This window comes from Schistocerca cancellata, chromosome 5 (assembly GCF_023864275.1).
Source record: "Schistocerca cancellata isolate TAMUIC-IGC-003103 chromosome 5, iqSchCanc2.1, whole genome shotgun sequence".
Lineage (NCBI taxonomy): Eukaryota > Metazoa > Arthropoda > Insecta > Orthoptera > Acrididae > Schistocerca > Schistocerca cancellata.
The window spans coordinates 480,537,512-480,825,869 of NC_064630.1; the positions used below are offsets into that span (position 1 = coordinate 480,537,512).

At 43.3% G+C, this 288,358-nt stretch overlaps 1 protein-coding gene across 1 annotated transcript; it reads right to left on the reverse strand.

Annotated features, from left to right (window-relative positions):
- Positions 1-18,591: 18,591 nt before the first annotated feature.
- Positions 18,592-168,974, reverse strand: LOC126187846 (prion-like-(Q/N-rich) domain-bearing protein 25). The gene is made up of 14 exons (XM_049929157.1): positions 168,854-168,974; positions 157,675-157,797; positions 134,941-135,081; positions 120,403-120,540; positions 101,884-102,048; positions 94,154-94,312; positions 70,785-70,928; positions 61,925-62,062; positions 54,066-54,194; positions 48,504-48,629; positions 41,411-41,536; positions 28,393-28,539; positions 20,644-20,778; positions 18,592-18,868 (listed from the first exon to the last, which is right to left on the reverse strand). The coding sequence occupies exons 1-14, from the start codon at positions 168,924-168,926 to the stop codon at positions 18,783-18,785; spliced, it is 1,830 nt and encodes a 609-aa protein (XP_049785114.1). The 5' UTR covers positions 168,927-168,974; the 3' UTR covers positions 18,592-18,782.
- Positions 168,975-288,358: the final 119,384 nt, after the last annotated feature.

Consider the following 288,358-nt stretch of genomic DNA (forward strand, 5'->3'; position numbering starts at 1 on the left):
CAGAACTGAAAAGAGCGACGTAACGCCATCTGTGAAAAACTTCATCGGATCATTACTATGGTTTCCATTTCGCGAGCGGTCGGACCTTATTAAACGGACAGTCCTCGTATATCCAAAATACTGTGGACCATAACAGATTCTATCGCCTTTTCCTCGAAGTCCTCCACAAATAAAATGGCCACCAAGGGCGGCAAGGCACAATCCATGGCGACGTTGTCAGTCTGTTAAAATATTGTGTATTACAAAAAAAATGTATGTCGAGAACGAAGCTATAATCTCTTTCCCAAATTTCCGGCAATATGTGATAAGGATTCGGAAACTGGAGTCTTTGTGAATAAAGACACCACATAGAAGTTGACTAATTGACCAGAACTGTTCAGTTTGAGTTATTTTAGTTTGCTGATGAAGTCCGCAGAGTTGCGTATGTGATGAGCACATTTTCCCGCAAGACGCCGTAATAACGACGCCAAGTATCTGGCACAATCATAGTTTGGAGCACCAATGTTACTCACTATTGGGCTCGTAAGAACATCTTTCTCATGGGTACATCTTTCTTATGGATCCACAAAACCTCCGAGGAACGGCACCACGTGGTTTCAGTCTTTGCACAACGTCTGGCAGAAAAGTATGCCGTTCAGAAGCGAAGCAATCTTTCTTACCACCTGGTCAGTGCGGTCTTCACTGATTTTCCGGTATGCGCTATCACTTAGTAAACTGTACGTTTTACCATGATAGTCGTCGCGAGTTATTAAAACAGTGGCATAACCTTTATGAGCTGAATATGCTAGGGAAGCTTACGCAGTACGGCCCTCTCTGCCACAGATATTTGCTCCTTCATAACATCTCGGAAAGTCTTGCGTCTCTTTCACCTGCTGAATTCATGGAGAGTGATCGAACAGCATGTTGAGCTACACTGATAAACGTGGGTGCTGGCAAAACCTTTGACATGGGTGCAAAGTTCAATCCTTTACCTAAAACCATCATCGAAGCTTCGTCCAGATTTCTACCCATCATATTAATGACGGAGCGCTGAATCACAGTTTCCTGCTGCGAAGACGTCTCTAGGAGACTAAACTTCGCAGCCTGTCTCCATGTGCCCACCTCACGCATCAAAACCGATTTAGTTCATGTCGTACCATCTATTCAGTTCCATGAGCTCCAGAGTAACTCGACAGACATCTTCAGGTGCGGGCGATGAATTTGTTCGGAAACCAGGCCCAATTTTCGACTGGTAAATATGATCCTTTGAACCAGTTTTTCTTGTAATCTTGCACGGACGTCGATTCTATAAAAAGTACTAAACTGAAAACTAGGTAGAAAACTGGGTAGAAATCTTGACGACTCTACGATGAAGGTTTTAGGTAAAGGACTGAACTATTCATCCGCGCCAAACGTTTCGCAAATACCTGTGTTCGTAAGCGCCATTGAAGAAGGTGTTCGACTACTCTCCATGAATCCAGCGGATGAAATAAGACGCGAAACTTTACTAGCTGTTATGAAGGTTTGCCCACAGAGGAGTACTGTAGCTGTGACTCAGAGTGCCAAACAAAGTACAAGGGGAGCCTGAAAGTAGGAGTGCTGCCCTGGTCTTGGAGCTTCTGGATGGGGCAATGCCCGTGCAGTGAGTACCATTGACAGGTCGCCATCCACCGTCGCCTTGGAGTGGTACTATGTCACTTTGTCCAGCTGCAGTCTGAGACTATGGATCGCTGCGCAGACGTGATCAATTTCTATGACACCTCTGTGGCGTCACCGCCAGACACCGCACTTGCTAGGTGGTAGCCTCTAAATCGGCCGCGGTCCGTTAGTATACGTCGGACCCGCGTGTCGCCACTATCAGTGATTGCAGACCGAGCGCCGCCACACGGCAGGTCTAGAGAGACTTCCTAGCACTCGCCCCAGTTGTACAACCGACTTTGCTAGCGATGGTTCACTGACAAATTACGCTCTCATTTGCCGAGACGATAGTTAGCATAGCCTTCAGCTACGTCATTTGCTACGACCTAGCAAGGCGCCATGTTCAGTTACTATTGATATTATGAATAATGTACCGTCAAGAGCGACGTTCACCATTTATGGATTAAAGTTAAGTATTCCACCAGCTACGTCCATTTTTTCTAAAGTATAATTTCTTTGTCCTGTTCCAGACCTCACGCCAGCCTGCATGAGCTAAAACGCGTGCCTTTCGGCTTCCTCTAGTAACCCAGTGTTGGCTCTCCTGCCAACCCACAACATTGGCGACGAGACAATACCGCGTTCGTAACTATACTGCCCTGATTTACTTGTGTAATGGCTTCGTCACCATCTCCAGATGTACTGTCCGATTTTTACCGATTACAGAATCAGCAGACGCAGGCCTTACTGGATGCCCTTGGACAGCTCGTCCAGGGTCAACGTGCGATGCGAAACGACGCGGCAGCCGCCGCCACAAAACGCAGTTGCACCAAGTTTTCGTCCTTTTGATGCTGCACTGGAAAGCTGGACAGAGTGGTCACGCCAATTTGGATTCCATCTCGCCGCCTACAGAATTCAAGGTAACGAGCGGCAGCCTTTTTTGTTATCATCCGTCGGGGTGACCACGTACCGTGTGATAGTCAAATTATTTCCCCGACGCGGCGTAGCGACTCTGCCCTACGAAGAAATTTTGTCTGCATTACATGCATATTTCAAAGAATCAGTCAATGTAGTAGCCAAACGGTACACCTTCTTTCGTACAAAACGTACGGCAGGTCAGACTAATAGGGAGAGGGTTGCAACCTTGCAAGGCCTTACTAGGGATTGTGCTATTGAGTGTCAATGTGGACTCCCTTATTCAGATACTATGGTACGTGATGCAATTGCACAGAACGTTTCTGATGTTCGTATACGGGAACAGATTTTGAAACTAGTCAATCCCTCCCTTCAACAAGTGATGGACATATTGGATCGGCAGGACACACTTGACTTTGCTCAGGAATGTTTTGAAACTTCGCCACCCGTGTGTCAGGTTAACCGGCCCGCCGGGCGAGCTGCAGGAACAGTAAACGGTCCTCGCGCCCGGCCACGCCTCTGCCGCCAGGCTATCAGCCACTTGTACCGCGCCGGCAAGCAAATGCAGTGCTAAAATCATGCCCGCGGTGTGCTACTAGACATTCGCGTGAGAATTGCCCGTCACGCCAAGCTATTTGCTTTTTCTGTAATAAAAAAGGACATGTTCAGAGTGTTTGCCAGAAAAGGCACCGATCGGCAACTCAAAATCATTCCAGGCCCTTTGCTTCACGCCGGAATCGGAATCGAACCAAGGATACTCAGGCTCGCGACACTTCGCCCATGGAAATTCATATAGCTCATGCCACTCCCCCCAGTGCCACTCTCTCTAACAGTGGCTGTGTTCGTCCCGCAAATAGTGTGCGTCGACATCGCAGGAACTCCCGTCAAGTCGCAAGTGATTTTGTACCAGTGTCAGTTCACGTTGCACGAGACAGTCGCTCTTGTTGTCAGCAGGGCAATAAACTTTTTGTGGACGTGGACATTAACGGCAAAGTGATACCATTCCAGCTCGATACCGGGGCTGCAGTTTCACTGATCAATCAAGACACTTACAAACTGCTGGGAACACCTCCGTTGCGTGCCGCAAATGTTAAGTACCTATTCAGGTCAAGAGATCCCTGTGTTAGGACAGTACAGCCTTCTTGCAACATACAAGGGACAAACAAAACTTGAGTCATTTTATGTCCTTCGTTCTTCTTCTGCAGTGAACTTGTTTGGTTTCGATTTATTTCAGTTGTTTAACTTGTCTATAGTAAATCAGGTCCTGTCAGTGAACCAGACTGTGCCTCCAGACAGTGCTTCTCGTCTATGTGAAGAATTTGCAGATATTTTTGCACCGGGCCTTGGTTGCGCTAAGAACTATAAAGCACATTTGGAACTGAAAGTAAACGCGCAACCGAAATTTTTCAGAGCGCGCAATGTCCCCCACGCATTGCGTGATGAGGTCGCAAAAACATTACACGATTTGGAATCACAAGGTGTAATTGAACGTGTGCAGGCTTCTCTCTGGGCATCACCCTTAGTAATTTTGCCAAAACCTTCCGGAAAATTGAGACTTTGTGTGGACTTCAAGGCAACAGTGAATACACAACTAGTGACTGCAACTTTTCCTTTACGTCGCCCGGAAGATCTTTTTGACAAACTGTGCCCGGGTAAATATTTTTCGAAGTTGGACCTAGCAGATGCGTACTTGAAAATACTGGTGGACGAAGAATTCCAGCGCGTTTTGGTGGTTAACACGCATCTTGGTTTGTATCGATTCAAACGACTGCCTTTCGGGTGTCCCTGCATTGTTTCAGCAATATCTACAATTTGTTTGTGCGTCGGTCCCTACTGCAGCAAACTATCTGGACGATATTGTGAGCTCCGGAAAGACGGAAGAAGAACATTTAGCCAATCTCAGACAATATTTCAGGTCTTGCGACAAAATGGTCTTCGCATGTGGAAGGACAAATGTGTGTTTTTTGCTCGTGACTTACCCTACCTGGGACATGTACTCAATGCCCAAGGCATACATCCCAGTCCAGAGCACCTCCGTGCCATACAAGACTTGCCTTCGCCACAGAATTTGAAGCAGCTACAGAGTGTGCTGGGAAAAATTAACTATTATCATCGCTATGTTCCACAGGCCTCTTCCATTTCAGCTCCGCTTCATCGCTTACGCCGTAAAGGTGTTCCGTTCGTCTGGACGACGGAATGCGAACGCGCCTTTCGCCAGTTGAAATCGGCGTTGCTTTCCAACCCTTGCCTTACGCCATTCGATCCCCAGAAGCCCCTTTTGTTGATGGTGGATGCATCGGATTTCGGGATCGGTGCTGTGCTTGCGCGCAAAGATGGTTCGCACGATCGTCCTATTGCTTTTGCGCCCAAATTGCTCTCGTCTGCACAAAGAAATTATTCACAGATCGAGAAAGAAGCATTGGCTCTCGTATTTGGTGTTACAAAGTTTCATGATTTCTTGTATGGTCGTCACTTTACCACCATCACAGACCAAAAACCTTTGACATCGCTTTTTCATCCGACCAAGCCTGTACCTCCACATACAGCGCAGAAATTCATTCGCGGTCTATTTTCCTCTCGCAGTACCGCGACGATATCTTGTATCGGTCCACTGCCAAGCACGGAAACGCCGATGCGTTGTCCCGTTTGCCTGTTGCTGAGGATAGAGCATTGGATTCCTCCGAACTTGCTTGCATGTTCATTGGTTCGGAAACCGATGACGTGGTCGAATCGTTTCCGATTGATTTTCGTCATGTAGCTACAGCTACAGCTGCCGACCCTGTCCTTGCTACCGTTCTGCGTTTTGTTGCTACGCAATGGCCCTTGTCAAAGTCACGGATCGGTGATCCGTTGGTTCGCCGATTTTTTGCTTACCAGGAGAGACTTTTTGTACGACGTAGTGTTTTGCTGTTGCGTTCTGATAATGATCAGTCCAGGGTCGTGGTCCCACGTTCGTTACAGTCCTCTGTCTTACAGCTTCTCCACCAAGGACATTGGGGTATTGTGAGAACGAAACAACTTGCTCGTCAGCACTGTACTTGGTTCGGAATCGATGCCGCGATTACGAATATGTGCTCTTCTTGCATGGTGTGTGCCGAAGAACAATCAGCACCACCGCGGAAATTCTTTGCATGGCCAAAAGCCACTTCCCCTTGGCAACGCTTACACATCGATTTTGCTGGTCCATTCTGGAATGCTCGATGGTTGGTTGTGGTAGATTCGTTCAGTCATTTTCCTTTTGTTGTCCGGATGTCTTCCACGACGTCATCTGCCACCATCCAAGCGTTATCTGCTATCTTTTGCATTGACGGTCTTCCACAGACTATTGTTTCCGACAATGGCCCACAATTCACGTCCGCAGAATTTCAGTCATTCTGCGAGGCCAATGGTATATAACATCTGACGTCCGCGCCGTTTTCGCCACCGTCAAACGGTGCCGCTGAACGATTGGTCAGGACTTTCAAGTTACAGATGTTGAAAGAGTCGCATTCTCGGGAGGACGCGTTATTGCTCTTTTTGTCCTCGTATCGCTCTCAGCCCCATTCAGCCGCATTCTTCGCTGCCTCAGCCGCGCTATGTATCTGGTTTTGGGGGCCTCTGGTGAGGTGCGACGGCATCTCAATCAGCTGCGCCTCTGTCGTCGCACGAGATCTGCCACTCCCCGTCTGCTTTCAGCGACGGTGCCGTCCGGTCAGCGCCCTGGGGACCCATCTACTGGCTCGCCTCAGCCCCAGGTGTTACCGACGCTGCCTTCCATTTTGCCCCATGGCGACGCGCCGCCGCCGCCGCCGCCGCCACCAGTTCTCCCGCCGGCGACGCCCGCTGTGGACGCGTCGCTGCAACCGCCGGGCGCCCCCCTGGGTCACGCGCCGCCGATCGCTTCCCGTGACCAGTTGTCCTCCGACATGGAACTCTTGCCCCCTCCGGACCATATGTCGTCTTCGCCCGTCGGGTGCCCCGACCCGATGGAGGTCGACCCTTCAGCTCCTCCTGTCTCTCTGCGGGCACATACACCGCATGTTGGCGTGCACCCTGGAGCAGGTTTTCAGGCGGTTCCTAGCTCCCCGCGGTCCGAATGGCAGGGTGCGGGTGGCACAGCCTCGCCTGTTGTCAGGCTCCCCACCTCGTCGCATACGTCAACATGGGGTCCCCCCCACGGCGGGCGGAAGCCTAATGCCACAACCGCACGCCGATTTGCGGGGGTAGAATGTGGTGTCACCGCCAGACACCACACTTGCTAGGTGGTAGCCTTTAAATCGGCCGCGGTCCGTTAGTATACGTCGGACCCGTGTGTCGCCACTATCAGTGATTGCACACCGAGCGCTGCCACACGGCAGGTCTAGAGAGACTTCCTAGCACTCGCCCCAGTAGTACAACCGACTTTGCTAGCGATGGTTCACTGACAAATTACGCTCTCATTTGCCGAGACGATAGTTAGCATAGCCTTCAGCTACGTCATTTGCTACGACCTAGCAAGGCGCCATGTTCAGTTACTATTGATATTATAAATAATGTACCGTCAAGAGCGACGTTCACCATTTATGGATTAAAGATAAGTATTCCACCAGCTACATTCGTTTATCTAAAGTCTAATTTCCTTGTCCTGTTCCAGACCTCACGCCAGCCTGCGTGAGCTAAAACGCGTTCCTTTCGGCTTCCTCTAGTAACCCGGTGTTGGCTCTCATGCCAATCCACAACAACCTGCTCCATGCATTTGGGTAAGCGGCAGGTAGATATATTCTCGTCTATAAAGTCGAGAGGAAAAAAGTCTGTGGGTAAGCTGACTATGTCAGATACATCACATGATCACACTGACAGAACCACAGGCACATAGACACAGGCAACAGAGCATGCACAATGTCGGCACTAGTACAGTGTATATCCACCTTTCGCAGCAATGCAGGCTGCTATTCTCCCATGGAGACGATCGTAGAGATGCTGGATGTAGTCCTGTGGAACGGCTTGCCATGCCATTTCCACCTGGCGCCTCAGTTGGACCAGCGTTCGTGCTGGACGTGCAGACTGCGTGAAACGACGCTTCATCCAGTCCCAAACATGCTCAATGGGGGACAGATCCGGAGATCTTGCTGGCCAGGGTAGTTGACTTACACCTTCTAGAGCACGTTGGGTGGCACGGGGTACATGCGGACGTGCATTGTCCTGTTGGAACAGCAAGTTCCCTTGCCGGTCTAGGAATGGTAGAACGATGGGTTCGATGACGGTTTGGATGTACTGTGCACTATTCAGTGTCCCCTCGACGATCACCAGTGGTGTACGGCCAGTGTAGGAGATCGCTCCCCACACCATGATGCCGGGTGTTGGCCCTGTGTGCCTCGGTCGTATGCAGTCCTGATTGTGGCGCTCACCTGCACGGCGCCAAACACGCATACGACCATCATTGGCACCAAGGCAGAAGCGACTCTCATCGCTGAAGACGACACGTCTCCATTCGTCCCTCCATTCACGCCTGTCGCGACACCACTGGAGGCGGGCTGCACGATGTTGGCGCGTGAGCGGAAGACGGCCTAACGGTGTGCGGGACCGTAGCCCAGCTTCATGGAGACGGTTGCGAATGGTCCTCGCCGATACCCCAGGAGCAACAGTGTCCCTAATTTGCTGGGAAGTGGCGGTGCGGTCCCCTACGGCACTGCGTAGGATCCTACGGTCTTGGCGTGCATCCGTGCGTCGCTGCGGTCCGGTCCCAGGTGGACGGGCACGTGCACCTTCCGCCGACCACTGGCGACAACATCGATGTACTGTGGAGACCTCACGCCCCACGTGTTGAGCAATTCGGCAGTACGTCCACCCGGCCTCCCGCATGCCCACTATACGCCCTCGCTCAAAGTCCGTCAACTGCACATACGGTTCACGTCCACGCTGTCGCGGCATGCTACCAGTGTTAAAGACTGCGATGGAGCTCCGTATGCCACGGCAAACTGGCTGACACTGACGGCGGCGGTGCTCAAATGCTGCGCAGCTAGCGCCATTCGACGGCCAACACCGCGGTTCCTGGTGTGTCCGCTGTGCCGTGCGTGTGATCATTGCTTGTACAGCCCTCTCGCAGTGTCCGGAGCAAGTATGGTGGGTCTGACACACCGGTGTCAATGTGTTCTTTTTTCCATTTCCAGGAGTGTACTCTATTATTCATCTCAGAAGAATCAGAACAAAGAAGCACAGAATGAAATCAGTGAATACACAGAAAAAGGATGTGCATGCATAAGCGCATGGAAGGTTGCACCATGTATGACCAAAATGGGGGTCCCAGCGGAGGTTCGAGTCCTCCCTCGGGCATGGGTGTTTGTGTTTGTCCTTAGGATAATTTAGGTTAAGTAGTGTGTAAGCTTAGGGACTGATGACCTTGGCAGTTAAGTCCCATAAGATTTCACACACATTTGATCATTTTTTTGAACCAAAATGGGGAACCTCTGGAGGATTTGGAGTTGCCTCAAGTAGATCTTCCTCGGTGCAGGAAGTGGGACAGAGCCAGCAGCATCAGAAGTGATCTGTGGTTTGCGATTCACCGCTTTTCAATTTGTAATTGGGAAACGAAATAGCGAAGAAATTTAACGCTGCACCTAAGTCCCACCTGGCAGCAATTACAGCGCAAAATCGAGAATATTTACCAAATGGGATATTGTCTGTTGAAGCAGAAATGATGCTTATATGTTTTGTAGCTGCAGGAACGTCGTGCAGGAGTATTCTCAGAAAGGGGTACCAGTCTGGTGTCACTATTGACTCAGGTGGCTCCGCTGCTCTGGTGCCAGGCATACCGGGTAGGAAGGCGTAACCGTACGTCTTCCTCTGTCATCCCGTGTCTCCGCGGGGTCGACAGGTTCTTTCGGATTTGGAACTTTTAGTGGTAGTGAGTGGCCGGTTGCTCTTCCTGGAACCAGTCCTCCTCCCCTCCTCCCCTTTCCACTCCCCCTACACGTTGTATAGCATCTGACTGTGTCTAGTGTTACCTCATTGCAAGTGTGAGAACGTTTTCTAAATGTTTGTGAAATGTAAATGAGATGGGACGTCTGCATCTGGCTGGTACTCATCTGGTCACCACCTAAAAACCACACCTAGACTTACCGTCACACCGGCGGTCGTTGTTAATCAGCAGGATGGATCAGAGCACGGGTCGACGGACCTCCCTGTGTCCCGGAAGTAAGCGCTTTAAAGTGCTCGGCTAACCAGCCGGGTAAGACTCATCTGTACATTAACAGTACGTAAACGTAAAATAAATACGTTCTGCCAAAGGCTGTAAAAGTAATTTCTGATCTATTCAGTTCTTTTGAATGTATCATGCTGAAAGGGTGCACACCTCAGGGTCATCCCTGCAGCGACAATAGAACAGGTAGGTGAATCGGTATGACACTCAGCTGACCTTCGTGGTGACTTTCTAGTTCAGGGTATGTGCTTCGACATGTACGTATTTAGCGTGTTCCTCCATGCTGTTTAGCTACCAGTAGGATTATACAGGGTGAAAAGTATTTAAACCGACAAACTCTGGGAGGTTGTAGGGTATATCAAAACAAACATTTTTCCTTAATGTCATTTTTTTCCTACGAGGATTATTTAAACCGTTGGAGGCCATATTACGCTCTTCAGTTGATGGAGGTCGTATTAGGATCTTCAGTAGTTAGAGGGCGTATTACGCTCTTCAGTTGTAGGCGACTGCTGTCCACCAGTGTAGTATTGCATTGTCTCTATTTACTAATGGAGCGATACACCTGGAGCGAGTACACTGATGTGGTTGGTGCGTACTACGTAGCGCACCACAACGGACGACCTGCACATCGGGTTTATCAACAACAATATCGTTATCTCCGTATCCCGCATCATACGACCTTTGATGCTGTGTACCAACGTCTGCGTGAGACCAGGTCATTTAGCAGATTACCTGGACAGGGATACCGTCGCACGGTAAGAACGCTGCAATTTGAGGAAGCTGTCTTGCAGCATGTGGAGCGGGATCCTCCATTCAGCACTCGTGCAATTGCACGTCACATGGGGACGAATCAGACGAATGTAAGAACAGTCCTTCGAGAGCAATTGTTACGTCCATTTCACTTACAGCGTGTCCACAACCTGGAACCAGTTGATTATCCTCCCAGAGCACAGTTTTCGCAGTGGTATCTGGAACAGTGTAAAATGCAACCTACATTTCCATCCTCTGTGTTGTTTACCGATGAAGCAACGTTCGGGCGTGATGGAGCCTTCAACATGCACAATTCGCATGTTTGGAGTGAGGATAACCCACATGCCAAAGTTACTAGCGCTCATCAAGTGCGGTTCTTCGTTAATGTGTGGGTCGTTGTTGTTTGAGACTGTTTAATTGGGCCGTATCTGCTACCTAGTTGTTGTCTCTTGGTCATAAAAAAACGGAAAAGTGTTTGTTGGTTTCATTAATTTGCCGCCAGAGAAATCTTCCTCTATCGGCTTAAATACTCCTCATAGGAAAAAATTACATTAGGGAAAAACATTTGTTTTGATGTCCCCTACAACCTCCCAGAGTTTGTCAGTTTAAATACTTTTCAACCTGTAGTTGGTCCCCTTTGAGACGTGCAAGTCCAAGACGACTAGCAATATAAGAGGCAGTCAAATGAAAACGAGACAGATGGAAAAAATAAGTAAAATGTTTATTATTTCAAAAGTAACCACCATAACTGTTGATACATTTATGCCACTGTGAGACAAGGTGGCCAATACCGTCACGTAAAAGTGTTGCAGTTGCTCACGGAACTATGATTTTACCCAGGAATGCACTTCGCCCGCATCTCGTGGTCGTGCGGCAGCGTTCTCGCTTCCCACGCCCGGGTTCGGGGTTCGATTCCCGGCGGGGTCAGGCATTTTCTCTGCCTCGGCTGGGTGTTGTGTGATGTCCTTAGGTTAGTTAGGTTTAAGTAGTTCTAAGTTCTAGGGGACTGATGACCATAGATGTTAAGTCCCATAGTGCTCAGAGCCATTTGAACCATTTTTGGAGTGCACTTCTTCCCCCGAAGCTAATGTCTTTCTTCCGGGTCCTAAAATATGAGGAGAGATGGGGACTCTACTGGGGATGTGTAAGGATTTCCCAGCTTAGCTTCTGCAGCGTACTCGAAACAACTACGGCAATACGTGGGCAGACGTTATCCTGTACCTGTCTTCTTTTCAGTTGACTGCCCCTTACAATTCTAGCATATTCTGTCATTTGGTGACGCGCACCACTGCTGTATGGTGTTACAATGACTGTAGCTAACGTGATCTCCATTCACTATTGAACAGCTGTGTTTGTAGACTGAGACACTATCACTGAGATATGATTGTTACCCAGAAGTCTCATATGGGAAATTTTAAACTCAGAGAAAGAGCTGCAAAAGAATACTAGACGCATGTTTGACCTTTACTGGCGGAATAGAAGTGTAATTTTATTCTGGGACAAAGATAGCGGCAAGACTGAGCGCTTCAGCTCGCGCTAGCTATATATCTTCGCGCTTGTTTCCACTTTGCGGACGGGCAGAGTCTGCACGAAATGCAAACGACGCACCCCGGTTGTGGCTCAGCTTGGCAGGTCAGTTTTCCGCGGTGTAAATCCCCAGTGGTTCTTCGTGCCACCCGCACAGTGCCTCCCGTCTCCAGAGAAATGCCGGGTGCTCCATCAACCAGGTCGTTGACCAACGCCGGCCCAACATACGAGCGGCTCTACGGCTACTCATTACGCGGCACGGTTTCAAGAGAGCATGCAATGTACAGAGTCCTGTCTGCAGACTGTCTATAGAACTATTAACGACATTACTTCCTTTAGTTGTCCACTTTCTAAGGAAACAGATGCTCGTAAATAGGCAAGAACTTCTGATATTGTTTGTTTACGACATCGCCGATGAATATCTGCAATAAGTCACAACCGTCAACGGATATTCGTGCGGAGCAATTTAAGACGAAGATACCACCTAAATCTGATTGTTATGGAGACAGATGCAAAGCTGAGACGGCTTGGAAGACTCGTAAGGAAGTGTACATGTAAGAGGGAAGTTGTCTACAAAACGTTTTACAAAAAATACTCAAGAATCATTTGATATGATACCCTTATCATGTTGGATTAACAATACAGATGGAGAAGACTGGCAGAAGTGCCCAACAGTGCGTTTTTTTTATTTTGTTCATCCTATAGACAATAATGTCCACTCACATTGCGGTGAATTTCTTCTGCTGAACTCCAGTCCACTCGTCTGACACGTTAGAAAATGCATAGTATTCGCCAGCTAGAGAAAACTGTAGCAGAAACTAGCCGCACTACACCCCTCTGCAGGTTTAATCGAAATAAGGTTTTCTGGTATCAGGTTAACTGATCTATGAAACGGTTGATAGTCTGTGAGTGAAACCTTCAGTATATTTTTAAGAACACAGCCAACACCACGCTGGTGCCAAGTTATAGTTTCAACACTCACACGCCGTCACAGTTACTCGTAAAAGGCAGCTTATGGTATCCAACCGGACCAATTAGCAAAAATATTACAAAGTGGGAAGTCCATGTCACATTACTCGCTCAAATATTACACAAATTGATCGCTACGAACGTTCAGTTCAAGATCGTGACATGTATAACAAGACACACAGATTTTATTTAATTCAAAAGTTGCAGTTTAAACATAAAACTCGAAATTTCACGTCCTTGTCATTAACACACCTTCACGCTCACTTTGTGGACCTCCACAGACAAGTTTAAGTAGTAATTCCTCAAAATCTGCACAAGTATTCAGAGCCCCTATGTATAAGACCGAACAATGTGATGGCTGAGCTGTAAACTGTCCTTAGACTCCGCAAAGTAATTCTTTAACCCGAAAAATACGTGAAAAGGTACTGTCCTCTGAGTGACTGAGGAACATTATAGCCAATCCGATATCAGAATTAAACCACGCAATCCAGCGTCTTCTACATTTGATCAATCACAATATGACAGCCTTTACGAACAATTTATTAAATGAACACATTTAGAAAATCCACACATATTAGAATGACTCCATCTTTAAAAAACAGAATTTTCGTAGAATGTTTCTTATTTCCCTTGTCTCATAAACTGGCTAATTGCAGTTTACAAATTTCCCCTGTGTGTATGACGCCCTCTCCCTGTACAGACACTATTCTCACGCTAGCATACATTCAGTGAACAGGCACAACAATATTTATTTATTACATTACTTCACATTCAGACCTTCATTTACACTAATTATTAAACATGATCATCAATAATTAATAGAACACATAATATTCACAAATATAAAATATTGTTTCCAAAAAATACTATTTTGTCTACTGAATGTCAAGGTTCTGTAAGATGCTGGCATCTTTCGGCCACAGCCCTAATTAAACTGGTGTCCAAAATTAAAGCAACAAACGGAAATTTTCCAAGGTTGTTTTTGTTTTGCCTCAGAACAGTAGAATCAGATTATAGTAAAGCGGAAACAACATGAAGAATATAAAATGTAAACATCTGCAACATGGATGTACTCACACATTCCGACAACTGGTTAATACATTGAGTATGGGGTAGCAACACAGGCCTGACAAACGACGGGGCATGCTGTGAATGACGTCGCCAATCACATGTTGAGGCAATAACGCCCATTCTTCCTGCTGCGCTGAACGCAAGTCTTGGAGAGTGCTTGGTGGATGCTAGCGTGATGCAGACCGTCTCCCTAGAGCATCTCAGATATGCTTATCGGGTTCAAATCGAGAGAGCAAGCAGGACACTCCATCCGTGCAATGTCTTCCGTTTCAAGGATAACATCAAGCACCCGTGCTCCATGAGGTCGAGCATTATCGTCCACAGCACCTCGCAACAACCGTACATGAGATCTCAAGATCTCATCACGATACCTGAGAGCGGTTAAACCTTGCCGATTTAACCGTACAATTTCGTGAAAAAAAAGCATTATGCCATTTAACGTCTGAGATCATCAGTCCCCTAGACTTAGAACTACTTAAACCTAATTAACCTAAGGGCATCACACACATCCATGCCCGAGGCAGGATTCTAACCTGCGACCGTAGCAGCAGTTTCGTGAGGAGCTCTTTGGGTGGCCAACACAACCCCTGCCCATCTATTAGGGATCCTCCTCGGTATCTGTCTCTTTCCACAACGTTTGGATCCATAAATCGTGTTCCACGTTCTTCCAGATGCGATTTCGTCGAGAATCACTGCCCAGATCAAATCGGGACTCATCTGTGAAAAGAACATTGGCCCACTGTTGGCATGTTGACGGCTCCACTCTAGATATTCCCTTCTGTGAAGACGCGTCAGAGGTACAAGTACAGCAGGTCTCAGACAATAAAGGCTACTTTGCTCAAGTCTTCTGTACACCGATTGCCTCGCAACAACACGCCCAGAGGATGCTGCGAGGCCGTTTAGTACTGAGGCGTCGTGCCTTTACAACCAAGTAACGATTCTCTCTTTTTGATGTTACACTACTTCGGCCCTCCTTCGGGGTACAGTTTCAATAAACATACGCCACATCCGAAAAACAACAGAACGATTCACTTTACGCCTTCGGGCCACATCAGTTTGCCACTATCCTCTTTCCATTCTTCCCATGGCCCTTCACCGCAGAGAGCCTTTTTGGCGGCTTCTCTGTGCCCTACTCCACAGTCTGTGACTGTGTACACAGCGATTATGGATGTGGGACTACCCGGAAAACATTATCCCCTTTAACAGGTGCCCTGATGTGATCTCTGGCGTGGTTGTCCGTTGACCAGAATGCCATCTTCCGTGCAGGACACTATCGTACGGACATATGCTGACAGTTTATGTGATTATATCGTGAATTAAACACAGCGCGGGGAAATAGTGATTTGTTGCTGTGTACTCGCAGTTGCTGCCAAATGAGGGTGCTCATCTGTCATGCTAGAACCATGACTACTGTTCTTATCTATCTGCCCGTTACGTCCGGCTTACACAGGGGCGGCACAACGCAATACGTCTCAAGTACTGCACAGATCTTCGCTGCTTGACTGAGAATGAGTGCGTAACAGGTATGCCGGATCCCAGCGGGAAGCCTACGGGAAAGAGCTTGCACAAAATGGGAAGTTTTACTGTTGAACAAAAGGAGTAAAGATGTGATCACGAAAGATAATTGGGGGTGGGTAGCATAGACAGTTGCTCTTCTCGTGCGCCATTCGGGATTTGAATCGGAAATTTTGGGACGGTGGAGCTACGATTTGTGGAGTACGTTTCTTCAATTTCCGACATCGAATTTCAGACGACTTTGGATTCGCGCAGACACTGGGCACTGGACCATCGTCACACAAGGAATGGAATACTTCTTTGAAATGAAAGAAAGGTAGATGTGATAATTATGTATAGCAACGTGGAGAATAATCACAGAATTACTAAAAGCGAGGGAGGTAGTGTAAAAGAAATGAGACAATTGCAGCATACACGATGCAGTCCGGCTTGTGGTCTAGTAGTTAAGTACGAGTCTGTAAGGTTGCAGGATCAAAACCTGCTCAGACAGCGGAATTTCTCGGTCTGCCTTTGTGCTAGTCCTCACTTCTCAACGATGCGAAAATATACCAAAAACTACAGCTATTTTGGTTTTCTTGTTAAACGGTAGGTCCGCTTTTCCCATTACGATTACAGGAGTAGCTTAAGGGCGTCGCTGTCGCCGAAGTGCGTCCATTTGAAATAAATTTCAAGCAGGCAGCTGAACTCACTTCTTGAGGAACTCCCAATAAATCGTGACCTACAAATGTACTTTATAAGATGTAAAATCACATAGAACGGATAGCGAGAGGAAGAATTAATAAGCAGATCGGCGTAGCGTAAAACGCAATTCTTCAGAGATTAACAGCACCTTATGTCAGCCATTGGCTGAATAGTGAGAACTTCACAGCCTCATTCTCTGACTGTATCCCAGCGTTAAGAGTTTGTAAGTAGTGCAGCCAGAAAAGAATTAACTGTTAAAATTTCACTAAGCAAGAACTACAGAATATTTGAAACAATTAGTGGATAGATGAATTTACCAAAATTATATTATAGGTAATTTTTATAATGTACAACAGTGGTAGTGGTGGTTAGTGTTTAACGTCCCGTCGACAACGAGGTCATTAGAGACGGAGCGCAAGCTCGGGTTAGGCAAGGATTGGGAAGGAAATCGGCCGTGCCCTTTCAAAGGAACCATCCCGGCATTTGCCTGAAACGATTTTAGGGAAATCACGGAAAACCTAAATCAGGATGGCTGGAGACGGGATTGAACCTTCGTCCTCCCGAATGCGAGTCCAGTTTGCTAACCACGGCGCCACCTCGCTCGGTGTGTACAACAGTGAACTGCCACAATTTGGTTTCGGTTTACTTTATTGAAAACATATCGTTATCTGTTTCGAATTTACATCTCTACCTTCAGAAGAATTGCATTCTTTCACCAAAACACATAAAAGTTGGTTTACTTTGAAAATATCATGCAAGGTATCTGACGATGAAAGTCTAAATCCGAAACGGATAATGATATGTTTTGAATACAGTAAAACAAAAATAAATTGTGGCTAGTTGCTGCTGTGCTCCATAACCATTTTGCGTCATATAATATCCGTGTTCTCTAATAATGGCTTCATTATTTGAAAGGATAAAATTATATTGCGTTAACTAGAACATATTTTACATATATAACCTACCTTTTTGCGAGAATTCATCACACACCTCTTTCTCTTAATAACCTACCTTTTTGAGTCATATCTCCTGATTGCTTTGATGCTGCCTGCCACGCATTCTTCTTCTGTAACAATATCATGTCCTAGCAGCACTTGCACCCTACAAGGTCAATTATATCTTGGATGTATTCCAATCTCTGTCTCCCCTGCAGTTTTTATCCTCTATAGCGTCCTCTAGTACCAAGGGAGTTATTCCTTTATATCTTAATCGACGGCCTATGATACATTCCTGTCAGTATTTTCCATATGTTCCCTCACCTAAAATTTAACATTAACAAGGTGAGTGCTCCAATAAGACTTAGTCGCAGTATCCTTGAATGGTGAAAGTAGGTCGTAAGTTAAGGAATATGTCCTTTTTCAAAGGAAGGTGTCATTAAACTGAAAGGCGGTGGCTTAAAGTAATCGCCACTTTAAGGGAAAAGGTACCCAGAATGTCTGTTGCGTTAAAAGGGAAGCCACTTGTGCGAAAGGACGGAGCTAGAAAGAGCTACTTCGGAATATGCCAATTAGAACTACAAAAGTATATTGTTCAGTCAACGAAAGTGTCAATTGTTGCTTTTTTTTACTGATACAATCGTGAGTCGTTTTGCTATGAACCAACATAGATAAAACAAAACTAACATTTCACTCGCATCGTTTATGGTGCATCCGATCACGGATTCTAAAGTTATGTAACTAATCCGTTCTGTCAAAGCCACTGCTCGGGTTTCCTGTAAAATCAAGCGGCCTCGTTGTTTGAGGAGTTTCGGGGCAAGATATGCTGTGATTCGGCCGGCGTGGCCGAGCGGTTCTAGGCGCTACAGTCTGGAACCGCGCGACCGCTACGGTCTCAGGTTCGAATCGTGCCTCAGGCATGGATGTATGTGGTGTCCTTAGGTTAGTGAGGTTTAAGTAGTTCTAAGTTCTAGGGGACTGATGACCTCAGAAGTTAAGTCCCATAGTGCTCAGAGCCATTTGATTTTTGCTGTGATGCAGGAGACTTTTATCTATTCGAATTCAGCTGGAAAAATGGGCACTACGTAGCAGTAATATACTCGCCTTACAGGTTACTGTTTATTTCAGATTTATTACAATTACATTCATACTTACACTTCTGCTTTCATCTTTGGTGTTATCACAGTTGAATAAATCAGCACTGGAAGACATCACTCACTTTCTTACAGTCCCGATTACGAAAATTGAAAGATAAATAAAAATAAATAACCATTATTCGACAACAGTGTATTTAAAAATACTGAGTTTACATAATGCAATGATAAAATAATCATATTGCTTCATTAACTGAACTCCGAAACGAGTCATACGTTAAATAAGGCACACTGGTCACACATACTAGCGCCATGCCTTCTTTCGTGAGCAGAAAGGACGGTTGGCGTCGTTGGCGTCGTTTTAACGCATTCGTGGGAAAGAAGAAAACTGCGGATCCATCTAGGCTGGAAGACTAAGGGTGTTATGACTCGTCGTAGAAATGACTAGTCAATGTTCATTAGTGTAAACATGTTATTTCCTTAGTTGCTCTACAAAAGACGACCCGCAGAAAAGGATCTAGTTCTGCTAGACTATGGCGATGTGCCGGCACTTCGTCAGCATAGCGAGCTGCGGAGAAGACAGAGAGCCAGCAAGAGCAGCGCAGACGTCGACGCACCCAGATGCAGCCCAGAAGTCGCTCCTATAAACATAAAACAAGCGCGTCACCGCCACTGTTGAGAGACGTGCAGACACACACACACACACACACACACACACACACACACACACACACACACACACACGAAATAGTTTAATGCTTTTTGTTTGAGAACGGGGAAAATCGTAGAAAGGAAGTGCCCATTTTTTAACGTAACTCTGAGGATGTCTCGATCCGCTTTACTATACGGAATATGTGATCGAGATGTAGAGATGTAACCGAAACAATTGCTGGGCGATCTTACAATCGAGAGTAGAACTCTGGAACTAATCACTCATCTCTCGTTAAGAAATGAGTACAGCCATCTTTGGTGCTTAAAATCTACACTAAAAAGCCAAAGAAACTGGTGCACCGGTCTAATATCGTGTACGGCCTCCGCGAGCATGCAGAAGTGCCGTAACACTACGTGGCATCGACTCGAATAATGTCTGAACTAGTGATGGAAGGAACTGACACCATGAATCCTGCAGGGCTGTCTATAAATTCGTAAGAATATGAGGGGTGGAGATCTCTTCTCAACAGTACGTTGCAAGGCATTTCAGATATGCTCAATAAGGAGTTTGGTGGCCAGCGGAAGTGTTTAAACTCAGAAGAGGGTTCCTGGAGCCACTCTGTAGCAATTTTGGACGTATGGGGAGTCGCATTCTCCTGTTGCAATTGCCAAAGTCGTCAGGATGCAAAATGGACATGAATGGATGCAGGTGATCAGACAGGATACATAAGTACATTTCATCTGTCAGAGTCGTATCTAAAAGTATCATGGGTCCCATATCAGTGCAACTGCACACGCCCCACACCATTACAGAGCCTACCCCAGCTTGAACAGTCCCCCACTAACACGTAGGGTCCACGGATTCATGAGGTTGTCTTCATATCCGTACACGTCCATCCGCTCGATTCAATTTGAAACGAGGCTCGTCCGACCAGGCAACATGTTTCCTGTCATCAACAGTCCTAGGCGACGTGTAAAGCTTTATTTCGTGTAGTCCCAAGGGTACTCGAGTGGACCTTCGGTTCCGAAAGCCGATATCGATGAATGGTTCGCACTCTGACACTTGTTGATGGCTGTTCTCTTCAGTCGCCGTTGGTCCTGTCCTTGCAGGATCTTTTTCCGGCCGCAGCGATGTCGGAGATTTGATGTTTTACGGGATTCCTGATATTCGCGGTACACTCGTGAAATGGTCGTACGGGAAATTCCCACTTTATCGTTACCTCGGAGATCCTGTGTCCCATCTCTCGTGCGCAGAGTATAACAACACTTTTAAACTCACTTAAATATTGATAACCTACGATTGTAGCAGCAGTAACCAATCTAACAACTGCGCCAGACGCTTTTATCTTATATAGGCGTTGCCGACCGCAGCGCCGTATACCTCTATATTTGAACACCTATGCCTGTACCGGTTTCTTTGGCGTTTCAGTGTATGTCTAACTGCATGGGTCTTCTCTGAGTTTTGTTATTACTTGCTTTAAGCCAACTTGGTAAGGATCCCACTCGATGAACAACGATAAAAAGAAGTTAGAAATCGAATTTTGCAAGAGATTTCTTTTGAGGTCGAATTACATTCCAAGTGAATTCTTCTGAGAAGTCTCCCAAGAGGATGCTAGAAATAGCACTCTTCCATTTTGTTCATGCTTGTAAAATTTGAAGGCTTTATAGTAGCGTTAAAATTTCATTTGTCTGCTGCCTCTCCCAGCAGCTAATCAGCCACCTGTTTCAAGGTGCTGACTCAACTGTGGCGAGAAGACAAACTCACCTGAGACGCACGCAGAGCGGTCTTCGGTGGCCGCATACTCGAACTTGCACTCGCAGAAGCCGTTCCGGCATTCCAAACCGTCTCGGCTGCCGACGACGAAGCACTCGCTAGAGCGCGAGCAGCTACCTCCAAGTACTGCAACACAAATCACATACAGTGCCATTCTGAAAGCCAACTCTATCTGCATTGCATGTATAATACTGCCTGAAGGTGAAAATTCTCTTTACAATCATGGACATAGAGAAACGAAAGGCCTTTGGTAATCTACCAGACTGTCTATTTATTACAGAGATACTGTCAATGTTGTGGTTGAAACTTATTTTTTGTCCGTGTTTGCTTTCGGAAATACGTGGAAATTAGATTCTGCATAGTAATGTTAGAGCGAAGCGCAAAAAGGGATGCGAAGTGAATAAAAACAACAGTCTCATTGGAGCCTTAACGTTTCGGTAAATATATGAAATCCATTATTGAGAAGTCCTGATTAGTTGCAGATGACAATAAAATGGTTCAAATGGCTCTGAGCACTATGGGACTCAACTTCTGAGGTCATCAGTCCCCTATAACTGAGAACAACTTAAACCCAACTAACCTAAGGACATCACACACATCCATGCCCGAGGCAGGATTCGAACCTGCAACCGTAGCGGTCGCGCGGTTCCAGACTGTAGCGCCTAGAACCGCTCGGCCACCTCGGTCGGCTTATAGATGACAAACTGGAGCCATGTGTCACCTGACGGCAAATGATAAACTGCTACACGAACCTCAGTATGTGACTCAAGGTGAAAACATAGTCTTAAAAAAAGTGTTCCACGTATTGAGAGTTGACAGTATAGATCAAAACAACAAAAATATCCGGCAAACATGGGCTCTGTAATGTATACCTTAAGAGCTACGAGCACTTGTTCATTTTCGCTAGTGTGAAACACTTCTGTTCTACTGCAAGCTCTTTGTTATCAGGGAAACTAACTGGCCAACGCGCGGGATCTCCCCGACAAAGCCACTGTACATTAAATATCTTGTGAGTTGTTCAATAACATTTCAGAGAAAATGGAATGGTCCTCCATCGAGCATGAACCACATCTCCAGACCTTGTTGAAAAGGTTTCTCCTCTAGCAGGATAGACAATTCGTCTGATAGGAACTGACGATACCTAACACTAGTTAAGCTGAAACTTCCTTGCAGATTAAAACTGTGTGCCCGACCGAGACTCGAACTCGGGACCTTTGCCTTTCGCGGGCAAGTGCTCTACCATCTGAGCTACCGAAGCACGACTCACGCCCGGTCCTCACAGCTTTACTTCTGCCAGTTTCTCGTCTCCTACCTTCCAAACTTTACAGAAGCTCTCCTGCGAACCTTGCAGAACTAGCACTCCTGGAAGAAAGGATACTGCGGAGACATGGCTTAGCCACAGCCTGGGGGATGTTTCCAGAATGAGATTTTCACTCTGCAGCGGAGTGTGCGCTGATATGAAACTCCCTGGCAGATTAAAACTGTGTGTCCGACCGAGACTCGAACTCGGGACCTTTGCCTTTCGCGCGCAAGTGTGGTAGAGCACACAGTTTTAATCTGCCAGGAAGTTTCATATCAGCGCACACTCCGCTGCAGAGTGAAAATCACATACTAGTTAAGCTGTTTGATACTAGGGAATATCCTATTCGCGTGAAAATTTTCCAGCCTGCAGGTCACCGGCCGACGGTTGGCTCCATTTGCCTGACCACAACACAAAATCCTGTCTGCTATTTCCCATATGGAATAGTAGTTTTCAGTTACGCTGTAAAGGCCGGCCTCTGTGGCCGAGCGGTTCTGGGCGCTCCAGTCCAGAGTCGCGCTGCTGCTAAGGTCGCAGGTTCGAATCCTGCTTCGGGCATGGATGTTTGTGATGTCCTTATGTTAGTTAGGTTTAAGTAGTTCTACGTCTAGGAGACTAATGACCTCAGATTTTAAGTCCCATAGTGCTTGGAGCCATCTGAACCATTTTTTACGCTGGTAAATGGAAAGACAAAACTATAATGTAAAACCATCTTCATTTGTTTACTGAATTCTATAGGTCGTTCGCAATAGCGAAGAGCTTGCATTAGAAGAAATGTTTCATAGCAGCGAAGATGAACAAGTGCTCACAGCTCCTAAGCTATACATTTTAGAGCCCATGTTTACGGGATATTTTTGTCTTCAGATGTCCAAATGTGTGTGTGAAATCTTATGGGACTTAACTGCTTAGGTCATCAGTCCCTAAGCTTGCACACTATTTAACCTAAATTATCCTAAGGACAAACACACACACCCATGCCCGAGGGAGGACTCGAGCCTCCACCGGGACCAGCCGCACAGTCCATGACTTCAGCGCCTGAGATCGCTCGGCTAATCCCGCGCGGCGGTTTTGTTTTTGTCTTCATTTGGCCCATAATACCACCTCTTAAAATAGGGAATCCCTTTTTTAACACCCTGTATTTTGTTAATAATTTGATTACTATAAGCGTAATAATCGCAATAATGTTCATATTATCATGCGAAATTTTTAACTATCACCCGACAGAAAATAAAATGAACTCGTTGATGAATGTGAAATTTCCGGGAAACGTTTATCGGCGTTAAAGCAGGAAACTGTATTTGCTCAAGGCGCAATCCTATTTCCATAATTATTCAGTGTTCCACGAGGAATGGTCAATATTCGGGGATAAGACAGGAACGATCATTCGAACCATAAACGTTCAATAAACGTGGCCTCAAAAAAGAATGCCTTAAGAGCTCGAGATCTTCTTCATCATCAACGCTCGTGGTATAGTGGTTAGCGTTACTGCCTCTGGATCACGGGGTCCTGGGTTCGATGCCCAGGCGGGTTAGGGGGTTTTCTCTGCCCGGGTCCGGGGTGTTTGTATTGTCCTCAGCACTTCATCATCATCATCATTCGTTACAGTGGCTAGATTGGACTGTCTAAAGAAACTGGACTGTGTGAAAACTGCGACTTTGTACGGGCGCTGATGACCGTGCAGTTGAGCGCCCCACAAACCAAATATCATCATCATCATCTTCGATACTGTGAGACATGTCTCTTCTAAAGCAATCTCTTTGCTTTCCATGTTCTGCGAGATAGTAGCGTGGATCCAAACAAGAAAAAACCGTCCAGTAATATAGGCTCTAAAGGGCATAATCTAAGAGCTTTGAGCACTTGTTCACCTTCGGCACTATGAGACACATTTATTCTGCTGAACAAAAGCTTATATCCCTAACGTATGGATTTTAGAGCTTATGTTTAACAAATGTTTTTTTCTTGTATCGGTCGATACTCCCAAAATATGGAAAGCAAAGAGCTTGTAGTAGATACTGCTTTACAGTGTCGAACGTGAACAAGTTCTTACAGCTCTTAAGGTACGTATTTTAGGGACCATGTTTACCAAACAGTTTTGCTTGGAATGGTCGTTCCTGTCGTATTTTCATATTCATGAATACTGACCATTCCTCCCGGGACACCCTGCATAAAGCTACTATTACTTTGTTAAAATTGTTCAAATGGCTCTGAGCACAATGGGACTTAACATCTGAGGTCATCAGTCCCCTAGACTTAGAACTACTTAAACCTAACGACGTCACAGACATCCATGCCCGAGGCAGGATGCGAACCTGCGACCGTAGCAGCAGCGTGGTTCCGGACTGAAGCGCCTAGAACCGCTAGGCCACAGCGGCCGGCTATTACTTTGCTATTTCCACTCTCTTATACTATATTGTGTCACATAACTCTGTTCATTTTCAGAAACAGCGACGCTCACTGAGTGAACGTTATTAGGATAAGCGATTTGCGCATAGAAAACACTTCCTTAACACTTCTTAAAGTAATCTCTCCAGCAGTCAGTATATATCTTCAGTTTCTCTAAATATAAAAAGTTATGAACTGATTTTGTGGCATCATTGTTAAATTATAATATTTTCTAGATTAGAGCAAGAAGAGTTATACATCACATAAGTGAAACGTAAGTAAACTGAGATTGCAACTACAGAAAGAATGTAAATTTTTCAAAAGAAAATTAGTTGTAATTGTTGGAGAAGAAAATGCTATATGCTATATTATCGGATAGTAAAATTAAAACGGTGCAAACCAGTTCCCGGGGTGTGTGTGTGTTGGGGGGGGGGGGGGGGGGAGGAGAGGAGGAATTTATAAACGAAATTTAGGCGGGAAAAATTTTTCTCCCAAAAATTAATGAATGACTTGTTGGCCAGCCAGGAAAACCTAGTCCGTAACAAGCTGATAAGAGGATAGGAAGAGGGCCCGTTCTAAGACAGTGAAAGTAATATGGAGACAATGAAAAGCTAAAGGAAATTTTGAAATGACCCTATTACATCACATGGTCCAGTGGAGTACCAGCAATATTCTCCTTTTCGGTTTCGCAATCTTAGGATCACATAAATTCGAATAAGGTATTTTTGTCGTTGTCTTTATTCTTTATTCTTAAGCTATGGAACCTTCCTCAATGTTCAATCCATGAAGTGTTTATCCTCAGTCTAATTCTGTCCTGGAAAGCTACAGCAGCCTTAGTTTTTGATCTAAATGGTACTCTGTTTCACATTTATGTTTCCTGTCTTCCTGCCGCTGATTCCAGTTACTTTGGTTTTCTTGTTTCACAAGGAATTTGTGTAGTATCTAAAATGTCAACTTCTCCTTGTCCGTTCTAAGTATTTGCCCGAAGAACATAGTCCAACGTCCGAGGTTTCTTTATCTGGGTATACAATAATTGGTTCGCTCATCTTATACATCGGCTCCTCTTTTTTGAGTTCGCAATATCCTCTTAAGAATCCTTCGTTCCACAGGTTCTAGTCTCCTAAGTGATCCTGTTGTTACAAGATTTATCCCTTCCTGCTAGCCATAAAGCTTCGGGGCGAATCACTATTAAAGTCTTAATTTTGCATTGATGGTAAGTTTCTTCTTATTTTACTTGTTCATGATCAGCCTATATGCAAAATTTCACCTTGTTTATTCGTTTTATGATAGCTTCTTTTTATGTCAAACTTTTTTCAGTTCTCGCTACCTTCCCCGCTTTCACTCATACGAACGTCATTTATTTAGGAACTGTCTTGACATTGTTGCATGCTGTGGCTTCGCTATTTCTTTTTTCCTTTTTTGAGTCGTCAGTCTGGTTTGTTGCGGCAATTCCTGCTCTGCGCTAACCTCTTCATATCAGAGTAGCACTCGAACCCCTCTTCCACAAGTACAGGGTTATTACAAATGATTGAAGCGATTTCACAGCTCTACAATAACTTTATTATTTGAGATATTTTCACAATGCTTTGCACACACATACAAAAACTCAAAAAGTTTTTTTAGGCATTCACAAATGTTCTATATGTGCCCCTTCAGTGATTCGGCAGGCATCAAGCCGATAATCAAGTTCCTCCCACACTCGGCGCAGCATGTCCCCATCAATGAGTTAGAAAGCATCGTTGATGTGAGCTCGCAGTTCTGGCACGTTTCTTGGTAGAGGAGGTTTAAACACTGAATCTTTCACATAACCCCACAGAAAGAAATCGCGTGGGGTTAAGTCGGGAGAGCGTGGAGGTCATGACATGAATTGCTGATCATGATCTCCACCACGACCGATCCATCGGTTTTCCAATCTCCTGTTTAAGAAATGCCGAACATCATGATGGAAGTGCGGTGGAGCACCATCCTGTTGAAAGATGAAGTCGGCGCTGTCGGTCTCCAGTTGTGGCATGAGCCAATTTTCCAGCATGTCCAGATACACGTGTCCTGTAACGTATTTTTCGCAGAAGAAAAAGGGGCCGTAAACTTTAAATCGTGAGATTGCACAAAACACGTTAACTTTTGGTGAATTGCGAATTTGCTGCACGAATGCGTGAGGATTCTCTACCGCCCAGATTCGCACATTGTGTCTGTTCACTTCACCATTAAGAAAAAATGTTGCTTCATCACTGAAAATATGTTTCGCACTGAACGCATCCTCTTCCATGAGCTGTTGCAACCGCGCCGAAAATTCAAAGCGTTTGACTTTGTCATCGGGTGTCAGGGCTTGTAGCAGTTGTAAACGGTAAGGCTTCTGCTTTAGCCTTTTCCGTAAGATTTTCCAAACCGTCAGCTGTGGTACGTTTAGCTCCCTGCTTGCTTTATTCGTCGACTTCCGCGGGCTACGCGTGAAACTTGGCCGCACGCGTTCAAACGTTTCTTCGCTCACTGCAGGCCGACCCATTCATTTCCCCTTACAGAGGCATCCAGAAGCTTTAAACTGCGCATACCATCGCCGAATGGAGTTAGCAGTTGGTGGATCTTTGTTGAACTTGGTCCTGAAGTGTCGTTGCACTGTTATGACTGACTGATGTGAGTGCATTTCAAGCACGACATACGCTTTCTCGGCTCCTGTCGCCATTTTGTCTCACTGCGCTCTCGAGCGCTCTGGCGGCAGAAACCTGAAGTGCGGCTTCAGCCGAACAAAACTTTATGAGTTTTTCTACGTATCTGTAGTGTGTCGTGACCATATGTCAATGAATGGAGCTACAGTGAATTTATGAAATCGCTTCAATCATTTGTAATAGCCCTGTATTTCTTGAATGTATTAAAATCTCTCTCTAGTATCACTGAGATATTCCCCTGCGTCTTAATACATGTCCTGTCATCTGTACCTTCATCTTCTCAGTGTTTTCCATATGTTCCTTTCTTTGCCGTTTCTCTGGAGAACCTCCTCATTCCTCATCTTATCACAGGACTTAATTTTCAAATTCTTTTGTAGCACCATGTCTCAAAAGCTTCGATTATCTGCTGTTGCGGTTTCCCAACAGTCCGCTATTCACTACCTTACAATGCGATGCTCCAAACGTGCATTCTCGTTCTCCCTGAAATTAAGGTCTATGTTTGATAGCAGTAGATTTTTATGGCCAGAAATGACCGCTTTGCTTTTTGTGTACACATTGATTCCCATGGGATATTTTGCTTCCAAGGTAGCAGAATTTCTTAAATTCATCTGCCTCCGATCACCACTTTCGATGTTAAGCTTCCTCCTATTCTCATTTCGGCTACTTCTCATTACTTTCGTCTTTCTACGGTTTACTGTGAGTCCACATTCTGTACCTATAAAGATCTATAGACCAACTTTAGCTGCTTATCTCTAGAGCTGGATGGATCGATTAGTTACGTCATGCAATGATACCTAGAATGTCACAATATCGTCTGCGAAAGCTGGACACCTGTTCTTCTTGCACCCCAATCGCAGTTCACCCACTTCTTTCAATTCTCGTCGACGTTACTGATCACCATATCAAGCAAACTGTTAAAACTGAAAGTGTTGCTCTAGACTTACCCTTTTTTGTGGTGTTGGTTAAGGTCTTTTTAATCATTTCAAATCATTTTATGAGTGGATTAATAACAATAATAGAAATAATAAATTGGAAAAAAAATTCAATTTCTTTAATCGCAGAATGACTATCTCTAAAACTCCCTGCAACCGTGTAAGCGTCAAAATCCATCTCTCTCTCTCCCTCTCTCTCTCTCTCTCTCTCTCTCTCTCTCTCACACACACACACACACACACACACACTCTCTCTCTCTCTCTCTCTCTCTCTTCGTTTCTCTCTTTTTCTCTGTCCTCCTCTCTAGATAAAATAAAGGCAGTTCTTATAAACTAATATTGAGTCCCTACAAGCTAACAGTTCGGGTCGGGTCGTCAGGTGGACACAAAGTGAACGTGAAGGAGATCAAGTGTGGTAAAACATCGGCGTCGGTCTCAGACGAGGCACTGGCGCAAAGCCTACCTGTGTTGTTCCAGCAGGCGCCATCTGCGAAGTGCATCCCGGCCAAGCAGACGCACGAGCCGGTGGTCGTGTTGCAGGTCGAGTATTTGCCCATCAGCGGCTCACACTGCACAGACTCGATGCAAGGGCCCCCCTCTTCCGTCGCCACTGCAACATCAGGCAGCTGTCAGTTCAGTGTTTATCCTCTAGTACTCTAAACGAGTAAGGGCTCTTTGTAACATCATCAAAATAGGCTTCTCAGTAAAGAAAATAATTCAGACAAAATATACCGGGTAGTTATAATTAAGCTTTCCCTATTTAACATGTTATAACACGGAAACTAATTACCGTACAAGCACCAAACTTGGTAGCATTAATGTCCAGATTACGGGGTCCATGATTTTCATGCGTCACGGCGCCACCGTCCAGTTCCAGTTATGGCCTCCAGGTGCCGTGATCAGTCATCGTGATCCATAGTCTCACACAGCTGACCAGTCGCAGTGCACTTGTTGACGTGTCAACATCAGCTTGGACAAAAGCAGCAGGGCATTACTGGTGAAGCTCTATTATCAAAACAACAATAATGTTGCAGCTGCACTTCGAGAATATGGCTGACTGAAAGGATTACGGAAGGGACGACCTTCTCCACCTGCTGTGCGGAGCATGATGTAAAAGTTCAAATCAACTGGACAACTGGACGTCGCTCCGGGAAGAGGTCGACGGCGGGTTGCACCACATGTGGTTGATGAAATCGCAGTTGCTATGGGAGACAACGCTGCGCGCGATTCCCGATCGTCAGGCGATGCCCGTGCTGAGTCACGACAGTTGAACATTCCGTGCTCCACTGTACGGAAGGTGCTTCAAACCATTCCCAAATGGTATACCTACAACATCCCTATCGTACAGCATCTTGCACCATAGGACGCACAACGACGAGTTGACTTCGCTCTCCCTGGACCATCCTATGGACCAACGAACGCACCACCGTATGGTGTGACTTCACGGCTACGTTAATCATTGGCCAACTCCTTTTGAACAGGTTCTCGCTCAAGGACCAAAGACATGCAGTGTAACTGGCCAGCGTTACTACGATACGCTTCGCCAGCATGTCGTATCCGCCCTACAGGAGAGAGACATTGAACTCAACAGTTTTCAAGCAAGTTGTGGCCCCACTGCACATCGCTCGTGAAGTTCACCTGCTTTTCAGAAACACATTTGGAAACTATCGAATTATCAGCCGATCGTTTCCAAATGTTTCGCCAGTGCCATCACCTGATCTCTCTCCCTGTGATTTCTGGTTGTGGGGTTACCCGAAGGTCGGGTTTACCAGGTGACCATTCACATACGTGATGATCTGAAGCGCAGTATATCAATAGAGGTAGCTAGCATACCTCCATACATGCTTCGTCCTGCTGAGCAGAATGCAGTCCTGCGCTATCAGACTCTTCTGAACACTGATGGGCGCCATATTGAGCCCTTTTTGTAGCAGTAATGGACCGGCAAGTAATGATATTATGTACCGCAGCAGAACATTAAAAGTGTTTCAATTGAATTGCTTCTGGATTATTTTTCTTCCCCATGTCTCTGATATTAATGGTAACAAGTTTGATACTCCTACGGTAATTAGTTTCCGAGTTAAAGAGGGGTAGGTTAATTATAACCACCCGGTATGTATGGTGCGAAAAGTGGCAATTGACTCTAAACGAGGAAAAGTATGAGGTCATCCACATGACCACTAAAAGGAATCTGTCAAATTTCCACTACACACTAAGTCGCAAAATCTAAAGGATGCCTATTCAATTAAATACCTAGGGATTGCAATAACGAATAACTTAAATTCCGAAGATCACATACGAAATGTGCGTTTTATTGGCCCGACACTTGGAAGATTGAACAGATCCACTAAAGAAACTGCTTAAACGACGTTTGTCCGTCCTATATTGGAGTAGTGCTGCACTGCAAGGAATCTCGTCGGATGAGGTAGGCAGAGCACATCTGAAAATTTCAAAGAAGAACAGCTCATTTTGTATTATCGTGAAATATGGGACCGAGTGTCACGGCAGTAATTAAAACAAAGGCCTTTTCTCATTGCGGTGATATTTTTTCACGAAATTTTAAACTTGATCCTGCGGATGCGAAAGTATGCTGTTGACGCTCAGCTACATAGAGGCAAATGGTCATCGTAATACAATAAGAGAAATCAGATCGCGCACGGAAGGATTTGTCTTCGTTCTTCCCTCGCGCTCTTCAAGAATGGAACGGTGGGTAAAGAGTGTGAAACTGGTTCGATGACTCCTCTGCCAAGCAGCTAATTGGGAATTGCAGCAAGAATAATTACGCAGATGTTGACGTAGATTTTTCTCAGCTCTTCTACCATCCTGTTTTGACTGCAGCCTTACTTAAAATGTCTGTAAAAGAGGTTATAAGATGAACATCAACAAAAGTGACACGGGGGCAACGGAATGTAGTCGAATAAATCAGGCGCTACTGAGGACCTAGATTGGGAAATAAGGAGTTAAAAACAGTGGATGAGTTTCCATATTTGGGCAGCAAAATGGCTGATGATGGCGGAAGTAAAGAGAATATAAAATGCAGACCGGCAGTATAAAAAAAAAGCGTTTCGTGATAGCATAGTTTTTGTAAACATATTGGGATTAGTAGTGATCCCAATGAATTAGTAATAAAATATTATATGGAAGTCTCGAACGCATAAAAAAGTGTTTTCATGCGATCAGGGCTGTCCTACATAACATTCGGAAGTCTCCCCTGAAGGTATTTGTCTGGAGCGTAGCCGTGTACGAAAGTCAAATTACGACGATAATCTGTTCAGGCAAGAAGCCAATAGAACCTTTTGAAATGTAGCGCTACAGAAGAATGCTGAAGATTAGATGAGCAAATCTAGAAATTAATGAGGAGATACGGAATATCGGCAAGAAGAGAAATTTATGGTACACCAAGGAGGGGGCCGAGCAAAAGGAGGTATTTTGCCCCCCCCCCCCCCCCCCCCCCCCTGTAATCTGGAGCGCAAACGTTTTACTCATTACAATATTCTCAAACAACATTGACAACAATCAGTTCTATAGGACATAGTATGTTTGTTGAGTTACTTATAAAATTTAATTCTCGTGTTCTGCCTCGTCTCGTAACTGAAGAAATCATTTATATCAAAAATGGGAATTTTAGTCTCGTGGTCATTTTCAATGCGTTTCTTTTCCGAAGAATTACGTGGCTAAGAGCTGAATGTACTTTGTGTGTTCACACCACTTCAGCTAGAAATTGTGTGTTCGTTATGCAGTCTCTAGAGGTACCATCCACAGTAAATTTAACGGTGACATTTTTCCTATGCAACCTGAAATTCATAGCTTTTGATGTTCAATGTCACTTTATTGCATATGAATCAACTGTGAGCATCCTACATTTGTTTTCCCAGCTAACTTAAACTAACTTACGCTAAGGACAACACACACATCCATGTCCCAGGGAAGACTCGAACCTCCAATTGGGAGGAGCCGAGCGAACCGTGGCGAGGTGCCTACCACCCCGTGGATAACTTACACTATTGAGAAAATCATTGATGTATTTCAGGAACAGTATTGACTTTAATATGCTACCATGTAATGCATTTAGCTCTGAAAAGTGTTTCACTAAAAGCTTAAACTTGAGGTTGGTGTTATACTCTTTGTACTCAATCTACTAAGTATGATTAGAACCAGTAATCAAATATATCTTTTATTCCCAAAGATTCTACCTTATTTAATAGAATCGTATGGTCAACAGTTTCAAAAACCTTTGAAATAACTAAGAATTCGCCTCTGTTATGCTCATTCTTGTCAACAGCATCAGGTACTACTCTTGTGTATTCTACTACATCAGATACTGTACTTCTACCACTTCAGAACACAGCTTGTCATTCACTTACAAGGATGTATTTATTCACGTACTTCATTAATCTACCTCTCATACATTATTCCATTATCTTTGAAAATGATCACAGCAGGGAAACGGGACAGATTTTTTTCTGTCTTCTATACTGTCTTTCTCTAGCAGAGGCCCAGCCCTTGCCTTTTTTAAATTCTCTAGAAATTCCCTGATGCAAATAATTTTTTATGTTTTTTAAGGAAGTTGTATACTCAGTATGCATTGCTTCAGCAGACGTATTGGTACTGTATCTAAGTTTACTGACTTTTTTGTGGGTTTTGTGAAGTTCTACTGAATTCGTGCTCTGTGATTGGTAATAACATTATTGCATATAGTGCACAATTATTTACAGTATTTTATTTGTTATTGCGACTTTTCTGTAATTCCTCTGCAATGCTTGAAAAATTCTCATTCACATAGTCTTTCAAGTTATCTGGATCACTCTATCCCCTCTCCATTATCAGAATATTACTACGCTTCTGTTTGTCTCTTCCTGTTTCTTGTTCGTTTGCTTTTATTCTTTGTATGGTATACAATTTCGTAATTAAATGATATTTTTCCACCAATCGGCTACCTCCTATGAATCTTTTTGAAGTGGCGAAAATTTAAGAATCTGTCTCAATATGACACTTTTTTTATGGATTTGAGGTACTTGAGGGTTTTGGAGGACTTCCTTATAACTGCTTTATCCATTTGTTTTTGTGAGACTTTGCTATTGATGTGAATGCTATTGGGAACGTCTTTTCAAAGTTCAGTTTCAGTAAAGTTGGGAACTCACAGAATTATCATTTACATTGGTTTCTATACACACGTGACCACAACTGTGATTTGTTGGTTCCCTTGGAAAATCGTATATTTTGATATCTGATTAATGTCTTTTGCGGACCTGAGGTCAATGATAGATCCAATTGTCCTCACTTCTGTGAGTGACCGATACACAAACAATTTCTTGTTGATATCAAGCCTTGTTAATCACTAGCTTATATTTCAAAGTGTTTATCTTCACTTGCTGTATTAAGATTATGTCTTGATTTATATTTTGGTTCTTTTCTGATATAAATGCATGATCTTCCACACTTTGAATTAGTCCTACAGTCAGAGTGTGTCCTTTCATTCAACAGTAATGCTACATGTGGGATTTCCGTGTCCCGAACGTGGTCAATGACACAAACTACTGCACAGTTCCGAGATCGGAGTTCAACTTCAGTTTGTAGTATTTTATTTCTTATTGATTGCTTGTTGTCAGGAAGGACTGTTAAGTCTGTGCAACGTTCCAACGTTCCATGTTACTTTTTCCATTGGTTTTCTTTCTTTATGACATGCAGTAAGTGTGCTATCTGGTTTGTCACCATCTATTTCGCGAGTATTACTGCAGATTTATTTACACTGAGTGAGGGGGAGCCTGTTGTCTGGATTTACTTCCCCTTCCGATGAAAACAGCTATTTGACCATGTATCAGCCAAGAGCCAATCCGTATACTTTCATGTCTCAGCTGTGCCAGTCTTCCCTTTCCAGTCACATTTAGGTGCAGGCCACGCCTATGAAACACTACCTATCGACTGTCCCGACGAGTACGAGAGAAACATCGGCTGCCATCAGCGCTATTTTAACCCTACGTTAATCCGTCTCAGAAACCCCTGACGGCGGAACAGCTCGACAAAGTTTACATACATGCTTCGAATGAGGGAAGCTATTTTCTCTAGGCCACCACCAATCTCATGCGCTCTACGTCCAAACTGTATCTTTCCACACCCACTGTCTATATATGGCCTTGTTTCGAAAAATCCTTACATAAAGACCTTAAGTTCTCTATCACGTGATTAATCTTTACATTTTGTTTGAATATGCTGGTGGTCCGGTACCTGCCCTCAAGATTTCCTTTAACTGACGGCCTACGCCTCCCCTTGGCTTCTACCTAGCAGCAGTATTTTCCTCTGCCTACCATTTTGCACGTTTCAATGCTCTCTGCTCGTGGTTAAGATGTGCTGCACATTCCTGCTATTAGTCCTATTCGGGCCTCTTCTGCACTTAACTCTAGCAATGGTTAATATCTTTTTTTAGTGTTTATAATAGAACTACCAGATCGCATTCTCTTTATCTCTGCCTTCCTAACAATTTACATTTCCCAACCATCCTCATCCTCTCTGTCCCTCTTGATCCTGAATAGGTCATTTGTTGCTTCGTCCTGTTGCTCCTGAAGACCACAAATTTTCGCTTCCTGCTCCTCAAAATGTTCCTTCTGCAAATTTTGCAGTTCGAGGGGAGAGTCTCTACAATTTCTCCACTGTTCTTCCCACTAAAACTGCCTCCACCCTGTGGAAATACTCGTATTTTCTATAAGATTTGCAACAAATTCCCATGCTCTCTACCATGTAACAGCTTCCACATCTCTCTCTCAAAGTTAAATTAATTTCGAAAGAAGATTTAAACGTAATTTCAGAAATTTACTAATTTTGTCAAGGACGTGAGTTTGGATGTGTGTAAACAAAACCGACACTATCGTGAAGATTCTGTGTTTCTGTACTGGTTCAGAGTTATAACGACAGAAGAATGAGTTACTTGTTGTTTTGTTTTGAGAAAACGTGTGCTACCATTGTTGTTTGGATAGATTTTTAATAGTTTATAGCTCGGATAATTTACACCTAAGTAGCGTCTATCCAACTAGTAATTAACACGGAATGTGTTCGGAAATACTATTTACAAACGTTTAATTGCACTTTCATGGTGAAACTAGACATTACTGAAAATGATAACTGTCTTTTTTTAAAGAAGATTTTAGACTTAAGATAATTTTAATACAATTTTCGATATAACACTCAGATTTCAGCCACATCACGGCTATCGGGATTACAAATAATATGAGATGTTTTTAAGAAAACCTCCATCTTCTTCAGCACATATACCATGTTATGAACTGAGATAGTGTGACTTATTTTCAGGTTCTTTTCTTTTCCTTTATTAGTGTCATCTGTGTTACAAAGCATGTCAATTTATGTAGGAAATACCGTAAATGTTTATTTTCCAGCTTATACGTGGTATACCCAGAGGAATTGATATTTATGTAAATACAGAGGAACAGGGAGATGAGGACAGTTGAATGATAGTGTGGTCAGGGATAATAGTAATGGAATATGTTGGCCTTGTTGGCTGTAAAGTCGTCTAAAGGTACGAAAAATTAGAGGACGCTGAGAATTGTTTATCGGTGCGGTAGGTAGTGTAAAGAGAGCGCACTCTGACCAACAACGAGTGGTAATGTTTAGAAAGAAAAAGGGATTCAGCTGGTTAGCTGCTACAATGTCTATGGTGTGCTCTTGTTCAAAGGAAGAACTATGTGAAACGTCGTATATACAAGTAGTGCTAAGTAAGGAAAAATTGTGAGGGCGTAGTACGTGTTATTCTTTGTGGTTCATACTCGGTTAACGATAACCCTTCGTTCAAATTGGGCGTACGATCTTACTCCCATGAACTTCTATAAGACAGCAATCCATCAATCCATCGCCTGTTAGCACCAGCAACAATTTCAACTGTGAATTTTGTGAAATTAAAGAAAAAGTGTCGACATACTGGATACAATTACAATGCAGGTAAGGATACTGTGCCAGCCGCCATTATGGATCGACGTCAGGTAGGAGACGCTCTCATTCACACACCCTTGGACACCGAAACATATTTTTCAAGGGAACTAACAAATCGAAGTTGTGATGGTGTGCGCAGAGAAAGCAATGTAAATGCGAATTCTGTAAGTTCTCAACTTCATTGAAACTGAACTGAAATCAATACCTCTCATGTTTACTTTGTTGTTATTGAATAGTTACCATCTTTTTTAATTGTGCCCAAGACGTTTTGGAAGTTTCCCTTGGTTAGCATTGAACGCTGGAATTGGAAATCCTCTCTCATATATTCGCAAATAGGATACCCTCTGCCTCATTTCCAATTAGTGGGATACTTGATTCAAAAGAACAGTGACTCTGTAGTCTGTAGTGCTTCTACAATCAGCCAAATCTCAAAAGTACAGTCTACTTCTTGGAACATACATATTAACGAGAGGGTATGTATCCACTGACATGTGTCAACAATAACTTCATTCACAGAGGCTGTTCATTTCATTAGCTTCGTTACCGTGCAATCAAATAATATTCAGCCTCTTAAAATACGACACAAATATTCTGACAATAGTGTAACACAACTAATTAAATTATGCGATCTTAAATATGGCACCAAGTAGCAAAATACGTGTTTATTAAACCTTGACCATGGTTTCGACAGTTTTAAAACTGTCTTTGGAATGTATTGTACCTATTAAGAAATATTACGACATTGTATGTGAAACAGAGACGGTGTCATTACAATAAGGAAAATTACAGGAAATGTGTGAAAATAATTTTAGTGATGTATAATCATATAGAACTACATATTGTCTACATTCGATGTGGGAGTCGTTGATTCATTCTAGTACATGTGCTTGTATAACGCTTAATAATCATTTAAAAGACATGATGTAAAAGTAGTAGCTCTACTCTGTAAGGCATTGTCTTAAAACTTTTTAAAATACCACACATTTGATAGCTGCTGTGTTTACATTTTCCTTTAAATATTTTCAGTTTCTCCGTCAAGTGTGTCCATTTACAGTGTTCCTTCACGTCAGGGGTATACTTAAAGCATCAGTACTGTTGCCTTATACAATGTCGATATATCCTTGATGCGTTTTTGCTTTGAATCTCAAGGGGGGCAGGTGTCTCGCAGCAATGTAACGGAATCTCTACAGCCTACAGAAAAGTTAAAAAAGATAATGTGAATATAGACAAACAATAAAAACAGGTGATAAAACGGTGACATTGTAAAAAAAATTGACAGTGACATTCTGGTTTCTGTTTGCACGCGAACTTTTTTTTTTAAAAAAAAGAACACAACTGGCGACAGTATGGTGGCTGTTCACAGAACTGACAGGGGACGCACAACACTGAGCATTCACTTAAAACAGCACTATAGAGGCGACATAACGGCAGATGGGGGGCAGAGGAGGACCCGGACCAATGAGGGCGAAAAAAGGGGGGGGGAGCCGATGGAGGGAGAGGACATAGAAAAAGACGGACGCGAGAAGGAGTGGGGAAGGCAGTGGAGAGGAAAGCAAAAGGACTCGGAGGGAGAAAGGAGTCAGAGAGAGGGTAGGCCGGGAAAAAACAGGATGGAAGATGGGGGAGAGGGAGCCTAGGAAAAGGACAAAGTGATGGAGGGGGAGGTGAGGATCAGAGTTGTTAGGAGGGATAAATGGAGGGAGAGAGGGCATCAATGGAAGCCACCTTGGGAAAGGAGATGAAGGGTGTAGAGATGGAGGGTAGGGGGGGGGGGGCACAATGGTGAAGGCGTGGCAGAGAGTGCGGGTTGGAGAGGAGAGGAGAGGAGAGGAGAGGAGAGGAGTAACCAGGGGAAGATGGGGAGCAAGCCAGTAGGAGGTGTAGAGGACGCGGATATGTTCGAGGAAAAGGAGCAGATGGGGGCAAGGAATCAGGACAAAGAGGATCCGCTTGGGGGAAGTGCTTCTTGTGCGTTTTGGAAGATATTTTAAAGAGTTTGCTATGTTTACCTGAGTTTGGGCTCTTTATAAGCCATATGACTTTGATGGTACAATTTTTTTTACCCGCCTCCCATCTCCATCTTTTCAACTACTTAGTTAATATGTTAATTCTGTTAATAATATATATTAGTGAAATCACCCACGCTGCCACCTGCCACCGCCAGAGGCGACCTGACGTTAGTGCCTCTGCTCTTCAGCCAGTCGACACATGTCACCAGCTCTGTACTTGGCATATCTACATTCCATAGGATCTGATGTCACCTTTTATATTTAAGCTTTGATGTGGCACACTTCACGTGGCTGCATCCATTGTCAAATGTTGGTATTTAAAATTTTTTAAAGATAAAGCCCTAATGTAGAGAGCTATCACTTATGTACACTCCTGGAAATTGAAATAAGAACACCGTGAATTCATTGTCCCAGGAAGGGGAAACTTTATTGACACATTCCTGGGGTCAGATACATCACATGATCACACTGACAGAACCACAGGCACATAGACACAGGCAACAGAGCATGCACAATGTCGGCACTAGTACAGTGTATATCCACCTTTCGCAGCAATGCAGGCTGCTATTCTCCCATGGAGACGATCGTAGAGATGCTGGATGTAGTCCTGTGGAACGGCTTGCCATGCCATTTCCACCTGGCGCCTCAGTTGGACCAGCGTTCGTGCTGGACGTGCAGACCGCGTGAGACGACGCTTCATCCAGTCCCAAACATGCTCAATGGGGGACAGATCCGGAGATCTTGCTGGCCAGGGTAGTTGACTTACACCTTCTAGAGCACGTTGGGTGGCACGGGATACATGCGGACGTGCATTGTCCTGTTGGAACAGCAAGTTCCCTTGCCGGTCTAGGAATGGTAGAACGATGGGTTCGATGACGATTTGGATGTACCGTGCACTATTCAGTGTCCCCTCGACGATCACCAGTGGTGTACGGCCAGTGTAGGAGATCGCTCCCCACACCATGATGCCGGGTGTTGGCCCTGTGTGCCTCGGTCGTATGCAGTCCTGATTGTGGCGCTCACCTGCACGGCGCCAAACACGCATACGACCATCATTGGCACCAAGGCAGAAGCGACTCTCATCGCTGAAGACGACACGTCTCCATTCGTCCCTCCATTCACGCCTGTCGCGACACCACTGGAGGCGGGCTGCACGATGTTGGGGCGTGAGCGGAAGACGGCCTAACGGTGTGCGGGACCGTAGCCCAGCTTCATGGAGACGGTTGCGAATGGTCCTCGCCGATACCCCAGTAGCAACAGTGTCCCTAATTTGCTAGGAAGTGGCGGTGCGGTCCCCTACGGCACTGCGTAGGATCCTACGGTCTTGGCGTGCATCCGTGCGTCGCTGCGGTCCAGTCCCAGGTCGACGGGCACGTGCACCTTCCGCCGACCACTGGCGACAACATCGATGTACTGTGGAGACCTCACGCCCCACGTGTTGAGCAATTCGGCGGTACGTCCACCCGGCCTCCCGCATGCCCACTATACGCCCTCGCTCAAAGTCCGTCAACTGCACATACGGTTCACGTCCACGCTGTCGCGGCATGCTACCAGTGTTAAAGACTGCGATGGAGCTCCGTATGTCACGGCAAACTGGCTGACACTGACGGCGGCGGTGCACAAATGTTGCGCAGCTAGCGCCATTCGACGGCCAACACCGCGGTTCCTGGTGTGTCCGCTGTGCCGTGCGTGTGATCATTGCTTGTACAGCCCTCTCGCAGTGTCCGGAGCAAGTATGGTGGGTCTGACACACCGGTGTCAATGTGTTCTTTTTTCCATTTCCAGGAGTGTATTTCAAATGGACATTAAGTGGATGTCCGGCACGTGTACTAGAGAGAGTCAACGATACCAATATCAGATATAGATAATATGCGAATCTACATGAGTATGCTAAACTAAAATTATTTATAAATTTTTTCTGTAATTTTGTTTATTGTAATTATACCATCTCTGTTCCACACATAATCTCGTAGTATTTGTTCTTAGATACAATAACTTCTGTAGAAGACTTTTTTAAAACTGTTGAAACATTGGTCAAAGTTTGATAAAACTTTATTGTGCAACTGGCTAGAGGTTATTTTCAAAACGCTGAAGCTCCTAATTGAGATATTTCTGTTTTGCATTACCTAAATTTGCATTTGTTAATATTAGGTATCTGGATGAATGTCTGAGTGCGGGTGTACTGGTGTACTGTGTGCTTCGTTCTGCCTCCAGATTAAAGAACAACAGTGGGAGGGACATAACAAGAGGGAAATAGTTTTATTATAGGAACCGTGAAACTTAATGCTGTACCGAGCGCTCAAGAATCAAAATTTTTCTCCAAAAAATCTAGCGTCTCGTTGATACCCTGAGACGAAGGGCCGCTGTTGTCATCAAAACCAAAAGTAGATGATACGAACCCGTGGGGACGTTTCCAAAAATCACCTGCCCGTCACTTTTGTGTCAACCAGACTTGAAGAACACCACAAATTTTGAATGTGCTCTCACTGAAATTTATATAAACGATTTAGGAGACAATCTGAGCAGCCGTCTTAGGTTGTTTACAGATGATGCTATGATGCTATCGTTTATCGCCCAATAAAGTCACCACACGCTCAAAACGACTTGAAAAACGATTTAGAAGAGATATTTGTATGGCGAAAATTGACAACTGACCCTAAATAATGACAAGTATAAGGTCATCCACATAAGTGCTAAATCTAATCCGCTAAACTTTGGTTACAACGATATATCAACCAAATCTAAAGTCCGTAAATTTAACTGTATATCTAGGAATAGCAATTAAGAAGAACTTAAGTCGGAAAGAACAAATAGAAAATGTTGTGGGGAAGACGAACCAGAGATTATGTTTTATTGTCTGAACACTTGGAAGATGCGACAGATATACCAAAGAGACTGCCAACGCTACGTTTGTCCATCCTCTTTTGTAGTGCTTCTGCGCTGCGGGGGATCCTCACCAGATAGAATTAACAGAGTACATCGAGAAAGTTCAAGAAGAGCAGCACTTTTTTACTATCGATAAATAGCGAGGAGACTGTCACGGACGTGATACACAATTTGAGGTGGATGCCATTAAAATAAACACGTTGTGATGGAATTTCAGTCGCCGACTTTCTCCTCCGAATGTGAAAATATTTTATTGAGAAATGATCATCATAATAAAACAAGGGAAATCAAAGCTCGCACGCGAAGACCTAGATTTTCTTTCTTCCGCACGTTGTTCAAGGGAGGGATAACAGACAATTAGAGCGAAGGAAGTTGGATGAACCCTCTGTTAGGCATTTAGGCTTGATCTGCGCATTAGCCATATAGATGTAGTTGTAGACTGCTGCCTATTCGCATATTTTTGTTGGTTGCAGAACCCCGGCACATTTAGCGTTGTACTGCATTAACACGAAGGAGTTATACATCACTGCAGAATATTACGCTCACACGACAAGCAGCTGCTTAGCTACTGAGAAATGTTGCTAAACGCGTTCTGACAAACATACAAAGACAATTTCCAGAGAAAAAGGTAACGTAGAATTTAGTCATTACCCTGCAGGCAGGTATCCGAAGCAGCTGACAGGGTGAAGCCGTCCTCGCAAACACACCTTTTTCCGTTGCATATGGCTCCAGAGACAGCGCTACAGGTCTCGTTATCGGAACACTGGCCGCTCACACCTAGAAAACAGACAAAGGGCAAATGAAAGACTCACTCCTAGACTGCATCGACTCGAGTTATTGTGCTCCTATTAACGGCTCATGCACCGTATCTCAATCACCTACATTGAGTAGGATGCGGAAACTAAGCAATCTATGAAAGTGGAGAGGAAGGTCCGCTGATCACGTGTCCGTCCCCGTTTCCAGGTAGAGAGAGAATGCAATTAGAATGCGATCTGCAAACAACTGTAAAGGACTAAAACTTAAGAACTACAGTTAATATGATACCACATAGAATAAAAACGAATTGCTCAACTTTCAGTCCTTAAGATTAAGTAAACCCACTGAATCTCAAGGTAACGACAACAGATCAGAAGGAAAATGTAGATTTATATCATAATAGAGGATGTTACACACGAATACATACAATTAAGAGAAACTATAAAAAATAAAAACAAAGTAAAGAAATGCCTAGGCCACACAGACGGGTGTGCGTAGACTCAATGTTTGCTGAGGCACGCTCATACCAGCGGAGGCAGTGAAAAATGTTGTCGTAAGAATACATCTAGATGGAGGAATAGTCGTAGCTAGTCGGCAAACTTCGACCTATTCCGACACACACAGTGAAAGATCTAGTTACTTAAGCTAGAAGTTATTCACATAGAACTGTAATTCAATTATTTCTATTTCATGTTGTTCTTATTTGACTATATTCTCAAGATTTTATTTCCACATTAGTATTAGCGATAGTTTCCATTGTCATGGCTTATAAAGCATCGTATGTCAATCATGGGTATTGAATATGTATGACCCGTTTCGGAGTTTCTGGATATCGTCGCAATAAATTGAATTGAAACTCCAAGAAAACGTGTGATGAAAGTCCAATTTTATCATCTGAGACAAAAAGCGTTTAAAGGGATCTGTGACCATATTGGTACTAATGATTATACACTTGTCTTGGTCACCAAATATTTTTTCTTTATTTTTAACTTCTCATGGTGTGTTTCGGGTTACCCCATTATAAGTTTTGTGGCATAAGATCAGAATGTGAGGCGGAAGACAAAAATATGCATTACATTGAAGCACTGAAGCTGAGTAACAAATCTTTAATATCGATCGCAGTATCCTGTCATTTATAGTCATTCCAATGCAAGAAAAGTGACGAAACTGGCTCAGGCAGTACAACATGTTATGAGGTAAAGAATCTTTGCCGCTAGGCGGCGTTAGTAACAGTATCAAAATGCATATGACAAAGGCATATCTGCGAATGTGAACACTTATTACAGGTATAAATAATATTTAGCTCCAATTACACCAAAAAATGAGTACAGGCGGAACGAAATTTCAGGGAAGTGGATGAGAACTGCAACATGTCGAATGTTACATAATACGTGCTGTAAAGTTTCAATGTTTTCCCACAAGCTCTACACACCACTTTACATAAAGAACCGGCATCTCATTTGCTTGTCGCAAAAAATCCTCCAGTTCCCTACTTCTCATATTTTACAATTCATGTGTTTTGTCGTTCACTGAATGTGCTGTGCACCTCCATGGCTTGTTAAAGCATTGCTTGTATTATCTTCAAACATCTACTGTTAAGTGGTTCTTAGGTAAGTTGTACAGAACATATTTCCCAGAATAGAGTTTAGTTAAAAATGTACAGCATTTGTTCGGTAAATTGTAATGTTAATGTAATAACAGATTAAACAGACTACAAATATTTTCTGTCACTGGGCTGTATTTGACAGAGGTCCTACATAATTCCAATAATATCCATGTTCCCGTGTTATCAAATTTTAAGTGCGTAATTTTTTGTGATTTGATGTACCACGTGTTAGTTGATTCTATATTCTACGGCTTCTGCACTAATTTATTATATTATACAATTGACGTTAAATAATACAAGTAATTTTAATAAACGCTGACACTCCTAAGATATATCTGTTGTCATAGGCATTCTGACTGTCGCTAACCCCACGTAGTGGCAAAGATTGTTTACTTTATGAAGCATTGTTATTTCTGAGCAAATTTTGGCACTAATGTTATTATGGAATGATTATAAGTGAAAAGATACTGTGTAAGGATCTTAAAGGTATGTTACCTAGCTTCATTGCTTCATTGTAATGTACATTTCTCCATTCGACGTTACATTGTATCGTTATGTCTCAGATCGATGGCGGGGTAACCCGAAACGCGTCATGAGAAATAAAAATTAAGAAAAATTCTTTGGCAACCATGAAAAATGTACAGTAGTGGAAATCTGTGTATAGGCAGCGTTTCTACTAAAGTAACAATACAATAATTGTAGCACACCGTACCGAATTTATTATGAATGTAGTAGATGCATGTAAGACATAAACAATCATGATGTAGCTGCATAATTTTTTCCTGGATGGAAATTGGTATAAAGGCACTAAGAGTCCTGTTGTGTTATTGCATTGTTAGTATTTTGTCCAAACTCCATTCTTTATAATTACCTCAAAAATTGATCTCGGCATTGATTTTGCTAGGGTTTGCAGTTCTTGCAGTGGAATTGTCACCCACTTTTTTCGTATCGCACTTTTCAGCTTACTTACGGCCTCAAATTGCCTTCCATTGTGATAAACACGTCAGGTATTGCATACAGGTTTTCCACGGTATTCATATCCATGGTACGTGCAGACCAGGGCAAGACACCGAGATTTTATCTTCAAAGCACTTTTTGGTGGCAGCAGGAACATAAACAGATGCACTATCTTGTTCAAACATCAGAGTTTCGTTCGCTAGGTACTCATACATTGTAATCAATTTCGTCTCTAGCATGTCTGTGTAAATATTAGAGTTCATTCTAGCGTTCAGCCAAGCAATGCATGATTTGCCCACAGCGCAATCATAACACTTTCGTCTCCAAAATTTCTGCTTATTCTTAGCTGCTGCTCTGTTCTCAGATCATCTTAATAACATTGAAACCCATCCGTCCCATCCAAATTAAACTGCTTCTCATCGCTCAAAATCCCTTTATCCCATTCTGAAGTTTGCAACATACGTTTTTCAGCAAACTCCAGTCAAGCCCGTTTATGTTTTGGGATTACAGCAAGTTTCTGAAGTCGCTCATGTAATGCAAGATGCTGTCATGGGACAAAATGTATCGTATACATGTGCCAATTAATGACAACCATAAATCAGCAACAGATTGAGAATAATAGCGTTGTATGGCCATTGCTTTGTTCAAAAGGAACTGTTTTGATACCTCAAATAATTTTCTACTTAGACCATGTTTACCGTTCCGTCCATATCGTGCGCCCAATCTCACAAAATTATCGGTCACCGTACTTGAACGATTCAACTTCTTGGCGATTGGACGATTAGAGAGTCACATTTGTTTTTCATCTTGAGATAAGTGTCTTCCACGTTTCATTGTGCCAAATATTGGTTTATGTAGACAACACGCACTTTCATTAAAGGCGTCTGTTTCCTATCCACATTAAAGCCACAAACACACACACTGACACCACACACAGCTGATTGCCTTTGTACTGAGTTCCACCGCCTACCACCTGAATCTTTGCCGTCTTGTTGTATACTGTACTACTGGCATCAACTTTGATACCATCTGCCTGCATTTGTCGGGATACTGCCGGCCGGTGTGGTGGAGCGGTTCTAGACGCTTCAGTCTGGAACCGCGCGACCGCTACGCTCGCTCGTTCGAATCCTGCCTCGGGCATAGATGTGTGTGATGTCCTTAGGTTGGTTAGGTTTAAGTACTTCTAAGTTCTAGGGGACTGATGACCTCAGATGTTAAGTCCCATAGTGCTCAGAGCCATTTGAACCATTTGTTAAAAATGGCTCTGAGCACTATGGGACTTAACATCTATGGTCATCAGTCCCCTAGAACTTAGAACTACTTAAACCTAACTAACCTAAGGACATCACACAACACCCAGTCATCACGAGGCAGAGAAAATCCCTGATCCCGCCGGGAATCGAAGCCGGGAACCCGGGCGCGGGAAGCGAGAACGCTACTGCACGACCACGAGCTGCGGACCGAACCATTTGTTATTCTTGAGCACTGCATCCGCATAGCGAAGTCGAGAAAGCGGCAAAAAATGGTTCAAATGGCTCTGAGCATTATGGGACTTAACTGCTGAGGTCATCAGTCCCCTAGAACTTAGAAGTACTTAAACCTAACTAACCTAAGGACATCGCACACATCCATGCCCGAGGCAGGATTCCAACCTGTGACCGTAGCGGTCGCGCGGTTCCAGACTGAAGCGCCTAGAACCGCTCGGCCACTCCGGCCGGCGAGAAAGCGGCACCCCTAGTCCACCGCAAGCTCTCCACGATTCTCTGCCTCACTCGCCTTTACGCTACCAAGCACTCGTCTATATTGACCCAACAAATGCGTCGCCCTTACCGCGTGATGAAATGAAATGAAATGTCGTGTGGCTAGGGCCACCCGGTCTCCTGGTGCAAGTCTTTTTAGGTGACGCAGCTTCGGCGACTTGCGCGTCGATGGGGATAATATGATGATGAAGACAACACAACATCCAGTCCCTGAGCGGAGAAAATCTCCGACCCAGCCTGCAATCGAACTCGGGCCCCTTTGCATGGCATCCTGTCTCGCTGACCACTCAGCTATCGAGGTTGACTCCGCGTGATTATAGCCCCTTTTACTCGATCGACGTTCTTGTCTCATTTATAACTCAACACAGATGAGTCTACTACGGCGCCTCTGCCGTATGATTCCTGCACTGAGTGTCGCCTGCCTCGAATGGTCATTTTCGTTTACACGACGTCGCCAAATTGTGTTTCGACAGCTTCAATGAAATGTACGAACAAGCTATGGTAATAGGGTTTATGATGAGCAAATCAAAATTAATAGTGAATTTTCCTGTCGAAAGCCGTGTGGTAAATTCTCTACACGCCTGAGAACAGAAAAAACATGAAAAGTAGCGTCGAAACATTTCCCAACATACACATTTATTTGCTCGATAAAATATAGAATACACAACAAACAATATCTAGAACACAATAACTGATATTTTGTTTTATCCCCTGTATCTTATTTGCTCGATACGTGACATATAACATCGAAAATTATTTTCCTTATCACGTAATACTGACTTTTTCACTGTTGAAGTAATTTTAATTATAGCAGACTTATCTAATACCATCTTATTTATGCACATTGTAGCCTTTTTCTGTGTAAATTGTAAATACCTTTTTGCTCTCAGGCATTTCGCCTCTCTTGAAAAAGAATACTGGTAGTGCAACCTTTTCACTGTGACACGAAAACAAAGAAAACTACACAATAAAGGTTAAGACGACACGAAAGCACAAAACCCACTTCCATTATAGCAGTGAGTTCACCAGCGGTTGGTTGCTAATTTAAACGCGGGCACGAAAGGTATAAGCACTTCGAGCAGTCGATATTGATCAGGCTGCCGTAAAAGCAGTACAGAGTGAAACAGTCATCTTTGGAAATGTTCGCAACGTTGGGTAAGTCTATAAGCCCTCTCTCTCGTAGAGCGAGAAAACGCCCCTGTGATCGAACGCGCTACTGCAGAGCTGTATAACATACATAAAAATTTAGCTGGGTATACCCTATCAATAACTGACCGACTCCTGAAATTAGAATGTCTTTGTCTCATTACAAAAATTTACACGGTCTTCAAGCTAAATTCAGACTATACAGTACATAAAATCTGACAAAACCTTAATTTTCATTTGCAGTTTCTCGCTTTTTGGTTCTAAAGACACTAAATATATTTACTATTGTGGATCATTTTGGGTACATCGAATACAAACAAAGGGGAAATTAGGAAACGGAACTAAATTTCAGTAAGCATAAACAAAACAAAAAAAAGTGGAAATTTGTGGTAAGTTCCTATGGGACCAAACTGCTGAGGTCATCGGTCCCTAGACTTACACACTACTTAGTCTAACTTTAACTTACGGCAAGGAAAACTCACACACCCATGTCCGAGAGAGGACTCGAACTTCCTATGGGGGGAGCCGCGCGAACCGTTGCAAGGCGCCTGAGGCCGCGTGACTACTCCGTGCGACGCAGAAAAAAAAATCTTTTAAGTTTGCCGATGGCGTATTTCTGTCAGAGATAGCAAGGAAATTGAAAGAGCAGTAGAACTGGATGTATAACTTCTTGAAAAGAATTCTAAGGTAACTATCAACAAAAATAAAAAAATAGCGATAGAGTGTAGTGGAACTGAATCAGACGATGCTGGGGGAAAATAGATGAGACACTAAAAGTAGTAGACGAGTTTCGGTATTTCTGCAGCAAAATAACTGACAATGACCGAAGACAGGGGATACAAAACTGGTTATAGCAACAGAAGCGTTGCTGAAAAAGAGAAACTTTTTAACATCAAATATAAATGTATGCTGTAGGAAGTTTTATCTGAAGGTGTTTATTTGGTGTACAGCCTTTGTTAGGAAGTGAAACGTGGGCGATAGACAATACAGATAAGAAGCCTATGTAAGCTTTTGAAATGTGCTACTACAGAAGATCAATATAACGAATAACTAATAAAGTGACACTAAATAGAATAAAGGAGAAGAGAAATTCATGAGTCGAGTAGAAAAAGGGATCGGTTCACTGGACGCAGCGAGAGGCAAAATAAATAGTTAAATTGATTAAGGCGGGAGGGGGGAGTGAGTGTCTGTGGAGGGGGAGTAAAAGTGTGGTGGGAGATCAAATATTGACACACTAAGGACGTTTAAATGCATGTTGAGTGCTGTATTTAGGAGGTTTACGACTAGCACAAGATAGACTTCCAAGGAGTTTTGAATCACAGTACTCTTTAGACTGAAGGCATCAACAGCTCCGAAACAAATATTGTACATTTATATCTTATTAATTAGGTGAATTATTTGCCATAGTACTTAATCTGCGAACTATGAAGTTCTTGTACCAACTACACTAGTCCTATTAATAATAATAATAATAATAATAACTTGCGGCGCGTGTTTCAGCGCTGTGCCAGGTACTTACCCACGGAACAGACTGTTGGCCCAGTTTGTAGGTAGCCGGTACCGCATACGCACCGGCCACCGCTGCAGATGGAGTGTTCGAACAAAGAGGTGCATTCGCTGTACGACACACATTCATCGCCCAGTTCTGGAAATAGTTAACCGTTGCATTCCTTTCGGCTTCTCGTTCCACATGCATTGTTATCGTACTAGCGGTAAGAATGTGTTCATATATCTTGCATGACGTGTCAGTGAAGAATACACTGTGTGTTTGCTAATACTCTATACCCTCGATCTATTAAGTCAACGTTAGACTCACTCTCCTTGTAACATCTTTTTAAATGTTTTTTTTATTGATCGATAATACAGCAGTTAGACATTTTTTTCAAATCCGAGGAATGTACACTACTGGCCATTAAAATTGCTGCATCAAGAAGAAATGCAAATGATAAGCGGGTATTCATTGGACAAATTATACTAGAACTGACATGTGATTACATTTTCACGCAATTTCGGTACATAGATTCTCAGAAATCAGTACCCAGAACAACCACCTCTGGCCGTAATAACGGCCCTGAGACGCCTCGGCATTGAGTCAAACAGAGCTTTGATGGCGTGTACAGGTACAGCTGCCCATGCAGATTCAACACGATACCATAGTTCATCAAGAGTAGCGGCGTATTGTGACGAGGCAGTTGCTCGGCCACCATTGACCAGACGTTTTCAATTGGTGAGAGATCTGGAGAATGTGCTGGCTAGGGCAGCAGTCGAACATTTTCTGTATTCAGAAAGGACCGTACAGGACATGCAACATACGGTCGTGCATTATCCTGCTGAAATGTAGGGTTTCGCAGGGATCGAATGAAGGGTAGAGCCACGGGTCGTAACACATCTGAAATGTAACGTCCACTGTTCAAAGTGCCGTCAATGAGAACAAGAGGTGACCGAGACGGGTAACCAATGGCACCCCATACCATCATGCCGGGTGATACGCCAGTATGGCGATGACGAATACACGCTTCCAATGTGCATTCACCGCGATGTCGCCAAACACACATGCGACGATCATGATGCTGTAAACAGAACCTGGTTTCACCCGAAAAAATGACGTTTTGCCATTCATGCACCCAGGTTCGTCGTTGAGTACACCACCGCAGACGCTCCTGTATGTGATGCAGCGTCAAGGGTAACCGCAGCCGTGGTCTCCGATCTGATAGTCCATGCTGCTGCAAACGTCGTCGAACTGTTCGTGCAGATAGTTGTTGTCCTGCAAACGTCACCATCTGTTGACTCAGGGATCGAGACGTGGATGCACGATCCTTTACAGCGATGCAGATAAGATGCCTGTCATCTCGATTGCTAGTGATACGAGGCCGTTGGGATCAAGCACGGCGCTCCGTATTACCCTCCTGAACCCACCGATTCCATATTCTGCTAACAGTCATTGGATCTCGACCAACGCGAGCAGCACTGTCGCGATACGATAAACCGCAATTGCGATAGGCTGCAATCCGACCTTTATCAAAGTCAGAAACGTGATGGTACGCATTTCTCCTCCTTATACGAGTCATCACAACAACGTTTCACCAGGCAACGGCGGTCAACTGCTGTTTGTGTATGAGAAATCGGTTGGAAACTTTCCTTATGTCAGCACGTTGTAGGTGTCGCCACCGGCGCCAACCTTGTGTGAATGCTCTGAAAAGCTAATCATTTGCATGTCACAGCATCTTCTTCCTGTCGGTTAAATTTCGCGTCCGTAGCACGTCATCTTCGTGGTATATCAATTTTAATGGCCAGTAGTGTAATTGAGGCGCTAAATTTATGATACAGGGTTATTCAAATAGATGAACCCGGTTTAATTAATTTTTATTTCGTGAAATGTAGTTCAGTATAAAGACCATTGGGAAGATCTTGAGACAGAAAAGCTTCTGGCCACAAATCAGCACGGATTTAGAAAGCAACGCTCGTGCGAAATTCGCCTTGCCCTTTTCTCACACGATATCCTGCAAACCATGGCTGAAAGGCCTTATCACGAGCGGCGTCTTTCCATTAGGCTACCGTAGTATGTTTCACGCTCGGACCTAAGCTACCATGTGTCATCAACTATGTATCTACAACCTGCACTCATACATCCATTATGTATATTTCCGTGCAAAGGAGACATTTTAATGCAGGCAAGCCCGAAGGAACGCTGCGTCGTACTTCTGAACAACACAGTCACTGTGTGCCGGACCGAGACTCGAACTCGGGACCTTTGCCTTTCGCGGGCAAGTGCTCTACCAACTGAGCTATATTGCTCTAGTTGTCTGAGGGTTTACTAATTCTTGCTGCCGACGTGAAACGACTCACGTCCCGTCCTCACAGCTTTACTACTGCCAGTACCTCGTCTCCTACCTTCCAAACTTTACAGATGCCATGTCTTCGCAGTATCCTTTCTTTGAGGAGTGTTAGTTCTGCGAGGTGAGCAGGAGAGCTTCTGTAAAGTTTGGAAGGCAGGAGACTAGGTACTGGCAGAAGTAAAGCTGTGAGGACGGGACGTGAGTCGTGCTTGGGTAACTCAGTTGGTAGAGCACTTGCCTGCGAAAGGCAAAGTTCCCGAGTTCGAGTCTCGGTCCGCCAGGAAGTTTCAAGTTGTTGAGAATTCGCCGTTATCGAATTAACCTGTTATCAATATCTGGATATGATTTAACTAGCAGCCGAAACTGAGCGACATCGGTTTTACGTCAGTCACACTATCATAGGAGTCACGTATTATATCTACTGTTATGATGCTGTTTCCACAACAGTATAGCAGCTAAAAGTAGCATCAGAACATTCAAAGCTGTGTGCCATCTTTGCTCGAAGTTTTTATTTCTTTCTAAGAACCTTGTGTCACACATTATCAATGTATAACCTATAAATGGCAGAAGAAATGTAGAAGCTACTGGCGTGCATGAATGAACGCATTGGCGCGACATCATTGAGATTTTCCCATGATATTTCAAAATCCACTGAATGAAAGAGAGTTTTAAATATTCCGTCTATATTGCTCTAGTTGTCTGAGGGTTTACTAATTCTTGCTGCCGACGTGAAACGATAACAGACGAACGACTTGGGGAATTATTTCGCAGTTCTTGATAAAAAAGCAGTTTGTAAGGGAAAAATTGTACAATTTCGAAGAACTTGAAGAACATCCAAAGATCATAAATATCAGTGCACTCACTTTTAAAACAGGGACAGTAATTCCAAAAAGCAGCGTATTAGGCAGTATGATGAGTAACTGAGTAAAGGTAGAAAATTTAGTGTTGAAACCAGGATTGTAATTTTATTCATTTTCTATCTATCGCAATTGCGTTTCAGTGTGTAACACTTCCCGTCCGACTTAACTGGACGACAAATTCCCTCCGCACACGGCAGCTGAGATGCGCTCCCAGCTGCGGTGTCGGCGATGCCACGTGGTAGCCAATAAGCTTCAGTATAATGAATGCCGCCCGAGAGATAGGTATGCAGGGTCGGGCGTACATAGATTGGGATGCATTGACTACGAAAGGTCATACGAGTCTATAGGCCAGACTGGCAAAAGTTCAAAATCATGTTTAGGGAGTGCTTGTTAACTAATATAGGTCAGATTAACCAAAATTCCTTATTTGCTGAGCATCTCAAGTCCAGCGTGCACCAGTCTCCCACATTACAAAACCTGAGGATACTAGACCTTGCTCAGAAGGAGGAGAAGTTGAATATACTAGAGGAGCTGGAAATGGTTAAACATCTCGATGTTGACAAGGACAGGTTTCTAAATGATCGACTGATTAGTAGTAATCAAATATATTATGGTACTATGTTACCAATGTTCCGAATGTTACCGCAATGATTATTTTATGTCGACAGTATCACTCTCAATTTGTTGGCTTCTTGTGCTGGAAGTTGGGAACCACATTTTAGAGGGGGTTACGTAAATATTATATTTGTTATACACAAGACATGTCATAACATCAATACAACATCCCTAGCTATTTGCAGATCCCATAGATATCAAACAAATCTTCTGAAACTGTACTTTCAGATCTCTGTGAGAAATCCATATTTTGAATGTTGTAACCAGATAATTATCCCATATATAGCTATCGTAAATTGGGGCTCAACTAAAAATCATGATAGGGTGATAGTTTCAAAGGGAATCTAGTCTTTTTGCTAATTACAAAACTGTATCACGCATGGAAAAATGAATCCACCGTCCAGTATCAGAATCCAATCAAACGATGTTTTCAAAAATATAGCTCGTTCAACTAATGTTAGAGGACAAAAGCTAGTGTTCTACATCTACAATTCGACTAAAAACACATCAGGTGAATTAATATTAACAAAATATTTAGACATATTACTCTCAATGTTCTGCTGTCCATAATCTTTGAAATATAGCTGTCACGCGAAATATAAGGCAAGTTTTAAAGGTAGCCCACCAAATGCTTTAAGATGGTATACTTTACACAACATTTTATAACAATTTTAAATTTCGTAAAAATTTCATGTATTTTAGTATGCTTAGGGGGCAGAACGATCTGTAGATGGAATAGATGACTCAAATATTGTTGCTACCATATTTATGTACATTCCAACTGATTTAATTTACAATTGATAAGCCCTTTTGAGTTAAAAGTATTATAAATTAAATAACTGCTTGTGACCAGAAAGCTTACTTCTACTACGAAATACATATTTATACTTTGTTTTCGTGACAGCACATTTCCTAATCTGTTTGAAGGACGCCAGCAGCAATTTAGTGTAAGATGTCGTGAGGGCAGTTCGTGTAACTTACCTTTCATGTAGTTTTTGTTATTTTCTGCAAAAAGTAAGTAAACAACTCTGAAGCAATATCGCCGACGTTTTGTTATTGTGGATCTTGTATGAATTGTAATTTCTGTGAGCGGTGTTTACCAGTAATCCATGTTCTCTGAATTAATGCTTCTACATCGTGGAACCTAGCACAAGTGAACCCAGGGATCAACCTTTTGTTATTGTCTGCAAAAAGTAAGTAAACAACTCTGAAGCAGTATCGCCGACGTTTTGTTATTGTGGATCTTGTATGAATTGTGATTTCTGTGAGCGGTGTTTACCAATAATCCATGTTCTCTGAATTAATGCTTCTACATCTTGGAACCTAGCACAAGTGAACCCAGGGATCAATCTCCTGGAATGATTTGCAGTCAATATAATTCTTCATTGAATCGATTAAATCTATTACTGTTTATGAATTTGTGACATCATTGAACTTATGCGGCTCAGATTTTTAGTTGATTGCGGACATGATAGCAAACGCCACAGATTGCGATGTTGAGCGTGTATTGCTAGTAAGTATTCACGTAAAGCATGTGGCTTCACACTATATAAAACTTCGTGCCAGACTAAAACTGTGTGCCAGACCGAGACTCTAACTACTGCACTGCACATTGATATGGGGATGACAATTCGGAACAGCTAAAAATAATTATCTAAAAATACCAAACTAATTACAGCAGGTGTTTCATTACGTTACCATAAAATTTTGTGCATATGATTAAGGAACCCAAGGTGAATTCAAAATGTCTAAGCAAGATAAGCCACATACCTTTGATGTCCTTGAGACAAGTGCCTTTGTATGTTTCATGGTAGCCCTCAGCACACGCGCAGGTGCCGTTCGAGCATATGGAACCACTGTAGTAGCAGTCCAGTGTTTCTGAACACTCGTCATTCAGAGCTGGAAAGGTAGAAATAGAGGGAATGAATTGATGAAGCGGCCAGTCTTTCTAATTAACTATATGATCTGCTGGATATAAGCGAAAAAAATGACGATAAAGTGACTGTCGGTGGGTTATTACCGTTTGTAAAATTACGCTTGATCTCGATATTTTCTTGTAAAAAGTTACTAAGCTCACTCCATCATTACTAACATTTTTAAGCTGCGATTGTGTAAGGTGAAACAATTTCATTGTAATAAACTATACAGGACGTTCCAGGTTGCACAACTTGGGCCAAAACAGTTTCTGGAAATATGTAACCGGTTTTCGAATAGGTCAGGAGTTTGAAGTTGTTATAGGACCCCTGGTTGAAGGTAACAATTATAGAGCATAGTAGTATCTATGAGCATTATGGCCCACTTTGTTTACAAATAATAAAGTTATTTGTTTATATTACATGATCCAGTCACTGACCCAAAATCCGAATTGTTGGCAGCCATACTCCTCCCTATCTATTAAATGACTAGCAACAACCTGTCTCTTCTATTATGTGACAAGGCACACTCCCCTACCCCTCAGTCTATGTCAAACCAATCACAGTGAAGTTTTAAAAATGAAACAGCCAATCAAAACCAGTCAAGATGACATAAACAGCCCAGTTGTGTTGGTGGGAAATCTCTCCCTACCCCAACCTCTCCTTACTCGGAATCACAGTGAGCTATTAAAATGACGCATCGAATAAATAAATTTAAAAAATCCAAGATGTCGGAACGGAATTAATTGTAGTATATACCCCAAGCTCCATCCATCTCCTCACCAGCCAGTCAGAGTTAGCAATAAAGCTATAATTCAAAATGCCGCCTAGTTGCATTATTTCCACAATATTTACGTCAAATTGCGTAAACACACACACTGCATAATGTACTGCCACCCTCCATTATCCTTAAATCGGAGCCCAATAATATACCTGCCAATACAATGAGAAAGCCAATTACAACGTAGTCCCATCTTGGTTATGCTCAAAAATAGCACATGTACTGTGTAAAGAAAGTATGTTGGCAGTATTTACATCTCTACTTGAACTGCGTAAAAGGAGGCCAAAAATATGATCAACTATGTTTTTATTACTGACTACAAAAAATTGTTTGTAGAGTGGCTTGCAAATCGAATGTATGAATTTCACTGGAAGCTATTCATCATTTGCTATGGAATAATAGAACGAGTAAAAATATTCTCTCTATGAAAAGGTAAAACGAGCGTTTGCTTACGCAATGTAATTAATGAATTAGTAATACAAGTTTCGTTGAGAATTATTTAATTTTCTCAGAATGTGGCAGGAATATCGAACTCTTGGTGAAATTTAGTCATGAGATTAACATACACAATTCTAGGAACTTTAAGCTGTAAATCAGATCTACAGTCGTGTTCATGTGCGTGTCTCTGCAACCAGTTTTTAAGAATTTAGATAAGTTTAATGTGTGATACAAAAAACGAACTACTATCATTACTAAGCTATGATTTATTTAATTAGTTCAAATAAGCAAGCTACGTGTATTTCATTAAGTTATACAGACAATTCAGACACAGAAATATTTAATTGGAAGGTCCATAGGGCTAGCAAGTGTAGTACAGCCGTTAAACGTTCATTGTTAATGAGTGTTACTAGCGAAAATGTCTTTGTCAATAGTGCCAATATGCAAACTGTGCGTATTTTAATAAGTAATGCAAGTGTGCAAAATCTTATACAGAATTTAACAGGCGTAAGTGAAGGTTTCTTATATGTGGTACCTTAATGTTTGCACACACCAGTGTGTTGGTTGTTATTTATCTGAATCAATCAGTCTTCTCACAGACAGGTTACAAATTTTATGATCTGATGCTTTCTGCATAGTCATAACGGCAGCACTAGGTGCTCTACGGCTTTAAGTATAGACTAACTGTTTTTCATACACGTATCCACACTTCAACATCTGACCTGCTGCTCAGGGAAAAATACACGTTAATGACCTGCACCCGCCACAGGTACTTGGAGGTACTAAATTACCTAAACCGTACTACTTCTAATAGCTACAATTATTAGCCTGTGAATGACGTAAGTAGTGAAGTAACGATTTTCAGTTTGCCGTCCTCAGTCACCAATAGAAATATTTGCACTTGTTCCCATTACATTCTGTGCATAATGCAATTTTTTTTCGCTCGAATTTTTCATAGAGATCTATAATTACAATTTGTTAATTATGATAAGCAAGCAACGTGTGTGAATATATATATATATATATATATATATATATATATATATATATATATATATATATATATATATATATGTGTGTGTGTGTTTGGTACTCGAAAATGATAAACAATTGTATCAAAAAATTTATTTTCGAGATATCGAGTCTGTCATCTTTGGAGATATTGCGTCTCTGTCGCGCTCTTTGTGTATGTGTGTGTGTGTGTGTGTGTGTGTGTGTGTGTGTGTGTGTGTACGAACAAGGCAGTAGTTGTTCGGTATAAGTGATATACGTACTGTAGTGAAAATCTTTGTCCTTCCTTCCTAAAGCTTAAGTGATAAGTCGTAGCTTAAGTGATAAAAACACCTTCCTTCCGTCCTAAAATGTATTCTGTGAGATTGTGTGTGGTTGTGTGAATGTGTGTATGTCTCGTGCTTTTTTTTTTACCATATCTTGCTGTTGAGTATAGGAAATACGGTTGCAGCGAGTCTTCATTTCCGACTGACAAACGTTTCAGAGAGCGAATGCAGCTGTTGATTTCGATTAGGTCCAGTCAATTAGCAGTCAATTGATTTTATGTTTATAGTGATACAGCATCTTCATCATTAGTACACCTAACTAATTACATCTAGAATGTCTATTTCTTTGTATGCTTCCCTTGTATTTTACCGTGCTAAGGTTAGATCTGATCTTGGAATGAGAACTGTCTACCATCAACAGGAGCAGCCCCGATATCATCTACATCTACATCTACACACATACCCCACAATCCAACATACGGTGCGTGGCGGAGGGTACCTCGTACCACAACTAGCATCTTCTCCCCCTGTTCCACTCCCAAACAGAACGAGGGAAAAATGACTGCCTATATGCCTCTGTACGAGCCCTAATCTCTCTTATCTTTGTGGTCTGTACGCGAAATATAAGTTTGCGGCAGTAAAATATACTGCAGTCAGCCTCAAACGCTGGTGCTCTAAATTTCCTCAGTAGCGATTCACATACCAGCTATGGCTCATTCAACGACACCAGCAGATAGACATTCCCTACCTCCAGTCATCCCGCAACCTCCCTCCCAAACCCAACCAAAACTACAATCAAAATAGAAGGCCGAGTACCAGTGATCGTCAGTGTGAAACTAAGAGAACCCAGCTAACCCTCCCAGATACCGATGACATGCCGGCTGAAATCATCTCAGAACAGCAGATGTCAGCCCACATTTCTCAATCCAAAGACAAGCCTAGCTCACATTCAGTGCTACATACCAGCAACGCAAATCCAGCAACTCATCCCTATGAGAGATTCCATCATCATTAAAACTGTCGGTTCCCATTCATCCCTCCTCCGAATTATCCCCTCTTTTGAAGGAAATGCTACCATTACGGACCTTACAAACCCCCCACCTAACCAGCTCCAACCTCCTCGCTTACTCGTCACATTCACAGCATGGATCGAAAGATCAACCTAGAGTACACCGACGAAGAGATCTTAAATGATATCGCAAGCAAGAATCAATGTATGCAAGACACTCCGCATTCAAATTGGTAATGGACATTGCTTCCTTGTATGTGTGTTCTCAGAATCACCTAAGACCACTGACACACTAATCAAAATGGGGCTTTGGTTTACCTCAGGAAGGATTCTGTAGAAGCAACTTGATACACTACACAAGAATATAGTTCCGGCGATGCTTACAATACAATGATCACCTGGCAGAACATTACAGAAATACACCTACCTGTCCTCACTGCACCAAAATTACCTTCACAAACAATGCATTAATCTAAACATATCTCGGATGCCATTTACAAACATACCCCACTCTGAACTCTCTCCTACGACCGTCCCACTCCTCCTCCACCTGCTATTGCCCTGTTTCGAAAACCATTCGTGCATACATAGAATTCCTTCCTACTCGCGACTGAGACGCGCTCATACTCCACTGACAGTTCTAGCGATATGTTCACAATTACTTACAAGCCAAATGTCGTCAGGACTTGCATATCACAGCACTAAACTGAACAAAACACCTATAAACTCTACAAAGTATTGGAAATAATTTCACAGACTCTCCAGAAGCAACCCCACTCCCACTTATCCCATTCTACATAGCAACAGACATTTCTAGGCAACCTCAACAAAGTCAACCGCTTCGAATCCCACTTGGAAGAGACATTCACCATCCCACATGATCCTAACTTTGATTACACCATGGACCCTTATGTGTATGTACTGTCCCACCTCTCGTACCATACTTCCAGTACCAGTACTTATACAGCACTCCATGAACAGAACTAAACACACCAGTATAGGCTGACGATATTACACAAACACTCGCTAAAGAGCAAAACACAGCGGCTAGTCATGATACAATTACCTATCGCCACCTCAAGGAAAGTCCCAGAGCCTGTCATGAAACCTTTGCCATCCTTCACACCTTTACAATACCATTCTGTACACAGTTTCTTAGCAAGAGCAGTAGAAAACATCTCAAGTTCTCCTCTTCCTGAAACCTGATGAGCCACCCTCACAAACATCAGCATATCAACCTTGCAGCCTCGGGTCAGTTTTCAGCAAAATTTTTGAAACTATTCTTACTCATCGAATCCATCAGCACCCTACAACCCACCTACCCATTCCCAATACCAAGTGTCGCTTTTGTCCCAACTATTACATCGACGACCAAATTCTTTACCTTAATCACCTGATTTCACATCAATTGAATAAACGGAAGTCCGCCATATTTGTCTCCCTTGATATCCAAAAAGTCTTCGCTTGGGTATGGGATTCTGCCCTGTGCCTCAAGGCTCTGCCCTTTCACCTCTCCTTTACATCCTGTAGTCTGCAGACATTTCCAAAAGCGCCAGCCCTAACATACCTTCTGCAATATGCTGTCGACAACGTCGACCTAGCCACTCATCATACACTTCAACTCTTCGATGCCTCACTCCAACTTCTAATCGAGTGGTGTAACATGTGGAAACTCGAAGTACATCCACACGAAAGCCAAGCCACCATCTTCGGTCGCACCACTTGGCGTTTCCGTCTTCCAGGTTACCGTCTCCCCCTTTGAGTAACACAGAAAAGTATTTAGAGATAACTTTTGACAGAAAACTAACTTTGAATGCACATCTCCTTATCATCCAATACAGAGTCTAAGCTACGAAAACTACTGACAGGTTGCACCTGAGGTGTACATCCTTTTACCATTATCCACACATATAAGTCCCTCATCCACCCCATTTTAATCTACACCCACGTTGCCTGGATGTCTGCCTCGCCTAAATTCTATAGTCCCTTGAAATACTAATAAAAAGTGCCCTTCACCTCGCCTGTCTTCCCCACCTAGCATCCTGCACCAATTCATCCACTTCCCATTCCTTATTCTATTTCTAGAGAATCTTCGGATCTAATACATTAATCGCAGAACACAGTCCCAACACTCAGTTTCCCACCTATCTAGATACCCTGTTGCGCTCTCACATCCATATTTTACCTTCCATGCACGTCCATGCCTTATCCATCCTCCAACTTTCTCTCCCCAACAATGAAATCCATCCAGAGATGTAACCCCCTACCTAACCATAATCACAATGCTCCCCCTCACACCATACTCCCATTTTCTTCTTCCTCCTTCATCCAACTTGGTGACTTTTAATCATACCTGCCCCCTAATCATACTCATCATTGTACCTTCATCATGATGGTTTCTTCCTGTGTATCCTAGCATCACCATTACACCATGGCATCATTCACATTCATCATTTTTATATTTTAACTGCAATAAAAATCGTCGAACGAGTTTTAAAAACAACTTCTACTTCCCATCTATGTGTATTTTACAAAATCTTCGTTTATTGTAATTTGTTTTTATCTCAAAATCATCATTATCATCCACCTACCTATTGATTAGAAAACATATTTTTTGTCAACTTTTATAGATTTTAACCATCTGCAATTACGGTTTGTGTAATACTTGGATAAAGAGCGGTTTTTATCTGCTGCCTGCCCGCCCCCGGTTGAGGGGGGGATTGAAATAACAATAAAGAAAAAAAGTCACAGATGTGAAACTGGTGAACCGGTCCGTAAATGAATTTTTGTAGTCAGTAGTGTAAATATATCTGAAGATATTTTTGGCCACATTTTACGCAACCCAGGTATTTTAGATATGTAAATCTTGCAAACAGAACTTTTTGCTAAATGATTAGGATGTTTATGAGCGTAGCCAAAATGGGGCTTAGCTCTTTCGTTTTATTGGTGGCTAAAACATTAGGTTCTTATTGCACGGTAGGAGAGGGAATTGGTACATTATGCAGTGCGTTTGCTTATGCAACTTTATGTAAATATTATGGAAATAATGCATCTAGATGGCATTTTTACACTTCATTTTAACACTAGATTATAACTTGCTAGAAGTGTAGAGCACAACTGATGTAGTTCTACAATGATGGATTTTTTATATTTCTTTACTTATAGGGTATTTCATCTTAATATTTCGCTGTGATTCGATGGAACGAGAAGGACAGGGCGGTGAAAGTGCTTTTAGTTTCCCACTAACACAACTGAGCTATTTCCGCTATCCTGAATTTTTGATTCGTTGTTTGATTTTTAATAATTCAATGTGGTTCTTTTGAGATAGGAGAGAGGATGGGACAGGGGGAGGGGAGGATGTGTGGCTTGTAATGTGATGGCTGTGTTTATCACGTGATAAAGGAGGGGGTATGGACGCCGCCAACTCGGCTTCTGAGGTCAGTGACCTTGGTAATGTGATGTAAACAAATTACTACTTCATGACCTGGAAAAAATGAGCCAAAATACTCATAGAAATTCTACTGAGCATACTTGAAGGAGGCTATGGGATGAGTATCAAATGAGGTATTTGGCTGGAAATAAGTAAGAAACAAAGAGGATTGCGTACGGGCTGAACATTAATGTCAGCGATGAAATGTTTGAAAACCGTAACTACGATATATTATTCACTTTGGTTTATGAATTAAGAATTCGCTCTTAAATCCGTGCACTATTATGAAATTAGCATGTCTTTTCGTGCAAAATATTGAAACGTGTCGCATACTTACACTAATTTTTTTTAAATATTTTCAACAGTTAGCTACTATACACGGTGAGGTCCTGTATTTACTGCATCTCGAGAAACTCCCTGTGTGACAGAGACGTCATTCTAAACAACGGTGCGAGATCCGGTGACCATCAGCGATGCGTTGTCACCCACATACTGTGTTGTTGAAGACTTATGAGTATTTTCAACGCATACAAGTAAAAACAGATCTGACGTGACCATGAAGCACAGCAGTATATTGCAACAGTGCAGATATAGGCAGAGAATTCTGCAACGTAAGAGTTGTCTGCGTCATAGATCTACGTCCTTCTTCCAACACGGAAGTCACCTAATTTAGAGTGTTTTAAACTCGATGTAATTTAAATTGCAAGAAGACAGGAAAAAATTGGTTTATTGCCCACACTCTTAATAAAACACAACAGTTTCAGAAAGCACCTAAGATTACCTTTGATTGGCCAGCAGAAATTTCTCTCTTCGACGAAGCGGAAGCCGTCGTCGCAGGCGCATTTGTAGTCCTTACAGACGGCATTCCCGAAGGAAAAGCAGTTTGCGTTCTCGGCGCAGCTGTAGTTCATCTTACGGGCTGTAGGAATTCAGAGGGATAGTATTAGTAACTTAAGACAAAAACAGCTCCCAGCCGTCTCACTTACAACAAATAATGCTACTAGTAACTTCATCTTTGAGCTACTAGAATGTGTCTTGCAAAATACACTGTCTCAATTAGAGAAACTTTGGCGTGTAGATAGGTGTTAACGAAAATCGCCACAAGACACTGGACCATCTCCGCTGTTGTTCTTCGGGTACTAATCAGTCTTCGTCGAAAAACCAATGATCGATACTGGCATACGTTCAATTTACACATCTTGATACAATATACCGTCCTATTATGTTCTTTTATCTATTGCACACTATCTGATCAAAACTGCCCGGACATCTGTTAATAAACGCTAACATGTGGTGTGTCCACCTTTCACCCTTATGACGTCTTGAAGACTGCTGGGGACAATGTCAGTGAGTTGTCTGAACGTCTATGGAGGAATGGCAGCCAATTCTTCCTCAAGAGCCGAAACCAGAGAAGGTAGTGATGGACGTTGGGGACTTACGCCTAAGATGTTCCATTGGGTTTAGGTTCGGACTCTGGACACTGCAGTCCACTTCAGGAGCAATATTGTCCACAAACCATTGCCTCAAAGATGTTGCTTTATGATGGTTATATTACCATGTTGATAGGACGATTCGTTGTCTCCGAACTTTTCCACTAGTGTACACAACACACAAAGCTGTAAAATGTATTCATAGCCTTACCCATTAAGCGTTTTCTTAAGGAAATAAGAGGACCGCATCCTAACCACGGAAAACATCCCCATACGGTAACAGCACCACCTCCTCTCTTCACTATTTGAAATTATGTCAGGCAAACTTCTCCAGACATTCCATCGGACTTCCACAGAGTATAGCGTGATTTCTCACACCCAAATCACTCATGTGCAGCTATCCCCTATCCAGAGACGTCGCTCTTTACGCCACGTCAAGTCTCACTAAGCACTGAGTACAGAAATACGTGGCTTATGAGGAATTGCTCGGTCTTTCTACACCTATGTTTTCAACTCTCTGCGCACAATCATTGTGCTAGCTGGACTGCCGGTAGCACTTTTGAACTCACGAATCGTTTCCTATGCCGATTTCGTGCAATTTTGTACAACCATATTCTACAATACTTAACGGTCCCTGTACGTCAGCACATCCACATTCTTGGCCCAGTCTCAGCTGAGATTCTACCTCGCGTATTCACTTCAGTCACATGACTAGCACTCGTATCGGGGAGTTTTAGAAGGGTTGAGATGTATCTGATGGATTTGTTACTTAGGTGACATCCAATGACAAGTCCACGTTCGAAGCCAGTGAACTCTCCTTGTTACTGTTTCTCCACCAATTATACAACACTCTGGGACTCCCTCTGATGGCATCTGTTCTTTCGGACATATCGTTAAGGCTAACCTGCTGATGACCTTCTTCAATGCGGATGCACACGAATTGCTTGAATTCTTGTGGGACTCGGTGGATTGTCTGCCACGAGTAATGGGTATAATGGCAGGCGCGCTACGAATGTAGTGAATGTGGGTTTCACTGGGAGCATGCAAGTGATAAGTCCCTGAAGTTGCACTACCCTCTGTGCCCTCGGTGACTCAGATGGATAGAGTGCCTGACATGTAAGCAGGAGATCCCAGCTTAGAGTCCCGGTCGGGGCACACATTTTCAACTGTCCCCGTTGGTGTATATCAACGCCTGTCAGCAGCTAACGGTATTGATTTAATCGTAATTTCCGTCTTTATTGAACGGTCTGCCTATCAAGTTGTGAATTATGCATTTCACAGTGGTGTCCGGATACTTTTGATCACATAGTGTGTATATAAGTTATACAGAGACAACCTCTTAACAAAATCAGTCGAATCGTTCCTTGTCAGTCGAACGACATTGAAAAAAGTACTAACTTGGAAAAACAAACTGAGAGTGCAAGGATTAAAAACGAACTATTTTCCATTGCGTATTATTGCACGACCGTTTTCCGATCTTGAGCTGTGCTCTTACGCTGCACCGAGGCATGTGTCATCAAAGTCGATCCTCTCACTAGGTTTGAATGAGCAGTTTAGTATGGAGGAGTGGAAGGAGGAACAGGACTTAATATCCCGTCGGCGACGACGTCGTTATGGCCGGTCGTAAGCTCGGATGGGACAAGGAGATCGACCGTGTCCTTTCAAAGGAACTCTCATGACATTCACCGTAATCGATGTAACGAAATGGTGGCAAACATGTCTGGATGGCAGCATGGGGATTTGAGCTGTAGTCTTCCCGAGTACTAGTCCAGTGTCTTATCAATGCGCCATCCTCGTCAGCTTGTAAGTTGCCTCTTCAATGCCAACTTTCAATATTTCAATAATTTTCTTTCAGTAAATCGCGAACTTGTCATTGCTGAAACTTTGGAAAGATATTCTGCAACCAGTATCAACACCATACAGCATAGCTGTCCCTTAGAGGTGTTGTGGCGGAAGGGGGTCATCTCTGGCGGTTCCGGGAGATTTCAACTAATCAGTGTGCTGATGTTAGGAGTCTACGCTTGCGGATAGCCCTGTTCGTGGGCACTTGTTATTGCTGGACGGCGACGCTGGCGGCTAGATGGGGAGTTATCGGATCGGCAATCTTGGTGAGAAAGTTACGTTTTCGTGGTTATTCGAAGTTGTTGCTCATAGGCAAGATTTTGCTGTCAAATAATTAGTGTGGTGTTCGCATCCCACAACTTACTTTTCACTAATTTCACTTGCTAAGCTCTGAATGATTTCCGATCGTGAACTGGTATCCATGTGCATGGAGTAATGATTTTTCCCTGTCTTTATGGATTTTTTATGCTCGGACCTGGCTACAGCTTCGTGTTCTTGTCGCTCAGTCCGAAACGCTATGTAATCAACTCATTCTCTCCATCATTTCAGCTCATTTTATGATATTATTTGAATAGCGATTATATACGGTATAAGAGTCTTTGTGATTGCGGACACTTTCATTTGCACGTATTTCTCGGAAACGTAGTGGCTTGTGACCTATCTTTACTTGAATTGGAATCCATTGTTCAATCTGATTGCATACAGTGTTCTTCATTTTCATTCTTCTAAATCATCTACTGAATATTTACATATATTTTCGTGTGTACTTTGTCTGTCTCCGTTTCATATTCACGTACAGCCAGTTATTTACATTTGCCTGCCAGATTGTTGCACCTGACAAAGCTACCGAATTATCTCTGTTCTCAGATTTATAGTGTTTTTTCATGTATTTCCAACTGTGAAGGTAGTTTTTAACGACGTCGCTGATTGCATAAATCATGTGGTTGATTCTGCGAAGTTTGTGTGTTCAAGTTCCACATAGTAAATTACAGGGAGTGTTATGTTGATGTGTCCAGTATTATTTAATACGTCATCCATTTTCAAATCTTCCGAAGTACATAGTATTCAGGTGACTTTGATACTTATTGTCAGCAATTATTTAGTTTTCATATTTAAGTATTGCTAGTACAGAGAGGGATCTCGATCACCATTGCACAGTAGGTGTCGACTATAAGTTGGCCATTCTTACGCTTCAGTAATTCTGATACGGTCAACGAGTGCTTTTCAAGTAAAATTTTGTTCAGTTATTCATACTGTGCCTACATTCATTAAGTTGAGCGATTTATGTAAGTATGAGCTAACGATTCAATTTCTTTTTCATTATCGAAGTGAGATAGCCCTCCATAATTTATTAGTTTGTCATGAATTTGATTATAACGAGGCATAGTTTCACTAAACCAGGTCTTAAGTTTATTTGTGGTTGTACTTCAATTACTAAATAGAGTAGCCACTTTTCAAGCTTTTCGGAGACAGAAGACAAGGCCGTCGTAGCTCTTTCGCGGTCTCACACACATCCGTGCCCGATGCAGGATTCGAACCTGCGACCGTTCCGGATTGAAGCGCCTAGAGCCGCTCGGCCACAGCGGCCGCCTTTCTGTGTCAAGGCGAATCTTTGAAGGAGAAGAAGCCGTTTAAATTTTCGGCGGATTCTAACGGTTTCCAGTCTGGACAAATTGCTCAGTTCTCTCATAACCACAGTATCACAGATCATATTCGGGGACACTGCTCTGCACAATGAAAGGAATCTGGCTATGATTGTCTCTTTACTCCCAGACATTCCTTGGGCGGGCAAATCTGCACGTATAGCTGTACAGACATGCCCATTACGAGGTGCCACACAAAAGTTCCTGAAATACACAACTCAATAAAATTACACTTTGCCTGGATATTATTTACCACCATCACCTTATCACCTTCGAAATAGTGTCTCCTTTGGGTGGGGGTGGGGGGGGGGGAGAGGAGGGCGGGGGGGTTATACACAGCTCCGAGTGGTTTCTTCATGATCTGAGAGTTCCTTGGATCGTATTTTTCGTGATCCTGTTTAGTATCACTCGCTATTCTGTCTGAATACTTACAGGAGTAGTTGGAACAAATGAAGATGTGTGCGGGCTCTCTTTCAGGGCGACCACACAACTTTTGTTTGACATTACTCCTCAGGCACAGTCATTTTGCCAGAATTTATTTACAGTATAATGCGCATGAATCCACCTTTTGTCTAAATAAACTATTGGTACTTTCACATTTAATGCTGACTGCCTTTTTTTGAAACGAAGTCGTGTTATTAAACAAATGGAATATTCTGGTACCTTTTAAAAACAAATTTCGTAGAAAGTACGAGTGATATTTCCCTCGAAAAGCGGAAGAAGTGAATATTCTTATCTATCAAAATACCAATAGTTTTTCAGGAGTGAGATGGCCGTGTGTGAACGATGCTGAACTGATACGCATGGAATTTGGAGTTTGATAAAAGTCCTGTGAAAATTTGATTTTTGTCGGCGTCGAAATTGTCTGGTGCATGCAGCCTGAAGTAAGAGAGATGTCCGCTCTATTTACGTTACACGACGGTTTACCGTTGCCTTATTAACATGTGAAAAAACATTGCAGAAATCTAATGATATAAGACTTCCCTCTTAAATTAAAAGTAAATGCCATTGTGAAATAGTGTCCTTCATACAGTTTTCATTGTACTCGGAAAAATTTATGTAATCTACGTTTCTATGGAATCACACTAAAAATCATTTCAGAATAAAAACCGTCTTGATTACGAAGTTTCACCCTTTTGAGGCATCAACAGCTGGATATGTAACTCAACCGTCATAAAGCCTTATAAAATTGGAAATAGATAGCTCGATAGTTATTAACCTTCTTCTCAACGTCTTTGTAATAGTTAAACGTAATATCGCATCCTAGATAACTGAAGCGGGATAATTGTTCTAAAATATTATTAGTTATTATGATTTTCTATCTGACTGAATTATCTCCTTTGAAAGCCATTATCTCTGTCTTATTTTCAGATATAGTTGTAACAGTTCGTGTTTTGGCTAAATCTAGTCACCGCTCTTTGTTAATTATCTCCTGTTTCCCGTATAATTATCTGCTCATCAGTATATGAGTATTTGATTCCTAGCCCTATTTCATCATTAACTTCTTAACTAGATCGTCCATATATAAAGTAAATAGACTGTGTGACGAACTGCACCCTTGTTGAACACCTTGATTTATTAAAATTTCATAAGATATTTTTGAACCTGAAGTTATAACTATTGTTAGTATTTACAAGTTGACTCTTTAAGGTATTAATAAGGTGTTTAGGAATGCCTTTTATTTCCAATATTATCCAGAAAAGGGTCTTTTTACCGTAGCAAAGTCTTTCTCATAATCAATAAATGCCAAATCCCGACTTTTTCAATAATTTGTCTTATTATAAACACATTAACATTGCAAAATTGTTCTTCTGAGATTATTACATCAGCAATAGTTTTTAATCACTGAATAAGAATTTTCCCATAAATTTTATACCCTGAATTACTCGATTTCTCGAGTGTTTCCTACTGACTTTTTAAAATACAGAAATAACTTAAGCTTTACTCCCCAAGCCATCTTACGCTTGTTCTGTTCTTCAGGTATGGAACAGTTCTTCCAACAAATATTTAAAAAATGAAGGAAACAAGATTCTAAAATAATTCATTCGTATTTGCTTAATTCAGCGTTAATTCTATGTAGGGCAGTAGCTTTTCAATTTTTTTGTTAAATTTAAGACTGCTTTTAATTATTTTATTTCTATGTGATGTACAGAGTTGTTGTAAGTATGTGATAGAATAACTCTCTGCCCTATCTTCATCATACTATAAATTCTTTAATGATATATCCATTGATGATGTGTCATCATATTAATGTCGGCAGTATCTTTCTCCGTTTTACTGATATGCTTCATAAAGTTTAAACGACACATTCTGTCTTCCATAAATATCATGTTCAATATTAGCAATGAATTTGTCCCAGGATTCACTGTGGTATCCCTTTATTAACTCTTTGTTTTTTTTCTATTTATGTATTTTCCAGTCTTCATTTGTTCGTGTTTGTAAAAATTTTGTTTTTATTTAATACTATTGGCTATTTCTGTACTCCATATTTTCAGACTCCTTTTCCAGTTTGATACTTTAATTTTTGCCTAGTATCTCATTAGCTATTTTCAACGTTGATTTTAATCTTTGTGATTCTTGTTCCATAAAAACACGGGAGAACTGCCGGATGTCAGTAACGTCCTGCCACGTTATTTCGGCGCAGAGTCTTCTGGCCATCTTCAGGTGAGTGCCATTGTAGTAGTACTGGCGAGTACGCTTTTTTGTTCCTCTACTGTATTTCAGTTCCCCATAGGGGTGGGCTGGCAGCAGCATATGCACTGCTCTTCAGCCGAAAGATATAGAACATAGAATAGAAGACATTTAAAAATATACAAAGGAGAAAACATGGTGAACATAGATATAAAAAAGGGGGAACATCGTGGAAGACAATAGACAGAGCGAGTACGTGCTGAGCTCTGCTATTTAAAGCCATACTGAGGTGACATTGCGCATGCGCTGCTCAGTGTGCGCGTTCATAACAACTCCGTGCGCTGCGCCTCGCGCCCTCCACGGTGAAAGCTTGGCGTATCGATATCAGGTCGATTTTCATCTTTATGCAGATAACTATGTCGACTACGAAGTTTCTCTATAACAGGAGTCCAAGCAGAGTTTAGCTGATAACCGCTATCACTATTGATGAGTCTCGTTGTCACACAATCTTATTTCCACAGATTCATTGATAATCGAGCTCCAAAAGTTTGATGTATGGACCAAAATTTTTGTGTCGTTGTAATTCATGGAGTAGTCTGTGGTAATACAATGTTCGGCGATTGCGGACTTGGTGGGTTGGAGGAGGAGAGTATGCTGTTGGTGTTCCACAATGCGTTCATGCACAGTTCGTGTTGTTTGCCATATATATGATTTGCCACATTCACACGGAATCTTGTAAACACCTGATTTACGCAGGCCCAAGTCGTCTTTAACGGATCCCATCAGTGATGAAATTTTGGAAGGAGGCCGAAAGATGACTCTCACTTGATACTTTCTCAATATTCTGCCTATCTGTGAAGAAATATTCCCAATAAATGGTAGATAAGCAGTCGACCTGAAGGCCTCTTCTTCTTACTTGTTCCATCGTTTGTAGGTCTGCATCACTCTGTTCGCTTGCCTAGTTGAAAAGCCATTCTTCAGAAATACTTTTTTCAGGTGTTCCACATCAGCTTGAAGACGGTCAGCGTCAGAGGTGGTATGGGCACGGTGGAGTAAGGTTTTGAGAACGCCCATTGTTTGTGCTGGATGGTGGCAACTAGTAGCTTGCAGATACAGGTCTGTATGAGTGGGCTTTCTATACACCGAGTGACCAAGTGTGCCATCACTCTTACGTCGCACCAAGACGTCTAAAAACGGGAAGCAACCGTCTTTCTCCATCTCTATGATAAACTTTATGTTTTCATGTATGCAGTTCATGTGACGTAAAAATTCTTGGAGACGGTCCAAACCATGAGGCCACTCTATAAATGTGTCGTCAACGTATCGCCAAAATACTGTCGGTTTAAAAGAGGCAGAGTCGAGTGCTCTCTCCTCAAAATCTTCCATAAAAAGATTGGCCACCAGGGGAGACAAAGGACTTTCCATAGCGACACCGTCAGATTGTTCGTAAAATTCGTTGTTAAATATAAAATATGTAGAGGAGAGTGTGTGCTCAAACAACGCTGTAGTGTCAGCACCAAACATATTTCCAATGACGTGTAGTGAGTCCACAAGAGGCACCTTTGTGAAAAGAGAAACCACATCAAGACTGATCAATAAGTCGTTACTTTGCAGCTGTAGTGACTGAAATCGGCTGATAAATCACTGGAATTCTTTATGTGATGTGCACACATGCCTATCACTGGTTTGAGCAAAGATGCCAAAAATTTTGCTGGGTCGTAAGTGGCTGCTCCAATGTTACTCACAATTGGATGTAACGGCACATTTTCCTTGTGGATCTTAGGCAGTCCATATAGCCTAAGTGGAACTGAACTGTTTGGTTTCAGTCTCTTGATGACCTCCTTCGGTAGAGAACTATTTGATAAAAGTTCTGCTGTTTTTCGCACCACTCGGCTCGTGGGATCCTTGTGATTCTTCTTCAATATTGTCTTGGTTTCAACCATTTGAATTTTATATGAGGAGATTTTCGGACTCCAGAAAATTCGTAATAGATCAGAAAACACATTCAAAAATGTAGCGAGACGTCCGAGCCGCTGAACGGGCCAAAGTGTGGCTGACGAAGCGTGTTTTTCTTACGGAGAGGAGAGGCACTCACCGAGTCGGCAGAAGTTGTTGACGGGGTCGGGCGCCCAGCGCGGTCCGCAGTGGCAGGTGGCGCTCCGGGAGCTGTCCGTGACGCCGCAGCGCGCCCCGGCGATGTGCGAGCAGTCGGCGTCCGCTGTGCACGACTCCCCCAGCTCTGCGAAAAACGTACACACTTACCGTCTACATCACTACCCGTTAACATCCCTTCAGCTTCCAGTGTGCATCAGCGTGTTTAAAACCTGTGCGCTTCGGGCTACACGTGCACCTGATAGTGATGAAATGGCGTTGTGAAAATGGCACCTGAGTATGCCGACGTGGTTTGAAATGATCACCCTTCTATCCCAGCTGACTGTGTTGACCGTTGTCTAAAGTGTCAAATTCTTTTCTGCTGCAGGCTTCAGTTTCCCTGCCCTCACGCTGGACCACAGTGATGGTGGCCAAGAACGGTTAAAATTAAGGACAGGACTACATTAAATATACACTGTCTGACAAAAACGTTGAGCGATCAGAAGGGGAAGAGGAAACGAAACTGAACTTATTTACTTGGGGGGAGGGGGTGAGTTCAAAAATGGTTCAAATGGCTCTGAGCACTGTGGGACTAACCATCTGTGGTCATCAGTTCCCTAGAACTTAGAACTACTTAAACCTAACTAACCTAAGTACATCACACACATCCATGACCGTGGCAGTATTCGAACCTGCGACCGTAGCGGTCACGCGGTTCCAGACCGAAGCGCCTAGAGCCGCACGGCCACACCGGCCGGCCGGAGGGGGTGAGTGATGTTATTTCAGGTTTTAAGAAATTGAGTCAGATATGAAAGAACTTCGCAGTATGAGCCCTCTTATCAGTGTGACTTACCGCCATTTAACCATCGGACAGAGTCCCGTATGGACGACATAGTAATAAGCATCCCTGTCCTAGGGAACAAACTTGAATATTTGAAAGCAAATAAATCACCAGGTCCGGATGGAACCGCAATTCGATTTTACAGAGAGTACTCTACGGCACTGGCCCCTTACCTAGCTTGCATTTTTCATGAATCTCTCGCCCAGCACAAAATCCCAAGCTACTGGAAAAAGCGCAGTTGACTACGGTATATAATAAGCGCCAACGGGGACCAGCAAAATTACAGACCTATATCCCTAACTTCCGTTTGCTGCAGAATGGTTCAAATGGCTCTGAGCACTATGGGACTTAACATCTGAGGTCATCTGTCTCCTAGACTTAGAACTACTTAAACCTAACTAACCTAAGGGCATCACACACATCCATGCCCGAGGCAGGATTCGAACCTGCGACCGTAGCGGTCACGCGGCTCCAGACTGTAGCGCCTAGAACCGCACGGCCACAACGGCCGGCTGCTGCAGAATCCTTGGACGTATTCTCAGTTCGAATATAACAAACTTTCTTGAGACTGAGAAGTTTACGACCACGAATGAGCATGGTTTTAGAAAGCATCGCTAGTGCGAAACTCAGCTTGCCCTTTTCTCGCATGATATACTGCGAACTATGGATGAAGGCAGCAGACAGATTCCAAATTTATAGATTTCCGGAAAGTGTTTGACACGGTGCCCCACTACAGGTTGTTAATGAAGGAACGACCATATGGAATAAGTTCACAAATATCAGTGGCTAGAAGACTTCTCATGTAATAAAACCCAGCTTTTTGTCCTCGACGGCGAATGTTTAGCAGCGACAAGAGTAACGTCAGGAGTAGCTTCAGGGAAGTGTGATAGGACCGCTACTGTTCTCTAGATACGTAAATGATTTCGCGGACAGGGTGGGCATTAATGTGCAGTTGTTTGTTGATGATGCCGTGATGTGCGATAAGGTGTTGGAGTTGAGTGACTGTAGGAAGATTCAAGAAGACTTAGACAAAATTTGTAATTGGTGAGATGAATGGCAGCTACCTCTAAATGTGGATAAATGTAATTTAACGCTGATGAGTAGGAAGAACAAAGCTGTAATATTCGGATACAGAATTGCTAGTGTCCTGCTTGACACAGCTAAATCGTTTAGGTATGTGGGCGTAAAGTTGCAAAGCGATGTGAGGTGGAACGAGCACTGTGAGAACTGTGGTAGGGAAGGCGAATGGTCGACTTCGGTTTATTGAGACAATTTTAGGGAAGAGTGATTCACCTCTAGAGGAGGCTGCATATAGGACGCTGGTGCGACATATTCTTGGGTACTACTCGAGTGTTTGAGATCCGTATCAGGTAGGATTGAAAGAAGACATCGAAGCAATTCAGAGGCGGGCTTTTAAATTTGTTACCGGTAGGTTCGAATAACGTGTAAGTGTTACGGAGATGCTTCGAGAGCTCAAATGGAAGTTCCTGGAGGTAAAGCCGCGTTCTTTTCGAGGAACGCTGTTGAGAAAATTTAGAGAACTGGCATTTGAAGCTGATTGGCTAAAATGGCTCTGAGCACTACGGGACTTTAAGATCTATGGTCATCAGTCCCCTAGAACGTAGAACTACTTAAACCTAACTAACCTAAGGACATCACACAACACCCAGCCATCAAGAGGCAGAGAAAATCCCTGACCCCGCCGGGAATCGAACCCGGGAACCCGGGCGTGGGAAGCTGATTGCTGAAAGATTCTTTTACCGCCTGTATGCGTTGCGCAGAAGAACCACGAAGACAAGATACGAGAAATTAGGCCTGAAGACAGTCGTTTTTCCCTCGCTATGTTTGACAGTGGAACGGGAGAGGAAATGACTCGTAGTGGTACAGCGGCCCTCCGCCATGCACCGTACGGTGGCTTGCGCAGTATCTATATAGTTGCAGATGTAGACATGTAATTGATATCCTGTATACGGGCACTGGGATGGATCTGGGCCCACAGACGTTCTGTGTTGTATAAGAGACAGATCTGGTGTTGTGGATGGTCACAGGAGTACCTCAACATCACACAGACAGTTCATAGAGGCACAAATCGTGTGTGGATGGACATTGCCCTGTTGAAAAATGGCACCACAATACTGTCGCAACAGGGGTAACACATGAGGACACTGGATGTCCGTGACCTACCGTTGTACTGCAGAGTTCAAGCCTACGCATTGGGTGGTAATTCGTAGTCAGGTTTTTGTTAGCCTCTGACGAATGGTGCAAAAAGTATGTTACCTGTTCTCGGACGGCAGGCAGAGATGTGAGGGTGTTACACTGTGCTTGGTGCACAATATTGGCTATAATCTTTTGTGGTGGTCAGACGTGGTCGACCGCAACGTAAACGGCAATTATGCTTGCCCTTACGTTCCCAAGCAGTCCAACATCGGGGCACTGACACATCAGAATGCCCAAAACCTTTGGATATTGCACGATTTGACCAGCAAGCGACATGGAGACCACGATGAGGCCCTTTCCATCCTCTGTCAACTGCTGACAACGCTATCTCACACGAGTACTCGGCATGTCTATGCCCTTCACAGTGATCAGTCAACATCCGACGTTGTTCACGCCGGTTATATTACATATCCTACCGGAACTAGTAACAACGCTCAACACGAACAACACATAGCGTACGGATCTCCGTGCCGGCACGTTCACAGGAGCTCAGTCCGTCAGTTCACCTGATGATGGCGACATGTATGATCGCCGAAATATTGTGCTCGTTGGACACTGTAGACCGGCAGTACATTCGTGGATATTTTGATTATCAAATACGCCGGAAGAAACTCAAGAATCACAACACTAATACATTCCATTCTACCTGTCGCAGAAATTTACAGCCCTAATCATTTCTATACGTCCGAGTGCTGTAGAAGCGAATGAAGTAACGTTGACAACGGCAAGTTTTCCGGGTGCTTCAGACAGTGTATTTGAAGTTTCGTAGAGACGAATGAAAACATTTACACGAAATATCGCACACTTAAAAAGTCAGAACGCACTGAAATGAGTGCAATAACTGTTGTTACTGTAGAGATACTATGGCTTAGTGTCCCAAAACAGCGCTCGGCCAATAAGAAAAAGAATAAAACACAAACCCAGTTATGGAACGTAGACCAATACAGAAATCAAATGTGGAAAAGTGAAGGCGAGCGAGAGTGGGTCCGTGGGTCCGTGGGTCCGTATAGTAATGGAACAAGTCAGTAAAACATCAAAAATTTCCTTAGCGGTGACATACAAGGTGTCTGGGTAAGAGTGTGCAACAATTTAACGGGACATAGAGGATGCTCCCCCTTGAACAATTTGAGGTAGGGAACCTGGGGTAGGAGAAGCCAGCTTAGGGAGATAATAGGAATAAAATGACATTGCTGTGTATTTTTCTGTTTACATTATTTACCTGCAAATACCATCACTGACACAATGAACGTACCATTTGTACTGTATCTTAAAAATGTGCTGAAACCTACGGCTATCAACCACAATGCAAGTATGACATTGGCGAACAAGATTTTGACGCACCTGACAAACATATCTGGTGTGTTTCGAATCACATCACAGGCAGCTTCAATTCTGGCAACTAATTCCATCTTCGTATCCACTGGGGTCTCGTAGACAAGTGGCTTTAAATACCCCCATATGAAATAATCAAGGGAATTCAGGTCAGATGACCTTGCAGGCCATGGAATAGAAACTCCCTTTCCACTCCAGCGACCAGGAAATATTGTACCGGTGCCGCTACATCTCTCCATCGTATTATATTGTACGTCTCTGAATAGCAATCAGTGATGAACGGGACTGTCGTTTATTCATACCACTTTCTGTCTTGAGACGATGTAAATAGAATACAACAGAGCCGCCTTATGGACAAGAAAAGTAAACAAAACCTGCATCATGACTTCCTGGTAATTGCGCTCGTTCTCCTTGTTTCCTCGCAGGAAATAAAGAATGTACATGTAAATATATAGCACAGTACGAGTGAACTTGTACGCATGTTAGTTGTAAAACAGTTGGAAAACAGTAATGCTACACAAAGCGATAGGCAAGTATACTTCCTTATGTCCTTAAGCTGCCTTTTCCGACACCAGGTTCCCTACCTCGAATTGTTCAGTGGAGCATCCTGTGTCCTGCTACATTTCTAACGCCCTTTATAGGCATCTATGGTCCGGATGTGGATGTAATTCTGAGTTATTATCGTAATTCTCCTGCACCTGTCGTAACTGACGAGCAAAATGATGGTAAACTATTTTTCTCGACAAACCTATTAGTATTTCCTGAAATTCCGGGACCTTAGGCACACAGCTAAACTACTCCACATATCTAAACTGTGGAGCCTGGCGGCTGACTCTACGAACCAAGAACGTTGCTTGCAGACGATCAAACTTCGGCACTCAAAGAAAACAGACGACTATTCACAGATGCTGTACAACTTACAGCCTACCTAACTGAGTTCATCTTAACTGCTTTGGGAGCGCTGCTCATACCCGTTAGATTTACAGGCACCGAGTTCCAACTGTCGAAGACGCACCATTCAAGTTCTCATACGGTCTTTTAACAAAAACAGTAATTTTGTAGGAAATTACTAACTTATTAATGAAATAGTATGACGATGTGGGAAAAGTACGGAAACATTTCCTGTATACTACTCTAAGATCCCGACTTAAACCGCCGGCGGGAGTGTCCGAGCGGTTCTGGGCGCTCCAGTCTGGAACCGCGCGACCGCTACGGTCGCAGGTTCGAATCCTGCCTCGGGCATGGATGTGTGTGGTGTCTTTAGGTTAGTTAGGTTTAAGTAGTTCTACGTTCTAGGGGACTTACGACCACAGCAGTTGAGTCCCATAGTGCTCAGAGCCATTTGAACCATTTGAACCGACTTAAACCGACCTTACCTCATTGAGTTTCCTTAGAACATATATGAAGGGCGTATTTCAATAGTGGTATAAGTCCATTACCTCCACTTTTCTGCCTATAATGCTTCTGCAATTAATGATCCAAACAAACAGAAATAAAGGTTCATCTCTAGCAAGAAGCCATATGCTTAAATATTTCTGGAATCTCAATTGCAGATTTTTCAGCACTCATTTAACTTTAGGACTCTGTATCTCACAATGAACAAAAATGGACTTGTATCACTATTGAAATAAGCCCTTCATATGCCCTATACGTTATGATGTATTCATAAACAAAACGAACTAGGGTTACCACCCTGTATTCCTGCACGGATATTTTTAATTAAGAATTGTTTGATTTTTTTATATGCACCCTTATGCAGTTTCTTAAAAAAATTACAGACAATAAAGAGTAAATGATGTACATAAAACGCCAAGGTAAGGTTGCCTTCTTTTCCAGGCAATAAAGAAAGGTGGCCATGTACAAACACGTAAACGTGTAATAGTAAATTACCCTCATCGAATTTACTTATACACTCATGCATAAAATGTAAATAATTTTATTGCTAACACGATGGTATAGGGTTGCCTTAGCAAATGTGGGCTTATCATTGGGCTGTTGCAGTTTTAAGTTGCAATAACTCAGTACGAGAGCGTGGTGTGTCAGAGAAACACTGAATATACAAACCCACATGCGATGGAGAAAGACGCAGACTAACAGCTGTGTGTGTGACAGCTGCCGAGTAAAAGAGACTGGACATGCTCACTTCTCTGTGTAACCGGAATCCAAAACAATGGGGGGTAAAATCTCGCACAGTTTCCTTGCAAGCGCTACTGCGGCGCTGCCAAGCGACTGGCTTGTACATACAAACGCACTGTGCATTGTAAATATGGAATGTAGAGATATCCTCAAAACGCAAATCTGCACTCAGTGCTTGGCGTTTCGAAGCATGAAAAAACTTCCACTGAATGAAATGCACGATATAGTAATTATAAGGAATATTCACTTTTCTTCCGGATTTTCCCTATTAACGTATAAAATAGGATTAATAAATGAAGAAAATAAATCAACATTTTAAAATATGTTTAACACATTTCTTGTAACAGAAACAATGTGATTTATTGTACAATTTGAAACACAAAGATTTCAGATACTAGTAGTTATTCAGAATCTGATGCATCAAAAGTTGAAATATTGAAATCAGATTCTGAGGGATTGTTGTCATTACTATCCCTGTCCATAGCCCATAAAATTTCGTGAACTTGTAAGAGTGTTGGGACGCTGAAGATTGGCTTTATATAGCCATTACGTACTTCCCACAAGATTCAGGCTGTAGTTTTATACAAAAAGAGTCCGCAGCATTAAGCCACATAGAACATAGGCTACATAAACTGTGCTTATTTCTTTTTTTATTTTTTGTTTTAACGTTTTCCAACGTGGTGGAATTATATTTGAATTGAAGCGTTTTATTTTTTCATAAATTGTTCACCATCTTTTTTGGCTGAGTAATTCGTTTGGAAAATACGAGACCTTACATCATTAATATCTTTGTACTGCTTTATGCCATACGTAAGAGCAGTAAATTCTGGAACTACATCAGTTTTTTCGTCAACGAAAACGTGGGCCTCATCTTTTAATGACGCAAAGTTTTTTTTCTAAATTTAGACTTTTGCAAAAATTTAAAACGATCTGACTTTTCGATTACTGCAGAAAACAGCGATGTAATCGGGTTTTGCAAATGCGTAGAATGTGGAAAACATAATGAGGATCCCAAATTCAATGCTAATTTTGTGCAGTTGATACAGTTAAGGTCTTTATCGCTTTTTGTCTTAGTTGCTGAAGCTGCCTACCAAATTTCAGATTCAGGGACTTTATGAAAATTAACCAGCCAAATTATTATATCTTCAGTACCAGAGGCATCAACTACAATTACTGAAGTTGGTGGCACTTTGCTAGCATGAAACATAATCCACGTATCCCCTTTATCACGTTGACATTCATAAACAATTTCTTTTGTTTTCACGACATGAGTTTCATTTATTAGATAAGAGTAGCACAGAATTTCATCAGTTATAAGGACATCTTTAGTTTGCGTTACTGATGCCAAATGGTCATTCTCCCCATAATCGGCTAAGAACTGTACCAAAGCCTCGTTAAAAGATAATTCTTGACATTCCCGAAAAATCAGTAGGTCTGGATTGTAGAGGTCCTTTAACTATGTCGGGAATATCAAACACTTGTCGAGTTTGATGTTCAATATCTTTGATACAAGGCGCTAAATAGCGATAAAATATAATATGTGTCTTTCCAGCATTACTTGAACAAGGTTTTATGAGGTTATGATCAGCTGCTTTAATGAAAGTTTGTGGTAAGGAGGATCCGATCTGCTATAAGAAGTACGGGGGCGTTCCATAAGTAATGCAACACATTTTTTTCTCGTCCTATTTCTGTTGAAGAAATGCAGAATTTGTTGTGGGGCGTCGTAGAATATTCCCCGCGTCAGCCGCTATAGATTCACGAGGCTCCGATAGGTGGCAGCGCCAATACGTAGCCTTCAGAACGGCGTCTGCAAAGGAGGTGCGCCCCAAGCAGACAGCTGTCATTGAGTTTCTTTTGGCGGAAAACCAGAGTATCGCAGATGTTTATAGGTGCTTGCAGAGTGTCTACGGAGAGCTGGCAGTGAACGAAAGCAAGGTGAGTCGTTGGGCGAGGCTTCTGTCATCATTGTGCGAACCTGTCCGATCTCCTTCGTACCGGCGGGCGCACACAGCTGAGACTTGTGCAATGATGGAACGTGCGGACACTCTCATTCGACGTGATCGACGGATCACAGTCACACACCTCGCTGCTCAACTTTCAGTTCTCCACGACAACACATGGTCTCACACGAGACGAGCTCACAAAACTTCATTGGAATGTTTTTCCTAATCCACGCTACAGCCTGGATTTCGTACATTCCGACCTGCGTCTTTTTGGCCCAATGAAGGATGAACTCCGGGGAGAGCATACGTGGATGATGGGGAGGTTATTGATGCAGCAAGACTTTGGCTACGACGTCGACCAATAGAGTATTACCATACGGGTATACCATACAGTAGGTAGCGTAAGGCTGTCACAACGAACGGTGTTTATGTTGAAAAATAGGGGTTTGGAGCCAAAATAGTGGGGAATAATTTGCTGTACTGCAATCCCGAGTAAAACTAGCCTTCTGTCAGAAAAAAAATACTGCATCACTTATTGAACGTTCCTCAAGATTCATCTATTATTTCAACGTTGATTTTTGTTGGCTGAACCAAGTTGTCTTGAGATTTGACTGTCTTGGCTGATATGGATTTGTCTGTCTTCAACATTTCAACGGTGCACGAGAATAGGACAGGCAGAATTGGTAATCATAGAAACGTAACCATTCTACGCATTTTTTGTCAAGGTTAATTGCGAGTAGCCAACCACTGGTGACTCGTTCCATTTTTAATACTGCGCGTTTATCTTTATTCACCTGAACTCAGGAGGTGCCCTGTGACGCGAAATTAAGATTTAAGAATATCGGCTTCTGTAATCTTCCAATAACAGAACTGCATCCAGAAAGAAAACTTAACTTTTGTTGACTGATTTAAAAGTAAGCGGGAAATCAGTAGCATAGGATGATGCTCCTTTACATGTAGAAATGTTAAACAAGACATTTATATCGATAATATCATCAAATGTACTGATGGCGCTTTTAATTGTTTTAATAGTACTGTGAAGACTTGCTTTATCTTTCTTGTTCTAATTTTTGCAAAGATTATGGTGTATCACCTCGTGAGAAACCAAGATGATCCTTGATAGCAGTCAATATTTTCGTTTTCGTACTATGGCTGAAAGCCCATCTTTGACGCGCAGATATGGAACCCGCTGTACGCCTATTATCTGAGCATAGATTTGCGTTTTGGGCGTGATTCTAAACTCCATATATACAATACAGAATCATTTCGCGGTGAGTTTAGATGCACAAGCCACCCGCTTGGCTGAGCTGCAACAGCGGTTGCAAGAAAACTGTGCGCGTTTTAGCGGCGCACTACCTTGGACTCTGGTTACACGGAGAAATGAGCATGGCCAGTCTCTTTTACTCGCCGACTGTAACAAACATAATTGTTACTCTGCTGCTTTATTTATTTATTTATTTATTTATTTATGCATTTATTTTACCTGGCAAGATTAGGGCCTTCAGGCCCTCTCTTACACCTAACCAGGCATACTCAGATTCAACAAATTTCAGTTTCTACAGAACATTAAGGACATTAACATGTTATACAGTATTAATGTTACAGAAAAAATTAGAGATTATAAAAGTACTACAATGATAATTATAACAATCAAAAAGTAATTATAATAATCAAGAATAATAATAATAGTAATGACTATGTATAGGAAAGTGAACATATTTTTTCTTTTATGAATGTCAGTCCTATTGCTAGTTGGGAATTTTCTCGTTATATTCTTGCAGCTTGTGAGTTATTCTCATCAAGCAGAGACATAAGACGATAGAATGGGGTGAAAGAGATATAGAAAAGGTGGATAAGTTAGAGGAGGAGAAATAGAATGGTAAAATTCGAAGCTATGATGGAGAGGAGAAAGAAAAAGATGAGAGGGGCACGACAATGGTGGCTATACCGTCCCTAATATGTAAGTCTTGAGTTCCCTCTTGAATGTTAAGTGGTTCTGGATAAGACGCAGATCACAGGGGAGCGCGTTCCATAGTCGTATGGCTGAGATGGAGAATGACACAGAGAAAGATTTTGTGTTATGTAAAGGTACAGCCAAGATGCTAGATGTATCCGATCTAGTATTGCGGTTGTGGAATGATGATAGGTGTTTAATGTGAGAAGATAAGTATTGGGGGCACCAGTGGCTAAGAAATCGTTGAAGTAAGCACATCGTGTGAAGATCGCGTGCCTTATGTGGGCGTATCCAACCTAGCTGGGAGTATGAAGAACTGATATGATCATACAACCGTATATTGCATACGTATCTAACGCAAGCATTCATCACTAGCTCGAGGCATCTCGAATTTTCACTACTTGTGCCGTGTTGAACTACATCACAGTAGTAAAGATTAGGCAAGACTAGTGTTTGGACTAATTTTTGTTTAACATGGGTTGGAAATATTTTTCTAAATTTTTGAATTGCATGTAGGGAGGAGAGCGATTTCCGGCAAGCTGTGACTGTTTGTTCTTCCCAGTTTAGGTGTTCATCCAAGATTATTCCAAGGTCTTTTACTGTTTTTTGGTATGGTAGTTGGGTACCATTGAGGAGTATTTGAGGGACTGTTTCGCGAAAGTACCGACTGCTTAGCTTTGGATGAGATATAAGTATGACCTGGGATTTCTTGGGGTTTAGTTTCAGACCTAGGTTCTGTGCCCATCGAGAAACAGAGCAAAGATCTGCGTTCATACTCGCTACTGCGTCAGCAATGTTCTTGGGGCTTGCACTTATGTACAGTTGGATGTCGTCGGCATATAGATGGTAGTTGCAGGAGTGAATCACTGAAGAAATATCATTAATGTACAGTGAGAAGAGTAATGGACCAAGGACGGAGCCTTGGGGAACTCCAGAGCGCACGTTTTTCCATGATGACTTTTCCGACCCACAAATGACTTGTTGACTTCTGTTTTTGAGGTAGCTGTCGAACCAGTGTATAGCGCTGTTTGAGAAATTCAGCTGTTTCATTTTAATTAGTAATATATCAAAGTCAACTGTATCAAAAGCCTTGCTAAAGTCAAGCAGTGTTAGGATGGTAGCTTCACGTCTGTCCATAGCATGTTTAATGTCATCAGTTACTTTGATTAATGCAGTTGCTGTACTATGGTGCTTTCGAAAGCCTGACTGATATTTGTTGTGGATGTTATGAGTTTTGAGGTAATCCGTCAGTTGTTCATGGACGATGTATTCTAGGGCTTTAGATATTGCAGGTAGTATGCTGATCGGCCTGTAATCACCTGGCGACTTAGGGTTGTCAGTCTTGGGTATAGGTTGAATTAAACTTTGCTTCCACTCAGTAGGATATGTACTACTGACAAGAGACAGGTTGAAGATGTCTGTGATAACTGGAGTAATAGTGTCTACGACGTTCTTAATCATGCCAATGCTGACTCCATCATTTCCTACTGCCTCGGAAGAGATTCTCATAATTGCCTTGTGTACTGTGCCAGTAGTTACATGTTTTAGGTAAAACTTGTCTCTCGAGAGATTGATATCTTGGGGCTGGTAATTTGTCGCTGCGTGGCAGTTTATAGCTGTTGAGAAGAAATCATTGAATTCTTCTGCAAACGCTTGATAAACAGCGTCAGATCTTCGCTTCCCTATACCGAAACTGCGCAGCTTTTTCCACAGTGCAGCAGGTTTTGTTATACCGCATACGACAGAGCGGGCATGTCTGATTTTGGCATTCCTCACGCTTTGCTTGGTTCTATTTCGGAGTTTCCTATAAGCTTCGTACGCCTCGGGAGTTGGGTTACGCTTGAAGGCCCTATGTGCAGCATCACGTTTATTCATTAACTGGCGCAATGCAGTGGTGAGCCACGGAGCGGGAGCTCTCTTTACCTTGACAGTGCGTTGAGGAGCATGTTTATCATACAGTGTAATAATTTTGCGACATAATTCCCGAATTTTTCCGTCTAAAGTCGGTTCATTGCTTATATAATGCCAAGGGATGTCTGAGCAATCCTTTTGAAGAGCGTCATGGTTAACATTTTTTAGGTTTCATCGCACAGATTTGTACATTCAATGATTTTCCACCGCACCACGCTTTCGTATTCAGTTATTGCATCTTAAAACAGCGAAAACCCTGAGATATATCCATTTTTGCTAATTCAACCCTATACCATCGTGTTCACAATAAAATTATTTACATTTTATGTACGATGGTATAAGGAAATTCGATGAGGGTAATTTACTATTACACGCTTACCGGTTTGTATCTGGCAACCTTCCATTATTGCCTGTAAAAAGATTGGCAACCTTATCTCGGCGTTCTATGTATATCTACTCTTGATTGATGGTAATTGTTTTAAAAAACTGCATAAGGGTAGGTATCCAAAAAAATCAACTAAACAATTTTAATTAAAAATATCTGTGTAGGGATGCGGGGTGGCAACCATAGCACATGTTGTTTATTTATACATTATGATCTATAAAATACATATTTTATGAGGAAACTAGATGAGGGAAGGTCGGTTTAAGTCGAGATCTTTGATTATATTTACGAACCACCGTTAACTATTTAGTATGTCTCGTCCATCTTCAAACCATACATAAAATTAAATTTATGTGTTACTTTGAGCCTCAAAGGAAGGAAGGAAGATTTTTCTGTTTAGCAAAAGTGACAAAAAGCAGATTTCAGAGTACTTGATGGCTCAACACAAAAGTTTTGTCTCAAGTACAGATAGTGTTGAGGATCAGTGGACAAAGTTCAAAACCATCGTACAATATGCGTTAGATGAATATGTGCCGAGTAAGATCGTAAGAGATGGAAAAGAGCCCCAGTGGTACAACAACCGAGTTAGAAAACTGCTGCGGAAGCAAAGGGAACTTCACAGGCGGGCTATGCGAGAGGCGTTCAATGAATTCGAAAGTAAAGTTCTATGTACTGACTTGGCAGAAAATCCTAAAAAATTTTAGTGTTATGTGAAAGCGGTAGGTGGATCAAAACAAAATGTCCAGACACTCTGTGACCAAAATGGTACTGAAACAGAGGATGACAGACTAAAAGCCGAAATACTAAATGTCTTTTTCCAAAGCTGTTTCACAGAGGAAGACTGCACTGTAGTTCCTTCTCTAGATTGTCGCACAGTTGACAAAATGGTAGATATCGAAATAGACGACAGAGGGATAGAGAAACAATTAAAATCGCTCAAAAGAGGAAAGGCCGCTGGACCTGATGGGATACCAGTTCGATTTTACACAGAGTACGCGAAGGAACTAGCCCCCCTTCTTGCAGCGGTGTACCGTAGGTCTCTAGAAGAGGGTAGCGTTCCAAAGGATTGGAAAAGGGCACTGGTCATCCCCGTTTTCAAAAGGGACGTCGAACAGATGTGCAGAACTATAGACCTATAACTCTAACGTCTATCAGTTGTAGAATTTTGGAACACGTATTATGTTCGAGTATAATGGCTTTTCTGGAGACTAGAAATCTACTCTGTAGGAATCAGCATGGGTTTCGAAAAAGACGATCGTGTGAAACCCAGCTCGCGCTATTCGTTCACGAGACTCAGAGGGCCATAGACATGGGTTCCCAGGTAGATGCCATCTTTCTTGACTTCCGCAAGGCGTTCGATACAGTTCCCCCACAGTCGTTTAATGAACAAAGTAAGAGTATATGGACTATCAGACCAATTGTGTGATTGGATTGAAGAGTTCCTAGATAACAGAACGCAGCATATCATTCTCAATGGAGAGAAGTCCTCCGAAGTAAGAGTGATTTAAGGTGTGCCGCAGGGGAGTGTCATAGGACCGTTGCTATTCACAATATACATAAATGACCTTGTGGATGACATCGGAAGTTCACTGAGGCTTTTTGCGGATGATGCTGTAGTATATCGAGAGGTTGTAACAATGGAATGCAAGAGGATCTGCAGCGAATTGACGCATGGTGCAGGGAATGGCAATTGAATCTCAATGTAGACAAATGTAATGTGCTCCGAATACATAGAAAGAAAGATCATTTATCATTTAGCTACAATATAGCAGGTCAGCAACTGGAAGCAGTTAATTCCATAAATTATGTGGGAGTACGCATTAGGAGTGATTTAAAATGGAATGATCATATAAACTTGATCGTCGGTAAGGCAGATGCCCGACTGAGATTCATTGGAAGAATCCTAAGGAAATGCAATCCGAAAACAAAGGAAGTAGGATACAGTACGCTTGTTCGCCCACTGCTTGAATAATCCGTACCAGATAGGGTTGATGGAGGAGATAGAGAAGATCCAACGGAGAGCAGCGCGCTTCGTTACAGGATCATTTAATAATCGCGAAAGCGTTACGGAGATGATAGACACACTCCAGTGGAAGACTCTGCAGGAGAGACGCTCAGTAGCTGGGTACGGGATTTTGTTGAAGTTTCGTGAACATACCTTCACCGAGGAGTCAAGCAGTATATTGCTCCCTGCTACGTATATCTCGCGAAGAGAACATGAGGATAAAATCAGAGAGATTGGAGTCCACACAGAGGCATACCGACAATCCTTCTTTCCACGAACGAGACCGGAATAGAAAGGAGAACCGGTAGAGCTACTCAAGGTACTTTACGCCACACACCGTCAGGTGGCTTGTGGAGTATGGATGTAGATGTACATGTAGAAAGGCTTCCTATGCTGTAATTACCCTGATTATTTATTAAATTTCACCCCGCCGCCGGGTGAGTGTAGCATCACAATCTTAGAAGCGGAACTGAAACTGCTATTACACTCCTGGAAATGGAAAAAAGAACACATTGACACCGGTGTGTCAGACCCACCATACTTGCTCCGGACACTGCGAGAGGGCTGTACAAGCAATGATCACACGCACGGCACAGCGGACACACCAGGAACCGCGGTGTTGGCCGTCGAATGGCGCTAGCTGCGCAGTATTTGTGCAGCGCCGCCGTCAGTGTCAGCCAGTTTGCCGTGGCATACGGAGCTCCATCGCAGTCTTTAACACTGGTAGCATGCCGCGACAGCGTGGACGTGAACCGTATGTGCAGTTGACGGACTTTGAGCGAGGGCGTATAGTGGGCATGCGGGAGGCCGGGTGGACGTACCGCCGAATTGCTCAACACGTGGGGCGTGAGGTCTCCACAGTACATCGATGTTGTCGCCAGTGGTCGGCGGAAGGTGCACGTGCCCGTCGACCTGGGACCGGACCGCAGCGACGGACGGATGCACGCCAAGACCGTAGGATCCTACGCAGTGCCGTAGGGGACCGCACCGCCACTTCCCAGCAAATTAGGGACACTGTTGCTCCTGGGGTATCGGCGAGGACCATTCGCAACCGTCTCCATGAAGCTGGGCTACGGTCCCGCACACCGTTAGGCCGTCTTCCGCTCACTCCCCAACATCGTGCAGCCCGCCTCCAGTGGTGTCGCGACAGGCGTGAATGGAGGGACGAATGGAGACGTGTCGTCTTCAGCGATGAGAGTCGCTTCTGCCTTGGTGCCAATGATGGTCGTATGCGTGTTTGGCACCGTGCAGGTGAGCGCCACAATCAGGACTGCATACGACCGAGGAACACAGGGCCAACACCCGGCATCATGGTGTGGGGAGCGATCTCCTACACTGGCCGTACACCACTGGTGATCGTCGAGGGTACACTGAATAGTGCACGGTACATCCAAACCGTCATCGAACCCATCGTTCTACCATTCCTAGACCGGCAAGGGAACTTGCTGTTCCAACAGGACAATGCACGTCCGCATGTATCCCGTGCCACCCAACGTGCTCTAGAAGGTGTAAGTCAACTACCCTGGCCAGCAAGATCTCCGGATCTGTCCCCCATTGAGCATATTTGGGACTGGATGAAGCGTCGTCTCACGCGGTCTGCACGTCCAGCACGAACGCTGGTCCAACTGAGGCGCCAGGTGGAAACGGCATGGCAAGCCGTTCCACAGGACTACATCCAGCATCTCTACGATCGTCTCCATGGGAGAATAGCAGCCTGCATTGCTGCGAAAGGTGGATATACACTGTACTAGTGCCAACATTGTGCATGCTCTGTTGCCTGTGTCTATGTGCCTGTGGTTCTGTCAGTGTGATCATGTGATGTATCTGACCCCAGGAATGTGTCAATAAAGTTTCCCCTTCCTGGGACAATGAATTCACGGTGTTCTTATTTCAATTTCCAGGAGTGTATTTCCTTAATTTATACTTTGCAGATCAGCTGATGCGAAATGGCAAAAGGAAAAAAGAAAAAGTGAATCAGTTGCAAAATAAATGATTCTCGGAGGGTCAGATATATGGTATAGAAAATTAAAAATAACTTTTGACGAAATTAAAAGCGAAGGCGCCAACATTAAGAGTGCAAAAGGGACGTCACCGTTAGAGGTAGAGGACCGAGAGGCTGGCAGGGAAGAGTACACTGAGGGCGTCTACGAGTGGGAGAGACTGTCTGATGACGAAGAAATGAAACCATAGAAGGTGCAGTCTTTGAGTCAGAGACGGATAAGGCCTTGGAAGTCTTGCGAACAGACAAGACAGAAGTAATAAATAACAATGCTGTGGAATTTCTGAAATCATTGGGAGAAGGTAATATTTGTGAAACTGGAGACATACCATCGGAGTTTCGGAAGAATGTAATCCACACAATCCTTAAGATATCAAAGCCAGCTAAGTCTGTAATCGCACGCCTAGCTAAACGGCTCAGGTATACAAGTTATTGACAAGAACCATACGCAGAAGAATGAGAAAAAAAAACTGACAATCTGACGGATGACCGGTAATGGTACCAGAGAAACAGTTCTGACGTTGCACTTGATAATGGACTCGAGATTGGAAGAAATGAAGACATCTTAATAAGACTCGTGAAAAAAAAAAGAAAGAGTTGGATAACGTAAAATGCTGCAAGATATTTTAGATCCTCAGAAAAATATTTATAAGCTATAAGGAAGAACGGGAAATACACGTGAAGTATAAGAATCAAGAGGGCAAAACATGAGTGGAAGAGCAAGAGCGAAGTGCTCAGATTAAAAGAGGCATAAATCAGGGGTGCGGTCCTTCTCTTCTACTGTCAATCTGTAAATTGAAAAGAAAAGACGGAATGAAAGAAATATTCAAAAGACCAAACATTTAAATGTGGGGCCTATAAATATCATGAAGGCACCCATTCTTTATTTTCCCGTCCTCGATTATTTGTTGGATATAATCCACTCTGTGTCTTCCCCTACAGCATTTAACGTCTACAGCTATTTTTAGTACTTTCTTAACACGTATCCCTTGCAATACGAAGAAAACGAAGAATCGCTGCTGGGGGTAGAATGATTTCCTCCCAGTACTTTTTAATTCAGTTTATTAGTCAGCGCGATAAGTCAGAGGGTTCTCCACATTAATTTGAATGTTATGCAAGTTATAAATTTGCTGTAAACGTAGCATCAGTTAAAGCACATTGTAAAATTTGTAGTTTTAGGAGGCGTAATATTCAAACCTCTTCATAATTTAGTTGATACTGCGTTACGTGGTGTCTGACGTAAGAACTGGAGTGAGGTACAGACGGCAAACGGTGCAGTGAGGACCGATTCCGTGAGACATTGCTCCAATTTAGTAGTCGGATAATCTGATTGGCTTCCACGACAGGCGATGTAGTTATTACCCTTGGGGCAGGGCGCCAAATCTCTACTTTTAATTTATTAATATTTTAAAAGCATAACCTAGATTTAGTTGACAATCATACTTGTTATCCAATCAGTAATAAGCTATCATCCACTCACATCAGTTTTCATGTTAAAAACCACCTTTAGTAACATTAGAATGACGATAAACAGCCGAAGCACTTCGTGCGTCATCGGCTTCCACCAAAATAGCTAAGTGATTCGTGTTGACCGATACAGTTGGGCGCCGGCCACTGTGGCCGAGCGGTTCTAGGGGCTTCAGTCCGGAACCGCGCTGCTGCTACTGTCCCAGGTTCGAATCCTGCCTCGGGCACGGAAGTGTGTGATGTCCTTAGGTTAGTTAGGTTTAAGTAGTTCTAAGTCTAGGGGACTGATGACCTCAGATGTTAAGTCCCATAGTGCTTAGAGCCATTTGTGAACCATTTGATCCAGTTGGTAAGGAGGGGCCATAAGGTACAGTTCGATTTAGAAGCCGCCCGATTAGGATCTGAGATGCGCGCCGTACATAATGATCTTAAGTAGTCGGGACTGCGCGAGCATGGGAGAGAGTAGAGTGTAGAACGTGTATGTAATTTCTACACGATATATATTCAATATAACAGAATTATAAGTGTTACATACATGAACTGTGAAATTTGTGGACTTGTAGACATACGTTTGTGATATATCTTGTTACCACTATAAGGCTTTAGCTCCTCTGTGTGTGATGAAGGTTTTAAAAAGCTATTGGCCTTCCACTTAACTTTGGATACTTATTTAGTAACGTAGTGGGTCTTACCCTACTTACTAGTAAATTTCAGAGCATCACATCGCGAGAAACACATTAGCGACCCGACTGCTACTTCTGCGCAGAAACAAGAATTTCTTTAGATCACTTCAGGTGGGTGGACAGTTACAGAATCTCAGTGCTCTCCTTTCATGCGGCAGAGAGCAAATGGGCTCCTCACGTGTCTTACATTTCCAGTACAAATGGATGCTATCTGTGCTATCTGTGGTAACACACATGAAGTAATGAATATGTACAGCGCATGTTGCACTGCACACTTACAGTCGTCATATTCAGTCGCTACAAGCATTCATTCTGTCATCTACTTCATTTTATCGCTGTAAACTGATGCAGATGGACACTTGACACATATTTAGTGAATCTTATCGTTATGAGGCCGTATCAAATTCTTGTCGGGTTCCCAGTCGGATCAAACTGTCATCTGAGCACAATATTTCAGCGGTCCGCCTGGCCGCCATCATCAGGTGGGAAAAGCTACGCTGCTCTCACCGATAACTGATTCCACTCGTTTTTTTTTTACTTTATTGTTATATTAACACCTGAACAAAACAGGTAGGCTGGCAGCGGCATGCTACGCCGCTCTTCAGCCAGAGAGTTGACAATCACAGTACAAAAAATGGAGAATGAAAATGAACACAGTGACGGGCAAAAAACAGTGGTCACAGTCACACAAAAAACACGGAGCCGTTCACACTCGACGAGAAAGACACTGAAAACACGTTGACACGGCGCACAGAACACTGATGAATCCGATGGCACAAGTGAACGGAGAAGCGTGACGGCGGACACTAAAAACACGAAACGACGTCACACACACGAGACACAAATGGCGATGATCTCCGGCGCACGAAAGTCCACGTAGCGTGTGCGAGTCCGGGGACCTGCCAAGAGGGGAAGCAGGGTGAGGGTGGGTGGAGAGGGTGGAGAGGGGAGAACAGAGATGTCAATGGCTGAGGAGAGGGGAGGAGGAGGAGAAGGACAGGGGAGGGGAGGCCCGGGAGAGAAGTGGGGAGGAGGGGGGGAGGGATGGAGGGTGCCCAAAGGAACAGATACAGGAAGAGGGAGGGAGGATCAAAGTTGGTAGGAGGGGTAGATGGAGGGGAGGAGGACATCATCAGGGAGGGGGAGCTGGCGGAAGCCACCTTGGGAGAGGGTAAGGAGGGTGGAGAGATGGAGACCGGGTGGGACGTGGGAATACAGGCGCGGCAGCGGCGGGGGTGGGAGAGGAGCGGGGAGACGAGCGGGTGACGAGGATCGAGTTTGCGGGAGGTGTTCAGGATCCGTATCCTTTCAAGGAAAAGGAGGAGGTGGGGGAAGGGGATGAGATCGTACAGGATCCGCGTGGGGGAGGGGAGACGGATACGATAGGCGAGGCGGAGAGCATGACGTTCAAGGATTTGGAGGGATTTGTAAAAGGTTGGGGGGGCGGAGATCCAGGCCGGATGGGCATAACAAAGGATAGGACGGATGAGGGATTTATAGGTGTGGAGGATGGTGGAGGGGTCCAGACCCCACGTACGGCCGGAGAGGCGACGGTCGAGGGTGACGCCAAGGTACTTAAGGGTGGGAGCGAGGGCGATAGGACGGCCATAGATGGTGAGATAGAAATCAAGGAGGCGGAAGGAAGGGGTGGTTTTGCCTACAATGATCACCTGGGTTTTGGAGGGATGATTCCACTCGCAAATATCCGCACCTTTATATGCATCTGAAGTACAACAGCGCATGCGCTAGATACAGTGCGCACGCGCGCAATCATTCCTGCTGCCCCCTGGCGCAAAAAGAGTTGCAGCGCCTCCGGTGGTGAACACTGTTGAAGACGATATATCAGTACAAATGATTATTCGCAGCCGGCCGAATTAGATACCGTTGTTTCTTCATATCTGATAAAACAGGATTCCACGTTTTACATAGCGGGTATCCATTATCACGATTAATGATATTATTTGCTAGTCTGATTTTGACAGTCTGTTAAAACACAATCCTAGTACCGCGAAGCATTTCCAACGACTTGTCGCATTGTATAGCATCCTGTGTTCCTCTGTAAGGAAACGCTCAGCCACCGCAGATTTATCTGGTTGTAATAATCGCGTATGGCGATGATGTTCAATACACCTGTCGTTGAAGGTACGAATTCGTTGACGGTACGAATAGTTTGGCCAATGTAAATTTTCCCGCACTGAGAATTTATCACAGTAGCTGCAACATCTTAAGGACGTAGTCAATAATGACGCCTATACGGACAGACAAATTCGACGTGCTTTTGAGTTTGGACCTTTACCTGAAGCTTCTAAAGACACCTTTAGGTACGTGGCTTTTCTTCTGTTTGCTGAGAACGTGTCCGCCAAGATAGGTAGACTTTTGAAGAAATATGAAATCAGATGTGTTTTTCGTCCGCCAGCTAAGATTCCAGCACTTCTTGGCTCTGTTATAGATGATTTAGGTTTGAGGGAATCTGGCATTTACAAAATACCGTGTGAGTGTGGGAAAATTTACATTGCCCAAACTATTCGTACCGTCAACGACAGGTGTGTTGAAGGTCATCGCCATACGCGATTATTACAACCAGATAAACCTGCGGTGGCTGAGCATTTCCTTACAGAGGGACACAGGATGCTATACAATGAGACACAAGTCGTTGCAAATGCTTCGCGGTACCGGGATTGTGTTTTAAAAGAAACTGTCGAAATCAGACTAGCAGATAATATCATTAATCGTGATAATGGATACCCGCTAACTAAAACGTGGAATCCTGTTTTATCAGATAAGAAGAAACAACGGCATCTGAATCGGCCGGCTATGAATAATCATTTGTAACGATACATCGTTTTCAGCAGTATTCACCAACGGAGGCGCTGTAACTCTTTTTGCGCCAGGGGGCAGCAGGAATGATTGAGCGCGTGCGCACTGTATCTAGCGCATGCGCTGCTGTACTTCGATGCATATAAAGGTGCAGTCATTTGCGAGTGGAACACAACCGCCTCTGCCTCCTGAAACTCCTGTCCGGCTGGACGTGGGGTCTGCATCCTTCCACCATCCTTCACACCTACAAATCCTTGATCCGCCCCATCCTCTGTTATGCCAGCGTAGCTTTGATTTCCGCCCCTCCCCGGTTCTATACAGCCCTCCAAATCCTCGAACGCCATGCGCTCCGCCTCGCCTTCTGCATTCGCCTTCCATCTCCCACGCGCATCCTCTACGACCTCATCCCCTTCCCCCACCTTCTCCTTTTCCTTGAACATATCCCCTGGTGTCTCCCTTCCTCTCCACCCCCAACCAGTTGCCGCGTCTTTACCGTTGTGTCCCACCCTCTCTCAATCTCCACACCCTCCATCTTCTTTCCCAACACAATTTCCACTGTCTACCCCTCCCGGATGATGAGCTTCGCCCTGACATCTACCCTTCCTACCAACTCTAACCCCATCTTCCTGCCTCCTCCTCAGGGCTCCCTCTCCTCCCCCTCTCTCCTCCTGAGCGGCTTCCCCCTCTTACTCCCCCTCCCTCTCTTGTGCCCCCTTTCAGTATCTCTGCACTCCCTCCTGCCATGTCTTCCCTCTTCATCTCCCACCCCAAGTGTCTCCTGCCTCTTAGTGTACCTGCTGACGCCCCTACTCTCTTCATCGAGCCGCTACCTCTGCTGCCCCTTGCTCTCCCCTCCTTTTCCATCCTTTCTGACCTTTCCCTCGGCAGGTCTCACCTGGCAGTTTTGTTCTTCGTCGTGTGTGCTACAAGTGGGTTTTAATTGTGTTGTTCTGGAGTGTTTTTTAATACTGTGGCCGACTTTTAACCTGTGCATGTCGATTCAGTGTCTTCTCTGTGTTTTAAGAATCGCCAACTGTGTTTTTTGACTTTCTGGTGACTTTTTTAACTGTCCCCCATGAACGTCTCCATGTCTATTTTTACCTCCATTTTCACCCTTTACTCTGTTTTATGTTCCCCCTTTTTATCGCCTTATGTATGTAACATTTTATTCTTATTTTAGTTTCCATGTCACTCGGCTGAAGAGCGGCTGATTGTGCCGCTGACAGCCCTTCCCTGCCCTTATGAGGCAGAGTAATAAAATCACAATAAAGAAAAAAAAGAGTGGAAGCAGTTATTGGTGAGAGCAGCGTAGCTTTTCTCACCTGATGGCGGCCAGGTGGACCGCTGAAATATTGTGCTCAGATGTCAGTTTGATCCGGCTGGAAATCCGACGAGAATCTGATATACTAATGCGCCGGGAAAGTCTACATAGATACGATATGACGCCATACTTTCGAGCACGTACCACTGCTACGGTCGCAGGTTCGAATCCTGCCTCGGGCATGGATCTGTGTGATGTCCTTAGGTTAGTTAGGTTTAATTAGTTCTAAGTTCTAGGCGACTGTCGCATAGTGCTCAGAGCCATTTGAACCATTTGAACGTACCACTGTGTAAACATGCCTATCAAGTATGTATGGAATGAATCGCTATGCCGGCAATCACTACATTGTGAAAGAGACTCACCCAGTTTGCAGGCGCCGTCGCTGTCCCGGAAGAAGCCTGCTTTGCAGGCACAGGTTTCCAGCACGGAGCAAGTCTCCCCGAAGCCACACTGCGTGTCGTTGTAGCAGGTCGTATTGCCGCACGTCGAATTGCCGCACGCCAGATTCGACGGGATCACGTCTGTAAATACGTTGTCAGTGAAAAGCGTGGAAAGCGTACATTATGAATCCGCTACACTGCAAAAGGAGGTACTGTTTACAAAATGTTATGAAAAGAGAGACATAATAATACGTGTTCCTTATAAAAACTCACTATGACTCAATGACAAAGACTTCACTGTACTGTAGAAAGCTAACCTCCTGTGACTATTCAGTTATCTGTGGCATTTTCCATATTTTATGGTTTTAAAAAGCAAAAGCGATGTACATCTCACTTTTGTACTTCTTTCTATTGTAGATTCCAGACGAGAAGGTTCTGTATATTTTGTTATCATAGTTACTAATAAAAAAAAAAACGAAATGCTTAGACAACGCATTATACTTTTTTAAACGTATTGTACTTAGCACCATGCTCAAATCATCCAAAACTTGTATTTTCACCCTGTAGCGTGACACCGTTTCAAATTTCAATGCCCATCAATAGAGCCTGCAGTTGATGACGTTATCGACGTCCATTTAGTTTATTATTATCATCCAAATTGTTTTTTCATTGAAAACTAACAGAAACTTTTCTGCTCTCCAACAAAGACTTATGCCTGATGATTCTGTTTCATTAACAAGTATTTAACCAGTTCAAGGTACCAGACGAAGAAAAGGAATTTTATTTCTTATTGTCGTCAGTGTAATGCGTCCTTATTTCGTGAACATTTTACTTCTGGTTCTAAAAACATTCAAAAGCCGAAACCGGTCGGAACAAGGCAGCATTACATCCCGAACTACGTTTGTTTCAAGGCAGTAGGCATTGATTTATATCAATGAGGCAAATTGAAAATTTGCGCTGGACAGGGATTCGAACCAAGGTTTTCTGCTTACAAACGAGATGCATTGACCACTACATCATGCAGACACATTGGTCAAATGGTTCAAATGGTCGCGCAGTTCCAGACTGTAGCGCCTAGAACCGCTCGGCCACCTCGGCCAGCTCGATTAATATGTTTATTAGGTTTGACTTAGGGCAATAGGGAAGCACCTATAAAGTGAAAAGCAATTGAAAAGTGTGTTACTACTTGACCACTGGAGACACGTTCATTGGCAGTTAAACTGTAGTCCTATCGCAATTAGCTGCTATTTGACAGCGAGCAGGGTGGAGCACTCCCGCCAGCAATACACTGTATTGCCACTTTTCCTGCCGTAGCATTGCGCCTGTCAGTTGCCGGCTAGGAAACTTTTCCGGACGCCAAATTTCCACCTATTGTAAGAAAGAAAACAAAACTCTGATCCTAATCTAAATTAAGAACAGATTTAGAGACACTACAAAGAACTATATTATACTGGTGTTTCAGACTTTTACGTGAACTTCGTAACAGATGGAGACTTTATTTAAGGGGGGTAGGACGTCAAACGGGCTGACTTGGAGCAGGAGAGGCACCACAGGACATTTTATTTTCTACTGTCTATAATTTTACAAATAAATTCATAAAACTTTGTCAGCATGACCGGGAAGGATTCAGCATTCACACTCATAGCAGTGGAAGTGCAAAAAACATAACAAAATAATTTTTTTTTAGCTATGAAATTCCATCATTTTTTCACTTACTGTTGGCTGCATTTGTTGCTATAGGTACATTTTTCTTCACAAGTAAGAGAGATTCTTTGATGAATTTTGCACAGAATACAAACCATACTTACAGGCGTATGAAACTCTAGAATTTTCCAAATCTATTAAAAACTGTGGTAAAAATTAAGATAATTAACTACAAAATTTTATTTTTTTCTAAACATAAGGTTTAAAACGTTACAGCTCATTCGTTTTTTCATAAATTAAATAGATTCTAGAGTTTCAGACACCTGTAGGTATGATTTGTATGCTGTGCAAAATTCATCGAACAGTCTTCCTTACTTATGAAAAAAAGTGTACCTATAGCGACAAATGCAGCCAATAGCAAGTGAAAAAAAGGTGAAGTTTCACATGTAAAAAAATTATTTTGTTATGTTTTTGAACTTCCGCTGCTACGAGTGTGAATCCTGAATCCTTCCTGGTCATACTGACAAAGTTTTATGAATTTATTTGTAAAAGTATAGACAGTAGAAAATAAAATGTCCTGTGGTGCCTCTCCTGCTCCAAGTCGGCCCGTTTGACGTCCTGTCCCCCTTGAATCGTCTTCCTATCGCCGCTGGGAGAGGAGCGCTGTGACAACTGTCTACAGGCGGCACTTGTTGCAACAACACCGCATTTTCGGATCTTAAACAACAAGCGGGAATTACGCTGATTTGGGGGGGAGGGGGGGGGGAATCTCAACACCAGGAACAAGTTGTGCCACATAAACTAAAGGTGTTAGACGTGTTTCTACACTCCTGGAAATTGAAATAAGAACACCGTGAATTCATTGTCCCAGGAAGGGGAAACTTTATTGACACATTCCTGGGGTCAGATACATCACACGATCACACTGACAGAACCACAGGCACATAGACACAGGCAACAGAGCATGCACAATGTCGGCACTAGTACAGTGTATATCCACCTTTCGCAGCAATGCAGGCTGCTATTCTCCCATGGAGACGATCGTAGAGATGCTGGATGTAGTCCTGTGGAACGGCTTGCCATGCCATTTCCACCTGGCGCCTCAGTTGGACCAGCGTTCGTGCTGGACGTGCAGACCGCGTGAGACGACGCTTCATCCAGTCCCAAACATGCTCAATGGGGGACAGATCCGGAGATCTTGCTGGCCAGGGTAGTTGACTTACACCTTCTAGAGCACGTTGGGTGGCACGGGATACATGCGGACGTGCATTGTCCTGTTGGAACAGCAAGTTCCCTTGCCGGTCTAGGAATGGTAGAACGATGGGTTCGATGACGGTTTGGATGTACCGTGCACTATTCAGTGTCCCCTCGACGATCACCAGTGGTGTACGGCCAGTGTAGGAGATCGCTCCCCACACCATGATGCCGGGTGTTGGCCCTGTGTGCCTCGATCGTATGCAGTCCTGATTGTGGCGCTCACCTGCACGGCGCCAAACACGCATACGACCATCATTGGCACCAAGGCAGAAGCGACTCTCATCGCTGAAGACGACACGTCTCCATTCGTCCCTCCATTCACGCCTGTCGCGACACCACTGGAGGCGGGCTGCACGATGTTGGGGCGTGAGCGGAAGACGGCCTAACGGTGTGCGGGACCGTAGCCCAGCTTCATGGAGACGGTTGCGAATGGTCCTCGCCGATACCCCAGGAGCAACAGTGTCCCTAATTTGCTGGGAAGTGGCGGTGCGGTCTCCTACGGCACTGCGTAGGATCCTACGGTCTTGGCGTGCATCCGTGCGTCGCTGCGGTCCGGTCCCAGATCGACGGGCACGTGCACCTTCCGCCGACCACTGGCGACAACATCGATGTACTGTGGAGACCTCACGCCCCACGTGTTGAGCAATTCGGCGGTACGTCCACCCGGCCTCCCGCATGCCCACTATACGCCCTCGCTCAAAGTCCGTCAACTGCACATACGGTTCACGTCCACGCTGTCGCGGCATGATACCAGTGTTAAAGACTGCGATGGAGCTCCGTATGCCACGGCAAACTGGCTGACACTGACGGCGGCGGTGCACAAATGCTGCGCAGCTAGCGCCATTCGACGGCCAACACCGCGGTTCCTGGTGTGTCCGCTGTGCCGTGCGTGTGATCATTGCTTGTACAGCCCTCTCGCAGTGTCCGGAGCAAGTATGGTGGGTCTGACACACCGGTGTCAATGTGTTCTTTTTTCCATTTCCAGGAGTGTACATCTGAAAGATGATTTCTCTTCAAATTTTTCGCCAGTCGCATATTAGTAGCGCTAGTAGTGCCACTGTGATGATGTAAATCAGGTTTTCTTTAAATACACGTTGTAACGGTCGTGAACGTTGGTTGACTCTGATACTTTACATGGTGAGTTGATGTTAGTCAAGAGTGCCTTTAAGGGTAACAAAGGCGCTATTATAAACACCTCACTGAGTTTGAACGAGGCCGTGTTATAGGACTACGAGAAGCTGAATGTGGCTTCTGCGGTATTGCGGAAAGACTTGGCAGGAATGTAACCGCTGTACATGACTGCTGGCAGCGGTGGTTACAGGAATGTGCAATTGCAAGACGTCCAGGCCCTGGACGGCCACGTGACACTACCGAGAGGGAAGGCCCATATTTCTGGCTCATAGTACTGCTTCTGAAGCAGCAATCTGAGCAGTAGCTGGCACCACTGTGACACAACCAAGTCTTAGACATCGGTTACTTCAAGGACAGCTCCGACGTAGACCTCCATTCCACTGCATTCCGCTGGTCTCTAACCACTATCTTTTGCGATTTCAATGGTGTCCAGCGTGAGCTCGTGTGAGGGCAGGTTGGAGACCAGCTGTGTTTTCTGACGCAGTTTGTTCTGTCTCGATTAGAGATGGGCAAAGTCATTCATCCTTGGGAACTAATTCACTAGTGATAGCTCTTTTCTGGGAACCGTTCATTTTTACTCGTTCACCGTTAATTGTGTTTGGTATATGGTTCTTATGAAAAATTTAAAATTTGTAGCATAGGTGACTGAAGACGGAAGGCGCCAAGAGGGGCACTTACCTCCCCCCTGGAGTACAGAATTTTTATTCATAACAGAATTCTCACACACTTGTAATTTTCGTGATTCTGCAAAACATCTCGTTTAGCCAACTGTAGCGTTATGTGGCTGATCGCAGTGAAATAATGTAAGGTGGCGCCCTGAGTACAGACTTCTCTCCAATTACGATCGATTTGTTGACCGCTACGAGCAGAGTAGATAAGCATGTAATAATTAGGCAGTGGAGAAATAACAAATAAGCTAATGCAAACAACGTCGAAACAATAGATGACGATTGGTAAGTGACAATGAGTAGTCTAGCACTTGGGGCCAGTTTTTCGTGCGCCACCCTGTACCACTGAAATAATATTGTAGGAGTTTTCATATTCTCGGTTACGAACCGCGAGCTTCATTCGGTTGAAGGGCGGTCTGCCTTCTATGGCAGTGAACACGGTCTTTTACCTTAGATTAAAATTAGACGGAAAATGGCCACTCGTGTGTGCCGTGCCGACGTCCTTTGCATGTGTAATAACAAAAAAATATTGCCTTTTTACAAGTATTTCTTCTGCTTTTTATCGAAATAGTGAAGTAAGCTGATACGCCGTTTTGTTACCTGAAGAGATGTATGTACTACATACAACGTAATTTTTATGTAATTTACGTAATTATAAAATACATTTTAATTACGGTCGCGGACGCTGATTAGAATACGAAAATAACCAGAAGTTCAGAGTTCAAAAAAGGTTTAAAACAGATCTATATTGGGCGAGCGAAGCCAACGAAACAAACAACAAGAACTCGATACTGAACTATGAGCAGTCGGCAGTTGAACTGTGACGAGTGACCACGCGAAGAAGGACGAGACCGGCCGAGCGAGACCGAGACAGGGACCGACGGGAACGGGACCGACCGACGTGCCGTTCGGGAAGGAAACCGACCGTTTCCCGTTCCCGAGAACTATAAGTAGAAAGCCGCGACCGAAGCGAACTATGAACGTTCCTTAGAATTCGTTCCTCTCTCATTCCGTTCATTTTAGTGACCCGCTCCTTTGGACCCGTTAGTTGGCGAACGACCCATCTCTAGTCTCGATGGCAGGGATGGCCGTGGAGTAGGAGGAGGCCAGTTCGGAGCCTCCGATCAACCTGTCCACGTGCTAGACACATTCGTTCTACCTGGAGTTATTGTCTGGAACACGATTTCGTATGATTGCAGGAGCATTCTCATGATTATTTCATACACCCTGACTGAAAATTTGTACATCAGTCTGGTGATTCGACCTGTTGCACTGCCTTTCATGAACAGCATTCCAGTGAGTGTTTCCAGCAGGATAACGCTCGCTCACATACCGCTGTTGTAACCCAGCACTCTCTGCAGTATGTCGACATATTGGATTGGCCTGCTCGATCACTATATCTGTCTCCAATCGAGCACATGTGGGACGTTACCAGACGACAACTCCAGCGTCATCCGCAACCAGAATTAACTTGCACGTTTGCATCCTTGCATTTAACATTTTAATGGTGATACCGGTTATTAATGTACCAGCATTTCATATTTGCAATGCCCTAGCTCACGCTTACACTAACCTGTGATCTTGCAATGTTAATGACTTAAATATGTTACCTAGACAAATATATTCACGAAATTTAATTACTTTATACTAATTATTTTTTGATGTCATTGTAAATTATGTCAGTAGAGGAGAGAGGAAAAAATGGATCACAGACTAGACTGGAAAGGAAGTCGTAACTATGACATTAATGTAAGTAAAATGCTGATGGTAGGACGCTTAGTCAGGATACTGTGGTGTCGGTTGACTGAACTCAGTGTTCAGTATGAGATTTTCACTCTGCAGCGGAGTGTACGCTGATATGAAACTTCCTGGCAGATTAAAACCGTGTGCCGGACCGAGACTCGAACTCGGGAGAGCTTCTGTAAAGTTTGGAAGGTAGGAGACGAGGTACTGGCAGAAGTAAAGCTGTGAGGACGGCGCGTGAGTCGTGCTTGGGTAGCTCAGTTGATGACGGCGCGGTAGCTCAGCGTGTTCGGTCAGAGGGTTAGCTGGTCTCTGTAATAAAAAAAAACTGAATTAATTGGTCAACGACGAACATAAACGGGTGTGTCGCGACGTCCGCACCGAGCAAATACAACGAACGAAAACGAACAAAATGAGATTAAAAAAAAAAAGTTTTTAGAGCGCTTGCCCGCGAAAGGCAAACGTCCCGAGTTCGGGTCTCAGTCCGGCACACAGTTTTAATCTGCCAGGAAGTTTCAGTGTTCAAAGCTCAGTCAACCGTGGACACCACAAGATCCTGAAGAAGATCCCACAGAGGGGTCGAAACGTCATTCGTGTAGAAGAAATGACACGGCCTAACGTCCCAGAAGAGTTTACGATCGGTGACAACGGCCACGAAAACTTGGAGACTTCCCTAATAATCAGCTTACTTACTTACTCTTTTCCGTATATCTTTGTTTTCATTTGACTGCCCCTTATCACTAAATTTTATAAAACCGTAATAAGTAATATCGTAGTGGTAGGTAGTTTAAAAACTATTCAAAAGAGAAGTTAGGACCATTTCAGCATGAATGTTGACGGATTTGCTTGATCCACGAGCGAATGTCACCGAGAAGCTGACGGTAGCAGATCCTTGAATACAGACTACAACTGTGCACGAAGAACCAAGTTTTAAAATTAGGAATCCCATACACATCACTGCAGCAGGGGCCAGAACGTCACGATTGGAGTATATTCAGAGTGCACAGTTATTTAAACTATCATTCTTTATACGTTCCATACGCGGAACGGGAAGAGCGCTAACACGTAATAGAATTGGAAGTACCCTTTGCAGTGCAAAGCACAGGATTGAAACGGTGCGTCGGATTAGGATTGGAACCCAGTATGATCAGTTCCCGCGAAAGTCAAGATTCCGGGCGGTTCGAGTCCCGGTCCAACACACAGTATTAGTCTGTTAGGAAGTTTCAAACCAAAGTAAGTAGCAAAATTATTGTACCGTGCTGTACTTACTGGGAATGTTTTCTTCATCCTCTCTGCTCTCTACATAAGCGCTGGCAATGACCATTCCTCTGGAGGCTGCGGCTCTACTGCTCGTGGTGCAGACGTTCTCGATGCACGACAGCGACGTGTCAGTGTGGCTGCAGTCCTCGTCGTAGTCGCAGGAGTCGCCCGCGCCTGCGTCACAAACAGGAGCAGAAATGAAACGATCTAAAGCAGCTTCTCTACACCTAAAGTAATACTCAGCAGAAGTATGGACGCGCAACGCAATGTTTCCTATGACTTGTATTAACTTTGGTTTCCTTTCAATCCATATTCAGTGCTCACTGGTCTGTTCATCCCATTCAATAGGCCCTGTAATTTTGTAGAAATGTCATCGCTGTATCATTCCATCCTGACTTTTAATCTCGCTACTCATTCTTTTCTTTATTTCCGTGTTTCTTCGCTGGACAGGTTAAATAGCAATGTAGAAAGGTTGAATTTTTGTCTAACACTCTTTTTAATCCGAGCACTGCTCTCTTTTACTTTCATTGCTATTGTTCTTTTTGCTTGTTGTTCATACTGTGTCTTAAACGCCTTCCCCTGTAGTAGTGATTCCCAATATTTCTGCAACTATTTCCCCTAAGTGAAATTAGGTATTAGTTAGTACCCAAGCCTCCAAGACTGTTGGTACTACTAATTTCTAACAATCTTTTATTATAGCATGATGAAGCCACTCTACGTGGAGAGCGAGTACTATCTACCTACAACTCTTGCTCAGGAAAGAAAGTTAATATCCACACTGAGGGCAGACAGTTGGTACAAAACGTGCTTCCTCTGCACTATTCCTCTCCCTAGCGACAGTGCTTTACCCACATCTTGCAGATTTCCCCCCCCCCCCCCCCCAACCCTTCCATCCCATTGAAATTAACCAAGTTAAAATCGTACACTATACTTATAGTTTGTAAATCACTTGATTGCTGAACTCTTTGCTTCAAACTGGAAGTAAATTAAAGACTTCAGTCTGCTAGTGCTTTGTGTCTAATCTCTGACACTAATAATAATAGTAATCGTTATAATAATAGTAATATTTATAATAATAACAATTTTGGTTCTCTCTGGGTCTAAAGCTGAAGGGGACAGTACCGCCCGACATTGAAAATAGGTACAACATACTTCATTCTTTTTGTCAGAACAATATATTTTTTTCTAATAATAACTGAATTTCAATTAATACAGTGAAGCCGGATACCAGTGTGGGAAAGAATGACAATTTATTTATTTAATTGATCACATGTGCACTCCCACAAAGTAAATCCCTACATCCAGTTTGGTGAGATCTGTGAAATGAATGAATGTATGGTCGTCTGCTAACTGCAGATAGTGAATGTGACTATATGATCATCTTTGAGACGATCCTTTGGCCACCTTTGGTGGGACCAAAGAGATGAAATTTACCTGAGCTTTGAGCGCCTGAAATGTGGTTGACCAATATGGTAGCAAGGTGCTCCCCCACTTCGACAGAGGTGCGAGAGAACCTGAAGAACGGCCATGTTTCAGCACTCTGCTGCTGGATCTTGTGCTGTTAAGAACTGTCTTAGTTGTGCTCCGTAAAGACAAAAGAGTGGAGATATGGTATGCATGTGGAATATTTAAGAGTAGTTTGAAATAATAATTTCTCTATTTCAGGAACTTTTGTGGGGAGAATTAAATGTCAGGCAGGTAATATTAATAGGATCGTAGTAATCTTCGGAAGCGACCAACGGTCACAATGAAACCACGTGTAGCAATAAGTTGAAATACTTCTGTGTGCTTAAGTTAAGCTGAATTACTAGCGTGTGTACAATAAGTTGAAATATTTAAGAAATAGCGAGTGTACCATAAGTTGAAATATTTAAGAAATGGCGTGTGCAGGACTTGAAATTAGAGACGAGTACTTCCACGTGGTGAGTACTGTGTGAGTCTCAATCTGTGTATGAGACAAAGGATAAAGTGAAGTACTCGCCCATGGTATCAGTTGAGGACTCGTGTGTGTGATGAATATGTTCTTAATATTACTTTGCATGATATGATTCCGTGTGACTCTTGATTCAAACTATAAAACTCTGAGAGAGAAGCAAGGTGAGTCGGCCGTCTAGCCAGCAACGCCATTTGGCTTGCATTGCACAGGAAGATGTGCATATATCTCCAGAGTTCATAGTAGGAAAGTAGAATTACAAAGTGGGGCAGTGTCGTGTGAAACTGGGATAAATATTAATTGAAGTGGGAAAGCTGAAAGTGATAATGTTGTGACTAATCCCTGTGTTGTATTTCATGTTGTAGTGTGGTGTATGTCACGTAATTTAAGTATGTGTGGTTTGCATGGGAGAAAAGCAAGGTAGTTTCAAAGGTAGTGGGTTATGCGTGTTCCTTTTGTACTGCTTGGTCTGGAGGAAAGTTTCGTGATGATGCTTGTGAGAGTCGAAGTGTGAGAAATAATAAAAGATCCATCATCCTATCCAGAAAGTGCACTGTAGCGTTAAATAATTACGAGACCATAAGATAGAGATTCACCAATGTAAAGCCATGCTCACTGGGCGGAATTTCTCATGTGTTATTGTTGTAGGTTATAGAATTTGTGTGTTTAGGTTATAGAATTTATCGGAATAAATAAGATAGTGAAAAGAAAAAGATTGGTGGACTTTTCTTTCGAATTGTATGTTGTCATGATGTCCCGAATTTATAATGTGTGCGCCATTCATATTCAGTGCGGTGGCCACGTGTTGATAAAAGCCGTTAGATAAAAGACAAAAAGAAAATGTGGTATTGCCGGTGCGTAGTGAACAGTCAGGGTTCTGTAAATTACTGATAGTCAGATGTGCATTTCCGTTGCGTATTATTCATACAGGAGGATAATTTGTAACTTAATTGAGAGTACGGGAGTTCATATTACTCGATAAATAAGAATGAATCCACTCGCTTGGCAGACCACTCATCTTGCAGGCCTGACTGCTTGATGCCACAGTATGAGCAAGGCATGTGGGTGCCTCTCATAATTTCGACCCTGCCAGGATATTTTGGCAGGATTCTGCTGTTAGGGTTTGCTGTTAAGATTTTTTTTATGGAATGTATTGTGATAGCGCTAAGAAGTAAAATTTGTTTTGTTTGCAATTTCTTTCTGGATTGGTGAGGATCTTTTATTTTTTTATGTAATCGCTTGCTACGTCATCTAAGGTTGGAAGATCGTTGTATAATTTTTTTTGCGTAATGTCCGTAGTAACTAGGTCGCAGTCGAAAAGTGTAGCCACCATGGAGAATAGTGATTCTGGGGTGAACGTAGCAGTGCAGCAGGAAGTAGGTGTCGACCATGGGCTAATGAGCGGGAACGGCAAACACTCGGAAGGGGCTGAATTGTTCAGTGGACCGCGGCTAGGTGATCCTTTATGCGGCGGGCTTTGTCTGCAACCGGGGGCTTTTCTTGACGACGCGGGCGAGCCGGGACTAGGTCAGGTATGCAGTGAAAGTGTAGCTACCCTTAGCGAAGCTACTGCTTCTCAGGCGAAATTCTCCAGATCATTATTTACGCCATCTTATGTCGCATAATAGTAATTGCACGAGTAACTACGAGTACAGCAGACCGACAGCTACTTGATCAGAGCTCAACTCTACAGGTAAGTCTGTATGGGCAGCCGTGCAAGTCATGGAAGGGCAATTTTGTGTCATCAACAAACAGTTGTGCTACGCTATAACTACAGATAACGCTAGGGAGGAAGTTACTAGCTCCTATGGATCTACCAATAGGATCTGGCCTGAATGAAGAACAATGATAGCCGTTCTGAGCCAACTTTCGATTGCTTTCAAATACAGAGTGGAGAAAAGACAGACCAAGCAGCTCATGGTGAAACACCTTATTAACACCGAGGATCATCCACCATTTAGAGTGTTGCCAGCTGACTGACAGAGAACCCAGGAAGAAGTGGTAACAATGATGCAAGATGACGAGAGTCAACCTACAGACAGTCGTTTCTCCTCTCCTGTGGGCCTTGTGAAGAAGGCGTACGACCCTTCTGCGTCGACTACCGACGAAGAACGATGTCTCTCCATTGTCATGCACTGATGACGCTCTCAAATGTTCGAGAAAAGCAAAATATTTCTCAGCTACGGACATGCAGACAGGCTACTGGATAATTGATGTTGATGAGGCTGACAGGGAAAACACTGCATTCATAAATCCTGAGCGTATTTACAAGTTCGAAGTCATGCCGTTTGGCCTGTGTAATAATATAGCCACATTCGAATATATGACGGTCAGCCTACTACATCAACTTAAATGGACGACGTTTTTTTGTTTAACGATTTTACAAAGACATTCAAAGAACGAAATGCCGGGATCGTTCCTTTGCAAGGGCACGGCCGATTTCCTTCCCCATCCTTCCCTAATCCGAGCTTGTGGTACGTCTGTAACGACCTCGCTGTCGACGGGACGTTAAACAGTAATCTCCTCCTCCGCCTGTATGTGAAAAATTGCCTCTTCGCCGCCCACTAAATAAATATCTTGGGGCATCTAGTGAATGGCGATGAAGTCCGTCGCAGTCCAGAAGAAATTAGACCAGTCACAAATTTTCCGACTCCGTGGCGCATTCGTGTGAGAAGTTTTCTCGGAATGTGCTGTTACTACCAACGATTTATAATCTGTCCCAAGGGACGTATTTTGGGAGAACTGCTGCAGCAAGACGCCAAATATCCCTCGAATGAGGTACAAGAAAGTTATTTCCTGGTCCTTAAGGAGGAGCCATGTAAGTGAAACGTGGACGATACATAGCTGAGACAAGAAGGGAATAGAAGCTTTCGAAATGTGGTGCTACAGAAGAATGCTGAAGATTAGATGGGTAGATCACACAACCAATGAGGAGGTATTGAATAGAATTGGGGAGAAGAAAAATTTGTGGCACAACTTGACTAGAAGAAGGAATCGCTTGGTAGGACATAGTCTGAGGCATCAAGGGATCACCAATTTCGTATTGGTGAGCAGCATGGAGGGTAAAAATCGTAGAGGCAGACCAAGAGATGAATACACTAAACAGATTCAGAAGGATGTAGGTTGCAGTAGGTATTTGGAGATGAAGAAGCTTGCACAGGATGGAGTAACATGGAGAGCTGCATCAAACCCGTTTCTGGACTGAAGATCACAACAACAACAAGGAGGAGCTAACTCATTCGCTGCCCTAGCTTTGTATGATGTGATGCTGAGACAGAACTTCACCCCGTGCATTTATACGTGCAGTTCTCTTGCAGATTCAGGAAGGTGTTGAAAATGCAATAGCTTATACTTTCGAGTACTTCCGATGTCCGAGATGAACTACTCTACAACCGAGAAAGAGACCCCTGCAGTTCTGTGGTCAATCGACAAGTTCCGGCTGTATTTATTTGGCAAGCTGTTGTGACGGCTCATCTTTGTCTATGCTGGCTATTAGCCTGAAGGGTCCATCAGATCGACTGACGGCACTGGTCCTGAAGCTTCCGTCCTGAAGCCGTATAGAAAAGCGGGCACGTATGCACTGTTGCATTTAAAGAAATCCTTTGGCAGTACACCGGAGTATAAAATAAATCTCAATTATTGCTGCATAAAATGACATTGCTGCCGAACAGAAAGAAGATCCAACACTATTGAAAATCGTAGAAGTCTTGAGGAAGGCGGAACAGACTAAAGGAGAATTTCAATTAATGAACGGAACTTTGTATGAGAGGAACTATGACCCAATGGGATGGCTATAGGTGCCCGTCTACGGTCAGTTATCCTGATGTTCTTTCACGATGTAGATAGTGACGCTCGTATACAATACAGCGAAGCAAGACACGCTGTTCTTTCTGTTCTGTGGACGCTAGGCTAAAACGACAATGGATACACTGTTCTCGTTTTAACTGAACGACACTTGGGATGACTACCTGAGAAATCTCATCACCAGGACTGAAAAACAAGGCAGCTGACTCGCATACGAACGCTGGGTGCCCAGGAGAAATATCGACAGCACTACAGTGTAACGCTAAGAAAACGTAGGCGACATACAGCCCAGAAGAGTGTTTATGGATTTTTACACCTGGGTGGAATGTGGAACAGTTGGAAAAGTTACTGAAACACTGCTGTGGGCCATATCGTAATCTTCGACACTTGTTGGATGTCGCATACCAGTTAGATTAGCATGACCCCTCACTCAAAAGACAAAAGTGTAGAGGCGTCGTTCACATATTCCGTACGAAGAAAGCCCTACTACCATATACTCCTGTGGCACAGATCGACATGGGGGCTTCTCGTTGAAGGAAACTGAAGACCCGCTCGACGATCTCAAAGCTTCGTTTGGAGAGGCCATCCTCGATGCTTATCACAACGAAAAAGAACGGGAAAACACGACCATAGTGCGAGGCTCCGCCTGCGCTGCAGTATAGGAGACCACTGACAAGTTCTAGATCCCGGTTGCAGTAGTTGGCCCCACTGACTGAAATAGTGTATCGCTGTTTCTTCATGAGTCGGTGTGATGCCTCGTTATTAGCATCGCTGGTTGGCGCGCTGCAGGTCAGCAACAGTTATTATTAAGTTTATACCATTTCTGGAAGATTTTCGACATTTATTATTTTTCTAAATCTTCTATACCTATAGTTTTGTGCAATCTCTGTATAATTCAGATGTGCACCGTCACTAATCACCACTGTGTCGCTGTCATGTTTGCCCTAAATGCAGACCACTTCCATGGTGCGTTGAGGGTTTTCCATACCCTTCAACTTGTGCACAATCGCTGTCTTGTACATAACAGTTTCCTGTACTGAGGGAATGAATGTTGGGGAGCAGATGCAAAAATCCTGCATCACCGTCCTGGACAAGGTCCTAGGTTTGGCAGGGCTTCCCTTTGACCCGTTATGAAGTATCAGGTGTGTATATGTGTTGTGTGCCCGACTGTGATTTTGTAATATATTGATTATTCTTTGCTACTGTAGTGTTATCGTGAAGCTGTGAGAAAGGAGGACAGGCACTCCAATTCGCGGAAGCAGAGACGATGTTGAGGGCAGACGAAACTAGGAGAGATATTGTTACATGAAGTAAACAGTAAGGGGAGAGCCTTGCGAAAATGCAGACGCCCCCAGACGCGGTCCCAGGGCGCTAGTTACTCTTCAAGGAATTAACATGTAACATCATATGTCGTCTAGACGCTGTAGTAGGTTGCCACCGTAGAACTTTGTAGCCAACAGGCACGTATTAGCGATAAAGCCAGCTTGATACCAGCCCTGAGAACAGAAACGTCAGTAGGCTCACAAGAGTTAGAAACAGAGCGAAAACGCCAAAAAAATGTTGACCTAGCACTCTCTACTCCGGGGAGCCCTAGGGGCGAGGCTAACTGACGTATAACAATAATGTTGCAAGCCTTATTTGGCAGAGCAATTACGTTTAGCTTTCAGCTGAACAATGTTGATACGAATTACGGACCCAGTTAGTGCAACTGCATTAACGTCCCCGCCTTAGGAGCAGCAGATGGGACCTAACTAAACCGTGATTGGCAGGCGCCTGCAACAGACCTGCGGGCTTGGCTGGGTGGCTTTAAGTGGGAAAAACAGTGCCCCCACGCGACTCCTTAAAACACATAGGTTCCGCATTTTGGCGGAGTTCTCAGTCAGATGATCTGGCCGCCGAATCAGCGTCCGTCGACTCCAGCCTCGGTCCAGCTCACCGTAAGTCTGCTCTCTCATTTGGAGTGCCTCAGTGAACAGTCTCACATTCAGTATGTTTTGTTTTGCAACTAAGTTGTTAGCTTAATATGCTGCTAGTGTTTGCTACTGTGGTTAGCATGAACTCCTGGGACTTCTGCACTGGCTTCTGTTGTAACAGTGTTATTCATGCTTTATCGAACACTAGAACTAGCCTCCAGTGTATTAGTTAGTCCTGTATGGAATAAGCAACTAATTCAAAACCCGGTTTGTCCAGTCTCCACAACGAGTTCCCTACCAAGTCCCATCACCTGCATTTCTAGTAAACGCCTGTACCAGTGTTGGCTCAGATAGAAGAAAACAATCAAATGCCTTCACTGTGAATTGTCCTCCTGCCTTCTGCTCTGTACCGCTCGGGAGTGGAGACTGACCAGTAACCCCTCTCTCCTACTCTCACCTATGTCAGGACACGACAATGTGTGCTTGTACAGTGTAGTGTTGGGTTTGTGTTATGGATGAAGGGAAGGGAGAGGGTGAAACCCAATGTCCGCACTTAGCCTACTCTTCTCGAATAGCACAAAGGGTGCCATTGAGCCTAACTTCCCCATCCGCCGGACGGATCATCAGTAACTGTGTCACATACTCTCACTTCAGAGACACGGCGGAGAGGTTTGGAATTTAATCCAGGATACTGTCGCAAAGAGTGGAGATCAGGAATTTCGCGTCACCATCTATCCTCCCATTACCGGCCAAATACTGAAAGTGAAAATTTTCCACCACCAGGATTCGAAATTGCTGATCTCAGAGTAGAGTGTCATTCCACAAGCGGGCGTCAGCTAGCGCGGTTATGGAGGCGGTTTTTATCTTGTACAGATAGAAGCAAAGTCCGGTGTAAAGTGTGTTCATATTCCCTGTGGTTCAGAATGCATCAACCAGAGGAGAAAGTCACAATCGCCGTTTTAAGTGTAACTGGTGTCTGAAGTCGTCGGAGACATGCTTATATTGAAACACTGCGCCACTGCAAATACACTTTGCTTCGCAATACATGGTGTCTTGTGTAAAGTATTTATATTATGAGAGATATTTGCCACACAACGTTTGTTTCCTGTGTGCATGGGTAGGGAAGAGTCTTTAGATTCCAAAGTTTATATTGTCGAGCAGTGAGTACGTTCCCGCTAGCACTAATTTGTCAAGTATTGATATAATTGGATGTGTTGACTCGGTACGTGCTGGTGTGGAAGCCATATTTCGGAAAGGAGTTTCTGCAGCTTGGAACTTGTCAAATAAGGTAATATCTGGCTATGCATTGGAGTGAGCGGGCAGTACATGAAACGGAATGTTGCGTTTACGGAGCATTTTCAGTTTTAGCATTTCCGATGTTATAACTTGTGTTTTGTCTATTAGAACGTTGTTGGTTTAAGCACTTCATGATACATACGAGCTCAGGATCATATCATCCTTTTATGTAAATTGTTCATTCCATGAACTTTCTGTTCTGTTTCCAAAGCTACTGGAATGGTTAATAACAATCCTCAGTACATTCTCTAATTCCGCTAGTTAATACAGAAATAAATCACAATACTTTTCTAATTATTAGTTACTGAGCTGTATGTCCCGCTTGCCTATTCAAAAGATCTCTAAACTTAGTTTACCCAGACACGCGTTGCATCTCGCGCTATCCGATTACTAACATATGATTTGCTGGCGCTTGGCTTTCTCGTCTTGCACTTAGCATGATATATATCCGTAATATCAAAAGTAGCGTGATTTTACCCAGCGCATCTTGTTGCACATGACTACTTGCATTGCAGTAGAGCTACGTTTCGGTTATTGCACAGATAAGCTATATCGTTGTTAGGACCGGGTTCAATGTCTAGTACGTCTATGGAGCAGTGTGCGTCTATTCGTTTTGCGCAGATTCTGATTACGTCTGGCTACCATGTATGTTTATTTTGTACGTGCGTTAATTACTGTTGTTAGGCCAGCCGTACTATCGTACTGAAAACAATGTGTTAAGAAATATTGTTTTGTTCGTGGTGAATAAATCCGCTGCAGTTGTAATTACAAAGTCCCTTCATTGAATAAAGGCACCTAAACTGCCCCTATTTCATGACATTAATTCCACCTTCAGGTACTATTGTAACAATTACTGAAGACTAAGCAGGGTACTAAATAAAATTAAGAAACATTAGGGGGGCCGATAAGGCTGTGTACCATCACAAGAACGTCCCTTAATTGTGTACAACAAAACTTACAAGTGAGTTGCACGTGTGATGCCGAGTGTACTCAAAATGCAGTTACCTGACCGTTTACCTGAAGTTTTATGGGTCGACCCCACATTTTTCATGCCTCACCCGCACAGGCTCTCTCATACCACTGGTCAAATTTGTTAATTTTTCTGCATTACTTGTATGTTTTGTGGCAAGCAATTAAGGTACGTTTCTACTGATAGTCTATGGCCTTAACACTCCTCTCTGATGTTAAGTAATTCTGTTTAGCGTCCTACTTAGTCTTCATTAGTTCTTACAGTAGCACCTGAAATGACATTAGCGTCCGAAACGCGCATGTTTCTATCGAATAATTCAAATGACAGTTGTGGGTGTCCCATTAGGAATATGTTAAATATTGTGTTGCTTTATACCAATAGCTGTCAATGGGATACTTTATATTCAGTGATTGTTCAGTCATGATGTTAGGATCTTACATAGCCACGTACGTAAATGTTGGTTTTGTTAGCACACAAACCAATGTTGTACAATTAAAGGATTGTATAAATGTTTAGGCGAAAGATGACAAATAGGTATAAAGTTTATGTAGTTACACAGCAGTCACATCTAGAAGGTCAAATCTACAGACTTCACAGAGGCTGCATATAGCGTAGACAACCATACATGGTGGAACTCTTAAGCTCGGACGTTTCATGTAGCTACAACCAAAAGGTTGCATATAGCCACTAATAAGCTTAATTTTACAGCAGATATACTCATACAGGTTACAATCTTACAGCACAATAGCTACATGTAGATAGGATGCGTAGGGGAAGATGGAGTGGTTCTTAAAACGAGGTGGCTGTTTGACACAGTGTTCTGTCGTCGTCATTTGTAGAACTCTAGGGCGACTGTCTGGATCACTCGGTAAGTTGTGCACTATACTTCGGCAGAGAGACTAGTTGTCATCTTCAGGTGTTCCCTGATGATTATTGTTCTGCTTTTATCGGCGTCCTACATAAACTGGCCTCTATCGCCTCCATCACTCTGTTCGTATAGCTAGGCACGCCGTTACCGCGTTGGGTTTTGGGATGGGGTGTAGTTGAGTGGCGGGAGGGGGGGGGAAGGGGAGGGGTTGTGAGGCTCGGCTTTGCTGTCTCTCGGCTCACTGCATGACTCTGTTATAGTCCGCTATCGTTGTTGACTAGGGTCTTGTACCCCAATTCCGATGGCGCCTTTAAACACGCAATCCCTGAAAGAGAAAGATTGCCTAAGTATCTTGGTTTCAGAGTAATTAGTATTTAGGGAAAAACGGAACGCTTTTGAGATAACTTTATTTTGTCCGTACCTGTCTGTCTGTCCTTCCACATGTTAAGAAGCCTTTTTCTCAGGAATGGGTACAGGCAAGCTGAAATTGGTCAGGTACCAAGTTCGACGCTGCGGTGTAAGCAGGCTCTGCCCCTGTGTATTCCGCCAACACAATTACGTATATGCTTCGCGGGCTAGATGCGGCTCCTGCTTCACCTCGAAGGTCGTTTGTCAACAGAAGAGTGGCCATCTGTTCACCGCCGAGCCTGCTGCAGCCGCCACAGCGTCTGGGGGAGCAAGCTGCGCAGGTGCGGAGTGTGCACGTCGCGATCAACAGCGCTGCAGTCGCGGGTACCTATTCTCGTCCGCGCGCTACTTGTCCACCTGAGACGACGCCTTTAGTCTTCGGTGAACGCATAATTAGGTCGAGCGGCCGCTCCTCGAGAATCAGGTCCACTACGGGCTCCTACCGACCATCAGACACCACGATTACACGACGCCAGCCATAGCTGCTGCTTGCCAGACAGTGCCGTTTTGCCCTCGTTGTGAGCTCCGTATGACGCTGCACTTCTGTCGTCCGCCCCCTACAGCACTTTTTTGGGTGCTGGCTGCCTTCGACTCACAGCCTTCTGGGACTGTGTGCACGCTCAGCAGTTGACAGTCCGCCAGCTCCTAGCCTCATGGAACCTGTCGTTACTCATTCACAAGTATTCATTACTGCTCGTTGCTGTGACTTTCCTAGTGAGCACTTAATACGCACTATCAAGAATCGACATTTCTGTTGTTATGAAGTAAGGTGGACTTAGATCCTCAGACGCTGAACTTAGTTTAGATCATGTTACGAAACAACTGATGTTACTGTAACTAGTGCATCTCAATTACTGACTGCTACACCTCTCGTCCGCCGTATACATCAGACGGTCCCTTGGTGGTGTTAAAAAGTTAACCTTCCCCAATCAAATGATATCGCCATTTATGTTATTTTTGATTCAAACTCGGTCATAAAAATCTGTATAGACATAATTATGTTTGTACAGAGCCGCCAGAGTGCAAATCCAGCTCGCACGTATATGACACTTTTGTATTGTGGTCGGATACGAGTGATCTGGTGGCATGGCGTCATCAGGAAGCACCCGAAGACGGCAATGTAGCAGCGTGGACAACTTACGTGAACCGGGTGGACCCTAGAGAATTATATACGTTAGAAATGCCTCGGAAAACCATTCGATCGCATGTCGTTCTCAATATTTACACGTGACTTCTAAAACTTCACTCCATTTATAGTACAAGTTTTAAACCAACAATAACTTAAGTTCTGGTTTCTTCACAGCTCGCGCTCGTGCCATCTCTTATTTTACATCCTGTTTTTTTTTTTTTTTTCGTGTTGACACCTCGTTATGTTGGTTTCAATTTCTGTTGTCACTGAGTTGCTGCTTTGTCTGCCTGTCAGCGGGAGCAGCAGCGCCTATCGATATAGCCCTCACGTGTTATCTTTTCTGCACTGCTATTACTTCCCAGGTGTCGTCTGTCATGGAGTCAGTTGGAACGTGCCAGGCGGGCAGTTCGGACCTGCCAGTCGTGGAGTTGGAACGCGGCATTAGTTCAGTTGGGTTCAAATGGTTCAAATGGCTCTGAGCACTATGGGACTCAACATCTTAGGTCATAAGTCCCCTAGAACTTAGAACTACTTAAACCTAACTAACCTAAGGACATCACACACACCCATGCCCGAGGCAGGATTCGAACCTGCGACCGTAGCAGTCCCAGTTCAGTTGGGCTGGAGCAGCAGTGACGCCTGGATGTCCATGGTTCGCCCGACCATTGCCGCCACGCATCACTTGAGCTGGGGACGGTCTTCGTGGATCGTCAGTCGGTCGTTCTACTGGACGACGTGAATTGGCTCGCCGATCACTTATGGGTTGGCTGTGTGTGTGTGTAACGACTTTTGATTTGTCATCTTGATTGCACAGCCACTGCTGAATGTCGTTTAAGTTTTCGTGCAAATGTTTGTCAAACTGTGTGAGTAGTTGGTGTCATTTCCACTGACAACTTGTTTTAAATGTTGTCGGCGTACTCGTAGTGAGTCGGTCGGTTGGAGTGGATCAGCGAGCAAGTCTCTGCGCGGCGCAGTTGGCCGGGCCCGCAGGCGGTCTCTACGCAGTGTCGGAGCGTGTGGGGGCTTTTTCGAGTGCTGTGAAGTTCGTGGCTCACCGACCCAGGACATGAAAATTGGGTGGTAATTTAATTACTGAATCCACAGCCACATCTGTTCATATTGTCCCATTGGTTGGTGGTTCGCTGTTGGTGGTATTCCTGGGAGCAACAGAAAGTGTTCGAGTTGGTGAAGATTTAGCCGCCGTGTGGTGGAATTAACTGTACTTGTCGATTTGAAATTCAAGTGCACCAGCGGAATTTTCTGCCTTCTGGCAGTTAGTGTTCCGGTTACCTGCCCCCGTCGCTGACGTAAATTCAGGCAGTGTCCTTTCCTCACCTGTTCTCGCTGTCCAACATGGTGTGTAGTTTTTGACAGCTTAATGTATATTAAGTTGTGGGTGGCTGTGTCTGTAACGTCTTGGCTTTGGAATCCTCGTATACTCGTCGGTGGTTAGTAAGTCATCTTGTCTGTGGGTCCCTGACTGTCTCTTGGTTGTGTTGCCGGTGGATCGAGTATAGTTAGGCCTACTTCTTGTCTCACCTAAGCGAACGTTAAGATTTCAAGCGCAGACCAAACCCCCCAGAAACTTCTGAGCGCCGTTGCCTATACTGCCTTTCTTATTGGCGTTTAACTGTGTGTTTTTAATAGCCGATGGTTTAAATTTGTATGTTTGTAATTATGTTTATCAAAGGCTTTCTGCCTGTCGAAAATTTATTGTATTGTTTTTTAAAAGCATCGGCCTTCAGCTACTTTAAGTTGTAAGGATCTTCCTTATCAAAGTATTACATTCTTTCAAAAAAGCTTTGTGCCTTCTGCCTTGGAAAATTGCTTGCACTTTTGTTTAAAACAAAGGACTTCAGCCGTTTTGAATTTAGGTTTCTTGTTGGTCATAAAGCTTGGCTCTTCTGCCTGTTGAAAAGTTATTGTAGTTATGTTGTTTAAAATTTATGGCCCTTCAGCCACTTTTAAAAATTTAATCTATCTTACTAGTCAAGTTTTACACCGCTTGGGCTTAAATACTGTTTTAGGTTAAAGCCTAGAGCCTTCTGCCTCTAAAAATAATAATAAAAAAATAAAAAAATGTAGCAGTTGTATTTAATTCATGGGCCTTCAGCTGTTTTAGAATTAAAGACGTTTTCAGTCGATAATCAAACTTAGAAGTTGCGCTGTAATGTTTGGACAACTAAATAAAGTGTTACGTTTGGAGTTTAACTGATAACCTCTCATTCTGGTCCCCTTCCACAATTCCTACTACTTGTCCTATCCTGCGAGTTTAGCAGGGCATATCAGATTACAAGAGATTTAACTGTTGAACGTAATAACCATCATCAGTGTCACAGATTACTATTTTGTTTCTACTCAGAGAGTGATCAAAATGTTGACTTTCTTCCATGAGTTGAAAAATGTGACTTCCGACGTCTGAACTTCTCTGATACAGAATTCCTTCTTACACTCGCTAACTATTCTGCTTTGAATAGCGGCTGATGACATCCATAAGTTACTGTCTGTAACATAATTAGGCCTTTTGCCAACAAACTAACATTTACTTTCATTGGTATTTCAGTGTTAAAAGCAAGGCAAACCTTGACGATCTTCGAGGATATGCAGTCGGATTTCCTCGTACTGTCTACGCGATATCTCGATGGTCTCCGACCGGCCGCCATCTTCACGTCAGACTGAGAGACTGCAAGTGCACAATCACACCGGAACTGAGGTAACAGGAGATACGGGCGCTCCTTTATACCCTGGGAACAAACCGCCACGGGTGCGCGAAAAACCCAAGGACTGCCCTCTGTGAAGCGAAGAATTCAGGAGCGCACGCGGTAGAAACTATCAAAAGCGATGAATCTCAAATTAAGATGTTGCCGGTCGAAAAACAGACCGTTATTGTTTGGTATCTCATAAAACAGGATTATACATTTTGCTTCTACGAAAATCGTCATCTCTATTAATGATGTAAGCAGATAATTTATTTAGATATGTTCCCTAAAAAAAAATTCCAGTAATATGAAGCCGGGGAAATAATTTGCGTCTCTTTAAACCGCATATTATTCCCTTCATTGACATAATGTTCAGCAACGGCAGATTTTTCATGCTGGGGCAAATGTGTGTGACGTTGATGTTCCTCTCATCGGTCATGAACTCTATGAATACGAGGACTACCTAAAAAATAATCTGAAGAACTTTTTAAGAGCCAAATATTTTCAAATTGTTACAAAACAGCCTTATTCCCTTCAAAATACTCTCCATTACAACGAATGCACTTGTCCCAGCGGTGCTTCCACTGTTCGAAACATTTTTTGTTGTCATCTTTATAAATGGTTGACAGGTCCTCCCTCGTTTTTTTCTCTACTTCTTCAATGTCGTCCAATCGGTGTCCTTTCATGCCCCTTTTCATGTGTAGAAATAAGAAAAAGTCGCACGGAGCCAGGTCAGGCGAGTAAAGTGCATATGGCAGCGGAACCATGCCATTTTTAGCCAATAACTGTAACAGAGATGGCTGTGTGTGCAGCTGCGCTGTCGTGGTAGAAGAACCAGTCTCCTGTCTGCCAAAATCTTTGGTTAAAATTCGCTGAACCGAGTTCCAAGATAACCCACTAATCTCTGACGGTTGATCAGTTGTCTGTCGACGGTCTGTGAGCACAAGCTTTCGAATTTTTTCATTATTTTAATCGATTCGGGCAGTTGATGGACGTCCAGAACGAGGAATGCCATGAATCGATGTCGCCTTTTTTAAATCGAGCAAACCACTGATGCACTTGCGTTTTTCCCATAGCGTCATCATGGTAAGCTGTTTTCAACATTAGAACAGATTCAGCAGCATTTTCCCAAGTAGAAAACAAAATTACACTGCTGCAAGTTGTTTTCTTAAACTTGCCATCATAAAAACTAAACCAGAACAAAACAGTGCTAGCAAAAACAATCACTGCAGATGTACAGAACAAGCCAGGTCGACAACACACTCGGCACTGAACTGGCAATGAGTCGCACTATACGCGCCTAGCGGCAGAAACGCATACTACACAGGCTCCGCCTACGGCAATGTTATTTTATCTTTTATGTTTCATTTTTTGTGTCACCCTCGTAGTCTGTCCAATATAAGCCTTTCCACAGTGACAGAGAATTTTATATGACCAGGCTTCCTCAACCTCAAATCATCCTTAACAGATCCAAAAAGCTCTAGTTTTGGCAAAAGGCGAACGGACACTTTTAATATCGTATTTTCTGGTGATTGTTGAAATTTTCGGAGAAGTACTTCCCGCAAAGAGAAAAAAAGTAACAGATTTACAAGTGTCCATTATTGGTCCACATGGTGGTCCAAATTGGAAAGCACGAATAGTTTGATGATCAGTATACCCATCCTGCCTGAAAACAACCTTAAGATAATCCAGTTCCTGCGTCAAATTATCGGAATCCGGTATAGCGTAAGTTCTCTTGGCCTGTGTACGTAAAACTCCCATGCGTTGACGGGATGGATGAAAACTTGTAGCAGGGAGGTAGCGATCCGTATGCATAGGTTCACGGCATACACCGTGACCCGAAGTCCTACTTTCAGTTTTGCGTACTAAAACATCAATAACTATTAATTTGCCTTCTTTTTCAATTTCCATAGACTATTTCATGCGTGGGTGAAGGTAGTGAAAATTACCCAAAAGCTGATGAAAATCTTCCATTCCATGTGGCCAAACGCTTAGAATATCATCGTTGTATCTCAAAGAAAAAAAAAGAACAACATGTGAGTTTGACAGAGGTTTTGGCTGCGATATCTTCAAAATCTTCCATGAGAAGATTGGTGACAATAGGGGAAGGAGGATTCTTTGTAGCGACACCGTCAGTTTTTCAAAAAAAGGTATCATTATATAAAAAATATGTCGTTGCCAATACGTGGCGACACAGCTCAGTATCATCTAAATTTGCCCAGTTAGCAACACAGACACCTCCAAAGGTGCCTGAGTAAAAAGTGAAACAACATCAAAACTAACTAGGTCAGATGTTCCAAGCCAGAGAGACTTCAAGCGGTGAATAAAATCGGTCGATTAGATACATGATGTTCTCATTTCTGCACATGAAGGCTAAGAACAGAAACAGAATATCTGGCCCAATTACAAGTAGGAGCGCCAAAACTGCTGACGATCGGACGAACGTCAAGAGAGTTATGCTATTTCGGATTCTGATAATCTGAGGCAGGAACTGGATTATCTTAAGGTTGTTTTTTGGTAAAATGTATACAGTGATCATCAAATTGTTCGTGCTTTCCAATTTGAACCACGACGTGAACCAACAATGGACACTTGTGACTCAGTTGCTTTTTTACCCTTTGCGGAGATAATTTCTCAGAGCATTTCAAGTCATCGGAAAATACGATATTCTAAGTGTCTTTTGCCTTCTTGGAACTGTTGAGGATGATTTGGGATTGGGGAAGTGTAGAGTATATAGAATTTCCTGTCATCGTGGAAAAGCTTGTATTGGATAGACTATTCGTACGATTGATGACCGATGTGTGCATCATCAACGTCATTCTCGTTTGCTCCAGTGTGAAAAATGTGCCGTCACTGAACGTTGCCTTAATGAAGAGCATAATATACCAATAAAAGAGACGCAAATTACTGCTCCGCCTTCCCGTTACTGGCACTGTGTACTTTAGGAACCCATCGAAATACGACTGTCCGATGAGATTATTGACAGAGATGAAGGTTTTCTTTTAAGCAATCTGTGGAATCCTATTTTATTAGATACAAGAAATAACCACCTTAATTTGAGATTAATTGCTTTTGCTTCGAAGAAGGCAGCCGTCCAACTTCTCGCGCACGCCCAGAGGCCTATTCTAGGGTATAAAGAGCCGCCGTGCCTCATGTTACCTCAGATCCGGCGTCACTATGCACCTGAAATCTCATCTGAAGATGGCGGCCAGTTGCACCGTCGAAATATAATGTCGTCAGGACGATGAAATGCGGCGGCATGCCCTTTAAGAGCATCAATATTTACTACGCCGGGAAGATCTACGTAATCGCTAAACAAATCTTAACAATTTGTTTTACGTAATTTAGGTACACGTGGCTATCGAACAGCTAATTTGCAAGCAAAATTTCAGAGAAAGAATTACACCTGGAATGCTGTATATACCTGCTCATATTGTGATCCAAATATTACATCAGGAATGGAGAAAATGAGGAGGTAAGAAGTGAAATTAACTGCACACTGACTTACCCCTTGCTTTCAGCCTGCAAGAGCCATAGCGGTCGTAGGCACCGTCGGCGCATGCGCAGACTCCACTGGCACACGTCAAGGTGTGAGTCGCGTAATTGTCGAAGCAATCATCACTTTCCGTGCACTTCTCCCCTACACCTGTAAAACGTAAAAAGTTAACCATAGCCTATGATCTCATATTTACGGACTCATTTATATTACTCGCTAAAGTACCATCACTGAAAACATTAGGTGAAGAATGTCCACACTTTTCTCCAATGGGTTTTTCAGCTTTAGGTGGAAACTGGTGAACAGACAGAGAAGAAGGTCACTGTACAATTTTTTACATCATGACGAGGCGCAATACTCAGAATACATTTTTGTCAGCTGAGTGAACATTGATTTCAAATCTGTCCAAAAACTATTTTGTTGAAAGGTGCAAGGACTGCACTGTATTGATGTTATTAGTTTACAAAACGAATCACCTATTACGAACCTGACTAAGGGTACTTTATTAAATGGTACCCAAACGTTGCGATCGTTACGGACCTTCCCCTCGTATACTCTAAAATACTGAGATCGTGTCAGTCATCTTTCCGTGGCATGGTGTTTCACTTACGTATTCGTATCTTGCGAATAGTGATGACTGATTCTGAAGCATGAAACTAAATTTTGCTTTCTGAAGGAAATAAACAAAAGAAAGATGCTGAAAACAAATGGTTTACTTTGCCTTCTCCTCTACGTGTATATAACACAACCCGTTTTACGGAAGATGGCGTGGGCTCTTCGTGCGAATATCAGATGTTTTCTTTCCAGTTTCACTTACATATTCATCATCGTAAAAAAAAAATCTCGTTCTTCAGCTTTAATTAACAGGGCTTGGGCTTGGTGAAACAATGTTACCTTCGTTCCGAATATTCATGAGCTTTACAATTTCATATGGCCTGTGCAGCACACATCGAATTATTAAAGAGATACCTATGAATCTTTGGAGGAAAGGAGACATTGTTCTCACGAAACTCACCGATAACAATGAAGGAAAATGCAGTGGTTTGCAAAATATGTAAAGAAGATGTAAAACACGCTGTGAATAAATTGCACTCCAATTTTATAGGGAAATACTGTTTCTCGTCTATAAATACCAAAATGGAGACAGATACTAGTACCCATATTTCCAGAATGATCACAGAAGATGCTTTATAAATATAAGCAATATCGCGTCTGTTGAGAAATAGACTTTCATTGTAGTAAGCTAAAGACGGTTGAACGAATAATAATTGATTATAACGGCAATTGCAGTAGATATCAACGCAAAAAATTGATCTGCTAATTCATTCGATGTCCGTTGTTATGCCTGTTTACTGGGGACCCCAAATGCACGAGCTGCAGTGTGTAAGTGCTTGCACTAGCAGCTTGTCTGCTGTCTCCTTTGCACATACACTACTTGTACGGTAAGCAATGGGAAATCCACAGATGACTAGATTTCGAACTACAGTGACCAGCAGGTGTTGCCATTTACCAGGCCGGGTAGTGCACTGAAAAGTCACTGGATAACTGTCCCCGTCACAAGGGCAGAATCGGAGAACAGTGGTTTGAGGTGCATGGCCACGAAATCAGCCTGATCTGAACCCATGGAAAACATATGTGATGCGTCCAGGCGGCATCTCCGCGTCCACAAATCAAAAGCCCGTAATTTACGAGAATTGCGAGATCTATGCTTAGGCGTCTGCTGACTCATACCTTCAGAAACATATCAAGAACTTGTCGCATCCATGCCAAACAGAGTTGCACCTCTATTATTTTTGAAAGGTGGACCAACACGGTATTAAGAAGGTAGTTAGAAGGTTTTTTCACATCAGCGTTTTTGCTACATGTGTCCTTCGACAAGAAGAGCCCAAGAATCTAAAACTGAAAAATGATTGAGATTTTACAGCACCGGGACAAAGAAGGATCCTACACTACACATAAATAATAATTTAAATTCCTGAAAATATTTGAATCAATAACTTTGTAAAAATATCTTATCTCTTGAAGGTGAAACTACAGTAGTTTTTTATGTTTTTTAAAACAATGTGAAAGATATCCAATATGAATTTTGCTTTCGTCATAAATATACTTTATAACTATCAGTTCTTACACTCCACTCCACTATGTAGGTCTACAGCAGGTCGTACAATACACTGAAAATTCTCTGTTCAACAGTTTTAATTATTAATTGTGATAATGATAATAACTTATACTATAAAACCACAGCAAGTGTGTTTAAAAATCTTAATAAATTAGAAACAGTATAAAACTAAAATAAGTAATGAAACTGAAAAGAAAGATAAATGTATTACATTGCTTCGAATGTGGATTTCTCATAGTTGCCTACCTTCGCATGTCTTCGAGTTTTCCTGCGCATAGCGGGATATGATCTTCACTTAACAAATATGGACCGTTTGTATTCTCTACTGCAAATAGCCCGTGGTCAGTGTGTGGCGTTTTCTGTTTCGTACCAAAGCAACTCCTTACGGAATACATAAGTAATGTATCTGATTATACCCATTTAAGATTAAAGATGTTAATATTGTAATTATAATTAATAGTCTAGTTATTGCGTAACTCACAGAACAACTGAATAGCCTTTTTTGTTTATGTTCTTTTTAGATGAACATATCTTCCTATTACTTGATACTAACGTAATATTTTTCTCCCCCGCTAGCAGTTAGCCGTTTTCTTCCAAAGGCATCTTTCATTCCTATCATAAGATCTTAGATTCCTGTTTCCATTACTTCCTGTGTGTATTTTTCCCATGTTAATGCTGGGGATCTTCTCCGTCTTCTTCCGGGCGGCTGTCAATTTAAAACCTTCCTTGGTCACATACAGTTCTCCGCACTTACCCGTACCTCTCAAGCGATCTGTTCTCCGAAGTTTTTGTTATGGAGTACGTTATCTGCATTAGCATGCATATTTCCCGTTTCGTAACCTATCTTACCTGGTTAACTGCAGAAATTTTCTCCCACAGTCCATTTCCTCTGTTCTAATTTTCTCGCTTTCTTGTATGAGACCACATATCAGCTCCTTTTAGAACCATATTCTCCACCACACTGTGAAATATCATTTTATTATTGTCTTGCCGAATATTATTATTTCATATTATCCCGTTCAAAGCTCTCTTTCGCTTCTACACAATATTATTTACCCTCTCTCTGCGTCAATTTTTACCAAATCCTGTCCCTTACACATAGAATCCGCCTTGTCCAGATTTATTCCTAAATCCCATTTGATATGCTCTTCTTTAACATTTCTCAGCATGTATTCCATAATCATCTTCATCTTGAGAAAATGTTGCCTGGTCATCCCCAGAAAAAAAAATGAAGAGCATCGACACCAATCTGATTCCCATACCTGAACACTTCCTGCAGCAGCCATTCAATGACTATTCCAGAAAAATACACTACTGGCCATTAAAATTGCTACACCAAGAAGAAATGCAGATGATAAACAGGTATTCATTGGACAAATATATTATACTAAAACTGACATGTGATTTCGGTGCATAGATCCTGAGAAATCAGTACCCAGAACAACCACCTTTGGCCGTAAAAACAGCCTTGAGCCGCATGGGCATTGAGTCAGAGCTTGGATGGCATGTACAGGTATAGCTGTCCATGCAGCTTCAACACGATAACACATTTCACCAAGAGAAGTGACTGGCGTATTTTGACGAGCCACTTGCTCGGCCACCATTGACCAGACGTTTTCAATTGGTGAGAGATCTGGAGAATGTGCTGGCTAGGGCAGCAGTCGAACATTTTCTGTATCTAGAAAGGCCCGTACAGGACCTGCAACATGCGGTCGTGCATTATCCTGCTGAAATGTAGGGTTTCGCAGGGATCGAATGAAGGGTAGAGCCACGAGTCGTAACACATCTGAAATGTAACGTCCACTGTTCAAAGTGCCGTCTTTGCGAACAAGAGGTGATCAAGACGTGTAACCATTGATACCCCACACCATCACGCTAGGTAATACGCCAGTATGGTGGAGATGACAAATACACGCTTCCAATGTGCGTTCACCGCGATGTCACCAAACACGGATGCGACCATCATGAAGCTGTAAACAGAACCTGGATTCATCCGAAAAAAAATGACGTTTGCCATTCGTGCACCCAGGTTCGTCGTTGAGTACACCATCGCAATCGCTCCTGTCTGTGATGCAGCGTCAAGGGCAACCGCAGCCATGGTCTGCGAGCTGATAGTGCATACTGCTGCAAACGTCGTCGAACTGTTCGTGCAGATGGTTGTTGTCTTGCAAACGTCCTCCATTTGTTGACTCTGGGATCGAGACGTGAGTGCACTTCCGGTTACAGCCATGCGGATAAGATGCCTGTCATCTCGACTGCTAGTGATACGAGGCCGTTGGGATCCAGCACGGCGTTCCGTATTACGCTCCTGAACCCACCGATTCCATATTCTGCTAAAAGTCATTGGATATCGACCAACGCGAGCAGCAGTGTCGCGATACGATAAATCGCAATCGCGAGCGGCTACAATCCGACCTTTATCAAAGTCGGAAACTTGATGGTATGCATTTTTCCTCCTTACATGAGGCATCACAACAACGCTTCTCCAGGCAACGCCGGTCAACTGCTCTTTGTGTTTGAGAAATCGGGTGGAAACTTACCTCATGTCAGTACGTTGTAGGTGTCGCTACCGGCGCCAGCCTTGTGCGACTGCTCTGAAAAGCTAATCATTTGCATATCACAGCATCTTCTTCCTGTCGCTTAAATTTCGCGTCTGTAGCGCGTTATCTTCGTGGTGTAGCAATTTTAATGGCCAGTAGTGTATTAAACAGAACAGATGACAATCCGCAACCTTGTTTTAGACCTTTGTCAACGAAAATATTTCAGGTGCTCTTGTTTCCTATATTCGTCATTATTTTTGTGTTCTTGTGTAACTTTTTAACCAGGTTAATCCATTTTTCTCTCGCATAGGTCATTTTCATTATTTCTCATAATTATATTCCAGGAACATTGTCATACGATTCCTGCGGGCCCAGAAAGGTCTTTTCCATATCTACATCTACATACATACACCGCAAACCACCGTATGGTGCGTTGTGGAGGACAAGCTGTACAAGTACTAAGCATGTCAGTTTGTGTTGGTTCTGAGCACTATGGGACTTAACATCTGAGGTCATCAGTCCCCTAGAACTTAGAACTACATGAACCTAACTAACCTAAGGACTTCACACACATCTATGCCCGAGGCAGGATTCGAACCTGCGACCGTAGCGGTCGCGCGGTTCCAGACTGAAGCACCTAGAACGGCTCGGCGACAACGGCAGGCTCCGTTTCTGTTCCAATCGCAAACAGAGCGAGATAAAACCATTGTTACGTGGCTTCATGCAAGTCCTAATTTCTGTTATCTTCTTGATGCTTCCGCAAAATTTATGTTGGCAGTAGAATCGTTGTGCAGTCAGCTTTAAATACCGGTTCTCTAAATTTTGTCAGTAGAGTTCCTCGAAATGAAAGTCACCTTCGATCCAGACATTCCCATTTCAGTTCCCAAAGAATCTCCATAATATCTAGCTATTAAATGAACCTACCGATAAAAAATCTAGGACCTCGTCTCTGAAGTACTTCGATATCTTCCGTTAATACGACCTGGTGAGGTTCTCAGACGCTCGAGCAGTACTTAAGAATTGGTCGCCCTAGTGTTATACAGGGTGTTACAAAAAGGTACTGCCAAACTTTCAGGAAACATTCCTCACACACAAATAAAGAAAAGATCTTATGTGGACATGTGTCCGGAAACGCTTAATTTCCATGTTAGAGCTCATTTTAGTTTCTTCCACCTACGCTCAATGGAGCACGTTATGGTGATTTCGTACGGGATACTCTACCTGTGCTGCTAGAACATGTGCCTTTACAAGTACGACACAACATGTGGTTCATGCACGCTGGAGCTCCTGCACATTTCAGTCGAAGTGTTCGTACGCTTCTCAACAACAGATTCGGTGACCGATGGATTGGTAGAGGCGGACCAATTCCATGGTCTCCACGCTCTCCTGACCTCAACCCTCTTGACTTTCATTTATGGGGGCATTTGAAAGCTCTTGTCTACGCAACCCCGGTACCAAATGTAGAGACTCTTCGTGCTCGTATTGTGGACGGCTGTGATACAATACGCCATTCTCCAGGGCTGCATCAGCGCATCAGGGATTCCATGCGACCGAGGGTGGATGCATGTATCCTCGCTAACGGAGGACATTTTGAACATTTCCTGTACCAAAGTGTTTAAGTCACGCTGGTACGTTCTGTTGCTATGTGTTTCCATTCCATGATTAATGTGATTTGAAGAGAAGTAATAAAATGAGCTCTTACATGGAAAGTAAGCGTCTCCGGACACTTGTCCACATAACATATTTTCTTTCTTTGTGTGTGAGGAATGTTTCCTGAAAGTTTGGTCGTACCTTTTTGTAACACCCTGTATACGTTGTCTCCTGTACATTTGAACCAGAAAGTCCTGAACTACTTCCAGTAAACCATTCGCCTTCACCAGTAGAATCCTTACATGTTCGTTCCATTTGATATAGTTTTGCAATTTTACACCCAGATATTTAATCATTGTAGCTGTGTCGAGCAGCACACTACTAGTACTAATGCTGTCTTCAAACATTGCGTGATTATTTTTCCCATTCATCTGCATTATTTTGCACTTTTCCACATTTAGAGCTAGCTGTCACTCTTCACGTCAATAAGAAATTTTGTGTAAATCAACTTCTATTCTCCTATACTCATTCAACAACAACACCTTCTCGTACGACACCGTATCATCCAGAAACAGCCGCAGACACGTGCTGTCCCTGTCCGTAAAATTATTTACTTACATAGTGAGTAATAGCGGTCCTATCACACTTGCCTATCACAGGTCCTTGTCTCTGAACAGCCGGCCGCTGTGGCCGAGCGGCTCTAAGCGCTTCAGTCCGGAACCGCGCTGCTGATACGGTGGCAGATTCGAATCCTGCCTCGGGCATGGATGTGTGTCATGCCCTTAGGTTAGTTAGGTTTAAATAGATCTAAGTCTAGGGGACTGATGACCTCAGATCTTAAGTCCCATAGTGCTTAGAGCCATTTGAACCATCTGATGAACAGTTGGCGTCGAGAAGAATGGACTAGGCTCTGTTATTTAAGAAGTCTTTGAGCCACTCACTTGCCTGGGAGCTTATCCGTACGTTCGTGCAGTATGCGGTCTGGCACCGTGTCAAATGCTTTTGTTATATATTAAATTACTATTATTATTATTTATTAAATTATCCGAAATTACATTACAATAAGTAGGTAATGAACACCACGTCTGTGAAAACCTCGTGATTACAGTCACCAGTAATTCCATCATAAAAGAGATTTTTTAAATGCTTGGATTTCTCTAATCTGTCAACTAGGCTTCTGCTATGCAAGGTGAACGTTAATAAAACCCACAAACTGCAGGGACGGATTTCTGATTGGAAAAGGAAGAAAAAAGTTCCTATGAAAATGTGTTTGGAAATGCATCATCGTCACGGTAGAAGGCGCTGACGAATGACAGTCCCTCTGAAGACGTACTGTGTATTTCTGGTGTGTTGCCGGCTGTGTAATTGACGCAGCATACTGTAAGGAGTAGAATGGTCTGGTGTTAATGTCAGGAGCAAGCCGAGATGGTGTTTATGTGTGGCCGAGCAAATGGAAACGGTCGAGAGGCAGCACGGCTTCACACAAACATGTATACTCACAGACAGCAAAAACCTCTTACAACATTCAAGCCCTTTTTGTGCGTTTGTGTGATCTTGAGTCCATTCAGGCGGACGAACGTGCAAAGAGGTAGCGGACTGTGTGTACACCAGATTTGGAGGACTGGGCTCTACAGGATGTTGAGTCGAACCACAAGCTCCAAATGGTTCAAATGGCTCTGAGCACTATGGGACTTATCATCTATGGTCATCAGTCCCCTAGAACTTAGAACTACTTAAACCTAACTAACCTAAGGACAGCACACAACACCCAGTCATCAAGAGGCAGAGGAAATCCCTGACCCCGCCGGGAATCGAACTCCCAAGCTCCAGGCAAGTGGCCCACCAACATAGCGTAAGCCAAAGTACGATTATGTATACCCCTGCAAGACAACCGCTACTACCCCCACCACCTGCAACACACACGGAACAGACGGTACATAGTCAGAGGTACTGTCATTCGTCAGCGCCATCTGCCGTGGCAACGATGCATTTCCGGGCTCATGTTCATGAGACCTTTTTTTATTACATTTCGGGACAGGACCTCGTTCCTGCTGTTTTATTAATGTTCATCCTTTACAGATGCACGTTATATGAACCACTATCTTTAAGAAACCGTTTTTCCTTCTCCTGCAAAATTCAACAAAATGGAATTACGAGGTTTCCTTTGCCTTCCATCGACATGCTACTATACAACGTACACAACACTTCACTGATGGCACAACGTTTTACACTACTAGGTGTCTGTGTGAGAGAATTCCTAAGGGACCATACTGCTGAGGTCATCCGTCCCTAGACTTACACACTGCTTGAAGTAACTTACGCTAAGAACAACACAAACACCCATGCCCGAGGGAGGATTCGAACCTCCGGAGGGAGGGGCCGCGCAATCCGTGACAGGGAGCCTCAGACCGAGCGGCTACTCCGCGCGGCTTTCCGCTACTTGTGGCGCTATGTTCAAGCATTTTCTAGCTGTGGCCACCTATCTCGTGTATCAGATCGCGACACTCAATCTCTCACCACTGGAACTACTGACGTCTATTCACACAGCCTCTCCCTATCACAGGAATCTTCCCTCTCACTCGTGTCCTCTACTCAGTCAACATTGCTCATGCCTGCGTTCCTGTCTCTGACGTCTACTGTGAACTTATTTTTATTTATTTATTGCCAAATTATAGACCTGTTACCTGATGTTTTGAAACAGGTCGTACATTTTACAATTTTCGTTTTCCGTCTTCTTACAGTTTTCTTTTCTTTTGTTTTATCTACAACATTTACAAAGAATAATACTTTTCAGAATAAAAATAATTTAAGATTGGAATACAAATAAAATTTTTGTTGTTTTTTAGGGAATAATATAAAATGATAATATGATAGAAGAGAGATTTGTTATTTCCGTCACCGATTGTGACTGACGGTGAATACCTCAGAATGGTTTCTTCGAGCTGTTGACCGCCAGTCACACACACACACACACACACACACACACACACACACACACACACACACACACATACATACACAAATGGCAACTAGTAGAGAATTAGTATTGCTAATTCTATGTATTAGTAACCCTAAGCATTAACCGTAGGTGCTCATCCGTTTACAGCATTTGGTGATTTCTTGGCTAGATCGCCAGCACGTTATGCTTATTTACTGTCACATCTCGTCATCCTCCTCCTGTTCCTTCTCATTGTCACTGTTTCCGCTGTCACTGTGGGTATCGCTGTCCACCCTCTGGAGATTGTTGTTACGTTGCGTACAGCCATGTCTCTTATGTCGTTGCTTTTGAAAAACTGTTTGTCAGTACGTTTAAATGTGCCCATTGTTCTTCGTCTCTCATTGCTGTGTATATCTACGTCTGTTTCTGTGTAGTCTAAGTGTAGCGTATGTATATTGTTCGCCTATTGCCCGCAGAAAAAGACAGTGTGTTCTGGGTGAATCTTCACCGCATGTGCGCATAGGTGTCTGCCTCAGACTCACCCGGTTCAAGTACGTGAGATAAGGTCCGTGTCCGGTTAAGAAATTACCATACCGCGGCTGGGATCGATATGTTTCATTCTCAACTACTTCCGTATGTCGGGAAGGAAGTCGAACAGCCTACTTCCCTTATCACAGCCCACTCATCTTGCCATGTATCCAAATGTCAACTTTTAAGGTGACGCATTGTCTCTATCGGCACACCAGTTATTGTGTGTACCTTATCTAGTCTCCCCCATCTATAACCAGGATCTTGCAGCTCTGCATTTGATCGTGATATCTAAGGGGGATATTCCGAGCACCACACACAGTACATCCACTGAGGTGGTACCAAATGCTCTAGACAGCCTAACTAGAACACTTCTCTGCCCTCGTCTGACTGATGCTTTATTGGTGACCAGTTTCAGTTTAGTGCCCACGTGCTAGTCGCGAAGTTAAGTACTGATTCGAAGAACGCACAGTGGTATGTCCGTATAACTGGTAGAGGTTATCTGTACTGTTAATTTTAGCCTCTCCAGTTTGTGTAGTATTTTTTCTGCTTTGCCTGTAGTTAGCCTTATGTATTCGTGGTATACATTAATGTATACCCAAGACAGCGCGTAACGTGTGCTCGTTCGGTGTTTGTGTCCCCAATTTTAACTGAAGGATTCCGTTGGAGTGATCCTTTCAGTAATGTGTATGTTGTTTTGTTTTCACCTATCCTGAGATTATTGTTTTGACACCATTGTGTAATTGTTTGTAGTATTCGACTGGCTTTCTGTTCTAACTGGGCTTTGTTGTTTGCAGTGACTACAACTAATAGGTCATCTGCGTAGGCGAAAATGCCGTCTGACCTGTCATCCACGTCCAGAAGTTGTAGGAGGGCTTCGATTGTTATGTCCCAGAAGATGAGGCCGCAGATCGACCGTTGAGGACAGCCTTTGGCGATTGTTCTAATTACTTTCCGGCTGTCCATATGCCATTCGACTGCTCTGTCTTTACAGTAGTCTAGAAAACTGTTGTACAGTGATTGCGGTACCTCCAGATGTCTTAATCTTTGGAACATTGCCACCAGAGATTATCGAATGCCCCGGCAATGTCAATCATTATTGCCATGGCGTATTTCTGTGTTGTGGTGGTGGTACGTTCCTATGGGGCCAAACAGCTGAGGTCATCGATCCCTAGTCTTACACACCACTTAATCTAAATTAAACTAACTTACGCTAAGGACAACACACACACCCATGCCCGAGGGAGGACTCCAACGGGGAGGGTCTCGCGAACCGTGACAAAGCGCCCAAGACCGTGCGGCTACCTCGCGCGGCTTCCGTGTTGTAGTATTAGCTATGTGTAGGGCCTGATTGATGGCATCAAATGGTTCAAATGGCTCTGAGCACTATGGGACTTAACATCTATGGTCATCAGTCCCCTAGAACTTAGAACTACTTAAACCTAACTAACCTAAGGACAGCACACAACACCCAGCCATCAAGAGACAGAGGAAATCCCTGACCCCGCCGGGAATCGAACCCGGGAACCCGGGCGTGGGAAGCGAGAACTAGCACGACCACGAGATGCGGGCGTTAATGGCATCATCTATTGATCTGCCAGTTCTGAAAACAAATTGGTGTTGGCTCATACCCCTGAGAGATTTGTGTGTTTGCTTACATAGTAGCTTCACCTGAATCTTTGCTAGGATGTTTATTAGCCATATTGACCTGTAAGTCTTTGAATCTGAAGGATCCCGGTCCGCTGTGCTGTGGCCTTCTCCACCAGAGATCACGGCTCCTAGAGTATCTGCAACCAAACTGACAGCCTGCAGCCGCGGGTTGCTAACCTCGCAGGTACACCGAAGCACTACACAACCGACAGGCAATATTGATGATAGGCCACAGCAACAACCACAACAACAACAACAACAACAACGCAGCAAAGACACCAGGGGCCACAAGGGGTCACTACCGGCCCACATGAACATAAGGAAGAGGTCACTGCAGATCCTGGAACTACACTCCTGGAAATGGAAAAAGAACACATTGACACCGGTGTGTCAGACCAACCATACTTGCTCCGGACACTACGAGAGGGCTGTACAAGCAATGATCACACGCACGGCACAGCGGACACACCAGGAACCGCGGTGTCGGCCGTCGAATGGCGCTAGCTGCGCAGCATTTGTGCACCACCGCCGTCAGTGTCAGCCAGTTTGCCGTGGCATACGGAGCTCCATCGCAGTCTTTAACACTGGTAGCATGCCGCGACAGCGTGGACGTGAAGCGTATGTGCAGTTGACGGACCTTGAGCGAGGGCGTATAGTGGGCATGCGGGAGGCCGCGTGGACGTACCGCCGAATTGCTCAACACGTGGGGTGTGAGGTCTCCACAGTACATCGATGTTGTCGCCAGTGGTCGGCGGAAGGTACACGTGCCCGTCGACCTGGGACCGGACCGCAGCGACGCACGGATGCACGCCAAGACCGTAGGATCCTACGCAGTGCCGTAGGGGACCGCACCGCCACTTCCCAGCAAATTAGGGACACTGTTGCTCCTGGGGTATCGGCGAAGACCATTCGCAACCGTCTCCATGAAGCTGGGCTACGGTCCCGCACACCGTTAGGCCGTCTGCCGCTCACGCCCCAACATCGTGCAGCCCGCCTCCAGTGGTGTCGCGACAAACGTGAATGGAGGGACGAATGGAGACGTGTCGTCTTCAGCGATGAGAGTCGCTTCTGCCTTTGTTGCCAATGATGGTCGTATGCGTGTTTGGCGCCGTGCAGGTGAGCGCCACAATCAGGACTGCATACGACCGAGGCACACAGGGCCAACACCCGGCATCATGGTGTGGGGAGCGATCTCCTACACTGGCCGTACACCACTGGTGATCGTCTAGGGGACACTGAATTGTGCACGGTACATCCAAACCGTCATCGAACCCATCGTTCTACCATTCCTAGACCGGCAAGGGAACTTGCTGTTCCAACAGGACAATGCACGTCCGCATGTATTCCGTGCCACCCAACGTGCTCTAGAAGGTGTAAGTCAACTACCCTGGCCAGCAAGATCTCCGGATCTGTCCCCTATTGAGCATGTTTGGGACTGGATGAAGCGTCGTCTCACGCGGTCTGCACGTCCAGCACGAACGCTGGTCCAACTGAGGCGCCAGGTGGAAATGGCATGGCAAGCCGTTCCACAGGACTACATCCAGCATCTCTACGATCGTCTCCATGGGAGAATAGCAGCCTGCATTGCTGCGAAAGGTGGATATACACTGTACTAGTGCCGACATTGTGCATGCTCTGTTGCCTGTGTCTATGTGCCTGTGGTTCTGTCAGTGTGATCATGTGATGTATCTGACCCCAGGAATGTGTCAATAAAGTTTCCCCTTCCTGGGACAATGAATTCACGGTGTTCTTATTTCAATTTCCAGGAGTGTATTTTCACAGGTAAAACCACGTGATGGAAAATAGTTCCGCGGTACTCATCCGCCGAAGCGCTATAAAGGCCGGCGCTCGGCCGCACATAGGAAAGGATACGGATCCTGTACACCTCCCGTAAACTCGATCCTCCTCACCCGCCAGTCACCCCGATCCTCTCCCACCCCCGCCTGCTGCCGCGCCTGTATTCCCACGTCCCACCTGGTCTCTATCTCTCCACCCTCCTTACCCTCTCCCAAGGTAGCTTCCGCCAGCTCCCCCTCCCTGATAATTTCCTCCTCCCCTCCATCTACACCTCCTATCAACTTTGATCCTCCCCCCCCCACTTCCTGTGTCCTTTCCTTTAGGCACCCTCCTCCCTCCCTCCCTCCCTCCCACCCTTCCATTCCCTTCTCTTTCCTTTCCCCCACCTCCCTCCTCCCCTCTTCCCCCAGGCTTCCCATCCCCCTTCCTCCCTCCCCCTCTCTCCTCTGCCCATGGCATCTCTGTTCTCCCCTCTCCCATTCCCTCCTCCTCCTCCTCCTCTCTTGGCAGGTACCCGGACTCGTACACGCTCAGTGAACATTCACGCGCCGGAGATCATCGCCGTCAGTGTTTCGTGTGTGTGCCTTCGTTTGTATGTAGTGTTGTTCGCCGTCACGCCACCACCGTTCACGTGCCGTCGCCATCATCCATGTTATGTGCACCGTGTCGCCTAGTGTTAGTGATGTTTCTCGTCCAGCGTGAACGGCTCCATGTTTTTTCGATTTTTATTGTCTACGTTTTTTGCCCACCGTTTTTACTGTCTTCTCTGTGCCACCTTTATGTACTACTTGTTGTCAAACTCAAGGCTGAAGAGCGGCGTATTGTGCTGCTGACAGCCCGCCTTTGTATGAGGCGTTTAAAATCACAATAAAGAAAAAAAAACGCACATAGGCAATTCATCGACCGCCAGCAGACGTGGATAGCTGCCGCACCGGGAGCCCGGCTTGGATCTTCTCGCTGATCTCTGGATTAGGCTTGGTATATCGGAGAAGTCTCTGGCGGAAACTAGTAGGAATTTATTTCAGTTGTTTTCTATATTATTCCTGTATGTAGTTGTGATTCGAAGACGGATCACTGTTTTGTGTTGGTGTTATACTTGGAGAATTTGTTTTGGTTAATTGAACAGTCCAATAAATTGTTTTCGGACTTTGATCGTTAGTTTCTTCTGCTTACACAGACATTGCACGCTGATTTCTTAACAATGACTGCTTTGGAGGTTTTCTGTACTGTAAGTACACTGCCTAGCCGTAAGGCATCGTTCAGTAACTTTGTTAGGAACGGAGTGATCTGCAGTGCTAGTTTCCTCAGTGCTTCCGAGTGAATACCATCTGGTCGAGGTTGGTTGCTAGATACGCTGTTTGCAACAAACTAGAGGTGTGGGCACTGACCTGCGGACTGGCGGCAGCTGCCGTGCAAATAGTGGTTCCCGGGTCCGCAGCGACACACGCTGTTGTGGCACTCGACGCCCAGACCCAGGCGGCCGGCGCACTGCATGGCTGCCTCGCACCCCGTGCTGCTGTCCACCGAGGCTGCAACAAACACGAGAGCTTAGATTAACCCCGGAGTGCTTGCATAACCGGTGGTTACTTGTTCTCTGGGTCGTCAGTCTTCTGACTGGTCTGATACTGCCCTTCACAAATTCTTCACCTGTTGCAGCATCTTCAGCTCACAGTAGCACCCTACACCAACTGTTGGATGTGTTCCAATCCGTCACAGGCTAAAATCCCTTGTACTAACGTTCGTCCGGCAAATAACATGGAAACCCTACCCATTAATCAGCAAAAAGAAAACCCACGAATAAAACTACTAACACTAACTGTCCAAACGTGGCGATTACATCCTACCACAATCCTCCACTCTTATAAATCCTTGATCCGACCTGTCCTTTCCTATGCTAATATCGCATGAGTGTCCACCCCACCAAAGTTCTATAAGTGCCTCAAAATCCTTGAACGTCGTGCACATCGCATCGTTAATTCCTCCACGCGGATCATCTACCATCTCATAAAATTTCCACCCCTCATTGCCCCTATCAAACACCTCTGCATATCCTACACTATTCGCAAACTAGATTCCAAAAACCCCATTATTTCCCCTGAGATCACCAGTCCTGGTGTGCCACCGCGCCCCTACACACACTACACTTTCTATCCAGCGCAACTTCAGTCGACTTCCACTCCTAGACAATAAGATCTACCCCGATATCTATCCTCCTTACCAGCTACAATTCTTCATATATCCAACTCCACATCTGGGCTCCCCCTCCCCTTCCTCCCTCTTCCCTATCCACCTTTCCCTATCCCACTCCTTCTACCCTCAGCTCTATAGAACACATTCTCTCTTCCCTGAATCCTTTTCTCCCAATGGAAATCCTTCAGCTGTTAGACGAACGTGCAATGTTTAACTTTTTATCATTTCACATTATTTCTAAATAAGTCTTACTGTTTTTACGTAAAAGGAAACAAAATACAATTTTTTACAGTTTTTAAAAATCATTGTAAATTTTTCACATTTTGATAATACTTATTTTTGTATTCTTCATATTTTTAAAACCTCTTGGCCGAAGAAAGGATATTGTACTGCTAACAGCCCATCCCTGCCCATATGAGTCGAGAGGATGAAATTACCATAAAGAAAGCAATCTTTGTCGTCCCTTACAGTTTTTACCTTCTACCGTCCCTCTAGTACTGTGGGAGGTATATCTTCACATTTTAACACAAAGCTTGCTACAGACTGTTAGGAAATTAAGTGAAAATAGCACTGCGAGAGTAAGAATTGGAGGTGAATAAGTCTGCAGCAGTGTGTGGGGTTTCTTCAGATGACCAGATTGTATTAACACAAAATGAATATGATCTGCGCTGGATGACTAATCCGACAAAGGATGGAAATGGATAGGAATATCTGAGACGACATCCAACAAAAACAGCTGGTGTGGTTTGGCCATATGAATAGGATGAACGTAGACAGTCTTAGAGACCTTCCGACGATATCTACTTGGTCATTTACATGAAGGCTGAACCGGAACTTCACCGACAAACTTTCAGAGATGAAAGATTAGACCAAAACAAAGAAGAAAGTCTCATAAACATATATAAACTGTATGCCTTAAGAGCTATAAGCATCTGTTCATCTTCGCTACTGTAAGACACTTCTCTTCTACTGAACAAGTGCTCATACTTGTTATGGTGTGCATTTTAGAGCCCATGTTTTAATAGTCGCTTTTTTCTTGTTTTGGTCCATATTACCATCTGTGAAAGTTTGTCTGCGGAGTTCTGCCTCACTCTTTATGTTGTGAAATTTTGGAAATTTGTGGCAAGGTCTCATCGGAACAAACTGCGGAGGTCATCGGTTCCTAAGCTTACGTACAACTTAACCTAACTTAAACTAACTTACAATAAGGACAACACACACACCCATGCCCGAGGGAGGACTCGAACCTCCGACAGGGGGAGCCACGCGGGCCGTGCTAGGTGCCCTAGACCTCGCGGCTACCCCGCGCGGCTAAGTTGTGAACACTAATGGCTCTGAAACACTTGCTTGGGGTACTACCGCGGTTGCTTTTGTCAAAAATTTGTCTTAACTTCCGTCTATCCTAAACTAAAGTTTGAGCTATTTTTACTATCCACTAAAGACTTCTTTACTGTTCGCTAAAACAGCTTTGTCACACACTTATTTTAGAATTTATACATCCTTTCCCTACAGTGTTATTGATATTGTGAAACTGCGGAAAACTGCAATAATTGTACCTCTTGAATGAGGTACAGGCTGGCCCCTCATATTTTTTAGACCGTTGCTCTTTTCCCTGAATAGATAGGTGAGTTTGTAGGAGAAGAACAGATACTTTGAGATGACTTGATGGAATAGCGATATGCGCATACAGATAGCCGTAGTATCGCGTACACAAGGTATAAAAGGGCAGTGCATTGGCGGAGCTATCATTTGTACTGAGGTGAATCGTGTGAAAAGATTCCAACATTGCTAAGACCGCACGTTGGGAACTAACAGACTCTGAATGCGGAATGATGGTTGGAGCTAGAAGCATGGGACACTTCATTTGTGAAATTTTCAGGGAATTCAATGTTCCGAGTTCCACATTGTAAAGAGTATGCCGAGAACACCAAATTTCAGGCTCTAACTCTCACCATGGACAACGCAGTGCCGACGGCCTTCACTTAACGACCGAGGACAGCAGCGTTTGCGTAGAGTTGTCAGTGCTAAAAGGCAAGCAACACTATGTGAAGTAACCGCAGAACGTATCCGTTAGCGCAGGACTGCGAAATTTGACGTTGACGGACTATGGTAGCGGACGATCGAAGCGAGCTTCTCTAACAGCACGAAATTGCCTGTAGCGCCTCTCCTAGATTCCTGACCATATCGGTAGGTACCTACACGATTGGAAAATCCTGGCCTGGTCAGATGAGTCCAGATTTCAGTTGGTAAGAGCTGATGGTACGTTTAGAGTATGGCGCAGACCCCACGAAGCCATCGACCTAAGGTGCTAACAAGGCACAGTGCAAGTTGCTTATTGCTCTATTATTATGTGGGCTGTGTTTATATGAAATGGGCTGGGTTCTCTGGCCAAAATGAATCGATCATTGACTGTAAATGGTTATGTTCGTCTAATTGGAGATGGAGTTTTTTTTATGGACGTCAATGCGCAGTGTCACCGGGCCTCAATCGTTCGCGATTGGTTTAAAGAACATTCTGGACAATTGGAACGCTTAATTTGGCCACCCAGATAACGAATCCCATCCAACATTTACAAGACATACTCGAGAGGCCAGCCCGTCCACAAAATCCGGTACCGACAAAACTTTCGCAATTATGGACCGGTATAGAGGCAACCTGGCTCAATATTTCTGTAGGGGACTTCCAATGAGTTGTTGAGTCTATGCCACATAGTCGCTGGACTATGCCGGGCAAAAGGAGGTTCAAAAATGGCTCTGATCACTATGGGACTTAACATCTGTGGTCATCAGTCCCATAGGACTTAGAACTAATTAAACCTAACTAACCTAAGGACATCACACACATCCATGCACGAGGCAGGATTCGAACCTGCGACCGTAGCAGTCGCGCGGTTCCGGACTGAGCGCCTAGAACCGCTAGACCACCGCGGCCGGCGGCAAAATGAGGTCCGACACGGTATTAGCAGGTATCCGACGACTTTTCTCTCCTCAGTGTAAATTGTAATTTTTGACGTCAAGGTCTTCGGTGTCAGAGACAGTATCCCAGTTTAAGAGATCAGAAGCCGGAAAAGGCCGAAAAAAAAGAGGTGGGAGGTAATCTCCGACCGTCGTGTAATTTTTGGAGCCAGTGGAGCACTGTAAACTAGCTGGTCATCCGCTATTACCATGGATAAGTCAGATTAACTGGAGGTTGTGGAGAGTTAATTCAATGCATCACACCGCGGATGTGAGTATGGGTGTGTTCATATACTGAGTTAACTGACATGAAACTATGCAGCCACCGTACTTGGTATCCACTGAGCAAGTACGTAGTGATGTTTTTATGACGGGAGGCAGTTCGACATGGCAATAACTTTGGTATCTTTACAGACTACATAATTGGAGCCTGGTTTCGTGGGTTTGTTGTACACCAGATACATCAATGTTTTAGTTTTCCCGACCACTTAATCATAGGTAGAAATCTACGAGGATGTGGATGAAAGCCTGTCTCTTTGCGCATATCTGTCGATGTATCTGAGGATACCCGCAATAATAATTATTTTGCGGTTGAAAATTAAGGAACAGTGTCAGTATTACACTGTCTGTATTACATTCCTTCGACAGTAAAAACTTTTACTGTTATAAATAACTGTTATGGCACATTAGGACGGAGTGGGACTACATTCACTTGAAAAAGCATCGTCTCTGAGAGGGTAGGTGCGCTGTTGACATCTACCGTGGCTAAGGCTGGCGACATGCTCGTTTTCCTGATTGTCTGTACAATTACAAGTGCATGCTATTTGTATCAGCAGGTGTGTTGTACCTGAGTTATTCCAGTTTCGTTTGCAGAAACAAACGTCAGTTTTGCAATTACCGAAAGCTGCTACAGAGCTACCTGAAGGTTGTACTAAGACTTCTCATTCATTTGAAGTCTTTGCTTCATGCTGTGACTCCTGTTTATCACATACGGCACAAATAATGTTCGGGGTAAAATCAGTGAATCTTTCAATAGTATGCAACACGTGACGCAACTTTTAATGCTACATCATTTTGTATTGATTATACTGCAAGGAATTGGGGACCTCGAAACGACGGAGAGGCTTCGCCCCCCGCCAGAGCCCGCAGTGGTATACAATCCCACAACAGGCTACAGAAGTCCAGTCACCCCACCGCCGCCCCATACCGAACCCAGGGTTATTGTGCGGTTCGGCCCCCAGTGGACTCCCCTGGGAACGTCTCACACAAGACGAGTGTAATCCCAATGTTTGCGTGGTAGAGTAATTATGGTGTACGTGTACGTGGAGAAAGTGTTTGAGCAGCAATCGCCGACATAGTGTAACTGAGGCGTAATAAGGAGAACCAGCTCGCATTCGCCGAGGCACATGGAAAACTGCTTTAAAAACCATCCACAGACTGGCCGTCACAGCGGACCTGGACACAAATCCGCTCGGAAAGCAGTGCTTTAGACAGCATGGCTAACCGGGCGGGCGTACATCATTTTACTTTCCGATACTACGGAAATGTTTAGGAGAAAATTCACAAGATCAGTTTCAATAATTACGACAGAAAGTTGTAAAGTACGGATCGAATCAAGAATATGACTAGCTGTGGTATATTAAAACGTACTGTTTATCATCCTCTACGTTCGTAATTAGTGGAATATAAAATACGAGGTTTGACTTCGACAGACGAAAATTTAATCTGTAGCCAGCGCTATCATCACAGTTGTAGCGTGCAGAACAATTTTAAATTGAATTCAAGTCTCGGTCCGGCAAACAGTTTTGTTCAAAATGTGTGTGAAATCTTATGGGACTTAACTGCTAAGGTCATCAGTCCGGAAGCTTACACACTACTTAACCTAAATTATCCTAAGGACACACACACACACACACACACACACACACACACACACACACACACACCCGTGCTCGAGGGAGGACTCGAACCTCCGCCGGGACCAGTCGCACAGTCCATGACTGCAGTGCCTAAGACCGCTCGGCTAATCCCGCGCATTGGCACACAGTTTTAATCTGCCAGGAAGTTTCATATCAGCGCACACTCCGCTGCAGAGTGAAAATCTCATTCTGGCCAATTTTAAATTGTTTACAAAATTTTAAACGCGGATACGAATTAAAGAGTTGCCGATGCGGGTACAGAAATGGACATGCGGATACAAATCACACCTCTTTTATCCTTGCAGCCCTCTAGCTGTAGGCTTACAAGCTATCGGATAGATTAGCGGAGGTGGCTGAGTGGCTTGCCAGTGGCCTGTCAGTGATGAATGCAGAGGAGACTGACTGAAGTCACCAGCCAACACCGTGCTTTCAGGCACAAATAGGGGGAAAAATTCAAGAAAAATTTCCCGAAGGACTCATAAAAACAGAAGAAACTTAGCGCGACACTTTTGTCTTCCACTGACTATCTTCTGCTAATTGAAAATGTCGTATACGTAGTTCACAGGAAAGATTGCGTTAGCTCAGCGTTATCAGATCGCACGCACCTGTCTCTTAATCGCTTATCACGCACTGATGTCCAGTTTCACATATGTTATCAGAGCTCAGCTGATCGATAGTGGTCTGACTGTTGATATTCACCTCAGCTCGAAATTCGCGATTGCTTACAAATTATCTATTGTGAAATGACAATGTCTGATCATGCATGTTACGAAACGCAAAATGACTCGATTCGATTTTCAACTTCGATTTATGTCTGATACCTTCCAATAAACGAGAAATAATATGTAGCCGATGACACATAACCTATCTACTGTACGCTTACTTTTGTTAAAAAGATATTCGCAACGTCTGACATCTGAGGAACCAATAGACAACGTTCATACAGTCAACATGTTTCACATGTCTAAGATCATGTACAGCGTGTCTCAGGAGCAACGGTCAGTATTCAGGGAAATGACAGCAACGATCATTCGAAGCAAAAAATCTAGTAAGCATCGGCTCTAAAATGCGTAGTTTAAGAGCTATGAGCACCTGTTCGTCTTCGGTAATGTGAAACAAATCTCTTCTATTGCAAGCTCTTTGCTTTTCACGTGTTAGGAGGTGATAATATGCATCAAAAAAATAAAAAAAAAAAAAGAGAGAGAAGAAGAAGAAGACTCCAGTAAATATCGCCTCCCCCAAGTGCATACCTTAACTTCGCAACCGCGAAACACACATGTTCTACTGAACAAGTTGTCATAGCTCTTTAGGTAGTTTGCAGCCCATGTTTACTTAACAATCTCTAAACGAAAGATCCGTACCCAAAGACTGGAAATTTGCACAGGTCACAGCAATATTCAAGAAAGGCAGTAGGAGTAATCCACTAAATTACAGGCCCATATCGTTAACGTCAATGTGCAGCAGGATTTTGGAACATACACTCCTGGAAATTGAAATAAGAACACCGTGAATTCATTGTCCCAGGAAGGGGAAACTTTATTGACACATTCCTGGGGTCAGATACATCACATGATCACACTGACAGAACCACAGGCACATAGACACAGGCAACAGAGCATGCACAATGTCGGCACTAGTACAGTGTATATCCACCTTTCGCAGCAATGCAGGCTGCTATTCTCCCATGGAGACGATCGTAGAGATGCTGGATGTAGTCCTGTGGAACGGCTTGCCATGCCATTTCCACCTGGCGCCTCAGTTGGACCAGCGTTCGTGCTGGACGTGCAGACCGCGTGAGACGACGCTTCATCCAGTCCCAAACATGCTCAATGGGGGACAGATCCGGAGATCTTGCTGGCCAGGGTAGTTGACTTACACCTTCTAGAGCACGTTGGGTGGCACGGGATACATGCGGACGTGCATTGTCCTGTTGGAACAGCAAGTTCCCTTGCCGGTCTAGGAATGGTAGAACGATGGGTTCGATGACGGTTTGGATGTACCGTGCACTATTCAGTGTCCCCTCGACGATCACCAGTGGTGTACGGCCAGTGTAGGAGATCGCTCCCCACACCATGATGCCGGGTGTTGGCCCTGTGTGCCTCGGTCGTATGCAGTCCTGATTGTGGCGCTCACCTGCACGGCGCCAAACACGCATACGACCATCATTGGCACCAAGGCAGAAGCGACTCTCATCGCTGAAGACGACACGTCTCCATTCGTCCCTCCATTCACGCCTGTCGCGACACCACTGGAGGCGGGCTGCACGATGTTGGGGCGTGAGCGGAAGACGGCCTAACGGTGTGCGGGACCGTAGCCCAGCTTCATGCAGACGGTTGCGAATGGTCCTCGGCGATACCCCAGGAGCAACAGTGTCCCTAATTTGCTGGGAAGTGGCGGTGCGGTCCCCTACGGCACTGCGTAGGATCCTACGGTCTTGGCGTGCATCCGTGCGTCGCTGCGGTCCGGTCCCAGGTCGACGGGCACGTGCACCTTCCGTCGACCACTGGCGACAACATCGATGTACTGTGGAGACCTCACGCCCCACGTGTTGAGCAATTCGGCGGTACGTCCACCCGGCCTCCCGCATGCCCACTATACGCCCTCGCTCAAAATCCGTCAACTGCACATACGGTTCACGTCCACGCTGTCGCGGCATGCTACCAGTGTTAAAGACTGACGGCGGCGGTGCACAAATGCTGCGCAGCTAGCGCCATTCGACGGCCAACACCGCGGTTCCTGGTGTGTCCGCTGTGCCGTGCGTGTGATCATTGCTTGTACAGCTCTCTCGCAGTGTCCGGAGCAAGTATGGTGAGTCTGACACACCGGTGTCAATGTGTTCTTTTTTCCATTTCCAGGAGTGTATATTGTTTTCGAACATTATTAATTACCTCGAAGAAAACTGTCTATTGACACACAGCCAACATGGGTTTAGAAAACATCGTTCCTGTGAAACACGACTAGAACTTTATCCACATGAAGTGTGGAGTGCTATTGACAAGGGATTTCAGATCGATTCCGTACTTCTGGATTTCCGGAAGGCTTTTGACACTGTACCAAACAAGCGGCTCGTAGTGAAATTGCGTGCTTATGGAATATCGTCTGAGTTATGTGATTGGATTTGTGATTTCCTGTCAGAGAGGTTCGTAGTAATTGACGGAAAGTCATAGAGTAAAACAAAAGTGACTTCAGACGTTCCCCAAACCAGTGTTATAGGCCCTTTGCTGTTCCTTATCTATATAAACGATTTGGGAGACAATCTGAGCAGCCGTCTTCGGTTGTTTGCAGATAACGCTGTCGTTTATCGACTAATAAAGTCATCAGAAGATCAAAACAAACTGCAAAACGATCTAGATAAGATATCTGAATGGTGCAAAAAGTGGCAGTTGATCCTAAATAACGAAAAGTGTGAGGTCATCCACAACAGTGGTAAAAGGAACTCGTTACACTTCTATTACACGATAAATCAGTCTAATCTAAAAGCCGTAAATTCAACTAAATACCTAGGTACTACAATTACGAACAACTTAATTGGAAGGCACACATAGAAAATGTTGTGGGGAAGGCTACCCAAGGACTGCGTTTTATTGGCGGGACACTTAGAAAATGTAACAGACCTACTAAGGAGACTGCCTACACTTGTCCGTCCTCTTATAGAATACTGCTGCGCGGAGTGGGATCCTTACCAGATAGGACTGACGGAGTACATCGAAAAAGTTCAAACAAGGTCAGCACGTTTTGTATTATCGCGAAATATGGGAGTGACACAGAAATGATACAGGATTTGGTCTGGACATCATTAAAAGAAAGGCGTTTTTCGTTTGCCACAGAATCTTCTCACGAAATTCCAATTAGCAACTTTCTACTCTGAATGCGAAAATATTTTGTTGACACCGGTCTACGTAGGGAGGAACGATCACCACGATAAAATAAGGGAAATCAGAGCTCGTACGGAAAGATATAGGTGTTCATTCTTTCCGCGCGCTATACGAGATTGGAATAATATAGAATTGTGAAGGTGGTTCGATGAACCCTTTGCCAGGCACTTAAATGTGTTTTGCAGAGTATCCATGTAGATATAGAACTAGAAGTAGATGTACTAGACATTTTTGGTTTTGGTTTATGCTACGTCCTTCCAACACACGGAAAGCAAAGAACTTGCAGTAGAAGAATTTGTTGCACAATATTGAAGAAAAAGTTCTCCTAGCTCATAAGGTACTTGTTTTAAAACCCGTATTTACTAGTCTTTTTTGCTTCTAATGATCGTTCCTGTCACATTCCTGAAAATTGTCCGTCCCTCCTGGGACAGCCGTATTAATCACTGCAATGCGGCATAAGGATATTTACAATCACCTCTCAAACAAAAATCAAAACTTTTTCGTTCCTCATCGTTTTTTGACTTGTTTCGTGGGGCGCGCCACGACTTCCTTTACTGTTCCGGCCTCTTCATCTCAGGAGTAGCATTTGCATCCACCTGTCGCGTGTTGCGCAAGCATAACCGAAATCTTGCGAAGTGAGAATTTCCAAAGCGTATGCGAGAGCATTCGTGCTACAAGTCAAGGTGTGTATCTTCTCGGTATCAGGTCAGAGCGAAAATTTTAAACTGGCTACTAGATAGTGATTGTGCTGCAAGCGTGAGTGGATTAGTGCAGACTCTCTTGTGTATCGTTCTTTTGTACTGAAAATTGTATACTAATATAGACTTGGTGGTAGTGATTTGTAGATAGAAATGACAATGACGGAATTTATATTTATGTTTGTTGCTTATTTGGTAGTTTAGTCTGACCAGGAACCTGAATTATCAGTTTCTTTATATACCTTTACAGATGAAGGACGTTATAGGTCTCTCCAGGTAGGTCGATTTTACCTGGAATTCATCATAGGTGAGTGAACTTACTGCGCTAGTACACGGAAGAACAATAAAACGGATCGGTGCACAAAGTACTTAATTATTTGTTGGGTATATTACTTAAGTTTTGCTTTCCAGTTTCTACCCGCCCAAGATCCTTCCAGTACCATGCAAGCTGTTTCTTACTGTCTTATCAGTGTTTTACAAATCCTTTCCTTGCCGATTCTGCGGAAAACTCCTCGCTTCTTATCTGCCCATATAGTTTTCTACATCCTTGTGCAGCACCACATCTCAAATGCTTCTATCACCTCCTTCTTCGGTTTTCTTCAAGCCCAGTATTCACTTCCATAGAGTACCTCGCTCTAGATATATATTTCTACCTCACATTAAGATCGACGATTGATACCAACAAACTTCTTTCGGCTGGGTATGTCCTCCTTGCCTTTATTTGGCCGCTGTTTACATCCTCATTGCTTCGCCCATCGTGATTTATTTTGCTTCGAAGGTAATAGTTTCTTCACTTCGTCTATGTTCAGTTTCACGCCACTTAGAAGTAATGGTGATAGCTTTCATCTACACCTACAGCGATACTTCGCAGGTCACCGTGCGCTGCGTGGCGGAGGGTACCCTGTAACACTACTAGTCATTTCCGGTCCAATTCCTATCGCAAAAAGAGCGAGGGAAGAAACGACTAACTATATTCCTCCCTATGAACCCTAAATGAGAGCAAACAGACGAAGAAATCAAAAGATTCCAATAACATTTCACTGTCGTCATAACACATTCAAGTTAAGTTAGCTTTAGGAAACTTTAACCGCAATTAGAAAATTTCAACCTTATCATGTCAGACAGGAGGCATTCAGTGTGCACCCCTCCAATGCCTTTTTTAATAGGCGTTAAGTTATTTCTGAGAAAGAGGATTTACTATTCGTGTTCGAGGAAACTTTCACGTTGTGGCCTCAATCGATATAGAGGAAATATATACCTGGATGACCGATTAAGGGAGTCTAAACCCTATACACTCCGGATGAAAGTCTGGCATCTTAACATTGAGTCACTTCTTTCAGTCTAACTTCGCTGAGTAACAAAACGAATGAATTACTCCGCAAAGAGTCAGCGGAGAGCAAGGGTTAATTGTAACAAAACAGCAAACAACCCAGACGAACCTCTTAAAATCTAACGGTAGAATTCAGACTCCCAGGGCTGGGTAAACAATACTCGCGTTCGAACGGGCTCAAGGTTTCCCTATACACGGCAGCGTTCGATTCATGTCGTGCTTTGACTTCGCACGGCGCGATTGCAAGGGATATGCAAGAAACTACGGACTAGCCAGAACGGTAGGCTATGGCTTTGCATTAAATTTAAAATTCGATAATTTTGTGCAGCACTGGACGAAACAGCATTAATTTCTACCACTGCACAAACTCCTATTGCGGGCGAACTTATTTGCAACACAAGTTCTCATAGATTGACGGTATGTATGCATATTTAAAAATTTATGTTGATTTTAATATTACGATAACAAAGACAAAGACGAAAATATTCTCCAAAACAATAACACGCGACTGAAACCAGTACAATGTTTTAAAGACTTGCCGAGTAGGTCACACATGAGCAATTCAGTCCCTGTCCACATATCAGAACAAAAGATAAAAACGTCACCAGATTGAGGGAAAGCTCCAGAATTAGACAGATTCGTGATAGAAATCTTTCATTTAATTGTTAATTGCCGTTGTCACACAAGACCTGCACACTAAAAGACATTTCAGCCCTTTTTCACAGTAATTTTTAATATTAAACTCAATAGTGGATTAAAAACGCTAAGGCAGGTCGTTCTTATAGTATCAGCGAAAGTCACTAGATCGCAGGCCGATCAAGAGATCGAAGACAACCCGAACTTTCCCAAACTGTGACGTAAACTGTTCGAACCGTGAGTCGTGCTGAAACACAGCCCTACAGACACCCCTTGTTTTTGTTAATTAACGAACATTATGTCACTGGAAAATCGATAAGGCGCAACACAGGGAAGTACGAGGACCTGGAAGAATCCTGGTAAATGGTAAACATTTAACAGGACGTACTGTGACGGCAGTAAATTACTGTGAGAAGATTGTAGAGGTCTGTTACTCTGATGTACCACCATCAATTTCTATGGGAGTCAGAATGAACCTAGACGTTCGTGCGAACACATTCGGAAGTGTCACAATATCCATTCTTTTGACTATTGTTGTCAACTGGATTTTTTACATATCAGCATAATAATGCTCCCGTGATTCGAAGAAAATCAGATGGATTTGTTGCTCTGGTGTATGGAAATCCCCTGTTGAACCTCGTAGAACACATTTAGCTTGAAGCAGAGAGTTTTTTGTCTGCTAAATTATTCAGCCCAAAAATCTCGCAGCATATATTCACCGTCCTGCAGACTGGATGAAAACAAGGAGTTTACTGAAAAACCTTCCTCAAAAGGTTAAACGTTCTGGTAAAAGTAAATGCTTGTGTCTTCGCCGGTTTGCGATGAAGAAGCGAAAATATTGAATTTACCTCCGGAAGGAGTTAAAATGGTTCAAATGTCTCTGAACACTATGGGACTTAACAGCTGAGGTCATCAGTCCCCTAGAACTTAGAACTATTTAAACCTAACTAACCTAAGGACATCACACAATCCATGCCCGAGGCAGGATTCAAACCTGCGACCCTAGCGGTCGCGCGGTTCCAGACAGAAGCGCCTAGAACCGCTTGGCCACTCCGGCCGGCCCGGAAGGAGTCATAAATTGTATGAGAATACAATATTTCTGAGAATCTGACGAAATTTCGAAGGAAAAATTCATCGAGTCTGTTGCCGGTCATCTTCAGGATAAGTATGAAAGATTGATACCGTAACTGGAGAAGATTTCGTTGTAGTGTTAGTCGAACAAAGCGCTCGACTGGCACGACACACGCCAGCCATAAAGCCTTTGACCTGTTCCGTACAATAAATCTGACAGCGAGGTATACAGTTTATTGCTTGCGAAGCTTTTAGTCGCATGCCGTATACACTCTCACTACATGGGATCTACTGTGGTTGTGAAGTTCTGTTGGTTTACGACTGGACTGTTATTGTTAAGTTTACAACGGACTAGGCTTCAGTTTATAATCTGTGTTGGCTACCATTTTTTGCTCTTGACAACCTTGCACGAATTGGACTTATGATTGATCACCGTGCAGGTGCTTACTTGAGTCACGTAAGAAAGTCACTAGTGTAATATCCGGTGTGTTACTAAATTTAGTTGAATGACTGACATATTTTACGTAAACAGCAACGTGCTTCTAAAAACATTTTGCTACATAAAGGAGTCAATTCTCGTCAGGCCATGCAAGCCTCCTCTGATAACGACTTACGAAAGCATATTTAGCTGGTCATTATGAGAGATGTTTTTTTCTATTTCTTCTGTCTTTTCTTCTGCTTCATTTTGCTTGTACGTGTATCTTTGATGGTCTAGAATTTTGTTTTTTGTTCTGTAGTATGAAATATTACTATATTTTGCTTTATTGGTCTTACTACAAGAGTCTCTTTTAACTATGTTTCACTTCCCTCGTCATGCTTATGCGTAATGTGCTGTGTAAAACCAAATGTAATATGCAGCACTGTTATATGAACCGTGATGCGAGAGCGATATCGATACCTGCAGTTGCAGTCGAACAGTAGAGACAGAATGTGTGTGGTGTCGTGGCGTAGGCACCGTTTATGTTGTGCAAAGATGGTTGACAGAATCACACGAAAATTCATGGCCGCCTTCTTATTTTTCGGTCACAGATTAAACTAAACTTCAGGGTGGACGCTGTGGACCAAAACGTTAGACTGTGTGAGTGCTGTGAGTTTCGTGGAGTACTATAAACAGCAGTGATAATGCTTGCGCGAATCTACTGTCACTAGTCCTGTGAGAATTGAACTCTGTGCAGAAAACCGAACTGCACGAACTAATGTAGGTACCTTGAACTTATTACCTCGTGTGCAACTTAATGAGCTGCCGCAAGCGTTGACACCTTGAATGTCACTGTGGAGATTTGCAGACTGATTGTGACGTGTGGCATTGTTTTCGCCAGAACTGTAAATTCGCTATCGCGATTGCTAAAAATATACAGACTGTAATATAGCGATCAGCGGGTGGAATTGAATACTATGCTGTTTTAAAACTGTGTACGGAACGCTAGAAACAGCACATACGAAATTGGATCTATCACAACGATTACCGGTACGTGGGACCATCCTTTGACCACAGAGACGTAAAGGAGGATAATAACATTGAACGGTAGGGCCTGTACCAATCAAGAGGGTGTATGCCTGGCATTTCATAATGGAGCCATAATAATTATGCTGCCAGTACCAACGAGCTGTCGCTGACGTCAGGACACATCGTCTACAAAAAGATAAGCTGCAACGCCAAGCGCTCACTCCCTGAAAAGACACAAAGAATTTCGAATAGTGTTAAATGTAGTTTCTTCTTCTTTTGTGACAATCTTTTCTTCTTACAAGCTTTCTTTAGAAATATATGTAACTTCAGTGAAGTGTATTACGTGTTTCGACATTGCTGACCTACCATTAACAGTAGTTATTGTAATTTTCTGCGCGTATCTTTGTCCTTTATTTTATTGTAGCTATTATTGCATGTGTTTCTACTTATTCTTTTTGAGGCTGTGTTTTCATAAACGTGTGCAGAGTTTTTATTGGGCGCATGTACGTGTTTGTTGTGGTACGTGCTATACCGCGTAAATTGTGGCGTCCGCCATTACTTTCCCGCCGCGAACAATCATAGCAAAGCTGCTCGCTCGCTATTAGTGCAACGCACGCTAACGGCGGGATTTTTGATTTTGGTAGTTGTCAACTACGTAAACAGTATTTACATTCTTTAAGACGTCGTATTAGGGCATTATCATTTCCAAATGCGAGTTATTCAGTTAGAAGTGAACAAAATTATAGCCACGTCATTAACCCTCCGTTACTCACGCGGATGACACTCGTCATCCACATGACTTTCCCGCTCAATTTTGTCTGACAGCGCTGGATTGAGTTCGCGCCATTTTCAGTACCTTTCTGTTAACTCTCCGGCTGTTAGCTCCAATCATTGTTGGTTTTCAGTTACGAAAGATACATTGTTTATGAAACATTATTATAGTCTGGAGGACAGTTTTCATCCGTGCGAGCTCTGCTGCCACAATCTGAAACGAAGTCCGTATTACTTTACTGCTTTCCTAGATTCAATCACTCTTTTATGTGCGCAAATTTAGACGTACTGAAACTGATTGCAGTTACCTTCCGTGTTACCTAGTATTCTCTTTATTTTTAGATTATGGCGGAGATGTCAAAGGCAAAATAACCTCGGAAAGAGTTTAGTAGAAATCCTAATGTATGGCTGGAATGGTTCAATGAGCTGAGTGATGAAGATGCCCACAGTGATAGCGCTGACTGAAAGACTGAGGACTGTGTTCACAAAAGTAGTCATGATTGAGGAACAGAACAAGAAGTGTCAGAAAATGATTAATATGTATCACAGGAAGAAGTAACTCAAGAGGGTGCATTTTTTTAGGGAAATATGGAATAACTAGACGGAGGAAAAATAAATATTCTACAAATGTTAGAAGCATATCTTGTAATATTATTACTCATTCGCCTGGACCAAAAAATCAAGCTCGTATAAAAAAGACAGAAATAGAAATTCTGAATTTGTTCTTAGATGAAAACCAATAAGGATTGTAAATAAGTTATGCACAACTGCAACCAGTCACTTTCTCCAATAATAATGCTTTATTACATTAACCGGTTTTCGAACCCTTTCAGGTTCATCTTCAGATGATTTCGGGAGGATCCGGGAAGTTACATCATTACTGGTAGTAGCATAATGTAATAAAGCATTATTATTGGAAAAAGTGACTGGTTGCAGATGTGTATAACTTATTTACATTAATATACAGTCACGGTTCTAAAATATCCGTAATGGATAAGCGTAATAAGGATTATCGCAACATGCACTAATATAGACATCAATTAAGTTCGTGGTAACGCTAAAGAAACTGAAGGGACGCTAAAGAAACTGATGCGACAGAGATCAGAGGTTTCATTGGTTTGAGATGTACTAGGAAGAGTATGTCGAAATTGTGGGATACCTCAAAGGGTAACAGACTTGAATCATGTTAGTTATGCATAAGTGAAAACCGATTCAGGGTACTGTTGAGATGTCTGATGTTTGATAATATCCATGACAGAGGTGTTCAGAGAGAGATTGACGAGTTGGCTGCTATAAGAGAGGTACCGGTACTTTAACTATTCACGAACAATTGACAAAAATGTTTTTCACCTAGTGAATATCTTACTGTCGACGAACAGCTTTTGGCATTTACAGGAAACTGCCCATTTCAGGCAATATATTCCTAGCAAACAAGCAAAGTATGGATTAAAAGTGTTTGCTTTGGTTGATATAAAAACAGCATACACTTTGAGTTTAGAACCGTACGTCGGTAAGCAACCAGAGGGACCATGCAATGCCAGTAATTCAGCTGAAGATATTGTTCTTCGAATGGTCGAATTGTTTCAAACGTTAGAATATATTATACTGTGTACAAATATTAACTTATTATATTTAGATTTAATAAAAAACATCATAAAAACTGTCATAAAGACCGTTCAAAGTTTATAAATAGACCTCTTGCTTTGTGGATGACACCTGTCATCCAAGCGAGTGACGATGTCAGGAATTTTTGCGCGAGTAACGGAGGATTGATTATTTACGGATTGATTTACGGGAGTTTTCATGTTATGCGGTCTTTTGGTGTTAGTTACCGAACTCTGATGTGGTTACTTTCGTTAAGTTTGGAAGTAAAACACTTTCTTTTGGATTTAAATAATCGTAAATTGCGGTCAAAATTGCGCAAAACAAATCTCTGAGAGCAGTTTTCTTTACACAGATCGTTCTGTAATAATACATTTTAAAAATATTGTATTTAATTTTACACTCAGCACTGAAAATAAACTAGATAACGTTATAAAGATGTTATAAAATACTCTGTGGTGACATTGCAGAAAAAAAACACCCACACAATTTTATCAGACTGTGCTGTAGTTATTAATAGAACTGCCTGCGACTGTAGCTTATATATCTGAAGTGCGAATGTGGCAGTTTTCACCGAAGAAGAAGATGAACACATCGTGACCGAATGATAGTGATTAGGCGAAGCAGATGTAACGCACAAAAAATGTCAATGTAATCTTTAAAAATAGCGGTGCAGTCCCCGAACATTTCAGAAACGCTTCTCTTGCTATCACAAAAACTGTGTTTTACATCCTGTTTCGGCCTCTGTAGTTATTCTTCTGTCCAAATACCAAACTCGTCTACTACTTTTACTGTCACCTAATTCCCTTACCATAGCATGATTTTAATCAACCTCACCCCATTACCCTCGTATTATTTTCGCTGGTATTCATCTTATAATCTCTCTTCAGGACATTATCCGTTCCGTTCAACTGTTCTTTCAGGTGGTTTGCTGTCTCTCACAGAATTACAATCTCATAGGCAAACGTTAAAGATTCTGTTTGTGTCACTGACCTTTAATCCAACTTCTAAATTTCAGCTTGCATTCCCTTACTGCTTACACAGTGTACAGATTGAATGACATCAGGGAGAGTCTACAAACTTCACGCGCTGCCTTCTCAACCACTGCTTCCCGTTCACGTCTTTCGACTGTTATAACCGCAGCATGGTTTCTGTACAAACTGTAGGTAATATTTCGTTTCATGTATTTAATCCCTATTACCTACAAAACTTCGGAGTCTAGCCCAATCACAATTGTCAAAAGCTTTCTCTAAATCTATAAATGCTATAAATGGATATTTCCTTCTCTTCAATCTACCTTCTAAGATTAGCCGTAAGATCCGATTTGCTTCGTGCGTTCATACATTTCTCCGGAACCTAAAACGGATCTCGTTCAAGGTCGTCTTTAATAGTTTTGCCATTCCACGTAATTAATTCGCGGATTACGGAAGTGTCTGATTCCACCCGTCTGCTTTGACCCATGACGTCATCAATATGGCGAAAATGGCTACTCTAAGCGTCTCCAATATGGCGCCTATATTGTCACTACGTACACATGGCAGAACACACGAAAATACGTATAAATAAGACAATAACATTTCCCTCCAAAAATACAATCAAACTAATGGGACAACCGAGGGAAATTGGGAGTTTTATGGAGGGGACAAGCTACATATAACAGTAAAAAAACGATACACCAAGATCCCAAAACACCCAAAATGACGAACAAAAAATGACGCTTCCGTTGACCCTTAATTCGTATCAATATTCGGAATCATGTCTTATTAGAGTGATTCCGTAGTGTTCAAATCTGTCAACGCCTACTTTCTTTGAAATTGGAATAATTACGTTCTTCTTGAAATCTAACGGTATCACCCTTGTGTCATACATCTTGCATACGACGTGGAATGGGTTTATCACGGCTAGGTCTGCTAAGGATTTCAATAATTCTGAGGGAATGTCGTCTACACTTTGGGCCTTTTTCCCACTTAGATTTTTCACTGGTCTGTCTCGCAGTATCCTACCTTTCATCTCATTTTCACCTACATCCTCCTCTCCTTGTAACAGCCCACAACGAACCGTTTTTCTGACAGCTTCAAAATGTGCGTAAGAGCTAAAGCAATATTTGAGTCCAGTAGTATTTCGGCAGGTTTTCACTTTACTACAGGTCTTATACTTTGTAGATCTAATGGCGCCGTGATCGACGTAACCGACCAACAGTGGGTCACCGTAACGAATACAGGAAGCATCCAAGAATTCCACGATCTACGGTTTTGTGTATGTGATGTCACATGAAATCTGCTGGCATCCTGTATTGATTTTGTCGTTTTTTTCGGAGTCGAAACGATGGCATGAAATTTAGGCTCCACTGAGGGAGGAAAACTATCACTATTATACTACAGACGGTTATCTTACAAAACATAGGCATAAAATAAACAGTTCGCGTGTTACGTGACAGATTCTGACTTTATTATGAATCTCAGAGTGACAGTAAATCGTACGGAGTCATTGCATATCATAGCGACCACATGTTGGTGCCTTTAGGTAAGAAAAACTCCGTCACCGGAGTTGCGCAGACACTGCGTCTTCCACTTTCTGTAGTGTGAATGTCAGTTCGGGTACAAAGACACCGCATTCACGTGTCTTGGTCAGTAATGTGTTGATGACAGTGATCGCCCTCGGCTATGGCGGATTGTAACAGTCATCGAGGACCAGTTCCTTACTGACAGCCGGCCGCCGTGGCCGAGCGGTTCTAGGAGCTTCAGTCCGGAACCGCGCGACTGCTACGGTCGCAAGTTCGAATCCTGCCTTGGGCATGGATGTGTGTGATGTCCTTAGGATTTGTTAGGTTTAAGTAGTTCTACGTTCTAGGGCACTGACGACCTCAGATGTCAAGTCCCATAGTGCTCAGAGCCATTTGAGCAATTTGTACCTTACTGTCATCTACAGAAGCCGCTGTTCCAGACGAATACCACTGTTCTCTGCACGCCTCATCCACAGAGATTATCTTGGGTGCTGTAATTCCACGCCTGGGCGGTCAAGGTGTATCAAACGATCGCCTGGACTGCTAAGCCGTTGGTAGGCTCCAATATGGTGTAAGACTCATGCCTCTCCCACATCTTTGGCATTTATGGATGAAAACACATTGACTGCAGGCACCATGGTCATCGCAGATTTAGCGGCTCAGCCACAATCGGTGGTAGCTAGGCAAAGTGAATGCAGTTCACGCAAGTCGGCCGCTTTGTAAATACGAAGGTGGCATTGTAACAGGAGGAAGACATTTATCTTCAGGCGGCAGCCTCAAGCAGATCATCGCCAGCTACTCTATGCCGCCGTCTTCTTTACTTCCGCTGTCACTGGACGCCCCGTTCCGCTGGACCCTGCCTAATTCGTCGTTTCGCTATACTGTGCCGGCATGGGAATTTGCCAGCAATGAAAACGCAAATGTCGTCTGGCATTGTTGGCTGGAATGCCCCACAAAGTGCGTCTAGACGCCCGCGGAAGCTGTTCTTCCTCCGTGCACACTGGAACTATTCTTTGCGGTTATGTGAGAGTTGCCTCGTATGGAATGTTGTACAGTTTATGTTTGTGTTGTTGATGATGAGAGAAGGGAGAAGGTGAAAACCGGTGCTGTTAGGTAGCTTACTGCTCTCCAATAACTCCAATGGGGCCGCCAAGCTTAAGGTTCCTGTCCGACGGATGGATTAACATCAACAGTGTCACATGTTCTCAGCTCACGAGACGCTGTGGCGACGTTCACTATTTAAGTTCTTCATGTACTGGTCCACAGTATCAATGGATCATCGCAAACATTATCATTATCACACATTTTATAGTGGCGTAAGTCCGAAACTGGAATTTAATGTAATTTATATGCATGGAGCGTTAGAGGAATAAAACTGACAACACGGTGGTTAAAATGGTTCCATAGTTCGAATTTAATCCAGGACCTTTGTGAAAAGACTAATGACAGGGGAAGTTCACGTCACCACCTCTTCTCCCATTGCCAAATACTAGCAATCAAAATTTCGTCCTCGACCAGGATTCGAATCGGATTACTTACGAGTAGAACAGAACCGCCCAAGAGTGCGTTACTGATTTTTTCGGGCACGCATTTTATCTCTTATTTTATACATAGTAAAAGGAGGGGTCGGGGACAAAGTGGACAATGGTCGCACCCCGAGGCCTGGCCACGGTGTCAATTCTCTCATTCAGAACTAAGAAGGCTGGAGGGCACAGGTTCCAAGAGGGCCAACATGCATCAATGAAAAGAAGAAAAGAAGATATATTATTAGCATCACCAGCGTGGTGCAAAATTTTTTGCTATGGCAAACCCCATGATATCGAGCGGGACTAAAACGAAATCGGTCCTCGTCGGAAGAAGAACAAGATCTCAGCTACGGAGCCGGGTTCGCCATGCCTCATAGACTCTGAAACATTTCCTCAGGTTATCCGTGCTACGGCCTCGTGCGTCATGTTGAAAACTGGACTTTCTTGTCACATTTCCTTGATTGCATCCTGTCACAGATGCTGAACTGCTTCGCTTATCTATTGTCACTATAAACTTTCTCGGGTGCAAGGCTGTAGTGATTTAGACTGAATTAATGTCTGATTATAATCTTACCATAAACCCACCTAGTTGTTTGCTATACGTTATGGCATTCTGATGTGAAGAATCGTTTTCATGGGATTGGATAAGCTCTTGATATGTTTGCCATCTTCTTTCAGTGGCGGACGACGTTGGTTGGCGAACGTTGTAGGATCATAGTGTCCCATTATGTGTATCTGTCTGGTTACAGGACGAAAGCGACTGCTACACGTTACTAGGTAGGTTTACCTAGCTCAGTTTCCCATCAGAGTATATTATTGCGTCGCTTCCCGCATATTATGTAAATTTTTAAGATAAACATATTTTATTTATTTACGTTGTTCATTGGATTCAGTGTGCAAGGATCAGACTACAAATCCAAAGACGCAGCTCAGCATTCAATCCCCATTCTTCCTAGGTTTTTTCTTTCGCTTATTGCTTCTTTCACTGGTATATGTGGAAAATGCAGAGGTCTCTCATGGTTCTGAGTCCTAGTAACTTGTAGGTCCCCCTGTAACTGGCTGTGTGAGTGAATTTGAAGATCAGAGAAAAGCGAGTACTCACCAACTTCAATAGCGTCATACCCTTCGTAAGGCATTGAGGTTTTCATATCCGTATTCATACAGATGGCAGCTTTACTTACAGGTCTCTGTCTGAATGGCATCCTCTACATGTCAGCGTCCGTTATCATGTTGGAGAGACCGACGAATCGGTGAGCACAATGTCGCGAGATGAACGTATACAGTACACATCAACATTAAATAACATTTTCTTTTAAAGCTCGCTATTCAACTTCCACTTTCTTTGTAGTCTGCCAGGAACACACAGATCCCCAAGGGTCTCTGATTCGTATGTTGTGTTATAGAGGATAACTTATCGTTAATGCATTCTGCATTACTACAGAAGCTGTTGTGACCACTAATCGCATAGCAGCAGTACAGAAAAAGTACCATTTTAACTTCTCAAATACAAAACGTTAATTGTTGCCAGTGACCAGTAGCGTAGTAGATATTCCCACCTCCACAAACAGCAGATAAATCGGCGTGTACAGTATATACTCACGAGGTAGACAGAGCGTGTAGTCGTAGTTGGGGAAGAACTGGGATGGACAGGTGCACTGGCCCTCATAGCAGATGGAGTTTTTCAGCGCCGAGCAGTCACTGTCTTCTTTGCACGTAGCCGCTCCTGCAAACATAAAGCCAGATGTTTAGCCATTGGATATCTGCTTCTACATTACCAAAGAGACAGAAGGCTCCGAACTGCTATTCACTATACCCGTAGTAGCTTATAATTACAGAAGTCGTACTGGTCAATACCAGGCCCTTTCCAGACAGTGCGGTATTGACTTTTATTTATTGTGTGTAATTCTGGTTATACTAGTTTGCATGTCTCAACGATGCGGACGACGATACCACCGTTGCAGCCACAACAGAGGGGCAGCTGTGCAGAGGCGAGGCAGACTCGTGGTTCCTGAAGAGAGGCAACAGTGTGTGATTGAGTGATTTAGTCTTGTAACATTAGCCTTGCTATGCAGTACTGTGAATGACTGGAAGCAACAGAAAACTACAGCTTTAATTTTTCCGTAGTACATGCATCTCTAATGTATGGCTTATATCAGCATCCTCCTGAGTAAAATATTCTAGAGGTGGATACGTTGATGTCAGATATAGTGGGAAGTAATGAAGTGTGGTGGTCGGAAGGAAAGGATTTCACATCAGATGAGTATAGGATTATAAATATAAAATCGAACCGGTATAATGCAGAAATAGGTCTGACGGTTAATAAGAAAATAGGAATGCGGTTAAGCTCCTATGAACAGCATGGTGAACGCCTCCACGGAGCCGAAGCAGATATGAAACCATCAATAACCGTAGTCGTAAACGTCGTATGTCAGTTAGCTCCGGTGATGAAGAGATTGAAGCACTCTATGTTGAGATTAAAGAAGTTATTTAGATAGTTGAAGAAAACAAAAATGTTTCATGGGAGACTGAATTTGATAGTTGCAAAAGAAAGTAAAAAAAATAGTAATAGGACTGGGGAAAGGCATGAAAGTGATAGCATCCTGGCAGTATTTTGCACAATACATAATTTAATCATGGCCCAGTAGATATTTCTCAACAACGTACGAGATACTGAGTTAAAATGACGAAAGAAAGAAAATAAAAATGCAAAAAATAAAGCAGGGAAAATGAATTAAAGACTTCTCAAAAGCCGGCCGAAGTGGCCGTGCGGTTCTAGGCGCTGCAGTCTGGAACCGCGAGACCGCTACGGTCGCAGGTTCGAATCCTGCCTCGGGCATGGATGTGTGTGATGTCCCTAGGTTAATTAGGTTTAACTAGTTCTAAGTTCTAGGGTACTAATGACCTCAGAAGTTGTGTCCCATAGTGCTCAGAGCCATTTGAACCAACCTCTCAAAAATGACTGAAAGAAACTGCAAAATGGCTGGGAAGATATAGCTAGAGAACAAATACAAGGCTGTAGAAGCACATATGACAAATGGATGTTGCCTATACGTAAATGAGACCTTTAGAGAAAAGATAACCAGCCGTATAAACATGAAGAGATCGACGGCATGTCAGTACCAAGCAAAGAAGAGAAAAGCATGAATATACAGAAGTATGATGCAAGAGAAATGAAGACAATATTCTAGAAATAGAAGAGGAATACGTGAAGATGGGCTGGGAGAGTGATACTGCGAGAAAAATTTCACAGAGCACTGAAAGGACCGAGTCGAAACAAGGTTCTTACATTAGATTCATTCAAGGCCTTGGGAGAACCAGCCACGTCGAAATACTCCGCCTTGTGTGTAATATACATGAAATACCCTAAAACTTCGTGATAATATAATAATTGCAGTTTAAAAAACGACAGGTGCTGATATTCATGTCGGGTCGCCAACCGGAACATAACATCTGGACACAAAATTACGGCGGTCCATCTGACCGCCATCTTCATGCCAGTAAGACATCGCACTAACTCGCCGGAACTGAAATCAAACACGCCGCGGCGACTCCTTTATACACCGCCTGTAGGTCCACCGCGCGTGCGCAAACATAACTGTCCCCGAGAGCAAGGCACACTTGCGGAAAACTTGCGGAAACGATAAATCGATATCAGACACTACTGATACCTTTTGATGGCTGAAACAAAGACCGTTGTTTTTTTAATGTCAAACATAACAGGGTTCCAACTGTTACTTAAAGGATGCCCTTTAACTCTGTTTATAATATTGTCAGATAGCCGGATTTCAGTGGCTTCTTTCAGTACACAGTCCCAATACCACGACGCAGGGGCAACCAGTTGTGTCTCATCGTACAACATTTTATGTTCTTCAGTAAGACAATGCTCCGCAATCGCAAATTTTTCTGGCTGAAATAAGCGCGTAGTGCGATGGTGCTCCACACATCGATCCTGGACCTTGCGAATCGCTTGTCCGCTTTTCCGCAATGGCAGGAAATTTTGTAGATATCGGGGTTCCTCAAACCCAAATCATCCTTCACTGAGCCCAGCAGAGCTGTAGTCTTAGCTTAGTTTGTCTAAGGTACACAAGCAAGGGGTTCCACCAATTTGGGTGATCCTACTTATAACTCGACCAAGTATTTAGCATCCATTCTCAGCCCCCATGTCGGAAAATGCGAACATAATTTTTCAAATTCTCTGGATTTTATTCAGCGTTTGAAGACTTCGTGTCTCAGTCCTACGGATTTGCTCGCTAGTTTTTATTTTGTGTTTCTTTTTAACACAGTTCCTCTTGAAGATTCTTTGCTGTTAATTGGTGAAAAATCGGACGAAGAAACAACTAAGCTTTGTCGACGTATTTTTTATTTGATATAAAACTTTGAACAAACTGTCTGTGTGACTATGGCGAGTACACTATAGTAGCCAATTTGTTTCTGGAACATTTTGAGAACACGGCACCGAAGACGGCGTTCTTAAAACCAACTTGTTTTTGGAGATACGTCGACTACATGTTTGTGGTATGGCCACGTGAGAGAAATGTTCTGGGTCGTTTCTTAGATTTTTTAATTTCCTGCGTCGCCATATTAAGTCCACGATGGAAGCTAAAAAGGATTGAAAACTTCCGTTTTTAGATGTCTTGGTCTACAGGAGGGATGATGGGACATTAGGACACAGTGTTTATTGTAAGCCCACGCGTATGGACAGATATCTTGACGCACCAAGTTATCGTCCATAGTACCAACGCCATGAGGTCCTACGTACATTGGTAAAATGAGCTTATACCATTTCAGATGCAGATAGTTTGACACAAGAACTGGATCTTTTAAAAGCTATGTTCAAGCAGAATGGTTATGCCGATAGTCAGATTCGTCGTGCTTTACAGACTGGACCTTCGCGGGCATTCCTACCTTTCGCGAGAAGCATATCTTAAAGAATAGGAAGAATTTTAAAGAGGTTTGATATTAAAAGTGTGTTCCGTCCACCAACTAAGACTAGAGCTTTGCTGGGCTCAGTGAGGGAAGATTTGGGTTTGAGGGAGCCCGGTGTTTACAAAATTCCCTGCCATTGCAGAAAAGCCTATATTGGACAAACAATTCGTACGCGTTTATTTCAGGCCAGAAAAATTTGCGGTTGCGAAACATTGTCTTACTGAAGAATATAAAATGTTGTACTATGAGACACAAATGGTTGTCCTTGGGTCGCGTTGTTGGGACTGTGTAATGAATGAAGCTATTGAAATCCGGCTGTCTGACAATATTACAAAATGGATCATGGGGCATCCTTTAAGTAAGAGTTGTAACCCTGTTTTGTTTGACATTAAAAAACATCGGCCTTTGTTTCGGTTATCAAAAGCTGTCAGTAGTGTTTGATATCGATTTATTGTTTCCGCGAGTTTCACCACCGGTGTGTTGGTGTGCCTTGTACTAGAGGGCAGTTATATTTGCTCACGCGCGGTGGACCTACAGGCGTTGTATAAAGCACCTGCCGCGGAGTGTTTGATTTCAGTTCCGGCGAATTAGTGCGATGGCTTACTGACCTGAATATGGCGGCCAAGTGGATGGTGAAATATTGTGTCAAGATGACGTTATGTTCCGGCTGGAGACCCGACATGAATATCATCAATTGCTACGCCAGGGAAGTTTACGAAGCCACATCAAGACAGGTTCTGATAGGTATGGATATAATGAGACGAATTGCTTATAGAAGAATGGGAAAAAGGTAGAAGCTGACCTTGAAGATCGTTTTGGGTTCCTGGAAATGTAGGAAAACGAGTCGCAATATCGACCCTACCATTTATCTTAGAAGACTGGAAAACCCAATTTTATAGCATTTGTAGATTCAGAGATCATGAGGCACAGCTGCTGTATATAGAAATGCCAACAAGTAGTAGCAGTTCCGAAAAAGTAGTCGAAAGAAGAACCTTTCCTGAAGATAGCATTAGAATTTTTAATCTCTTACTGGCGAAGGAAATCTGGGAAAGCATCGCCACTCAGAACAATGTTGACAGCATGTAAATGAATTTTCAGAGCATCTTTCTTCACTATTTTAATGCAGCATTTCCAAAAGTAGTTCAAAATTGAACGTTCTTCGGTGCGGCCCTGAGTGCGATGTATCGCTGCCAGTAGTGTTCCACTAAGGGCGGCGCCACCTCCCTGTCTTGGAGAGCAGCATCCGTGGTGGGTGGCGCATGAGCCGTGTACTGAACCGTGCCCTATATAGCACGTCGATTTGCAGCCTGGCGTCAGTTCTCAGCGGGACTCATCAGCAGAAGCAGCATTTTCCTGAAGATGGCGACGAGCTGGATCGCCGAAACACCGAGCCAAGTTGATTTTAGGATCCGGTAGCAAACCCGAAGAGACTTTCAAAGATACCTCCCCGTACCAGGTTCATAACTGCAGGCTTCTTTTCACTCAGTACGAAGCATGGTTACCTTCCAGGTTGCAGGTGTTACGCCACACTCACACAATTGTGTGACTGAAGTTTGTTACAACCCAGTAGAACTGATGGGGCAATAAAGAAATAAAAGAAAAGATATATTTTCACATAGTTTTGTTTTCATTTTCTGTAAATATTGCTAGATGTTAGGGAAAACTGCAACATAAAGAATGATACGTACGACTTAAAGGGACGTTTTTGGCACATCACAAGACAAAAAGGATGAGGACTACCGAACTGTGCTTTGTCTTTGACTGAGCATTTGGCATAATTCGAAGCAGCTACGTCTTTGATCGACTGTTAACATTATGACACGGAAACATATCCGTCTTGATATATTCCTGGTGAATCTCCACCACTGCAGTTTGTGCGCGGACTCACAAAGTACACTTTCGGTAGTTACTGGATGATATTGTTGAATAAGTTACATATGACATGTTAGATGGTCGACATGTCGGTGAACGTACAGACCATATAAAAAGTCGTACCTGTACTACTTCGAAGAAGGCATGTACATTCCCCTCCACTTGCTGGTGGACATTGTCTTGCTGAAGCAATCCATCTGCAGAGTCCTAAACAACCAACGACACAGGACATACCAGATATTAAACTGATAAAAACAGATTTTTTGGTATAGAATCAATGTTTAAAGGCTGTGAAGGAAAATGTATGAAAAGGTCACACATAAAAAGTAGCTCGTGCCTTCTGGTGCTGGCAAGTGGCCAAAGCTTGCGCCGGAATGGCACTGCGGTCGGGTGGATTGGCCTGCACAGTAGCTCGCAGCAGCCACCATTGCCAAGAGATTTAACTCCAAAAGCCAGTTAATTGTGGAATAAGTAACAGTTATGCCTCTGATGTGCGCTCCTTAAACCATTTAAATTATATGGAAATGACGAGTGGTAGTGGTAGTGATGTTCAGTCCCAATGGGGCACTGTTAAGTGGGGCGTCCCCCAAGGGTCGGTGCTGGGGCCACTGCTGTCTCTTATTTATATAAATGATATGCCTTCTAGTATTAAAGGTGAATCACAAATATTTCTGTTTGCTGATGACACCAGCTTGGTAGTGAAGGATCTTGTGTGTAATATTGAAACAGTATCAAATAATGTAGTTCATGAAATAAGTTCGTGGCTTGTGGAAAATAATTTGATGCTAAATCACAGTAAGACTCAGTTTTTACAGTTTCTAACTCACAATTCAACAAGAACCGATATTTTGATCAGACAGAATGGGTATATTATAAGCGAGACGGAACAGTTCAAGTTCCTAGGCGTTTGGATTGATAGTAAGCTGTTGTGGAAAGCCCACGTCCAGGATCTTGTTCAGAAACTAAATGCTGCTTTATTTACCATTAGAACAGTATCTGAAATAAGTGACAGTTCAACACGAAAAGTAGTCTACTTCGCATATTTTCATATACTTATGTCGTATGGTATTACTTTTTGGGGTAATTCTTCTGATTCAAAAAGGGTATTTTTGGCTCAAAAACGGGCTGTTCGAGCTATATGTGGTGTAAGTTCGAGAACCTCTTGTCGACCCCTATTCAATAGTCTGGGAATTCTGACATTGCCCTCACAGTATATATTTTCTTTAATGTCGTTTGTTGTTAGCAATATTAGCCTATTCCCAAGAGTTAGCAGCTTTCACTCAGTTAATACTAGGCAGAAATCAAATCTGCATGTGGAATGCACTTCCTTGACTATTGTGCAGAAAGGAGTGCAGTATTCTGCTGCATCCATTTTCAGTAAGCTACCACAAGAACTCAAAAATCTTAGCAGTAGCCCAAACTCTTTTAAGTCTAAACTGAAGAGTTTCCTCATGGCTCACTCCTTCTATTCTGTCGAGGAGCTCCTGGAAGAGCTAAAAAATTAAGCAAATTCCAGTGTTACATTGTTGATTTTCTTTATTTAAACTTAAGACTTATCGCCTGAATATGTTTTTTATATTTCATTTTATCTGTTTCTACTATCGTGTTATAATTCCATGTATTGACTCGTTCCATGATAATGGAGACTTCTCCTTAATTTGGTCCCACGGAACAATTAAATAAATAAATAAATAAAAAATAAACCAAACGCTGTTCTCCAAATTTTAGTCATGATTCTATGCACTGGCCCACAGACGAAATTACCGATATGTCAGACGAGTCGTCCGGCGGTATATACTTCGAGGAGAACACGGACAGTGCCATAACCAGATTTCCCAGGAACTTCGATCTCTAGGGGCCCTACGAACTTCCCTCACCGATTTGATTCATATTGACAGGCTGCGTAGGGCATGACTAGAACTTCAACATATGTAAATAGCAGAACGTTACTCTGAACTGTTTTCGAGAAAAATCGAGTTTGAATATTTTACACGTTCCTACGTACTTCACATGATCGCTACTAAACAAAGATTCTGCAGCCAAGCGAGTAAGCGCTTAGTTTCGTAAGCGCGAGGTCTGTGGATTGAATCTCGCTTCCGATAGTCTCTCTCTCTCTCTCTCTCTCTCTCTCTCTCTATCTCTCTCTCTCCTTCTTCTCTTTTTTTCTGTACGTAACTAGAATGACAGATATGCGTGGTACGCTGCGAAATTGTGTGTCAACTGCGAAACAAACTTAGGTTATCTACGCAAGCGGTTCTCAGTCAAGTTTGTTTCGCAGTTGACACACTGGATAAAACTATGGACTTGCAAAGATTCGATGTTCGATACAAGCGCTGTACGTCGCAGTAATTATTGTTTCCCATGTTTCCAAGATCATTATCATCCTGATTCGTACAGTGCTCCATAGATTACGCATTATAGTTGCCACAAATGTACACTACTGGCCATTAAAATTGCTACACCACGAAGATGACGTGCTCCAGACGCGAAATTTAACCGACAGGAAGAAGATGCTGTGATATGCAAATGATTAGCTTTTCAGAGCAGTCACACAAGGTTGACGCCGGTGGTGATATCTACAACGTGCTGACATGAGGAAAGTTTCGAACCGATTTCTCATACACAAACAGCAGTTGACCGCCTTTGCCTGGTGAAACGTTGTTGTGATGGCTCATGTAAGGAGGAGAAACGCGTACCATCACGTTTCCAACATTGATAAAGGTCGGATTGTAGCCTATAGAAATTGTGGTTTATCGTATCGCGACATTGCTGCTCGCATTGGTCGAGATCCAATGACTGTTAGCAGAATATGGAATCGGTGGGTTCAGGAGGGTAATACGCAACGCCTTGCTGGATCCAAACGGCCTCGTATCAGTAGCAGTGGAGATGACAGGCATCTTATCCTCATGGCTGTAACGGATCGATCCCTGAGTCAACAGATGGTGACGTTTGCAAGACAACAACCATCTGCACGAACAGTTCGACGACGTTTGCTGCAGCATGGACTATCAGCTCGGAGACCATGGCTGCGGTTACCTTTGACGCTGCATCACAGACAGGAGCCCCTGCGATGGTGTACTCAACGACGAACCTGGGTGTACGAATGGCAAATCGTCATTTTTTCGGATGAATCCAGGTACTGTTTACAGCATCATGATGGTCGCATCCGTGTTTGGTGACATCGCGGCGAACGCACACTGGAAGCGTGTATTCGTCATCGCCATACTGGCGTATCACCCGGCGTGACGGTATGAGGTGCCATTGGTTAAACGTCTCGGTCACCTCTTGTTCGCATTCACGGCACTTTGAACAGTGGACGTTACATTTCAGATGTGTTACGACCCGTGGCTCTACTCTTCATTCGATCCCTGAGATCTCTCACCAATTGAAAACGTCTGGTCAATGGTGGCCGAGCAACTGGCTCGTCAAAACACGCCAGTCACTTCTCTTGATGAACTGCGTTAACGTGTTGAAGCTGCATGGACAGCTATACCTGTACATGCCATCCAAGCTATGACTCAATGCCCAGGCGTATCAAGGCCGTTATTACGGCCAGAGGTGGTTGTTCTGGGTACTGATTTCTCAGGATCTATGCACCCAAATCGCGTGAAAATGTAATCACATGTCAGTTCTAGTATAATATAGTTGTCCAATGAATACCCGTTTATCATCTGCATTTCTTCTTGGTGTAGCAATTTTAATGGCCAGTAGTGTAGATAAAATAAATAAAATGGCTAAATTCTGATTTGATTGAAAGTCTTATGTATCCACTTTTTCCCAATCTCATTACGAAAATATTTTCCCTTTTTTTCAGGATAAAAATTATGAAAATAATAAATGAGAGGTTCAGTATGACGGTTTGCACAGTCGTAATAATTACGGGGGAAAATAACAAAGAAGTGTAGGCAGAGATATTCGATGCACGGTCCGCGCTTAACACCCTCGGATGCGGACTTTTCGAGTAGTATCGATCATACAAAATATACAATTTTCGAATTCAATTTTCTCGAAAACGGTTGAGAGTTGCGTGTTTCTATTTACATATACTAAAGTCGTAGTCGTGTCCTACACATCATGTCAATATGAATCAACTCGGTGAGTGGATTTTCGTACGGTCCGCTTGTGAGTAGAGGGATCAGAATAAGAAAACACGTGTTTCGGTTTATCCGTAGATACGCTACCGTTTCTGAGAAAGTGGCATTCGAAGTTTTAGAGGTCTTTATGTGCCTTTTAGCATGTTACTCTTTCAGCCAAAGTGGCGGCATAGCTTCACCTTTTTGCGCCCCGTATTCGAAACCTGATTTTTTATTTTTTATTTTCATTTAGGTACCGATGTCCGTAGAAGATTAATATACTAATGCGTAAAACAATAAACGAATGAGAAAAATTTGAAATTGTTTTCAGTGAAATTCATGTTGTGTGACCTGTCAATAATAATGGTGGTGTCGCGTACTTGTTCCGGTGAAACGGCTTTCGAACTCTCAGCAAGTATGCCCGTTTATTCCAGTAGCCTGCAATGGTCTTTTATTCAGTCGATTCTGACCTGCCCTGCTGTTTCTGTCGTCTTAACGGAATCAGTAAAGGAAACACATCATTCTCCAATTAGATCTGGAAGCGAACAGACAGCAGTGGACCATACACACACATATTATGTAATACATTTAAGACACTTCTTGTGAAACCTAGTTTTCATTTTACAATTAATATAACGCCCTCGTAACCCTTACTTGATAAGAAACATTTCTATAGTAAATTTCTACGGATATAGGTAAATAAATGAAAAAAGTAAAAACAGTAATTGGGTCTTGAACACTGGGTGCAGAATTGTGAAGCCGCGACGCTATATTATGTGTCAAACTCGCATTCGGGAGGACGACGGTTCAATCCCGTCTCCGGCCATCCTGATTTAGGTTTTCCGTGATTTTCCTAAATCGTTTCAGGCAAATGCCGGGATGGTTCTTTTGAAAGGGCACGGCCGATTTCCTTCCCACTCCTTCCCTAACCCGAGCTTGCGCTCCGTCTCTAATGACCTCGTTGTCGACGGGACGTTAAACACTAACCACCACCACCTATTATGTGTCAATGCGTCAGTTGAACTTGGCGCCCCGTAAGAGACATCTAAAGTGCATCGAAAATTTGATCGTCGTTTTCTCAGAAACGGTAGAGTAGCTACGGATAATCCGAAGTACGTGTTCGCTTATTTTGACCCTTCTTCTTAAGTTTCTGGGAAACCGGGTTATGGCACTTGTCGTGTTCTCCTTGTTAGTGCTACCCGTGCAAAGACAGGACACGTCGTTTGCAATTGTTACACTTCTAACCTAACGCAGAAAGGAACCACAACTATTTAAGTCAAAAGGATTGTTTTTCTAATTCATCCACCTATATTTACTTTTCTGTTTGTGAATTTTTGTAAACCGCATCAACTGCTCTCACACACAGACATACAGACATAAATATATGCATTGTGTAGGTGATACCAGCACTTTTAATATATAGGGACTCGTAGTAAGGCTGTCAGATTATTAGATGTTGGCAATGCGATGCTGATGCTTGAAATCCGGAAAACCACCAGTAACATGGGTTCAAAAGTGTGAAACCGTGGCGCTATCCACTGATGAAACACTTCAGTTGACGTTACCACCCCATAAAAGGCATCTAAATTGCGTCGAAAACTCTGATCGTAGTTTCCTCAGAAACTGTCGAGTATCTGCGGATAATCTGAGACTCTTGCTCGTTTACTTTTGACCTCTCTTCCACTGAGTGAAGTTTCTGGGAAATTTGGTTAAGACACTTGCCGTGTTCTCCTTGTTAGTGCTACCTGTACGAAGCCAGGCCGTATCGCTGGTAATTGTTATACTTCTAACCTGATGTAGCAAACAGTTATTATTTACATCTTTAAAGACTATCAGACAGTGTGTCCCTTACGTGTACAGACACTTGCTGAAGGATACGCCTGACTGGGGAGAAAGCGGGGTACTCGCCTTGGGCCAGCTGAAAGCCGATGCCGACTGCGACGACGCCGACGGCGAGGAACAGCGAGGCGATGTGGGCCATGGCGCGGCGCGGCGTGGCGTGCGAGTGAGACTGCGGAGGAACGCCTCAGCTGGCAGTGCTGACCGGTGTCTCCTGATAAAAGACGGCCGATAACGGGCTCCACCGGCTCTGCGCACACCTGCAACCTCTCTGATAGAGTTCGGAAGAGAGATATGAGCAGGTGGTGAGCTGTCAGCTGCACAAGCGGAGGATGTTGTTTCTAAAGTAGTACCCGAAAATGTGTTTGCGTCACGGTCAATGAAAACATTACTTCGGAGCTCAGGCGTAACTGGGATTGCCTTACCAGGTCCAGTGCAACCACTCTTTTCTTATGACGCGGTTGGACGTCTACATAAAAACAGGGTTTATAAAAAAAAATAAAGTGTCATATATTCCTGCGGGTGGTAGTGCTGGTCAAAACTAGGAGAAAAATTCCGACAATAGTGCATACGAAAACCAATACTTGTTGGGATATGGGCCGTTTGTCTTGGTGACGTATTTCATTCACAGATGAAGTAGAATACACAAAAATGGCATAGTAAATTGGAGGGTGGCTATAATTAAAGTGCAGCTACCGGTACTGACACAGTTCCAGTGTGGGCTGTAATTATCGTAAGGCAGCAAAACATGGCAGATGCAGTTTTCTTTCTTTTTGCGTCGGTTTCCTGACTGGTTTGATGCGGCCCTCCACGATTTCCTCTCCCGATCCAACCTTCTTCATCTCAGAGAAGCAATTGAAAGCAACGTCCTCAATTATTTGCTGGATGTATTCCAATCTGTCTCTTCCCCTACAGTTTTTACCCTCTGCAAGGCCCTCTAGTACCATGGAGTTTACTGCCTGATATCTTAACAGACGCCCTATCACGCTGCCCTTTCTTATTGTCAGTGGTTGCCATATATTCCCTTCCTCGTGATTCTGCGGAGAACCACCTCCTCCTTTACCTTATCAGTCCAGCTAATTTTCAACAGTCGTTTGTAGCACCACGTCTCAAATGCATCGGTTCTCTTCTGTTGTGTTTTTTCCACAGTCATTATCCAATTATCCAGTTCTATGCTCCAAACGCCATTCTCAGAAATTTCTTCCTCAAATTAAGAGCTACGTTTGATATTAGCAGACTTCTCTCGTTCAGAAATTTCCATTTTGCTAGTGCTATATTAGTTCCAATTTTGGACACCAGGTGCGAATCTGACGCAGTTTCCGCATGTAATAGTTTATGACCGGACTTGGGCAGAAGAGGTCAAACAAGTGAGAAACAGATACTGCTGATTTTATTATTAACCGCCACTAACAAAATTTGTTAAATATGGCTACCGGAGACGTCGTCGACATGCTGTACAGCGCCAAAATTGCAACCATGTATTCCAGCGTTAGCATACCTACCAAGTTTCGCTGCCATACTATAATTACAGTCTACAATGGACCTCCGTGAGTAGTTCCACATTCATTACAACCACCCGGTACCACATATGCCCGTGTGCGTACACGCAAATCTTCCAGCAATCATGGAGTCGAGACATCAGGATCATTGGAGTATCGGTCTATCAGCAGGAATTGTCGACGACAGACTCGTACGGCCATTTGCTTTTCCAAAAAGATTAAGAGGTCTTGCGAAAAAAAGTTCAAATGTGTATGAATTCCTAAGGGACCAAACTGCTGAGATCATCGGTCCCTAAACCGAAACACTACTTTAACTTGTACTTAGAACAAAACACACACATACACACACACACACATACCCGAGGGAGGACTCGAACCTCCGGTGGGAGGCGCCTCTCTGTCTGTGACATGGCGCCTCAAACCGCGCGGCCACTGTTGCGTCTCACTAATCTCTGTGCCATGAATTACTAGCTCTACTGGAAAATGTTACTCTTTCAGAAAGACAACGAATGTGGTTTAGGTATGACGGGCAATATCCCATTTTCTACTGCTCGTGCGACAGTACCTCGCCGAAACAAATCATGGGCAATGGATGGGTGGAGGAGGTCCAGTAATATGGTCTACTCGTCCATCGGCCTGAATCTATTGTATTTGTGGCTATGGAGACGTTTAAAAACATTGGTGTCTGGTCAACCCATCGCCATTGTGAAAAAGTTACAAGATCGTGTGACCAACGAAAGTGACGCAATCCGTTGGTCCAGTTGCATTTGAAAGTACGCGAGATTCACTTCGAAGAAGGGCTGAAGCATGTTTCAGGGTGCGTAGTAACCACATACAGCACTGTCTCTTACAAGAGACAGATGCAAATGAAAGAATAGCTTGACCCATATCTGAACAGGTGTTGGTTTCCAGACATACACCCCTGGAAATGGAAAAAAGAACACATTGACACCGGTGTGTCAGACCCACCATACTTGCTCCGGACACTGCGAGAGGGCTGTACAAGCAATGATCACACGCACGGCACAGCGGACACACCAGGAACCGCGGTGTTGGCCGTCGAATGGCGCTAGCTGCGCAGCATTTGTGCCCCGCCGCCGTCAGTGTCAGCCAGTTTGCCGTGGCATACGGAGCTCCATCGCAGTCTTTAACACTGGTAGCATGCCGCGACGTGAACCGTATGTGCAGTTGACGGACTTTGAGCGAGGGCGTATAGTGGGCATGCGGGAGGCCGGGTGGACGTACCGCCGAATTGCTCAACACGTGGGGCGTGAGGTCTCCACAGTACATCGATGTTGTCGCCAGTGGTCGGCGGAAGGTGCACGTGCCCGTCGACCTGGGACCGGACCGCAGCGACGCACGGATGCACGCCAAGACCGTAGGATCCTACGCAGTGCCGTAGGGGACCGCACCGCCACTTCCCAGCAAATTAGGGACACTGTTGCTCCTGGGGTATCGGCGAGGTCCATTCGCAACCGTCTCCATGAAGCTGGGCTACGGTCCCGCACACCGTTAGGCCGTCTTCCGCTCACGCCCCAACATCGTGCAGCCCGCCTCCAGTGGTGTCGCGACAGGCGTGAATGGAGGGACGAATGGAGACGTGTCGTCTTCAGCGATGAGAGTCGCTTCTGCCTTGGTGCCAATGATGGTCGTATGCGTGTTTGGCGCCGTGCAGGTGAGCGCCACAATCAGGACTGCATACGACCGAGGCACACAGGGCCAACACCCGGCATCATGGTGTGGGGAGCGATCTCCTACACTGGCCGTACACCACTGGTGATCGTCGAGGGGACACTGAATAGTGCACGGTACATCCAAACCGTCATCGAACCCATCGTTCTACCATTCCTAGACCGGCAAGGGAACTTGCTGTTCCAACAGGACAATGCACGTTCGCATGTATCCCGTGCCACCGAACGTGCTCTAGAAGGTGTAAGTCAACTACCCTGGCCAGCAAGATCTCCGGATCTGTCCCCCATTGAGCATGTTTGGGACTGGATGAAGCGTCGTCTCACGCGGTCTGCACGTCCAGCACGAACGCTGGTCCAACTGAGGCGCCAGGTGGAAATGGCATGGCAAGCCGTTCCACAGGACTACATCCAGCATCTCTACGATCGTCTCCATGGGAGAATAGCAGCCTGCATTGCTGCGAAAGGTGGATATACACTGTACTAGTGCCGACATTGTGCATGCTCTGTTGCCTGTGTCTATGTGCCTGTGGTTCTGTCAGTGTGATCATGTGATGTATCTGACCCCAGGAATGTGTCAATAAAGTTTCCCCTTCCTGGGACAATGAATTCACGGTGTTCTTATTTCAATTTCCAGGAGTGTATTATTATAAAAATTTTTCTTCCAGTTTGGGGACTACTACCTCCTGTAGGAATATGAGACACTATTTTTTTCAACACCCTGTATTTCCCTTTATACTCTGCGAATCACTATTAAGGGGGGTGACAGTAACTAATTTTATTTTGTATCACACGTTAAGATCAAAAGCACAGAGGCATATGAATAATCTACAGAATGTACAAAGGCCAAATGATAGTAATGAAGGTAAAAGACGAGGAAGATAGGTTCTCAATGTTTTAGAAAAAGGGTCCACATCCTGATATTATTATTAAGTGACATCATTTTCCCTTCAGTAGGGCATAATTATTAAACAAAATTCTACAAGAAAATCAGGCCTACATGAAGGCCTTGATGGGTACAATACCAATGCTCTTACTAAATGTCAGTATTAGCAACTCATGGTTGTGATACTGCTGATATTCTAGAACATTGTGGGATATCCTTTTGTGCCAACGATAGGGGATTCCCAGGTAGACTGCGTGAGCTTTGGAGTTTACTGGAGTATACTGAGTCTGAAAATAATTAGGAGTCGTGTTCGTGATTAAAAGTTCACGGCCAGTCATTTTCTAAAGCAAAAGTGAGTAGATTCATGTGATTTGAGTAATTTTAAAATCGCAGTGTGTTATGCGAATGGCAGCCAAAAATTAATTTTTTCCGCCAACTTGTATATAAGTTGAATATCGGAAGAAATCTTGAACAATTTCATGAGAAGTAAATAAATAATTCAAATATTCGTAATGTGAAATGAGTGAGGGAGACCAACTCACAAGCGTGATTGAAACGAGAGAGACTGCTGAGGGAAAGGATAAAACGTGTTTACTTTGAGTTTCTCTCGTCTCACGGCGGACTGCTCAAGTGTGTGGAAATAAGCGAGGGCATAGAGTTTTGCTTTCTGCTAAGTGAGGACGATACACTTTACGTATCGTGGCGACAGACAGAGAAGCAGTAGTTAATTATTCCTGCGAGAATTTTGTGGGAAATGAAATTGTGCATGTCACTGCAACCCATAGTGAGTGTGCAATAGCCATTATTTCGACTAGGGAAAGATTAGCATTCTACGGAACACAGGAAAGTTGCGACTGTGTGAATTCAGTCAAGGCCAATGTAGGGAATTAGCGTTTCAGATCCAGCACAGAGACAACATCATTTCAGATGCTCCTTGGTAAAGTACCATCGTGCATTAGGCCACAGTAAATGTTGAGTCTAGACTTTGCTCATTCCTACTTGCGTATGCTTTGACCGTTGGATATCAAAGGTTAGGATACTAATTTACCTTCACATTGAGTACATGAGTTTTTTCATTGGTCCAAAAAGTAAATTTATTCTTCACTAACTCAGTGCATTGACCAGCTATGCCAACATAGATTTAAATGAGCTGATGAGGATGTTTAATAATCATTCTTTCCTGTTATAAAAAATTTTTCATGTTTAGAGATAACGATTTTAATAATCGTCATTTCAGTATGTCCAAGAATTAAAGATTTGGTTATTGAGTGTCAAAAGTAATTGAACATGATTGCTGTTTATCACTTGGCCCCTGAAAGCAACAGTTGATAAATTATATGTAGAATAAAAAAGGGAAGGTGTATTGTCTTTCTAGAATAGACTCCAAACTTCCACTTTTATTAATTCATGCATTCTAGGTACGTGACAGCAGCATTTCTAATGATTTTTGTTACAATCTGCACCTGATGTTACCTGCCTTACAGGGCCACGGTCATATTTATTTAGAATGTCTGTTTGACAGCCTGGGCGTGAGAAGACTGTCCAGATGTTTTGTTCCTTTGCGCGCTAAGTGGTAAGGTAAGTTTGCACACAGTAATACACTCACTGTGCAGATACAATGGTCGGAGGTACAACAAAATGGCGATCCTGCCAGGATGCAAAATTACAGCATTCTGATAAATTGAGGGTTTGCTTTTCGTAGGTACAAAACTTGTAAACCTCCCAAACAATAAGCTGACGCAAATTGGAGTAAAAAAATGTAAATTTAAATGTGACTAAAGTGTGTAGTAAGTGAGATGAATTGTATATCACTTATCTCCTAATTACCTGCACACCATATCGTTGAATTGGGTTGTGTTGAGTTCTGACTCAACTCCAGTAATCAAAAGGCTATATAAAGGACGAGGAAACGGATTCAAATATTGAATATAGGACCGTTGATGATATTTTGAAGTAGAATCAAGTCTTATGATTAGACGTTAACACGTAGTCAGGTTCGGAAAATTCGCGAACAGCAAAGCTTAGTGGAACCCTAAAAAATGACAGAAAATATTCGATTAAGATAAAGAGAAGTCATGGAAGATCTTGATAGGATTGAGTTGGACACACAATAGCTAGATAATCGTGAACAACACCAGACAGAACAAGAAGAAATACTGAATGAGACCGAAAATGCAACACATGATGTTAAAACATGGTCCAAAGAATGGATATGAGAATGACGTTGCTAATGAATCATACGGTGAGTCTGTAGATAGTGATTTACGGTATATTGAACCAAACGTAATCATATTGAATCAGTCAGGCTTGCAATTGAGCGAAAGAACGAGTGTTAGTGGTCCTACACTATGTTCGTAAGTGAAGGAAACGGTTCATGAAAAACGAGATAGGGAATGGTTGCATCAGATGGCAACTGGCGAAAATGGTGTAGATGGAAACGCCATCATATTTGGAACGTTGCAGCGTTTGTTACTACAATCTCAGGAATCAGAAAAGCGTATAGAGGGGCGCGTAACACAACAAACAACACAGTTTCAAGAATCAGAAAAGCGAATAGAAGGGCGCATAACACAAGGGAAAAAGGAATTGGAAGGGCCCATAATAATGAGGCTGAAAGAAACTAACAAGGAAATACAAAAAACGAGTGATAATATTCAAGGCCAGTTAGATCAATTGCGGACTGAAGCTAAGGTAGCGCAAATCAAGCTTCAAACACTCGTTACAGGGCGCAAACAACTGAGAATAGATATTGACACTGTCCAAACAGACGTGATTACGTTGCGTGAAGATACGCAACAGTGTCAAAAAGCTTAAAGAACAGATAGAAGCTTTTGCCATCAAAACGACAACGAAGGCGAAACGTGTTATTGCTGAGACGACGTCTCATAAAAGAACTACCAAAGCAGCATTAAAGAAATTCGTGCTCGTATTTTAAAAATACGAGAGAAAAACGAACACCAATTTCAGCGGCTGAGATCGGAAGTTTTACGTGCGATCGAAAGTTGTGGTGGCGTAGAAAGCGTTAGTGAGGAGTCTCAGACGACGACAGAATCCACTTTAGTGTCGGCAGATACTACTGTGAATACTGCAAAATAAACAGTAGCCGATAATACGACAGAAATGGTACCCGAAATAACGTGCGACGTAAGACGGATAGGCACACGTGGATGCCAGTCCGAAACCGCAAACCGCGAACGGAAAATTAGTCCAAACCAGCGTATGCCAGAACATCGTGGTAACCATAGGAATCAATTTCGATTGCGACCACTTGTTCAAGAAAGAATAACAGGTCAATCTGAAACACAAGATCGTGGTTTGCAGCAAGTTTCAGTACATCAAGCACAAAGCGTGACATACGCTGATCAAACCATAGTGATGCATTACGCAACGACGCACCTGCAGGACGAATACCGACGGGTTACAGTACGGTGTCTAACGAGCCAGAATTGCTTACACCCAAGACAGAGCCGGCAGCGGGCGTTATGCACGCATATTGCGCAATGAGACCTGCAACTGATTCGACAGCCGAATGTCACAGAATGAACCAAGTTACACACGTTTGCGTAGATTTGATGCAAACCAAGGACAGAATTCTAGTCTTAAAAACCCAGCAGATACATCACAGAGAGAAGAGAGAGGTTTTGATGATAACCACTTTCTTACAGTGCGGAAATACCAGCACTATAGGGAAAATGCAAATATTCTCCACCTCCACACATTTATTGACCAATTTAAAGAAGGAATACCGACACATTGGCCATTGAAACATAAGTTAGATTTAATTTTTCGCACACATCAAGGAAAGTGTTGCTGAAACTATGCAGAAAATAGCAGAAACTTGCGAATCGTATGATCCGTTTAGAGCTGCCTTTGTTGCAAGATATTGGTCTCCTGAGGCTCAGATGAGAATAAAATATGGATTATTACAAAATGTCTCATTGGAAAATTCGTGTGAGAAAACAGCAGTCAGATTGTTCGAGAATATGGCTAAAAGGAACCAATACTTATTTAACCCACATAGCGATGGAGAACTGATTCAAATACGCAAAACGAAACTGCCAATGAAGTATCAACAAGCCTTTATAGGACTTGGGGGCAATAATATAGAAACTTTCAAAGGTGTTTTGAGAGAGATGGAATTAATGTATGAAAACGACGCTCAAAGAGCTCACGATTCAGAAGAGAGTAATTCTGCAAGAAAACGTAATAGTAAGATGTATAAGAATAATAGTAGTGATGGTAGGCCAGTATTGGGATTGAATTTTGGACGAAATTGGAATAATTACGGAAATGGGAGTAGTGCAAACACTAGACAACAGCGTAATGGATATGGTTTTAATAGTGGTTGGAACAGGCGGAATATAGACGAAAACAGTAATGGAAAACGTCTTTAATCAGCGATCTGTAGGTACATGGAGAGAAAGCAGATGGGGAGGTGGTGCGAGAACGCAGCCACAGGCAAATACTTGGGGTAATTACCGGAGAAATGAACCACAGATAGAGGTTGAATTACGACCACCATATCCTGGGAAGCGTGAGGATTGATTGACTTCAGGTATTGTAGGAGTTCAAGCAGATAACACATTTTCTGTAGAAACGGATGACAAAGCGACCGCAGCAATAAGTGGGTTAAGGTGTGACGTACAAGACTCGGAATCTGGAACAGGAATGACAGAAAGATCATCAAAGGTATCCGCACAGATTGTACAAATAGGGAGGAAGTCACAACTGAAGTGTTGGGACGAGATAGGTTGGAGTGACACTGACGATGAGGATGAACTCCCAGCATTACCTAGTAATGAACCATTTGATTATGACGAAGCATTGATGTATATGGTGCAGATGCTTGATACTGCACGGACAAAAAATGATTTTCAGCAGGATTATACACATCCTACTGTAAACTGTGACGCTACGATTAGTCAAGACGATAGTATTAACAGACAAAATTCGGCTAATACAAGTCATAGGAAAAAGAAGGACGTACGGATAAGTACAGCGGATCAAAAGTTCGACATGCTACAGGATCTACTAAAGTCCTTTCACAAAACTTTGGAAGAGAAGCAGAGAGAGTCTGAGGCATTGTGGATTGTGGGAACCGAAAAAAATCGGTAAGAACAAGTTATTAATGGAGAGGAAAATGACAGGGAAAATATCCCGGCGGAATCGGAAAACGAACCAGATTATAAAGTATGTGAACAGTCTCATTCAAATGCATACAATTTTCGCACATACGAGGAGACAGTACGTCGGTATTACAAAGACTATGTAATCCTCACACCAGACACAGAAAACAGCTTTGTAATACATGACGACACAGCTGAAAATTTGAATCTGCAACTCTCAGTGGCATATAACAAGCTGCATCAGGATGCGAGTACAGACAAACTTAAAGTAGAATCTGACGACTCCCCAGAATCTAAGTGTGAAGTACTGTCACACTTAAAGAATACTTGCCAGGCTGTAAAATCCAAATTAAACACGATTACACAGATGTGTGATAAGGAGACAAACTTAAAGGAAGTAGCAGGATATGAAAATGAGGATTTAAATCTAGACTGGTTACTTTAGAAGCTGATCTGGAAGCAGCGTGACTAAAGTTGGACAATTTAAAAAAGGGAAGTATTTCTCCTCTAACTCTCGATGAAGACCTAATTGGTATATATTACATAAGAAGAGTTCCTTTTGAAAACGACATAACAACAGCTTTCTCATACATTTCAAACGAACAGAATGAAGACCTATAGGTGTTAAGGGTCAAACATAAGTGGAAAGACAAGAACTCGATTGACATTCGTCAGCATTATTTTCTGAAGAATGACGTGCTGTTCTACAGACGAGGTCCAAGTACAAGTTTATGGACAGTATGTGTTCCTGATGAACTCGTGAACAAATATATATGGTACACTCACTTAAGTAATGAGCACTTTTGGGTGAAGAAATGTTTTATGAAACTTAAATAGACCATACATTTCCCCAATATGGAAAGACGTATTCGGCAAGAACTCAAAAAATTTAAGGATTGCCAACGTGCCAAACACGTTACTTTTCAGACTAGACCACCATTATCACCCATAATACCGAAAAAACTGAAACGTCTAGCAGCAACAAATTTTTTTAGAGTTAACATCAAAGTATGTCACTTTTACCCCTTTGAAACGTGCAGTTGGTGTTACGATCAGTAAGGCACTACAACATGATTTCCTCAAGCAGGTAGGGCATGTAGAAACGTTAATTTCAGATAATGGGCCCCAGTATAGCACTAAATCTTGGTTGGAGGCTTGAAAAAGACATAAAATTAAACCCATTTTCATATCCAGGTACAAACCAAGCGTTAATTGTGCAGAACGAACGATGAAGGATATTGCAACATGGTGTCGTCTGTACTGTAGTTCATAACATACCAGATGGGATGCCAATTTACATCATTTACAGACTATTATTAACGAAATGCCGCACAGTACTACACGATTTCCGCCAGTCACAGTGCTTAAAAATAAAAGATCATTGGATAGGGTAAGAGAGGTTGTACAGTCCCCCACATCCAGACGACCATCAGCCAGTAGATAATAAAATAAGCACTCGAGAACATTGAATGAGTAGCTGCAAAACGAAAGCTCAGAGCAGACAAAGATGCATCCACATGGGTATTCACTGTGGGACAGTTGGTTCTTGTTAGAACTCACTTATTATCTAATAAAGAAAAACAGGTTTGCTATAAATTTTATCCAGCTACCCATGTTAATCAATAAAGTGGTTCATGCAAATGTGATAGAATTGGTGAACCCAAGAATGGGTAAAAATATTGGTCTACATCACATCAGCCTTCTTAAGACTTATAATGAATGATAGTTCTTGCACTGGGCATATGGCAACTAGCCATGAAAACTAAAACATTACTGTATCATAGATGATATAGCAAAAGAATGTAGATATGCTTCAGATAGCAGCAGATCTCAATAGGCAGACAGGATGAGCTACAAACATGTAAATATTCAAATATAGGTACAACAATACGAATCATTTAAACCATCAAAGTAGGTTAGAAAAAAATAAAAGAAAACTAATTGCATGGTGTACTAGTTAATTAACCTACACATCATCAATTCATGCTCATTCAAGAGGTAAAGGAACCATTATAAAATGAAGTAACTTAATGTAACAGAGATAGATTTTAATATTTTAATTTCTTCTGTAAAGTACTGAAAAAACTATTTAAACGTTCGTTGTGTATTATTCATATAAATGTTCAAATGTAAAGCTCATAGTAAATTTAGATATAGAAACTTGTAAGTAGTAGCATTACGCAAAAGTGATTCTATACAAGTGAAACAAAGAAGGCACTCAAAACAACGTCACCACAGTCGTCTGGGGAAGGGAGCCAAGCTGACGATAGAAGCAGAAAGTCGACTGGTAGCTTTGGTCTGACTGTGAGAGTTTACATGATTGGATAGTATGACGTTGGCGACAAACCAAAGACAGAAGTAAGGAATTTACTGTCTCACGCTTCACAATAGTGCAGAGACCAAGCCAGGTGTGCTTTGAAGAATATTGTCCCACGCCTCACCCCAATAGCGAGAGGATGGGAAAACCTAGTAGCAGCGAAGGACACAAAGGCCGCACACCTGTGAGGAAGGCCACGTGAACCAATAAGTAACAATGCACAATAGTAAACCATCTGCAACAGGTCATTAGTACAACTGTCTGGAAAAATAAACTCAGAATATTTCAATATACCAGATGGAGAAGATGATAACTGAAAACAGATACAATCCTTCTGAAATTACCTATTCAGACTTGACCATATGTTATAACAACATAATTGGTAGTCCTTCCTAATAACTTTCACTGAATAAGATGTCCTATCCCTATGCCCAAGAAGTTGCAAGTTCCAAGAAAGAAGACATGAAGACACAGCAAGTAATGAAGAGTAGAAAGGGTCTCAAGATGAGGGTAGAAGACAGCAAAATTCCTTTCTAAACCCTCTGCCTTAAACCGGTAAGAGATTTGGCAGAATCAACAGAAAGCAATATTCAACAAACCCATGGCAGTTATTTCATTATAACTATCAAACTAACCAAAGGCGATCAAACCATCAAACAGAGTACACATAATGAGGACATCAAAATGTAGCAACCATTGTGGGCCTACACACATCATCCTTGATGACAACTACACCAATAAAGGACTATGTTGTCACATCATGGCATTGCCTTGGACGAGCTGTTTGTCGTCAAGATAATGCAACACAGAATCGACCATGTAATGGCATTTGTGCTCGAACACTCAGAACTGTAAATGTCGATAATCATCATCACCATCATGCAGAGTCTACAACTGAATAGAAGCATCAACCACCACTGATCGCCAGCAGCATCAGGAACCAGACCCAATCCAAATTTTAAAGTTTAAAGTGCGTTAAGAGAGGAAGTGATGCATGTGACAAATTCATAGTAATATTTTAAAGAGTGCAAAAGATAATCACTTCAACAAGGAGTTGAGATACCTGTAAATATTCAGTCGCACCTGTACCACTGAGATATTCTAAATTATGTGTTTCATTTGTATGTTGTAATTCGATTTGTAAGTCGTTAAAGTATATTCATAACTGTACCATGTTTTATATTTTGTATTGCATGTGTAATGTACAAATGTCCATTCAATCTAAATATATGTTAATAAGATTTTATGTATTGTAGATATTTTGGAAATATGTGTTTTTAATGATAAATAATGTCAATGAATATAAAATTTTGTTAATATGTATGGAAATATGCAAAAATATTAACTATTTTAAATATATAATTTCCACTTAAGTACATAAAGGTCTGTTTATGATGACAATCTTCAATAGTAATGTAGGATTTAAGTGTTGAGAGTAGATATAAGAGAAACAGATGCTTCCTTAACTTCACTCATCTTTCACAATCATTATTATCATGAATGTTTGAGAATTGTGGAATGCCTGAAGTAATTGTAAAGAGAAAATCAAATGGATGGATGAACCATTTTAATAGAAGTTAACCACTAGAGAAAAATGTTGTACAATTAGTCAAATAACTATCTATAAAGGACTGTAAAGCCACATAATAATCATCTAAATAGAAAATGACTTTTAAAGCAATACATTTCAAATCAAAATGTAATGTTAAAAAAAGACATCATCTAGCATAACGTAGACAAGTAGCTAGACAATGATTAAATTATTTGAATTTATAATTTGCACTGCAATGAGCAATGCCTCAACCATTGATCACAGTAGCACAAAATTAATTTTGAAGGGATGGCATGTGTAAGGCATCCAGATTTTACAGACCTTAAATGAGCTTGATTCATATCAACAAAAGGCAATTGCAGTTAATTTTATGCACCAAAAACTAACAAAACAATCACTACCAATATGGACTGGCATGAACAAACAAGTTAAAGTGAAAGGTATTTTGGAGACAAGCAGAACAGGTGGTTAATGATGTCATAAAACTCCCATTTAGCAAGAGAATGGCGAGCTTTAGCGCAGAAAGGGATAAGGCCATGAAAATATATGATTCCTTTTAACATAAATAAGGCTGGGACCGAGGGTAAGTCGCTGCACATCATTAATAGGGCTAGGCTGCGACCCAGCATGAAAAAAAAATGTTTATTCACCTCTAGCGAGATGGTGATTGGCTGAAGCCATACTTGCCAACACAGACGCGACATGGTGGGAAGATCCCCATTATATAAAAGCATTTTGAGACCTGAAAATTTCTATCACTCTTTCTCTCGTCTCACGGCGGACTGCTCAAGTGTGTGGAAATAAGCGAGGGCATTGAGAGCTTTGCTTTCTGCAAAGTGAGGACGATACACTTCACGTATGGTGGCGACAGATAGCAAAGCAGTAGCTAATTATTCCTGCAGGAATTTTGTGGGAAATTAAATTGTGCATGTCACTGCAAACCATAGTGAGTGTGCAATAGCCATTACTTCGTCTAGGGAAAGATTAACATTCTACAGAACACAGGGAAGTTGCTACTGAGTGAATTCAGTCAAGGCCAGAGTAGGTAATTAGCATTTCAGATCCAGCACAGAGACAACATCGTTGCAGATGCTGCTTGATAAAGTACCATCGCGCATTAGGCCACAGTAAATGTTGAGTCTAGACTTTGCTCATTCCTACTTGCGTACACTTTGGCCGTTGGATATCAAAGGCTGGGATACTAATCTACCCTCACATTGAGTACATAAGTTTTTTTATTGGTCCATAAAGTTAATTTATTCTCCACCAACTCAGTGCATTGAGCAGCTATGACAATGTAGATTTAAATGAGTTGATGATGATTTTCCTGTGATGAAAAATTTTCATGTGTAGAGATAACGATTTTAATAATCGTCATTTCAATATGTCCAAGAATTAAATATTTGGTTATTGAGTGTCAGAGGTAATTGAACATAACTGTTGTTTATATGCCGGCCGCGGTGGTCTCGCGGTTCTAGGCGCGCAGTCCGGAACCGCGCGATTGCTACGGTCACAGGTTCGAATCCTGCCTCGGGCATGGATGTGTGTGATGTCCTTAGGTTAGTTAGGTTTAAGTAGTTCTAAGTTCTAGGGGACTGATGACCACAGCTGTTAAGTCCCATAGTGCTCAGAGCCATTTGAACCATTTTTGTTGTTGTTTATCACTTGACCCCTGAAAGCAACAATTGATAAATTATATGTAGAATGAAAAGAGAAGGTGTATTGTCTTTCTAGAATAGACCACAAACTTTCACTTTTATTAATTCATGCATTCTAGGTACGTGACAGCAGCATTTCTAATGATTTTTGTTACAATCTGCACCTGATGTTACTTGCCTTACGGGGCCACGGTCATATTTATTTAGAATGTCTGTTTGACAGCCTGGGCGTGAGAAGACAGTTCAGATGTTTTGTCCATTTGCGCGCTAAGTGGTAAGCTAAGTTTGCACACAGTAATACACTTACTGTGCAGATACAATGGTCGGAGGTACAACAGTTGTTATCATTGGTTTTTTCTTTATATGTAAATCATATTTACCGAAGGGCAACTAATTAGCGTTGCGACATTTTTTCCGTCTTACAGTGTATCTGTACCTGTGGGTGACCCTAGCGGTGACACTATGATGTCAGTTACAGTATAATACGTAAGGCTTTCAATTTACACTACTGGCCATTAAAATTGCTACACCACGAAGATGACATGCTACAGACGCTAAATTTAACCGACAGGAAGAATATGCTGTGGTATGCAAATTATTAGCTTTTCAGAGCATTCACACAAGTTTGGCGCCTTTGGCGACACCTACAACGTGCTGACATGAGGAAAGTGTCCACCCAATTTCTCATATACAAACAGCAGTTGACTGGCGTTGCCTGGTGAAATGTTGTTGTGATGCCTCGTGTAAGGAGGAGAAAGGCGTACCATCACCTTTCCGACTTTGATAAAGGTCGGATTTTAGCCGATCGCGATTGCGATTTATCGTATCGCGACATTGCTACTCGCGTTGGTCGAGATCCAATGACTGTTAGCAGAATACGGAATCGGTGGGTTCAGGAGGGTAATTCGGAACGCCGTGCTGGATCCCAACGGCATCGTATCACTAGCAGTCAAGATGAAAGGCACCTTATCCGCATGGCTGTAACAGATCGTGCAGCCATGTCTCGATCCCTGAGTCAACAGATGCGGACGTTTGCAAGACAACAACCATCGAACAGTTCGTACTGTTCGACGACGTTTGTAGCAGCGTGGACTATCAGCTCGGAGACCATGTCCGCGGTTACCCATGACGCTGCATCACAGACAGGAGCGCCTACGATGGTGTACTCAACGACGAACCTGGTTGCACGAATGGCAAAACGTCATTTTTTCGGGTGAATCCAGGTCCTGCTTACAGCATCATGATGGTCGCATCCGTGTCTGGCGACATCGTGGTAAACACACATTGGAAGCGTGTATTCGTCATCGCCACACTGGCGTATACCCGGCGTGATAGTAAGGGGTGCCATTGGTTACACGTCTCGGTCACCTCTTTTTCGCATTTACGGCACTTTGAACAGTGGACGTTACATTTCATCCCTGCGAAACCCTACATTTCAGCAGGATAATGCACGACCGTATGTTGCGGGTCCTGTACGGGTCTTTCTGGATACAGAAAATGTTCGACTGATGCCCTGGCCAGCACATCGTCCACATCTCTCACCAATTGAAAACGTCTGGTCAATGGTGGCCGAGCAACTGTCTTGTCACAACACGCAAGTCACTACTCTTGATGAACTGTGGTATCGTGTTGAAGCTGCATGGGCAGCTGTACCTGTCCACGCCATCCAAACTCTGTTTGACTCAATGCCCAGGCGCATCAAGGCCGTTATTACGTGTTACCACTAAACTGGACAGGAAACCTGCATCATCTGTGGGAAGTATGAGACTGTGACTAATAGTCTACCCTATGTCCTTGATGTACCACTCCTGTATTTTGAACAGTTTTGTAAACAGTCCACTCTCCTAGGAAGGAAGGAATATTAGGGTTTAACGTGCTGTGGACGGCGAAGTCCATCAAGCTAGGGCACAGACTCAAACTGGACAAGGATGGTGAAAACATTTACCTTAAATGACTGAGGAGATGTAAAATTCTTGATAATTAGAAAAACTGATTGTAATGAAACTGGAAGATAAGAAAATAATTTATTGTTGAAATGTCTCTAAGACAGCACGGAAACGATGCATTCTATTGCAGCGTAGTGTCATGTTGAGGCCGTTACAGTTGAGGACGCTCTTTCCCTTTCATATGTTCGTGAGTCGATCTAAGCTAAGTTCTAAAAGAATATGTATTTCGAGCGCAAACGTTGCGCTTCTCGCTGTTCTTCGCAATGGGGTTGGCTGAATCTTGGCCTCACTTGTGGGAACCGCTTTGGGCAGAGAGCTTTCCGTGTCTGATACCCGCTCATGGTGCCACAGTTGCGAAAAATCTGTAGAACTGGCCAAAACAATAACCGAAATGCAGTAAAATAAAATAGGATGTCTCCTGTGACAAATCTTTCAGTAGTACTTCAGTACGTATGATCTGTTACATACCACTATATGTTAAAGAGACAGCTCGTAGAACGCAGAACACATCGAAAAGTTATTAAATGCCCTGGACTGAGCCTTCGGCGCTGTAATAAAGATGGTAACAAACGAAACAAAAAACAGAAGAAGACAAGTGTTAACAAATAGAATAGCTACGAACTGCATTTGAAAATTATAGAATATTTGAAGAACTATAAATGTATAACGCAAAACTTTTCATGGAGAAAAGTGTTCACCATGTCTGCAAAACAGAGGTGAAGAATTTTGGGCAGCAAAAATGAGGTTTCTATGGTAGACTTTAGTATAAAAAAGAACTGATCGCTTCGAAATGAAGATACATGAATGAGATTCGGTGTAAAGAAATTCAGATACGTCAGATAAAATATTGTTAAATAATGTTGAAAAAATGGAAGCTGGAATGAGTAGCGTTATGTCTTTGAAGGTGGAACAGTCTTAATAAGGCTAATTCTGTTGTCGTTGTTGTTGTTGTTGTTGTTGTTGATGATGATGATGATGATGATGCTGATGCTGATGATGATGATAAAGGTAAAGAATAAATTCACAAAACCGAAGAACAAATTAGTATAAAATCCTGACACCAATTGCTACTGTACGTATTGAAAGAGGGATGGGTATGGAAATGAAATGCGACGATAAGACATTGGAAACGAAGATGTATTTGAAATTTAATTCATATTATTAAAAAGCGAAGTGAAATACTAGTAAATCGAGATGCATTAGAATGTTTGATCGAGAAAATAACTGTGTAGATACTCTGGGGCACTAAAAAGGATGAAGAACGTTTTATATGCGAAGCGTTTCAGGAGTAGATCAGTTGTCTGTCAGTAATGGGATCAATGGAAAAAAATAAATTGTGAGAAGAAAAATGAAGTATGTGAGGAACAGGTCATTATCATTCGATCCAGGAGGAACAGGCATATGGGAGGATAAAAGAATGGTGGCACAACATCACACGAAAAATATAGGATACTAAACAATGTTTGAAAACTAAAACATTTTGTAATTTTTTGTATAATCAAGAAAAATTATACGTGCCTCTGGACACTTTCTTTAATCCCTAATAACGACTTTTCGAGGAAGGCCCTAAAAGTTAATTTTAATTGTCTTGAGAAACACAGCAGCACCTAATTATACCTTAAAACTAGACAGTTAAACAAGTCATCTTCTTAATAAAGTTCCAAAAAGATCTTGTGTGTGCGCGTGTGTGGTTGAGACTTGAACACGAAAATCGGAAGTAGGAGCTTGAATGTGGTGATATTCTTACACTGTTAGGACAATTTCTTGTAACCAAGAGGAAGCTACACAGGCAAAATAAAGGAATTTTAAAGTGGAACCTGATGTTCAGATGTTCGTCGATATTGTCCGAACACCTGCGATGACGGCAGTCTTTATCTGATAAGGCCGACTGGTAATTCTGACCACCTGTCCGCCATGCCAGCGTCTGATAAGGTCTCCAGTAACGGATGCAGGTGTGCGCCAAAGTCATCTGCAGAGATGTCAGACACTGGAACCACAACGCACATCAAAATGGACGAGGAAACTAAAGAATAATGCAAACCCATGAGCGGAATGGAGACGCAGGCAGTTAATTAAGCAGTTGTTAGTAACAACTTAATATTAGCCTTAAAATGTGGCACTTCTTTCTCAATAAACTTTCCATAAAGGGAGATTTCTTTTCTTTTTTTTTCATTTTTCATTCCTCGCTCAAATGGGTTCGGCGGACTATTTGAGACCTTGATACGTTGTAGAGCTCAGATCTTTTCCGCCATATTTTAGCAATGTGCGAATGGGGCCGAAAGGTTCCCTATTTGGGAATAATTTGGAGGGGATAAATGTGAACGTCTAGTAAATTTATGTATATTTGTTAGTGAGTGTAATGAAACTGCTCAGCATCTACAGCAGTCTACCTCTTTGTTTGACGCTGTCGTAAACTAAAGCTTCTAACAAAGTCATTTAAGTAGGTAAGGGAATATATCCCATTGATTAGGAAAGCTTCTTTAATCTTTAGGGCATGTCTCAGACTGTTATAACAAATTTTTCTGTGAAGAAATCAGAAGAGAAAAGGTATACTAGAAAAAATTTTTATGATAGTGTAACACCTCAGTAAGACTACGACGTAGTTAGACGGCATTTTCAACTATATACTCGACTACAAACTGTACTAAGGGACAAGTCTGCACTCGGAAAACTGTCATTTAAATATGCAGTGTAAAGGTTAAAAGCACGATGAAAAAGCAAAACTGTAGCACTAAGTGAGACACTGAGAATGTGACCCATGGGAGGTAAGTCAAACTATTTACTATTGCTTAGAAAAAAAGGAATGGAAACAAGCAGAGAAATAATTGAAGCTAAAGAGACCTTTTTAGTTGTTAGAAAGGAATGAATAATGATGCATGATGAAATACTCGAGCCAACGGACGAAAGACAAGAAGTGAGAAGAACAGTCAACAATAAACAAGCTTTTTTTTCTTAAAAAAAGCAAAGTCAGTGACTTGAAGGTTCCTGGCTAATACTTGCAAATACAATAATAAATAATAAGCACTCTTCGGAAGAACTGACACTACAGGCACAGACGAGAAATCATTATTGAGTGGGTACAAAATAGTGGATGGATATAATAAACTGAAAAATTTATGCCTTCCTCTGCCATTTATAAAAATATTTTTTCCTATTAATTTCTAAATCTTGCAGAAAAATTTGTCCTCTTTCATTTTGTTTCTCTAATTGCTCTGTCACATCGAAGCATTCCACTTCATATTGTATTACATTTTCATTACCCATAGTTTTCCGTCGTTAGTGAACAACTGAAGCATCAGCATTATTATAGTAGAATACGTTTCCAGATATGGAGAAGATTCTCTCTCTCTCTCTCTCTCTCTCTCTCTCTCTCTCTCTCTCTCTCCCTCTCTCTCTCTCTCTCTCTCTCCCCCCCCTCCCTCTCCCACCCGTTTCTGTCCTACTACGGAGTCTTTAATGCAGGATTTATATTTTAAATTTATCCCAGTCCATTGTGGGTGGAGGTACAGAAACCTTATAATGAGATTCATAATAAAAAAGAAAGACGGTCCCAGGTTGCAGCAGGCCTCGGTAGCTGAGCGGTTCTAGGCGCTTTAGTCCGGAACCGCGCGACTGCTACGGTTGCAGGTTCGTATCGTGCCTCGGGCATGGTTGTGTGAGATGTCCTTAGGTTAGTTAGGTTTAAGTAGTTCTAAGTTCTAGGGGACTGATGACCTCAGATGTTAAGTCCCATAGGGCTCAGAGTCATTTTTGAGCCCAGGTTGGACAGTGTTCTCCATTGGTTGAAAAAGGACGTGTTTCACTCGCGTAGGGCATCATCAGGTTATCTCGTGCATCTATGACCGATGACCCACATTGCACGAGATAACTTGATGATTCCCTACGCGAGTAAAACACGTCGCTTTTGAATCAATAAAGAACACTGTGCAACCTGGGACTGTTTTTTAATTATAATTTCTGTTGTTTTCTTTATCCAGACGCCAATTTTTTCACGACGACAGGCAGCCGTTCACTGTGCAGACAAGGGTTTTCTGAGGGCATACTCTGTATTGCCCCATCGCATTAGTTAACACGTACAGATGATGACTAACTACGTTGAGTTTTCCGTCGCTGATAATTTTTGGAGAACGTCCATAGTTCTATTTAGAAATCACTATCAGGCAACCAAATAGAAACTGTGCCTTGCCCATGATCGTCACACTAGTAATATACTGCCGCGTGTTTGGCCTTTTTTCTGGTGGGGAACAATCATGGCGTGACATTAGCCTTTCGATCGTAATTTTTCACGCAGTCTCTAGAGGACCAATGAAAACGCTGGCTACTGACTCGGAGACCACGGATTCATTTTATAACATTTTCCTCAGATTTTATGTGGTGGAGAGGTCAGCCACATGGTGCCAAATTGGAAGCTATTTGAAATAACGATCAGCGACATTGACACACGAGCAGCTGAAATGATACCCAACTGGATGACCGCCAAGACATGTTAATTTAATTTAATTTATTTGTACTTCTGACATAACCATAAAAATGTGTTAGGATTGGTGTTTTAGCAACCAAGTCTAGAACTTGCCGTTATCTCTTCCTGGATTTGAAGAAGCAGCGAGTCACGTTGCAGGTGGTCTCTTCCTATTGTGCGGATATGATTCATGGCTACCTCTCGTTATTATCGGACACGTCAGCACTTGTTTTCTCTGACCAACTCTGCAAGTGGCCGTGGAAACTCTACCGACACAACCGACGCCTTGCACGTGTCAAATACAGTCGAACGGTCTTCCGGTCTGTAGCCGAACATTTTCTTTATTTTTCGAAATGTAATTTCGCGGCCGTTGTGTACATGTGCACAGGAATTCATCTGATCAAGGATAATGCTTGCTTTATCTGTTTATCATTCAAAATACCTCTCAAAAAGAAAGGACTGCATCATCTCGCTACGTAAATGCAAATTCATTCAGTGGTGATTCATGGTCTTTTTTTTTTTATAAGTATAGGCTGGTCTTAAATGTAATATGGGCTGCTGCTCTGATGCGTAGATGTACATTGTAGTGTATTTTGTCGATAGCGAATAAGGGAGGGTGGAGATAGTGAAGTGCTCCTCATAGTTACCAAGAGTGACACTATTTTTGTTCTTCTGTACGGTTCAGCATATGACCTAAGGCAATGGCTTTTCTTTGATCACGAACTATGTTCCGCAACTTCTCTTTCCTCGATTGTCTAATTCTGTTGTGTAACCACTCTCAGCCTAGGGATTCGAAATGGAGAACCATGTAGCGAGAGTCAGTACACAACCTGGATTACCGAAGTCGCAAAAGAAGGATTAACACATTTGTAAATCTGTCGGCGAAAGAACTGTTTATCAGAGGTCCCGGATCAATTCTCTGCACTAATATTTCAGTTTAATATATTTTGGTTATGTTCACAAGCGTCAGACTCATTCACAACTGATTAATAGCAATCTGACTGTATACAAATACCTTCCACATTAGACCACTGGACTGGAAACATACAGTGCTACCATACTCAGGTTAGCACCAAGTTGGCTGTTTGCAAAGTTCTCGGCAGTTTCAGGACATAGCACAATTTTAAAAATAAATTCTCAAAGGTCTGAAATCCGGAAAGTCACACCAAAAGTAACCGTTATTTACACTTGCTCGTATAGGGATGGGGAAGAGGTTCTAATTAAAATTACGTAAAATTTATTGACATGAATGTAGATGATTAACTTAATCCAAGAGATGGTGACATGTGATGTTGAAACAATAAACGTCAAACTTAACTGAAACTATAAACATGGTGGTGCCGTGGGCTCTTGTTTACTTCCTCTAGGTAAGGAATTTGGATATACACTCCTGGAAATGGAATAAAGAACACATTGACACCGGTGTGTCAGACCCACCATACTTGCTCCGGACACTGCGAGAGGGCTGTACAAGCAATGATCACACGCACGGCACAGCGGACACACCAGGAACCGCGGTGTTGGCCGTCGAATGGCGCTAGCTGCGCAGCATTTGTGCACCACCGCCGTCAGTGTCAGCCAGTTTGCCGTGGCATACGGAGCTCCATCGCAGTCTTTAACACTGGTAGCATGCCGCGACAGCGTGGACGTGAACCGTGTGTGCAGTTGACGGACTTTGAGCGAGGGCGTATAGTGGGCATGCGGGAGGCCGGGTGGACGTACCGCCGAATTGCTCAACACGTGGGGCGTGAGGTCTCCACAGTACATCGATGTTGTCGCCAGTGGTCGGCGGAAGGTGCACGTGCCCGTCGACCTGGGACCGGACCGCAGCGACGCACGGATGCACGCCAAGACCGTAGGATCCTACGCAGTGCCGTAGGGGACCGCACCGCCACTTCCCAGCAAATTAGGGACACTGTTGCTCCTGGGGTATCGGCGAGGTCCATTCGCAACCGTCTCCATGAAGCTGGGCTACGGTCCCACACACCGTTAGGCCGTCTTCCGCTCACGCCCCAACATCGTGCAGCCCGCCTCCAGTGGTGTCGCGACAGGCGTGAATGGAGGGACGAATGGAGACGTGTCGTCTTCAGCGATGAGAGTCGCTTCTGCCTTGGTGCCAATGATGGTCGTATGCGTGTTTGGCGCCGTGCAGGTGAGCGCCACAATCAGGACTGCATACGACCGAGGCACACAGGGCCAACACCCGGCATCATGGTGTGGGGAGCGATCTCCTACACTGGCCGTACACCACTGGTGATCGTCGAGGGGACACTGAATAGTGCACGGTACATCCAAACCGTCATCGAACCCATCGTTCTACCATTCCTAGACCGGCAAGGGAACTTGCTGTTCCAACAGGACAATGCACGTCCGCATATATCCCGTGCCACCGAACGTGCTCTAGAAGGTGTAAGTCAACTACCCTGGCCAGCAAGATCTCCGGACCTGTCCCCCATTGAGCATGTTTGGGACTGGATGAAGCGTCGTCTCACGCGGTCTGCACGTCCAGCACGAACGCTGGTCCAACTGAGGCACCAGGTGGAAATGGCATGGCAAGCCGTTCCACAGGACTACATCCAGCATCTCTACGATCGTCTCCATGGGAGAATAGCAGCCTGCATTGCTGCGAAAGGTGGATATACACTGTACTAGTGCCGACATTGTGCATGCTCTGTTGCCTGTGTCTTTGTGCCTGTGGTTCTGTCAGTGTGATCATGTGATGTATCTGACCCCAGGAATGTGTCAATAAAGTTTCCCCTTCCTGGGACAATGAATTCACGGTGTTCTTATTTCAATTTCCAGGAGTGTAGTTGGGGCTGAAAAGCAAGTAGCATGAGAAAGGATGTGGGATGAAAACTGCTGTCAAGAGTCGGTACGTAGTTGGTAGGGGCGAGTACGACTAAAAATGTGCAGGGAAAATGGGAAGGAGTCTTCATTTGGAGAAGAAGAGTCGGGGCAGGTTATAATTTATAGGATGGATAATATCACAGTAATAATTTCATACTCTTGGAGGGGAAGGTGATTGAAATTATTCTGGGACCACTCCCGCTGTATGGAGCTGTAAGAAAGGTGGGTACGTGGAGACTGGCAATCAGACCACGGTTTTCAAGGATGGCGATACATGATCGCTATTTTGGGTGAGATGTGCTCTTCTTCTTCGGCACTATAGTCCTTGATGTGCCTCAGCCACCGCAACAATCTGCGACTATACATCTCTGCTTATCTCTTCCGTCCTCACATCTCCATCTTGGTGAGGTCAGCCAGCACATTTTACAGCCAACAAGCTGTTGCACGGCCCTTTCTTCTGGTGAAGTAAAATCTGCCTTTCATTATTCGTTTAGGCATCCTGGCATCTGCTGATACAGGATATAAGTAGTCGGAAAGCAAAGTGAAGTTCAAGTATTTGGAGGGAGTGATAAAGCTTGGGAGGGTCGGAATCTATGCAATATTTACGTAAGTGAGTTTGATATAATTGGCCTTTTAGGTAGGTATGATAAGCGAAGGATTTAGTCTCCGTGTTCAGCCGGTTAATAGACGTAGCAGGTTCAGTCTATCGCAGGCTTTCATTTCGATGGTTAGTAGGTGTAGATCCACTGTTACCTTTGCATCGAGTGTTCTTCTGCGGTATTTTAATATATTAGATGAAATCGAAAGCTCCGGTGACTTTACAGTAATTATGGATTTTTTACAAGGTTGTTTGAAAGGTACTAAATTATTGAGGAGATGGAAGCATCGTTTGATCGAATCGAGAGTGGGACGAACAGATAGGAAAGAGGTGTCATTAGCGTGTTGAAGAAAGTGCACGAGATCGGATTGCCAGCTGTGTATAAACGAGGTAAAGATGTAGTGCAGTACTGATCCTTGGGATACGCCTACCGCTGAAAATGCGGGTTGTGTGTGTTGTTTATATAGTTACTTGGAATGGGTGAAAATGTTGAAGAGAGAGTATAAAATTCAGGATGAAAGAATATCAATCATTAGATTCCCTTATGACATTACTATTCTCAGTGAAAGTGATAAATAACAGCATGACCTGTTGAATGGAATGAGGTAACGAGAACATTCTAAGTATCAAGAGTCAACCAAAGAAAGGCGAAATTAATTAGTAATAGCAAAAATTAAATTCAATCAACACAGCATTAAAATTGACGACCACGAAATAGAAAAAGTTAAGGAAATCTGTCTACCTTGGACGCAAAATAATACAAGGCGAACGGATAAAAAAATGACATAAAATGCAGACTAGTGCAGGTAAAGAGAGCGTTCCTGGCCAAGAGAAGTCTAATGGCGTGAAACATATGCCTTAATTTGAAGACGAAGTTATTTTTGAGAATGAATTTTCGGAGCACAACATTGTATGAAAGCGTATCATGGACTGTGGGAAAAAAAGAGACTCTAAGCACTTGAGACGTGATGTTATAGAAGCATGTTGAAATTAGGTGGACTCATAAGCTAAGAAATTATGAATTTCTGCGCAGGATCAGCGCACAAATTAACGTCTGGGAAACAAGAAGAAGGGATAGGCTGATAGGACACCTTTTAAGACATAAGGGAACAACTTCGATGGTACTAAAGGGAGCTATAGACTGTAGAGAGTAAAAATTGTAGGGGAAGACAGAGATTGGAATATATCTAACAACTAATTGAGGGTACCGTGTGGAAGTTCTACTCTGAGAAGAAAAGTGTGGAACGCCCCTTTCTTAAAAATGGGTCTTTTAATTTAATTACATTTTATTCAATCCCAACTGCTAAAATTAGCAATAATTTAGTTCTTACATTTTCATCTGATGAACCTCCGCAGTAAGGGGCTTAAAATAAAAAAAACTCCAAAAAATTTACGTTCTCAGCATAAAAATCATAAATGAGACCTTAGATACAGCGTCCGACTGCATTAAGAAATGCTCTGTCGCTATGTGCGCTTCTCAAAAAACAACTGAATGCAAAATAATAAATCAAAGAGTATAAATATATCTCATCTTCACGCAGCGATTTAAAAATTGCACATTACCTGTATCTAAAGAATATAATTAATCACACAGTCGTATGTTTTCATTTCGTAACTCAAGTCATTGCCATTATTCTTCAAAAAATATTACACGTACTGACACTCGTGAAAATAACTTACAAACAGTCCTTGAAAAATATCAGTGGTAACTACAACCATCATTGTACAGTTATAAATAGGTAAATCCAGAATGAATAGAATGAAATGGCTGACAACCACAATCTTAACTTGTCTATTACTTTTGCAAGAAACACCCCGGCCGTGATTGCCGTGCCTCAGGACACTGTTGAACAGCTTCCATCGCAGTCCCATCAAGACTGTCGAATTAAGTAAAGAATGGTAAATTATAAGTTTTACACAGACTTGTAAATCCTGGTTTGGTGTTTTATGGAAACAAAGTTTTAGTATTCTGACGTGTTTCACAATACGTGTTTCAACGTAACGTAACTCTTGTCGTAAGGATTTTTGAATTTATATGCCTCCAGACGAAATTGTATTTTACTACAATTATTTGAATTCACTATATTCTTATGTACAGCTTTTTTCATTCTAACCCAACCCATTACATATGAGCAATAAAATAGCGAGCGTTGGCTGTCTAGTAAGACATAATGTAACACTTGATGTAACGATTTTCCGAATCTATTTGCCTCCAGAGAAATATCTTATTATAACTGTTACTTGTGTTCACTGTATTATTTTGTATAATTTTTTTTAACTCAACCCCATCTTTTATATATGGGCAATAAAATAGAAGGCGTTGGCTATCCAGTGTGATGCAAGACGGAGGTTAGCTGTGTGTATCTGTAAACAGCAGGCTCAGTTGGACTAACGTTTCTACGCATTGAAATATGTGTTGTTATAATTATGATGAGTTTACATAGCTAGCTATAACAATGTGTAATTATGAAATTGGAATTGTGTTTCGACTGTGACATGGATTTTGATCAATGTGATGTTTCTCTATCTGATTGTATTATCTGTATTTGTAGCACTTATAATAACTACACTGTTAGCTGAAATGTGGATCTACAAAAAAATAAATAAATAAATAAAAAATGAATTAAATAAATGAGTGGTAAGGCTCGTATTTTTCTCTAGTGGTTTAGTTAATGACATCACTATTCTCCTATTATAAAAAAATGGTTCAAATGGCTCTGAGCACTATGGGACTCAACTGCTGTGGTCATAAGTCCCCTAGAACTTAGAACTACTTAAACCTAACTAACCTAAGGACAGCACACAACACCCAGCCATCACGAGGCAGAGAAAATCCCTGACCCCGCCGGGAATCGAACCCGGGAACCCGGGCGTGGGAAGCGAGAACGCTACCGCACGACCACGAGATGCGGGCTCTCCTATTATAATGGATAATTTATGACGACTTTCATCAGCGTTTACGTCTTTTGTAATGGTGCAGTTTTAATGCCTAGCTGCTTGAGAGATACCTACATGATGGCAGCGGGTGAACGCCACATATTATTCTTACTGTCGCTTTGGTGCAGTTACTTTCTAAATGATGAGTTACACCAGAAAAATATTCCAGAAGACGTTATTGCGCAGAAATATGAAAAATGTGTCAGGAGGTTGATATGTTTGTTTCCAAGATTAGCAATTACACGAAGAGCAAAAGTAGCTGGACGTGGCTGTCTGAGGAGCTCGATAATGTGCTCCTTCCTGTTCAAGTCTTAGTCTATTTTATGAGAACCGCTTAATAAATCTCTGGAAAATATCATTTACTATCGCTTCTGTTGCTTTCTCTCTAATGGGATTTATTATAACAAAGTACAGATTCAGTTTGTTGAATGTTAAGTAGAAGGTAATTCACACATATGAGGAATTGGAGTGGACCAAAAATTGAACAGTGTGGGACTCTCTTTGTAGTCTCTCGCTAGTCACTCAAATTTTGTACTCTTCCAACCCTGTTCTGGCCCCACAGGCTCTTCCATCTTTTATCGACGAGGGACAGCGACCGACTCTCAGATATCGCTAGTTCAGAGTAACATGATAAATTTACTATTGTTTCCAGCCCATGTGTATTTTCGGGGTCCAGTCCCATCTACAGCTAATAGCAACACTGCGTACGTCACCATATTGAACAACCTAACGACTAGATAGGTTCCCTCAGTGTCATGTAAACGCTTTGGACGCCACGTGTAGCGAAAGCATTTGCAAGTGCATTACATTTATATGAAGATAATACCTCTTTCCTCCGTTTCATTTTACCCCATTACCCTCATACTGCTGAGAAGATGAAGTTCCATCTCCTCTCGCTACATTTTCTAAGACTTCCGCTAAAGCTCACTTCCACGTCACCGATTTCAGTGACACATCGCGCGATGAACAAAACACGAAAATTACTTGGTAGGTTGATATCTGGATGGATTATTCAGCACTTTGCTAACCCATACCAATCGGCATTAAAATTTACGGACGGAGTTGTCTGTCAGCCCAAAGATTATTTCTGTTCCTAAACAGTCTCATGTCACATTTGCATTTCACCACTTCGCTCTGCCCGTCATACTGACTAGTTGTTGCTCAGCCGTACTGCTGAGGTGCTGCTGCTGCCGTGCTGGGACGAGAAGTCGGCGATATGGCTGGGGAGCCGCATGGCCATTTAATAACCGCGGCCGGAACTCTTCCGCTCATGAATAACTTACCGATGCAAATGACGAGCGGCGCGTACGCCGAGCCGGCGCAACACAAGGACGCGGAAACGGGTGAGCTGCACGCACCACGATCCCTGCCCTCCGTCGGCTCTCCGTTCTGCGGTGCAATATATGTGCTATTTCATTGCTGGCTCTCTTTCTTGAGTCATCAGTCCCCTAACTGGTTAGATGCGGCCCGTCAACATTACATCGATGTGGCAAAAGTCATTGCATGGCGATATGCACATACACAGACGGCTGTAGTACCACGTACACGAGGTATAAAAGGTCAGTACATCGGCGGAGCTATCATTTGTACTTGGGTGATTGTTGTGAAAAGGTTTCCGACGTGATTATGGCTGCATGACGCATGGTAGTCGGAGACAGACGCATGGGATATTCCATTTCGGAGATCTTCAGGGAATTCAATTTTCCAAGATCACAGTGGCAAGGGTGTGTCGAGAATACCAAATTTCACGATCTCACTACAGATAACGCAGTGGGAGAGGGTATTTGCTTAACGACCGAGAGCAGCGGTGTTTTCGTAGAGTTGTCAGTGCTAACAGACAACCAACGTACCGCAGAAATCAACGTGGGACTTACGATGAGAGTTTTCTTTACGGCAGGGCGGCGAAATTTGGCGTAAATGGGCTTTGGCAGCAGACGACATAGCCTGGCGCCCCTGTCCTGGAATCGTGATCGTGTCGGTTGGACCCTAGAACGACTGGAAAACCGTGGCCTGGTCACATGTGTCACGATTCCAGTTGGTAAGAGTTGATGGAAGGGTTCGAGTTCGGCGCAGACCCCACGAAGCCATAGATCCAAGTTGTCAACAAGGCACTGTGCAGGCTGGTGGTGGCTCCATAGTGGTGTGGGTTGTCCTCTGGTCCAGCTCAGCTGACCATTGACTGGAAATGGTTATGTACGGCTACTTGCAGACCGTTTGCACTCATTCATCCACTTCGTGTTCCCAAACAACGACGGAAATTTTATGGATGACAATGCGCCATGTTACCGGGGCACCATTGTTCGCGATCGTTTGAAGAACATTCTGCACAGCTCGAGCGATTTATTTTGCCATCCAGATTGCCCGACATGAATCCAATCGAAAATTTATGAGCCATAATCGAGAGGTCAGTTTGTGCACAAAATACTGCACCGGCAAAAATTGCGGAGTTATGGACCGCTGTAGAGGCAGCTTAGCCTTAATATTTCTGTAGGAGACTTCCAACGAGTTGTTGAGTCTATGCCGAGTTGCTACTCTACGCCGGCAACAGGAGGTCCGACGCGGTATTCGGAGGTACCCCGTGACTTTTGCACCTCATTGTAGTAAAAAGACGCGGCCGACCATGACTTCCTGTCTTGCTACACTTTCTTTATCCAAACAATTCATATTGCCCTCTTCTCTATACTTTCAATATTCCCTATCAGTCGTATCTGTTACGGTTCCACTGACTTGAGCATCATTCTAGGATGAGTCGCAAAAGTGTTTTATAAGAAATCTCCTTTACAGACCTTTCTTACAAGGAAACGTCGTCTTCTCGACCTCAGATTTCCTCGCGAAAATTTTGGCTATAATTCTGATGGTGTGCATTGATGACCTTCTGATAGTATAGCTTTAAAATTTCGCGTGCACCGGCTGTTTGTCGCTTGCTCCGCCCCACTGCATCAACCTAATGCCCGAGTGGGAAGCACATAGCGGAGACGCACCCAGAGCCCTCATATTTGTGTGATGTTGAAGGCGAGAGAAGAGGAAGGGTGTCGTGGACGGACAAATCTGCCGAAAGTGTTATAAAATCTTGTTCGAGAACACATGTTGTTCTGAGTACGGTACATAGCACGACAACCGCACGAAAATTTACATTCAACATTATTTAGAGATATTCTCGTACCGATATTCTGCAGCTATATGTACGCCTCAAAAGCAAAGAAACTGAAAAATTATTATGAAATGAGTTATTTTCGATCTACAATTTAATCTTGCCAATCAAACTGAATGTAAAGTGGAGTAGCTGCCGCGTTCCCCGGATTACAAGTCTGTTAGATCTCTGTATATGGATACATGCGACGGCACTTGTGTATGCTGTGTAGAACAGAAATTTTACACACCTCAGGCATCGGATTATGCTCGCATTCCGGTACGTCAGTAGGTTAAATGTGTTGATGCGCGTGACAACTACCTAACAACGTGCTGAACAACACGTCGAGCTTTACGGGTTATCAGCAGCTTATGCCCAATTCTGTTCAAAATGCGACGTAGCCCAAGAATGCTCAAATAAGGACACTATAGGTTTTCTCGTGTAAATCCATATATGTCCGATAAGTCAGCTGATCCCGATCCCTTTGGAAAATTATGAGCCGGCCGGTGTGGCCGAGCGGTTCTAGACGCGTCACTCTGGAAGCGCGTGTCCGCTACGGTCGCAGGTTCGAATCCTGCCTCGGGCATGGATGTGTGTGATGTCCGTAGGTAAGTTAGTTAGGGGACTGATGACCTCAGATGTTAAGTCCCATAGTGCTTACAGCCATTTGAAAATCATGAGTTGCATCCAAGATGGCGACTTCCAAAAACGACCGTCGTGTTACTAAAATAGCCTCACGGGATTTTCCTCTCTCGTCTAATACTACTGACATCAGATTTCTATCCACCTGTATCCGTTTCTAAGGGTATTTCCACGCATGTGAAGTAGCCTCTACAACAGTCGTGCAGTTTTATAGCATACATTAACAATCAGGAAACACATCCAAAAAAATTGGTTCAAATGGCTCTGAGCACTATGGGACTTAACTTCTGAGGTCTTCAGTCCCCTAGAACTTAGAACTACTTAAACCTAACTAACCGAACGACATCGCACACATCCATACCCGAGGCAGGATTCGAACCTGCGACCGTAGCGGTCGCGCGGTTCCAGACTGTAGCGCCTAGAACCGCTCGGCCACCTCGGCCGGCGAAATACATCCGTTGTTTTTCTTGTTGTGACTAGAGTTACATTGATCGATCATGTCTGGTGTTTTCGCTGGTGTGTGTGGTGTTGCTATAAGGGAATTATTTGACTTTTGGATGGAACAGTGCGGACAAACAAGCCAACAATTTCAGTTACCAAGAGCTAGTAAGGTCCCGCGAAGGGCTAACAATTATACTTGCGCAAGCTACCAAAGTTAAACAGACTGCAGGTAAAATATAACCGTAGGCTTCCGCGCCCTTTGTCACTGTGAAAAAATTCTTCTGGCTATATTGCAGCACTGACAATGTGTAAAATCCTCCAAAGTTTCGTCCACTATTGCAAACTGTGACTGTACAAATCCATGAGATGGCCATTTACAACACTGGCCGACACGTTGGTGAATTTTACATGTTGACAATGCGATGATGTATCTAGAAGAATAATATTGACTGATTTCAGTTTCATGATTATATAAAGAGAATTGTGTTTTGTCAGAATGTTTGCCCCTTATGAAGAAGGCTTATGTTTCCCAGGGTAACACAGTACGAATGACTAACGAACATGTGATTTGCCTGTAAAAGCTAAGAAGCATAATATATAGAGTAAACCGATCTTCATACTTTGACGAGGCCACAATAGTACCGCCCTCTTTTATGATGAGTCAGGGCAATAAAGGAACAGTGAATGCCAGCATGTGATTGGAAATTGTCTGGTACTCTTCAAATTTCACACTCTAGAAGTTTCGTGTCAATAGCATCGTCGTACCTCTGCCTATTGCGTTGCAACTGATTCGTGTTGGCTGCACCAGTTCAGAGCAGATAGTGATGATATATACATATAGAGTATGTTCATGTCTTTGTGCCATAGGTGAGGGTAGAGAGAGCGAGAGAGAGAGAGAGAGAGAGAGAGAGAAAGATAAAGACACACACACACACACACACACACACACACACACACGATAAATCCGGAAGGAATTCACAGACAGCTCTTCTGAAACGTCACCAACTGCGCGAGGTGCCGCCACGGCTAAGACGATGGGCACGCACCCGCGAGAAATAAAGCTCAAAATTGCCGTCCTGCCGTTCTCATGTTAATTATTCAGTTGTTCCCCTTGATCGAGTAAAGTACTGCCAACTGGTAGTTGGCATTTAAGTCATTTGCAACCAGGACAGGTTAAGGAAAGTATGGGCGGTCATTCATTTGGGCAAACAAAGGGATAGCAAGAAGTAAGCCACGTATGCACACTCAGTTTAGCATTCAGGCAGCAATCAGTGTATCTGTGAGCTGTTTTTGAAAGTGAACTTGCACGGCGATATGGAACGTCGTTTCCACTAAATATTCGCGTTAGGAGGTGAAAAAAGTCGATCGAAGGAAATACTTGTAGTTCATATCCTTGCGGACAAAAAATTTAATGGCACAAGAAAACTGGCCTTAGGTGTGCAACGATTTTAACTAGGAAACAATTTTTATTGAGCAGGTATATCTAAATTTATCCGTTATCGCTTCTTGAAATATTTACGCAATTATTCGTTGTCTTTGCTGTAGTGTAGAAAAATACGCATTACAAATAACAACTTATACTGAAACAAACAGCTTTAACTATTTAAAACTGTAAATACAACATCTAATGGTAGAATCAAAGAGAAAAAAAAAGAAATGAAATTATTTTATGTAACACTCTTCTGCTATTCTAGACTCTCCTTAGTCACGGAAAAAGTCAGCAAAATAATCTTGCTGAAATTCGTTTGCTGGTACTGAAATGCTGGCCGCAGACGGTTCATCAAATGACCTAACTTCCATTCTCATATAATTTAAAATTTTTCTCCCGTATCTCCTGACCTCATCGTCCACTTCCATAGCTGAGTGGTCAGTGTGACCGATTGCTATGCGAGCGGCCAAGGTTGGACTCCTGGCGGAGTTGATTTTTCGCGCTCGCAGACTGGGTATTCTGTTTTCCTCATCATTATCGACTCGCAAGTCGACGACGTGACGCCAAATAAAAACTGTTTCACCACACTGTCGAGCTCCCCGGAAGGGGACTCAACGACATATAGGCAATACGGACATTTCTCTCAAATCATTACAGAAAACTATGAACACTACATTCCTTCTTCTTTCTTCCAGCAGAGGCTGCTCAAGTATTATTTTCCTTTTTTTCTGTTCTTTTTGTTCTGAGGAATTACAAAAAATACTACGTTTGTGTTCTCTTCCGAGGGTGATCATTGTACACTGTCTGCACACTGAAAACGAAGAGCCCAGATTACTTCCTCCCTCGTTCGCTCCCCCTGATTGCCCCTACTTTTGGTTGCTGGCAACCATGGCTGGCAGAGTCTTGTGTTACATCTCTAATAACCTCGTAATGGACGAGTCTTTAAAATAAAATCTTCTTTTCTCCTTTCCACCAACACCAACACTGCCACCAATGTCACAACTTAGCAGCTGAAACTGCCATATCTTCCCCCTAACAAGTGACACTAATTAGCTTTCAGTTTCTTATGATTCGCATCTTCGGCATGTATAACATGCACTCTTGTTGCTGGAAGTTTAGGTCTAATCTCTTTTATGGAACACTACACACATTTTTGCGCATTCAGTCAATTACGAGTATACTGGTCTTGACGAGAAGGATTAGACATAACTCCTTTAAGAAAAAAAAAGAGCAAATACTGCCAGAGGATGTTCTAAACTCTTAAAATAATGCAAAGGAGTTAGGAATCACGATGATAAATAGAAGTCTATTGTCGTTTAACGAAACAGTATATCACGATCAATATCCACACTCATAGAATAAGTATCAAAATCATTAAAGCTTGTCCTATAGTTTTCTGCACTCTAGACAGTTCAGAGACGATTTCTATTCTTGGTTCCCATTTACTAATAGTTAACTGCTCACCTTAAAACAGGAGAATAATCACGGACACATGCCACGAAGTTTTATATGATACAGCGTGCGAGATATAAAAACAGAACACGAAGACGAAACATGGTTTTTCCAGATAAATTCGTAATCAAAGTAAGGTCACTTCTACACAGTTTCATCAGCTATACGCTGTACATAATTCGACCGACACACAATAGTGCCAGCCATTATGAACGCCATCCGAGAGGATTGTCCTGGATTATTGTACGTTCTCCTAGGACTGACAACGTCGAATAACCTCCCCGGTGCGGACATCTCGTTCTTTACATATGCTCGATGTAGGCCGCGAAGGGAACGTTTGCTCTAACACCGCTCCCAGTGTTGGCAGCAGTGCACAGACGGCATCCTTTATGACTGAAAAACTATTTATATCCTTCTTATTTGACTCACAACGATTCCAATTTTTCTATACGTATCTCTGTACTTGATTTATGTTCTATAAAATCCCTAAGCCTGTAACTCTTTAAATTTTGGACTCAAGAGTTTTCCAAACGGAAACAACGGTAAATGGTGGCTTCTGAACATCGTCTTAATTCTGCGCCTTTTAAAATTTACAATATTTTCTTGAAACTTGGTACAGCTTCATTATTACCTATAATGAATGTAGTGCTGTCATCTTGGCTTTGTAGCTTAATAACAAATATTAGTGAAACCAAATCGATTATTAAAAACTTTAGGTACGAAAATTGCGTTTGCTTAATAATTCAGAAAGTAGATATCTTCGTGTAAACTTCTACCATATGCTTCTATGATACACTGAGCCTAATTCCAGAAGTTGAAAAATGGTTCAAATGGCTCTGAGCACTTTGGGACTTAATATCTGATGTCATCAGTCCCCTAGAACTTAGAACTACTTAAACCTAACTAACCTAAGGACATCACAGTCATCCATTCCCGAGGCAAGATTCGAACCTGCGACCGTAGCGGTCGCGCGGTTCCGGACTGAAGCGCCTAGAACCGCTCGGCCACTCCGGCCGGCTCCAGAAGTTGAAGTCTGTAACTTTAATATGTGCGCTTCTAATACATCGAAAAAACTGGTATAATTCAAAAAGTATAATATGTAGCTTCCTGAGACCATCTATCGTGCGTTTTTGCGATAAACTGAATCTAAATCCAAAACTAGAGCTCTCTAGCGTTAATACTCCGCATCTCTTAGAATTTTACAAAATATGAATTTTTTTAAGAAACTAATCAGTGAACCTCATCGAGATTCACAATATTGAACCTTTTCATAGTCTTGCGTAATCAGACCAAGTTTTGAAGCAATACTTAAACGTCTGATTTTGTACAGTCTCTTTGTTAACAGCTCTTTGCTTGTGTCAGGCACTCTGTTGTACTGACTTCGGCCGAGGGACTGGGGAAAAAAGCAGTACTTTACTCGCCTCACTACGGCCGGCTTCCTTCCCCAGAGTGTAAGCAACTATTTTAAAAAAGTCTGACTGTGATCCTGTTACTAATGGTTTATTTACTCAGTCGGACATAAAGTTGATTATTCTTCTTAAAAATATACCATAAACAGTATACAAAACGGTGTGAAACTGCAAACTCTTTCTGTTATTTCACACAAACCTGTAACTATGTGTTGTAGCACGGTGAAATAATGGTCGTCAGTCCCATATGGACATAGTTTTTAATGAGTGAAGCAATTGTAGCAATTGAACTCAAATATTAAATTTCTAATTAATTGTCTGCATTAACTATTTCATGATAAAGCTACTGATCCAACTTTTACCTCATTTAATACTGATAATGTACTCTGGTGTGAGACAGTTAACCAGCAGATCCTCCCCCTCAAAAAATGGTTCAAATGGCTCCAAGCACTATGGACTTAACATCTGAGGTCATCAGTCCCCTAGACTTAGAACTACGTAAACCTAACTAACCTAAGGACATCACACACATCCATGCCCGATGCAGGATTCGAACCTGCGACCGTAGCAGCCGCGTGGTTGCGGACTGAAGCGCCTAGAACCGCTCGGCCGCAGCGGCCGGTTCCTCCCCCTCACTAAAGCTTACGAAAATATTCCTAATGGCTTTGAGCTGAGTAATATCTAAAGTAAGCAACGAAATGAATCCGGAGCCTTACTTTCGTTACATAGACGTCCTTTGAAAACAAGTACACATAAATGGACATGCACTTGCTACAGTTTGCAAACAATGAAATGGTAAATAAAAATTAATGATTAATCTTGAATGTTTATTGAATAATACTGTCAGAATAAAGCTACTTTTCGATTAATAATTGGCTTTTCTGGAAATTCAAATTCTATTATAACTTTTGCACAACCGAATGTCTCTTCTAGTTGAATACTTGACTCACTCAATAAAACAGTATTTCGAAATAACACAAATTTCTGACAGCCTTTGTTAAGACAATGAGACAGTTTTCTCTCTAAAAATGATGACGCCAAGGTAACTTTTAGCATTTGGGCCATAAACTTGTCACAGGCAGTAGTACTTACGTCAATGCACATGTAAATTATATTGATAAATGACACATTATAAATACGAGTCCATATGATTTACAATGTTAAAGGAAAGGTAACTTTTCCTGGAGGCAACGATGAGATGTACTACGTCGGCGACCTGGTATACTGTATAGTTTTAGCCCCGTCGGTTGGAAGGCTCACACATGGCTCTTCTTCTAAATAAAAATTGCTACGGAGCACTGTTTACCTATTCCATATCTTTACTGTCTGAGCTAATGTCAATCCGAGGCAATACTTTCTTGGCGCTGTTTGGTTTTCGATCCTAGCTGTACTCACTATGACTGCTAAGTACTTACTGATGTTCTATCCTCAGTTGGTATGCCCTCTGTGTACCTTCTACCTCTCCCGTTGGAGCGCTTTTACCTTCTTAAGACAGACAGATTTCCCAGTAGCGTTTCCTATCATAACAATTCTGTCGACCCTGTACTTGGACCAGTAATCTATAAAATATTACGCACATACAAATGGTTCATATATGACACAAAATCAGAAATAAACACATATACAAACAATATATCCACAGAGAACGGAAAAATTATCTATAAGTGATTGAAAATTATAGTTGGGTAAGGTGTATGTGTTACGACTACTAGCCATAGTCCCATGTCCTTCAGGTAGCAAACAAAGGCCAAAAACTAAACTTGCTGGAAGCCCTGGAAACTAAGAAACATGTAGCTCACAGTCCAGATTTAATGAGCAGACACAGCTTAATACTTCCCCTCTTTGAAACTTCAAATAATCCCAACAGTTTTTCATTGCTTCCCACACTGTCTGTTCATTCATACTCCCCCATTTCCCTGTATTTACTGAGTTCTTTTATTTTCTTGGAATGTTCTATGTAACCCATAGACTTTGTAGTTACAATAGTTAAGTCTTTCTTTTAATTAGCACTTGTATTACTTTCCATGTTTAATACCTCTTGAAGTTGTCCCATCAAGCATTGTTTTTATTTTTCTTCGTTCATTAATTTAATGCAAATTGTTACAGAGGCTCGGTTTTTGAGTGTGATGTTAATGTTCTTCCCATTTCCTCCCTCTATGTTTGTATATTGTTCAACATTTTACTTTAAAAAGTGCAGTACCACCACACTCTCAGAGTGTATGTTCCCTCCCATTCCTCCATTTTACTACATTTATTCATTTCTGTTTATCTTACTGATATGCATAAGTTCTTCATATATCCTGTAGTTAAAATTGATAATTCTTGTTTGTATATAACTCTCCATATTTTATACATCTTGAAGTAGTCTTGCCAAGTACTACTATTATGTAGTCATGCTTTTCCAGTGTTGTGTTAGTTTTTCCTGTTCACTCCCTGTATATTTATTTATATTTCAACTTTTTAACTTTTTACATTGCTTACCGCCACACCGTTAGTGATATCATTTACTGCGCGTTTTTATTTCAATCTAGATGTGTAATTCCTTTTCCAGTGTCGTTGACAAACATTCTTTCTTCTTTGCAACAATAGTCAGTAAATGTTTGAGGATGGCGTTTTATGCCGAAACCCGGTGAACACAATAAAGACTGTAGAAGAAAAGCAAATTGACGCTTTTCACTTATTAAGAATTCGAAGGAAAATACTGGGACCTATACATAGTATTAATGTTCAGTACAAACTAAGATAAAACAGAGAGCTCTATTTGAAAATGGAAAAGATATCTGATCCAACGAGGAAAAGAAGACTACAGTTTTATGGATGCATGTACCAAATGGATAATAACTGACTAACAAACCAGTGCTTAATTAACAGCTACAAACCCACCCACATCTCTCACCGAGATTGTCAAAGACATGAAAAACAGAGGACCCCCCTGCGGGTCCGGGGTAAGAATAGGCCCGAGGTATTCCTGCCTGTCGTAAGAGGCGACTAAAAGGATGGTGATGGTCCCCCTTGGGGTTTGACCTCCATTTTTCAAAATTCTACAGAAGTACCAGCCTTTTGGGGAAGGACACCTTACGTGGTGTATCACTGGTCCTCAGTGCACTAAGACCTTCGCACTCAGCATTGTAACGGCGTTGTAACCACACCCACTATTCGTCACATTGGGCCTAAACGCCTGATGGGTTGCACAAGTTACGCCCATAGTGCGTCCCCATCTGCACCTACGATCATGATGGACTTTCCATGGCACCCGAAATCCAGCACGGTAGCCAGCCCGTTGTGGTGGGGTCGTCATGTACCCTCTAGGTTGTAGCCCCTTGACAACACAGGGATTGTACTGCCGATACCTGAGCTGCACCCTCCCCACGTCGGCCAAGGAGTAGATGCCCGTCACCTTGGGGCATCAGAACTCCCGGCAATGGTCATCCTGCCAGGTGGCCCTTGCTGAGGCTGGGTGGCGCCCGTGGGGAGAGCCCCTGGTCGGAGTGGGTGGTATCGGGGCGGACGTTTCGCAGATGAAACGTCAACATGTATCGGGTCGCTCTGTGGCCGAGTCTTTTAAAAAGAAAGGTACTGTCTCTGGTTCTGGTTCTCCTGCCCTTTCCCCCTTGGCCACTCCCTGGGAGGAAGGACAGGCCCGCCGGCTTGGGGCGAAGTACTTCCCCCGCCATTTAGTCTGTTCTCGGACCGATGGTGGGACGTTCGCCACCTCCAAGCCCATGTTCTCTGTCCAGCACATCGAGGACATCTTCGGGGAAATCGAGGCTCTCAGTAAAATGCGTTCGGGGTCCGTTCTTATAAAAACCACCTCCGCTACACAGTCGGCGGCGCTCCAGGCGTGCGACCGACTAGGGGACATCCCAGTGTCTATTGTCCCGCATCTGGCACTGAATAGGACGCAGGGGGTTATTTTTCATCGGGACCTCCTGCTGCAATCTGATGAGGAGCTCAGGGCCAACCTGGAGCGCCGAGGCGTGCATTTCGCTCGGCGAGTTCAGCGCGGCCCCAAAGACGGTCGCATCGACACAGGAGCCTTTTTCCTCGCCTTCGAGGGGGACGTTCTCCCAGAGAAGGTAAAGGTGATGTGCTACCGGTGCGACGTGCGACCTTACGTCCCGCCTCCTATGCGCTGCTTTCGGTGTTTGCACTTTGGGCACATGTCGTCACGGTGTGAGGCTGAGCCCCTTTGTGGCGATTGCGGACGTTCTCTTCGTGAGGAAGATACATGCACCTCACCACCTCAGTGCGTCAATTGTCCTGGCATCCACTCGCCTAGATCTTTAGACTGTCCCACGTATCAGAAGGAGAAGAAGATTCAAGAATTAAAAACTTTGGATCGTCTCTCTTATCCTGAGGCCAGGAAGAAGTAATACCGCCTCCACCCCGTGACGTTGACAACTTCTTTTGCCTCAGTCGTGTCCACTCCTTCCACAGTATCCTCACCCCTATTCTGTCCCCCCTCCACCTCCTCACCCCATTCGGCGTCTATGCCTCTGCCTCCCAAATCCCTCCCTTCCCAATCCTCCTCCCTCGCAGCCCCTGCCCCCTCTGCCCATGGGGCCACCCTTCCTTCTCCTCCTCCCCCTCCGCCGCCTGAGAAGCGATCCTCTTCTCAGGCGTCCATCGGGGAAACGTTCCGGAGCCCGGCTTCCGAGGTCCGGCGTTCCAAAACGGACCCCGCGCGTGAGGACCTTCTTCGGGTCATGCCCACCATCCCCATGCCTCATCGGCCTTCCAAGAAGGCCTTCAAGAAGAAATCTTTATCCCCCTCTCCACCCCGGCGCGTTTAGCCTGACGCTCCATCCGTGAGTCGCTGCTCCCGGCCGTCCTCAGTTTCTCCGGGACGCTCTGCTGCCAGGCGCTCAGCGGACCTCTCGTCGGCGAATGATGCTGCCCCTCCTACGCAACCCGGGAAAGCGGCGCCGCTGGCGACGACTCGATGGAACAGGATCCGCCTCCCGCCGGTTGTAGCGTTGTACCCTCGACACCTGGCCCTCCGCGGCCGTCGAGGTGACCAGCTCTTCACCCGTTTCGTTCCCCCTCTTTTCTGACTAGCGATGGCTTTGTTACATTGGAACATAAGAGGTATTCGATCTAATCGGGAGGAATTACAACTGCTCCTCCGCCTGCACTGTACGCTCGTCCTTGGTCTCCAGGAAACCAAGTTGCGCCCAACTGACCGTATTGCTTTTACCCACTATACCTCGGAGCGGTCTGACCTCCCCCCTGTGGACGGTATTCCAGCTCATGGTGGGGTCATGTTGCTCGTTCGGGACGATGTCTATTACCATCCCCTCCCATTGACCACCCCACTCCAAGCAATAGCTGTCCATATTACTCTTTCTGCCTTTACTTTTTCTGTTTGTACCGTCTACACTTCATCGTCATCCGCAGTTAGTCGGGCTGACATGATGCACCTGATTGTTCAGATTCCTCCGCCGTTTTTATTGTTTGGCGACTTCAATGCCCATCATCCCCTTTGGGGCTCTCCTGCATCCTGTCCGAGAGGCTCCCTCTTGGCAGATGTCTTCAACCATCTCAATCTTGTCTGCCTCAATACTGGCGCCCCGACTTTCCTCTTGGACTCTACTCATACCTACTCCCACTTGGACCTCTCGATCTGTTCTACCACTCTTGCCCGTCGGTTCGAGTGGTATGTCCTTTCTGTGTCGTTCATCTCCTGCACCACACCCCATCCCCACATCCTTCGAGCTGGAACATACCGAAGGCTGACTGGGGACTTTACTCCTCCCTGGCGACCTATCCGGACCACGATTTTCTCAGTTGTGACAGTCAGCTCGAGTACCTCACGGCTGTTATCATAAATGCTGCCGAACATTCCATTCCTCGTACTGCCTCTTCTTCACGTCGCGTTTCCGTCCCCTGGTGGAATGAGGCTTGTCGAGACGCTATCCGTGCTCGACGACGTGCTTTGCGCACCTTTCGCCGCCATCCTACGTTGGCGAATTGTATTGGATACAAACGACTTCGAGCGCAATGCCGTAGAGTCATCAAAGACAGCAAAAAAGCTTGTTGGGCCTCTTTCACCAGCTCCTTTAACAGTTTTACTCCCTCTTCTGTCATGTGGGGTGGCCTGCGCCGGCTGTCGGGCACTAAGGCCCACTCCTCGGTACCTGGCCTGACTTCAGGTGATGAGGTCCTTGTTGATCCTGTGGATATCTCCAACGCCTTCGGCCGCTTTTTCGCGGAGGTTTCAAGCTCCGCCCATTACCACCCTGCCTTCCTTCCCAGGAAAGAGGCAGAAGAGGCTCGGCGACCTTCCTTCCACTCGCTGAATCTGGAAAATTATAATGCCCCCTTTACTATGCGGGAACTCGAACGTGCACTTGCACTGTCCCGGTCCTCTGCTCCGGGGCCAGATGCCATTAACGTTCCGATGCTGGCACACCTTTCTCCGGCAGGCAAAACATCTACATCTACATTTATACTCCGCAAGCCACCCAACGGTGTGTGGCGGAGGGCACTTTACGTGCCACTGTCATTACCTCCCTTTCCTGTTCCAGTCGCGTATGGTTCGCGGGAAGAACGACTGTCTGAAAGCCTCTGTGCGCGCTCTAATCTCTCTAATTTTACATTCGTGATCTCCTCGGGAGGTATAAGTAGGGGGAAGCAATATATTCGATACCTCATCCAGAAACGCACCCTCTCGAAACCTGGCGAGCAAGCTACACCGCGAAGCAGAGCGCCTCTCTTGCAGAGTCCGCCACTTGAGTTTGTTAAACATCTGCGTAACGCTATCACGGTTACCAAATAACCCTGTGACGAAACGCGCCGCTCTTCTTTGAATCTTCTCTATCTCCTCCGTCAACCCGATCTGGTACGGATCCCACACTGATGAGCAATACTCAAGTATAGGTCGAACGAGTGTTTTGTAAGCCACCTCCTTTGTTGATGGACTACATTTTCTAAGGACTCTCCCAATGAATCTCAACCTGGTACCCGCCTTACCAACAATTAATTTTATATGATCATTCCACTTCAAATCGTTCCGCACGCATACTCCCAGATATTTTACAGAAGTAACTGCTACCAGTGTTTGTTCCGCTATCATATAATCATACAATAAAGGATCCTTCTTTCTATGTATTCGCAATACATTACATTTGTCTATGTTAAGGGTCAGTTGCCACTCCCTGCACCAAGTGCCTATCCGCTGCAGATCTTCCTGCATTTCGCTACAATTTTCTAATGCTGCAACTTCTCTGTATACTACAGCATCATCCGCGAAAAGCCGCATGGAACTTCCGACACTATCTACTAGGTCATTTATATATATTGTGAAAAGCAATGGTCCCATAACACTCCCCTGTGGCACACCAGAGGTTACCTTAACGTCTGTCGACGTCTCTCCGTTGATAACAACATGCTGCGTTCTGTTTGCTAAAAACTCTTCAATCCAGCCACACAGCTGGTCTGATATTCCGTAGGCTCTTACTTTGTTTATCAGGCGACAGTGCGGAACTGTATCGAACGCCTTCCGGAAGTCAAGAAAAATAGCATCTACCTGGGAGCCTGTATCTAATATTTTCTGGGTCTCATGTACAAATAAAGCGAGTTGGGTCTCACACGATCGCTGTTTCCGGAATCCATGTTGATTCCTACATAGTAGATTCTGAGTTTCCAAAAACGACATGATATTCGAGCAAAAAACATGTTCTAAAATTCTACAACAGATCGACGTCAGAGATATAGGTCTATAGTTTTGCGCATCTGCTCGACGACCCTTCTTGAAGACTGGGACTACCTGTGCTCTTTTCCAATCATTTGGAACCTTCCGTTCCTCTAGAGACTTGCGGTACACGGCTGTTAGAAGGGGGGCAAGTTCTTTCGCGTACTCTGTGTAGAATCGAATTGGTATCCCGTCAGGTCCAGTGGACTTTCCTCTGTTGAGTGATTCCAGTTGCTTTTCTATTCCTTGGACATTTATTTCGATGTCCTTCTTCGTACCTACAATCGCGTCTGGACCGAAGGTCAAGTCCCCATGCGTTGGCGTGACGCTGTCGTTGTTCCTATACCCAAAGCCGGGAAGGATAGACACCTTCCTTCTAGTTACCGCCCCATTTCTCTTACAAGCCGTGTCTGTAAGGTGATGGAGCACATGGTTAACGCTCGGTTAGTTTGGATTCTTGAAACTCGATGGCTACTTACCAATGTTCAATGCGGCTTTTGTCGCCGCCGCTCCGCTGTTGACCACCTTGTGACCTTGTCGACATTCATCATGAACAACTTTTTGCGAAAGCGCCAAACGGTCGCCGTGTTCTTCGATTTGGAGAAGGCTTATGATACCTGTTGGAGAGGAGGTATCCTCTGCACTATGCACAGGTGGGGTCTACGCGGTCGCCTGCCCCTTTTTACTGATTCCTTTTTTAACAGATCGAAAGTTTAGGGTACGTGTGGGTTCCGTATTGTCCGACGTCTTCCTCCAGGAGAACGGAGCGCCTCAGGGCTCCGTCTTTAGCGTAGCCCTTTCTGCCATAGCGATCAATCCAATTATGGATTGCATTCCACCAAATGTCTCAGGCTCTCTTTTTGTCGATGACTTCGCGATCTACTGCAGTGCCCAGCGAACATGCCTCCTGGAGCGCTGCCTTCAGCGTTGTCTAGACAGCCTATACTCATGGAGTGTGGCAAATGGCTTCCGGTTCTCTGAAGAGAAGACGGTTTGCATCAACTTTTGGCGATATAAAGCGTTCCTTCCGCCATCCTTACATCTCGGTCCCGTTGTTCTCCCATTCGTGGTCTCCGCACGTCTCTTATTTGGCTGCTCGTTGTACACGTTCCCTTAATGTCCTCAGAGTTCTTAGTGGTTCATCTTGGGGAGCGGATCGCACTGTCCTGCTTCGCTTGTATCGGTCCATAGTCCGATCAAAGCTGGATTATGGGAGCCTCGTCTACTCGTCTGCTCTACCATCCCTCTTACGCCGTCTCAACTCCATCCACCATAGGTGGTTACGTCTTGCGACCGGAGCTTTCTACACTAGTCCCGTCGAGAGTCTTTATGCTGAAGCTGCCGAATTACCATTGACCTACCGGCGCGACGTACTGCTGTGTCGGTATGCCTGCCGGCTGTTGTCAATGCCCGACCACCCCTCTTATCAGTCCTTCTTCGCCGATTCTCTCGACCGTCAGTATGGGTTGTATGTGTCTGCCCTGCTGCCCCCTGGAGTCCGCTTTCGTCGCCTGCTTCGACAATTGGATTTTGCCCTCCCTACCACCTTCAGAGAGGGTGAGTGCCCGACACCACCTTGGCTCCAGGTTCCGATTCATGTTTATCTCGACCTCAGCTCGCTCCCGAAGGAGGGTACTCCGGCTGCAGTGTATTGCTCACGGTTTGTCGAACTTCGTGCGCGACTTGCCAGTCACACCTTTATTTACACTGACGGCTGCAAAACTGACGATGGTGTCGGCTGTGCCTTTGTCGTCGGGGACGTCACCTTTAAATACCGGCTCCTCGACTAATGTTCCAGCTTTACGGCCGAGCTTTTTGCTCTCCATCAGGCCGTTCAGTATGACCGCCACCACCGCCATTCATCGTATGTACTCTGCTCTGATTCACTCAGTGCTCTTCAGAGCCTTGGAGCTCCATATCCGGTCCATCCCTTGGTGCAACGGGTCCAGCAGTCCCTCCATTCTTTCGCTGAGGGTGGCTCTCCTGTCAGCTTTCTGTGTGTTCCCGGCCATGTAGGAGTGCCTGGGAATGAGGCTGCTGATGCTGCAGCCAAGGCTGCAGTCCTCCTGCCTCGGCCAGCCTCCCATTGTGTCCCGTCATCTGCCGTTAGTGGGGTTGTTTGTAAGGGGCTTGTGTCCTTGTGGTGGGATACTTGGTCCTCACTTCAAGGAAACAAGCTCCGGGCAGTCAAACCGTTCCCAACTGCTTGGACAACCTCCTCCCGACCATCTCGGCGAGAGGAGGTCCTTCTGACCAGGTTGCGGATTGGGCATTGCCGGTTTAGCCACCGCTACCTGCTCTCCGGTGACCCAGCCCCGCAGTGCCCTTGCGGTCATGCATTAACAGTGCGCCATGTTTTATTGTCGTGTCCCTGTTTTAGTCAATTTCGTGTTGTCCTGTCTCTGCCATCTACTTTACAGGATATTTTAGCGGATGACGCTCGAGCAGCTGCTCGTGTTCTTCGTTTCATTACTTTGACTGGATTGTCCAAAGACATCTAACTCTTTCACTTATTTTATCTGCCTCTTTGTAAGAACTTTCTGGCGTCCCCCCCCCCCCGTTGAGTTTTACTAGATTCTATGTGCTCTAACAATTGTGACTGGGCGCTAATGACCTCAGTAGTTCAGCGCCCTTAACCCCCCCCCCCCAAAAAAAAACAGAGGAATCAGAATGGGCATTGTAGATAAAAGAATACTTTTTAGAGAAGCAACACAAGAGGCATCATTTAAGGAAAGAAAGAGTTCTCCAAAAGTGGATCCCAGAAGAAAAGGAACGACATGCTCAAGGGATGAAGAAAGTAGGGGAGAAACGAAAATCAAACCGACAGAAGCAAAATCAAAGTTGATTTATCGAACCCTCCAAAAGGGTTATTTGAATAAATAAGTAACTGTAAGAGAAATTAGATCTCACACGAAGATATTTAAGTGTTCGTTTTACGCCACGTTGTGCGAGAGTAAAATGGAAGAGTGTATGTAGGCTGTTTAGGTTTTTATGTTGGTAACGCCACGTAGCGCTCTATATGAAAATCACTGACTGGGCTGTGTGCAGTCTGTGGCTGGTTTGCATTGTTGGAATTTGCTATTGTAGTGTTGGGCAGTTGGCTGTTAACAGCGCGTAGCGTTGCGCAGTTGGAAGTGAGCCGCGAGCAGTGGTGGATGTGGGAGAGAGATGACGGAGTTTTGAGAGCGGATGATCTGGACGTGTGTCCATCAGAGACAGTAAATTTGTAAGACTGGATGTCATGAACTGCTATATATATTATGAATTTTGAACACTATTAAGGTAAATAAATTGTTTGTTCTCTATCAAAATCTTTCATTTGCTAACTATGCCTATCAGTAGTTAGTGCCTTCAGTAGTTAGAATCTTTTATTTAGCTGACAGTAGTGGCGCTCGCTGTATTGCTGTAGTTCGAGTAACGAAGATTTTTGTGAGGTAAGTGATTGATGAAAGGTATAGATTATTGTTAGTCAGGGCCATTCTTTTGTAGGGATTTTTGAAAGTCAGATTACATTGCGCTAAAAATGTCAGTTTAAGCACAGTCATTTATAATTTTTCTAAGGGGACGTTTCAAGAGAAGTAGTGTGAAATTGGTTCGATGAACTCACTGCCAGGTATTTATGTGTGAACTGCGAAGTAGTCACGTATTTGTAAATGCAAAAGTGGATTGAGATGGGATCAACGGGCCCCAATGTTGTTTGAAGGAAATGCGCTGTTCGACTGAAATTATTTAATGTAACTTCGGCAAACAAAACTGAAGTGTGCGTTTAGAATTTTTAAATCCTCTTGTGATACACGAGTCCGGTGCTGTAACCGTTGCAACAACCCGCTCTGTCTTTAGTTCTTCGAATACGGAAACACATTTGCTATCGCCTAGCAGGGCGTCAACTCTTTCGACCGTTTCGCAGAGCAGGCAACATAAGTGCTTATCTTGCAGGCGCAGCTTCAAATACCGCTTACCGTTCGCGCGTTGTACATTGGGCTATATAGCGCTGTGGTGGATTCTTAAGGGGACTGTATCCTGTGATAGTCAATAAATCTAAGTGGTACAAATTTTAAGCTAGTATCTAGTAGGCAAACATAATTGGCAAAAGAGGAAAATACACTTATGGAAATGGAAAGCGTTATACCATGAAGCACAAGTCTAATAGTCGGCCGGGGTGGCCGAGCGGTTCTAGGCGCTACAGTCTGGAACCACGCGACCGCTACGGTCGCAGATTCGAATCCTGCCTCGGGCATGGATGTGTGTGATGTCCTTAGGTTAGTTAGGTTTAAGTAGTTCTAAGTCCCATAGTGCTCAGAGCCATTTGAACCACTTGAACAAGTCTGATATTTACCTAACTTCTGGGGGACGTTCTTGACGTAACAGCTACTAAATGTTTAAACACTCACTCCATTCGAAATTGATGCCCGTCATTAACATCATTATGAGACGTGGCCCACACTTGCACGAATACCCTGTTGTGTATGTTGTAACGTGGAAGCAAAAAGAAACAGCTCCAGAATGTCACCTTGTGGAATTTAATATCATACCTGAAACACTTTGTTGATTCGTGAATATGTCCTGCTAGAGGCTGGTATGGAAAAATACACATTCGTATTGAACCCCTAGTACGATCTATGGATGGGGGGCGGGGGTGGGGGGCGGGGCTGGGGAAGAATTCATCAAGCCTGTTGTGAACGTCAGTGCTGTGTTGGGTCTTGCATTATCCTGCTGGAATATGCCATTTGGCACCCTGGACATAAACTCCGGCTCCCATATTTCACTAGGTACCACAATGCTGCGCTCCAAACGTACATTCTCAGAAATTTCTTCCTTAGATTAAGGCGTATGTTTGATACTAGTAGACTTCCCTTGGTAGGAATGCGCTTTTTGGCAGTTCTAGTCTCCTTTTTGGTCTTCCTTGTTTCGTCGGGTTATTTTGCTGCCTAGATACCAAAATCCCTTAATTTTGTCTACTTCGTTATCTTCAGTTCTGATGTTGTTTCTTGCTGTTCTGATACATGTTCCTTCTCATTACTTTCGTCTTTCTTCGATTTTTCTCTCAATCCATGTTCTGTACTCATTATACTGTTATTCCATTCGTCTTCTTTTTCAGTGAGGATAGCAATGTCATCGCGAATCTCATCATTGATGTCATTTCGCACTGAACTTTAATCCAACTATTTAATCTTTCTCAAACCCAAGAGAATGCTAAGCTATGGCCCAGCTGACATCATACAAGTCTCTGTAATCTGAGGTTTGGTGTGAGCGGTAAACGACGTATGCCAAACGTAGATGCTGGTCTAATTTCCCGGAATCTGTTGGGCGCTAGAGTCCTTATTCGTGGTAACTCTCTGCTTGATACATCTACCGGGACTTCAGCTGTTGTTATCCTATTATCGTGGTGTAGTCCTTCTGGAAGCAAGCGCACCTCTCTTCTTTTCACACTGTTGAGCTGAGTCCACCTCGGCACCACACGTTTTGCCGTTATTGAACTGCTGTAACTGTGTCATCTATCTCTGTGATGCTCCCATCTACCAATGAATCGACTTTTCTCAAAGGTTGAAAGATGGGGATAATCTGTACGGGCACGTCCTCTGGACTTGCGATCTCCACTTGAGATGTTCCAGTATTGTTAGGCACATCTACCAGGCATCATCACACAGTTCATCTTCTGTGCGAATGGCTGACAATACTGAAAATAAGCTCGCATACTTATGAAATTTTAATCAACATATTCCACAGGCATGGAAATGTTGGAGTTTGTTTAGTGTCGTTCGGTGAAGTTATCTGTGGTTATAACTTTTAGTCTACTGTGGTGTCACCGCCAGACTCCACACTTGCTAGGTGGTAGCCTTTAAATCGGCCGCGGTCCATTAGTATACGTCGGACCCGCGTGTCGCCACTGTCAGTGATTGCAGACCGAGCACCGCCACCCGTCAGGTCTAGTGAGACGTCCTAGCACTCGTCCCAGTTGTACCGCCGACTTGCTAGCGAAGCTACACTGACAACTACGCTCTCATTTGCCGAGACGATAGTTAGCATATCCTTCAGCTACGTCATTTGCTACGACCTAGCAAGGCGCCATTACCAGTTAATATGGAGATTGTAAAACCTGTACAGTCAAGAGAAATGTTCTCCAATTACGGATTAAAGTTAAGTATTACATCAACTACGTACTTTATTTGCTACTATACATTCCCTTAACTGTTCCAGACCTCACGCCAGTCTGTGTGAGCTTTAACGCGTGCATTTCGGCCTCCTCTAGCTACACGGTGTTGGCTCTTCTGCCAACACAATATCTACGACAATACAGAGAGAGAAAATGTGCCCAAAGGAAGAGAGCGTGAAGGTTTCTTCACAAACTAGGTTTCTGGTACCTATTTTGGAATATTCTTCACATCGAATAACCATGTGATTAAAAGACGATGAAGAGGAGTTTCTTACTGTCATAACAAACCATTCATGTTCGCACTTTAATTGAGAGCTTGGTGTAACTTCTTGGTGAAATTTACAATGAAATTCACAGTCGTCGTTTGGACGGTGTTTTCAGACTCAACCTGTCGTCACAGCAGCGCTTGCTGTGCTATGAAGTGCCTTTACAACGATTTGGTGACGGTTACGAGGCACGGGAAATGTTCATCGAAGGCCAGTGAAAGTTTGAACACGAGTAAGCGCTCAGGAGGACTGCCCGACAAAATCACTGTCAGGTTTTATTCCGTGTGGAAACAAATGTACCATACTCGAACCCTAGTATCAGCTCCTACCGACTTAAATCGCGACTCATCTAACCAGACCACGGTTTTTCAGTCGTCTGGGTCCAACCCATACGGTCACGAGAGATGCTGAAGGCGATGTCGTGCTGTTACCAAAGGCACTCACTCGCGTCGCATGTCTGCTGCCATAGCCCATTAACGCCAAATTTCGTCGCACTGTCCTAACGGATACGTTCGTCGTACGTCTCACATTGTTTTATGTGATTATTTCCAGTAGAGTTTCTCGTCTGTTTGCACTGACAGCCATACACAATCGCCTCTGCTCTCGGTCGTTAAGTGGAGACCGCTGGTCATTGCGTTGCCCTTGGAGAGAGATATTGCCTGAAATTTGATATTCTCGGCATGGTCTCGACACTGTGGATCTCGGAATATTGAATTCTCGAACGATTTTCGAAATGGAATGTCCCATGGGTCGAGTTTCAACTACCATTCCGCGTTCAAAGTCTGTGAATTTCGATCGTGCGAACATACCACGCCAGAAATCTTTTCGCATGAATTACCTGAGTATGAATGATAGCTCCGCCAATGGACTGCCCTTTCATACCTTACGCAAGCGGTATCACTGCCATGTGTGTACGTACATATCGCTATCCGATGACTTGTCTTCTCAGTGTAATTTTACTGTAAGGATTAAAGGTGTGCCGCATATGTAGGCTCTACGTTTCAGGTTGCATTATGCGGAAGCCAGAGTCAAGCGTCAGACTACGCACAATGAAGTCACATATGTTTGAAATAATTTTATGGTGGCAAGAATGATGTTAATCTTCTTGGAATTATTATCCATTGTTCGTATCGTTCATCTGTTTTTATCTGAGCTGCAAGTAACTGTTGTTTGTTACCTTAGGTATCAAAAGAAATCTTGAATTTTTGGACAAAACGGCATCGAAAGAAAAGTTTACCAACGGGAGATATATATTTAAGAACCTACAAATGCATATTCCTTGGCGCTCGGTTACCTGCTAAAACATTCCTTAATCTCAGCTGGATCGGTGATCTCGACAGAGAGCATAGGAAAAAAGAAGGTTAATGCCCCTGCAACAACAAGACAGGTCCTTACAGAACACCGACCTGACGCTGTTTAGTCTTGGCCGCTGGAACCGTGTGTCACATTGGAATGTTGCACGGAGCGTCGCATATGGAGTCAGAAATAACGACGTATTGTGAACTGAGGAAGATTCTTGCATGAACCGTCGTGTAGGTACTTGTAGTAAGATTCGAAACCTTAGCGAACAACAAAATAATCGAGCATAGGAGTATAAACTCCTTGCATTGCGAGAAGCAGTGTTATGTATTCGGAGGGCTGTCAATTATGTCCAGATCTTGTAAAAAGGAAGTATGAGAGAATATGGTTTAATGTCCTTTCGTCAACGAAGAGGTCATTAGGTACAAACCTCTGGATGGGGAAGGATGGAAACAGAAATTGGCCGTACGCTTTTCAAACGAATTATCAGTACATTTGACATCACTGATGAACGTAAAGCACGGGAAAATTTAATTTGGACGACCAGATGGTGCTTTAATCGTCGTCTACTCGAATGCGTGTCCACTGTGCCATCCTTCTCGGTTGAGCAAACATATGATTCCCAGTGAGCACTGTGGCAACGGAGTAGTCAGTCCATTACATTCTGCTGCCCTACTTCCTGCTACTTCGCTAATCATCACTATTACAGAAGATGACTGTGCAAGTGCTCATACAGCTTTCTTCACCCTAGAGAAGTTATGGCTTGAGAATGTTGTTCTTTGACCTTCTTATCTTTGGAATATACTTTAGATGTTTAAAGATAAAGGTTACTAACCGAGAAATAAGATCTCTACAAGTACTTACAAACCGAATAGGCGAAAGCATTACAGGAGGTTATTTCAAATCAGTTTCACATTCGCACTGTCATCTATATAGCTTTAAGTGACGACTCTCACGTTCTGTTATGATTTAGCGTTCTCCATTTCTGCAATATGCCGGCCAGGTTCGGTTAATAAAGGCTCAAAGATACCCATCCATCACCCATCCATTCAGAAAAGCGATTTGAAAGTAATAAATCGGATTTTTTCTTTATCCATTCGACTATACTGCACTTGACAGGCAGACGCCTTAACACTGCACTGTGCTAATTACATTCGTTTTAGAGGTAATGTTTGCTGACGAAATGAAAAGTATTACTCACAACAGCTCTTTTCCGAATGTTTGAGACTATTAATAAAGAACTGCATTCCTCTAAAATATTGTTTTAAGACGACGAACAGATGTATTGGCCTATGGTCCAGCTGGCTTGCATCTATTGTATAAGAACACATCCACATATAATATTTAAATTCTCAGTAAGAAAAATTGCGGACAATCCAAACAATTGTGCTATGTACGTGCAACCATAACCGCTGCACCTCATGGTGCTTTTATATAAATTTCCAAGTAACCACTTTGGAAATGTGGTGCTGCTTACATTGAATAAAGGTAAACTTGACTTAAAATCACATGAAATATCTGAAAGGATACCAATGTACTATGATTATAATGGAAACTGTAGGCGCCAATTACGAAACGGATTTACAACCGGTGGGGGCAATCGATGCTGATTTATTGCACCCGTAACGTGAAGTGAATTTGATTGCGGTGTTCTTCGACAATGGTTCGTGCTACATAAATATGGCTTCACTAATTAGCACCACTTGTTGCTGGCTGAAAATGAATTGGTGTCATAAATATTCTGCGAAACATTTAGTGCACCTGTAACGCTTGTAGTTCTCATGTCTCGGAAGTTAGTGCCATCTCTCAACCAGACAATTGCTTCTGAGCGGACGTAAAGGCAAATGGGTATTATTTACAGGTGTAAAATAAGAAGAAACTGCTAAGAGTAGTTAGAATGAGCTCGGGCGCTAATATTCGCGTGGCATTATGTAATTCGATAGTCGCAATTTATTATTCTTGACTAGCCAGGTTACAATATACAAATGAATATTTTTGTCAGGAACGTTTAGCCGTTATAAAATCTAAAGTATCTAAGAATTTCGATTCTGCAAGGCATTTCGAACCTATTTTAGTTTTTATCTATTTGAGTGCTGAATTTTTTAATTGAACTCCAGGTGATAAACATAACAATCTTTGATACGTATTGCAACACTCGTATGTTGCGCCTTGTACTGCTGAATAAATTGGACCACGTCTACCAACCTGCACGAATAGCAATTTCAGTATCAGAATTTATTTGAAACATTAAAACTGAAACTGAATTTTCGAAGTAGATTACGCATTCAGTTACTGCTATTACATTATGTACATTGTGGTAATTTACCATGCAGTATATACATCAGTTTGATAACCGATTTCTGTGAATTTTGGAAGCCAAGGTACAAGTACTGATCGAAACAAATATTCTTATAGTGTATAATACTTTACACATTCACTGTGCAATTACAGACATTTTTATTGTTATTGTTCTTGTCACTGAAACTACAAAACTAAATCAGTTCCTATTATCTGGCATATGTAACGAATAGCTGACGCAGTTCGTCGATAAATGTGTATTTGCGGTGTCTGTTCTTTTAAACCTGTGCTAAAGAATAGACACAATTTTGATCCTGCAGCCACTATGAAACGAGACACAAAGCAATTAAAGAATTAAAGACATTAGCAGCCAGTCGGCAGTGATTTATACCAAGGAGGCAAGTTGAAAATTTGTGCCGGATTGGGATTCAAACCCGGGTCTCCTGCTTACTAGACAGATGTGGTGATCACTACGCCATCCGGACACAGTGGTCACCACAACAGCGCGAACTGCCCTAGCACACCCAAATTTTGACCTACCACACACTGATGATGGCGTGCTCCTGCTCACAAGCTTCATTACTCGCGGCATCTCGTCAATTCCTGTAAAGAGTTCGAGACTGGTGTGCATCTACACTGTACGGATCATCGGTCGTCATCACCTCAATTTTATGTCCAAAACGTACGGACCCGGGTTCGAATACCGATCTGGCATAAATTTTCAACTCACCTCATTTATACAAGTCAGGTCCACTGGCAGCTAATGTCTTTAATCCCTCTGTGTCTTGTTTCGTCGATAAGTGTTTCACACAACTATTTGCATTGAATTATTCGTGATGTTCATAATGTCAAAAGCCCAGCGAGCACCATTAGGCGAAGAAGATACTTTTACGAATTCACCGTTTTGTGCTACTACAGGCAACCGGCTGTAAAGCTTTATTGTTATGTGGTCGATACACAACGAGGAAACAAGTAACAGCTCGATTCTACAGAGGATACTGTGTTGTATTGTGATTGATATTGTTCTGAGGGAACAGCACGCAGCTTCATTAAAATGTATCAGCTCAGATCCTCTACAAATAGAAAATACAATGTCACATTTGAGGGTACTAGCGGAATTGCATATCTTCACACTGTTTCTTTCAAAAATAATTAGTGTTTGTACATGTTTCCTTTAATATACCTTATGCTTTATCACTTAGTCGAGCCGCAAGTTACTTCTACGGATGGAAGTAAGATGAGTGTTAAATATCCTGTCGTCAACGAGGCTCCAGTGACGGAGCACCAACTGGACCGGAGAAGGATGTGTAAGGAATTCGGAATTGTACTTTTCAAAGGAACTACCCTATAACTCAGTTTAATGTTAAAGATAAACCACAGAAATCGAAGATCTGGAATGTTATTGTTCGATAATCTAAAGATTTGAGCCTCTTGTCCTTCACTTCTAAGAGTTTAAGGAATGTCTCACCACGATAATAAACGCTTTGTGGCATTGGGCTGTTAAGGAAAATAGGGCCGAGAAGCAATAAATAAAAAGGAGAGAAGAACAGATTTGAAGGTCCCGCGGAATCAATAACATTAGAGACAGTGCACAAGAATTCAAATCTTGTAACGCTGAAAAAAATTGCAGTACAGCAGTCAGTACTAGTAGAGTTACAAAGCGTGTAAAATCGCAACTCAAAGTACGGGGGCTCGGCGGAGTTTCTGTCGTAGATACAGCCTGCGAGTGAGTTAGGTTCATTCCTGACCGTAACCTACCGCAACCCTATTTATCAATGAACTTTTCACAGTCATTGGGGAAAAGGCAACAGAACTGATCTCTGAAGTACCGTCCCTTGCCACTAAGGTCTATTTTTTAGCATAATTCGACAACAAGTTTCATACGTGGAATACGTTGGAGAAAACGGACATGTCACATTGCGATTTTTATTGTTACTTTGAATTATCACGTGTCTTTGAAGACTGATTAGTTTCAAATAAGATATTTAATTAAATTTTTGTTTTTGGAATTTTGAATTGAAATTAGTTCTGACATCATTCATAACATTCAGTAAAACATAAGTAGTGAAGATTCTAATTCCTGTAAAGAAAGAAGCGGCTGGAATGCGGCCGCGCTCAGTGCAATACTTGCCGGATTGTACAACTCAACTACTTTGTGAACTAATTAATGAGCATCTGCAGGCTCTCTCGCTATCTTATCAAACTCAGTTTCTCCATACCATTATAAATTCTTGAACTCTTAACGGAAGTGATCTGAAACAGCACATAGGTGTAAATAATCTAGTTAAGCCTCACCATTTGTTCCAATAGACGATAAGTAATTAATCTTCCCTCATGAAATTCAGTGACTTGTACAGCGAGCAATAGCTTCGATAAAGCTAAACCAAATCACACTTCCGTCTCCAGCACTGCTCAAGAGCAGAAGGTAATACTATTGCGTAATTCTTCCCGATAGGAGTACAAACAATAGGACGTAGCATGGAGATTAAACTAAAAAACGTTTCTCTGGTCAATAAATTGGCAGACTGTCAGTATAAATATTTCATTTGCACATCTAAGTGTAACATAATAAATGGTATATTATAATTTCTCGTTGCTGAACTAGTCCATCTCAGACGTGTTTGCTTAATCAATAATTGCATAAAGTTTTCCAGTAGGTGTCACTAAATTCCTTTCTTTCAAATAGTGAAACGAAAAATATAATGTATTCTGTGTCTCGGACAGTGTAAAACTGAAAAATTACAAAAGAGGTAAATTAATGATGAAAATTTGCGATGTTTCATTACGGAATTAGAAACCTCCACGTTAGTGAGGGGGAAACGACTACTCTACCCTAAACACATATTAACATAAAATGTCTTTCCTCATCTTACATTAGTAAGCATGGAATTACAATGCCTCTTCTGACACCTTTGCCGAAGTGAAACCGATCTTCGTCAGTAGCTCTTCAATTTTTATTTCTTTCATTATACTGTGGTCTGAAATTTATAAACATGTAAGACTGAGAGTTGCATTAGTTTTCACGTTTTTGTCATATGCCACCTTTGGTGGCCCGATGAGAATACTTTTCTGAAGCTTGTTGGTAACTATTTTATAGATTTTGTGTACTACCTGAATTCCCACACACTCAAGTTAATTAACCAACTTCAGAGCAGAATCGTCGACACCAGCTGACTTTCGAATTTAAATGGTTCAATGCTCTGCCAAAATCTGCACGCATAATTTGCTCATTTGTATTTTTCATATAGGTGGTCTTATCATTTCCTATGATGTTTCAAGAAAACTTCTTTCCACTGTGTGAAAATTCGGTGTACTCCTGCCATCTGTATGCTCTTCTTCTGCACAGAGGTTTTCTCCTGTATCCTATAGATTAATACCGTTACTTTCCATTTTTCGTCAACAACATCTTTCCGTACACTTCACACATTTTTCAACGAATGTACTTTAGTGTTTTTTCGTGATGTATATGTCGTGTCCACGCGTACTGTGCTTTTTTATACATTGAATAAATTTCATATTTAAGCTACTTTGTCGCTTACCAATGTCATGTTTCTTTAATTTACACTTCCCTTTAACTTTGTTCTAAGACAATGAAATGGTCGTTTTCAGTGCCATACGTTTTGTACTTACGCTTCTCGTCGAGAAGTTTCAATGCGTCCTTTTCTATACATGACTTTTTCACCTCTATTTTCACTATATCTACAATGCTCTATTCTCTCTTATTACTTTTTATAGCATTCCACTCACCTTTCACTCATCAATGCTCAAAACATATTATCTCTGAAAATATCTCTTTCCTTTCATTCCTTTTATTTGAGTGCACTTCTTTCTCGTAATCTTCTCCTGTTTTTCATTTAAAATTCAGCTTGGTGTCGGCCAGTACTAGGTTACAAACTGAATCTATATTCGCGGAGTCCAGCATTAATTGCTTCTCAAATCGTTGTGTGGATATGACCTAACCAGATTGTAAGGTGGCTATAATTTCGCACCTTAGAAGAACTCATCCACATGATTTGCCGTGATCTACAAACACAATTAGGTATGACGTGATAGGTTGCACATCATGTATATGAATATGTAAAGGAGACTGACATTGTTACGTACGTCTTGTAAATAACTGTTAGCGCTTATTGCATGAAAGGTGACGGAGTGTCTTTATTATAAATACGGCGCAATGAAGATTGCGTATACTAGTAGAGGTTGGAACGCCGGTGGAGATGAAACGACAGGCAGAACTGAAGCTCTGGGTGCAAGTCCCGCAGAGGTGCTAGTCCTGCTTAAACACAGGAAGAAGTAAGACAGCCATCGTGGCACTTGAGTTCTGGAGCACAATAGTGTGACGGCCGGCCGCTATTGTAGTAGGGGCCGGAAGGATAAGCGGATAATACTTCCGAATGCTGAAAATCTTGGACGCGGGTGAGAGGAACGAAGAAGCAGCACCTCGTAAACTGCGCAAGCTGGGTTATTTCCAAGGATTTTTACTCAGAAGCGTACCATTGTACGAGTATAGGTTTTTCCCCGCTAACTTTCCGCGATGAACGACGAAAGACTAAAATATGGTTAGTCGGCGTTCGGAAGAATCTGTAGGCAGGGAGAATAATCCGTGGTTTCGGGAATATGATTCGTTTTCGGAATTACGATGGCGGGGAGCCGAGTCTTGCTGGGAAGCCAGCGCTGGAGAGACGGGGTCTTCCGTTGCGAGGGCCCGGGTGTGACGGTCGCTCGATATCAGCTTTGTTGGTTCAGACGGACTTGCTGTCTTTGCTATCAGTAGAGTTTATAATTAGAACCGTTAGACACTGTTCTGTTACGAACTTATACGATTCTGGACTTCGCCTCCGGTTTGGAGGCTTCTTGAGTACGCAGCGTTCAGTGATTGAGAGCCCTTCTGCCTATACTTTCCCTGAGACGTTATATGAACCCCGTTCTTGCTGCTGGGAGTTCGCGTTTCTCGTCTGTAGAACACAGAGAGGAGAAGACAGCATTAAAGTGTATCAGTCAGAGGACCGCCTTCTGCCGTTCTGGTGTTTGAAAGAGTTTATTTGTGGCTGGAGTTCTTCCACCGTCGCAGACGCGTACGAGAACCATCACTTCGGCGCACCGGACGCAGTTCATGCGGTGATATCGCAAATTGCTTCGACTTATTAGGGATATAAAAGCTAAACAGCTGTGATCACAATAGTTTATTTCCACTGAGGTTCCACACCCCCGTAGATCATCTTTGAAAGTAATGTCTTCTAGTGTTTGGTACGTAGATGATGTCAGTCATTTCGCGTTATTGATAATAGACTGCGCGGTCATGATAAGGGGCAGAGTTGGGCAATTGATTAGTAATTTTATTTAAGAAATGTAAACTTTGTATTCTATAGGTTTTTTTAAATCTACAATTAATATGTAAGCAGGAACAACATTTATCATTTAGTAGGATTAGTTGCCTTCATTATTCATTTATTTTTAGATTGTAATTTGTAGAATTAAGAGATCATAAGATCTGCTTCAGGGGGTAGTCAGACAGGGCCAAATCTTCATTTAACGTTTATTATTTTCCGTTGCGCACATTCATTTTACCCCCACCTGGAGTGGCATCTTGAAAGCTGATATCCTTTCGAAAATATTTGCAATAGTTATGATTCAGGCAAGGAGATTCGTTACATCCAGTTGAAGCCTATCGTAGAACTTTGTAACGAGTGCTCTTCGTTTCGTTTCTGTTGACAGTAATTCTGTCGTCTTTACCCTAAAGTGTTGGAAGATCACTAGATTTTCGTTTCCATTTATGTTTTGCACAGTTCCTGTATTTCCTCTTATATTCTGTTTATTTCATATCAGCATACTGTATCGGGACAAGGGTACAGGTTTTATTTCCTTAAAATCGTTTCTGTTTCTTATTAATTTTTGGACAGTTTCTCAAATCAAGCTCTATTAGTTATTTCACATTGTTTTGATAGGACCGCTGACAGTAAGTAACTGACTGTTTACAACTGGAGTAACCATCTAATAATTTGTACTTTATATTTCAACAATGGCTAGAATGGATGGAAGACTTTTATACTGAAAATTTATGATAGAGAACGACTCTTCAGTGCTGTCTCAGTCCCCCAATCGACTCCACCTTTTGGAAAAAGTGCGATTTCCTGGTTTAAACTACTCCCCACTCGCAACCAGATGAATGTTATTTGTCCCTATCAGGTGTCCAATCCACAGCTACAAAAACAAAGAAAGAAAGAATCGTAACTCAGTGTTGGTTGGGAGGGGTAGGATTAGCCAGCTATTCGGTGTTCTTGTGAGAGTTGTTTCTTAAACGTATATATTGAGTGCAGATGGCTTTAATGGGCGTTAGTATAGTGTGGAGACGTATTTTCATAAGGTGAAGAGAGAGGACAGAGGGTGAAACTTGGCGGCAACACACGAGCTTCTCGGATGGCACCGATGGGATCTCTGCACTTGACGTCCCCATAAGGTGTCACGCGCCGTCATTCCATGAGACACTGCGGCGAAGTTTCGTCTTGGAGCTTGAACATTGGCACCCAGTCTAGTGGTCAGGAACTACAAGCCACCACCGCTCCTCTCCTTACCTGCCAGAGTACTGGGTGTTATAATTAAGGTGCAGCTACTGACGGGGTTGCAGTGCGGCCTGTAATTCTGTATGGTATCGAATCTTAGTACATACGCTAATGTGTTAATGCAGAACCGATTTACAACTGTCAATAAGTTAGTTCCAGTTTCGGCCACCAGGTGCAAATCTGGCGCTGTGAATGCAAGAAGGACGTAAGAAATGTTCCAAATTTAATGGATTAGGGACGAGATATGGGTAGAAAAGGTCAAACAAGTGAGAAAGGCGCAATGTTGATTTTATTATTAATCACTGTGGCTTGTCAAGTGTCAGCGTTGACGTCTTGCTGTCATACAATGTACCGCGCTTGATTTGCACCTGGTAGAAAAGATTGGAAATAATTTTCTTCCGTCGTAAATCGTTTCCGCATTAACGCATTAACATATCTACCACGTTTCGCTGTCATACGATAATTGCAGTCAACACTGGACCTAAGTGAGTGGTTCCACTTTAATTATAACCACCCGTTGTTTCAGTGAAGCTTTCTTCCACCACCGGGATTCGAACGGACTAAGTCCAAGTCAGGCGCCACCGACCTTAGCTAGGGAGGCGCGTATTTTATCATCTTTTTACTGCTGACTATCGGCCGACGGAAGAAAGTGCCTTTTACGTGTCACACTTCGTTGCCGATCCTAACAGAAGAAAATGAATTTATTAGTTTGTTAATAATACACTGGAAAGCTGTTTTTCTCAGATGTACTCGTTGTAATTGGGGATGTGTTTCATTTTTCTTAATCGTGCGAGAAATGTTTCCACGAACGTGAAAAATGTTTCTGTGAGCATGGAAAATCTCAGGAAGTATGTTTCGGCACTGATACCCAGCAGGCCGCAGCATTTAGTGATCGTGTCGCATTAACTTGCGCACTGTTTATATCATGTAATACGTTGCTGTGGTGAGACGAATTCCATCGGTGGCTCACTGATAAGTTTAGTGTGACATAAATCTTCTTTCCAGTGTCCCGTCCCTTCCTCGTACGGGCTCAAGATTGAGGCAGGCGAGCCAATGATTGTGTAACTACGAAGTAGGGAATATCCCAACGCATATCGGGTTCTTCTCATAAAGTTTCCCTGCTGCGAGGAAGCGCAAGCGTTAGCTGGCAGCTAAACAACTAATGTATGAAGAAAGTGTGAGATGTGAATTGACTGCGGCGTTGTTTATTATAGCATTATGTCTACGCTCGGAGTCGTAAAAATAAAAGAAAACGGATATAAGAATGCTTTCAAGTTGAAAATATTTATTACTGCTAGTTTAAACTATAATTCAACATCTTTAATATAGTGAGACACTCAGATTTATAGACCTCTCAGTGACGATTAAGAGGAAAAGTACGTTAGTTCAAGCCTGTACTAGCAGTTATGATGCAAAGCTGAACACAAATATCTAATAATACCGTTGGAGTAATTATCGTTGCGTATAAAACTTTTTTTCTATATCTTTTAGTTCGAGCCCTCTTTTTCTGTCATTATCTTCGGACTATCAGATTCCTATGAAGAACAACGCACTTGCCTCTTATTGGAGGTTGTGCTGTGATTAACTTCCTAAATTTAAAGGCCAATGTGGAAACTTAATATTAATAACGCATAGTAATATGAAATGAACCAACAGGACCGGTCTTTCATTCTAAAGAACGGCGTTCGTCCGGCGATGCACACACAGGTTTCCCGTCTGTACCCTAAATCGTCAGAGGCATATGTAGGGCTGGTTCCTTAGAAAATAACAGGGCTGATCTCCTTCCACATGCTTCTCCTGTGCGAGCTCGTGCCAGGTCTCTGATGATCTCGCCGTCGACGGAACGTTAAACTCTAACCTGCCTTCCTTGCTGCCTTCAACGAATAGGAGAAAGATGACGCAGAGAAAAAACATAGAGTCAGTAAGGCGGGAATATACACGTAATTCGACGACGGTAAAAGCATGCCTAGAAGGCGGTAAGCATGTTGACCTATGCTTCAGCTGGATTTAACTTGTCCTAGACAGACACGGACACTGGAATGTTTGCGTTCGAATGGATGTGATTCAAGGAAAGCTCTGCTCGGCAACAATCTTACTGTTACGTGTAATTAGGAGGAGAATACATCTTCTGTGTTGGCTAGTGTTGTGCGTTCTTCGCAATGGTGAAGAGATTGTGGTAGCTGACTGGCAACGAACGTGGTCACTGGTTTGATCCCCACCGTCTGCATTACTAATCGTTTAATATTTGTCATTTATGGTTCTGGTACTTACTTTTTTGTAGTATGGCGTAATTGCTTAAGCGTTCCACAGGATGTTCCACAGTTCATATTACACACTTGTAAACGTTGTTGAGGGGACTTAGAAGATGAAGTTGTACACAGGAACCCATGTTCGGTAACGTCATCGAACGACGCTACAGAGCGTCAATGTTATGGGGCCGGCGCCTGTATATGCATGTATACAGTGTGGTCCATTGATAGTGACTGGGCCAAATTTCTCACGAAATATGCGTCAAACGAAAAAACTACAAAGAACGAAACTCGTCTAGTTTGAAGTGTGAAACCAGATGGCGCTATTGTTGGCCCGCTAGATGGCGCTGCCATAGGTCAAATGGATATCAACAGCGTTTTTTTAATAGGAACCCCCATTTTTATTACATATTCGTGTAGTACGTAAAGAAATATGAATGTTTTAGTTGGACCACTTTTTCGATTTGTGACAGATGGCGCTGTAATACTCACAAACGTATAAGTACGTGGAATCACGTAACATTCCGCCAGTGCGGACGGTATTTGCTTCGTGATACATTACCCGTGCTTGAATGGACCGTTTACCAATTGCGGAAAAGGTCGATATCTTTTTGATGTATGGCTATTGTGATCAAAATGCCAAACGGGTGTGTGCTGTGTATGCTGTTCGGTATCCTGGACGACATCATCCAAGCGTCCGGACCGTTCGCCGGGTAGTTACGTTATTTAAGGAAATAGGAAGTGTTCAGCCATATGTGAAACGTCAACCACGACCTGCAACAAATAATGATGCCCAAGTAGGTATTTTAGCTGCTGTCGCAACTAATCCGCACATCAGTAGCAGACAAATTGCGCGAGAATCGGGAATTTCAAAAACTTTGGTGTTGAAAATGCTACATCAACATCGATTGCACCCGTACCATATTTCAATGCACCAGGAATTGCATGGCGCCGACTTTGAACGTCATGTACAGTTCTGCCACTGGGCACAAGAGAAATTACGGGACCATGACAGATGTTCTGCACGCGTTCTATTTAGCTACGAAGCGTCGTTCACCAACAGCGGTAACGTAAACCGGCATAATATGCACTATTGGCCAACGGAAATTCTACAATGGTTGCGACAAGTGGAACATCAGCGACCTTGGCGGGTTAATGTATAGTACGGAATTATGGGAGGAAGGATAATTGGCCGCCATTTTATCGATGGTAATCTAAATGGTGCAATGTATGCTGATTTCCTACGTAATGTTCTACCGATGTTACTACAAGATGTTTCACTGCATGACAGAATGGCGATGTACTTTCAACACGATGGATGTACGGCACACAGCTCGCGTGCGGTTGAAGCGGTATTGAATAGCATATATCATGAGTGGTGGATTGGTCGTCGAAGCACCATACCAAGGTCCGCATGTTCACCGGATCTGACGTCCCCGGATTTCTTTCTGTGGCGAAAGTTGAAGGATATTTGCTATCGTGATCCACCGACAACGCCTGACAACCTGCGTCAGCGCATTGCCAATGCATGTGCGAACATTACGGAAGGCGAACTACTCGCTGTTGAGAGGAATGTCGTTACACGTACTGCAAAATGCATTGAGTTTGACGGACATCATTTTGAGCATTTATTGCATTAATGAGGTATTTACAGGTAATCACGCTGTAACAGCATGTGTTCTCAGAAATGATAAGTTCACAAAGTTGCATGTATCACATGGGAGCAACCGAAATAAAATGTTCAAACATACCTACGTTCTGTATTTTAATTTAAAAATCCTACCTGTGACCAAATGTTCGTCTAAAATTGTGAGCCATATGTTTGTGACTATTACAGTGCCATCTATCACAAAGCGAGAAAAGTGGTCCAACTAAAACATTCATATTTCTTTACGTACTACACAAATATGTAATAAAAACGGGTATTCCTATTTTAAAAAACGCAGTTGATATCCGTTTGAGCTATGGCAGCGCCATCTAGCGGGGCAACCATAGTGCTATCTCGTTTCCCCCTTCAAGCTAGACAAGTTTCGTTCTTTGTAGTTTTTTCGTTTGACGCGTATTTCGTGAGATATTTGGTCCGATCACGATCAATGGACCACCCTGTATATAGGGTGATTCCCTGATGATATTAAAAACTTTAGAGGGTTATGGAGAGGGATAAATGTATCAATTTGAGGTAAGGTACCCTGGCTCAGAAACGAACGAGGCGAAAGTTAGAAGCGCAAATCAGTCTGCTACTTCTGACAGCTTAGGTACTGTTGTTAAGAATGTAGGATATGAAATTTTCAGAGGTGATAAGTATGGACCAAGACAAGAAAAAATGACTTGTAAACATGGGCTGTAAATGCATACCTGTGCACCCATGAGCTCTTGTTCATCTTCGCTAGTATTAAGCACATCTATTGAACAAGTGCTCATAGCTCTTAAGTTATGCATTTTAGAGCCATTGTTTAGCAAATATATTTTCTTGTTTTGGCCCATGCTATTACCTTTGAAAGTTGCCTACCGTAATATCCTAGCACCAACAGTATAGGTACATATATTCCACTGTCAGAGGTATAAGAATGGTTTTCGCTTATAAATTTCGTGTCGTTTCCGGTATTGGGAGCCTTATCTCAGATTGAAACATTTGTCCTTCTCCATCGGCCTTGAAAGTTTGTTACATCATGGCCGGCAACTGTAACTTTGACGCTCTTTAGAGTCGTTGAATGACGTTTCCGGAGATGTGTTTCTAGGTAAAACTTGATCTTCTAAGTCCCCTCTATAATCTCAAGATGCGTGTAACATGAAATATGGAACACCCTTATATGTGCATAAACAGGAACAATGTAAAGCGTTAGACCTTGTTGACGACGCTGCTGTCGTGACTGGTACCTGATTATGGAGTCTACATGACAATATATGTAGACTATAAGAGATGATTGTGTGAAGTAATTTGCATGCGAACTCGTTGGGCGACGTGGTGGCAGATTCTCGCGAACATGGTGAGGGTCCAGTGTCCCGTCGACAACGAGAGAAATATTTACATTTAGACAAAAATCAAGAAATCAGAATTTATGAGAACAGTTCGGTACTCATAGTCGAAATATAACATATAAAATGGTAAATTACGCTACCTGCATTTTAAAAAATGCATCTATTCAAGATTAATTTGTAACATCCATAAAATATATATTCAACTAGATGCTGTGTATGTTTTCTCCTCTCTATTCCTCTTTGGTTTTGTGGTGTTCTACGCTTCGCTGAAAAACTCTACATCTGCTTTCGCACTTTATACATAACTAACTGCGCTTCACCCCGTTGTCAGCATGCAAGCGATTATTTATAAAGAAATGTTAATGCTGAAACTCACTACACGCGCGTAGCTCCATCACAAAAGTTATCTCTTGGAAGTATTGAGGCACAAGCTATTTACGGCGCAGCAAACAGCGCGACATAAGAAAAAAAGACAAAAGCATGAGAGCCTGGGGTAAGGTGACGGAGTACATTTCGCTCACAACTCACTCGTTTACTTAAGGAAAGAAGTTATACGCGATAGAGTAGCGAATTACAAAGTGTACAACATTATGACAAGCACACCCACCTTCAGCTTTAACGTGTGTGACGGCACCCCCGACAGCTCTAATGAAGTTAGAAACTGTACAGGGTATGCAGTGACGTCATCTCTAGTCATCACTGTATGATTGACGAACAGGTGGTCACCTGACAAGGCACTCGGTCAATAATATTTTTGTTGACGTTCCACACAGATTCATTCTTGGGCGCCAATAGCTCTACGTTAAACTTAATGCATACATGTGGTAGTTAACTTTCATGGATGAATTTTTAATCAAGTTACCTATCCCACTGGAACAGCAGTCACATTGACCATCCTACGGGAGCAATCATTTTTTTTTCGCAATGAAAGGTAGCCTATGTGTTTATTCAGGGAATGGGTTATTTACATTCCAAATTTCATTCATATCCGTCCAGTCGCTTTCGACACATGAAGGAGTACAAACACATAGCTCGACGAAGAAACAAAAGCGATTTCTAGTTAGGTGAAGCACAGACTTCATAATATTTATACATCAACGCCATCTACCCTTACGTGTGTGTCTGTTATCAGCGGATCGGTTAGCATACTATTATCACATCCAGCCTCACTAAAGGCCTACCAAGTTCTACACGTAAAGGCTCGACGTCTCTCTGTCGTACAACATTTAAATGACACCGTCGTTGTCACAGAAATACATTACCGGACTGCCAAATACGTAGCTTTTACTGAAACCTGACGTTCGGTGAGGTAAGAGGGCGGCGCCAGAAAGTTTGTGAGTGGTCCTACAAAACGATTTTCTGAAATGAAATGGCATTGTACGCTTTACGAAATGGTTTGAAGAATTTCTGCTATTGATCAGATATTTGCGTACTGGTTGAGTTGAACACATACATTAGCCGGCCGCGGTGGCAGAGCGGTTCTAGGCGCTTCAGTCCGGAACCGCGCGACTGCTACGGTCGCAGGTTCGAATCCTGCCTCGGGCATGGATGTGTGTGATGTCCTTAGGTTAGTTAGGTTTAAGTAGTTCTAAGTTCTAGGGGACTGATGACCTCAGAAGTTAAGTCCCATAGTGCTCAGAGCCATTTGAACCATTTTTGAACACATACATTGTAGAATCGTGTTATGAGGAGAGCATCAGGTTACACATATACACGCTGGAAGCAGACTATAGTTTACGTAAGAACACTGAGATGAATAAAGACATTTGTTCCCGTTGTGTTGTTCGCGGGCCTCTCCGCGGGTCCCGCCGCGCTTTGCGTCATTTCAACCCCGCGGCCGTCCCGGTCGCAGTTACAGCATTTTGTCGACGAGGTAATCGGTGGTCGTTGTTCGTATGGAGGCGAAGTTGGTCTGTTTGCTGGAGCAACAGCAGCAGCTCATGCAGCAGCAGCAGCTCCAGTTAGACATCTTAAAAAAGCCGCTGCAGTTGCTAATGGACAAAGTCGATGCCCGGGACGCCTTACCGCAACAGCTTCAGAGTCCTCGGGTGTCCGATGCTTTCCCGCGTCCGCCGTCGTTTCCACCCTTTAAAGACGCTAAAGAGGACTGGGAAATCTACTTACATCGGCTGAAACAACATTTCACGGCTTTTCAAGTTACGGACGACTCCTTGCAGCGGTCGTTGTTTTTGTCTTGGGCCTCTCGGACACGTTCTTTCTTCTCCGCAAGTTGGCACCGTTGTCCGATCCTGTGACTCTCTCTTTCCAGGAGATCTGCCTTTTGATGAAAAACTTACTCCCAACGCTACCATGTGGTCGCCTCTTGGCTGGAGTTCCACCAGTACCATAAACAGCCTGGTCAATCTTATCGTTCCTGGATCACGGACTTGTAGGGTCTCAGCCGTCGATGCGATTCTACGTGCAGCAATCAGCAGCGTAAGGCTTCATATGCGGACTCCATGATCCAGGATGTGGTGGTTCAGCAGGCTCCCGATCCTGAAGTCCTCGGCGCCTTCGGTCGCCCCTCGTCGCTGGTCGCGCGGTCCACTTCCATCTTGCCCACAGTGCTTTACTGCCCATTCGCGGGCTGATTGTCCCCACCGCTGGAAAACGTGCACGCTGTGTAACAAGGAGGGCCACATCCGATCGGTTTGTCGTGGTCGCCCGACTCGCTCCAGTTGATAGCGTCCATGCTCTGCAATCGGTCGTCCCACAGGATGAACCATCAGCGCGGAAGCTTTTCCTCGCGCTCCGTATTTTCACAGAGGATGTCAGTTGTCAGGTCGACACTGGGGCCATCGTCTCCCTGCTTAATATGGCGACATATACACGGCTGGGCTCTCCTGCGTTATCGCGTCCTTCTCGCCGTTTGGTCGCCTACGTAGACGGTTCCATTCCCCTTCGTGGGCAGTTCGTCGTCCAGGCGGCGTACAAGCGTGTTCTCCCCGGCTCCTTACCCTCTTTGTCGTCGACCATCCGTCGACTTCGAATATTTTTGTCCTGGATGCGTTTCAACTGTTTAGCTTTTTAATTTCCGACGAAGTTAATGTCGTTTCCATGGCTGTTCCCTTTCAGGACTTGGACGATCTGTGCTCCGCTTTTGGGTAGTTGTTTGCACCGGATCTCGGATGTGCTTCCGGCTTTGAGGCGCACGTCACCCTCCGGCCGGATGCACAGCCTCTCTTTTTCCGGGACTGGCCCCTTCCGGTGGCCTTACGGCCAGCGGTCAAGCAGGAAAATGATCGGTCCCAGACCGCTGGTGTGCTGGAGCCGGTAACTTACAGTGCATTGGCGACACCACTGGTGGTCATACAGAAACCCAATGGGTCCCTTCAGCTGTGTGGGGACTTCGGCGCTACAGTCAATGCTCAGTCCCACGTTGACACTTACCCCATTCCCCGACAGGAAGACCTTCTTGCCAAGCTTGCCGGGGGAGAGTATTTTTCCAAGATCGACCTGGCTGAGGTATACCACCAGTTGCCCTTGGATGCCGAATCTCAGAACATCGTGGTTATCAACACACCTTTCGGGTTGTATAAGTACAAGCGCCTTCCCTTTGGTGTCTCTTCGGCGCCGGCCATTTTCCAGCGATTCCTGGAGCAGCTTACACAGACTATCACTGCCTGTGTGAATTATCTGGATGACATCTTGGTCACCGGGCATTCCCGCCTTATTTCACGCTCTGCAGTCTGCTGGTCTGCGCTGTCGGCTGGACAAGTGTTGTTTTTTTTTAAACCGGAAGTGGAATACTTAGGCAAAGATGGCACCTTCGGGTCGTAATGTTGTGGCCATTGAGGCCCTACCTCATCCCAAGGACTTATCTGAACTGCAGGTGTTTTTGGGCAAGGTTACTTATTACTTAAAGTTCTTGCCCCAGGCTGCCTCCGTTGCTCAACCCCTCAATCACTTGTGTCGAAAAGGGGTACCTTTTGTTTGGACTCCTGCCTGTGTCCACGCTTTTCTCCGTTTAAAGGCGATGCTGAAGTCCTCCCCTTGCCTTACTCCCTTCTCTTCGGACCGACCCTTGGTTGTGGCAGCTGATGCGTCGGCATATGGCATTGGGGCCGTCCTCGCGCCCTGGGATGCCAATGGCTCCGAACAGCCCATCGCTTATGCCTCTGAGACGTTGACCCCAGCACAACGGAACTACTCCCAGATTGAAAAGGAGGCCATGGCGATCTGTTCGCCGTCCAAAAATTTCACACCTATCTCTTTGGGGCAAAGTTCACTCTCCTGACGGACCATAAACCCTTCGTTACACTTTTGGGACCCCACTCTCACCTTCCAGAGCGGACGGCTCAACGTACTCAGCGCTGGGCGTTGTTTTTACATAATTACGCTTACACCATCCGGTATAAGCTCACTGCCCACCATGCTAATGCGGACGCTTTGTCACGTCTCCCAGCAGGCCCCGATCCTGTCTTTGACCAACAGGAGTTCCTCTGCTTTCACATTGATTCCGCCCTCCAGGATGTGCTGGACGGTCTGCCTCTTATGGCTACTCACATTGCTGCGGCAACCCGCCGCGACCCTGTCTTGCGGCAGGTTCTCAACTACGTGGTCCACGCGTGGCCATCCTATGTTACCCGTCAGATGCAGTCAGATTTCAGCCCCTGGTGCCACCTGTCCGACAGGCTCTCTGTGGTCGATGATGTCCTTCTGTTGGCCACGGAGTCGGATGCCCACTGGGTGGTCATCCCTCCGGAATTGCGGCTTTGGGTGCTCGGTTTGTTACACCACGGGCACTGGGGTATGTCCCGTATGAAAGTTTTGGCTCGCTGGCATGTGTATTGGCCCACCATCGATGGCGATATTGAGCTCCTGGTCCGTGGGTGCACTGTCTGTGCGCATCACCAGGCAAGCCCCCCCCCCCCCCCAGTCGTTTGCACCCTGGCCTGTGCCTCGCCGGCCCTGGGATCGCATCCATACCGATTTTACGGGCCCGTTTTTGGGGTCCATGTGGTTACTCATCGTTGATGCCTACTCCAAATACTCATATGTTGTCCGCATGGCTCCTTCATGGGCGACAGCCGCAGACCCTGCTCCATTTGCTGACGCCATCCTCCTCCCGCCCCCACTCCCGGCCCTTGCAGTGGTATGCCCCTGGCACGGCCGTGTGGACCCGCGAGTACGGGCGCAAGGCTGGCTGGACACCTGCCACGGTCGTCGCGGCCCATGAGCAGCGTGTGACGTCGTCGCAGACGTCGAAAGGGCTGGAGCGCCGCCATCATAATCAGCTCCGCCCTCGTGCTACCACGGGACTCGCGCCGGCGCCTTTTTCCCTACCTCCTTCAGGTACAGCCGTGCTCCTCGAGTCGCCGCCCCTGCCTCTGGTTGCTGTCTCCCCGCAGGCCTGCCGCCGGCCCTCTCCGCCTCCGGGTGGAACGGCGGCTCCCTCCCCCGCCCTGGACTCTAGATCGGCTGTCAAGGATACCTCGGGCGTCCCTTCCTCCCCGCCAGTTGCGGTTGATGCGCCCAGTTCCTCTTCCCACTGCCGCCCACCTCGGTAGCTTTGCACTACGCGCAAATTTCAGGGCGGAGTGAACTGGTAATGCGCGCCGCGGAATTTGAATCCGCGCCAGACGTCATGGACATCGAAGACCGCTAGATGTCTCTGCACCATCGCACCTTAAGCTGTGGTGGCCTGTGGCTCCTGGCCCGCTTTTACTGTGAGGGCGCCATAGTGGAACACGTGGTTCCAGCGGCCAATAGCGGCGTCCCCGATAGAGTACTTAAGCGCCTGCCTCTCTTTCAGCCAGTACCTACGTGATTGCCGCCGACCTCAATATCAACAGCCGTGATCCTGCCAACCTCCAGCGGTGGTATCAGTTTCTCACCACCCTCCAGGGAGACCTGGTTCCCCTGCCTCAGCACACCCGACCCGAATCCAACACCACTCCCGATGTGGTTCTTGCCTCTCCCAACCTCCTTGGGCGCATCACCGCAGGTGTCCTTGACCTCACTGGCAGTGACCATGCTCCTGTTCTCCTCACTAATGGTCGCCATCCGCGCAACGCTCCTCGCCCCGACGTCCCTCCTAAACTTGTCCATGATTACTCCCGTGCCAACTGGGATGCCTACCGGGACTCCATTCGCACCCAGGTTGACGGCCACGACCTTACCCTTTAGTCTCCTGATGACACGTCTCGCACTGCTGCCTTCCTGCACCAGACCTTGTCTGACGCCGTCGCCACCCATATCCCACCAAATCCATCCACCCTCACCGCCCCGCCCTGCCTCCACAGGCCGTCCTTCTCCTTCGAGAGTCCCGCCGCCTCTACCGCTCTTTCCTGCGCACTCGTGACAGGCATACACTTTAAGTCACCATTATATCGCCAGTTTTTCTTGTTTCTTTCTTCTTCCTTTTTATAAAAAAATCTGTAGGCTGTAGAGCAGCGTACTAAGCTGCTGCTAGTCCGCCCCCTTCGGGGGGAATTGAAAATCAATAAAGAAAAAAAAAACTCAGCCAGTCAGTCTAATCTCGCGTACATCTGTGGACACATCACCTCGCGTTAGACAGCTTACTTACTTGTTCTGTGTACGAATGGACGTGTTTCCTGTGATTGGTCGTGTCCGTCCTCTCCCGTTGTGTTGCTGTCCGCGGGCCTCTCCGCGGGTCCCACCGCGCTTTCTATTTCAACCCCGCGACCGTCCCGGTCGCAGTTACAGCACTTGTTATCATCGACAAGCAGTACATTCTACTTATAGGGGTACTTTCATAACAAGCATACCATTCGAAGAAAAGCTGGAGTTGATCAAATCTGGTTAAAAACACATCATTAAGATCTGTTAATACTAGATTATTAAACCTCCTCAAATACACATAAAATACTTAAATACTTCAGATAAGACAAATAGTAATTTAATTATTTAGGCTTACACACAAAATCAAAAGTACGTAAAATGTTCCTCATTAGGCTTGCATTAATACATGTCCCTTTCCTTGTATCTTCTGTCTGCTGTACGAAAAATTAGAGCCAAAAAAGACGCATATATTGATCATTATGTCAAATTTCTAAAGGTAGCGTAGTTATGTCAGTTTATTCCCATTTCTTACGAGTGTTTAATCAGTAAATAAGAAGCTGTTTACACGTCCTTTGTACTAGCCGCCATATTGCTATTCTAAACTGCTGACTTCTGTGACAGCAATAATACTATATATGGTATTGTCAGTCTAGTGATGTATGTCTGTGGTCGTTGTGAGTCTTCAAACGTCTCAAAATGGCTCTGAGCCCTATGGGACTTAACATCTGTGGCCATCAGTCCCCTAGAACTTAGAACTACTTAAAACTAACTAACCTAAGGACATCACACAACACCCAGTCATCACGAGGCAGAGAAAATCCCTGACCCCGCCGGGAATCGAACCCGGGCGCGTGAAGCGATAACGCTACCCCACGTCCACTCAAACGTCTCAGATGATATAAAATACTCCTGGCGCTCACCGGCTAAAGTGCAACAGGCTTGTAAGGAACTATGGATAAAACACTTTGAGGATTGTGTTGTTGTTGTGGTCTTCAGTCCTGAGACTGGTTTGATGCAGCTCTCCATGCTACTCTATCCTGTGCAAACTTCTTCATCTCCCAGTACCTACTGCAACCTACGTCCTTCTGAATCTGTTTAGTGTATTCATCTCTTGGCCTCCCTCTACGATACTCTACTCTCAATACTAAATTGGTGATCCCTTGATGCCTCAGAACATGTCCTACCAACCGATCCCTTCTTCTAGTCAAGTTGTGCCATAAGCTTCTCTTCTCTCCAATTCTGTTCAATACCTCCTGATTAGTTATGTGATCTACCCATCTAATCTTCAGCATTCTTCTGTAGCACCACATTTCGAAAGCTTCTATTCTCTTTTTGTCCAAACTAGTTATCGTCCATGTTTCACTTCCATACATGGCTACGCTCCAAGAGGGGGGGGGGGGGGGGGCAGGTCATACTAGTCTCAGGAAACAAGGACTCGAGACAACATACAGCACTTCTTATTAAATAAAATAGTAAACCAGTGAAAAACTAATTTTAATAAACATTTTAAATACAAGAATGAACTTGTACAATCCGAGAAAACATGCAGAAATTAAATGTGAATGTATGCTTTCCCGGCGTATACAGCTGGCGAAGAGTTCTCGGGCTTCCAGCCGGGTGGCGGTGTCTTAAACTGCGACGTTTCGACGAGTGACATACTCATCTTCGCCAGAAGATGATGAGTATGTCACTCGTCGAAACGTCGCAGTTTGAAGACACCGCCACCCGGCTGGAAGCCCGAGAACTCTTCGCCACATGCAGAAATTCTTATTAAATAAAACAGTAAACTAGTGAAAAACTGCGAATATCTTTTAGGGGGGGAGGCAGCTGCCCCCCCCCCCCCTGCCCCTCGCTGGGTACTCCCATGCTATGCTCCATACAAATACTTTCAGAAATGACTTCCTGACACTTAAATCTATATTCGACGTTAACAAATTTGTCTTCTTCAGAAACGCTTTCCTTGCCATTGCCAGTCTACATTTTATATCCTCTCTACTTAGACCATCATCAGTTATTTTGCTACCTAAATAGCAAAACACATCTACTACTTTAAGTGTCTCATTTCCTAATCTAATTCCCTCAGCATCACCCGACTTAATTCGACTACATTCCATTATCCTCGTTTTACTTTTGTTGATGTTCATCTTATACCCTCCTTTCATGACACTGTCCATTCCCTTCAACTGCTCTTCCAAAGCCCCTGCCATCTCTGACAGAATCACAGTGTCATCGGCGAACCTCAAAGTTTTATTTGTTGTCCATGGATTTTAATACCTACTCAGAATTTTTCTTTTGTTTCCATCACTGCTTGCTCAGTATACAGATTGATAACATCGGGGAGTGGCTACAACCCTGTCTCACTCCCTTCACAACCACTGCTTGCCTTTGATGCCCCTCGACTCTTATAACTGCCATCTGATTTCTGTACAAATTGTAAATAGCCTTTCGCTCTCTGTATTTTACCCCTGCCACCTTCAGAATTTGAAAGAGAGTATTCCAGTCAACATTGTCAAAAGCTTTCTCTAAGTCTACAAATGCTAGAAACGTAGGTTTGCCTTTCCTTAATCTTTCTTCTAAGGTAAGTCCTAGGGCCAGTATTGCCTCACGTGTTCCAATATTTCTACGGAATCCAAACTGATCTTCCCCGAGGTCGGCTTCTAGCAGTTTTTCCATTCGTCTGTAAAGAATTCGCGTTAGTATTTTGCATCCATGACTTATTAAACTGATTGTTCGGTAATTTTCACATCTGCCAGCACCTGCTTTCTTTGGGATTGGAATTATTATGTTCTTCTTGAAGCCTGAGGGTATTTCGCCTGTCTCATACATCTTGCTCACCAGGTGGTAGAGTTTTGTCAGGACTGGCTCTCCCAAGGAAGTCAGTAGTTCTAATGGAATGTTGTCTACTCCCGGGGCCTTGTTTCGACTCATGTCTTTCAGTGCTCTGTCAAACTCTTCACGCAGTATGATATCTCCCATTTCATCTTCATCTACATCCTCTTCCATTTCCATAATATTGTCCTCAAGAACATTGCGCCTGTATAGACCCTCTATATACTCCTTCCACGTTTCTGGTTTCCCTTCTTTGTGTGCAATTGGGTATCCATCTTAGCTATTGCTATTCATACAAGTGGTTCTCTTTTATCCAAAGATCTCTTTAATTTTCCTGTAGGCAAGTGAGATAAGCCTCTACATCCTTACATTTGTCCTCTTGCCATCCCTGCTTAGCCATTTTGCACTTTCTGTCGATCTCATTTTTGAGACGTTTGTATTCCTTTTTGCCTGCTTCATTTACTGCATTTTTATATTTTCTCCTTTCATCAATTAAATTCAATATTTCTTCTGTTACTCAAGGATTTCTACTAGCCCTTGTCTTTTTACCTACTTGATACTCTGCTACCTTCACTTCTTCATCTCTCAAAGCTACCCATTCTTCTTCTACTGTATTTCTTACCCTCATTCCTGTCAATTGTTCCCTTATGCTCTCCCTGAAACTCTGTGCAACCTCTGGTTTAGTCAGTTTATCCGGGTCCCATCTCCTTAAATTCCCACCTTTTTGCAGTTTCTTCAGTTTTAATCTACAGTTCATAACCAATAGATTGTGGTCAGAGTCCACATCTGCTCCTGGAAATGTCTTACAATTTAAAACCTGGTTCCTAAATCTCTATCTTACCATTATATAATCTATCTGAAACCTGTAAATATCTCCAGGCTTCTTCCCTGTATACAACCTTCTTTCATGATTTTTGAACCAAGTGTTAGCTATGATTAAGTTGTGCTCTGTGCAAAATTCTATCTGGCGGCTTCCTCCTTCATTTCATAGCCCCAATCCATATTCACCTACCACGTTTCCTTCTCTCCCTTATCGTACTATCGAATTACAGTCACCCATGACTATTAAATTTTCGTCTCCCTTCACTATCTTTTATTTCATCATACATTTCTTCAATTTCTTCGTCATCTGCAGAGCTATAAACTTAGCTTATAAACTTGTACTACTGTAGTAGGCGTGGGCTTCGTGTCTATCTTGGCCACAATAATGCGTTCACTATGCTGTTTGTAGTACCTTGCCCGCACTCCTATTTCTTTATTCATTATTAAATCGACTCCTGCATTACCCCTATTTGATTTTGTATTTATAACCCTGTATTCACCTGACCAAAAGTCTTGTTCCTCCTGCCAGCGAACTTCACTAATTCCTACTAAATCTAACTTTATCCTGTCCATTTCCCTTTTTAAATTTTCTAACCTACCTGCTCGATTAAGGGATCTGATATTCCACGCTCCGGTCCGTAGAACACCAGTTTTCGTTCTCCCGATAACGACGTCCTCCTGAGTAGTCCTCGCCCGGAGATCCAAATGGGGGACTATTTTACCACCGGAATATTTTACCCAAGAGGACACCATCATCATAACCATACAGTAAAGCTGCATGTCCTCGGGAAAAATTACGGCTGTAGTTTCCCCATGCTTTCTGCCGTTCGCAGTACCAGCACAGCAAGGCCGTTTTGGTTAGTGTTACAAGGCCGGATCAGTCAATCATCCAGACTGTTGCCCCTGCAACTACTGAAAAGGCTACTGCCCCTCTTCAGGAACCACACGTTTGTCTGGCCTCTCAACAGATACCCCTCCGTTGTGGTTGCACCTACGGTACGGCTATCTGTATCGCTGAGGCACGCAAGCCTCCCCACCAACGGCAAGGTCCATGGTTCTTGGGGGGGATTGTATAAGTATTGTATCCATTATGATGAATCGTATTATGTAGGACATATTAAACAGTAACAGAATTTTCGTAAATACTGTACAATTCAAAGACTAAATAGCTTTCTGTAAGAGTAATTATTGTTCCACTTTTCGCGTTATGCTTTTCAAATCAGTAAATATCCTGTAGCACACACTTTTAAAAGTAGCCTATGTGCTAATGCAAGATATTAGCTAAATCCATTCAAATTTCTTCCGAATCCGTAAAGTCATTTCAGCGTGAAGGAGTAACAAACATACACACAAACTGTCTCATTTACAATTTACACTGAAGTGCCAAAAAAGTTATATAGGCATGCGTATTCAAATACAGAGCTGTGTAAACGGGGAGAATACGGCGCTACGGTCGGTAACGCCTGTATAAGACGACAAGCGTCTGGCGCAGTTCTTAGATCGGTTACTGCTGCTACACTGGCAGCTTATCAAGATTTAAGTGAGTTTGAACGTGGTATTACAGTCGGCGCACGAGCGGTGGTACTCAGAATCTCCGGGGTAGCGATGAAGTGGGGATTTTCCCGTACGACCATTTCACGAGTGTACCGTGAATATCAGGAATCCGGTAAGACATCAAAACTCCGACATCGCTTCTGCCGGAATAAGATCCTGCAAGAAAGCGACCAACGACGACTGAAGAGATTAGTTCAACATGACAGAAGTGCAATCCTTCCCCAAATTGCTGCGGATTTCAATGCTGAGCCATCGAAAACTGTTGTTCCCTCGAGCACTACTTCGCACATATGTCGAGTCTATTCAAATGGTTCAAATGGTACTAAGCACTATGGGACTTAACATCTGAGGTCATCAGTCCCATAGAACTTAGAACGACTAAAACCTAACGAAGCTAAAGACATCACATACATCTATGCCCGAGGTAGGATTCGAACCTGCGCCGTGGCAGTCGCGCGGTTCCGGACTGGAGCGCATAGAACCGCTCGGCCACAGCGGACGGCCGAGTCCATTCCACGTCGTGTTGAGTTACTTCTGCATGCTCTCGGGGGCCCTACACGATATTACGCAGGTGTACAAGTTTCTTTGGCACTTCAGTGTATATGGGATATACGTCAATTGTTCTGTATTCATAAGCTAAACAATACATTTATCGTACAGATAAAAGGCAAGTGTGTGTACTTAAAGATACACTTTTCTCCATGACGACTCACTGCTGCTTACTCGCACTAGTGGTGGTAGACTGCATATGGTCTCCAGCTGTTAATAAATATGTCTGATCGCGGTGGGTAGAAGTGGGTGAGTGTAGGTGGCGAAAATTGTTTTCTCACACAAGTTTTTATGAATAGCGTCTAAAATATTTTGAATGGCGTTTCATGTGTCAGCGAGAGACGGAGATGTATTCGGAACTTTTTAGAAGTATGTTTTAAACCGACTTTTTCGAGAAAGTTCGAAAACCTTTGAAGATAAATGTGGCTGAAACTATAACATTGTTATCATGGTTCTCGGGGCAGAGAAAGTTTACCTGTTGTTCGATAGCATAACTGACGAAAATGAAACAGTAAATTTTCCTTCTGTAATTTTAAATTCGTTAAATGTTCCAGAAATGCGTTACACTATCTCGGATATTAGTTCGACAGTCATTTTACTGCGGAGTCTGAATTCGCCGAAACTGTGCAATGGTACAAGACTCTGCATAAATCAACGGCAAATAACACCATCAAAGCCAGTATAATGATTGGTAAAGAAAAAATGCAATCGGCATTTGTAATGAGAATATTTTTAATATCAACTGGATTGCCCTTCAGTTTAAAGTGATTGCAATTTACGGTAAAGTTATCTTACAGCATGATCATCAACAAAGCACAGGACCGAGCATTTCCATATTGTGGCGTTAAAGGAATCATGCATTTTACACGGTGAATTGTACGTCGCATGCTCACGTGTTGGGTCACTTAAAAATTTCTTGATTTATAGTCTGAAAAATGAAACTGCAACTATAGTCTAAGATTTGCTTAAAAGGACGTCCATAACTGAGCTTCATGATACAATCATATAATTTACCACGTCAGATGTAAATAGTTTTATTGATTCAACCACGAACAGTCGTGATTGAAACAATAAATCTAGTTACAATTGAAGCGGATAATTATCTGATTCTAGAAATATAGTGTATAAACAAGAGTTAAGAAAAAAATATTTTTTACAAACTTGCTTATATATATATATATATATATATATATATATATATATATATATATATATATATATATATATATATGGTGGTCCATAGATCGTGACCGGGCCAAATATCTCACGAAATGAGCGTCAAACGAAAAAACTACAAAGAACGAAACTTGTCTAGGTTGAAGGGGGAAACCAGAGGACGCTATGGTTGGCCCTCTAGATGGCGCTGCCATAGGTCAAACGGATATCAACTGCGTTTTTGAAAATAGGAACCCCCATTTTTATTACATATTCGTATAGTACGTAAAGAAATATGGACCACTTTTTTCGCTTTTTGATAGATGGCGCTGTAATAGTCATAAACATATGGCTCACAATTTTAGACGAACATTTGGTTTTTTAAATTAAAATACAGAACGTAGGTACGTTTAAACATTTTATTTCGGTTGTTACAATGTGATACATGTACCTTTGTGAACTTATCATTTTTGAAAACGCATGCTGTTACACCATGATTACCTGTAAATACCACATTAATGCAATAAATGCTCAAAATGATGTCCGTCAACCTGAATGCATTTGGCAATACGCGTAACGACATGCCTCTCAACAGCGAGTAGTTCGCCTTCCGTAAAGTTCGCACATGCATTGACAATGCGCTGACGCAGGTTGTCAGGCGTTGTCGGTGGATCACGATAGCAAATATCCTTCAACCTTCCCCACAGAAAGAAATCCGGGGACGTCAGATCCGGTGAACGTGCGGGCCATGGGGGTGCTTCGACGACCAATCCACCTGTCATGAAATATGCTATTCAGTACCGCTTCAACCACACGCGACCTATTCGCCAGACATCCATCATGTTGAAAGTACATCGCCATTCTGTCATGCAGTGAAACACCTTGTAGTAACATCGGTAGAACAATACGTAGGAAATCAGCATACATTGCACCATTTAGATTGCCATCGGTAAAATGGGGGCCGCGACAGCAGCTAAAACACCTGCTTGGGTATCATCATTTGTTGCAGGTCGTGGTTGACGTTTCACATGTGGCTGAACACTTCCTGTTTCCTTAAATAACGTAACTATCCGGCGAACGGTGCGGACACTTGAATGATGTCGTCCAGGATACCGAGCAGCATACATAACACACGCCCGTTGGGCATTTTGATCACAGTAGCCATACATCAATACGATATCGACCTTTTCCGCAATTGGTAAAAGGTCTATTTTAACACGGGTAATGTATCACGAAGCAAATACCGTCAGCACTGGCGGAATGTTACGTGAAAAAAGTGGCCCAACTAAAACATTTATATTTCTTTACGTACTACACGAGTATGTAATAAGAAATGGGGGTTCCTATTTAAAAAAAACGCAGTTGATATCCGTTTGACCTATGGCAGCGCCATCTAGCGGTCCAACCATAGCGGCATTTGGTTTCCCCCTTCAAGTTAGACGAGTTTCGTTCTGTGTAGTTTGTTCGTTTGATGCTTATTTCATGAGATATACGGCCCGGTCACTATCAATGGTCCAACCTATATAGAAAGATACACTTGAAGGGACGGTAATAGTATGTGTAGCCACTATAACTCAGTCGGTTGAGTGAAGGAGCTATGGTGGCTACACATACTATTACTGTTCCGTCCTCTAAAATATTGTTATTCAAATAAAACCGGTACTCGATCCTCCTCACGCGCTAGTCTCCCCGATCCTCTCCCACCCCCGCCCGCTGCCGAGCCTGTACTCCCACATCCCACCCGGTCTCCATCTCTCAACCCTCCTTACCCTCTCCCAAGGTGGCTTCCACCAGCTCCCTCTCCCTGATGATGTCCTCCTCCCCTCCTATCAACTTTGACCCTGCCCCACCCCCCACTTCTGGTGTCCTTTCCTTTAGGCACCCTCCCTCCCTTCTCTTCCCTTCTCTTTCCTTTTCCCCCGTCCCCTCCCTCCACCCCACTTCCCCCAGGCTTCCCCTCCCCCTTCCTCCCTCCCCCTATCTCCCCTGCCCGTGGCATCTCTGCTCTCCCCTCTCGCTCTCCCACTCCCGTTCCTCCTCCGCCTCTCTTGGCAGGTCGGTCGGACTCGCACACGCACAGTGAACATTCGCGCGCCGGAGGTCATCGCCATCAGTGTCTCGTGTGTGTGCCTTCGTTTGTGTTTAGTGTTTGTTCGCCGTCACGCCGCCACTGTTCACGTGTACCGTCGCCATCATCCATGTTTTGTGCGCCGTGTCAACTAGTGTCAGTGATGTTTTCTCGTCCAGCGTGAACGGCTCCGTGTTTTTTGTTTTTTAGTGTCTACATTGTTTTGCCCGCCGTTTTGATTGTATTCTCTGTACCCCATCTATGTATTACTTATTGTAAACCTCAAGGCTGAAGAGCGGCGTACTCAGCTGCTGACAGCCCGCCTTGTGTAAGGTGATCAAAATCACAATAAAGAAAAAAATAAAATAAAATAAAATAAAACCGCTCCGAAACAAAAGTTACGCCTGTTTTTATTGTTTCTTATCTTCTTAGGTTTTAAAAGTTCTGTAGGCTGAAGGGCGGCGTACTATGCTGCTGCCAGCCCGCCCCCTTCGGGGGGAATCGAAATCCACTAAAGGAAAAAAAAACTTACTAAATTTAAGAAGAAATTTAATTTAATATCTGTTTTACAGGATTTACATCACCAGAATTTGGTTGCCGAGACATCAACGTGAGTTCACTATTATGCTCCTCAGACCACTGTAGCACAATTCTGGCTCCGAGAAACTGACAATTATTCAGCTGAAAGACTCCATTGCCGTCAGTGAAGACCTCAAGCAAGAAATGACGCAGGTGGTTCGCAGCTGTCAGCGTGTCTTCGATTTCTACCAACGGCATAATACTGGTCCCACCAGCCTGCGCCCATGGCACGCTGCACGTTTGGAGTCGCCGTTCACCTCGGTGACGGCGTTTTGTACACGACTAGCGACCTAGTGTAGTAAAAATGTGATTCACCCGCAAGAGCCGACACGTTTCCATTGATCGACGGTGGACTCCCGATGGCCCCGTGTCCACTGAAATCGTAATCGACAATGTCGTTGGGTCAACATGTGGACAAGTAGGGGCTCCGTGTTCAACAACGTATAACGATCGGTGTGCTCCGAAACATTTGCGCGTGCACCAGCAACGCGATCTTTCGGCAGAGATGCCACAGATCACGATCTATCTTACTCTACAGGCAGACAAGCCTCCGAGCTTCACGTTCTGTGAAGCGCCGTGGACGTCCAACCATTTAGCGCCTAGTGGTAGTTAAACTGTCCTTCACGTCTTTCCGTAATGCTCACCACAGTAGCATGTGAACATTCGCCATTTCATAGATACTTCTTCACAGACACTAATAATAATCTCCTCTTTGTCAAAGTCGCTTATCTCAATGATTTTCCCCATTTGCAGCCCATATCTTCGCTAGAGTGATACCCTGTCCGTGCCTGCTCCGTCTACATATTTTTGTTACCGTGTGCTGCGCCCGTAAAGCCAACGGGCGGCATCCAACGTCACGGTGGGTTGTGGTCATAACGTTTTGGCGGATCAATGTAAATTTAGAACAAGACATTGCATGTAAGTGAATCATAGACTAAGTGTTTAAGATGTGGTGCTACAGAAGGATGTTGAAAATTAAGTGGAGGAATAGGAGAAACGAAGTTCTCCACAGAATCGGAGATCAGGGAAGAGAGGTTCATATGGAGAACATTAACAGGAAGAAAGGGCAGGATTATAAGACACGTGTTAAGACATCAGGAAATTCCTTGCATGGTACCAGAGGAAGCTGTAAGGGAAGAGAGGCACTGGAATATAAGCAGTAAATGATTGAGGACATAGGGTGAAAGTAGTCGTAGTACTCTGAGATGAAGAGGCTGACACAGAAAAGGATGTTGTGGCGGGCTTTATCGAGCCAGAAGACTGGTAACCCCCATACGGCAATTTGAAAAAGAGAGCGTGTTAGTGGGAAAGAGAGGGCGATATTTATAAATCCCTCAAAAATATTTCTCTCCTTCATACCTTCTCTGTGTTACCACAGATGACGTGCCGCTGATCTCTTTTGTAGTGAGATTGCAGTACACGCGATGTGCCTATTTGCTTCCACCGCCCTGAGTGGAATGCATACGTTCTAATAAATGTTCACCAACCTGCAGTTTTCTACAGTTGTTTTCCCCTGCGCACAAAACAGCACTTAGGTCGTGATTCCGTAATCGTGATGCTGTAAGAAGCTCTTAGCAAGGAATTGTTTATTCTGGGAGGGGGGGGGGGGGGGTTGTTCGGGGGAAGAGACCAAACTTCGAGGTCATCAGTCTCATCGGATTAGGGAAGGATGTTGGTCGTGCCCTTTCAAAGGAACCATCTCGGCATTTGCCTGGAGCGATTTAGGGAAATCACGGAAAACCTAAATCAGGATGGCCGGACGCGGGATTGAACCGTCGTCCTCCCGAATGCGAGTCCAGTGTCTAACCACTGCGGCACGTCGCTCGGTTTATTCTGACAATGATTAAATTTCCAATCAGTTCGTTCATATGGGATGCCACTTGATTTTTTTTTACTGTCAGAAAACGAGAAACTGCACACTTACATTCCACTTTAGAGTCACAAATCATTTCTATTCTTCAACAAATTAATGACCTGCGTATTTCTGCAATTAAAATCACACTGTTCTCAACTACACGTCCATATAATCATACGTTGCGAATAAAGTTTTAACGTGACACCGACCGCGGCAGACAACATGTCTGTCCTCCGACACTGCTGAATCATCTCCGATCTTACAGCCGATCCACTTCACCCACCATCCAACTTAAGTGCAATCCGAAGCTCACCGATGTGCTTCGTCTGCCTTTTCGATTAGCAGTTGTTTGTTATTCTGCTGGTTATTAATACTTGTGAAATAATGGAATGATAACACGCTGTTGAGAGATGCTTCAAATATGAAATGCGAGTAAATACGCTGTGTAGTTTGTGTAATATTAACAATACATCGCCATCTTGGCGTGCAACTTCCGAATGCAGCAGCAAATCGCGGAGAAGGGTTACAATTTAGATGATACATCTCACAATTACCATACCGAACAAACCATCTGCATCGGTACCTCACAGCACATTACATCATATTGCCACTGCCGCCTTCTCAACTGCTCGAAGAAGAGCTTTTTGTACCCGAATATGATGAATGCAAAGACAGAAACATTAAACATCCTCCTGCTTCTGAGATTTCCAAAAATTTGGATGTTCTCGCAGAGAACAATCAATTTGGGAAATAAACAAATTTTTATGAATTTTTTAGCTATCATCTTTCAAGGGCCATACAATTCCACTAAGCCTGTAATTTGTTACTGTTTTTCAAAAATAGAATCTATATTTTTTCATTATCTTACTATTAATCAACTTAGATAATCATAGACTTAAGTATTTTCTAATTAGAAAAAACTATTTGTTACCCTCAATAAATTCGTGTATCACCTTCTATTCCTTAATCATTAATCTTTAGTAACACTTCCTACGCTAATTACATATTCCTTTAACAGTAAAGATTTTGAAAGTAGTATTACTCTACACCTTTACGTTGTTCGTAGTCTTTTATTAACTTACAATCTATAATTCCTGCTAGAATACTCTATAGCAGTCTGCTATTTTCTAGCCAGCCTTCAATTAATCAGAAATTGTATACTGCTGTTAAACTACTATCGGCGCATTGCCGTCCATTAAATTCAATAAAATATTTCTCATGAAGAATTTACAGTGTTACTCTCTTTTGACACACTGCCGTTCTTTAAACTGACCAACTGATACACCTCTACTATTGGCGCATTGCCGCCCATTAATTCAACAAAACATATTTCGAGAAGTTACACTGCTACACAATTACTATCGGCGCATTGCCGTCCTTTCAATACGACGAAACATTCTTTACACTTTACACTATACCTCACTATTATGTCAGCACCATGCAGTTCTGCACTTAAATATATCTGAATGTGTCAATAAAGACATCAACTTCACATGGTCACAAATATAATAAACACAACACCTATACATTTCACAAATATGTGGAGACGGAAGAACATTACACTCACAACTTTTACCAGAACATACGCAAGCAGCCCACAACAGCAACCCGTATTAATGATTCTGTTATCCATGATGTGATCTCGCGTTGAAACTCCAAACTTTCCAAAGTGGTTTGAATTCAACAACTGTTAGTCCATTCTTCCATCTCAAACCTCAGCGTACAGCACCAGTAGAATTACATGAAACAGTATAAAATGCCTTTAATTAGTTTCCTAATATTTTAAATAAATTTTAAGTAAACATGTTTTCATACACTATTACAATAAAAATACACAATATATAATGCTTTGCACTGATTTAGTGCTTTTTTTAAACAAAGCCAATGGTTACATCGTAATATGACAGTGATCTATCAATGTTTTTGTTTTGGTCGCAGATGTAGCTACATTCAGCTGGGGCATTGCCCTTCGCATTCTAGAAGAGATCTGTGTTTGCTCGCATCATCTGCTGCTACCGACCCAGTTCCCTAATGAGTCACGCCGTTAGCCGGCGACACCTGTTATGTTCTTTAAATCTTGTCTGCGGAGGCTCATAATTACGATTCACAGATACATCGAGAGAAAATTTCAGTATATCGTTTCAAACATAATGCACATATACTCATTTACCTAAGCGTTGCTTCATTCTACAGTATGAGGTATCATTCCTTCTACATTTTTGTGTCATTGTTGCTACAAAAAGTGCTAATGGAACTCTATTCATGTAATGGCAGTGTATTTTCTATTGAATTTCGCACACGAACATTGTGTGGCTTTGTAATATGTAGGGGCTAATTATTCTTAGCTAGATATTTATTATACCGTCCTTTCATATTTAAAACCAGTACTTCATATTACGTGGCGTTCTATTTAGACATTATTTACTACGTTCATGTCTTTATGAGACTTCCATGTCAGTGTTGTGTCTTACGTCGACAATATGTCTACTCCCTTGTACTTCATAAAATGGTTGGGGGGGGCAACTTACACGTCGCATTTCGCCTTTCCTCCCTCACTTTTCATTAGTGATTGGCCGACTTTCCTGTCGCCCAGTAACAATACTTCTGCTTTCTCCCTCTGCGTAAATAATTGGCCGACTTTTCTGTCGCCTAATAACCATAACTCTCCACTTAGCTCTTTCCTCTCCTCGAAAATAATTGGCCAAATTTTCTGTCGCCTTATAGCCATAAATCTCAATTTACCATTAACCTCATTGGCATGACTATTCCTAGCCTATCAGTATCATAATTCATTACAGTGAAACCACCTCGCCGTTCAATACATTCTGAACAGTAACGATATGCTTATTTTGGCACAATTTGTACATTATCTCAAGGCAACATTAGTTATTTCCATTACTTTTTGCTATCAGAATTGCTTCTATTGTACACCTGGTTTAGCGTCGTCCACTTCTTCTGCAGCCTTCAGCTTATTTTTAAGCGTTATTTCATCTGTATTGTAAATAATAACCTCACCTTGCTTTCCTACTCTTAAAATATTTACAAACATAAACGTTTGTGTATCGCCTTTATAAACATTTAAAAATTGTTCCCCTACATGCTGTATGGCATATTTTTGTTATGAACATTAATCTGGTACTGATGTCATGTAACTATATCTTGCGTCCTCTTGCCGGCGTATCTGTAATCCCATACTTCGTATTTTCTAGCCTGTCCGCTTATATTCTGTCAAATGTTTGTTTTTCACACCTGCTATCCAAACGTTTATTCTGCCGGGTTACTTTGTGTCATTGCTTGTTTCTTTATTGTCACATTCAGTGTAAAGAAAGTTCCTGATCTTGATCTTGACAGTGAAGAATGTTAAAGGAGACATATAATAGCTCTGAATGAAAGAAGGAGAAGAACTAACAGCGGAAAAAGAGAATGAAGTATACTGTCAGTTAACTCGGGCAACTGGTATTCGTCACTTACCTAGCAATACAAAGACAGTAATCTTACAGCCGATCCACTTCTCCCGCCATCCAATTTAGGTGCGATCCGAAGATCACCGATGTGGTTCGTCTGCCTTTTCGTTTAGCAGTTGTTTGTTGTTCTGCTGGTTATTAATACGTGTGAAATGATGTAATGATAACAAGCTGTTGAGAGATGCTTTAAATATGAAATGCAAGTAAATACATTGTGCAGTTTGTCTAACATTAATAATACAAGATTACCATTTTGGTGCGCAACTTCCAAACGCAGCTGGCAATCGCGGAGGACTAAAATTTAGGCGGATTTCTCACGATACTCGTACCGAACAAACTATCTGTCATCGGAACCTCACACCACATCTTGCCACCGATGCCTTCTCAACAGCTCTGTGAAAAGCTTCTTGTAGCCGAATATGAAGGCTTCAAATCAATAAATATTACACTCCCCCCACCAAAAAAAGAAAAAATGCAATTCTTGGCCGTAGCACTGTGGGATGTGAACTGCTAACAAAGAGTATTTTGTCCCGTTGTATGAGCAATTTATGTCATCTGCAGCACTACAACGTAAATGGAGAACGTTGAATCGGAAAAAAAGACTCCAGACGATACAGTTTCAAATCGATAGGTAAAATAATTAAAAAAACCGGAAGTGTAACGAAAGAATAACTGTTGGATGATAATTTATTTTGAGTTTACACTAATAAACTGACAACGATTCCAGAATGAGTTTTTCACTCTGCAGCGGAGTGTGCGCTGATATGAAACTTCCTGGCATATTAAAACCAATGCTTGGGTGGCTCAGTTGGTAGAGCACTTGCCCGCGAAAGCCAAAGGTCCCGAGTTTGAATCTTGGTCCGGCACACAGTTTTCATCTGCCAGGAAATTTCAAACTAACAATGTTCGTCACATTGACAACAATGTCGAATCAGATATCTAAAACATCAAACACATATGGTATGTGGAATTACAATCGTAACTAGGAAGATGCATCAGATGACACGTGCTGAGGTTGAAAATCTTGATATGTACCGAGAAATTGAGGGGAGTTTCTGGGCGAGACCAATGGAAAAAATATACATTTTTTAGATAATCTGCATCCCTCAAGTATATAGGTTACACCCGCTAAAAATGTTTCATTGTGAAATTATTTTGGAATGTTGAATGGAAACGTCAGCGGACCGACATATAGTCATCTTTAGGCCGTAAGCGAATTAATTCAAGAAAAGATTCGACCCCTGCAGATTTGCCTAAAATATGCATCGGTGCCAGTACGGAAAATGGCTTTGGGAGCTTCAACGCGTGCATTTTTAAAGTGATACCGAAACATCAATTGTTGTTCTTCTATTGCAGTGTTTCCCAACCTTTATTAGACCATTATCTCTGATTGCAATCAGACATTAGCTATTTTGAAATGATGAAAGATGAAAGATATTTACAGGTTGGCAACTACTGATCTATATGAAATGAAATCGTCATAACTTGTGAACCGTTGCTTTAAGGCCTACAAACTGCACTGTTGGCGGAGGGGTTTGATGGGGATTAGTATGCGAAGCCCACTTACATTTGGATGGGTTTGTTAACAAGCAAAATTTGTGCATTTGGGGGACAGAGAATCCGCATTTCGCGATCGAGAAATCTCTTCACCCTCAACGGGTGACTGTGTGGTGTGCAATGTCCAGTCATGGAATAATCGGTGCGATATTCCTTGATGGCACGGTGACTGCCGTACGGTAGGTGAAGGTTTTGGAAAATGGTTTCATCCCCATTATCCAAAGTGATCCTGATTTCGACAAGATGTGGTTCTTGCAAGTCGGAGCTCGATCCCATCGAAGCAGGAGAGTGATGTCTTGAAGGAGCACTCTGGGAACCGCATTCTGTCTCTGCGGTACCTAGAGGCGACTGGCATGGACCTCGATTGGCTGCCATGTTCTCCGGATCTGAACTTATGTGGCTCCTTGTTGTGGGGCTATATTAAAGACAAGGTATACAGAAACAACCGCAAAACCATTGTTGAGCTGAAAACAGCCATTCAGGATGCCATCGACAGCATCGATGTTCCGACACTTCAGCGGGTCATGCAGAATTTCGCTACCTGTCTGCCCCATATCATGGCGAATGATGGCAGGCATATCGAACATGTCATAACTTAAATCCGAATATCTGTAGTGACGTTTACATGTTGAATAAAGTGTTTGCAGGCCATAGTTTGTAACTAATTTACGTTTTTTTTCATATAGTTCAATAATTGTCGCCCTGCATGTCAACACGAGCCTGGACAAAAGGAGCAGGGCATTACTGATGAATCTGCAGCTGCACTTCGAGAATATCACCGTATGAAAGGATTGCGCAAGAGTCCTCTATCTCCACCTGTTGTGTGGGGAATGATGAAGAAGTTTGAATCAACTGGAACCACGAACTGGGCGTCGCTCCGGGAAGCGGCCGACGACCATTTGGACCACAGGCAGTTCATTAAGTCGCTGCTGTTACGGCAGACAACGCTGGATGCAATTCCCGATCGTCAGGTAGCGCGCGTACTGGGCCACGACAGTTGAACGTCCCGTATGGTATACGTACAAGATCCATATCGAACAGCAGCTTCCACCACAGGATACAGAACTACGAGTTGACTTCACTCTCTACTTTTTCGCAAGGACTGAAGTTGTGGAGGGCTCGTCCTAGACCACCCTATGGACAGACGAAGCTCATTTTTCTCTGACGGGTGAGGGAACGCGAAGAACTGCCGAGGGTGGGAATCTTCATCTCCAGTCACTGTGCATGAAGTTCCTCTGTGAGGGGAATGGTGTGGCTTCACGGCTACGTTCATCTTTGGCCCTTTCTTTCTATATGAAATAAAATCGTCATAACTTACGACGCTCAAGGACGAAAGACTTGCAGTGTGACTGGCCAGCGTTACTGCGATATGCTTCGCCATCACGTCATACTAGCCCGAAAGAAGAGAGACGCAATTGCGGTTGCGGGGCTACCTGAGACAGCACCTGATCACAAGCATTGCATGTCAAGAGAGGTAGCTGGAATACCCACGGGCATGATTCGTTCTGCTGTGCAGAATGCAATACTCCGCTTTCAGACTCTTCTGGACACTGATGGCCGCCATATTGAGCCCCCTTTTGTAGCAGCAATGGTCTCGGTATGTAATGGTATGATGTACCGTAGCAGCACATTAAAGTAATTCAATAGAATTGACTTTGCATTTTTTCTCTTTCCCATGTCCTTGACGTTACTGCTGCCAAGTTTGATACTTGTAGGGTATTTAGTTTTCGTGTTATAATGTGTTAAATAGGGAAAGTTTAATTATAACCACCCGGTACATCACGGAGAGCCTTATTGTTAAAATTCTTGGACCGTGCGTTTCAAGAAAAGTTAGATGAAGCATTACTTACTCCCACCCACCGAATGACGATCTGGCGAACATATGAAAATTGCAATCCAAAATGAGGGTGCTTTCGCCCCTCTGTCTGCAAACAGAATAGGAAAGAGGAGGAATCAGTATGGTACTCGAAGTAACCACCAGTACACACCGTAAGATGACTTGCGAAATATAGGTGTAAACTCGATGCGCAACAGGGATGTAGCTCTTAACAGACAAACATCGTGAAGAGAAGCTACTGTCTTCTTGATTAAAGTAATGTACCGTAATAAATTTGGAGCGAAACAACAGCTGATATCAGAATGATAGAGTACTGGGGTTCGTTATTGGATTAGCAGTTCCTCGTGTCTCAGATGAAACACAGTCAGTCTGTGTGTAGATAAAGAGCTCCGCCTCACTAGTGTGTAATACATCGTGTGTCAGCCTGCGACCTTGTGCTGGATCTACTGCAAGGCCCGATCGTGATCAACGAGCAGGTGATTTGTGATGACAGCCTTTACTTCGAAGTTTATTGTTTGGAAGGGGCCCCTGTCATAGATTACGTGGAGGTGACCTTCAGATATTTCTGCCGTAATTGCGCTCCACTCAGTGTAATGACTAGTTATTATGTGAGGGGTCGTGGTCACCGAGCTTCACTGTAAATTCCTAATTACGAAGTGACGTCCCGCTGACCTTATTTGCCTCGCTTGTCCGCCGCTTACCTGAGGCTTCTCCAACGATGAGTTTACGGTCGTCGTTATGTTTCATCCAGAAAGATTTCTGACTCCTAGCTACAATAGGAACAAAGATGTAACGAATTTCCACGAGAATTGGAAGGGAATCTTGCTCAGGCACTTACCATATTTATTTCAGTCGTCGCTACTGCGATGTTGTGCAACATGGTGCAGGCAATGTAAACGCCAGTTCATAGAAGTAGTTACTAATAGTTGCGTGCTATATGTTCGGAAGCTGAAATAGTTCCCTTGCACGAATTTCGGTATGCAGATTTACTCATGGCACAATACGTTAGCACTCAGAAACCTTTGTGCTGGCCTACGCTTTTAAGCTGCGTTGACTGAAATTGTGAAGCAGTCAAATGTGAATGGCATTATCGTCATCGTCGCCATCACCCATACTGAGTGTCTTTTTAAATTCGTGATTATCTCGATGAATGTTCCGCCTACAGAATCCAGTACATAATATCGGATGGCAAATGTTCTACAAATACGGGAGTGACATTGAGCAACGGATTTCCTGGGCAGGAGATGTAGCACTGTGTCATAACATGACGTGGGTCGCAACATATTTACTTAGCTGACGCTCAGATCAGAGGTGAACCAGGATTTGAAACTGTCCATTTCTTGGAATACGAGGAGCTGCGTACAGGAGTGAAACGAGCTCACGTTGAGATTTTTCAGAACTCCGTTATTGGAGACAGCACAGAATGACGTGGATGTGGGGCTAAGGAGGTAGTTATGGTAATAACGAAACGAGACTGTGAACAGCACAGGAACTAATTTATAACTTCAGTAAGTGTAAGATATATTTTATTCCTCAATCAGTTAGCAGAACAACTGGCCAACCTATCCCACAATTTCCCTAGTAAGCAGGAGATCTCGAGTTCGAATCCTGGTCGAGCACATATTGTCACTCGTTGTCGCTAATTCTGTATGCAGTACTGATGTAGCTGACATCAATAGTTCCTTTCCTTTCGTTTCCTTTCTCCGATTGCACCCCAATTATTTAACCACTCAAGATTTTTTATTGCAACAGTGCATATAGAGTACATGAAATTATTATTTACAGATCAATGGCACAAACGGTTCTGAGGTACCAGGTATCTACCAATGCTGAAACACCCATATTAGTACACGGGCTGGAATGCAAGCGCTGACTCTGATATCCAGTCGATGGTACAGGCGGCGAATACTGTCCTGGGATACATTATTTCACTCCTGCTAGACCTGTTCACGTAATTCTGTAAGAGTTGTTGGTTGACGAGTCATATGAGTCACTTCCCGTGCATCATATACCACACGTGCTCTATTGGAGACAAGCTCGGAGATCGTCCTGCCGAAGGAAGTCGCTGCACATCTTCCAGAACAATTTTGAGTTTCAGAGGCAGTGTGTGTGCGAGTACTTTCGTGCCGCGCGGAGTGGCCGTGCGGTTTGAGGTGCTATGTCACGGATTGCGCGGCCCCCCCCCCCCCCCTCCGGAGGTTCGAGTCCTCCCTTGGGCCTGGATGTGTTTCTTGTTCTTAGCATAAGTTAGTTTAAGTAGTGTGTAAATCTACGAACCGATGACCTCAGCAGTTTGGTCCCTTAGGAATTCACACACATTTGAAGATTTGAGCATTTTTGTGTTGGAAGAATACATCATCTTCCTGTTCTAAGAGCGGCAAAATCCGAGTCTAACAACATTCTGCATGTACCGAGAACTGGTTAGCGTCCTCTCCAGAAATACCAAAGGCGAACGAGAGTTATAGCTTATTGCAACCCAGACCTTAAGACCTGGGATGGAGCCAGTGTGTCTTCCACGAATGTCGCACAACCCTTCATGAAACACTCATTACAGTTGCCACTGGGAGAAGGTTTGCCCTCAAATCTTAGACACAAATTTTACACTTCTTTTTTATACAAATTACATTAGAGTGTACATATAGATACATAAATATGTTATTTTAACACATAAACATACATAGGTTTATTCATTGATACAATTAATACATCCCTACAACAAAAATATGTGCAATAGGTAATAACGTCTTCTCCATTCTTCTCCATCTTTCATCTACGATCCTGTGAATCCGGCGACCTAACTCTAGGGGAAGATAATCTGAGCAGCCGTCTTGGCTTATTTGCAGTTGATGCTGTCGTTTATCGTCCAGTAAGGTCATCAGAAGATCAGAATAACGATTTAGGAAAGGTATCTGCATGGCCGAAAATTGGCAATTGGCCTTAAGTAATGAAAAGTGTGAAGTCATCCACATGCGTGCTAATATCGTGTAACTTACGTTACTCAATAAATCAGTCAAATGTAAATTCAACTGAATACCAAGGAATTACAATTACGAAGAACGTGAATTGGAAAGAACACATAGAAAATGTTGTGTGGAAGGCGAACCAAAGATTGCATTTTATTGGCAAAACACTTTAAAAGTTACAGCTAATTGACGAACGAATCTGCCTACACTGCGCTTGTCCGTCCTCTTTTGGAGTTCTGCTGCCCGGTCTAATATCCTTACCAGATAGGCTTAACGGGGTACATCGAGAAAGTTCAAAGAAGGGCAGCATGTTTTATATTATCGAAAAATCACGGACATGCTACAGGATTTGTGGTGCACATCGTTAAACCAAAGGCGTTGCGCACTGTGGTGGGATCTTCTTATAAAATTTCAATCACCAAATTTCTCCTCCGAATATTAAAATATTTTGTTGACGCCGACCTAAATAGGAAGAAACGATCATCATAATAAAAGGAGGAAAAACAGAGTTCGCACTGAACGATATAGGTATTCGTTTTTCCCGCGTGCTTTTCGAGCTTGGAATAAAAGAGAATTATTGTGAAGGTGGTTCGATTAACCCACTGCCAGGCATTTAAGTATTATTTGCAGAGTATCCATGTTGATACAGATGTAGAGGTAGGTAATTTCACTTACAAGGTGCACTTCTTGTGAAATTTACTTCGAGCTGGAGCACAATTATCACGCACATAGTCGTAATATTTGTCTTCTTTCCACTTCCTGCACTGGATGCTGCGTCTGGGACGCCCAAGCGTCAATCCCACGGCCTCAAAAACGGATTAAGATCGTGTGTACCACAAGAAGAGTGATAGGTCTTCTAATGTTGTCAATGTACGTCGTTTTAAATGTCGTAAGTGCCTATGTGGCAATATCTTTTTGTGACCATGTATACCAGACAGCGTTGTAAGACAGTTAAATATGAGTTGCATTTCATGCGTTCTATCCCTTAACGTACGGCGGACTCAATGATGATCTAAAACCGGTCCTAATAAAGAGGTAGGGGAACTCAGGACAGAACGGGATAGCGGGGCATAATGGGAAATTGTTCTCTTCTAGACTGGACAGTGTTGCAACCTGTTGTATGGGCATGTAACTATTTCTCCGGATGGAAGGGGAGTGAGGGCAGCCATTCTGATTTAGTTTGAAGGGCGAAATATAAGTGAATTGTTCTCCGTCACGTTACAGCTTGCGTTGTTCTAACGTTTGGTGAATTTCAACGCCAGGTAAGCTGTTAATTGTTAATTGTATACCCTAAAATGACACATTCCCTTAAAGTGCATGGCATTTGTTATACTTTAGTTATTTAATGCGTTTAAACATGTCAGTTATTACACTCCATAAAAGTTGTTAACCTCACAAGTGCTCTTGGGGCGGAACGGGACGGAGCAGAATGGGATAGTGTCCCGTCATATTATGATGCGAGTAGAAAGCAAACCCAGCCTGGATGTTCATGGATGCCAGACTCTCCCAACCAGCTATGTTCGCCGAACAACTCAGCTTTCTAGATATCGCCCGAGGCTGTCATTCCAATTCCACTAATCTGTCAAAATGCTCGGCGGACTACAAGACGTAAAGGAAAAACCGTCGTATTAACAGAGTCTCCTTATAAGAAGGAACTGCAGAATGCTGTCGCTCGTAAAGTAGGCCTACAGAAAGGAGGAGGGTCACAAACATAAACAATGTCAGGACAGAGATGTCAGGTGCAATGCAATTTAAGGCAAAAATATCAGATTGTACAGCCAAAAAAACCAAAACAGAGGACATCAAAGACCTTAAGAAAAATAAAATGAAGAAGATGACGGAGAAGGGAGAATCAGAGAGTGGGGATGCTGAGTGTCTCTACTGTGGGGACTTCTACTCCGTTTCTAATGAGGGCTGGGTCGCATGCGAGAGTGGGCACACAATTCATGTGCTGGCGTAGACAGTGAAGATGAAGAGGAAATACTGATTTGTGACTATTGTCGAAAGGACTAGTAGTTAGTTGGTTCAAATGGCTCTGAGCACTATGCGACTTAACTTCTGAGGTCATCAGTCACCTAGACCTTAGAAGTAATTAAACCTAACTAACCTAAGGACATCACACACATCCATGCCCGAGGCAGGATTCGAACCTGCGACCGTAGCGGTCGCTCGGTTCCAGACTGTAGCGCCACTCCGGCCGGCTAGTAGTTAGTGGTTTGGTGGTTATTAAGCATTGTACATTTTTCAGAATGACATTAAAATAAATTCTTATTTTGAAGAATGACTTTTTAATTGTTTAAATTACACATTGCTTAGTCTGAATTGCTTGTTATACAACATTTTGTCATAGTTTAATTCAATATTCGTGATTCAAATTCAACGTTTATGCAATAATTTAACAAAAAATACCCTTATCCCATTCTGCCCCGTGGGTGGGGCGGAACGGGAAAAATGCAAGACTTCCTTTGAAAAATTGTAAAAAATGCAAAATGTATTGTTTTAAGTGATTTTATGATAAGGTACATTAGGCTACAGTACTAGGTGTACTTGTGTTCCCTTATTTTATAGAAATCGTTAAACATTAAGTATCCCGTCCCGCCCCGAGTTCCACTATGTATTATCAATTCTTGTCAGTGAATTGTGACTTCTTTTGTATATTTTCAGTCTGTGATGCGCCGCCTTCGCAAAATATAATCGTATGATTTCGTATTATTTCATTGGCATTTGAACAAGTCTGGGTTAAGAGTACCGAATCAGATTTTGTTAAAGAGTTTGTCTGCAAAGGGGGGATTGGCTGACTGTGTTGATAAAATATTTCTGGAGGCCCGTAGCTGCAATTGGTTTTACGACTCGACTGGGAGTGAGAAGTGAAAGGAATCTTATACACTGCATGTAGAATATGCTGCAGTTTCTAAACTGTGTACCGGAACACGATCTTTCCCTTTTGCGGGCAGTGCGGAACAAAGTACGCTATCCGAGGACATCTTGCCGAACAATTAAAATCTTCATCTTATTACTGCCTGCCACCTGTAATATCTTCATTGTTTTTTCCACGATGCTGTGAGACTTGCAGCTCTGAGAGGACGGATATTCGGGTTTGAATCCTGGTTTGGAACGCAATTTTAATTTCACAGGTATAATGGAGTAGGGTCTACTTCGCAACAACAACGCTTCGTGGTTCACTCTTGACAGGTGAGAATTAATTTTGCATCAGATAAGGTATCGCAATTTATGTAACTTGGACAACAGCTGGAAGCAATATAAAGCCTGCCAACTTTTGATAGTGCTCGTAAGTTGTGGTTCAGTGACAGTCTATGCACTCCGAGACGAAAGAAAAAGTACAGTATGTCTTCGTCTTGAACTGTGTGGCAATTCAAATGTGCAGTATTTTATGCCTCCTTCGTGAGATGAAAGAAACGACGATGATAAATAAGCACACCAGTTACGATTCATGACGCTGTAGAAAGGAAAAAAGTTCCATTGTTTAATTTCGCAATAAAGAACTAAATAAAGCAATATGACTACTAGACAGCAATAAAGTGTGCTGTAAAACACACACGTGGATGAAGTAACGCCAGGTGAGGTCACATTAAACAGGACTTCACAGTAAAATAACGAAATGCGGTTACCGGACAGCTAGTGATTTTATGGTTCGATGTATCAGATGGGCACAACATCATGCTAACGACAAACAGTGTACATGGGTGAATCACGTTATAGATAATCTGTAATTATGGAACACGAGAGCGGTGGAAATGAAACATGTATTTTTTTCTTGTAAATATCTGTAAGTCTATTATATAACTTTGTTGCTGGATAGGTTCCGCCATGAGCACACACAGTTTTTTCTTGTATTTACCGAGACAAACTTTGTTGAAGTTACCGCTTATAATTGGTATTTGTTACTTAATTTCTGTTAAATAACAGAATAAAATCGCTTTGTACTATCCGTAGTTACAAAACAACTGTTTTTCAGAAAATTTTTCACAAGCTCAAAGGCATGAAAAACATATACCATATTAACCCACGCTGTGGTTTCTGTGGTTTATTCTACTTTGGATTATAGCTGTTTTTTTCACAGTTTGTCTTCTGCAACCATAGAGAATTAATATAGAAAGCATTTTTCATCGAAGATTACACCATCGTGGTTAAACTTGTGTGAGAGATTGTGTGTGTGTGTGTGTGTGTGTGTGTGTGTGTGTGTGTGTGCGTACAATATGTTTACACTTACCCTTTTTTCTTCATGTCATCATTTTGTACTATATTATGATAAAATTATTTCATCGCCGGCTTCTATAGCCGAGCGGTTCTATGCGCTTCAGTCCGGAGCCGCGATGCTGCTATGGTCGCAGGTTCGAAATCTGCCTCGGGCATGGCTGTGTGTGATGTCCTTAGGTTAGTTAAGTTTAAGTAGTTCTAAGTCTAGGGGACTGATGACCACAGATGTTAAGTCCCATAGTGCTTAGAGCCATATTTCATCTCTGCGTACATGAAACGTACTCTACTACTTATTTAATGTATTCTAATCTTTGCATACTATCATTTTTTCTGCTTCTGTCTCTGATAGTCATTCCAGAGCCGTGGTACCTATTGCGGGAGTCTTACAACGCATCAAGTTAATTTATTTCTACAGTGGGTCCATCAAATTAATTTATTCTGTATGAGTAGCGATGCGTTGGTGATGCGTCAGCGTTTTCTTATCTCTACATATGTCTATAAAAGTTCGTCTGTTTCTCCAGCAAAAGTAATCGAGACATTTCAGAGGTTTACTCACACCGTTTTCTTTCCTCATGTTTTACACTTTTCGTTGGTGGCTACAGTATAAAGCCTGTAAAATTTCTCAATAGCTGTTGTTGAACTAGGTAGCACGTAGCAGTTCGTGCCTAACACGCTGGTCATGTAACAAGCAGGAACCTGTTTTGCTACTTGTACAGCGTTCAATATTCGGTGAAATCTTGAATAGAAAGGAAGGAAGATTAGGTTTTAACGTCTCCCCGACAACGAAGTCATTGGAGACGGAGCACAAGCTCGGATTGTTTCTAGGATGAGGAAGGAAAGCGGCCATACCCTTTCATAGGAATCATCCCGGCGTTTAGGGAAATCACGGCAAACAGGAATCGGGATCGTCGGAAGTGGATCTGAACCATCGTCTTCCGAATGCGAGTCCAGTGTCGGTTGGTCGTCGGTCGGACCGGTCGGTGGACAGTCGTTCGTAAATTCTTGTATAATGAAGGCAGAATTTGTTTCCCCTCGCACCACATCTTTGTGAATAGCTGTTGTTGGCTCAATATTTCAAACTGATGCGAAAATACAGGAAACAAGAAATTGCTTAAAATATTTCTATTAAATGCTGAAATTCATTTTGGAATTGATCAAAACTATATGTTCGAGCGCAAACTCAAAAAAATAGTCCTGCTGTGTGACACCAAAACATCGCACATCAGTGTCCCCTCAACAAGCTCACTTCCCCGTAACCCAAAAAAGATCACGTCTGCACTAATAGTTGTTTTATTTAAGGGAGGTGTACACAGTACAATCATCAACAATCTTGAAACTTTGATACATCACGAGATGATTTGATGTTGAAATAACATCTATTAAAGTTCACAGTGGTTCGTTGATCAAACTGACATTGTCGATATATTAATTTAGAACGAATAACTGCTCATGATTTCGTTTCTTACAGGACTTGAATGTTATCAGAAGGTGTGCGACGCTATTTTCACTCATTGGTCAGGTTCGCACTAAGTCCGTAAACCAATCTGAGTACCGTATCATGTTCCGTACCTCATCACTCAAAGCAAAACATACCAGACACCAGTAACGCCACAGTAACACTAAGCGACACGCGATTCGTTCTTATTATCAGCAGCTTCAGAACGGTAAAAGGACCACGAGAATAGTATTTTATAGTCTTTCGAAGGATCCTTTCGTATTTCAGCTCGTATTGTGTAGGTCTAGTATCCCGACTGGAAGAAGAGGACGCCACTGGAACTAATTCCAGAACTGGATGCCGACAACACTGAGTGGTGCAGCAAAAGGCGATGTTCCCAAGGCTGGCGATCTGTGCAATGAGTACGTGGCACAGTTGATCGAGAAACCACTAGACTTGGGAGTAAAGTATCGTCCGCGATTTTACAACATGGACCGAAGCAGCAAAACCACACCTCATCATTGTCCAACACAAGGCCCGAAACCGAATGAAATTACTACAGTTACTAATTAATTGTACCTGGATTCTGCATCTTTTCACCATTATCCCTAGCTATGTCTCTTACTCATTCTATTCTAACAAAACTGTTGTTTGGACCTCTGGTCTCTCTAAATTGCACAAGTCACTTGATACAGAGAGACATGCATTACGTCTTAACCTTTTCATCCACCTACCTTTTCGAGCTTGCATTCTGTTACCACACCTCACCTTCTCGAACCCTTTAGAAACTGGTACATTCACAGGAAAATCACATCCCAGCACCCAGTATTCTACTCTGTAATCATAAATCAAAGTATCCTGCTGTGCCACTACACCCAAAAGCCAGCTTTATTCACCCTATACAACTGGAACCTGAACCATGTTGTACTTTCGATCCATGATCTCTTCCTTTTTTTCCAGTTAACAGTGTTTCATCCCAGCCTCATGCCAGTGTAAGGTTTCTAGTTTACTTTTAGTATTCAAGAAAAGTGATGTGAGCTTTACATTTAACATTTCACATTTGTACGTTAAACATTTTTCAGTAGTCGATACGTTAACCACAGAGGCTCTGAGTACAAGTAGTGGGATCTTTGGTTGCCAGTAGCATTGCCGTTGCAGTAGGCATTCTTAACTGTGCTAGTGAGAGAGTTGGGTGTAGGCTTTGCTATTGAGCGTATGAAAACAGGTTGCAGAGAACAGAGATAAGGATACAGAGAAGTATGAATCATGAATTATGATTTGGTAAAGATTAATTGGAGAACTGAAGATTTTTTGAGGTAAAAATGTTGCTGCATAGCTTGGCTGTACGTGATTTAATGTGTGTTTGAAAAATGACATGTTTTAGTGGATTTTTTTTTGTTTATTGGTTTGGGTTACACAACTTATTGTTCAGATGAGAATAAGTAAAGTTTCCAGATCACACAGATTGCAGTCAGAGGTTACAGATTTTAATTCTCTTTGCCATTTCCAGAAATTAAATACTTGGAAGAATAAAATTTGTTACAAAAGACAAAATTTTTGGCTTTCATTGTAATAGACAATGAAATTCAGTTTTTGCAATATAAAGGTCAGTTATTTTTAATCATACAGCAAGTACAAATACCACCACAGTCGAACATGTAAGACGTCAGCCTCGGTTGCAAATAGAAACCAAACTTTACCCGGGTTTCAGCCAAAATAATCTGGCCTTCTTCAGAAGTGAGTGACACTAAACTACTACATTCCAAAGTTTGGCCATGTCAAGTATAAAACTGTGGCACAATGGTAACCAGTTATAATCTACATTATTTGGGCTAAAGAGAAACAGCAGGTCCCACGACTTCGCTAGGCCGTGAGAGTTGCACCGGTATTTTAGTGTAACTCGCTTCTGAAGAAGACCAAATTATTTTGGCTGAAACCCGGGTATAGTTTGGTTTCTATATGCAACTGAGGCTGACATGTTACATGTTCAGTTATCACAGTTGCAGACAGGGCTGCACAATGTTAAAAATTCTTAAAACACCACAGTCACCTCCCAAAAGAATTTCATATTTTCTGATTATGTGTGTCGCTGCATTGTTCTCTGCAGAATATGGGGGCTAAAAATGATACAGGGTCTCATTAGAAGAGTTGCAAGTCCTTGCATTGTACTTGCACAAGGCTTTTCTTTTATTTAGCTTGCTTGTTGCTGCGTTGCATATTTTAGGGCTCCAGTCCCAGACTCCCAGATTTTTCAGGAGAGAGCCAGGTGGGATGCAGGGGCGAGATCTAGTTATGCTTGAGAGTGCCGAGGGAAACATCGGTGACAATAACACATTTATTAGGCAGTAGTACAGGCTCGTCTTCCAAAGCGCCACACCTCAGCCAGGCCAGCAGAACAGTGCCTCGTTAGCAGAGGAAAGCCAGCGTGTGCTCGGCTCACAGTAATATGGCCAGTGCAGCAAAACATAGCGGCTGCTACGTCACTGGCGGCCGTCGACTGCGAAAATAAGCTGCCTCCAAGTTTGTGTATAGATCTGTAAAGTCCTTCGAACAGTCCAAGTTTCCGTTGCCAAAGTTAAGCCACATGAAGATTTTACATTACAGTCAAGACAATAAGATCGCCGGCCGCGGTGGTCTCGCGGTTCTAGGCGCTCAGTCCCGAGCCGCGCGACTGCTACGGTCGCAGGTTCGAATCCTGCCTCGGGCATGGATGTGTGTGATGTCCTTAGGTTAGGTTAGTTCTAAGTTCTAGGGGACTGATGACCACAGATGTTAAGTCCCATAGCGCTCAGAGCCATTTGAACCCAAGACAATAAGATCATTTACAGACAGATTTGCTTTTCAGATGGTTCAGATGGCTCTGAGCACTATGGGACTTAACTGCTGAGGTTATCAGTCCCCTAGAACTTAGAACTACTTAAACCTAACTAAACTAAGGACATCACACACATCCATGCCCGAGGCAGGATTAGAACCTGCGGCCGTAGCGGTCGCGCGGTTCCAGACTGTAGCGCCTAGAACCGCTAGGCCATTCCGGCCGGCATTTGCTTTTCAAAATCCATTATCAAAGTTAGACTATGTAAAGTTCATTTCAGATTACATTATGTATCTAGACAGCAGTTCTCACAGTGGAGTGTCGCATTTGAATATTTATTATTCAAGATTTGGAAATATGTTCAGCCATACTTTGTATGTATATTGTCAGGGCAATTTTTTAGAAAAATTTTGGTTCTTTATTCTTTCAAAATTCGACTGGTTTATTCATGCAGCCTTTTACATTATGCAATGGATTAGCAAATGCCGCGTTGTGACGACACGCATAGTATAGTGTTCACTGTAGCACACAATAATGGTTCACGGGGTAGCTGATTTAGTTTACAGTCTTGATTTTCTAATTACTTTGGCAAAGTTAGTTAAAAATGCGATTATACAATTTAAATTTTGACGAATCCTTTATCAGATAGCTTTTCCGTAAGTACGCAATTCGTACTGTGCAGACGTGCAACGCAGAGACACACAAGTATATAGAATGGCAGTACAGTTTACCTTTGTTTCAGTTCACAAAAATAAACAGAGGAAAAGTTACACCAGTTACGATGTTTCCTGGACCTTCCTTCCACCCTCGTTTCCCCCTTCGTTTCATCCATCCTTTGTCAGTTGCCATCATAATAAACCATTTCATCTCCAAAAGGCTTCTGAAGGAGATAATTTCATTCATTATCAACATCATCGTATCACAGTAGCATTAAAATAATAATTTCTATCTGCACTGTTATCTTCTTGTACAGTCACCCGCCAATTTTAAATATGTAATGCATATTTTCTAAACCATAACAAGAATCACTAATTTATCGTTACAAATGCTTATTGACCGAAGAGCAGTTTTATCCACTGCAAAATTGCTCCCTTGCAGGGATCTTAAGTAGAAATACAGAAAAGAAGGCAACACATCGTGGTTGGATCTCGCAACAACTCCGATTGTGATTTGGGTACGATCTCGGTTTATTTATATATCGTATGATGCTCTTAGACGATGAAAAGAATATTAACTTAAAAACAAAGAAACTATAAACAACCAGTCAAAATAAAAAAAGGAAAAAATAAAAGATAAATGTGCAGGTTCTCCAACCATGCAATAACTTTAGAGCCAGCTTGATGTAGTTCTTCCAGAGATCCAGTGAAACCAGCGAAGAGGAGGTCCTGAACGAAATGTTGCACTGTGTGCGCGACTACGCCGCAGTCACAGCTTGACGAGTATCGTCATCCGCAGGTATCGACATCAGCAGGTGCCCTTCCAGTCCAACATGTGATTCAATTCTGTTTGCGCCAGGTAACACGGCTAGACTGCGAGTTTGATATTAAGCACACGAACTTGGTAGTTGAGTTTTCGACTCGCAGGCAATCTTGGTGGACTGAAGATGACCGCTCCGATTTCCATATAGCCACGGGATTGAAAGCGCTGTCTAACAGCTGCATGGCGATTCCCCTGGCTAGTTGGCGAGATTTAAATCGCAGGACATTCTTACGGGAAGAAAATGATTCTTCTATATTCGTGTCCATAACCGAGGAGACACTGAACTAGCTCTGGAAGAAGCGTACCGGATACAATGGACACGGCCGGTCGAAACGTCCCTTTCGCCCAGGCCTCGGGCTTTACGTGGCTTGGCGCGAAGTCAGACTCGCGACCAGAATCCACGGCGATGTGCGGCGTGTTAGACAGATCAAGCAACGGCCGGCTCAGCGGATTTAGTTTGAAAGTTTATAAGTGGACCAGAATTAATTCTATGCTTTGTTACATTACAATATCAGTTTAAATAAGTGTCACCAGCCACCGGAGAGACAGGGTAAAATGTCTCATCATTCCGAAGTCACTAATCAAAGCCCTGTAGCAATCCAGCTACTTCCAAAAGGGTTCCAAGATCCGACCACTGGACTGGAACATGTTAACCGACTCGAACTGGCCGGCCACTAGCAACTCTCGCCGGTGGTCACATAAAAAACGAAGCGGGACTACAGTTTAATTTCAGTCGGGAAAGAGTAACACAGAAAAGACCACTCTCAAAATTGCGCGGAATCAAATGAAGTTTATTGGCACGAATTAAGCGAAGCCAAGAGTGTTACTTTTATCTAACACCATCTCCAATTAGCTGACGTTTCCACGCCCTGCTCTGAGGTCTTTCTCTTCACCGAAGATGCGCAGGCACACCTGTCCGGAACACGAGCCGGAAAAAAAAACAACATAAAAACACCTATGCAGAATTCGACGCCCCCGCACATGAACGTACTTTCGAATGCTTTGCAGGATTTCGGAAAAGAAAAAATAATCGTGTTGACCACTAACTCGAGATATCAATACTTAAACACCCACCCCCACCCCAAAGTGCCCACGACGTGCCGCTTCAAACCCACGAGGTTTATCGGCCGACTCTTCCATCCCATGAGCTTGTATTACATTATTCAACACTAACTTAGAGCCCGCTACTTCGCTCGCCTAGACCGTGTGTCCTGCAGAGATCTTTTATTTTTATTTAATCGAATTTTTATATTTTCCACAAATTGCAACACCTTCTAAGCTTTTCACGGAAATTAAGGGCTTATAAGCACTTCTCAACAAAAAGTGATTCTGATAGCTGGAGTCCAAAGTTTTTGTTGATCATCTCTTTTGCGTGCTTGTGGAGGTATTTTCATTGCAACTTTCATTCCCTCATAAATATTTATTTATGTCTAACCGAGTTTTCAGAAATTCAGCATTAAATTTTTTTTAATGTATCGAAATATTTCCTTAAAAATTTTCATCCCCCTTTGCACTCCCTTAGAAGGCGAATTTCCAGAAACTTTAAAACATGTATGTTTTAATTTCTAGCCCAGAAATCAAATAACAGTTGTCATAGATATAGCCTTAAAAATCCTTCAGTATTCTTCAGTAATTATTTATTTTCAAAAAAACTTTCACCATCTATTTTACCCTCTTAGTGGTTGAATTTCCAAAAATACAGAAGCACGTATTTTTTATTTTCTGACTGAGAAACCAAATACCAGTTTTCGTAATTCCAGCTTCAGAATTCCCTTAATAGCGTCAAACTTTGAAAAGCCCTTTCATCCCGTATGTCATACCCTTAAGACTGGAATTTCGGATTATCTCTTCTACAACGGTGCCTACGGTAGAAGAGCCACACCCTCTCCAAACTAAAAGCTTCTATCCTTAGCGATTTGGGCTGGGCGAGGATGAGTCATTGAGTCAATCTGTGACTATTTCACTCCCATAGATGTTGAATTTCCAGAAACAGCGAAACACGTATTTTTTCATCTGTAACCGAGAAGCCAACACCAGATTTAGCTTTAAGAATGCTTTCGCAATGAAATAGTTTCATAAAACCTTTCAGCTCCTATTTCAGCCCCTCAGGGGCTGAATTTCCAAAAATAGTGACATCTGTGTGTTTTATTCCTAACAGAGAATCCAAATACAAACTTTTATAGATTTAGCTTAAAAATGCTCGCACAATGAAATATTTCCATAAACACTTTCATCCCCCGTTTCAACTCTATAGGGGTTGAATTTCCAAATACAATGAGACACAAATTTTTTTATTTCTAACTGAGAAACCGTACTTAAATTTTCATAGATTTAGGTTTAAAAATGCTTTCACAATAAAATATTTTCATAAAAATCTCATCCCCTATTTCACCCCCTTAGAGGTTCAATTTCCAAAAACACTGAAAGACGTTCAATTTATAACCGAGAAGTCAAATACCAATATTCATAGAATAACGTTAAAAATACTTTAATAGTTCTTTAACAATGATGTATTAAAAAAAGAGTTTGTCCACTATTCCATCCCCATAGGGTTAAATTTCCAAAAATTGTGAAACGTATTTCTTTTTACTGTCTGAGAAACCAAATACCAATTCTCATAGGTCTATCTTCAATATTGCGTTAATAGCGACTCTTTCCAAAAAACTCTTTATCCCTTACGGTTGGAGCTTCGAAAAGTCCCTTCTTAAACGACGCCTACAGTAGAAGATCCACCCATTTCCACGTTCTCCAAATTACAAGTTTATATCCTTTGCTATTTGGGCTTGACGATTATGAGCCAATAAGTGTGTCAGGACATTCTCTAAGAAGTACAACGGTCACCAACATCTAAGAAATAGGGGTGGGGGTGGGGGGCAATGATTTGATCTGTGCCGGAATAGCAGATGTGTTCCGATGGCATAAAGTGTGTGCATTAGGAGCTATAATGCTATCGCTGTATTGCGCTTGCGGTTGCGGATTGCGTAACCTGCGGAAACCAGCAGACCTGCTTTGTACTGCTCAAACACAATTGCCCCGCAGGCTACACCTTCACCTTGTGACCTGTAGAACAACGGATACGACCAACATTCAACACACTGAATGTGTGACAACACTAACAGGAACTAATAAAGTAGCCAAGGTCGCCACCGGTTTTCCTACACGGAATAAAGTTGAGCCAGGATAAGATATTTTTATTATAATAGTCACATCGTACATACAATACGCTTTTATTAACAGCGTGGAATCATAATATACATCTTATGCCATTATTTTCACTAACGCGGTTAGGCAAAAAGTTGTTCTTGGTTAGAGAAAACTAACGTCAGTACAACAAAGTTAATACACCTCATTTTTTGCAGCATTACAGTCAAACCTATCGGCAACCATACTTAAACTTCTGAAGGGACTCCATATTTCGAGAGGTCTGAATCAGCTCCAAAGTAGGACTCCAATTTTTTCCGCTTGTATTACGGAATTGAGAATAGACAGAGCGTGAGTTACTATTCTTTGCATCATATGTTTTAATTTGTGAATCATCATCTTGAACTCTGAACTCTTTTGAACTGATGAATATTTCGTGTATCTTTGATGAATATTTAGTTTGTGTGTTTTGCTGCCTTCTGATAATGCTCTAGCGTAACTTCACTTTTACTAAGCGTATTTTTTTCTGTTTTAACTGTACGTCATAGGACCACTTACCGTTTGTTTGAGATGTCCTTTCTTGAACAGACGTTGTTCAACACTATTCTCTGTCATCTGAATAAATTACGGACGTTTAAAATAGAGCCCTTGTTATTAAACTATTCATTTAACTTCGATTTCATATGTCTGTGTAGTTTATTATCTCGCAGTTCTTAGGAATTCATAGAATATTTAACTACAGGATCACAGCTGCGGGTTACTATTTGCAGCGAATTAGCTGCGAGGCATGAGAGCAGATGTGCGCGGCTCAACCCTACGACTGCATCGAGCTATTCTTTTTTAAACAGAACCGTGCATAGCCCCAGTACTTAAAGTGCGAGTAACCACAAATAAAGACGCAATTGGTTTGCACGTATGGGATGCTGTTAGAAAGAGCAACTACACTTAGCAGTAAACCTTAGGTACCGCCGCAAAGGTAACTACGAAGAAACCAGAAAAAATACTTCAGATGATCGACGAAAGAAGCAAGTACCAAAATGGTCAGGGAAATTCACCAATACGGAAATACAAGACGCTCAGGAATGAATTAAATAGAAAGGCCAGGGGAGCTAAGACGAAATGGTTGCTTGAAAAGTGTGAAGAAGTCAAAAAATAAATAACTATCGGAAGAACTGGCTCAGCACATAGTGAAGTAAGAAAAACCTTCGTCCGGCTCCGTTAGCCGAGAGGCCAGCGCGGCGGTATGCCACGCCAAGGGCCCGGGTTCGATTCCCGGATGAGGCAGGAGATCTCCGCTCAGGGACTGGGCGTTGTGTTGTCCTCATCATCATTTCATCCCCATTTCCGACGTGCAAGTCGCCCAGTGTGGCGTCGAATGCAATAGGTACTTGCCCTCGGCAGCCGAACTTCCCCGAATGGGTGACTCCCGGCTCACAATGCCGTACGCTCATTCCCATTTCCAAGAAAAACCTTCGGTTAAATTAAAAGCGTGGGTGGCAACATTAAGAATCAATAGGAACTCCACCGTTAAATGCAAAGGAGAGAGCAGACAGGTGGAAAGAGTACATCGGAAGCCTCCATGAGAGGGAAGGCTTGTCTTATAACGTAATAGAAGAACAAACACGAGTCGATATTGAAGAGATATGGGATGCTGTATTAGAATCAAAATTTAAAAAGCGCTTTAGAAGATGTAAAATTTAATAAGGCAGGAGGGATGGATAAAATTCCATGACAATTTCTAAAATCTTTAGGGCAAATAGGAACAAAATGACTAATCACGTTGGTGTATAAAATGTGTGAGTCTGGCGATGTAGTATGTGACCTTCGCCAAAATATTACCCATACAATTCCGACAAGTGCGAGAATTATCGCACAGTCAGCTTAATAGTCCATGCGTCCAAGTTGTTGAGAATAATAATATACAGAAGAATGGTAATGAAAATTGAGGATCTGTTAGAGGACGATTAGTTTGCCTTTAGTAAAGGTAAAGCCATGAGACCGGCAGTCCTGAGGTGGAGGTTGATAGTGGAAGCAAGACTAAAGAAAAATGAAGACAAGTTTATAGGATTTGGTGACCTGGAAAAAACGTTCGATAGTGTCAAACGGTGCAAGATGTTCGAAATCCTGAGAAACATAAGGGTAATCTATAAGTAAAGACGAGTAATATTCAATATGTACTAGAACCAAGACGGAATAATAGGAGTGCAAGACCAAGAACGAAGTACTCGTATTAAAAAGAATGTAAGACAAGGATGTAGCCTTTCACCCCTACTGTTCAATTCATACATCGTTGAACCAACGACAAAAATAGAAGAGAGATTCAAGAGTGGAATTAAAGTTCAAGGTCAAAGGATATCAATTGTAAGATGCGCTGTTCGCATTGCTATCGTAAATGACAGTGAAGAAAAATTACAGGATGTGCTGACTGCAATGAACAGTGTAATGAGTACAGAATATTGATTCAGTGTTAATCGAAGAAAGATGAAAGGAGTGAGAAGTAATAGAAATGGGGACAGGAAGAAAAGAAGAAACTTAACATCACTATTGGTGATACGAAGTTACGGAACACCGCTACTTAGGCATAATCCATGACGGACGGAGAAAGGACATAAAAGGCGGACTAGCACTGGCCTAGAGAAGTATGCTAGTATCTCACAGAATGTAACGTTGGAAGCACAGCACTGTATGGTAGTGAAATAGGGATTGTGAGAAAACCAGAACAGTAGAGAATCGAAGCATTTTCGATGTGGTGCTACAGACTAATGTTGAAATTTGGATGGACTTACAAGATAAGGAACCAGAAGCCTTTGCGCTGAATAGGAGAGAAAAGGAATACACGGAAAACCAGGACAAGTATATAGGGCAGGATGCTAGGATATCTGTTAAGACATCATGCTATAATTTACATGGTACTAGAGGGAACTGTAGACTCTAAAAACTGTAGAGGAAGACAGAGACTGGAATACACCCGGAAACTAATTGAAGACATAGGTTGCAAGAGCTATTCTGAGTTGAAGAGACTGGCACAGGAGAGAATTTCGTGGCGGACCACATCAAATCAGTCAGAAGACAATTGGTTGAAGAAAAGAAAACTAATCTTGGCCCCGAAATTTGCACTCTCAAGTCCAAATTTTCTGATAAAATAGAGGAGTGGCTACTACTATTCTCTTTTGACTTGTTTGAGGATGTCTTCCGATTTTCATTTTTCTTACCGATATCGATTGCTTTGTTTCTTTTTAGACAGAACCTGTGTTTCTATCTTTTACTGAAAACATTGCTGTTTCGAAGAGAAGATGAATAGTTCTGTAGTTTCTGCATTGTTTTTCGGTCATCGTTCTTCCTCAGTGAACAAATGCAGAGTGCCGGCCGCTGTGGGCGAACGTTTCTAGGAACTTCAGTTCCTAACAGCGCTGCTGCTACGGTCGTAGGTTCGAATCCTGCCTCGGGCATGGATGTGTGTGATGTCCTTAGGTTAGTTAGGTTTAAGTAGTTCTACGTCTAAGGGACTGATGACCTCAGATATTAAGTCCCATAGTGCTCAGAGCCATTTGAACCATTTTTTGAACTTGCAAAGTTGTTTTGCTTGTGAGGAAATGCCCTGTGTACCACACGTCAGGAAATCTGAACATATCACCAATGAAGGGCCCGTTTTCAAACACACTGAAGAGGGAAAGAAACTGGTACACTTCCCTAATATCGTGTAGGACCCTCGCGAGCACACGGAAGTGCCCCAACTCGACGTGGCATGGACTCGAGTAATGTCTGAAGTAGTGCTGTAGGGAACTGACACCATGAATCCTGCAGGCCTGTCCATAAATCAGAAAGAATACGAGGGGGTGGAGATCTCTTCTGAACAGCTCGTTGCAAGGCATCCCAGATATACTGAATAATGTTCATGTCTGGGGAGTCTGGTGGGCAGCGGCAGTGTTTACACTCTGAAGACTGTTCCTGGAGCTACTTTGTAGCAATTATTGACGTATGGGGTGTCGCACTGTCCTGCTGAAACTGCCCAAGTCCGTCAAAATGCGCAATTGACATGAATGGGTCCAAGGGATTATACAGGATGCGTTCGTACGTGTCACCTCTCATAGTCGTATGTAGGCGTATCAGGGGTCAGTCCAACGGCACACAGTCTTCATCTTGAACAGTCCCCTGCTGATATGCAGGGTCCATTGATTTATGAGATTGTGTCAATACCCGTACATGTCTCTCCGCTCGATACAACATGAAGCGAGACTCGTTCCCCAAGGCAACGTGTTTCCAGTCATCAACAGTCCAGTGTCGGTTTTGACGCGCCCAGACGAGGCGTAAAGCTTTGTGTCGATCACTCATCAAGGGGACACGAGTGGGCCTTCGGCTCCGAAAGCCCTTATCGACTATCCGGTGACAGTTATTGATGGCTCAGCATTGAAATCCGCAGCAATTTGCGGAAGGGTTGCATTTCTGTCACACTGAACGACTCTCTTCAGTCATCGTTGGTCCCGTTATTGTAGCATCTTTCTCCGGCCGCAGCGATGTCGGCGATTTGATTCAAATGGTTCAAATGGCTCTGAGCACTATGGGACTCAACATCTTAGGTCATAAGTCCCCTAGAACTGAGAACTACTTAAACCTAACTAACCTAAGGACATCACACACACCCATGCCTGAGGCAGGATTCGAACCTGCGACCGTAGCAGTCCCGCGGTTCCGGACTGCACCGCCAGAACCGCTAGACCACCGCGGCCGGCTCGGCGATTTGATGTCTTACCGGATTCCTGATATTCACAGTTCATTCGGGAAGTGGTCGTATTGGAAAATCCACATTTCATCGCTACCTCGTAGATGCTCTGTCCCATCGCTCGTTCACCGACTTTAACACCACGTTCAAACTCACTTAAATCTTGATAACCTGCCATTGTAGCAGCAGTAACCGATCTGACGACTGCGCCAGACACTTTTTGTCTTTTGTAGGCGTTGTCTACCGCAGCGCTACATTCTGCCTTTTTACATATCTCTGTATTTGAATACGCGTGCCTTATTTGAATACGCATGCCCGTATCACTTGCTTTGGCGTTTCAATGTAAGGTACAAACTGTTGTATAATGATGCCTTATAATTTCCTGAATAAAAATTCTCTTATAAAATTCTTATTTCCGATGTCGAAATACAGCTTCTGAATCCAGAAGATTTATGTGAAATAACGTTCTCCTGTTTCATCGTATTGTGTGTTACTAGCCTCTCCTACGAAAATGTTGTTTTCGGCATTTCTGTTCTAGATCTCCATTACCTACTTTCATAACTTTTCCTCTCAATTTATAAATATAAATTAACATACATATAAATAAATTACATGCACACTCAATTGATTTTGTAATTTCGCATTTAATAAATGACGGTTTGAAGTTACATTCGTTGCGTCTTAGTTTTCCATCGTACCCAGGTCGCATGTTTTCACTTTTTCGACCCTTTTTACCCTCACGAAATTGTAGTGTGTATTATCTCCGATATACCCGCTAGGATAGGTAAGCGTGTGTGCTCGCCGCTTTCGGGACGCAAGGGGATGAAGCTTTCGTATCGAACCTGCCTCTCGAATTGAGGAGAGCTGGTGAGCCACCCAGCCTGGAAGTTTTTTCTAGGCGGCTTCCCACATCCCACTAGGCGAATATCGGACTGTACCATGTTCCAATTCGGGTACATGTAACGCAAACAGGCTTGTACGTAGGAGATTACCTCTAGACGCAGACGGATGGCGTATACGATTATGGGGGCGGGGGGAGTAAATAAGAGACTAATGGCATCAGATCTCGGATCTTTAGCCTCTTCAAACTGTTAATCACATTTGTGATGTACACAAAAAAGAAAGAAAGAAAAGAGAGAGAGGGATGAAGTACTTGTACAGAGAAACAAATGATTACTATGTCAGAAAAAAATTGATGAATTATTTAAGGGAAAGAGCTTTCCAAATTGAGCAAGTCAATAACACGTCAGTCCACCTTTGTCGCTTGCACAAGGAATTACTCGGCTTGGCATTGATTGATACAGTTGTTGAATTCCATTTGAGGGATATCATGTCACATTTTGTCCAACTGACGCGTTAGATTATGAAAATCCCGAGCTACTTGGAGGACCTTGCTCATAACGCTCCATACGTTCTCAATTGCGTAAAGATCTGGTGACCTTGCTGGTCAAGGTATGGTTTGGCTAGCACGAAGACAAGTAGTAGAAATACTCGCCTTGCGCGGGCGGGCATTATCTTGCTGAAACGTAAGCCCATGAAGGCTTGCCATTAAGGGAAACAAAACGGGGCGTAGAATATCGTCGACGTACCGCTATGCTTTGATGGCACCGTGGATGACAACCAAAGCTGTCCTGATATGTAATGAAACGGCAGCCCGGACCATGGTTGTCGGGCCGTATGGCAGACGACAGTCGGATTGGTATCCCGTTGCTGTCTGTGGCGCGTTCTAGCTGGAATCTCACTGACTGGAGTATAACGGTTTTCAGTGTGAATCCCGCATTAAACTGAGCCTCGATGATCAGCGAAGATGTGCATGCAGACGCCCCGGACAGTGGTAGGATACCAAACTGAATGCAGTCCACCTAACGGCCCAACATCCTGGAATGATGGTCTGGGGTGCCATTTTATTTAATAGCGGGACTCCTTTGGTCGTCACTCTCGGCACCCTCGCAGCAAAGCGGTAGGTCGACGACATCCTACGCTCCATTTTGTTGCCCTTCATGGCGAGCCACTCTGGGCTTACTTTTCAGCAAGATAATGCCCGCCCGCACACGGCGAGTGTTCTTACTGCTTGACTTTGTGTTGCCAGATCTGCATAGGCCAGCAAGATCGCCGGATCTCTCCACAGATCAGAGCCTGTGGAGCGTTATGGGCTCTCCAAGCAGCTCGGGATTCTGACTATCTAACGCACCGATCGGACAGGATTTGGCAAGATATCCCTCAGGACAAAATCTAACAACTCTGTCGATCAATGCTCATTGCATAACGGCCAGAGGTTGACCAATGCCTTATTGACTTGCTCAGTTTGTGAAGATCTTTCTGTTGAATAACTTATTCAATTTTTCTGAGATTGTAAAGTTTTGTTCGTCTGTACAAGCAAATCACATCTACCGATTTCCGTCCCATTGGAATTATACCTTCGTGGTGCGTCTTTTCTTTTTCTTTTTTTCTTGGGGTGTATTTGTGGTATTTCACCTACCTGCTGCCTGATACAGATTAATGTTAGGAAGTAAGGAAGAAAGATTTGGGTCTGAAATTTATGCCGAGGTCATTAGACATCCTCCTCACAGTAGCAGCTAGTAAAGAGTGTCGTAGTGTCAGTAAGGAAGAAAGCGGTCAGCTTTACGCTACAGTTGTTATTAAGAGCTGACAACGGGTCATGGCATCGATTAAATGTCTACAGTTCTGGAAGAAAATTATCTCAATGGCTCTAAGCACTATGGGACTTAACATCTGAGGTCATCAGTCCCCTACACCTGGAACTACTTAAACCCAACTAAACTAAGGACATCACGCACATCCATGCCCGAGGCAGTATTCGAACCTGCGACCGTAGCAGCAGCGCGGTTCCGGACTGAAGCATTTAGAACCGCTCGACCGCACGAGCAGGCAAGAAAATTATCTCTCTAACGTATTGCGTTTTTCGAGAGCTCTTCACATGACTCGCAGACTCTCGGTACTCAGTATGTCGTTCTTGATATGTCGTTGAGAGTGTTGATGCTCTACAGGAACTACAGGAAGAAGAATCTTCTGCCTTATCGCCAAAAGCAGAATCATGAGGGCTTGCAACTTGTATCAGTTTTTCGTCAAAAGAATAGATGCAAAGCTGTGAACAATTGTTAACTTGCAAGTATATCGTAATAACTTTTAATTAAAATGCAACTTTTTCTTTCTTTTTAAAAATTTTGTAACGTGGCGCCGTTGTGACAGAACAAAACAGTGCTTTGACGCGACATAATATATACATCCATTGTTTCAGTTTCAGAGAGATTCTCTACATTATTAATTAAAATGTGAGACTGTTACGCAATGGATATAAGTAAAGACTCGGAAAATAATTACAACTGTGTAAAAATAGAAAGATTAACAAAAATACAACAGCAATATTAGTGGAACATTATTGTGTCAGAGTTAAGAGAATGCTGTTAAATTGAGTACAGAGTAACAATCATTTCGTAATTTATGTTTTGAATGCTTGTTTTATTATGATGTCTTTTATATCTTCAATTTTCACTCATTAAATGCTGAATAGACTAACCTATCGATTTGTGTCAGTGTGGTGGTTTGGCTACACTAAGGCAAAAATCCCAGTAAAGATATTTAATGAAAGATTCATTGACAGTTTTGTAAATTAGATTTTTTCCTGGTAAGAAAATAAGAATACTTGTTCATACAACTGCAGTGTTACGACCACTTCAGATAAATTGATAACGCAGGAGGTCTCACTGGTTACAGTTCACGTAGCAACATTGTTTAATAATGTATAAAATAAGTGTCCACTAAGTGGAGCTGTGTCACAGCGCAGCTCAGTTTGTTAGTATGGCACGACACTGCTCATAAGTATGTCAGAGGACCTCACTTCCTCCTACTGTAAAATGATGACAGAAGTACTGAATGATTTGGTGACCATATATTTCATTTAAAAAAAATATATTGCGTACTCTACGACAGTAATAACAGTTGCGCCGGCCGAAGTGGCCGTGCGGTTCTAGGCGCTGCAGTCTGGAACCGCGAGACCGCTGCGGTCGCAGGTTCGAATCCTGCCTCGGGCATGGATGTGTGTGATGTCCTTAGGTTAGTCAGGTTTAACTAGTTCTAAGTTCTATGGGACTAATGACCTCAGAAGTTGAGTCCCATAGTGCTCAGAGCCAATAACAGTTGCACTAACTGAACGTAGTTTCGAACCATTTGATGACAAGTAAATTACATAAGAAGTATCAGACATTCTTAAGACAAAGCACAAAAGCATTGTCTTTCAAACGCGCGTTCGACCATTCTGATTTAGGTTTTCCGTGATTTCCCTAAATTGCTACCGAGCGAGGTGGCGCAGTGGCTCAAATGGTTCAAATGGCTCTGAGCACTATGGGACTCAGCTGCTGTGGTCATAAGTCCCCTAGAACGTAGAACTACTTAAACCTAACTAACCCAAGGACGCACACAACACCCAGCCATCACGAGGCAGAGAAAATCCCTGACCCCGCCGGGAATCGAACCCGGGAACCCGGGCGTGGGAAGCGAGAACGCTACCGCACGACCACGAGATGCGGGCGTGGCGCAGTGGTTAGCACACTGGACTCGCATTTGGGAGGACGACGGTTCAATCCCGTCTCCGGCCATACAGATTTAGGTTTTCCGTGATTTCCCTAAATCGCTTCAGGCAAATGCCGGGATGCTTCCTTTGAAAGGGCACGGCCGATTTCCTTCCCCATCCTTCCGTCACCCGAGCTTGCGCTCCGTCTCTAATGACCTCGTTGTCGACGGGACGTTAAACACAAATCTCCTGCTCCTCCTAAATTGCTTCAGGCAAATGCCGGAGTGGTTCCTGTGAAAAGGCACGTCTGCCTTCCGTCCCTTTCTTTCCATAATCCGATGGAACCGGTGGCCTCGCTGTTTGGTCCACTCGCCCAAACCAACCAACCAGCATTATCAACACACGAGCTTACTTACGAACTGGTAGTATATTGTGCCTTGTCGTATGAATAAATGATCCAAAATGTATAAAGAGGTGCATCTTGGTATTGGAACGTCATCGGTACAGAAGAAGAAACTCGGCTTTCTAGTGTTACGTTCCACCAAAATCTCAGAGAAAGGAACGAGCGGTTGAAGATTTAAGTGTACAAGTTAGATTTCGAATATTTTTATGTGTAAAGAAAAGAATAACTTGTTTTTACTGTAAGACGTGACGCATTTCGTTCGGCCCTCGAAACGTTGACAATGGGAAATGGTGGTGATAATAGTATCTACAGCAAGTGCTACAGCTATCTAAGACATTTTGTTTCTAGAAAAAATATACGGCTTTAACAAAATATTTCTTATGCCGTTGAAGACTAAATTAAAAAAGGCTTTACGCACAGTTACAAAGGAGAAACGAATTAAGAATGGTGGAAATAGTTTTGAAGAAGAACACTGTTTGAAGCTGTACCAAAAAATTTGTATTGTCTTCCGTAATAATTAGAAAAAAATATATGTGACATTTTTCTTCCGGCAGAATAACAGTAAATTTATTTTTTGCTCAACCGATACATATTCAGCCTTTATTATATTCATGTCACGTTGCTTTCATGACTTAAGTAACCATGTACTGGCAGGTACAGTTCATGTGGAAAACTATAGTGAGAACCTACAACTGCTGTGACTGTTATTGAATATCTATAGTGATCTGAATATTTAATGACTATTGTTAAAGATCTAAAAAGATTTGAATATTTAACTACTGGAGTTATTTTTCTTTATCATTTTTGCATGATATTCGCATCTGACTTGAGTCACGACCAGTTTATCACTTGTTTTCTGAAATTGTGAAGTAACTAAAAACAATATTAGAATAGATCATATAACTGAGTCACATAATTCAGAAACGTTAAGGGTCCAACTACGATACCCATCTTTCCGAAAGTTCACCAATTTCTTTGTTTCGTAACAGTTTCGTGCTGCTTTTTTCATCGTGATAACTTTGTATGTGCCAAAATTAAGTTGAACAGATGGTTAAAGTTTCCTTCAGCCTTGCTTCAACTGTTTCTTTTAACTGTCGAAATTCTACATATTTCCACAACCGTGGAGCAGTTTACTTACGTTCAAGGTAGCTCGTGTTGGATAGGAAAGTCTTCTTGCCCTGTGTATCCACAGAGCTGTGTGCCTGTTTGCTTTACAATGTAACAAGTCTTACGGGTTTGGGCATGCTTACTGTGACAGCCTCTGCCTCTGGATGCACCAGTCCATCCAATTAAAGCGCTGCCTTTTAAATAAATCTATCTTTTCCGCAAATCAATGAGTAGTTTAAAACACATATTTCTGTGACAATGATGAAAAAACTTCAAGTTCAGTGGTAAAAAATCTCTGCCCCTGCCCTAACAACAAAATGTCTACGTAAGCAAAATAGCCTCCTGCCCCAGACACACTCATAAAGACTCAAAGCTCATCAACTGTAATTTAATGCAAACTTTAAACAGGTATTCGATACGGAATTTACACTACCGACTATTAAAATCGCAATGCTATGAATGCGGCAAGCTACAAACGTGAAACTGGTATGAATTGGACTGTATGCTTAGATATGCTTGATTGGCATTTCATTGCAATCGCACAATGTAGATGACAGTAATACCACCTACCCATCTGTATGTAAAGAAAGATAATGCCTCTCATTCATAAATCACATTAGTATGCAATTTCTAATAATATTGAGTTATGCCTAACATTGTAAGTAGGAGGAATATTTACCAGCAAGTGCCGGAATTTGACAATGGCAGGATCATAGCCAGTTGAGACTATTGTTCAACGTTCTACGATATTGCAGTTCGCATTGCAACGTTTAACGGCCCCACATGGCTAGCAAGACATGTATCCACATGGTCAGTGCGACGATGTATGGAGAACCAGGGAGTGTCCATGCACCGACCACTGATGCAACTTTCCTTGATGCAGCAGCAGGGAAATGTACACACGAGTGGCTCCCTGTTTTCATTTCAGACGAGTTCTTATTCTGCATAAAGCATGACGATGGGCGTACCCATGTTTGGAGGGTCTGCAGTTGCGTATCCACAGCCGCCATTCAAGTTCAGTTCGACTCTATGCCCAGCTAGGTTGCTGCTGTAAGATGTAATAGTGGTGCATACTATTTAATTTGCTTCCCATATATCCCAAATCACCTACAAATTAGACATTATGGTATACTGTATACATGCAATATGTGAATTTTCGTTACATGCTACCCTTCACTGTGCTGCAGTTTTCATTGTCAGCAGTGTGTAAGTATCGCTAGCAGTCGTGGTTTCGGTGTGGCAATATTGTGCACATTTCGGTATCTCACTCGCCGTTCCACTTGCTTTTAGCCATATGTCTGGCTATAGCTACTAGATGTCTCTCTCTTATTCCAATATCTGATGAGTTCAAATGGCTGTGAGCACTATGGGACTCAACTGCTGTGGTCATAAGTCCCCTAGAACTTAGAACTACTTAAACCTAACTAACCTAAGGACATCACACACATCCATGCCCGAGGCAGGATTCGAACCTGCGACCGTAGCGGTCGTGCGGTTCCAGACTGTAGCGCCTTTAACCGCGCGGCCACTCCGGCCGGCATCTGATGAGTTCTTTGGTAGTTGGTCGCCTTCTCATTCTTCATAATTTCAGCATGCTACTTGGTGCATACAACTCATACTTGTGCACCGTTTATTCATAGCTATGATACGATAACAACAATACGGTCTTCAACAATTGATGTTAGTGTTCCCAAAACGGAGAGCGAGTCCTTTACTAAGATGAGCGTTCAGCAAGTAATGCAGCAGTTTTTTTTCTCATCAAATTTCGGTTGAAAAAAATGCAGATTTTGTTGTGAGACATCGTAGAATATTTCCGCTACAGCCCCTATAAATTCACGAAGTTCCGATCGGTGGCGGCGCTGATATTTAGCCTTTAAAATAGCGTCTACAAAGGAGTTGCGTTCCAAGCAGAGAGATGTCATTCTTTTGGTGGAAAACCAGAGCTTTGCAGATAATCATAGTCGCTTGTAGTCTGTCTATGGAGACCTAGCAGTGAAAAAAAGCACGGTGAGTCATTGGGGAGGCAAACGTGTTCCTATCTCCCGTGTGCTGGCCGGCCGCACACAGCAGTGACTCTTTCCATGTTGGAACGTGTGGACACTCTCATTTGAGGCGATGCACGAGTTTCAGTCAAATACTTCTCTGCACAGCTGGACGACTCTGTTGGTAGTGCTTACCTACTCGTTCACCAGATGGGGTACTCATAGGTGTGCGCCCGCTCGGTTCTTCGCCGCCTATAGGAGGACAATAAAAAGCTGCTTTGTATGAGTGTTACGTGGGTGATAATGAAACTTTTTGTCTAACATTGTCACAGTCTATGAAACATGGATTCATCACTTCGAGCCGGAAACAATCCATGGAATGGCACCACACCACCTGTAACCTTCCCGTGTAAATAAAAAAATATAAAGTAAAGATGTGTAGCCTTCCCGAATATAAAATAAAAAAATAAAA

Bases quoted from the DNA above. Each gene is read 5' to 3' on its own strand.
- LOC126187846 (XM_049929157.1), bottom strand. From the start codon at position 168,926: ATGGCCCACATCGCCTCGCTGTTCCTCGCCGTCGGCGTCGTCGCAGTC. The intron at 54,195-61,924 runs GTAATCTTAGGT...CTACCTTTCCAG, and splicing joins TTTCTGCTGGCCAATCAAAG to CTCTGAATGACGAGTGTTCA. The intron at 28,540-41,410 runs GTAATGACTAAA...CTGATGTTGCAG, and splicing joins TTCGGATACCTGCCTGCAGG to TGGCGACGGAAGAGGGGGGC.